The 288,358-nt window shown below is 40.1% G+C and overlaps 11 protein-coding genes across 15 annotated transcripts; 3 read left to right on the forward strand and 8 right to left on the reverse strand.

Annotated features, from left to right (window-relative positions):
• The first annotated feature begins 62,351 nt into the window (after window positions 1–62,351).
• Window positions 62,352–78,154, forward strand: ica1 (islet cell autoantigen 1). The gene is made up of 14 exons (XM_084053041.1): window positions 62,352–62,479; window positions 64,086–64,121; window positions 64,535–64,706; window positions 65,898–65,970; window positions 66,838–66,961; window positions 67,688–67,886; window positions 69,255–69,380; window positions 70,533–70,631; window positions 71,431–71,525; window positions 71,793–71,839; window positions 72,249–72,302; window positions 73,956–74,222; window positions 75,426–75,515; window positions 75,782–78,154. The coding sequence occupies exons 2-14, from the start codon at window positions 64,105–64,107 to the stop codon at window positions 75,901–75,903; spliced, it is 1,485 nt and encodes a 494-aa protein (XP_083909167.1). The 5' UTR covers window positions 62,352–62,479; window positions 64,086–64,104; the 3' UTR covers window positions 75,904–78,154.
• Window positions 78,155–78,632: 478 nt separating this feature from the next.
• On the reverse strand, window positions 78,633–103,748 carry glcci1b (glucocorticoid induced 1b). 2 transcript variants are annotated; one of them, XM_084053494.1, is made up of 9 exons: window positions 103,614–103,748; window positions 103,040–103,470; window positions 96,760–96,908; window positions 90,128–90,217; window positions 87,489–87,602; window positions 85,719–85,856; window positions 84,123–84,309; window positions 82,982–83,102; window positions 78,633–81,536 (listed from the first exon to the last, which is right to left on the reverse strand). In XM_084053494.1, the coding sequence occupies exons 2-9, from the start codon at window positions 103,404–103,406 to the stop codon at window positions 81,170–81,172; spliced, it is 1,533 nt and encodes a 510-aa protein (XP_083909620.1). In that variant the 5' UTR covers window positions 103,407–103,470; window positions 103,614–103,748; the 3' UTR covers window positions 78,633–81,169. The 2 variants fall into 2 exon arrangements, with proteins under 2 accessions (XP_083909620.1, XP_083909619.1); XM_084053493.1 differs by having other exon boundaries at window positions 87,489–87,605.
• A 501-nt stretch (window positions 103,749–104,249) lies between these two features.
• On the reverse strand, window positions 104,250–117,236 carry mios (missing oocyte, meiosis regulator, homolog). 3 transcript variants are annotated; one of them, XM_084051886.1, is made up of 12 exons: window positions 117,178–117,236; window positions 115,734–116,616; window positions 115,070–115,563; window positions 114,337–114,431; window positions 113,761–114,015; window positions 112,037–112,206; window positions 111,462–111,527; window positions 111,111–111,269; window positions 110,818–110,970; window positions 106,462–106,666; window positions 106,077–106,206; window positions 104,250–105,898 (listed from the first exon to the last, which is right to left on the reverse strand). In XM_084051886.1, the coding sequence occupies exons 2-12, from the start codon at window positions 116,550–116,552 to the stop codon at window positions 105,808–105,810; spliced, it is 2,637 nt and encodes an 878-aa protein (XP_083908012.1). In that variant the 5' UTR covers window positions 116,553–116,616; window positions 117,178–117,236; the 3' UTR covers window positions 104,250–105,807. The 3 variants fall into 3 exon arrangements, with proteins under 3 accessions (XP_083908012.1, XP_083908013.1, XP_083908011.1); XM_084051887.1 differs by having other exon boundaries at window positions 106,077–106,200; window positions 115,734–116,590; window positions 117,178–117,233; XM_084051885.1 differs by having other exon boundaries at window positions 115,734–116,590; window positions 117,178–117,233.
• A 1,007-nt stretch (window positions 117,237–118,243) lies between these two features.
• On the forward strand, window positions 118,244–138,667 carry col28a1b (collagen, type XXVIII, alpha 1b). The gene is made up of 35 exons (XM_084053723.1): window positions 118,244–118,617; window positions 119,163–119,298; window positions 119,811–120,379; window positions 121,464–121,484; window positions 121,603–121,662; window positions 121,792–121,845; window positions 122,504–122,548; window positions 122,643–122,669; window positions 122,791–122,835; window positions 122,921–122,965; window positions 123,752–123,805; window positions 125,058–125,126; window positions 125,238–125,306; window positions 125,419–125,487; window positions 127,916–127,984; window positions 128,233–128,301; window positions 128,969–129,037; window positions 129,476–129,544; window positions 129,644–129,715; window positions 130,208–130,276; window positions 130,406–130,477; window positions 130,813–130,881; window positions 130,981–131,049; window positions 131,134–131,202; window positions 131,293–131,361; window positions 131,559–131,627; window positions 131,816–131,884; window positions 132,632–132,700; window positions 133,237–133,317; window positions 133,409–133,444; window positions 133,541–133,577; window positions 133,919–134,473; window positions 134,593–134,777; window positions 136,103–136,409; window positions 137,130–138,667. The coding sequence occupies exons 1-35, from the start codon at window positions 118,606–118,608 to the stop codon at window positions 137,300–137,302; spliced, it is 3,621 nt and encodes a 1,206-aa protein (XP_083909849.1). The 5' UTR covers window positions 118,244–118,605; the 3' UTR covers window positions 137,303–138,667.
• Window positions 138,668–138,776: 109 nt separating this feature from the next.
• On the reverse strand, window positions 138,777–151,237 carry LOC311042748 (uncharacterized protein). Its single transcript, XM_084053725.1, has 12 exons — window positions 150,492–151,237; window positions 148,820–148,959; window positions 148,209–148,384; window positions 147,316–147,476; window positions 147,037–147,177; window positions 146,504–146,625; window positions 145,736–145,904; window positions 143,389–143,534; window positions 141,996–142,120; window positions 140,936–141,062; window positions 140,250–140,383; window positions 138,777–138,994 (listed from the first exon to the last, which is right to left on the reverse strand). Exons 1-12 carry the CDS (start codon window positions 150,980–150,982, stop codon window positions 138,869–138,871), a joined length of 2,058 nt encoding a protein of 685 aa, XP_083909851.1. The 5' UTR covers window positions 150,983–151,237; the 3' UTR covers window positions 138,777–138,868.
• A 2,543-nt stretch (window positions 151,238–153,780) lies between these two features.
• septin7b (septin 7b) lies at window positions 153,781–168,035 on the reverse strand. Of its 2 annotated transcripts, XM_084051256.1 has the most exons (13): window positions 167,938–168,035; window positions 166,036–166,142; window positions 163,979–164,079; window positions 163,747–163,881; window positions 162,082–162,199; window positions 160,915–161,007; window positions 160,418–160,514; window positions 160,116–160,167; window positions 159,678–159,806; window positions 157,788–157,808; window positions 156,867–157,002; window positions 156,245–156,387; window positions 153,781–155,040 (listed from the first exon to the last, which is right to left on the reverse strand). In XM_084051256.1, exons 1-13 carry the CDS (start codon window positions 167,945–167,947, stop codon window positions 155,001–155,003), a joined length of 1,182 nt encoding a protein of 393 aa, XP_083907382.1. In that variant the 5' UTR covers window positions 167,948–168,035; the 3' UTR covers window positions 153,781–155,000. The 2 variants fall into 2 exon arrangements, with proteins under 2 accessions (XP_083907382.1, XP_083907383.1); XM_084051257.1 differs by lacking the exon at window positions 157,788–157,808.
• Window positions 168,036–173,368: 5,333 nt separating this feature from the next.
• Window positions 173,369–186,195, forward strand: nek10 (NIMA-related kinase 10; the record flags this gene model as incomplete). The annotated part of the gene is made up of 33 exons (XM_084052262.1): window positions 173,369–173,439; window positions 173,543–173,603; window positions 173,719–173,855; window positions 173,983–174,078; window positions 174,661–174,745; window positions 175,135–175,213; window positions 175,328–175,395; window positions 175,905–175,984; window positions 176,061–176,147; window positions 176,495–176,719; window positions 177,418–177,557; window positions 177,870–177,931; window positions 178,051–178,122; window positions 178,212–178,276; window positions 178,365–178,467; window positions 178,598–178,726; window positions 178,946–179,083; window positions 179,174–179,219; window positions 179,365–179,486; window positions 179,680–179,782; window positions 179,872–179,947; window positions 180,359–180,488; window positions 180,875–180,945; window positions 181,397–181,610; window positions 182,006–182,111; window positions 182,221–182,295; window positions 182,686–182,734; window positions 182,969–183,006; window positions 183,093–183,193; window positions 183,762–183,872; window positions 184,276–184,381; window positions 184,988–185,040; window positions 186,136–186,195. The coding sequence occupies 33 exons, from the start codon at window positions 173,369–173,371 to the stop codon at window positions 186,193–186,195; spliced, it is 3,159 nt and encodes a 1,052-aa protein (XP_083908388.1).
• A 2,923-nt stretch (window positions 186,196–189,118) lies between these two features.
• LOC311040929 (retinoic acid receptor beta-like) lies at window positions 189,119–202,089 on the reverse strand. Its single transcript, XM_084051361.1, has 8 exons — window positions 201,775–202,089; window positions 198,113–198,267; window positions 196,397–196,538; window positions 195,008–195,174; window positions 194,390–194,566; window positions 192,833–193,037; window positions 191,390–191,548; window positions 189,119–190,718 (listed from the first exon to the last, which is right to left on the reverse strand). Exons 1-8 carry the CDS (start codon window positions 201,950–201,952, stop codon window positions 190,507–190,509), a joined length of 1,395 nt encoding a protein of 464 aa, XP_083907487.1. The 5' UTR covers window positions 201,953–202,089; the 3' UTR covers window positions 189,119–190,506.
• Window positions 202,090–217,959: 15,870 nt separating this feature from the next.
• Window positions 217,960–225,636, reverse strand: nr1d2a (nuclear receptor subfamily 1, group D, member 2a). The gene is made up of 8 exons (XM_084052596.1): window positions 225,210–225,636; window positions 222,027–222,245; window positions 221,802–221,890; window positions 221,465–221,609; window positions 220,572–221,272; window positions 220,243–220,428; window positions 219,808–220,018; window positions 217,960–219,425 (listed from the first exon to the last, which is right to left on the reverse strand). The coding sequence occupies exons 1-8, from the start codon at window positions 225,238–225,240 to the stop codon at window positions 219,226–219,228; spliced, it is 1,782 nt and encodes a 593-aa protein (XP_083908722.1). The 5' UTR covers window positions 225,241–225,636; the 3' UTR covers window positions 217,960–219,225.
• Window positions 225,637–227,799: 2,163 nt separating this feature from the next.
• LOC311042783 (ubiquitin-conjugating enzyme E2 E1-like) lies at window positions 227,800–246,462 on the reverse strand. The gene is made up of 6 exons (XM_084053786.1): window positions 246,420–246,462; window positions 241,688–241,865; window positions 239,331–239,381; window positions 233,939–234,071; window positions 230,250–230,397; window positions 227,800–228,327 (listed from the first exon to the last, which is right to left on the reverse strand). The coding sequence occupies exons 2-6, from the start codon at window positions 241,834–241,836 to the stop codon at window positions 228,230–228,232; spliced, it is 579 nt and encodes a 192-aa protein (XP_083909912.1). The 5' UTR covers window positions 241,837–241,865; window positions 246,420–246,462; the 3' UTR covers window positions 227,800–228,229.
• Window positions 246,463–248,602: 2,140 nt separating this feature from the next.
• On the reverse strand, window positions 248,603–272,299 carry ube2e2 (ubiquitin-conjugating enzyme E2E 2). Its single transcript, XM_084053785.1, has 6 exons — window positions 272,143–272,299; window positions 270,259–270,442; window positions 268,988–269,038; window positions 255,264–255,396; window positions 250,777–250,924; window positions 248,603–249,418 (listed from the first exon to the last, which is right to left on the reverse strand). Exons 2-6 carry the CDS (start codon window positions 270,432–270,434, stop codon window positions 249,321–249,323), a joined length of 606 nt encoding a protein of 201 aa, XP_083909911.1. The 5' UTR covers window positions 270,435–270,442; window positions 272,143–272,299; the 3' UTR covers window positions 248,603–249,320.
• Between the last annotated feature and the right edge of the window lie 16,059 nt (window positions 272,300–288,358).

Below are 288,358 nucleotides of genomic sequence, written 5' to 3' on the forward strand. Positions count from 1 at the left end.
GCAATTAGAATCAATATGCAGGGATTTGCCTTGGTGACATTATGCAGGGCTATATTGACATCTCACAATACAGTAGAAACATTGTATAGGGTCAACAAAACCACACAAAAGGGACTGCAAATGCAAGGGGTTGGTAAGACAGTAAATGGCAGTAATATGTGGTCAATAATGTGGTCAGAGTGACCTAAAATAAGGACTGGTGGTCATCTTTTCCACTATGGAAGTACAACCTGTTGTTTATCATGCCACCCATGTTCTTCAATGAAGGATTGACATGCCACCCGTACTGTATTGTAAGTATTGCTTTGTCACCCTGCCTTTGATAGAGGCTGGCAGGTAAAACAATCAGGGTCGGTGAGTGTCGGAGCCAGGGGGGTTAGTTTGCCATTGATTTATATCTCTAGCAACCTCTCACAGTGCCTCCACTGCTAAAGGTGAGATGAACAGCCAGTGTTTGTGACAGAGATGGACTATGGGCGGCGGAGGGAGAGGGATGATGCACTTTTAAAAAATGCATCACCGTTAAATCAAAGAGTAACCTTGAACAAGTTCTGTCCCATGCCAACTCAGTGACATGCTCTGCCCTCAGCGCTCGGTGACACGGAGCATGCCAAACAGCAGGGATGGATCTGCAAGCGCTCTGACACCGGGTAGGCGGGTGGCGCTGGGTGGCAGCCCAGCTTCCTAGCTGAGCAAGGGCAATCAAATTGAGATTTCCTCTGAGTTGGATTTCGACCCATTATAGCCAAATTCATATAGCCCGAGAACTGCTGAGAACATACTGGCAAATTGCCCCCGAAAAGCTAGCGAGTCCATTTGTATCTCATTCATTGCTGACCACATTGACATGCACCTGATCAAAAAACGGAAAATAATGTGTGCACAGATGGTGCAGTAGTGCAGAGTGCTTTCCTCTCAAAGTTCATGTTCCCCGCTGCCCAATAGAAGGAATACATTCAGCCTGTATCTTCTATTCTTCTCATCTCCCTCACATTACATTATTGATGCTGTCTAAATGAAGCAAATGTTTTGTTAAGCATAAGGGTAAAGTACTGCTCTCATTTTTTATGAAAACATTGGAAATGTGTAAATGATACTTTTATTATTCCTGCTTGCGGCAGATGCACAACTACTCCCCAAGCAATTCCATGGATTTTTCACACAGTGGACTAACAATGAAATGGAGTGTAGCCTAAAGGAAATAAACCCTCCAAAACTAAAACCCCATCAATCAAACCGTTTCAACAGAACTTCTCATATTACTTGATAATGCAGTTAACCAAGTCAAGGGAACAGGCTTGCATTTCTTTAACTTATTTTCAAATCAAACATCTCCCTCCACTCCATTCAATAGGACATGACTTCCATCTATCTCAGTCCGCGGGTCGCACCAGCCCCTTGTCCACGAGTGGCTGCTGTGTCGCCAGGGCTGTATTTCAGCATGTTGAAGTGCATGGAGAATTCCCATGAAGGGTAAGGGATTATGGATTTTGGCCTCTAAGCTGCCTGGATGCCCAGCGAGGATGTCTCTGAGCGGAGTAATCTTCAAACAGCATACAGAGTGATGAGTGGGCACCGAGGAGTTCTACTCAGGATCTAAATGTGTTCCAGCAAGTTACTGGCGGGAAAGGGGGAGGGCGGGCAGAGAGAAAGAGAGAGAGGGGATAAAGTCACCATTTGTTAGGGTTATGGAAGGGAGGATACAGTGTCTCAAAAGACACTTTTGATAGTTTTTTTGTTAATATAGACAGTATACCTTGCCTTGAGAATTCACAACAAGTAAGGGATCACGTTAGGTTGGTGTGAATGTAAATGTCATGGTTCCCCATCACCACACATAACTGCAGATGGAAAAAGTCAATTGAGCAATTTTTGGGGTCAGGTCAGGCCTCCTCGAGGGGTTGCAAACCTTCATAATGAGGACATGCTCCATTCTGGTATAGCCTGAGTCCCAGAAAATGGGACTCAATGTATTGGTCATTTTGGCATTTAGTGGTGTAGCAGAATGGAAAGAACACACCCAAAACGAAGGTCTACAGCTACAAAACGTAAGGTCGGGCAACAGCAAACAAAATTAGCCATTAAGTACCAACCCTTATCAAAATCACAAGAGGAATTTAATTGACTCTTTCCTGATTGAATTAACTTCAAACAGAATCACTTCCTTCAGGATTATATTGTTTTTCTGTCTTGTTCAAATGAACCCAAATGGCTTTGATAGGATCTGGGACCTGAAGATAAGGTTGGTATAAGTGCAGTATGACGATCTGATAGGATGAAGGACACTAGTTCTTCTACAGATATGATATCTTCAGGAGACATTTTTATCTGCCAATGTCAAAAGCCTTGAGGTAATGTCAAAGGTCATGGCTTGGTATGGTGCCAAGACAAACTGATCGACATCTTTAAGAAGCACTATACATGCAAATTAGCCAAAGATATCATATGCTTGATTCTATTTTGTGTGACTGAGAATAATTGTAAAGTAGCCTGTGTTATGATAAATAACAGGAGCCAAATGGAAATTACACAAAAAAGTAATATACAAATTCAAACTCAGACAATGAATGTAGATGTAGGTTAATAAATTGTCTAATACTTTACAATTTGTTTTGTCATTGTGGCTTAAATAGAATTAGGTACTGTAAACATCAGAGCCATGAGTGAGTGACAACTATTCCCACTGGAAGCTGACTGGATAGTGCATTGACCAAATAACGACTTACATATGACCCCACCCACCCTCAACCTCTCTACACTCTCCATTCAAAATAAAGCACAAAACACCTTAAAATAATCTAAAAAACAAAAACAAACTAACTTTAAAAATTAATTTAGAAAATATATACAGGCATTTACTTTAGACCAGCTGCAGTAGACTGTGATGAAATCATCAGCAGTCAATAGATGAAAGCTTATAAGGGAAGAGGAGGATTTACAAACCGCCTGACATATGCCACAATGTTATACTGCCATCCTATGGACAGTACATGCAAGTGCTGTGGACTGGCGCTTCAGAAGCAGTGGTGGGCAAAGTACTTAACCCCAGTACTTGAGTTTGTTTGATTGAATACTTTATTAACAGTTTGCAATTTGTACGGTTACAAGTACGGTTTGAAATGATTGTTAAAAGGTTAACACAAAAAGCCTTAGGGGCTTGTTTCCATTGTGGTACTGTGTATTCAATTCATTAAGACATTTAAAGACATGCAATACAATAATAAACAAGACATAATCAACACTAGTAGCAATGAATGTATATGTACAGTAAAGATTGGGGGGTAAATTCTGGCGCTAAGCTTAGAGGGCTTTTCTAGGACTCTTGGCCTTTACAAATTGCAGACAGACAGGTGGTCCTTTATGGCAGTTTTGAAGGAGGGTAAGGAGTCACATTTTTTGATATTTGTTGGAAGGGCATTCCACATTTTGGTGGCATAGCAGTAGAACGAATTTACCCATGTTTGTGCCGAATCGGGTTGAGTGAAATCAGTGGAGCTCACTCTGGTGTTGTGCCTGTGTGTGTCTTTTATGTTATTGGAGTAGTCTGACAGGTACATGGCTATCCCTGTTTCCTTGTGTATCTTGTAGACCAGGCCCATTCTAAGTTGCTTTACTCTGTCCTCTACCCTGAGCCATCCCAGATCCCACCCTAGCATAATGAGCAGGGTTAGGTGAGTTCTGGGTGTGAGGCCAAGTAGTAACCTGACCAGTTTGTTTTGAGAGGTCTGAAGCTTTGTTTTGAATGCAATTGTGGTGCAAAAGTACCATGAGGTAGTGTCCTCAGTGTGTTCCTACTGACCACCGAGGAGATCCTGAATAGAAATCTTGTTCTTTGGTTGACTTTTCTGATTACTTTTGTTGCCATTTTTTTCACTTGAAACATTGTCCTCTAAAATGCAATCCAGGTACGTATTTCTTTCCTTGTGATAATATTGTCACCAGCTTTGACCGTGAAGTCTTTGGCCTTGCAGAGGTTAATTCTGGACCCAAAAAGAATGGATTCAGTTTTGCCCAGGTGTAATGATAGTTTGTTATCAGAGAGCTAGGTGCTTTTACCGAGTTCAGAGCTAAGGGCTTTTTCAACCTGCAATTTCTCCTTGCCTGAAAAAACGATTGCCTTCAACTTCATCAATCAGTATGGAGTGATTTACAGTGTCAAACGCCTTTTGGAGGTCCAACATGACCATGCCGCAATATTTGCCCGAGTCCGCCTCACGTTTGATGTAGTCGGTCAAAGTATAGATACTTAGTCATGGTAGAATATTACTGAGGTATAAGTGCACAGTGACATTTGTACTTATGGGTTAAAGAAAAAAAAACAAAAAAGCTTAATTTTTATAGTGTTCCAGTTCCAATTTTGCCTGCTCATTTCTTAGTGTCATCACTTCCAATTTCACTTGTTTAATCTATATCCTGATTGAGTTCTCTATCCTGATTGGATAAAATTGGAAATGAAGCTGAAACTGAAACGAAAATGTATTTTCTGTTTTATAAAGAGATGGAGAGACAAGGGTCGGGGGATCTTAGTATAATCTCACATTCAATTCCAATTCACTTTTGAAACATTTATTTGACTGATTTTCCTTTCAGAACCCAAATAAAACATTGCTCCATTTTTCAAATAGTCACTTCCAAATTGAAGCTCAGATTATACTAAGATCCACTGGCCTTTTGGAGTCAGGGCATCTCATGCATTATTTGTTTTTCAATTGGAATAGGCACCTGAAAAGTATATTTTACTGATTTTCATTTCAGAGAAATATTAGTTTTGCAAATGTGTTTCACTTACCTTAGTGAAATTTTTGGCAAACTTGGTGTCTACTTTATGCTTTTTGAGCATTAGAAACACATATTTGCTCATATTTATGATTGAATCTATCTAGAGCACTCTGACTTGCTTATTACAAATATGGCCACTATACCAAACATGTTATGTAACATAAAGTTTCATCCAGATTGAGTGTATACAGTAGTTGTAGGAATGAGTTAAGATCAAACCGGAGAAAACAATGTAATTTTTATCAAAACAACATATGACTATAGAATCCAAAGGATACAGCAACAACCAGTACAGTATGCACATCAATGCTCAGCATGAAGTGAATACTGTCATAATAGTCAAAGGTGTATGGAATTTGAACAATATGTTCACGACGCATCTCCCCATATAAGCCACGCCCCTTTGCGTCTGGATAGATTTTTTGATATTGATTTATTAGTGCATTAAATATCCCCATCTTCAAAATTTCTTTTCACCTGGATTCCTTGGGTCACTACGCATCTCCCCATATAGGCCACACCCATTTGCGTCAGGATAGATTTTCCGCCATTTTGAATTTTCTTCAAAACACACTTTTTGCACCTTTTCCTACAGATTTTGTCCAAATCTCACAAAAATCGGTACACGTGATCTATGGACCCATACGATAAACCCATTCAAACGGCATTTTGATAGTCTTTACCGTTCTTCCGTAATTGGCTTCCAAAGCTAGCGCCTAGCGGGAGGGGCCCGTTTTACAAAAAAGGCCACAAATCACGAAAGAAACGTCCAATCGATCCCAGATTTGAATCACATGTCGAGGGTGGTTTACTCAACACATTCCCAAAAGCATTTCCACTTTGACCCATAGGGGGCGCCACAAATGCGCAAAATGTAACCGTTTGATGCAAAAACATTATTTCGGGGTGGATCGATCCTTTCAAAATGAAACGCAAGCGATCTCATGAGAGACGTGACAATGTAATTGGCGCAGCGTCCGACGTTATTCCTCCCGGCGTATTCCTCGAGTCCCGGCGGCCGCGACCCACGACCGGCGTCGGCGCAACCACACTTTGCAATTTCCCCGGAATTGCGACGCGTCTAGTTAGTGTGGAACAGGGCAACCAGACTATAGTACTCTATACTCTTTATTTCTCTCTAGATAAACTTTATTTCAAACCGCATCTCCTCCCACAGTTTTTGTGTTGAATAGTTTAATTGATATTGATTTATTAGTGCATTAAATTTCCCCATCCACTTTAATGTAAAAGTGAAAAAACTCAAATTCAAGTATTTTTTTCTCAGAAACCGTAGGAGCTAGAGTTACCAGATTTGGACGGGAGGTTCATAATATTGTCCGAAATTATTGAAAAAATAATTAAACCATTCGGCCTCATGGTGGCGCTATAACAGCCCACTTTACCGTTTGGCCTATAACTCTTGAACCGTAGGTCGTAAAATCAAAATTTATTTTTCCCTAGATTCCTTGGGTCATTACGCAGCTTATGATATTGATTTATTAGTGCATTAAATTTCCCCATCCACTTTAATGGGAATTGCAAAAAATCCCATTCAAGTATTTCTTTCTCGGAAACCGTAAAGGCTACAGTTACAAGACTTGGAGGGGAGGTTAATAGTTTATTGCAAAATTATTTCAAAAAGGATCACACCAGTCAGCCACATGGTGGCGCTATAACAGCCCCCTTTACGTTTTGGCCTATATCTCTTGAACCGTAGGTCGTAAAATCAATTTTTTTTCCGCCATTTTGAATTTTCTTCAAAACACACTTTTAGCTCCTCCTCCCACATATTTTGCCCAAATTTCACAAAAATCGGTACACATGATCTATGGACCAATGCGATACTTTGGAGCAAAACAGAATTTTGATATTCCATACCGTTCGTCCATAAATGGCTTCCAAAGTTAGCGGGAGGGGCCCGTTTTACAAAAAAGCCCACAAATCACAAACAAAACGTCCGGTCAATCCCAAATTTGAATCACATGTCAAGGGTGGTTTACTCAACAAATCCCCAAAACAATTTCCACTTTGATCCATAGGGGGCGCCACAAATGCTAAAAATGTAACCTTTTGATGCAAAAAACGTATTTTGCTGGGATCAATCCTCTCTAAATGAAACGCACGTGATCTCAGGAGTGACGTGACAATGTAATTGGCGCAGCCTCCGACGGTATTCCTCCCGGCGTATTCCTCGAGTCCCGACCGGCATCGGCGCAACCACACTTTGCAATTGCCCTGAATTGCGACGCGTCTAGTTAGTGTGGTTGCCCTAACAGGGCAACCAGACTATTGTTATCCTCCGAGGCCATAACAGTTTATTTTGAACCGCATCTCCTCCCACAATTTATTTTTCCCAATTTAGTGCCATATGTCAAAATGACCGGCTTCACCGGGAATCGTGTGCTTGTATTTTGCTAAGAGATTGGTTTCATAGTTTAATTGATATTGATTTATTAGTGCATTAAATGTCCCCATCCACTTTAATGGGAAAATGAAAAAACTCCCATTCAAGTATTTATTTCTCAGAAACCGTAAGGGCTAGAGTTTCAAGACTTGGAGGGGTGGTTCATGATTTAGTCCAAAATTATTGGAAAACGTTTTGGCCTATAACTCTTGAACCGTAGGTCGTAAATTAAAAATATTTTTCCCTAGATTCCTTGGGTCATGACGCATTTGTGTCAGGATAGATTTTCCGCCATTTTTAATTTTCATCAAAACACACTTTTAGCTCCTCCTCCCACATATTTTGTCCAAATTTTCTATGTCAAAAATCGGTACACATGATCTCTGGGCCCATGCGATAAACATATCCAAACGGCATTTTGATAGTCCTTACCGTTCGTCCATAAATGGCTTCCAAAGTTAGTGGGAGGGGCCTGTTTTACCAAAAATGCCAGAAATCACGAACGAAACGTCCGGTGAATCCCAAATTTGAATCACATGTTGAGGATGGTTTACTCAACAAATCCCCAAAAGCATTTCCATTTTGACCCATAGGGGGCGCCACAAATGCACAAAATGTAACCGAGGCAAAAACATGATTTTTGGGGGGATCAGTCCTTTCAAAATGAAATAAAAGCGATATCAGGAGTGACGTGACAATACGATTGGTCTGTTACATTTGTGGGAGGGGCCTATTTATTTAGTGGGAGGGGCCTATTTCCTAAAATCAAAACGGCACGTATCACGAAGGCAGGATCCGATCGGCACCCGATTCGAATGGCACGTCGCACGGCCTCCGACGGTATTCCTCCCGGCGTATCCCTCGAGTCGTGATACGGTCAGCGCAACCACACTTTGCAATTTCCCAGAATTGCGACGCGTCTAGTTATGGATGCTATAAATCAGTAGAGACCCCTACATTAACGTATGCTTTATGGCCACGGACCCCTAGGGACCCCCTGGCCCAGGGGCCCCCATCTGAAAAATATTTAGTGCCAGGGACCCCCAGAAGAGAAAAGTTATGTTAAGAAATTCAACATCATTCAAAATGTTCCAAACATTTTCAAGATGTTTCAAACATTTTTAAAAATATCAGATGTACAAGCTCGCTGCGCCGCCTCGAAGTGACTCGCTGTGAGCTTGTAGATCTGATATTTTTGAATGGCCAAAGTATAAAATATGGATAAAGTGGTTAAAATGATTGTGATGCTGTATTTTAAATTGAATCGATTTTTTTTTGTTTTAAAACATACTGGTTTTAAATAGACAATTTATTCAAATATGTAAATATACACGATTCACATATGCAAAGTACAAAAGTATTCACATTAAAATATACTTAAGTGCTGAATGTAAAAGTACTCATTTTGCAGAATATCCCATTTCACAAGTTTCCAAATGTGTAAAAATGCTTTGAAAACAGCAGATCTACAAGCTCACAACGCATTGTGAGCTTGTAGATTTCAAATAGCCTAAGTATGCATAGCTGTAGTGGTTAATGCATGTTTTGTAATCATATTAAACATCTATAAAGTAACTAGTAACTAAAGCTTTCAAGTAATTGTAAAAAAAAAAAAGTTAAAGTACAATATTTGCCTCTGAGATGTAGTGGAGTAGAAGTAAAAGTATTGAAAATACTCAAATAAAGTACAAATACCTCAAAATTGTACGTAAGTACAGGAGTACATGTACTTAGTTACTTTACACCGCTGCTCTGCACAGGTGAAGATGATTTAGTGTTGATGAGTAAAAAGCAGTCTGTGGGGATCTATTCACTCTGCAGGATGAAGATCCGGTCAGAAAACGCAAATGGTTTGTCCATGTGACGTTCGTTTGAACGTGTTCAACGCACCGGATTCAGTAGGCGGGGCTTTAAACCGGATGTGAATAGGGATTTAAAAACAGACGCAGGCACACTACGCCTGCTTTCAAACATTTTAGCTTGCACCACGTCGCGCCGCTCTGCTGAAGGTAATGTTTGATTTATATCTAAAGTTTAAACACTCACTGTGTGGGGGTTTGTAGATCTAACCCTGCCATATGTTCATGTGTGTTTATAAATCTACTTTAGTCTTGGATCAAGACGGCCCTTCAGGGATTGTATTATTTATGGTGATCGAGTCTGATGTTTGTTGGTAGTTTTAAACGGATCATAAATCCTCATAAATGAACCCAATCCAACATATAAAGTGTTTAAACACAAAGACACGGATGTTACCCGTCCATACCATAGAGGTATAATGGTCCATACGGGTCTGTTGTGTTCCGTAATATTACGTAGAGTTTAATAAAGACGCGTCTTAGTCCCGTGTGCGTCTGAACGCCGTTCTAGTTCCACATTTACATGGACATTTACCTGCTGCAACAGCCACTTTACCAAATAGTTTGTGGTTCTATGTTTAAGGCTCGTGCGTGTATACTTATGTATGCATTGTAAATATAAAGTGATTATCTTAAAGCCACAGTTATCCGTACATACGGGGTGTTGGTGTTCAGTTAATGTTCAGTATAGATTAATAAAGAAGTGTTTTAATCCCCTCTGTGGATGAACGTCATTGTATTTCCTGGATTACATGGGGTGTAATACCGGTGTTCACCTGCAACAGCGCCACTTACACCCATTGAATGATATATACAGTGATGTTCAGACAGACCAGATTGAAACATTTATTTATCGAATAATGCGGAATATTACCGAACATAAAGGGTCTGTATGGTGGGATAACATCTGTGGCTTTGGGATAAACACGTTATATTTAGAGTAACATACATTTATCAAGATGTTTGAGACTTTAACATGGAACCAACTAACAAACACTATTTTTGGAGAGTGTTAAGAATGTCAAAGATAGGATAATGATAATAATGTCATTTTATTTGTACAGCACTTTTCACATTTCATACTTTTCATGAAATATCTAGAACAAAACAAATGTAAAAGCCTAAGGATAGAGATTAAACTGAGCTAAATTGTAACATAAGATAAATAACACTCAGGCAGGATAATAAGTAATCTAAACTAAATATCGATATCAAAATCGATAAGAAATCTGAGTCTTGATCTAAGGCTAAGATGAAACTATAATATCGTCTCTATCGGGAGGAAACCATAGAATGTCCCAAACTGTTACTTTTCAGGATTAAAAAAATGGCAAAAGTAGCAGATCTACAAGCTCAAAACGTGTTGCTTTGTTCCACGTTTCAAGCTTGTAGATCTGCTACTGTTGATGGTACTACTTGAAAATGTGTCCACATTTTTCAATATGTTTTTTTAAAGCGAACATTTTTAACACTAATATTTGCTTCTGGGGGGATTCTACAAATGTCTTCTAAATCAGTGGTTCTCAAACTTTTTCGTGCCAAGGACCCCCAAATAGACATTTATTAGCCCGCGGACCCCCATTTGAAAAGATAAGCGAGGGACCCCCATAATAGAAGATTTTTACGGCTCTCTAGCAGTGATTTTCAACCATTTTAAATTTCAAAGACCCCCAGTTTGACATGCATTAGGGCTACAGACCCCCATTTAATGGCATGTATGTCTCTGGGACCCCAATTCATATTGTAAAATCAATGTTAATTTAACTCCGAGAGTGTACAAATGGAACCAAATGGACCCGTTAGGATCCATTTGGTTCCATTTGTACACTCTCAGAGTTACAGACCCATAAGGGTCCATTTGGTCCCTGTCCATCATTTAGCTGGGGACCCCCTGGAACCCCCTCAAGTACCCCTGGGGGTCCCCGGACCCCACTTTGAGAACCAATGTTCTAAATCATACGTTTTTTGAAAAAAACGTATGTATAATCAAACTTTTTCATGTCAAGGACAAGGACCACCCAAAATGATATGTATATTTGTTCCAGGGACCCCCCAGAAGCAAAAATTTGAGTAAAAGAAATTCAGAAATGTTCACAATTTTTCAAAAAATAGCAGATATGCAGGCTCATAGCGCCGCACTCGGTGAGCTTGTAGATCTGCTATTTTTGAATAGCCAAAGTGTAAGATAATGGTTAAAGTGTTTACACTGACGCGTTCCCGGTCTTAAAGGGTTAACACTATAGCATACATGGGCAACTGGCGGCCCGGGGGCCACACGCGGCCCTCACCTTAACTTAATGCGGCCCGCAGGTTAATTGTGATATATGTTATTGATTTCAGCTGTTCCAATTCCAAACATGCAATCATGACCCGCTTTAATTACTCCAGTCTATATTATTAGTTCAATGAATTTATATCCAATGTAATTGTATTTAAGTTCATAAAGTTAACTTAATTATAAGCAAATCCGTTTGAAATTAAATTTAAAAAAAAACTGTCAGGATTCCAATTCCATAGCTGATCTACAAGCTCAAAACGCGTCGCGATGCGACGCGCTTTGAGCTTGTAGATCAGCTATTTTTTGCTACTTTTGTGTGACATACTAGAATGACGAATTTAACCCATTAATACCTGGAACTGTGTCATTTTTAGATTTGAGCTAAAAAGCATTATTTTACACTTTGGGCAGTGCCGCACTATGAGCTTGTATATCTGCTATTTTTGAAAAATCGTGAAAATGTGTGCAAATCTTTGAATATATATTTTTTTAAAGCGAACATTTTTAACCCAAATCTTTGCTTCTGGGGGGTCCCTGGAACAAGATATTTTGATGGGGGTCCACGGCCAAATACATATAATTTTGGGGGTCCTTGACATGAAAAAGATTGAGCACCACTGATATAGAAACATACGTTTTTCAGAAAACTGTTGGGATTTAGGAGACATGTAGAATCGGCTTCAGGTCTCAATGGGTTAATTTACAAAAAAAGTAAAAATATGGAGATAAGAGGCGTCTGCCCGACAGTAACAATAATATGCAATGTGTCCCTCTGGAGTGAGTGTGGAAATATAGTGGCCCTATACACCATCAAAGTTGTATCACCCCTGCACTATAGCCTACTTAAAAACTGTATTTTCTATTATTATTGTTATTATTATACAATATATTAAATTTAATGTTGGTATATATCTGTGTCTTGCAGGTTAATCATGTGACCTTCTGCAGAGTGGACTAAATCTACTTCATACAGTGAGTTAAAAACGCTGAGTCATGGCTCCTAGCTATGACTCAGCGTTTGACTCACTGTATGAATGCTTCAGGGAAGGTTCAAAGGATGGATGGAGTCATCAGGAGATAGCTGGTAATAGAGTGTCTGTAACTCAGGACAAGGGGCTTGAAGATGGAACCTCGATGGCGTCGACGCAACAACGAGGCCCTGAGAGCTGAAACGTATAACGGTGCCAACGAACGTTCTCCGTTTGAGATACAAGGCGTACGGTGCTCGGGACGTGGTGCCATACAACCTACGCGGCTCTATTAATACCAGCTATCTTCAACCACGCGGCGGGAGGCCCCACACGGTACGTACCTGGATCACACCTGGCCAGCAGTGGTGGAAAGTAACTAGGTGCATTTACTTGAGTACTGTATTAAGTGCAATTTCAAGGGATTTGTACTTTCCTTGAGTATTTCCAAATTTCAATACTTTTACTTTTACTCCACTACATCTCGGATCCAAATATTGTACTTATTACTTCACTACATTTATTTGAAAACTTTATTTTAGTTACTTTGTAGATTTTTACTATAATTAAGAAAAACAATTATTAGCCACTTCAGCCCTATATACATTTTGGCCATTTGAAATTAGCCGATCTACAAGCTCACAATGCGATGCGACGCATTGTGAGCTTGTAGATCGGCTATTTTTAAAAGATTTTAATATATTTTGAAAACTTTTGAAACGGGATATTCTACATAATGAGTACTTTTTATTTTTGGTACTTCAAGTACATTTTGATACCTGTACCTTTGTACTTTTACTCAAGTGAATTTTGAATTCTGGACTTTAACTTGTAACAGAGTATTTCTACATTGCAGTAGTGATACTTTTACTTAAGTAAAAACAAATCAGTATTTTCTTCCACCACTGCTGGCCATTATAAACTAGGGCTGTGTCACCATTACAAAATGGAAGTTGACGATTCATTGTCACATGATTGATTGCGATCAAAGATTTAATTGTGTTTGACGTTGAGCATGGGAACATTATGAATACAAATGTAATTTATTTTTGGCTTTTAGGGCTTCGTAAACAAAAGTTGCACAAGGTAGATATGACACATAATATACATCATTTAATTACAACAAATACATTCATAGTGGGATTAGCAGAGTGGAAATAGCCAATCTACAAGCTCAGAACGTGTCGCATCGCAACACGTTTTGAGCTGGTAGATCTGCTATTTCCACAAAATGTTTGAAAATATATGAACATTATTAACATGGTAATGATTATGACGATTATGCAAAACATAATTGCAAATTCAAATAATTGCAATTAGGCTATTGCGTAATAATTGTGACCGGTCTAGTATAAACCCTAGGGTTTATACTCATGGTAACTGATGACTGGTATCAGACATCACTTTGAGAGCCACTGGTCTAGCGGCTGAGAGCTGAACCAAGACGTCTGTGGTTTTATTTTCAAGCCGAATCCCAACCCTCAACATTCTGCCTCCTCCAGTGTTATGGAGAAATTGGTGACCTGGCAAAAGATGTGTCCATCGTGTCCATCACATGTCAAACATCCAAAGTAAATCACTGCTGTTAGTTCATGAACAGAGTTGCTCTGTTCATAAACAAACGGTTGTTATTTACATTTGGACGTGGTGATGTTTTTGTGAAGTCCACGAGATGGTCGCATGTTTTCTGAAGGTCACCAATTTCACTGTAACACACAACCATGCTGGAGGTAGGAGGCACAAACTGGAGTTTTGGAATCAGCGGCCATATTGGAAATAAATCGGGCCTCTTCCTCATTTCCCTTCACAGGTGTTACCAATGATGCTAATGAAGGCTCTGTTCCAAATGGACCCTTACGGGTGTGTAACTCTTGAGTGTACAGATGGAAACAAATTACAGTCCATTTGGTTCCATTTGTACACTCAGAGTTATGGGTGTCCTTTGAGAACCACTGTGCTACACTAAATAGAACAGAGCCTTCATTTGTATCATTGGTAACGTGGTAATGTGAAGGAAGTAAGGAAGAGGCCCAATCCTTGGCCAAATGAATATTCATGTGGGGGTCCTTGATATGAAAACATTTGAGAGCCACTGTCTTTAGTTGTTTCTGAAACTTGATGAAATGATAAGCATTGTAGACTTTACTTGAACATGGTGTTTGATACAGGAATAGACGGCACCTCTTTGCTAAATTGGCAATGTTTCTCCCAAAATGTAAAGCAAATGAAGAATTTGCAAAATGTTCTTAAAGCAGGGGTCTTCAACAGGGGGTCCGGGACCCAGAGTTACTACAGGGGATCCGCCAAATCTTTTTTTACATTAACCACTTGAACCCTAGCATCCCTTTGCTGAGGAGAACTTAAGCCAAAAATAGCAGATCTACAAGCTCACAACGCCTCGCGCTGCAAGGCGTAGTGAGCTTGTAGATCGGCTATTTTTTAGCAAAGAGTTATAGGTGTAGAGGGAAAAAAGAGCAGCAAAAGTTTATCCCAAACACAATTTTATACAATATAGAGGGGGTCCCTGCTTCATCTCTCCCTCAGCTAGGGGGACCTTGGCCTGAAAACGTTGAAGACCCCTGTCTTAAAGGGATAGTTTAAAACAGTGGTTCTCAAACTTTTTCATGTCAAGGACCCCCTAATTGACACTTATTACCCCGCGGACCCCCATTTGAAAAGATAAGCCAGGGACCCCAATAAGAGAAGGTTTTTACGGCTCTCTAGCAGTGATTCTCAACCATTTTCATTTCAAGGACCCCCCAGTTTGACATGCATTAGGCTACGGACCCCCATCTAGTGGCATTTATACCTCTGGGACCCCAATTCACATTGTAAAACCAATGTCAATTTAACTCTGAGAGTGTACAAATGGAACCAAATGGACATGTCAATTTAACTGTCAGTGACCAGCTTATGGCTCTACAGACCATCTTGGCTTCCAAAATGTCACCCTGTAAGGCCTGCTCAACTCAACGTTTTTGTTTTCTTTATTGTGTCTTTACAGAACACGAAGATGACAAGAAGTAGACGTCCGTAAGTGAAGATGGCAGGAAGGTAGGAACCTTTTGATTGCAGCTGCTGCTTGTTAAGAGGGCTACATGCTACCATACCATGTATGTGGTCATTTGCGTCGTCTATCGTTTCACGTCATTTGCATCGCGTTATTTGTGGGTAAAAAGCTTCATCACGTCGGTCCACATCACATAGGACCATGTGCCTTTCTGTGATGTGGATTAATGTGATTTTATTTATTGTTTCACGTCATTTGCGCCCAAAACTTTGATCACATCGGTCCACATCACATATGACCATATGTGGTTGTAACTTCTCCTCTTTTTCTCTATTCTTTGCTTTAATAAAGCAATAACAAGATTATTTGTTTTTATTTACTTTTGTGTCTGAGTTATTTGATCGATTTTTTATTTTTGTCTATCTTTCTTTTCACAAACACATTTCTTTCTTCTTGCCTGTCTATTGCACTAGTTCTTCACTAGTGGTTTGTGTGTACAAATGTATGTGATGTGGAGCTATGTGATTTATGTCTGGTATCATTATGGTAGCATGTAGCCCCATTAACACTGTGTTAACAGTCATCTATGCTGTAGGTCTGTGCAAACTAAAAGAGAAAGCAAATGATGTGCGACGTGTCATTTGCTTCTTTCTTAGTGTTTTTTTTTTATTTCATCTGCTGTTTGAGTCGTGGCTGCTGTTCAAGGTAAGTGATAGTAGTGACACGGTCTATCATTGGTTGTCGGGCAGAAACCATATATATATATATATATATATATATATATATATATATATATATATATATATATATATATATATATATATATATCATTTTCTTTTTCGTAAAGACATTTCTTTACTTGGTCATACCGTGTGACAGTGTCACATACTAAAGCAGTACAAACAGCCGATCTACAAGGTCACAACGCAAAGATCATGATAATTATATTGGATCCATTGGAACACAGGTTATTTTGTGTCCATTTTAAAAAGTAACAATTTTGGACATACAAGGTTTCTGCCTGACCTCCATACTTTAACTTCCCCTCTTTTCTCTTCATTATTTGCTTGAATAAAGTTATAACTTTTTTTCCTTCTAGAGTGTCTTTGAGTTTTTTACAAATGGAACCAAATGGACCCATCACTGGTCCATTTGGTTCTATCTGTAGTACTGACAGTATACGTATCCAGGCTGTTTATGTAATGACAGGGTACAGTATATGTAGGCCTACGCTAAGCTGTATAATATAGTGACAGGGTACAGTATATGTATACTAGGTTGTATAATATAGTGACAGGGTACAGTATATGTGGCTCTTGGTCACATAGCAAACTCACATAGTTAAACCTATTTGTGCTTTATCTATTTTTGATAAAGTTAAAAATATAGTTTTTTTTTTGCCCTGTCATAGTATCAACTAAACATTTTTTTAGATTTAACTGTAAAATTTGCACTATCAGCGCCGCTTGCGTTGCGTCATTTAACGGGTGGCGGGCCAGCGGTTTGCGTCGTTTGCGTTCAATGCCCGTCATTCGTGAAGAATATGTAAGGGACTGGACCAGTGTTTTTTATTATTGGGTCACGGCCAGCGTTTGTGTGATTTATGTCTCGTAGCATTTCGCGTCATTTGCGTTTTGATTTGATTTGCGTCGCGTCTCAGGATTTCACGTCATATCCGTGCAGGTAAGTCTTCATCACGTCAGCCCACATCACATAAGTCCATGGTGTAGTGTAGTGTAGTATGTGATGTGGATTGATGTGATGTATGTGTTGTCATTTCACAACACATGCGGGTAAAAATTACATTTGATTTCACGTCGCTTCCGTCATATGCAGGTAAGTCTTCATCACGTCAGCCCACATCACATATGACCGTACACGGGGGCCGTATGTGATGTGCATTGATGTGATGTATGTCTTGTGTTGTGTCATTTCACAACATATGCGGGTAAAACATCATCACGTTAGTCCACGTCACATATGAACATATGTGGAGGTATGTGATGCATGTCGTCCTTTACGTCGTGTGTCGTTTCGCGTAATTTTATTGCCGTTGTACCGTTTCAGGCTATTTGTGAGTAAAGCTTCATCACGTCAATCCACATCACATAATAATAATAATAATAATAATAAGGGTAATAATAATAATAATAATAATAACATATTACTGGTCGTAGGGTTAGGGTTATATGTGATGTGGATTTATGTGATTTTGTGATTATTTCACGACATTTGCGGATAGCTCGTCATTCACATCGGTCGGCAATTTTTTCTTTTAGGCGAGGTACACGCCGTTGTTTACAGTAGGTCAGAACAGGGAGAGATGTAGGGCCATCATTCATATCATATGCATTTAACCCATTAAGACCTGGAACTGTGTCATTTTTAGATTTGAGCTGAAAAGCTTTATTTTACACTTTGGCTATTCAAAAATAGCAGATATGCAAGCTCATAGCGCAGCACCGAGTGCCGCGCTATGAGCTTGTAGATCTGTTGTTTTTGAAAATTCGTGAAAATGTGTGCAAATCTTTGAATATATATATTTAAAGCAAATATTTTTTAACTCAAATCTTTGCTTCTGCGGGGGGGGGGGGGGGGGTCCCTCGAACAAAATATTTTGATGGTGTCCGCGGCCAAATACATATCATTTTGGGGGTCCTTGACATGAAAAAGTTTGAGAACCACTGATATAGAAACTTATGTTTTTCAGAAAACTGTTGGGATTTAGGAGACATGTAGAATCGGCTTCAGGTCTTAAAGGGTTAATGACTTTGGTTATTCCTGTTGCTTGTGTTGTATGTTGTGTACTAATGTCATTCATAGTGTTGTGTACTAATGTCATTCATGCTGTTGCTGTATTGCTGACAAATATTGGCACAATTGATTTTGCGTTGCGTCATTTGCGGTAAAGCTTAATCACGCCAATCCACATCGCATATGACCAGTATGTGATGTGAAGGTGTTTGACGGATGTCGGCATGTGCATCACGTATAGTTACTCGTTATTTGTGCCGTCATTTGCGAGTAAAGCTTCATCACGTCAATCCACATCACATAATAATAATAATAATAATATAATAATATAATATAAACGATACATACAACCATATGACCAGTATGTGATGTGGACTTCGTTTCACGTTGTTTGCGTACAATGCTCGTCATTTGGCAGGAGAATAATGAAGAAAATGGACTGATGCTGGACTGAGACTGATGCAGAGAACATGAAACAAAGAATGCTGCTGCCATTGCGTCATATGCGCCTCGTATGATTTATGTCAATCGTTCACAAATGATGTAAATTATACGAGTCTCTCTATCTATCCCTCTCTCTGTCTCTTTATCCCTCATCTCTCTATCTCTATCCCTCATCTCTCTATCTCTCCCCCTGCTAAGTATGTTGGTGAATGTAATGCACATTACAAAGTGCTTCGGTTAAAGGTACTATAGATAAATTCACCATTTAAATTGTAAACTTTGAATTGAACTCATAGGCATCAGCTAGCAGCCACTGTGACACTGTAAGAGGCAGTTCAGTCACTGTAGACTGTATTACTCCTGGAAAATAAAATAAACCTTAGTCATAACTGTGTGATTGCATTCTAAACATTACAGTCATAACTGATGTCATTCAAAATTTGTAAGCTCTATATTTAACAGCTACCAGGCATTGTGCCACTGCAGAGGTTCCCAAACCTTTTAGCTCAGGACCCAAACTAGTGAAGATAATAGATTTGCAAGCTCACAACGAGCATGTAAATCTATTTTCACAACCTCTTTTTTTTGTTTTGTTTCTAATTTATTGCTTAGATTTGTTGTTTTCACGAAATAGCACATGTTCTATTTTGCTTGCTTCTTATATGTGCTTTTAATTCATTTTAATTTTACTATTTGACCCCAGAAAAAATAGTAACTGTTTGAATCTGGATCTGAAATTATCAATAAACAAGCAATGGCAAAAACACACTGGAATGTAAACATTTCAGTGTAAAGATTTTCATAACGTTTTAGCTCGAGACCCAAAAGAGAAATGTGATGTCTCCCTGGGACCTAGTGAGAATAGCAGATCTACAAGCTCGGCTTGTAGATCTGCTATTTTCATTACTCTTATTTTAATATTTTAAATTGAATTTCTTTGATTTTTGTTTTTAAATGTATCGGGTTCTTTTGAAACATAAGAACGTTTTACTACTCTAAATATTGTATTTTATTCATGTAAAACAAATGTAGGATGCTAAAAGGAAAGAGGAATATTCACTGACTGATCTCAAAAACAAATTAAAACTGGCAGAAATAAAGACTCACTCCATAAAAACCTTAAGGAAAACTCCTCAGACAGAGACTAAGAACATATATTTTTATTTTATTTTTTCTATGTTCATAAAGTGCTCCAAGTGCTCAAAGTGAAAAGTGCAGCGACACACATTTAGGTCGTAGGACCATCGTCAGTGCAATTAAAGCTTCATCACGTCAGTCCACATCACATAATGACCGTAATGTAGTGTAGTGTAGTGTAGTGTAGTATGTGATGTGGATTTCTGTGTTGTCATTTGTGGGTAAAGCTTCATTATTCACAGCGGTCAGTAGGCGATGCACTGATAATGGTCCTTTGACCCAAACGTTTGCTGTTGCACTTTTCACTTTTAGCACTTGGAGCTCTTTATGAGCATAAAAAATTAAAACACTAATATATTTACTTAGTCTCTGTCTAAGGAGTTTTCCATAAGGTTTTTGTGGAGTGAGTCTTTTCTTCAATCGGTTTTTATTTTTTTTAAAGATGTTAACATAGCTACCCATTTATGGTCTGTAAATGATTACATTATTACAAATTTTAAAATTGGTTGGAGGAGTCAAGATTTTATTTCACACTTGTAAGTTTTGTGGACATTTTTGTTTTTTGATAACAAATATGATCTATATGTCATTTACCCGATTAAAAGCATTATCAGGTTTTTATTAAAACAAAGTAAAACAATGTCCACAGAGCTTTAAAAAGTGTTAAATAAAATAAAGTTCCTCTAAAAATGTCAATCTTAATTGTGAAACTTAATTACATGTTGCTCATGTACTTAATCCATAGGGTTAGGTTTTCATCTGCCGTAGTTGTAGATCTTTAATTAAATGTTCATGTACAGAGTGTTAATCCATAGGGTTATGTTTTCATCTGCTGTAGTTGTAGATCTTTGAAATGTGTAAATCAGTGGTTCTCAACCTTATTCTGGATCTGACCACTTAACATGGCAGCCGTGTTAAGTGGACAGATGGGTGGGCCTTTTCAGATCATGCTTTAAAGACCAATCAATCCATTGGTACTAACTTAGTATAAATTATTTATTTAGTATAACTTTTTTATATTAAATCTTAATGTTTTTGCCAAATATTTAGGAGGAGAACCACTGGTTTAAATTTCAACTAAATGTAAGTTGTATGTTAAACAAATGATTCCCCTACTTTATGGAATTGCTTTTCTTTTTTGAATTTACTTTATGAAATTAGTTTGAGCTTGTAGATCTTCACTCTTGTAGATTTTCATTATTTTCTTTTCTTCATGGAATTTATTATTTAGCATTTTCTTAAATTACATTATTTTCAATGTTTTTCTTTATTTTGTGACATTGATCTTGTAGATCGGCTATTTTCACTTTTTATAATGTTTTTTGGACATCAACAATATTCCAATATGTCATATCTAATCCATTCAGAACAAACCAATGTCATTTCAAATGTATTTAATACATTACAATGTTCAATGAACCGTAATCCACAGGCCAATAACCTGCTGGAAGCTTTGATTGAATACTTAATTAACAGGTTGGGGGGGGGTGGGGGTTATTTACTCATGACCCAAGAAAATGTGTCCACGACCCATTATTGAGTCCCGACCCATAACTTGGGAAACAGTGGACAAGGGTCCATTTTGTTCCATGTTTCCTTAAATATATGAGGTTCCTTTGAAAAATAACGTTTTATTTCTGTACATTTCTTTCTTTTATTTTATTGTAGGAAACTAAAAGGAAAAAGAGGAATATTTACTGACTGTAGCTGGTCTCAAAAACAAAGCAAAACTGGCAGAAAAAAAGACTCCTTCCACAAACTCCTTAGACGGAGACAAAGAAAATCTATTTTTATTTTATTCGTTTCATGATCATAAAGTGCTCCAAGGGATCAAAGTGAAAAGTGCAGCAGCAAACATTTAGGTCATAGGACCATCGTCAGTGCTATATCATCAGATCTAATCATTTGCGGTTAAAGCTTCATTACGTCAGTCCACATCACATAATGACCATAGTGTATGTCTGGTGTAGTGTAGTGTAGTGTAGTATGTGATGTGGATTTATGTCTCGTTTCATTTTGCGTAATTTGATTTGCGTCTCGTCTTATCATTTCACGTCACTTCAGTCATGTGCAGGTAAGTCTTCATCACGTCAGTCCACATCACATATGACCATAGGCGCTGTATGTGATGTGGATTTATGTGTTGTCATTTGCGGGTAAAGCTTCATTATTCACGGCGGTCAGTAGGCGAGGCACTGACGATGGTCCTTTGACCCAAAAGTTTGCTGCTGCACTTTTCACTTAGCTCTTGGAGCGCTTTATGAGCATGAACAAATAAAATGCAAATATATTTTCTTAATCTCTGTCTAAGGAGTTTTCCTTAAAGTTTGTGTGGAGTGAAAACATGGCTACCTATTTATGGCCTGTTCATGAATTTTCCATGGCCAGTCATTTGGGATCAATAAAAGTAGGACAAAAGTCTGTTATTCTAGTCCGGACTTGTCCTTTAACATGGCAACCTTGTTAAGTGGATAAACTAAATTGGTAAATGGATGAACTGTGACGGGATAGATGAGGGAGGTCAGCAAGAGTTTTTTTTGTGCAAATATTAATTTGAATATCTGTTAGTTTATTGTATCTTATCTGTATTTTGTTTTAGTTTTTCTCCTTTTTTATTGTAATGTTAATTATTGACATGTATTTTGGGTTAGTGTTTTCCTGTTTTCTTCTTGGTCGTCATGACTTCATTGGCTTGTCAAAATTACATAATAGCATTAGTCTTGGATATGGATAATATCATTGGAAATTATGTAATATTTGCACAAAAAATATTTCAGTTGTAATGTATGTTTTGTTTTAACTTCCATTTACTGTATTTGAATGTGATTGTATTCTATGTATGTGTTTACCTTGTTTATTGTGAGTCACTCTGGACAAAGAGTATAGATGAATATCTACATTGAAAATTGTGAAGTGACTTTACTGTTGAAATGTAAATGAGTGAATGTTACCATGATTTGTAAATAACAACATAAAAACAAAGGCTCTGGTGTGGTTCTCCTGGTTTACCGGGATGGGGTTCAATTCCCTGCAGTGCCCTACTCATAGTGTTGTATTTACCATTTTATATTGTCTGTTTTATTTATGTTCATAGTGTTGTATTTACCCTTTATGGTTTGTTTAATTCTTTGTTCATAGTGTTGTATTTCCCCTTATGTGGTTTATTTTATCTTTATGTTCATAATGTTGTATTTACCCTTACATGGTTTGTTTTATTCTTTATGTTCATTGTGTAGGGTTGGGATCCTTCATTATCATTATAATTGTTGATGACCAAATGGACCATTACAGGTCTGTAACTCTTTAGTGTACAAATGGACCCGTTATGGTGGTCCTTGAAACGTAAAAGTTTGAGGACCACTGGTATTGTAATGGTTTATCAGACGTGAAGTCCACACACCAGCTCTTACAGTGTGATGGATACGGTTCCAAATGCTAACGCAGCTACAAGCTCTTAGCCTGTCTCAAAGTGGGGTCCTTGGGGGGATTTCAGGGGGTTCCCAGCTAGAGTAGTTAAGGTAGCATCATAAACATTTTAACCACTTTATCCATTTACTAGAGTCTCGGGGGACTACGCCCCCCGAGACCCCAGCCGTTGCGCGGGGCTTTGCGTTCGCTGGTGCCTACGTGTGTCTGTCTTTGTGTTAGTGTCGCTGTAGCACAGAGTGGGCATTAAGATGGGATGTATGCTCCTTTAAGGGAGGTGGATCGTGGGATTCTGTTTGCAAAGAGGCGTTGTGAATATTGGCTCATTGCAGACTCACCTTATTGCCACCTGATCGTGTGAGTGAGTGTTGTGTGTACGTAGGGCGGAATAGCTTGCGAGGTTGTGTGCTTTTTTGTTTGCTACTGGGCCTTGCATAGGAATGGATATTTTGAAAAGATGTGTTGTGATGACATGTGAAAAGGAAGTGCAATAATGTGAGATAAATGACATAGACGGAATTGCATGTGATGAAGTGAGGAGTTTATTTGCATGAGATTTTGTATTTGTAGAAAATGATGTAGGAGTGAGCAGGTGTTGCAGACAGTGGCAACGTGCTGAGGACGACAGCTTGTCATGGCTGGGCCTGCGGAATGGGAGAGAAGGAGAAGGCAGGAGTCAAGCACGCAGTCTGGCATGTCCATCAGGGAACAGGTGAAACGTAAGCTAGTGGTGTATTAGTGAAGTGGTGAGAAGCATTGTCTGCATCGGTGATGTAGGTCAATGAGATATGGCACAGGTGACAATGCAACAGATGTACCTAATTTGTGAAGGAGTACTTCCCCATGAAGGAATGTTGTGAGGGATGCAGTTTCCATCGATGGCATTCATGGCAGAGCCTGCAGAATGGGAGAAAGGCAGGAAGAAGGACATAATGTGGATGGCCAGCATAGAGTATGTAACAGTAAAGGAAGCGTCTTTTGTGTGAAGTGGTAGGCCTTGACAATTATGTAGTGCAAGCATAAATGACACATGGAAGAATGCAACAGATGTACCTCAATGGAGAAGGAGCAGATGTCCATGATGTAAGGAAGTTGGCACGTCATCAGGTTCCAGAGATTGGCAACACGAGGCCTGCAGAATGGGAGTGAAAGAGCAGCCAGGAATCAACCACACAATGTGACATGTTGAAGAGGGATGATGTGAAAGGAAAGGCATGTGTGTGAAGTGTTAAGCAGCACCACTATTAGTTATGTGGATTTATGAGAAAGGAATGTAACAATGCATGAACCTTGCCTCAAGGGGGACAAAGCAGTAGTCCAGGAAAGAAGCTGCAAGGTCGGCAGGTGGCGCAGGTTGTCATGAGAGGCTCTGCAGAATGGCTGAATGGCAGCGGTGACTTTGATGAGAGCGGTTGTGGTGCTGTGTGATGAGCAGAAGGGGGTTGTGACCTATGTGGTGCCAGAAGTTGTTGGAACAGTGCGGGATAAAAGTGTATCCCTGTATCACAACGACTTTGGCAACCACCAATTGGTCAGCTCATCGTCACGTTGATTAGGGGGGAAAACTGTAGTAATAGTAGTGTTTTCAAGTGGATTGTTTGTTTGACGGGGGGCCACTGCAGGTGGTGGACTGCTGTGAGATGGTCTCTGGAACGGGCCCTGATGTGCGGGCAAGGCAGTGAAATGTCTGTGAAGTGGTAATTTGCGTCATTGTCAGCAGCACTTATGTAGATGAATGAGAAATGGCACATGTGACAATGCAGCAGACGTACCTCTTTGTGAAGGAGCACTTGACCATGAAGGGAAGTTGCAACGGGCTGAGGTTACACAGATAGTCATGCATGACAGAGGCTGCAGAATGGGAGAAATGGAGAAGGCGGGAAGGAAGCACACAATGTGAGACGTCCACCATGGATCATGTGACAGTGAAGACAGTGATTTGTGTTTGAAGCGGTAGGTATTGTCAATTATGTAGAGCAATTACAAATGGCACATGGAAGAATGCAAGACTTTTACCTCAATGTGGAAGAAGCACTTGTTTGAAAACCACATTTTCAGTGTGGTCTGTCTGGTGCGGTATGGCAAACGTCAGGGCTGCTGGGTCACCCGTCCTTGATGAATGTAATGAATGTGATGAGATGTCTGAGTGGTAGGGAATGGGGAGCAAGTTGTGCATCATTGAGAACCATTTATGGGGCTATGGTTAAAGCAACAATAGATTATGGTAGTATAGTTTATGGGTCAGCAGCTGCTTCTTTGTTGAAAAAGGTGGATGTGATTCAGGCCCGGGCTTTAAGGATATGTAGTGGGGCTTTTAAATCATCACCAGTGTCTGCTCTGCAAGTAGAAATGGGGGAGATGCCTATGGAAATGAGGAGGCAACAATTGAGGTTAAACTATTGGGCTAATTTGCAAGGTCATGGTGATTCCCACCCTACTAAAGTAGTTTTGCAGGAATGCTGGGATTATGGAAAATGTAAGAGGGATCATTTTGGTAGGGTAGGGAATGAATTAGCAAAAGACTTTGGGGTGTTTGGGTGGAAAATAAGTCCATCAGTGGTATATCCAGTGATGCCGCCTTGGAGGATGGAGTGGCCGGAGGTAGATTGGCACTTGATGGAAGTGAAGAGAGAGGGGGGAGACCTGGTTTGTGCGTTTAATAATCGTGTGGATATAAAGTATAAGGATTGTGTTAAAATATATACAGACGGAGCAAAGCAACCTGAGACAGGAGTGACAGGATTTGGGGTGTCAGTACCTTCGAAGGGAATTGGTATTAATAGAAGAACATCTGATCATTTAGGGGTGTACACTGTGGAGATGTTGGGGGTGTTGGTAGCGTTAAGGTGGGTAGAAAGAGAAAGGCTTGAAAAGGTAGTGGTCTGTTCAGATTCAGCCTCAGTATTAGCAAGTTTAAGGTCATTTCATTCAAACAGTCGTCAAGGTCTTTTATATGAAGTTCTTCAGTCAGTTACTAGAATAGGTAAAAAGGGAGGTAAGATTAATTTTATTTGGGTGCCAGCACACATAGGGGTGAAGGGGAATGAAAGGACGGATGAGTTGGCAAAGAAGTCGTTATTGAAGGGATCGATAGAAATGCAAGTTAGCATAAGTAAAGCAGAAGTAAAGAGTGTTATTTGGGAAGTAATAAATCAAAGATGGCAAGAGAGGTGGGACAGTGAGGAGAAAGGGAGACATTTATATAATATTCAAAAGAGTGTTAAAGTAAACAGGGCTAGAAGTGGACTTAGAAGAGAGGATATGGTTTTGATTAGGTTAAGGTTAGGGCATAGTGGACTAAATAAAACATTGAAAATGATAGGGAAACATGAGACCGGGTTATGTGAGGGTTGTCAGGATGAAGAGGAGTCAGTGCATCATGTAATATTAGAGTGTAGTGAATATGAGAGAGAGAGGGACATAATGAGGAACAAACTTAGGGATTTAGGATTGCAGGAGTTTTCTTTGAGAGGGATTTTAGGTATGAGTAAAAGAACACAGGTTAAAGTTTTGTTAGGTTTTTTGAGGGATATAGGAATATTTGAAAGAATTTAGAGTAGTGTAAGTGTGAATGAGAGTGTGTATGGGATTTAGAGTGTGTGATCCACAATATCACAAGGGGGCCGTAATGCAACACTAGTCTGGATGCAAGCCGCTGTAAAAAGACAGAAAGAAGAAGAGAATCATTATACAAACACACTTCAGAGAGAAGGAACACCAAGTTCTACCAAAGAAGTTCAGCCCAAAGACGCCAATGGTTGGTGAACTGGTTTTATTTACTTTGTTTTGCAATACTGCTTATGTGTTTGAAAATGTGTTCATGTTTAACTGGTTAAGTTTGAATTAAGGAACACATTGCAGTATTGTTGAAGGAACACATTGCAGCACATTGTCCTCTTTGTGTTTGGAAAGAAAAGTATTAAATACAAAAGAATAATACAAAGTTAAAAAGGTTAAAATTCTGTTTATGATTTAAAACTACTAAAATGTGGAAAATTCATGAGATGACCATGTTATGGTTTATTTGAGTTAAGACTACTAAAATGTGGAATTCATGAATTTGCCATGTTTAAAAAATGCTTAAAATGCTAAGTGAAAACTAGCCGATCTACAAGCTTGTGGGTCTGCTATTTTTCCTAAAATGTGTCTTTGTTTAATTCATTTAAAATGTTTAAAATGATTTACTTTAATAACTTGTTTAAGACATTAATTGGTTAAAGACACTTTTTGTTTGGTCTAAGGGCTTTAATTGTTTTAAGACAGTTAATTGTTTTAGAGCATTTATTGTTTTAAAGCATTTATTGTTAAGACATTTATTGTTTTAAAACATTTATTGTTTTAAAGCATTTATTGTTAAGACATTTATTGTTTTAAAACATTTATTGTTTTAAAACATTTATTGTTTTAAAACATTTATTATTTGAAAACCCTAAGTTGTTTAATAAATACCCTAATTTGTTGTAAAACGGCAATGTTGTTAAACCTTGTTTTCTCTCTGTCTTTTAAGGTTTACAACCTGACTATGATTGACCAATCAACGAAAAGAAACCAACCAAAATGAAATATAAGAGTTGGAAAAATAAAGGAGTTGATTGAGTTTAAGACTGAGTTGTGTCCTTGTCTTGGGTTTGGAGCTGAACTGTGAAAGAACTTGACAGCCACTAAATCATGTAACATTCGTTTTTAGATCAACCTGGGATTGTATAATTGTGTACTGGGCTGTCTGTAACCTGCAGCTTGGGCTTAAAGCTAACAACAGTCCATCTTAGACAAATGTAATGATTCATAAACATGGTTATTCATATCTTTTCATTAATTTTCATGCAAGTATGCAATATGGTGTCAACATGGCAAAAAAAGCACTGGTACACCTGGTTTCTGCTGGGAACAGGGTTCGATTCCCTGCAGCGCTGTGCTTACTGTTTAACCTTTGTCCTGTTGTGTATGTTTACATTAAATGTTAGCACTCAATTCATTGATTCATAATACCTGAATGCACTTTTTATGCAAAGCTGTTCATGTGAAAGATGGTTGCATACTGAGCAACACCAGAATATTCACCACATGCTGACTGCATGTTTTAATTTCATTGTGGTTCAAGCATAGGCATAGGATGTTGCTGTGCATTTGATCACTTGGATCTGGGTGTGCATGCTTTCTTTATTATATATTTTTATTTATTTATCATGTACCATTATTGGTAGCACTTTACAATAATGACCCGTTATAAAGCATTTATAAACGTTTATAAGTAGTTTGTAAACTATTAACAAATCATTAACAACCTGTTTGTTGACATTCGTAAATGATTACTAAAACCTTTATAACTACAGTTACAAATAATTTGTAAAGTATTAGTAAGTAGTGAACTATTCATGAATAAGCCATTTATATACATCTGTAAAAGATTATTAAATCATTTGTAACGACCCATTCTAAAGCATTTATAAACGTTTATAAGCAGTTTGTAGACTATTAACAAATCTTTAACAACCTGTTTATTGACATTCGTAAATGATTACTAAAACCTTTATAACTACGGTTACAAATCATCTATAAAGGTATTAGTAACTATTCATGAATAAGCCATGTATAATACATCTGTAAATGATTATTAAATCATTTGTAACTGATGTTACATAATATATACAAGCTATTGGTAGCTTGTTCATGTTTAACATATGCTTTGTTAAACATTCCTAAAGTATCTATAAATCCTTAGTACATGTTATTATGTGCCCTATAGTAAAGTGAAGACAGTTCATCATTTACAACTGTCTGTTAATGTGTTTGTTCATGTTTAACATGCTTTGTAAAACATTCCTAAAATATCTATAAATCCTTTGTACATGTTATTATGTGCCCTACAGTAAAGTGAAGACAGTTCATCATTTATGACTGTCTGTTAATGTGGACTTTCTCCTTACCTGTTGCAAACTACCTGGCTTTCATGAATGCAGACACCAAACAATTACTAGAATTATCATTCATGTTAAGCAAATGATGCGTAAGACATTCGTAAAGAGTATGTAAACCATTTGTGGTGTTAGGGACCAAAAAAGTCACTACAAAGTACTACCAATCAACTCTAAATTGCCTGAAACGTACTCCTAACAGGTTTTTGGGGGGACGATTTTGGCCTCCACACTTAGTGATTATTTCGGATTTAACTTTCGTTTCGGTGGTGACCAACTTTCGTTTCGGTAGTTTGATTACAAAATGTAAGTTGTGTAAAAAATAATCTGACTATACTAAGTTGTTATTTGTTTGTTTAAGTCAGGCTATACTCTACTCAGAGTCAAAAGTTTACAAAATGTACAGTGAACGTCTGTGCGGTTTGTCTTCATCACTGAAAATAACGTACATGTAAACTGATGTCATGTGCATTTGGGGTGAAGAAACACAACCATTTCACTCCTAATAATACCTATTTGATTTGACATCCTGACTTGCTGCTGTAGCTGAGGCTTGAACCTGTTACCTGCAGCTCACTATTCAGTGACTCTATCCATTCACCTACAGCTGTTTCCTTGGAATCTGTGGTTCTGAAATGTTTTGTTGTCAACCCCCCAAATTGACATGTGGACCCCAATGTGAAAAGATGTAGTGTCAGGGCCCCCCATGAAAAAGATGTATATTTATGCTGTAACACATTTTTTAAAAGTTATTTGTCTTGTTTGTTGTTCAAGTCAAAGCACCAGGAAGGCTGTACTTGTCAGCCATCTGTTAGCTCAATGGGTTGAGACGCAGTATTCATGATCCAGAGGCCATGAGTTCAAATCCCATTGATGTCTTTCCTATGATTCTTTCCTTTGCAGACTGGCTTCCAGAAGATCAACTGAAAACTACCAGGAAGGCTATATTTGTCATCCAACTGTTAGCTCAATGGGTTGAGACGCAGTATACATGATCCAGAGGCCATGAGTTCAAATCCCATTGATGTCTTTCCTATTATTCTTTCCTTTGCAGGCTGGCTTCCAGAAGATCAACTGAAAACTACCAGGAAGGCTGTACTTGTCAGCCATCTGTTAGCTCAATGGGTTGAGACGCAGTATTCATGATCCAGAGGCCATGAGTTCAAATCCCATTGATGTCTTTACTATGATTCTTTCCTTTGCAGACTGGCTTCCAGAAGATCAACTGAAAACTACCAGGAAGGCTGTACTTGTCAGCCATCTGTTAGCTCAATGGGTTGAGACGCAGTATTCATGATCCAGAGGCCATGAGTTCAAATCCCATTGATGTCTTTCCTATGATTCTTTCCTTTGCAGACTGGCTTCCAGAAGATCAACTGAAAACTACCAGGAAGGCTGTACTTGTCAGCCATCTGTTAGCTCAATGGGTTGAGACGCAGTATACATGATCCAGAGGCCATGAGTTCAAATCTCACTGGTGTCTTTACTGTGATGCTTTCCTTTGCAGACTAACTTCTAGAAAAACAAGTTAAAACCACCAGGAAACCTGTAACTCTCAGCCAACAGCGTAGCTCAACTGGTAGAGCGTCTGTCCAATAACATGACTTGACTTGACTTGAGTGGGTTCGATTCCCACTCGAGTCAAGTGTCCCCGGTAACTTGAGGCAACGGATAAATTGACTGATATCCTTAGTGATGCTTCCCTTTGCAGACTAACTTCTTGAAAAACAAGTTAAAACCACCAGGAAACCTGTAACTCTCAGCCAATAGCTTAGCTCAACTGGTAGAGCGTCTGTCCAATAACATGACTTGACTTGACTTGACTTGACTTGAGTGGGTTCGATTCCCACTCGAGGCAAGTGTCCCCGGTAACTTGGGGCAACGGATAAATTGACTGATATCCGTAGAATAACTTGTAGGAGTGTGCTGGTTCAAATCCAGTTCAACCCAGGACCGAGCGGAATCGAACCCACTCAAGTCAGGTCAAGTCATGTTATTTTTGTTTTTCTAGAAGTTATTCTGCAAAGGGAAGCATCACGAAGAATATCAGTCAATTTATCCGTTGCCCCAAGTTACCGGGGACACATGACTCGGAGTGGGAATCGAACCCACTCAAGTCAGGTCAAGTCATGTTATTGGACAGACGCTCTACCAGTTGAGCTAAAATGTTGGTTGAGAGTTACAGGTTTCCTGGTGGTTTTAACTTGTTTTTCTAGAAGTTAGTCTGCAAAGGGAAGCATCACTAAGGATATCAGTCAATTTATCCGTTGCCTCAAGTTACCGGGGACACTTGACTCGAGTGGGAATCGAACCCACTCAAGTCAAGTCAAGTCATGTTATTGGACAGACGCTCTACCAGTTGAGCTACGCTGTTGGCTGAGAGTTACAGGTTTCCTGGTGGTTTTAACTTGTTTTTCTAGAAGTTAGTCTGCAAAGGAAAGCATCACAGTAAAGACACCAGTGAGATTTGAACTCATGGCCTCTGGATCATGTATACTGCGTCTCAAACCATTGAGCTAACAGATGGCTGACAAGTACAGCCTTCCTGGTAGTTTTCAGTTGATCTTCTGGAAGCCAGTCTGCAAAGGAAAGAATCATAGGAAAGACATCAATGGGATTTGAACTCATGGCCTCTGGATCATGAATACTGCGTCTCAACCCATTGAGCTAACAGATGGCTGACAAGTACAGCCTTCCTGGTAGTTTTCAGTTGATCTTCTGGAAGCCAGTCTGCAAAGGAAAGAATCATAGTAAAGACATCAATGGGATTTGAACTCATGGCCTCTGGATCATGAATACTGCGTCTCAACCCATTGAGCTAACAGATGGCTGACAAGTACAGCCTTCCTGGTAGTTTTCAGTTGATCTTCTGGAAGCCAGCCTGCAAAGGAAAGAATAATAGGAAAGACATCAATGGGATTTGAACTCATGGCCTCTGGATCATGTATACTGCGTCTCAACCCATTGAGCTAACAGTTGGATGACAAATATAGCCTTCCTGGTAGTTTTCAGTTGATCTTCTGGAAGCCAGTCTGCAAAGGAAAGAATCATAGGAAAGACATCAATGGGATTTGAACTCATGGCCTCTGGATCATGAATACTGCGTCTCAACCCATTGAGCTAACAGATGGCTGACAAGTACAGCCTTCCTGGTGCTTTGACTTGAACAACAAACAAGACAAATAACTTTTAAAAAATGTGTTACAGCATAAATATACATCTTTTTCATGGGGGGCCCTGACACTACATCTTTTCACATTGGGGTCCACATGTCAATTTGGGGGGTTGACAACAAAACATTTCAGAACCACAGATTCCAAGGAAACAGCTGTAGGTGAATGGATAGAGTCACTGAATAGTGAGCTGCAGGTAACAGGTTCAAGCCTCAGCTACAGCAGCAAGTCAGGATGTCAAATCAAATAGGTATTATTAGGAGTGAAATGGTTGTGTTTCTTCACCCCAAATGCACATGACATCAGTTTACATGTACGTTATTTTCAGTGATGAAGACAAACCGCACAGACGTTCACTGTACATTTTGTAAACTTTTGACTCTGAGTAGAGTATAGCCTGACTTAAACAAACAAATAACAACTTAGTATAGTCAGATTATTTTTTACACAACTTACATTTTGTAATCAAACTACCGAAACGAAAGTTGGTCACCACCGAAACGAAAGTTAAATCCGAAATAATCACTAAGTGTGGAGGCCAAAATCGTCCCCCCAAAAACCTGTTAGGAGTACGTTTCAGGCAATTTAGAGTTGATTGGTAGTACTTTGTAGTGACTTTTTTGGTCCCTAACACCACAAATGGTTTACATACTCTTTACGAATGTCTTACGCATCATTTGCTTAACATGAATGATAATTCTAGTAATTGTTTGGTGTCTGCATTCATGAAAGCCAGGTAGTTTGCAACAGGTAAGGAGAAAGTCCACATTAACAGACAGTCATAAATGATGAACTGTCTTCACTTTACTGTAGGGCACATAATAACATGTACAAAGGATTTATAGATATTTTAGGAATGTTTTACAAAGCATGTTAAACATGAACAAACACATTAACAGACAGTTGTAAATGATGAACTGTCTTCACTTTACTATAGGGCACATAATAACATGTACTAAGGATTTATAGATACTTTAGGAATGTTTAACAAAGCATATGTTAAACATGAACAAGCTACCAATAGCTTGTATATATTATGTAACATCAGTTACAAATGATTTAATAATCATTTACAGATGTATTATACATGGCTTATTCATGAATAGTTACTAATACCTTTATAGATGATTTGTAACCGTAGTTATAAAGGTTTTAGTAATCATTTACGAATGTCAATAAACAGGTTGTTAAAGATTTGTTAATAGTCTACAAACTGCTTATAAACGTTTATAAATGCTTTAGAATGGGTCGTTACAAATGATTTAATAATCTTTTACAGATGTATATAAATGGCTTATTCATGAATAGTTCACTACTTACTAATACTTTACAAATTATTTGTAACTGTAGTTATAAAGGTTTTAGTAATCATTTACGAATGTCAACAAACAGGTTGTTAATGATTTGTTAATAGTTTACAAACTACTTATAAACGTTTATAAATGCTTTATAACGGGTCATTATTGTAAAGTGCTACCAATAATGGTACATGATAAATAAATAAAAATATATAATAAAGAAAGCATGCACACCCAGATCCAAGTGATCAAATGCACAGCAACATCCTATGCCTATGCTTGAACCACAATGAAATTAAAACATGCAGTCAGCATGTGGTGAATATTCTGGTGTTGCTCAGTATGCAACCATCTTTCACATGAACAGCTTTGCATAAAAAGTGCATTCAGGTATTATGAATCAATGAATTGAGTGCTAACATTTAATGTAAACATACACAACAGGACAAAGGTTAAACAGTAAGCACAGCGCTGCAGGGAATCGAACCCTGTTCCCAGCAGAAACCAGGTGTACCAGTGCTTTTTTTGCCATGTTGACACCATATTGCATACTTGCATGAAAATTAATGAAAAGATATGAATAACCATGTTTATGAATCATTACATTTGTCTAAGATGGACTGTTGTTAGCTTTAAGCCCAAGCTGCAGGTTACAGACAGCCCAGTACACAATTATACAATCCCAGGTTGATCTAAAAACGAATGTTACATGATTTAGTGGCTGTCAAGTTCTTTCACAGTTCAGCTCCAAACCCAAGACAAGGACACAACTCAGTCTTAAACTCAATCAACTCCTTTATTTTTCCAACTCTTATATTTCATTTTGGTTGGTTTCTTTTCGTTGATTGGTCAATCATAGTCAGGTTGTAAACCTTAAAAGACAGAGAGAAAACAAGGTTTAACAACATTGCCGTTTTACAACAAATTAGGGTATTTATTAAACAACTTAGGGTTTTCAAATAATAAATGTTTTAAAACAATAAATGTTTTAAAACAATAAATGTTTTAAAACAATAAATGTTTTAAAACAATAAATGTCTTAACAATAAATGCTTTAAAACAATAAATGTTTTAAAACAATAAATGTCTTAACAATAAATGCTTTAAAACAATAAATGCTCTAAAACAATTAACTGTCTTAAAACAATTAAAGCCCTTAGACCAAACAAAAAGTGTCTTTAACCAATTAATGTCTTAAACAAGTTATTAAAGTAAATCATTTTAAACATTTTAAATGAATTAAACAAAGACACATTTTAGGAAAAATAGCAGACCCACAAGCTTGTAGATCGGCTAGTTTTCACTTAGCATTTTAAGCATTTTTTAAACATGGCAAATTCATGAATTCCACATTTTAGTAGTCTTAACTCAAATAAACCATAACATGGTCATCTCATGAATTTTCCACATTTTAGTAGTTTTAAATCATAAACAGAATTTTAACCTTTTTAACTTTGTATTATTCTTTTGTATTTAATACTTTTCTTTCCAAACACAAAGAGGACAATGTGCTGCAATGTGTTCCTTCAACAATACTGCAATGTGTTCCTTAATTCAAACTTAACCAGTTAAACATGAACACATTTTCAAACACATAAGCAGTATTGCAAAACAAAGTAAATAAAACCAGTTCACCAACCATTGGCGTCTTTGGGCTGAACTTCTTTGGTAGAACTTGGTGTTCCTTCTCTCTGAAGTGTGTTTGTATAATGATTCTCTTCTTCTTTCTGTCTTTTTACAGCGGCTTGCATCCAGACTAGTGTTGCATTACGGCCCCCTTGTGATATTGTGGATCACACACTCTAAATCCCATACACACTCTCATTCACACTTACACTACTCTAAATTCTTTCAAATATTCCTATATCCCTCAAAAAACCTAACAAAACTTTAACCTGTGTTCTTTTACTCATACCTAAAATCCCTCTCAAAGAAAACTCCTGCAATCCTAAATCCCTAAGTTTGTTCCTCATTATGTCCCTCTCTCTCTCATATTCACTACACTCTAATATTACATGATGCACTGACTCCTCTTCATCCTGACAACCCTCACATAACCCGGTCTCATGTTTCCCTATCATTTTCAATGTTTTATTTAGTCCACTATGCCCTAACCTTAACCTAATCAAAACCATATCCTCTCTTCTAAGTCCACTTCTAGCCCTGTTTACTTTAACACTCTTTTGAATATTATATAAATGTCTCCCTTTCTCCTCACTGTCCCACCTCTCTTGCCATCTTTGATTTATTACTTCCCAAATAACACTCTTTACTTCTGCTTTACTTATGCTAACTTGCATTTCTATCGATCCCTTCAATAACGACTTCTTTGCCAACTCATCCGCCCTTTCATTCCCCTTCACCCCTATGTGTGCTGGCACCCAAATAAAATTAATCTTACCTCCCTTTTTACCTATTCTAGTAACTGACTGAAGAACTTCATATAAAAGACCTTGACGACTGTTTGAATGAAATGACCTTAAACTTGCTAATACTGAGGCTGAATCTGAACAGACCACTACCTTTTCAAGCCTTTCTCTTTCTACCCACCTTAACGCTACCAACACCCCCAACATCTCCACAGTGTACACCCCTAAATGATCAGATGTTCTTCTATTAATACCAATTCCCTTCGAAGGTACTGACACCCCAAATCCTGTCACTCCTGTCTCAGGTTGCTTTGCTCCGTCTGTATATATTTTAACACAATCCTTATACTTTATATCCACACGATTATTAAACGCACAAACCAGGTCTCCCCCCTCTCTCTTCACTTCCATCAAGTGCCAATCTACCTCCGGCCACTCCATCCTCCAAGGCGGCATCACTGGATATACCACTGATGGACTTATTTTCCACCCAAACACCCCAAAGTCTTTTGCTAATTCATTCCCTACCCTACCAAAATGATCCCTCTTACATTTTCCATAATCCCAGCATTCCTGCAAAACTACTTTAGTAGGGTGGGAATCACCATGACCTTGCAAATTAGCCCAATAGTTTAACCTCAATTGTTGCCTCCTCATTTCCATAGGCATCTCCCCCATTTCTACTTGCAGAGCAGACACTGGTGATGATTTAAAAGCCCCACTACATATCCTTAAAGCCCGGGCCTGAATCACATCCACCTTTTTCAACAAAGAAGCAGCTGCTGACCCATAAACTATACTACCATAATCTATTGTTGCTTTAACCATAGCCCCATAAATGGTTCTCAATGATGCACAACTTGCTCCCCATTCCCTACCACTCAGACATCTCATCACATTCATTACATTCATCAAGGACGGGTGACCCAGCAGCCCTGACGTTTGCCATACCGCACCAGACAGACCACACTGAAAATGTGGTTTTCAAACAAGTGCTTCTTCCACATTGAGGTAAAAGTCTTGCATTCTTCCATGTGCCATTTGTAATTGCTCTACATAATTGACAATACCTACCGCTTCAAACACAAATCACTGTCTTCACTGTCACATGATCCATGGTGGACGTCTCACATTGTGTGCTTCCTTCCCGCCTTCTCCATTTCTCCCATTCTGCAGCCTCTGTCATGCATGACTATCTGTGTAACCTCAGCCCGTTGCAACTTCCCTTCATGGTCAAGTGCTCCTTCACAAAGAGGTACGTCTGCTGCATTGTCACATGTGCCATTTCTCATTCATCTACATAAGTGCTGCTGACAATGACGCAAATTACCACTTCACAGACATTTCACTGCCTTGCCCGCACATCAGGGCCCGTTCCAGAGACCATCTCACAGCAGTCCACCACCTGCAGTGGCCCCCCGTCAAACAAACAATCCACTTGAAAACACTACTATTACTACAGTTTTCCCCCCTAATCAACGTGACGATGAGCTGACCAATTGGTGGTTGCCAAAGTCGTTGTGATACAGGGATACACTTTTATCCCGCACTGTTCCAACAACTTCTGGCACCACATAGGTCACAACCCCCTTCTGCTCATCACACAGCACCACAACCGCTCTCATCAAAGTCACCGCTGCCATTCAGCCATTCTGCAGAGCCTCTCATGACAACCTGCGCCACCTGCCGACCTTGCAGCTTCTTTCCTGGACTACTGCTTTGTCCCCCTTGAGGCAAGGTTCATGCATTGTTACATTCCTTTCTCATAAATCCACATAACTAATAGTGGTGCTGCTTAACACTTCACACACATGCCTTTCCTTTCACATCATCCCTCTTCAACATGTCACATTGTGTGGTTGATTCCTGGCTGCTCTTTCACTCCCATTCTGCAGGCCTCGTGTTGCCAATCTCTGGAACCTGATGACGTGCCAACTTCCTTACATCATGGACATCTGCTCCTTCTCCATTGAGGTACATCTGTTGCATTCTTCCATGTGTCATTTATGCTTGCACTACATAATTGTCAAGGCCTACCACTTCACACAAAAGACGCTTCCTTTACTGTTACATACTCTATGCTGGCCATCCACATTATGTCCTTCTTCCTGCCTTTCTCCCATTCTGCAGGCTCTGCCATGAATGCCATCGATGGAAACTGCATCCCTCACAACATTCCTTCATGGGGAAGTACTCCTTCACAAATTAGGTACATCTGTTGCATTGTCACCTGTGCCATATCTCATTGACCTACATCACCGATGCAGACAATGCTTCTCACCACTTCACTAATACACCACTAGCTTACGTTTCACCTGTTCCCTGATGGACATGCCAGACTGCGTGCTTGACTCCTGCCTTCTCCTTCTCTCCCATTCCGCAGGCCCAGCCATGACAAGCTGTCGTCCTCAGCACGTTGCCACTGTCTGCAACACCTGCTCACTCCTACATCATTTTCTACAAATACAAAATCTCATGCAAATAAACTCCTCACTTCATCACATGCAATTCCGTCTATGTCATTTATCTCACATTATTGCACTTCCTTTTCACATGTCATCACAACACATCTTTTCAAAATATCCATTCCTATGCAAGGCCCAGTAGCAAACAAAAAAGCACACAACCTCGCAAGCTATTCCGCCCTACGTACACACAACACTCACTCACACGATCAGGTGGCAATAAGGTGAGTCTGCAATGAGCCAATATTCACAACGCCTCTTTGCAAACAGAATCCCACGATCCACCTCCCTTAAAGGAGCATACATCCCATCTTAATGCCCACTCTGTGCTACAGCGACACTAACACAAAGACAGACACACGTAGGCACCAGCGAACGCAAAGCCCCGCGCAACGGCTGGGGTCTCGGGGGGCGTAGTCCCCCGAGACGCTAGTAAATGGATAAAGTGGTTAAAATGTTTATGATGCTACCTTAACTACTCTAGCTGGGAACCCCCTGAAATCCCCCCAAGGACCCCACTTTGAGACAGGCTAAGAGCTTGTAGCTGCGTTAGCATTTGGAACCGTATCCATCACACTGTAAGAGCTGGTGTGTGGACTTCACGTCTGATAAACCATTACAATACCAGTGGTCCTCAAACTTTTACGTTTCAAGGACCACCATAACGGGTCCATTTGTACACTAAAGAGTTACAGACCTGTAATGGTCCATTTGGTCATCAACAATTATAATGATAATGAAGGATCCCAACCCTACACAATGAACATAAAGAATAAAACAAACCATGTAAGGGTAAATACAACATTATGAACATAAAGATAAAATAAACCACATAAGGGGAAATACAACACTATGAACAAAGAATTAAACAAACCATAAAGGGTAAATACAACACTATGAACATAAATAAAACAGACAATATAAAATGGTAAATACAACACTATGAGTAGGGCACTGCAGGGAATTGAACCCCATCCCGGTAAACCAGGAGAACCACACCAGAGCCTTTGTTTTTATGTTGTTATTTACAAATCATGGTAACATTCACTCATTTACATTTCAACAGTAAAGTCACTTCACAATTTTCAATGTAGATATTCATCTATACTCTTTGTCCAGAGTGACTCACAATAAACAAGGTAAACACATACATAGAATACAATCACATTCAAATACAGTAAATGGAAGTTAAAACAAAACATACATTACAACTGAAATATTTTTTGTGCAAATATTACATAATTTCCAATGATATTATCCATATCCAAGACTAATGCTATTATGTAATTTTGACAAGCCAATGAAGTCATGACGACCAAGAAGAAAACAGGAAAACACTAACCCAAAATACATGTCAATAATTAACATTACAATAAAAAAGGAGAAAAACTAAAACAAAATACAGATAAGATACAATAAACTAACAGATATTCAAATTAATATTTGCACAAAAAAAACTCTTGCTGACCTCCCTCATCTATCCCGTCACAGTTCATCCATTTACCAATTTAGTTTATCCACTTAACAAGGTTGCCATGTTAAAGGACAAGTCCGGACTAGAATAACAGACTTTTGTCCTACTTTTATTGATCCCAAATGACTGGCCATGGAAAATTCATGAACTGGCCATAAATAGGTAGCCATGTTTTCACTCCACACAAACTTTAAGGAAAACTCCTTAGACAGAGATTAAGAAAATATATTTGCATTTTATTTGTTCATGCTCATAAAGCGCTCCAAGAGCTAAGTGAAAAGTGCAGCAGCAAACTTTTGGGTCAAAGGACCATCGTCAGTGCCTCGCCTACTGACCGCCGTGAATAATGAAGCTTTACCCGCAAATGACAACACATAAATCCACATCACATACAGCGCCTATGGTCATATGTGATGTGGACTGACGTGATGAAGACTTACCTGCACATGACTGAAGTGACGTGAAATGATAAGACGAGACGCAAATCAAATTACGCAAAATGAAACGAGACATAAATCCACATCACATACTACACTACACTACACTACACCAGACATACACTATGGTCATTATGTGATGTGGACTGACGTAATGAAGCTTTAACCGCAAATGATTAGATCTGATGATATAGCACTGACGATGGTCCTATGACCTAAATGTTTGCTGCTGCACTTTTCACTTTGATCCCTTGGAGCACTTTATGATCATGAAACGAATAAAATAAAAATAGATTTTCTTTGTCTCCGTCTAAGGAGTTTGTGGAAGGAGTCTTTTTTTCTGCCAGTTTTGCTTTGTTTTTGAGACCAGCTACAGTCAGTAAATATTCCTCTTTTTCCTTTTAGTTTCCTACAATAAAATAAAAGAAAGAAATGTACAGAAATAAAACGTTATTTTTCAAAGGAACCTCATATATTTAAGGAAACATGGAACAAAATGGACCCTTGTCCACTGTTTCCCAAGTTATGGGTCGGGACTCAATAATGGGTCGTGGACACATTTTCTTGGGTCATGAGTAAATAACCCCCACCCCCCCCCAACCTGTTAATTAAGTATTCAATCAAAGCTTCCAGCAGGTTATTGGCCTGTGGATTACGGTTCATTGAACATTGTAATGTATTAAATACATTTGAAATGACATTGGTTTGTTCTGAATGGATTAGATATGACATATTGGAATATTGTTGATGTCCAAAAAACATTATAAAAAGTGAAAATAGCCGATCTACAAGATCAATGTCACAAAATAAAGAAAAACATTGAAAATAATGTAATTTAAGAAAATGCTAAATAATAAATTCCATGAAGAAAAGAAAATAATGAAAATCTACAAGAGTGAAGATCTACAAGCTCAAACTAATTTCATAAAGTAAATTCAAAAAAGAAAAGCAATTCCATAAAGTAGGGGAATCATTTGTTTAACATACAACTTACATTTAGTTGAAATTTAAACCAGTGGTTCTCCTCCTAAATATTTGGCAAAAACATTAAGATTTAATATAAAAAAGTTATACTAAATAAATAATTTATACTAAGTTAGTACCAATGGATTGATTGGTCTTTAAAGCATGATCTGAAAAGGCCCACCCATCTGTCCACTTAACACGGCTGCCATGTTAAGTGGTCAGATCCAGAATAAGGTTGAGAACCACTGATTTACACATTTCAAAGATCTACAACTACAGCAGATGAAAACATAACCCTATGGATTAACACTCTGTACATGAACATTTAATTAAAGATCTACAACTACGGCAGATGAAAACCTAACCCTATGGATTAAGTACATGAGCAACATGTAATTAAGTTTCACAATTAAGATTGACATTTTTAGAGGAACTTTATTTTATTTAACACTTTTTAAAGCTCTGTGGACATTGTTTTACTTTGTTTTAATAAAAACCTGATAATGCTTTTAATCGGGTAAATGACATATAGATCATATTTGTTATCAAAAAACAAAAATGTCCACAAAACTTACAAGTGTGAAATAAAATCTTGACTCCTCCAACCAATTTTATATTTTTAAAATTTGTAATAATGTAATCATTTACAGACCATAAATGGGTAGCTATGTTAACATCTTTAAAAAAAATAAAAACCGATTGAAGAAAAGACTCACTCCACAAAAACCTTATGGAAAACTCCTTAGACAGAGACTAAGTAAATATATTAGTGTTTTAATTTTTTATGCTCATAAAGAGCTCCAAGTGCTAAAAGTGAAAAGTGCAACAGCAAACGTTTGGGTCAAAGGACCATTATCAGTGCATCGCCTACTGACCGCTGTGAATAATGAAGCTTTACCCACAAATGACAACACAGAAATCCACATCACATACTACACTACACTACACTACACTACATTACGGTCATTATGTGATGTGGACTGACGTGATGAAGCTTTAATTGCACTGACGATGGTCCTACGACCTAAATGTGTGTCGCTGCACTTTTCACTTTGAGCACTTGGAGCACTTTATGAACATAGAAAAAATAAAAAAAAAATATATGTTCTTAGTCTCTGTCTGAGGAGTTTTCCTTAAGGTTTTTATGGAGTGAGTCTTTATTTCTGCCAGTTCTAATTTGTTTTTGAGATCAGTCAGTGAATATTCCTCTTTCCTTTTAGCATCCTACATTTGTTTTACATGAATAAAATACAATATTTAGAGTAGTAAAACGTTCTTATGTTTCAAAAGAACCCGATACATTTAAAAACAAAAATCAAAGAAATTCAATTTAAAATATTAAAATAAGAGTAATGAAAATAGCAGATCTACAAGCCGAGCTTGTAGATCTGCTATTCTCACTAGGTCCCAGGGAGACATCACATTTCTCTTTTGGGTCTCGAGCTAAAACGTTATGAAAATCTTTACACTGAAATGTTTACATTCCAGTGTGTTTTTGCCATTGCTTGTTTATTGATAATTTCAGATCCAGATTCAAACAGTTACTATTTTTTCTGGGGTCAAATAGTAAAATTAAAATGAATTAAAAGCACATATAAGAAGCAAGCAAAATAGAACATGTGCTATTTCGTGAAAACAACAAATCTAAGCAATAAATTAGAAACAAAACAAAAAAAAGAGGTTGTGAAAATAGATTTACATGCTCGTTGTGAGCTTGCAAATCTATTATCTTCACTAGTTTGGGTCCTGAGCTAAAAGGTTTGGGAACCTCTGCAGTGGCACAATGCCTGGTAGCTGTTAAATATAGAGCTTACAAATTTTGAATGACATCAGTTATGACTGTAATGTTTAGAATGCAATCACACAGTTATGACTAAGGTTTATTTTATTTTCCAGGAGTAATACAGTCTACAGTGACTGAACTGCCTCTTACAGTGTCACAGTGGCTGCTAGCTGATGCCTATGAGTTCAATTCAAAGTTTACAATTTAAATGGTGAATTTATCTATAGTACCTTTAACCGAAGCACTTTGTAATGTGCATTACATTCACCAACATACTTAGCAGGGGGAGAGATAGAGAGATGAGGGATAGAGATAGAGAGATGAGGGATAAAGAGACAGAGAGAGGGATAGATAGAGAGACTCGTATAATTTACATCATTTGTGAACGATTGACATAAATCATACGAGGCGCATATGACGCAATGGCAGCAGCATTCTTTGTTTCATGTTCTCTGCATCAGTCTCAGTCCAGCATCAGTCCATTTTCTTCATTATTCTCCTGCCAAATGACGAGCATTGTACGCAAACAACGTGAAACGAAGTCCACATCACATACTGGTCATATGGTTGTATGTATCGTTTATATTATATTATTATATTATTATTATTATTATTATGTGATGTGGATTGACGTGATGAAGCTTTACTCGCAAATGACGGCACAAATAACGAGTAACTATACGTGATGCACATGCCGACATCCGTCAAACACCTTCACATCACATACTGGTCATATGCGATGTGGATTGGCGTGATTAAGCTTTACCGCAAATGACGCAACGCAAAATCAATTGTGCCAATATTTGTCAGCAATACAGCAACAGCATGAATGACATTAGTACACAACACTATGAATGACATTAGTACACAACATACAACACAAGCAACAGGAATAACCAAAGTCATTAACCCTTTAAGACCTGAAGCCGATTCTACATGTCTCCTAAATCCCAACAGTTTTCTGAAAAACATAAGTTTCTATATCAGTGGTTCTCAAACTTTTTCATGTCAAGGACCCCCAAAATGATATGTATTTGGCCGCGGACACCATCAAAATATTTTGTTCGAGGGACCCCCCCCCCCCCCGCAGAAGCAAAGATTTGAGTTAAAAAATATTTGCTTTAAATATATATATTCAAAGATTTGCACACATTTTCACGAATTTTCAAAAACAACAGATCTACAAGCTCATAGCGCGGCACTCGGTGCTGCGCTATGAGCTTGCATATCTGCTATTTTTGAATAGCCAAAGTGTAAAATAAAGCTTTTCAGCTCAAATCTAAAAATGACACAGTTCCAGGTCTTAATGGGTTAAATGCATATGATATGAATGATGGCCCTACATCTCTCCCTGTTCTGACCTACTGTAAACAACGGCGTGTACCTCGCCTAAAAGAAAAAATTGCCGACCGATGTGAATGACGAGCTATCCGCAAATGTCGTGAAATAATCACAAAATCACATAAATCCACATCACATATAACCCTAACCCTACGACCAGTAATATGTTATTATTATTATTATTATTATTACCCTTATTATTATTATTATTATTATTATTATTATGTGATGTGGATTGACGTGATGAAGCTTTACTCACAAATAGCCTGAAACGGTACAACGGCAATAAAATTACGCGAAACGACACACGACGTAAAGGACGACATGCATCACATACCTCCACATATGTTCATATGTGACGTGGACTAACGTGATGATGTTTTACCCGCATATGTTGTGAAATGACACAACACAAGACATACATCACATCAATGCACATCACATACGGCCCCCGTGTACGGTCATATGTGATGTGGGCTGACGTGATGAAGACTTACCTGCATATGACGGAAGCGACGTGAAATCAAATGTAATTTTTACCCGCATGTGTTGTGAAATGACAACACATACATCACATCAATCCACATCACATACTACACTACACTACACCATGGACTTATGTGATGTGGGCTGACGTGATGAAGACTTACCTGCACGGATATGACGTGAAATCCTGAGACGCGATGCAAATCAAATCAAAACGCAAATGACGCGAAATGCTACGAGACATAAATCACACAAACGCTGGCCGTGACCCAATAATAAAAAACACTGGTCCAGTCCCTTACATATTCTTCACGAATGACGGGCATTGAACGCAAACGACGCAAACCGCTGGCCCGCCACCCGTTAAATGACGCAACGCAAGCGGCGCTGATAGTGCAAATTTTACAGTTAAATCTAAAAAAATGTTTAGTTGATACTATGACAGGGCAAAAAAAAAACTATATTTTTAACTTTATCAAAAATAGATAAAGCACAAATAGGTTTAACTATGTGAGTTTGCTATGTGACCAAGAGCCACATATACTGTACCCTGTCACTATATTATACAACCTAGTATACATATACTGTACCCTGTCACTATATTATACAGCTTAGCGTAGGCCTACATATACTGTACCCTGTCATTACATAAACAGCCTGGATACGTATACTGTCAGTACTACAGATAGAACCAAATGGACCAGTGATGGGTCCATTTGGTTCCATTTGTAAAAAACTCAAAGACACTCTAGAAGGAAAAAAAGTTATAACTTTATTCAAGCAAATAATGAAGAGAAAAGAGGGGAAGTTAAAGTATGGAGGTCAGGCAGAAACCTTGTATGTCCAAAATTGTTACTTTTTAAAATGGACACAAAATAACCTGTGTTCCAATGGATCCAATATAATTATCATGATCTTTGCGTTGTGACCTTGTAGATCGGCTGTTTGTACTGCTTTAGTATGTGACACTGTCACACGGTATGACCAAGTAAAGAAATGTCTTTACGAAAAAGAAAATGATATATATATATATATATATATATATATATATATATATATATATATATATATATATATATATATATATATATATATATATATATATATATATATATATATATATATGGTTTCTGCCCGACAACCAATGATAGACCGTGTCACTACTATCACTTACCTTGAACAGCAGCCACGACTCAAACAGCAGATGAAATAAAAAAAAAACACTAAGAAAGAAGCAAATGACACGTCGCACATCATTTGCTTTCTCTTTTAGTTTGCACAGACCTACAGCATAGATGACTGTTAACACAGTGTTAATGGGGCTACATGCTACCATAATGATACCAGACATAAATCACATAGCTCCACATCACATACATTTGTACACACAAACCACTAGTGAAGAACTAGTGCAATAGACAGGCAAGAAGAAAGAAATGTGTTTGTGAAAAGAAAGATAGACAAAAATAAAAAATCGATCAAATAACTCAGACACAAAAGTAAATAAAAACAAATAATCTTGTTATTGCTTTATTAAAGCAAAGAATAGAGAAAAAGAGGAGAAGTTACAACCACATATGGTCATATGTGATGTGGACCGATGTGATCAAAGTTTTGGGCGCAAATGACGTGAAACAATAAATAAAATCACATTAATCCACATCACAGAAAGGCACATGGTCCTATGTGATGTGGACCGACGTGATGAAGCTTTTTACCCACAAATAACGCGATGCAAATGACGTGAAACGATAGACGACGCAAATGACCACATACATGGTATGGTAGCATGTAGCCCTCTTAACAAGCAGCGGCTGCAATCAAAAGGTTCCTACCTTCCTGCCATCTTCACTTACGGACGTCTACTTCTTGTCATCTTCGTGTTCTGTAAAGACACAATAAAGAAAACAAAAACGTTGAGTTGAGCAGGCCTTACAGGGTGACATTTTGGAAGCCAAGATGGTCTGTAGAGCCATAAGCTGGTCACTGACAGGGCTGTGTCACCATTATGGCATTTTACTTGAGTAATTGTCACAAATAATTGTGATTAAGGATTTAATTGTATTGTACATGAACATTGAACATGTTTGAAAATAAATCAACATTTTTGTAACTAGAAGAGTGGGGAAAAGTGGGCACTTCAATGTGTAATTGGCCATTTCTATTCCTCAAAGTAAGTAATTAAGTAACTTAAAGGAGTAGTTCACCCACAAAATGACTTATTTTCTATCAATTGCACACGCCATGAAGCCTTAATTCATGGATTTGTTTTTGTCGCATTCCTATGCCAATAATTAGATTCCCGTCTCCTACCGGCTAATGTATCCGGTAGGAGACACAAAGTAAATTATTTGTGTCTCCTACCGGAAATACACGCGGTCATCAAATGATTGGCTTAGTAATGAGACAAAAACTAAATCATGAATTCAAGGCTTCATGGGGTGTGCAATTTATAGAAAATAAGTGATTTTTTGGGTGAACTACTCCTTTAAGTACATGCTTTGAAGATGCTTGACTGGCCTACAGCCACTGTGGGCATAAAACAATACGTTTTAGGTCTGATAATGATGTACCCACCCGTACATGTTCACATCATGTATACTTTACATTACTTAAAAAGGGATAGTTCACCCAAAAACATACTTTTTTTCCGATTAGTCACCCCACGGAGCCTTGAATTATGGACCGGTAGGCACAAAGGAGACTCTTTGTGTCTCCTACCGGAACCGCTGCCGGTCATCAAATTATTGGTTTAGGAATGAGACAAAAACAAAAACATATTCATGAATTCATGTCTCCATGGGGTGACTAATCCATAGGAAAAAGTGTTTTAAACCGTTGGTTCTCAAAGTGGGGTCCGGGGACCCCCAGGGGTACTTGAGGGGGTTCCAGGGGGTCCCCAGCTAAATGATGGACAGGAACCAAATGGACCCTTATGGGTCTGTAACTCAGAGAGTGTACAAATGGAACCAAATGGACCCTAACGGGTCCATTTGGTTCCATTTGTACACTCTCAGAGTTAAATTGACATGTCCATTTGGTTCCATTTGTACACTCTCAGAGTTAAATTGACATTGGTTTTACAATGTGAATTGGGGTCCCAGAGGTATAAATGCCACTAGATGGGGGTCCGTAGCCTAATGCATGTCAAACTGGGGGGTCCTTGAAATGAAAATGGTTGAGAATCACTGCTAGAGAGCCGTAAAAACCTTCTCTTATTGGGGTCCCTGGCTTATCTTTTCAAATGGGGGTCCGCGGGGTAATAAGTGTCAATTAGGGGGTCCTTGACATGAAAAAGTTTGAGAACCACTGTTTTAAACTATCCCTTTAAGACAGGGGTCTTCAACGTTTTCAGGCCAAGGTCCCCCTAGCTGAGGGAGAGATGAAGCAGGGACCCCCTCTATATTGTATAAAATTGTGTTTGGGATAAACTTTTGCTGCTCTTTTTTCCCTCTACACCTATAACTCTTTGCTAAAAAATAGCCGATCTACAAGCTCACTACGCCTTGCAGCGCGAGGCGTTGTGAGCTTGTAGATCTGCTATTTTTGGCTTAAGTTCTCCTCAGCAAAGGGATGCTAGGGTTCAAGTGGTTAATGTAAAAAAAGATTTGGCGGATCCCCTGTAGTAACTCTGGGTCCCGGACCCCCTGTTGAAGACCCCTGCTTTAAGAACATTTTGCAAATTCTTCATTTGCTTTACATTTTGGGAGAAACATTGCCAATTTAGCAAAGAGGTGCCGTCTATTCCTGTATCAAACACCATGTTCAAGTAAAGTCTACAATGCTTATCATTTCATCAAGTTTCAGAAACAACTAAAGACAGTGGCTCTCAAATGTTTTCATATCAAGGACCCCCACATGAATATTCATTTGGCCAAGGATTGGGCCTCTTCCTTACTTCCTTCACATTACCACGTTACCAATGATACAAATGAAGGCTCTGTTCTATTTAGTGTAGCACAGTGGTTCTCAAAGGACACCCATAACTCTGAGTGTACAAATGGAACCAAATGGACTGTAATTTGTTTCCATCTGTACACTCAAGAGTTACACACCCGTAAGGGTCCATTTGGAACAGAGCCTTCATTAGCATCATTGGTAACACCTGTGAAGGGAAATGAGGAAGAGGCCCGATTTATTTCCAATATGGCCGCTGATTCCAAAACTCCAGTTTGTGCCTCCTACCTCCAGCATGGTTGTGTGTTACAGTGAAATTGGTGACCTTCAGAAAACATGCGACCATCTCGTGGACTTCACAAAAACATCACCACGTCCAAATGTAAATAACAACCGTTTGTTTATGAACAGAGCAACTCTGTTCATGAACTAACAGCAGTGATTTACTTTGGATGTTTGACATGTGATGGACACGATGGACACATCTTTTGCCAGGTCACCAATTTCTCCATAACACTGGAGGAGGCAGAATGTTGAGGGTTGGGATTCGGCTTGAAAATAAAACCACAGACGTCTTGGTTCAGCTCTCAGCCGCTAGACCAGTGGCTCTCAAAGTGATGTCTGATACCAGTCATCAGTTACCATGAGTATAAACCCTAGGGTTTATACTAGACCGGTCACAATTATTACGCAATAGCCTAATTGCAATTATTTGAATTTGCAATTATGTTTTGCATAATCGTCATAATCATTACCATGTTAATAATGTTCATATATTTTCAAACATTTTGTGGAAATAGCAGATCTACCAGCTCAAAACGTGTTGCGATGCGACACGTTCTGAGCTTGTAGATTGGCTATTTCCACTCTGCTAATCCCACTATGAATGTATTTGTTGTAATTAAATGATGTATATTATGTGTCATATCTACCTTGTGCAACTTTTGTTTACGAAGCCCTAAAAGCCAAAAATAAATTACATTTGTATTCATAATGTTCCCATGCTCAACGTCAAACACAATTAAATCTTTGATCGCAATCAATCATGTGACAATGAATCGTCAACTTCCATTTTGTAATGGTGACACAGCCCTAGTTTATAATGGCCAGCAGTGGTGGAAGAAAATACTGATTTGTTTTTACTTAAGTAAAAGTATCACTACTGCAATGTAGAAATACTCTGTTACAAGTTAAAGTCCAGAATTCAAAATTCACTTGAGTAAAAGTACAAAGGTACAGGTATCAAAATGTACTTGAAGTACCAAAAATAAAAAGTACTCATTATGTAGAATATCCCGTTTCAAAAGTTTTCAAAATATATTAAAATCTTTTAAAAATAGCCGATCTACAAGCTCACAATGCGTCGCATCGCATTGTGAGCTTGTAGATCGGCTAATTTCAAATGGCCAAAATGTATATAGGGCTGAAGTGGCTAATAATTGTTTTTCTTAATTATAGTAAAAATCTACAAAGTAACTAAAATAAAGTTTTCAAATAAATGTAGTGAAGTAATAAGTACAATATTTGGATCCGAGATGTAGTGGAGTAAAAGTAAAAGTATTGAAATTTGGAAATACTCAAGGAAAGTACAAATCCCTTGAAATTGCACTTAATACAGTACTCAAGTAAATGCACCTAGTTACTTTCCACCACTGCTGGCCAGGTGTGATCCAGGTACGTACCGTGTGGGGCCTCCCGCCGCGTGGTTGAAGATAGCTGGTATTAATAGAGCCGCGTAGGTTGTATGGCACCACGTCCCGAGCACCGTACGCCTTGTATCTCAAACGGAGAACGTTCGTTGGCACCGTTATACGTTTCAGCTCTCAGGGCCTCGTTGTTGCGTCGACGCCATCGAGGTTCCATCTTCAAGCCCCTTGTCCTGAGTTACAGACACTCTATTACCAGCTATCTCCTGATGACTCCATCCATCCTTTGAACCTTCCCTGAAGCATTCATACAGTGAGTCAAACGCTGAGTCATAGCTAGGAGCCATGACTCAGCGTTTTTAACTCACTGTATGAAGTAGATTTAGTCCACTCTGCAGAAGGTCACATGATTAACCTGCAAGACACAGATATATACCAACATTAAATTTAATATATTGTATAATAATAACAATAATAATAGAAAATACAGTTTTTAAGTAGGCTATAGTGCAGGGGTGATACAACTTTGATGGTGTATAGGGCCACTATATTTCCACACTCACTCCAGAGGGACACATTGCATATTATTGTTACTGTCGGGCAGACGCCTCTTATCTCCATATTTTTACTTTTTTTGTAAATTAACCCATTGAGACCTGAAGCCGATTCTACATGTCTCCTAAATCCCAACAGTTTTCTGAAAAACGTATGTTTCTATATCAGTGGTGCTCAATCTTTTTCATGTCAAGGACCCCCAAAATTATATGTATTTGGCCGTGGACCCCCATCAAAATATCTTGTTCCAGGGACCCCCCAGAAGCAAAGATTTGGGTTAAAAATGTTCGCTTTAAAAAAATATATATTCAAAGATTTGCACACATTTTCACGATTTTTCAAAAATAGCAGATATACAAGCTCATAGTGCGGCACTGCCCAAAGTGTAAAATAATGCTTTTTAGCTCAAATCTAAAAATGACACAGTTCCAGGTATTAATGGGTTAAATTCGTCATTCTAGTATGTCACACAAAAGTAGCAAAAAATAGCTGATCTACAAGCTCAAAGCGCGTCGCATCGCGACGCGTTTTGAGCTTGTAGATCAGCTATGGAATTGGAATCCTGACAGTTTTTTTTAAAATTTAATTTCAAACGGATTTGCTTATAATTAAGTTAACTTTATGAACTTAAATACAATTACATTGGATATAAATTCATTGAACTAATAATATAGACTGGAGTAATTAAAGCGGGTCATGATTGCATGTTTGGAATTGGAACAGCTGAAATCAATAACATATATCACAATTAACCTGCGGGCCGCATTAAGTTAAGGTGAGGGCCGCGTGTGGCCCCCGGGCCGCCAGTTGCCCATGTATGCTATAGTGTTAACCCTTTAAGACCGGGAACGCGTCAGTGTAAACACTTTAACCATTATCTTACACTTTGGCTATTCAAAAATAGCAGATCTACAAGCTCACCGAGTGCGGCGCTATGAGCCTGCATATCTGCTATTTTTTGAAAAATTGTGAACATTTCTGAATTTCTTTTACTCAAATCTTTGCTTCTGGGGGGTCCCTGGAACAAATATACATATCATTTTGGGTGGTCCTTGTCCTTGACATGAAAAAGTTTGATTATACATACGTTTTTTTCAAAAAACGTATGATTTAGAACATTGGTTCTCAAAGTGGGGTCCGGGGACCCCCAGGGGTACTTGAGGGGGTTCCAGGGGGTCCCCAGCTAAATGATGGACAGGGACCAAATGGACCCTTATGGGTCTGTAACTCTGAGAGTGTACAAATGGAACCAAATGGATCCTAACGGGTCCATTTGGTTCCATTTGTACACTCTCGGAGTTAAATTAACATTGATTTTACAATATGAATTGGGGTCCCAGAGACATACATGCCATTAAATGGGGGTCTGTAGCCCTAATGCATGTCAAACTGGGGGTCTTTGAAATTTAAAATGGTTGAAAATCACTGCTAGAGCCGTAAAAATCTTCTATTATGGGGGTCCCTCGCTTATCTTTTCAAATGGGGGTCCGCGGGCTAATAAATGTCTATTTGGGGGTCCTTGGCACGAAAAAGTTTGAGAACCACTGATTTAGAAGACATTTGTAGAATCCCCCCAGAAGCAAATATTAGTGTTAAAAATGTTCGCTTTAAAAATACATATTGAAAAATGTAGACACATTTTCAAGTAGTACCATCAACAGTAGCAGATCTACAAGCTTGAAACGTGGAACAAAGCAACACGTTTTGAGCTTGTAGATCTGCTACTTTTGCCATTTTTTTAATCCTGAAAAGTAACAGTTTGGGACATTCTATGGTTTCCTCCCGATAGAGACGATATTATAGTTTCATCTTAGCCTTAGATCAAGACTCAGATTTCTTATCGATTTTGATATCGATATTTAGTTTAGATTACTTATTATCCTGCCTGAGTGTTATTTATCTTATGTTACAATTTAGCTCAGTTTAATCTCTATCCTTAGGCTTTTACATTTGTTTTGTTCTAGATATTTCATGAAAAGTATGAAATGTGAAAAGTGCTGTACAAATAAAATGACATTATTATCATTATCCTATCTTTGACATTCTTAACACTCTCCAAAAATAGTGTTTGTTAGTTGGTTCCATGTTAAAGTCTCAAACATCTTGATAAATGTATGTTACTCTAAATATAACGTGTCTATCCCAAAGCCACAGATGTTATCCCACCATACAGACCCTTTATGTTCGGTAATATTCCGCATTATTCGATAAATAAATGTTTCAATCTGGTCTGTCTGAACATCACTGTATAGATCATTCAATGGGTGTAAGTGGCGCTGTTGCAGGTGAACACCGGTATTACACCCCATGTAATCCAGGAAATACAATGACGTTCATCCACAGAGGGGATTAAAACACTTCTTTATTAATCTATACTGAACATTAACTGAACACCAACACCCCGTATGTACGGATAACTGTGGCTTTAAGATAATCACTTTATATTTACAATGCATACATAAGTATACACGCACGAGCCTTAAACATAGAACCACAAACTATTTGGTAAAGTGGCTGTTGCAGCAGGTAAATGTCCATGTAAATGTGGAACTAGAACGGCGTTCAGACGCACACGGGACTAAGACGCGTCTTTATTAAACTCTACGTAATATTACGGAACACAACAGACCCGTATGGACCATTATACCTCTATGGTATGGACGGGTAACATCCGTGTCTTTGTGTTTAAACACTTTATATGTTGGATTGGGTTCATTTATGAGGATTTATGATCCGTTTAAAACTACCAACAAACATCAGACTCGATCACCATAAATAATACAATCCCTGAAGGGCCGTCTTGATCCAAGACTAAAGTAGATTTATAAACACACATGAACATATGGCAGGGTTACATCTACAAACCCCCACACAGTGAGTGTTTAAACTTTAGATATAAATCAAACATTACCTTCAGCAGAGCGGCGCGACGTGGTGCAAGCTAAAATGTTTGAAAGCAGACGTAGTGTGCCTGCGTCTGTTTTTAAATCCCTATTCACATCCGGTTTAAAGCCCCGCCTACTGGATCCGGTGCGTTGAACACGTTCAAACGAACGTCACATGGACAAACCATTTGCGTTTTCTGACCGGATCTTCATCCTGCAGAGTGAATAGATCCCCACAGACTGCTTTTTACTCATCAACACTAAATCATCTTCACCTGTGCAGAGCAGCGGTGTAAAGTAACTAAGTACATGTACTCCTGTACTTACGTACAATTTTGAGGTATTTGTACTTTATTTGAGTATTTTCAATACTTTTACTTCTACTCCACTACATCTCAGAGGCAAATATTGTACTTTAACTTTTTTTTTTTTACAATTACTTGAAAGCTTTAGTTACTAGTTACTTTATAGATGTTTAATATGATTACAAAACATGCATTAACCACTACAGCTATGCATACTTAGGCTATTTGAAATCTACAAGCTCACAATGCGTTGTGAGCTTGTAGATCTGCTGTTTTCAAAGCATTTTTACACATTTGGAAACTTGTGAAATGGGATATTCTGCAAAATGAGTACTTTTACATTCAGCACTTAAGTATATTTTAATGTGAATACTTTTGTACTTTGCATATGTGAATCGTGTATATTTACATATTTGAATAAATTGTCTATTTAAAACCAGTATGTTTTAAAACAAAAAAAAATCGATTCAATCTAAAATACAGCATCACAATCATTTTAACCACTTTATCCATATTTTATACTTTGGCCATTCAAAAATATCAGATCTACAAGCTCACAGCGCGTCACTTCGAGGCGGCGCAGCGAGCTTGTACATCTGATATTTTTAAAAATGTTTGAAACATCTTGAAAATGTTTGGAACATTTTGAATGATGTTGAATTTCTTAACATAACTTTTCTCTTCTGGGGGTCCCTGGCACTAAATATTTTTCAGATGGGGGCCCCTGGGCCAGGGGGTCCCTAGGGGTCCGTGGCCATAAAGCATACGTTAATGTAGGGGTCTCTACTGATTTATAGCATCCATAACTAGACGCGTCGCAATTCTGGGAAATTGCAAAGTGTGGTTGCGCTGACCGTATCACGACTCGAGGGATACGCCGGGAGGAATACCGTCGGAGGCCGTGCGACGTGCCATTCGAATCGGGTGCCGATCGGATCCTGCCTTCGTGATACGTGCCGTTTTGATTTTAGGAAATAGGCCCCTCCCACTAAATAAATAGGCCCCTCCCACAAATGTAACAGACCAATCGTATTGTCACGTCACTCCTGATATCGCTTTTATTTCATTTTGAAAGGACTGATCCCCCCAAAAATCATGTTTTTGCCTCGGTTACATTTTGTGCATTTGTGGCGCCCCCTATGGGTCAAAATGGAAATGCTTTTGGGGATTTGTTGAGTAAACCATCCTCAACATGTGATTCAAATTTGGGATTCACCGGACGTTTCGTTCGTGATTTCTGGCATTTTTGGTAAAACAGGCCCCTCCCACTAACTTTGGAAGCCATTTATGGACGAACGGTAAGGACTATCAAAATGCCGTTTGGATATGTTTATCGCATGGGCCCAGAGATCATGTGTACCGATTTTTGACATAGAAAATTTGGACAAAATATGTGGGAGGAGGAGCTAAAAGTGTGTTTTGATGAAAATTAAAAATGGCGGAAAATCTATCCTGACACAAATGCGTCATGACCCAAGGAATCTAGGGAAAAATATTTTTAATTTACGACCTACGGTTCAAGAGTTATAGGCCAAAACGTTTTCCAATAATTTTGGACTAAATCATGAACCACCCCTCCAAGTCTTGAAACTCTAGCCCTTACGGTTTCTGAGAAATAAATACTTGAATGGGAGTTTTTTCATTTTCCCATAACAGAGTATAACAACCAGACTATAACAATAGTCTGGTTGCCCTGTTAGGGCAACCACACTAACTAGACGCGTCGCAATTCAGGGCAATTGCAAAGTGTGGTTGCACCGATCCCGGTCGGGACTCGAGGAATACGCCGGGAGGAATACCGTCGGAGGCTGCGCCAATTACATTGTCACGTCACTCCTGAGATCACGTGCGTTTCATTTAGAGAGGATTGATCCCAGCAAAATACGTTTTCTGCATCAAAAGGTTACATTTTTAGCATTTGTGGCGCCCCCTATGGATCAAAGTGGAAATTGTTTTGGGGATTTGTTGAGTAAACCACCCTTGACATGTGATTCAAATTTGGGATTGACCGGACGTTTTGTTTGTGATTTGTGGGCTTTTTTGTAAAACGGGCCCCTCCCGCTAACTTTGGAAGCCATTTATGGACGAACGGTATGGAATATCAAAAGTCTGTTTTGCTCCAAAGTATCGCATTGGTCCATAGATCATGTGTACCGATTTTTGTGAAATTTGGGCAAAATATGTGGGAGGAGGAGCTAAAAGTGTGTTTTGAAGAAAATACAAAATGGCGGAAAATCTATCCAGACGCAAATGGGCGTGGCCTATATGGAAAGTTCCGTCATGACCCAAGGAATCTAGGGAAAAAGAAATTTTGATTTTACGACCTACGGTTCAAGAGATATAGGCCAAAACGTAAAGGGGGCTGTTATAGCGCCACCATGTGGCTGACTGGTGTGATCCTTTTTGAAATAATTTTGCAATAAACTATTAACCTCCCCTCCAAGTCTTGTAACTGTAGCCTTTACGGTTTCCGAGAAAGAAATACTTGAATGGAATTTTTTGCAATTCCCATTAAAGTGGATGGGGAAATGTAATGCACTAATAAATCAATATCAAAGCTGCGTAATGACCCAAGGAATCTAGGGAAAAATACATTTTGATTTTACGACCTACCGTTCAAGAGTTATAGGCCAAAAGGTAAAGTGGGCTGTTATAGCGCCACCATGAGGCCGAATGGTTTAATTCTTTTTTCAATCATTTCGGACAATATTATGAACCTCCCGTCCAAATCTGGTAACTCTAGCTCCTACGGTTTCTGAGAAAAAAATACTTGAATTTGAGTTTTTTCACTCTTACATTAAATGGGGAAATTTAATGCACTAATAAATCAATATTAATTAAACTATTCAACCAATCTCTTAGAAAAATACAAGCGCACGATTCCCGTTCAAGACGGTCATTTTGACATATGGCACGACATTGGGGAATAAAAACTGTGGGAGGAGATGCGGTTTGAAATAAAGTTTATCTAGAGAGAAATAAAGAGTATAGAGTACTATAGTCTGGTTGCCCTGTTAGGGCAACCACACTAACTAGACGCGTCGCAATTCCGGGGAAATTGCAAAGTGTGGTTGCGCCGACGCCGGTCGCGGGTCGCGGCCGCCGGGACTCGAGGAATAACGTCGGAGGCTGCGCCAATTACATTGTCACGTCTCTCATGAGATCGCTTGCGTTTCATTTTGAAAGGATCGATCCACCCCGAAATAATGTTTTTGCATCAAACGGTTACATTTTGCGCATTTGTGGCGCCCCCTATGGGTCAAAGTGGAAATGCATGTGATTCAAATCTGGGATCGATTGGACGTTTCTTTCGTGATTTGTGGCCTTTTTTGTAAAACGGGCCCCTCCCGCTAGGCGCTAGCTTTGGAAGCCAATTACGGAAGAACGGTAAAGACTATCAAAATGCCGTTTGAATGGGTTTATCGTATGGGTCCATAGATCACGTGTACCGATTTTTGTGAGATTTGGACAAAATCTGTAGGAAAAGGTGCAAAAAGTGTGTTTTGAAGAAAATTCAAAATGGCGGAAAATCTATCCTGACGCAAATGGGTGTGGCATATATGGGGAGATGCGTAGTGACCCAAGGAATCCAGGTGAAAAGAAATTTTGATTTTACGACCTACGGTTCAAGAGTTATAGGCCAAAAGATGGGGATATTTAATGCACTAATAAATCAATATCAAAAAATGTATCCTGACGCAAATGGGCGTGGCCTATATGGGGAGATGCGTCGTGACCCAAGGAATCCAGGTGAAAAGAAATTTTGATTTTAGGACCTACGGTTCAAGAGTTACGGGCCAAAACGTAAAGGGGGCTGTTATAGCGCCACCATGAGGCCGAATGGTGTGATATTTTTTTAAATAATTTGGGACTTAATTATGAATTTTCCCTCCAAATCTGATAACTCTAGCTCTTAAGGTTTCTGAGAAAAAAATACTTGAATTTGAGTTTTTTCACTTTTACATTAAAGTGGATGGGGAAATTTAATGCACTAATAAATCAATATCAATTAAACTATTTAACCAATCTCTTAGCAAAATACAAGCGCACGATTCCCGACCCGAAAAACTGTGGGAGGAGATGCGGTTTGAAATAAAGTTTATCTATAAATAAGTAAAGATGGAAAGCTATAGAGTACTATAGTCTGGTTGCCCTGTTAGGGCAACCACACTAATAAAGAAAGAGTATAGAGTACTATAGTCTGGTACACTAATTAAGCTTAAAAATGGGTACTTTCTCCTGATTGGCTGAGATTTTGACACCTACCGAAAAATGTATTTTCTGTTTATTAAAGAGCTGGAGAGACAGGGAGACATCTGTTACTGAACAAACACTCTATAGCAATGATTACTATCAGAATATAGTATTTTAACCTTTTAACAAAATACTTTTTGTTTTAACCAAAAAATATCACTTACCCTACCTTTAAAGAATATATATATATTGCAATTTCTTTCCAATTTCTTCCGAGATTCTTTTTGTAAATAAAAGATCTACAAGCTCACAACATGTTGCATCGTGTATATGTAGCAGAGTGGCTCACAGCCTGATGAAATAAAAGTCTGATATCTATAAGAAATAATAAAGTCTGCACACTAAAAAAAAGAAGTAGCTCCCAGTCACGGCTTTTTAAAGCCTTGAATGGGAGCTTCTTTTACATTTTTAAGTGTGCAGACTTTATTATTTCTTATATATATAATATATCCACTGTTGGTCCTGCACCTGCCGTCCAGTGGATGTGCCATTGTTTCTATAAAACTCTGATATAGGCTCTATGCACAGCAGCCATATTGTGAAGACATTCACATGTGTTGCCAGTGATACTAATGAAGGCTCTGTTCCTTTCTGCTCAAACAGAGGTCAGGGTGTTGATATTGTGAATGTTGGCTCACTGGAAACACTCTGCTACACTACAAATCCACCGTGCACTAACATATATGGCCTGCTGCACCAAGTGGCTCTAAGATGTGGGTCCAGGGACCCTCATGGTTCCTTAAGGGGTTTCCAAATGGCCCCTTTCGAGTACGGGTCCATTTGGTTCCATTTGTACACTCTCAGAGTTATGGGGGTCGTGGAAATTGAAAAATCTGAGAACCACTGTGCTACACTAAATGGAACAGAGCCTAAGTATCTTTGGTAACACCTGTGAATGTATTCACAATATGACTGCTGTCCATAGAGCCTATTCCCCCCAGAGTATAGAAAATACTCTTTAGTCTAGCGGTTAAGATGTTGGCGTCCCACGTGGGAGACAGAGGTTCAAATCCTAGCCACAACATATTTAGGAGCAAAGCAAAGCAAAGTTTGTTGTTTACCCAGGGTGTCGGACTAAGCACGAAGCTTGTTTCCAGCCGGACCCTGCATGGAAGCCTTGCTCAAGGGCTATTCAGCGGTGATTCATGATCGATGTGATGAATTGGGGAATCGAACTAGGGACCTTCCGGTATCAAGGCCGCCCCTCTAACCACTAGGCCACCGCTGCCACTAAAAGTAGTCAAGTTGATCTTGATGCTGAAATAACTCATTTAGATGGGGACGCCCTGGAACCCCCTCAAGGACCCCTGGGGGTCCCCGGACACCACTTTGAGAACCATGATTTAGACAATTTAGCATCAACATACACACTCACGCATTTGCACACGCGTACACACGCACACACACGCACACGCACACATACACACAGAGAGAGACAGTAAAAAGTCCAGCCTTTCAACCCTTGTCAGTGGTTGTAGCAAGATTTTTATTTTTCATATAACTTACAGTACAATCAAATAAATGAAATCTACCATTCGTTTTTGGATACGATGTGGCGAAAAGGGTAAACAGCGGACCCTTTGCGGCCGTTCAACCGATTCTGGGAGACCTCGGCATGGGACCTCATCTGGGAGCTGTATAGCGGAGTGAGCATTATATTATACCTCTATGGGAGTGAAAGGTTCTTAATGTGACCCAATACAACAGCACTACAACACACCACTGGTTTAACAGTCTTGTCTGCACTTAATTTCACCAATACAACGGACGGACGTACGACAAATTATTTCATTGCACAATTTGTCTGTTGTTTAAATAGCTGAAATCTCCAACACATCATAGAATCTCTTCTAGACGGCTATACATGGAGATACCTAGCTCTGACATCAGAGAACCCCTCCTGGAACTCCATATATGGAGATAACCGAAACGTCCAGGACCAACATCATAGTCCTAATGGAGTTCATCAGGACTGACATCATGGCTAAGGGAGTTCATTCTCATAGCGGCTCTAGGATCTGGTCAAAGAATCAGCCGATTATCAATTCAACAGAAAGGATTTTTTTTCTTCAATATTTTAAATTGTATATATTTTTTTTTATTAACGCGAGAACAATGGTTTCCATTATAGCGTGCTAACAGGAATAGAAAGCCTGTAGTTTCTATTATCTTGGATTCCCCATCGATGATGTCACTGGTAGACAGGTTTCTGAACTGTCCACAGCCCTCCTCTGAGACAGATTGAGTTGACAAAAATGGTGCCATACTATCATGAGCATTATTGAGGTACAATTATATGAAGACAGGTTGAAAATGGGTGAAGTCGTCCTTTAAATCCTGATGTGAAAGAAAATATTTGTATAGAAGAAAAAGGTTGTTCGGTTGACAGCACCTCAGTAAAACTACTAAGGTGCTGTGAATTTGGGAGGCAGAAGGGGAAAGTGAATGACCCCTGCTGGTGGAGCTTCCACACCACACGTGTATAGTTGTAAGGGGTTTACGGTTTTATGTCTCAGAAAGGTTTGGTAGTCTTGCAACATACTTTTGTGAGCCGTTGCTTTGGTCTAAAAAAAAAAAGATAGAAAAGGCATTAAAAACAACATCATACAGTCATCACATGTGGTGTAATGACTGTCTGTAGATCCTATTGCTTACATGTTAGACTACGACTTTTACTTTGAAGGACAAAGACCATGTGATTTAACACATGGTCACGTGACTTATTTGTTTTGATGAAATAGGTAGATTAAAAGATGACTGATATTTTGAAAAACAAAGACAAATAAAGATATTTTCCTTTGTCAGTCCCAAATCAAAAGATGCCAAAATACTAATCAGAATATCAGAAAAATTGAGCATTTTCCTGATTTTTGGGTAGGCAAAACATTTGGAAAATTGAAGCCATTCTTTGATTTTTGTTCTCGGATGAAAAAATGGCAAAAGTCGTTTTTAAGAGCTTTTTTCAGTGTCAGTCAAATCAAAAGATGCCAAAATACTAATCAGAATATCAGAAAAATTGAGCATTTTCCTGTTTTTTTGGTGGGCTATAAAATTGGAAAAATGAAGACATTCTTTGATTTTTATTCTGGGATGAAGAAATGGGGGGAAAAAAAATATTTTGAGCTTTTCTCAGTGTCAGTCCCAAATCAAAAGACGCCAAAATACTAAACAGAATATCAGAAAAATTGAGCATTTTCCTGTTTTTTTTGTGGGCTAGAAAATTGGAAAAATGAAGCAAGGTTTTATTTAGGTTCTGAAACGAAAATCAGTAAAATAGACTTTTCAGAAGTGAATTCGAATTGAATCTCAGATTATACTAAAATACCCCCACACCTCAAAGTGCCTATGGGATCTTAGTATAATCTGAGCTTCAATTTGGAAGTGACTGTTTGAAAAATGAAGCAATGTTTTATTTGGGTTCTGAAAGTAAAATCTGTCAAATAATTGTTTCAGAAGTGAATTGGAATTGAATGTCAGATTATACTAAGATCCCCCGACCGACAAGGAGACTCCTTTTATTGAACATACACTCTATAGCAATCAGAATATAGAGCTATTTAACACTTATTTTAACCAAAGAAAATCACTTACCCTACCTTTAAGTAGGCCTCCTGTAGGCTACTTCAGTACAATTTTGAGGTGTTTGTACTTCACTTGAGTATTTACAATTTCCAATACTTTTACTTCTACTCCACAACATCTCAGATCCAAATATTGTACTTTTACTCCACTACAATAATTTGAAAACTTTGGTTACTAGTTACTTTGCAGATATAAATGATAATATTACAAAACATATTACATAATCATATATTACATTATATATTACATTAACCACTTTAGCCCTATTTTATACCTAGGCTATTAAAATAGACGATCTACAAGCTCACAACGCTGAATTTCGGATTTTTACTTGTGTAACAGAGTATTTATATATTGCGGTATTGATACTTTTACTTAAGTAAAAAATGGAGTACTTTTCTCACCACTGCTGTGCTGTTGAATGACGTCATCAATCTGTCGCGCAGGCATTAAGAATAAGCAGCTGTTTACACACATGGGTACGTACTACGTAGTGTAGTGTAGGCCTGGGCCGGCCTACAGTATCTGGCTGCTAGGATCCAACTGATATAAGGACATTTTCTACACGATATGCTGTCGACACAGTAAGGTATGTCTGCATGACTGCATCATATTCTATCTCTATAGAACGCGGTATTTCCTAGCTCCGACGGAACCTCTCCTTCCGCTGTATAGCTCCGAGATGAGGTCCTATATTTCCCGGTGCCGTTTGAGCAGGACATTGTCGCACATTTTCCACTTTACATGTTTCTTACCCCTTTCTGCACATCGTATCCAAAAAGTAAAGGTTTTCTGAAACGCTCACAGATGTTTTAAGTTCTAGTTGGCAATAAAATCTGTCCAACGAGTTGAAAAAAGTATTTAATTCGCCTCTGTCCTCAGCCTGTTCCATAATATTTTGCATTAGAAAATGCAATTCAACATTTGACCAGTAGGGGAATCAGTAATGTTATCTCTACAGGCGCAACTCTTGCGCAATGTCTTAAAAACATAAACATGTAACCGGATGAGGACCGAGATAAATTAAATACTTTCTTCAACTCGTTGGATAGCTTTTATGGTGCGCTAGAACTTAAAACATATGAGAGAATTGCAGAAAAGCTTTACTTTTTGGATACGATGTGCAGAAAGGGGTAAGAAACATGTAAAGTGGAAAATGTGCGACAATGTCCTGCTCAAACGGCACCGAGAAACGAGGAACCTCATCTCGGAGCTATACAGCGGAGGGAGAGGTTCCGTATAGGGCTAGGTAATTCCCAGCTGTAGAAGGAATAGAATGCGGTTTAGCGATGCGGTGCGCGTAGGTTCAGGTTGGGAGTAAAAGCTGCGTTGCATAGCCTACAATCACAGATATCATTATATCTGTTGCCATTAGCACAATACTACGTCATAAAGCGCTTATGTTCTGCTATTCGCATGGGGATTTTCCATCCCATTCTAATGGTGATGGACAGCAGGTGGTGCTTATTCCGGTTTGAGTGTTTTGGTAGAAATACAAATTAACCTAACCACAGTGGTGTAAAGTAACAAAGTACATGTACTCAAATACTGTACTTGACATTTTTGAGGTATTTTACTTTACTGGAGTATTTCCAATTTTCGGTACTTAAATGACTTCTACTCCACTACATCTTAGAGGCAAATATTGTAGGTATAGGCCTACTACTCCACTACAATTATTTGACAGCTTTAGTTTTACTTTGTAGATTTCGATTAGTATTACAAGACATGCATTAACCACTTCAGCCATACACTAGTTTGGCTATTTGAAAATGGCCGATCTACAAGCTCACAAGGCGTGGCTTTGCAATGGTTGTGAGCTTGTAGATCTGCTATTTTCAAAGCACCTTTATACATTTGGAAACTTGTGAAATGGGACATTCTGCATAGTGAGTACTTTTATTTTCAGTACTTAAGTATATTTCAATGTGAATACTTTTGTTCTTTTACTCAAGTCAATTTGTTGCCGGACTTTAATCTGTAAGAGTATTTCTACAATGTGGTATTGGTACTTTTACTTAAGTATAAAATGTGAGTACTTTGTCCACCACTGATCACCGGTTTGTGTTTAATTCTGGGTTGGGTGGTCTGATAGAAATAAAAATGAAACTAACCATACATCTTATCTCACTTGATTTATAAATGGAGATATATCTACTTGTACAGTACTATAACTTTATTTATCTTCCCCACAGGTGTTTGTGTTTCTCAAATATGGAGGGAGGAAATTAGTGAGTATACTGTAAACATTATATTGACCTCCATTCAATATAATGCTGATGAACAAGAACAACCCCTGTCCATAACGGAGAACATCTCATTCTCTGAGAGCAACTGCATAATATAAATGAGACCAGTGATTCTCAACCATTTTTAATTCCAATGTTTGATATTATCCATTAGGCCACAGAACCCCATATTGACATTATTTGTTTTTCTCTGGGACCCCAATTTACACTTAAAAATACTGTACACTGTCACACAGGACACAATACAGAAATGTAGTGTCCATTTGGTTCCTAACTACCAATCATTTAGCATGGGGACCCCCTGGAACCCCACAAGGACCCCTGGACTGGGGGTCCCCCAGGCCAGGGGTCTCTATCAGTGAGAACCACTGATAGAGACCACTTTGTCATTGCAGTGGCTTCTCCCGCGAGTACGTTGATGGTTTGATCCAAAGCCAAGACTCCTCTGTGGTGAACAAGTTCCAGCAGAAGTACTGGAAAACCAAACAGACACTCATCAAGGTCACTGGGAAGAAAGAAGACGAACATGTGGTCGCCTCAGATGCAGATCTGGACGGCAAGCTGGAGGTGAGGAGGAGGAGTTTTTAGATCTGCTATTTTCACTACTTCTAAAACGTATTTTATTATAATAGAATTTCTCAGATTTTGGGTTTATTTATTCATGAAATTCCTAAGAAAATGTCTGTTTTTGTTAGTTTTGTTTTTTTGGGGAAATATTTTGAAATCATTAAAAAAAGAAAATGTAAACACTGTTCTTGTTCAACTGAAGTCATATCATATCAATTTACCCTTTCACACATGCCCTTTGTTACACAATGATATAGATGTTGTCAGGGTTGAGCTGTAGGGGGTACGGGGGGGTACGGCGTACCCTTAGTTCTGACACTGTGGGAGCTGGGGGCGCGCGTGCACGCACCGTCAGACTCAGCGGCGGTCTTTAACGCCTTAAAGTTTAAACAATAGCCTCTCAAGGTTCGCGCCGTCAGTGGCGAGCCGTTCTCAATAGCGTCTACCTGGCTGCTTTGCATAACATTAGGCTACTCGAGAAAAGACACGGACTTGAATTGAATGTGTTACATTCCTCTCACAATGACAGACAACATCTCTGCACTGCAAGGTGTGAAGGGGGTCGCTTAGCAGAGGACCCAGTTCTCTGAGACAAGACAAAGACAAGTTGTCTGATTATTTTAAGTAGGCCTACTTATGTGTGGGTGAGTCTATGTAAAGGGCTTTTATATAAAATTAAAAGGAAAATAAAATAATTAATTTGAAACAAAAATAAAAACAACAAATTAACAATGCAACAATACAACAAAATAATAATAATACATATGATTACATTAATAATCACATGTTGAATACAGTATTTCAACTAGCACTGAGCTGAGTGGCTATGTGCGCGCGCGTGACGTCATAAAATACAGTACCCTTAGTTCAAAAATCCACAGCTCACCACTGGATGTTGTATGGCAGGAGTGGGAGATGATGCACAGTTTGATAGTCAAGATGCTTTTGCTTTCCCCTGCTCTGTAGTCTTCCCCAGCTGGGGTCTGGGGATGAAAAACACCACTGTGATCATTTCATCAAGAGCTATGGCAGACGCTACATGTCTGCTATTTATGTCTGCAATGTTGGCGCTTGCTGAAAATCTGTTATTTTCGGCAAGCGGCACCATGGTACTACGAAGTATAAATTAAGTCCAAGGCTTCCTCTGGTGGTGTTTGTATTCATTGTCCTCTTGCTTTTGTGTCTCTGCAGGTGTTCCACTCTATTCAGAGAACATGCATGGAACTTCTGAAGGTCATTGAACAGTACCAGAGAAGAATCTGCTGTACGTTCATCCTTTTGTTAAAAAAAAAGAAAGAAATGAAACAACTTTTTAATTGCACATGGACACAGTGAAAACTTTGACATATACCGTACATACCAAACCATCAGGGCCGGCGCGCCCATTAGGCCGAGTAGGCAGTTGCTTAGGGCCCCACTTTTTTTTTTCAGGCTCCAGGTGGCGCTGTGGCAGAAAACTGTGGCGCGGCGCTGTCAGACATAGGATAGGGTCCTGTCCTCTGTATTACTTTCTGTTTAAAGAGACTGAGGTGCTCTTATTATGAAATGTGGGGGGGGGTGGGGGGGGGATGGGGGGGGGGCAGGAAAAATATTGCCTGGGGCGCCAAATTGCCCAGGACCGGCCCTGCAAACCATGGCATGAGAAGCACTTTGTCATGGTCAGTATCATGTCAGCATGAGGTCAGTATCATGGTTAGTCATGGTCAGTATCATGTCAGTATCATGGTTAGTCATGGTCAGTATCAGGTCAGTATCAGGGTCAGTCATTATCAGTATCATGTCAGTATCATGGTTAGTCATGGTCAGTATCAGGTCAGTATCATGGTTAGTCATGGTCAGTATCATGGTCAGTATCATATCAGTATCAGGTCAGTATCATGGTTAGTCATGGTCAGTATCATGTCAGTATCATGGTTAGTCATGGTCAGTATCAGGTCAGTATCAGGGTCAGTCATTATCAGTATCATGTCAGTATCATGGTTAGTCATGGTCAGTATCATGGTTAGTCATGGTCAGTATCATGGTCAGTGTCATGTCATTATCATGTCAATATCACTGTTTAAACAGTCATTGCAAAATTACATTTTCTGTCAAATGGACTCTTATGAGTAATTCCTTCTTCCTCATGCAGTCCTTTCCCAAGAGGAGAATGAGCTGGGTCGTTTCCTCCGTTCCCAAGGGTCTCAGGACAAAACCCGGGCGGGAAAAATCATGCAGGCCACAGGGAAAGCTCTGTGCTTCTCCTCACAGCAGAGGTATGGAACACAACACAAGCACTTCTGAGTTACAGTAAACCACTAAACCTACATTATATTAAATAAGATCAAAGGAAAGAGAAGTCTTCACAAGAGTTTCATCAGAACTGATGATCTACCTTGTGGTCAAAACGTGTTTTGACCACAAGGTAGTGCTGGAGCAGCAAGCTTTTGTGTGGACTTTTCTTTACTTTGATCTTGTCATTTATTTTGTCCTGGACTAACGCAAAAATGGGGTTAGGGTTATTGAGTGAGAATATATAATGGAGTGTACTAATGCTTGTTTGAAAAGCAATGGGTGCATGTGCTTATCATGGTTAGTCATGGCCAGTATCATGTCAGTATGATTGCTAGTTGCATTAATACAGTAGCCTATAATCCTTTTTTTTTACAGCTGAAAGGAGAAAGCATTTCAGTTTTCAACCCTATTAAATCTACCTTTCAATCTGTCATGCCAGCCTGTGGAGCTATAGTATAGCCCCACAGTTTATTATCCTGGTCCATAACTGATGACTATGACTTTATGATAATATACTAATCTAAAACTAATGAAGATGCAAAGGCTCTTTATAGTGACTGTTTCTTCCCTGCTTTCTATCTTTAGGAAACATATCAACTTATAGTATTAAAATAGATGACTCCATATTAACTTTTGGTTAATTGTTCATTTTGAGCGATAATCCCTTTAAAATGTTCATGTTCTTGTTTTGTTTGTCACAATTACAGAATGGCTCTGCGCAGCCCTCTGTGCCGCCTCTACCAGGAAGTGGAGACATTTCGCTATCGAGCCATCTCCGACACCTGGCTGACAGTGAATCGGATGGAGCAGTCTAGGACAGAATATAGAGGAGCATTACTCTGGATGAAAGATGTGTCCCAAGAGCTGGATCCGGACACACACAAACAGATGGAAAAGTTCCGCAAGGTTGGTCTAACGTACAGTCCAAGGAGCTGTGTACTGATAATTGGCCTCCATACTTACCGCTTGCTGTTGATTGCTTTTGATTTGACCCTCCATCGTTTGCCTTTAATTTGCCTATAATAAGCAGTGTGTAATTCTACTTTGTTATCGACATTATGCATAGAAATACCATATGGGCTTCTGTGTCGAACGCGAAAGAGGAATTAATCAATCCATAGATGCCTGCATAACACGTGTCTATATCATGTGTTGTTTAAACGTATGCATAGCAATACGTGTCTTAGGGGACTGTGAACATGGAATTTGGGTGCTTATGACTTGCCAATAATAATAATAATAATAATAACATGACACAGTCCTCCTTACTCAAAAGGTCCCATGTCCCCTTATTCTTTTTTCATCTAATTGATATATCTGTCATATACTGAAATCATTTGTATTAGTCAAATCTATTGTACATCCTGCATTCATTCTGGGCATTTCATTTACTATCAAGTGTGATTTAGCAAGTTGAAATCTCAAAACATTTTGACAAGATAAGTGGCTGTTGAGCAGAAATGTTATAATTTCCAGAAAAGTGGCAACCCATCGCCTGTGGTAAGTGATCCATTAAAACAGAAAGTAACAGAGACATTTTGGGGTGGTGGTGTGTGCATATGGGTGGGGTCATAGAAGATAAGGCTCTGGTGGGGTTTGATCCAGCAGAGGTACATGAGATCTAATCATTCCTCTCTCTCAAAGCACTGTTGTGGAGACTGAACCAGATGCCTCCCCATCAAAGTAGTTACTGTATTCATAAGGCACCTTTACCACTCTAGGTTCAAAAAGGAATCGATCATTTGGGATCATACTAGAGAGTCAAATAGGATATTTAAATGGTTATGAGATTTGGATGTACTGTAAGTGTACTTCACTGCTTTGAGCTGTAAGGGCTGGAATGGGTTGCAACTTAGAATCTTCCATCTTGATTCCTAAAATACTTTGTGATTATGGCTTTCAAAGAAATATTCATATTGTGTTAATGTCACAATTACACCAGGCCCATCTATAAAAAAAATATTCTGGCCCACATTATACAGGTTTTAATTGAGCCATATTAAACCGTGCAGAGCACAATTCTGCAAAGCAAAACTTGCTATACTTGAAAGGACCACTAGAGGGCATAATTCATCAAATAAACTGATTCATCAGTATGAACCACACATAGCAACCTGCTGTGTATTGTTGACACTTTTTTGACATGCCCTGACATGCACAGCCCTGAACTGGCGTATCTGTGTGTTCACAGTTCAAACCTGTAACCTAGTTGAGAAGGTGTTATGGCACTATCTTTCGTTGAGCAAATGTTTCCCAATCATCTCTCCATCTCAGGTTCAAACGCAGGTGCGGTCCACCAAAACAAGCTTTGACAAACTGAAGAATGACGTGTGCCAGAAAGTCGACTTGTTGGGAGCCAGTCGTTGCAACCTCCTCTCTCATGTCCTAACCACCTACCAGGTACATGACCAATCCAAGTAAATAAATATATACTGTAGGCCTATGTACATTTTATTTAATCATATTACATATATATTTTATACTTTTTGAAAATGTCACTTTTTAAAACAAAAATGTTATACTGTCAGTGGAAGTCAAATTGGGCTGAAACTTTGCCAAATATGGACTAGCACTGCCCGACATCATAAATGACTGACATCATAGATGACTGGCCACATGACGTCTGAGATCCACATGGAAGCCACGTCATCATTAGACCCGTCCTGTTTTTTTTGGGTAGTGTCTGCTGAACCAACAGTATCATACCCACAATGCATTGTGTGAACAAGCGGAGCCAAGCGGAGCAGACCTTAACACGTATACTGTTAAAATGGTTGGGTTAGGGTTTGGTGTGGTTAAGGTTTGGCTAAGGATCTTGGAGGGTGGTTAGCCAATGAGATAGTGTGGCCTCACCCCCCTGACCGAAATTGGGGATTAAGAAATCTCTTCAGGAGACACAACCTCTTTTTTTTACTGTTCGCTTCACCCCTGACACTTGGCAGAATTTATTTTAAGCTTTTATTGTTTGTTTTTAAGGCCCTCAATGGCCTGGCTCCTCCGTACATTTCTGAACTTGTACACTGGCACACCCCAACTAGAACCTTGAGGTCAGCTAATCGTTGCTTCTGGTTGTCCAGCTGTCCGACTGCCCCTAGGCTATGGAATAGCTTGCCCCTTCATACTCACTAGAGGCTTTTAAATCATTATGAAAGACTCACTTATTTTCCTTTGGCTTTAAACTCTGTGTGTGTCTGTGGCCCTTACTGTGTATTGCTGTTGTTAGCCTTCCTTTTGTATTTCACTTGTGCCATTTTCTGTTTGTTTTTGTCTTTTTGCCTCTTACTGTTTAATTATTTTCGCACAGCAATTAAATGTGCTCTACAAATAAAGTTTGAGTTCAGTTGAATTGAGTGGCTTTAAGTTAGAAACAAAGGAAAACTCAATGTTGAAAGTCAGTTTGAAGGTGAGCCTATCAAGAAGACAGTCATTTGTTTGTCAGCCACACTAGTATACACAGCCACAAGTGTATATTTTTTAAACAGTTTATGTACATTTCTGTTACAAAAGGTCACACGAGCATATATTGGGATTTACTGTTCATCTATTTTCCAGACAACACTTTTGCACTTCTGGGAGAAGACGTCCCACACTATGGCTGCCATTCATGAAAATTTCAAGGGATGTCAGCACTATGACATCTCTGCACTAAAGGTAAGAGTACATCATTAGGGACTAAAGGATCATATCTTGAACCCTGTTTTATACTTTTACAGCTATTGAACAGTTTGGAATAAGAACGAACACAAATCTACTTTTAAGATGTGGTGTCCAGTGTCATGGAAATGTTTGATGACCACTGCTATAGTTTAATGGTCTCAACCATAATTCCTTTCCTTGTCAGGAAACAGTGTTGCAGGTTATCTCGTACTTAGCTTCCTGTCTCTTTCTACTTCTCTTTAAATGATAAAATGCCCAGAAATTTTGATTTAAACTCATACTATACAATGTCATAACAAACTCATACTATAGCATGGATTCAGACAAAATAAAAAGTCACACCCTGTCAGTCAGGAGGAAGGTCACAGCCATCATAACATTTTTAAGCCATTGGGACGCTGTTTTACAGAACACTGGCAAGAAAGAACTAGTCCCCACTGCCATAACCCCTTCAAATAAGACACTTGAACTTCTGTTGCTGTTTGGTTTTACGTGTGTTTTAAAGTTAAAATGTGAACTTGTATTTTGTCTCTGTATGAGGTCTTGCCAAAGATTGGCATTTGATGGATAACATTTTCTGAATCTGAATTATGTAATAATAAAAATACATGCTGTACTGTCATCTGCAGTTCGCATATAGTTATTTATACTAAGCCTTACCTCACTAGGCTATACTGTCAAAAACAAACCTCATACTGTATATATACTGCAGCACATGCTGTGTGATTCTGTCATTTTTAGTAAGGGGACCTACATCTTGTCAGATACAGGAAGTCTTGCTTTATTTATGCAGAGCCTTCAAGATCCGATGGAGAAGCTGGCTAGAAAGAAAGGGAAGAAGAAAATAAAAACTAAGACAGCAGTGAAACCTGAGACCAGAGATGGCCAGTGAGTGAAACAACGCATACAAAATAAAATATTATTTTTGATTTAACGCTAAACTTCCTGTACAAAGAGATTTTAAAATGTTAAACTTCCTGTACAATGACAGTGAAAGATTGAGTAGACCCTGCTGATCAATATGTACATACACTTACAGTACATAAAACCTGTTTCTTTTTGAATAACCCTGATCAGCTTCCATGTACCTGTATTGCCTTTTATACCTGAAACAGATTTTTTGTAAGCATTGTTGTTTTCAATGTCTGCCCTTAGACTCATCTCACTAGAAACAGAAAATACAGATGAAGAACCCAGAGAAGGTAACATAAATATATTAAAATGAATACAGTAAATCATGAAAAAAATCATTTTCGCCCTGATGAAGACCTGTTGTGGTTGGCTCGTGATGGCATTTGCCTCTTTTTAATGAAGAGTTTTAGGCTTTCCAGGAGTACCTCTGATACTTTTAACTACTTTTTTCTCCTGTGCGCCCCTGGTTGTGTTGTTTTTTCTCTACACATATACATTACTTACATTTAGAATATAAAAGTAGCCTTGTAGAATTGAGTATCAAGAAGAAATTATAGCTCATTCCCTAATACATGTCACAAGTGTACAAACACCTACTGTACAGTAGGTCCAGTTGTTACTGCGTAAAGACCTTTCTTTGAAAAGGGTACTTGATATTCGACATTTTATTCTTCCATGCTTTGTGCTTACCTTTTGCAGCACAAGCCAAATCTGGACATTTATTTGAAGACACGGACATGAGCAGACAAACAGGTATCCAGCTGAGTACATTTTGTCTCAATATCATAGTTACAACCTCTAAAACAGCTTGTCGTTAATGAGAAGTCAATAACATAAACAGACAAGTTCTAGAGAAAGCCAAAGCTATAAGGGTTTATTGAAACAAAATATCACCAATACCAACCAAATAAACATCACAAAATAGAAAAGAAAAGGGGAGAGATAGGCCGGCCAAAATCAACATAAGGAAAGGGAGCTCTCCGGGCCAACCACGCAATGGGCCATCGAACCCGGAGTGCTCATCTCCAAATTACAAAAATAAAATATAGCTGCAAGCAGCAATATCAATTGTCAATGGCAAATCTCTGGCAATGGACATTTAAAGGGAAAGAGTGCAAACTTTTGCAGGCTACTAGTTCTACATACTTACATCTATAAACCCCATTCAAACTTTAAAATGTTCATCTCACTGTGGACATGTTTGCCTGAAAATGAATCTTTGAAATGTTTCATGGTTTTAGAAATATACTCCTTTCAGAAAAGTTCAGAAAAAAATATAATGGCGGTCAATGGAGGATTTTGACACCTAAAAAAAACACAAAAAATACTTTCACTTAGAGAATGCATTCACACTTTTTTATAATCCAGCTTACTGTGGACACACATGCGTGAACTTTTTACTTTGAAATGTTTTGTAGTTTTTGAGATATTTAACTTTTAAAACTTACATCTGAAAACTTTGGCAACTCGCTGTTCCTTCATACTTTAACCTATAAACTTGATTCACAATTTAAAAAATCCACCTTACTGTGGACATGCATGGTTGAGATTTTTACTTTGAAATAATGTGTAGTTTTTGAAATATTTAACTTTAAGCGCCCAATGCAATGTCAATGGCAAATCTCTGGCAATGGAAATGTAAAGGGAAAGAGTCTAAGGGCGGAGCTTACTGGTCAAAGTGATAGATATACATCTATTAGATGTGTTCCTCATGAGTCAAGGCACATGTGTAAGCAAGTTTCATGGCTGTCGGCCAAACGAGGCATGACTTTTGTCTGTTTAAAGTTTGCATTTTCAAAAAATTGCTATAGCGCCCCCCTTTGACCAATTGGAGTAAGATTGGTTTCAGTGATATTTGGAATGACCCTCTACATTACTGCAAAGTTTCAAACAAATGTGAGTCTGCATGTATGTTAGGGGCAGACGAATAATTTTCATAAAACTGCAATATTAATTGGCTCATAAAAGCTTAGTGTTTTCACTTAGAAAAAATCCCGCCATGTTTTTGTCAGCATAGGTCCAAAGCACATGTGTAGACAGTTTCGTGCAGATTGCTCAAAAATCTCAGGAGGAGTTTGATTTGAACTGCTTTTCATATGATTCAAAATGGTGAGAGATCTAAAGGTCAGAGGTCAATAGTCAGAGTGTGAAAGTTGTTAGGCATGAGGAGACGCATGTGTGTATCGAAGTTTCATGGCTTCAGGTCAAACAGGGCATGAGTTGTACCTGTTCAAAGTTGGCATTTTCAATTGAGTGCTACAGCGCCACCCTTTGGCCAATGGTTGTGAGTTTCGTGCCTATTAAACTGCCCTATCTACTTTATGTCTTAATACTGTACAAATGTTGATGTTACGTTTCCTCTGCACATCCCTGTCCATTAACGCAAAACCTGACTGGTCCTTCCAGATGGTGGGGATCTTCTTTCAGCCTATCAGGAACAAGAGGGAGGGGAGAAGGACAGCATGGCCTTGCTGAATGAGATTCTGGGAGGCACCTCCCTAGATGAGGGCGAGTTCTCACGGGAGTGGAGGGAGGTGTTTGGAGAAGGGGAGGACGGGACAAGTGCAGCGTCAGGTAGAGGAGGACTAGTGGAGGAGAACACCTCCCCTTCCTGCTTCCTCCCATCTCATCTATTGGACCAAAGCTTAAATAACCTGCAGTCTTCCCTCTCAGGTCAGAGGTCATCTTAGTGTGTGTGTGTGTGTGTGTGTGTGTGTGTGTGTGTGTGTGTGTGTGTGTGTGTGTGTGTGTGTGTGTTCATCAGCACAAAATATAAGATTTGGATGACAGAAACAAGATTAGACTGGTCTTCTCCAACCATTAGGATAGAGTGCCATTAACCATTTCCATTACCGTATAATAAAGCATGGATAAATATCACATAACGAGTTCATCATTAGCTTAATCCAATTCACCACCTAGCTTTAAATGTTTTTTGTTTTGTTTTGCTTTTTCTATGAATGAGTACTTTAACAAAAACATGCAGCCAACTAAATAGAGCTGTTTTTCCATTATGCTGGACTATTTCCACACTGGGAGAAAAGAAGCCTTGAAATGATTTGTCAAAACCACAGCTGTATAAGTAATAGAAAGGGCCTATTATAACCTGGCAATTATATTTGCTTAACCGTACCTAATTGCCAATCCCTTTCCATTTCGTCCCACTCTGGGCGACCTTATTGCCAGCACATCATCTGGTTTTGTTGTTTGTCTATTTTCAGCTGGTTGGGGGGGGGGGGGGGGGTAGGGGGTTTGGGGGGGCTATGAATTGTATACAGCTACAGTACAAAGCTGTAAGGAAATTAGAGATTGTGCTTATGATTTACTGCCAGTGTTTTATAGGTTATCATTATAGTACGAGCAAAAAACCTATTATGTCAGTCGAGATTAATTTATAGGATACTGTAATAAGCTGGCTACTAGTCACAATAAAATAACTGCAATTTTCTCCATTTTCCCATGTAAACATACAGCTGTCACCCTCAGGCCACACCTATCTTGCCATTACCATTTATTTATCTGTTCCTTTTGACTAGAACCATATTGTGTATGAGAATGTCACTGTTGGAATGCATGTGCCTCACGTGACACGTCCCATTTCCAAGGTTTGTTTCATGTTAAAAAAAAATGACCATACAGTCCAACCAGAGCAGATTCAGCTGATACTAAGTAAAGATATACACAGTTTTGTCTTTAATGATGTCAAATGGTATTTTGTAAGGTCAACAAAATATATCAATGCTGTTTTCTTGTCGATTACACTGTCTGTCCACATCAGCGTTGTGGTGAGAAAGTATAATGATTTATGCACTGGATCATGGTTTGACGTGTTAAGTGTCCCCCGTTGATGACTCTAAATCTCCATCTCCATTTCAGATTGGGCCAGGAGCATTCCGCAGCCCATCTCCCAGGCAACAGAGCAATCATCTGGAGCCAATCAGAACCAGTCTCGGACGGCAGCAAAAGGTACGTTTATGGCCAAACGAGTAAAACATTAATAAAATAAAAAGTCGTGTTTCCAGCTGAAGCCTGTGTTTATGGGCACTTTCAGACGACTTGTGGGGTGCAGATATTTCCATGAATAAGCCAAACTTTTCAGTCAGATGGAGTTCAATTCAAGGCAAATAAAGGCATCCACTGTCCATTATGGCTTTCAGAAAACGTTTTATTTTAATGAAGTACAATAAGGCTTGCGGGAGCTTGACTTAGTGACATGTACTCCCACTTTTCAGCAACAACAGAGACCTCCAAAGACCTTTCAGCATGGTTCAACCTGTTCGCTGACCTGGACCCCCTTTCTAATCCAGACGCAGTGGGCAAAATGGGTACGGAGCACGAGCTACACAACGCGTAGTCCTGCTTCAACACCACAGCAGATTTCAAACGGGTATCTTCATAATGATCATCATTTTTGTCATGTACAATTATCTTTTTCTTTTCTTCTCAGTTGACTGTACAACTCTGGTCTACATACTATACTGTAGTTGGTTAGTTCAGTGGTGTACGCAGTCAAATCTGGAGTGTAAATATTTACCCGTTTGACACGTTTACAGTTAAATAAACACTCTGAATTTTACTGTGTAAGACAGTTTTTTTTTTTTAGAATTTATTCTACGATATGATCTTGGAAATAGTAAAATTAGGTTCCTCTGTAGTGTGACTAACATTATTGATAATTTGCCAACAGGCAAAATAATGTCTTGACAAACATATTTACGGACAAAACTGAGAAATGGTCAGGTTACCATATACTGTATTTGTGTTTTGGTGAAAATGCCAGAGTGCCAGAAGAGCCCATTAAAGTATACACGGTAACTTAGTATAATAGTATATAACATAACTGCCAACATTAGACTGTGGAAAAATAAGGATATTGTCTGGTGGGGGGCCTGACTTACACATAGTATTCACTTAGTATACACATAGTATTCACTTGTATACACATACTGTAGTATTCACTTAGTATACACATAGCATTCACTTAGTATCCACATAGTATTCACTTAGTATCCACATAGTATTCACTTAATATACACATAGTATTCACTTAGTATACACATAGTATTCACTTAGTATCCACATAGTATTCACTTAGTATCCACATAATAGTATTTGTATTCACTATAGTATCCACATATCATTCACTATAGTATCCACATAGTATTCACTTAGTTGAGTTGTCCAAAATTAAGGATATTTTCAGGAGAAATTACAATTTAGAAGCACAGCAGGAGAAAGGGTAAAAATGCAGGCGTCTCCTGATGAATTCAGAAGTGTTGGCAGGTACGGTATATACTAATCTATAATTTATATAATCTATAATTGAAAACGTATGCACTACATGAAATTCTGCAATGCTTTAAAATAATGATCTACTTTATGTGCTTTTTGAACCAGTTTTATTTCATACTATCTGAAAGAGTTGGCAGGATAATGTTGCAGCAAATGTTTCGACTTTATATGAAATATTGAAGTGGCCTCGATATTGAGATTTACGCTTTTAAATTAATCCTACATTACCTTTTCATTGTTAAAATAAGTGTGATGATCGCCCTCTAGAATATATTTCAGAGATATGATGAATGCCATCATTAGGTATACATCACCCAATTATTGCATGTTGCATGTCTGTTGTCTCACGTCATGGAGTAAATGTGTGATAGTTGTAACCACTGTCATAATGTGAGGTATTCATCAATATAGTTTATGATTCAAATACTTGTTTGGTATTCAAAGTTATAGGCTCCCTCAATGTCAATGCTTTTGTTAGCAGTTCAGTTTACATATAAGACTCTACAGTAATTTAACAGAAGCGTTACAGCCAATATGGGTAAGAGGAAATCCAAATGTTCATTCCGCATCTTCTCCATGCGGTGTCATACAGTATGGAGGGCCAGAGCTGCCATAGATATATATATAAAAAAGGAATAATGAAATAATAAAGAAATAAAAGTGAAGGTTAATATGAAGATAAATAGACAAATAAATACATGTATTTATGTGTGACATATTACTTATATTTGTATTCATTTATTTCCAAATGTATTTATTTCCCAAAGTATTTATTTGTTTATTCATTTTGCTATTAATTAATGTATCTATTTATTTCCTCACCTATTTCTGTATTTCTTCAGCCATATAGCAATCAAACCCAGAGTGATCAAACCCACACTGTGATGTCATTTCAGGGTCAGGCCGTTTTCACAAAGATCGGAAGTGTTAAGTTGAAACTGTAAAATTGTATTAATTTTGGCAACTCTGCTTGTTGTGTTGCATCATGCATGATATATGATAAAATGATAACTGCACATGCAATATATATTTCTTTATTATTTAATGTATTCCTTTATTTATTTTTAAATATGGCAGCTCTAGCCCTCCATAGGCATCACAGTCCAAACCCTCCCTTGGTCAATCCACTGGCTGAAAATGTGTCTAGCCCAACATTCAAATTATCCTCTCAGGTTACTTCTCTTCATCCAGGAAAACTACCCTCTATGCTGCTTCAGCAACACATGGTCTTGAAAGCATCGGTCTCGTCTCTGTGTATGCCCGACTCTCTTTCCCAGCCAGTCTGTCATGTATTCTCCTGTACTGTTGCTTCTCTGCCTACCTTACCAACAGAAGCATATTGGGTGATTTTGGCAACATTTTTGGAGGTGCTACCCACACGTTTAGCTGTGTTGCTCATTCCACGAATGCCCGATCCTTACAAGCTGTACCTCATTGTAAAGGTGACTAATCAACGATAAAAATGATATAAAACACAATACCAATTGGTATTATTAAAGGGGAGATATAATTGACCAAAGTTAAGTTTCCGAACTTTTTTTGAGCAGTTTATTATGATGGGATAAAATTTTAAAAATATATATTATGAGTTCTATTAATCTACATGTTTTCTTGCAACTCTTTTTTTAAATATTTATTTAAGTTATGAGTTTTGATGTTCAAGCCATGTGACTAGCATTTAATAATAACCAAATGTATTGGTTGCCTTACCTTCTATGTAAATGTTATGCCTATAAATACGGGTGATAACAATCTTTGTGTATGGGTGAGGTCTTTGAAAAAATGCGTACTGAGATTTTTGTTTACTTTATTGAAAAACACAAGTTCTACATAAAAACAAACATGTAATACACAAGAGAACTGAAATATTAGTGCCAAACATGGCAAACATTGCTTTTCTGCACTGCACAATGAGCATGTGAATAAAAACTGAGTTAGTATGATTCAACCTCTTGGAACTGTGAGCAAAACAAACAGAATATTAAACTTAGGCTTGTGTGGAATGTGTTGCATATAGTCTTATTTATGTTTCTGTGTGCAAGTGGCTTGCCAGACTGCACTTTTGTTATGAGAAATTGCAAACTTCATTTTCCTACCAATAATGTGTGGACAAGGTTCTTCTCTATTTAATTCGACAGGTTCTGGTGATTAACTACTAGACAAAGATTGAGCACAAATGCTTAAATCTTGTGATTCAGTCTGTCTGTTAGTTTAGCTTTATCTAGAAAAATAAAATAAAAAATCAATTGCACACTATGTTTGTATGATTGTTTTAACATGTGAAAAGGAGTGATTATCATTCCACTTAGAAGTGCTTAGCCTTTGCCAATCTATTCATTTTCAGTGTTTAAAAGACAGTGTTTATCTGTTGTTGTATATGCATTTCACAACTAAACACATGTAAACACATGGGTTCAGGCACATAAATGCTGCCGCTTACATACGCCAAATTAATGGCACATTCATTGTTTTGCATTGTACTTTGGTACATATTTAATATTTGAACCCAGATGGATAATAATGACCAATTCCGTGTTCTAGGAGGGTGGAGCTCATCAAATGAGATGGCTTTTTTAAATAAGAACTTGTGGGTAACTGATGCGTCAAGAACCTGTGGAATGTGTGTTAGCACACAGAACGTTTTACAACTGCAGGTGTTTATGCAAAAGTCACTAGTACCTCCTGTCATTATCAAGCAGCCAAGTCCTGTGATAATTATCAGTTTGATTCAGCACTGGTTTGGCCTCTCCAGTAAAAGCACTTGTGTTTCGAGTCTACGGAATGTCTTACTGTAAAAGCAATGTCATGGACACTGAGGAAAGGCAACCAATTCAAGCATGAGAACATTCCATGTAACCTGAGTTTATTCTTCTGGGGGGCGGGTGAAGCAAGGCTGCACAGTAAAATCCTCAGTGTTCATTTATCTTACAGTGTTTAATTAACACAGAGGATTTTGCGGTGTAGGGTAGTTCTGTGCTTTGTAGCTGGCTATTTGGTCATCAGACAGCATATGTTGTCTTCTTTATTATTACAGATAATTAAGATGTGACTAGAAATGCTAATCGGCCTTGCCTTGAGTGCCTGTTGTGTGGAACTTTTGTGACTTCTGGGTTCCATAAGAAGCGTCTTTAGCGCTTGAAGAAAAAAAAAAAGGCCAGCCTTTATCATTTTGACCCAGGTTATTACAATTGTAAACATTTTGGGAAGAATTGCATTGTACTTCTAAGTCCTAAGAGATCCCAATATGTTGCCAGTATAAACAGGCATTATTTAATTTTGTTTCCCCATTTCATCAACAATTGTAAACATTTTGGGAAGTACGAAGAATTGCATTGTACTGTTAAGTCCTAAGAGATCCCAATATGTTCACAGGCATAATTATATTTTGTTTCCCCATTTCGTCAAAAAAGCTTATATGCACTGTAGATATTAGCTGGCAACATTGAACAGTTAAATAAGCTGGTTAGATAAAACAATTACAATATTTTATTTTTTTTATCTTTTTTTGTTTTTATGCCTCATCACTTCCTCATGAAAAAAAATCTTCTTCCACTTTATTTTGACAAAACTCTGGCTACACAACACAATAGGATGAATAGTCATTTCTAGCTTTTACAAAAGAAAGCAGAGCTATGTTTGCTATGGATGCTGTCACCATGCAGAGGAAAAGGCTAAGTTAGTTATGGGTGAAGGGAGGGCTCCCTCAAGGTCTGGATTCTCAGGTCTTGTAAATCAGTGGTTCTCACACTTTTTAATTTCAAGGACCTCCAAATTAAATATATTAGGTCACGGACCCCCATCTGAAAACATACAAGATTTGTGCTGCTAAAATGTTTTAAAAATATTCGAAATGTTTCAAACTTTCTCAAGATTTTTAGAAAATGTATATCCAAATAGTCGATGTACCTGTATATATATTTTTATGCTATATTAACTAACTTTGCTGGGGACCCCCAGCGAAGTTAGCTGGAACCCCCTCAGCACTGGGACCCACATGGAGGACCAAGCTTACATAATGGTGCCAGTTTAGTTTCACAATGTTTAGACATATTCTTCGGTAATTCATTGACTCCCAGTGGTGTCATGGAGGTTAAAAATGAATGCGCTCATAGCACTAGGTAAATGGCGCTTTGTATAATAGTGACAACCAACACGGCACGTTATGTAATAACTCAACCTTGCGATCAACAGACCTTGGGTACTCCTTGCTGACTAAAAGAAATATGGTTAATGTGACTAGTGCAAGGTTTCTTTTGTTTCCCAGGCCATAGCACCTGCGCAGGTAAATCACTGCATGTACAGGTGTTTCGGCCATGTGTACCTGAGGACTAGCTGGTGAGGAGGATGCGTGTGGGGTCATCTTTGCTCATGTCTGTGCTTGTATCTACGCGTGTGCCTGTCTCGATGCTCAGGCCGTCTGTGCTGCTGTCAGTGGGCTTGACTGCGTCTGTGCCTGAGGACTGAGATGTGGGTGGCTGCGGTGGTGGGGTGGGCCGAGCCTGGTTCACCTGAGACCTAAAGCTGTCATTTCCATGGAGACCAGGGGCGTTGGTGGCGCAGGACGAGGGGGAGACTGAGGAGAAAAGGGAGGAACAGAGGAGTTTGACGGGACAGAAGGCGGAGCCTCTGGGGATAAAGTTCACCTTGTTTTTGTCTGGGCACGAGAAGAGGGGGAAGCCTTTCGACTTGAGAGACCTGAGGGCAAAAGAAGACCAGCTGATTTATTACCTGTGATTACAGTGTTTGAATAGCGTCTATGACATGAACATTAGACACCAGCCACATTAACCACTTAAAGCCTAGCATCCCCATTCTGGGGAATGTCATGATAGGCAAACATTTTGGCGAAAATAGCCGATCTACAAGCTCACAACTTGACACGCTGTGAGCTTACAGATCGGCTATTTTCAGCAAAGAGATTTCATGTAGAGCGGGAAAAAGGAGGGGGTCATGTATAGAGAGCTCTGGGGGACACCGGTCAATATATACTATAGTTTTGTAGGGTTTAAGTGTTAAAGCTTCATTTCTGACTGGTCAATCTACAATGAGTCTACTTTAGTAGCCACTTTCAGATGTGTTTGGAAGTTATTTTCCATTCATGTTCTGAATTTCGAAAAAGGGCTCTAGGGCTGTTAATGCATGTCAGGTAATGTATAACTCTACAAACCAGTATGGCCAGTAGTTAAAAAGAAACTTTCCATGTTTCCATGGCCGACAGATAAATCTCTCTCTTTCATACATACACACACACACCATAGACATATACAATGAAAATGTAACCCATTTTGGGCAGGAACCCCTTTTTGTAACTATACCTTTTGGGGTTCCTGTTGCTATGTACAGTACAGTATATAGCAACATACATTTTTTGTAATTTTTGAATAAATAGTTGAAGTTTTTCAGAAAACTTAGGTCAGGATTTAGAAGGCTTTTTTAGAATCGGCCTCAGGTCTAAATGGGTTAGTCAGGCTTAAACGGCCTAATTTTGTAGCCTGTGCAAATCAATTAAATTATAAATAATAATTTCTGCTTTATTCGATAGTGACAGTGATAAACATAAGACTTCAAATCCCTTTTATTTTAGCATGCCTTTATTTTATCAGTATGAACATCGATTCCAATACCTATCGATTCCCTTAAAGAAGCCCCGTTGTTGACACCACTTGGCAGTGAGCCAACTACTGCAATGTAAGTTATATCAACTAAAACCCACAAGTCAACAAGGGAAATTGATGCGTCTGACGTCTTGGCATTCGTTGGCTACAACGCTGCTGACTCAGACGTGTGACCATGCCCTTATTGTTGGGGAAGCTATTTTTAACCTAAACTGATGCTTGGAGGCAGCCATCGTGTTACAAAGCTGCATGATTGGTGCCTTATAGATTTGAATTAGGGAAATAAGGATCCTGGTTCATTTAAGAAGTTGGAGGTTCAGCAATCGACAAGTCGCGACTGCTGTGGGATGTTCATTTCAAAACAATGTATTTTTGCAGAACAAAAGGCTCAAGGTTCAAAAGTGTGTTTTGCAGAAATGTTCTAATGTTGATTTAGAATGTCAGTGTTATGAATGAAGCTTCCAACTATTCAGCCAGCCCTAGTATCTACTGCAAATAAAAGCCAAGAAGAGAGCAAAGACTTACACCATCTCCTCGAACACTTTGACCCGCTCACAACCCTCAGGAGGCTCCCGTTTGAACATGTAGCTGTTGTTGGGTTTGGGAGAGGTGGCAAACTTTGGGAGTGGAGAGCTGCATCCGCTGTCTGGAAACAGTTTAACATAGAGATGTTTTACTAAAGATCAGATCCAGAAACACAAAGGAACGTTTGATGATAGTCAGCAGAAATTGTTGTTGATTTAACTTCAACTTGCATACACAGTCAACAGAGCAAAATAAAAATCCCAGCAATATAAATCAAAATAAATAATTGATATTTTGTTTATAAACATCATGGAAAAAAGACAATGGAAAAAGACAATGGTTATGCGTTTTCTGCATACACAATAGCACACCAGATTCAACTTTAGATTGCACCTATCTCCGAGCAAACTAGCCAAATTCTATCCCGACTCAGATCCAGCCTGTATCAGGTACAATCAAGACCCAGCTACCTTTAGCCACATGTTTTGGTCATGTCCCAGACTGACTTCATTTAGGACGGAGGTATTCAATACCTTTTCATATATGTCTAACAATTATAGACCCAAATCCGTTTACTGAATTGTTTGGAGTACTCCCACAGGTAATACCAATATCAACTCACCAAGCTGAAGCTACAGCATTCTCCTCTTTATTTGCTAGACACCCGATACTTTTCAGTTGGAAAAAAACAACGCCGCTATCTCACAAACGCTAGGTGGAGGACGTTATGTCACACCTTAAACTTAAACAGCTTAAATATACAATCAGGGGCTCCACCCAGAAATATGTCACAGTCTGGCAATATCTTTTGTCTTATTTTGAGGATGTGTTTTATACAGTAGCAATATGGCCATTATCTTCTGCCCCTCCTTCACCCTCAGTTATAGTTATTTTTATTTGATAGATTTTGCATTACATTTTTTTTTATTGACTTTAATTTTGTAATATTGACTCCAATCAATTGCACTAAAATGTCTTTTCATTCTTGGAAATGATAACTAGGTGTAGTGAGCTTGTACATCTGCTATTTTTGTTCTTTTTTCAAAATTCAAAACAAGGGCGCCAAGTTGATTAACTGGCCTGTGAGGCGACATGTGCATCATACCATCTAGGCTGCATTTGGCAGGCAGTGAATGAGTACCTTTGTCGATTTCTTCTGCAGAGCATGGGCTTCCATAGGGAGAGTGCAGGAGGTCGGGGCTACAGGGGCAGGGCGAGGGGCTGGAGTCACCACTGGAAGGGGCCTGGGTGTCTGTGTCACGTGTGTCCCCGCCATTGTAACGATGAGGAGGGAAGGGTGCACGGCGGCCATCTAACACGTCCATAGCCTGGAAGGTCAAGACGTGCGTAGGGGAGTGAGAGGTCATGCATTACTGCCATATAATATAAATGAAAAGAACTCAGTACCCGTGGCCAACATCATATGAATGTGTGTGTTTATAATGCATGCATTGTGTTTACAACGGCAAATGGAGAAGCTGAGACCACAACAGATGGTAAAGCTGCATACAGTATGATGGTTTGATGTACAGTGTTCTTCTTGGGCAATGGGGCACAGCTGATTCAGAAACAGCTGAAAAGGGCTTGCTGCACTGCAGGTTGTAAATCTGTCATGGTGTGTGTGTGTGTGTGTGTGTGTGTGTGTGTGTATTTCTGAGAGCAGCTTTGCAGACCTGCCAAGGTTTACTGTCCCACATCAGGCCAAATTTACAGCTCTCCTTGCCTCTCAGCAATTTAATTCAGTACGAGTGAGAATCCATGTGTGTCTTACCGTCTGACTGTATCATTGCACATAGCTGAATGCATAGCTGTGAGAGTGTGAGTGTGCCAAACTTGGCAAGAATAGTGTTTGCAAATAATTTCCTGCTTTGGTTGTAACATACTTAGAGCACCAGCCCACAATGTACATTAAATTAACTTTCAATTTATGGTGTAAACTCTGGAAGTCATACTGTAGACCATATTCTCATGGCAGCGGGTGGGGTTTCCCACACGCTGTCCTGTCATGTGAATATTATAAATTGTTTTGATCTTGGTGGAAACCCCCACTTGTTATGTACTGTGAGGTTAAAGGCAACCATTTATTGTAAATACTATTACACCACTGGAACCCTAGCATCCCTATCCAAGGGGGAACATTTGCCAAAAAATAGCAGATCTCACAAAGCATCAAGCTTGTAGATAGGCTATTTTTGGTTAAGTGATTTGATGTAGAGGGGAAAAAGAGCCAGAGCCAAGTACAGAGCCAACTCAGGGCAAGTGCTTAACCACCCTAGCCTCGTTCCCAGCCTTTACTCATCTGCGAAGAGAAAAGCCTGGTCACGACCTAATGCAGAGAGTGTTTTATAGGGGCGGGTCTTCCTTCGTACGAATTTCCCTCAGAAACAATATTTTTCGACCAACACTCGTTTCATTCATGAAGAATGTAAACAGATTTATAAAGCGTCGACCTCATTTCCTTGGGCGGTACTTCCGCCAAATTCCGGTACTTCCGTTTAGACACTAAACCGGCTAGGTCTTGCCCCGTGTGCTTACACCCTAGCGGCCCTAATTTGGGCATGTCATAATAGGCGAACATTCAGCAGAAATGTGCTAAAAATTCTGTGAAACTTCTGCGAAGACATTTGGTGCAGAGGAGCGGGCCAAGTATACGGACCCCTGGGGGATCCCGGTCAACAGTGTATATAGGGTTTAAATGGTTAAGCGGTTAATCTAATGTGTATAAGTAAATGTTCACCTGCATCCCATGCTCCCAGTCCTCTCTGATGAAGACATTTTCCAGCTCATGGTTGATGCCCTCTACACTGCTAGGCACTCTGGATATGAAGGATTTTGGCACAGGAATAGTTGACAGGGCTGAGGGAATTCCCTTGGACTGGAAAGAAACAAATCCAAGGCTTAAGAATAACAAACAAAAATGCATGCGTGTACATTGATCACAAACTGTAAACACAATCAATTTCAGTAAGTGTGTTTTGATTTGTGCAACCCCAAATATAATAGATACACAAAATGAAGGTGTCAAATTATCACCAGTTTTGAAACCAGGTGTTGCGACAGTGAGACTAAGTTTCAATCTTTTTTGAAGTAGGAAAGGGGGTATTCTTAACTATTGGGAACAGTGGGTGACATTAATACAGCAGTTAGGGTGTCTTGCTTCTGACCCATACGCTGTGGGGCGTGGGGCCAAACCGGGGACCTTAGGTTTCCCAGGCGGCCTCTCTTTTCATTCAGCTATGAATCCAATATGACAACAGAAATGTATGTTATCTACATACAGTACACCACTGATGAAGATAATGTACATCATAGTGTTGTATACATTCACTTTCCCACAGTGCTTGATGTTTGTTTTCGCTGGGTATCTGTTAATGAGTTAACCACAAGTATGAGGTGAGAACAGGGCATGCCCAGACATATTCCCTCCCTTATTCAGCCATGTCACCAGTGGTCACAATGGGGACTCATTAACTAGAGCTCCTATCAACAGCAATGCAACAAAACAGATCGAACCACAATCAGATGTGGTCTATCCACTACTAGAAACCATGCAGCAAAAATGTGCAGATCAGTGACTCTCAAACCTTTTCATTAAGTACAAATGGAACCAAATGGACCCATAAAAGGTTCAATTTGGTTACATGTAAACTCTGAGTTACAGTTCAATATTATCATTTTATATTTAAAATAAATAAAATAAATATACAGTATAGTATGGATACTTAAGGTGTGACTCATCTTAAGACCTTTGCATTACAAATTCTTGTTTTGTAGATATAATTTATTGTGTTGGCAAGTTTCTTATGCATGCACATTTTTGTAAATGGATAATATTGGAAACATTTTGAAATGAAAAGAGTCCTTATCACTTTGCTCATCATCTACAGCAGCTGTGATATGGTGTGGTTACCCTCTGCAACCACACATGTATATTATGTGCCATGCATACAGTGTGGCAGTGTGCCATGCATATGGCATTGGTTACTTTCGAGCCCTCTTAGAGCCCCTGTTGCAATGCTGCCATTGTGTGAAAACAATTGTGCCTTGAAAAAGCCAACTTTTCAGGACTGATATAAAAAAAAAAAAAGGGGTTTGAATGGATGAGGTCATATGAAGTAACATGGTGTGTGTGTTTATTAACCAGTAACCACGTAAGCCTTATTTATATACTTTGTTGTACCACCAAAAAAATAAAGCGACACATCTTGTATTTCCTCTTCCTGCAATGTTTTTTTTCCCCGTGTATTAGAATGTTTTTGAAAATGTTTGAAGATTTTAGCCAGGGTTAACGTCAGTGGTGTGTTCTACCGTCAGATGCTGTGTACGGCGTATACCTTGAGATTTTTTTTCGTCGCTACCGTATACCTTCAAAAACTGTTTCATCCATTGAAAACGCGAGAGCGTATACCCACGACCACGCACATCGTATCGTAGCGTATACCTTCCGAAAAAAAACTAGAACACAACACTGGTTAACGTGGTTAATGTGTGCATATAGGTGACTCACCTGAGGGTGGCATGTGTTGCTGTGCTGTGCCTGCAGAAGTGTGCTCTGCTCCCTGTCTTTGCTCTGGCGGCTGACCTGTTTGCTGCGCTGCAACTGCAGTCTCAGCTTTGCAATCTGCTGGAAGAAAGCCGAGCATGGTTTGTAGGAGCTACAATAGGTCTAATTTCCACAGTTATCCATGTTTTGTTTTTTTTCTTTTTCAATTTATCTTTGTTGGACTTCTATATTTTTTTGCCAGACCCAAGGGGTGTATGTTTTCTCCATACATGGGCATGCCCCCTTTGTCCTTAGGCCCCAGCCATAAAAGTCTGTCCCCCTTTCGTCCATACATGGGCATGTTTTGTACCCGTTTTCTCCATACATGGGCATGCCCCCTTTGTCCTTAGGCCCCAGCCATAAAAGTCTGTCCCCCTTTCGTCCATATATGGACATACACAGGCTGACACGTCATGTGAAGTCCGGCTTATAAAAGTCTGTCCCCCTTTCGTCCATACATGGGCATAGACACATGGGCATCTGCCGGGTCTGGCAGAACCAGGTCTCCTGGTCTTGTTTAATCATGCTATTGATGACATCCCCATTTACATTATCCATCTACAGTATATTTATATATTATATTATAATAGGAGAATCCCATTGAGTACATAGTGCAGTATGTAGTACTTGGGAGACCAGCCTATGACATCAGTACTATGACGTCATATTGGTGACATCAGGGATCTCCAAACACGGGCATAAAAAGGGACACACACAGACAGATACAGACCTAATACAGTATATGGGCATTTCATGGAAATGTTATGTTACAACATTATGAAAGTTCTTAGCTTAAGAACATTTTTATTGCGGTGCACACAAACATGGCTGATTTTCTCTCCCTGGCGAATGGAGCTTCATACTGACGTCACTATAGATAGCTAATCAGGCAGCCCGTTTGAGTACACATTTTCAGAAATGCCCAGACCACAAATAACGACTAAGTGTACAAATTTCATTTTTTGTATAGAAGGGACATAAGAGAATTCAAAAGATTATTACGAACAAAAGTGTCATTTCATCATAATATATGCCCTGCAAAAGGGACAGATGTATGCATAACCGACAGTTGTGCTTGCAGACAAAGGTGTGGTCTTTGATGCTGATCTTGTAATCCTGGCTACACGGTCTACAAAGAAACAGACTCTTTTTATATAGGGTGTCCTCCCACACATGTAGGCTGCAGAGGTTAGAGAACGGCAGTGAAGTTCGCCTACATTTGCTGAGCCCTGAGCGAGAGGAGCAGCAGTCGATAATGACAAGTCCAGGCAATCCCAGAGTAATCTCAGAAAATGAGAAAGAGATGTTATTTCCTGGCTGTACTGTGCTATTGATTGTGCAGACCAGTGCAATGGGGTTGCCTATAGGAAACTGAACACTGGGACTCTCTGGAGGACCGATGTACAGTACTGTCGGCATGTAAGAGCTACGTGTCACATTGACATAAATCTAGGGGATTGACCGAGTTCATTCAAAGCACCTTAAATCACTGTCCACAACCATGAACTTGAAATAATCCAAACCGCTGATATTTTTTGTAAAATAAATAATATAATTATTACGTAATGCATTTCTATGCACTGGTGGCTGCAGTTGGATTTCTGAAAATGTTTATTTTAAGTCATTGCAAGATGCCAAAAGGTTTACAATAGTTTTGCCCTTTGGCATCTGGAAACTTCACCACTCCATATCTCAAAACTGTTCCGAAGACAGATGTAAGTAAGCTTATAATTCAGAGTTCACAATATGCCAAGACATTGTGGACACGGGGGGGGTTGAACCAGACAAAGTATGCGTGAACCAGACAAAGTTCAGGCATAAAAACCATGGGTATTTTTTTGTAATCATTTGCGAGAGCTTCAGTAAGGCATTTGCAGGGCAGATAAGAGCTATCGCGACTCCTCAATGTACTGTAGTGTCAACAGGGCCAAGCTGAAGGGGGCACAATGCTTGCGTTACACCCTGCAGACAAGCTCTTGTCCCATCTTTAAAAAAACAACAACAGACCACAGTGAGATGTAAGGGTGTAATGGACGGGGAAAGAGCGAGAGGAGACAGGTTAAATTTAGACTGTGCTCGTAGGAGCTGGAGAACTAATAGCTCCATGTGGTCGACTGGTTGGCCACAAGGCCAGGCAGATAGACGGGAGTGAAAACCAACCTTCAGCAGCATAATATTTAGGCTGACCTCAGGTCCCGGCAAATAAAACACATTTCGAGTAAATGGGACAAACCTCAAAATGACAAAAACACACACACACACACACACACACACACACACACACACACACACACACACACACACACACACACACACACACACACACACACACACACACACACACACACACACACACACACACACACACACACACACCGAATTGGCTGTGTGTTTGTATTGCCATAATAAATGTCAACAGTGATACTCTAACTGAATGTTTTGCAACAGACCAGCTATTCTGGTCTAACTTAAGGGTTGTCAGGCAACACTAGGGTGTTGACGCCGTTGCATTGTGCCATTTTAGATTTAGATTATACTCATTGTGATGTGTGTTAATGGAGGAGGCTGTAACTTGGGTATAGAGACGATGCGGGTGAACCTACCTCTTTAAGGTGGTCAGCGCTGCCCCAGGAGGCTGACCGCTGGTGGGGACTTCCCTGATCTGTTCCCTCATCTATCCAGAGACCTGGAGTCTGAAACACAAACATGTAGACACATCATAGAGACACACGCTGACAGTGAATGAGTCTTTCTATGCATCATTTATTCATCACTTAAGGTATGTTTACATTATGGGCACCGTTTGTGAGAAATACATCACAGCATTTCTTAAAAAGGACACCATCATGGTTTTCACATTTGTTGTAGGGCTTTACTCCAGTGATGTCACTGGTGCAACCGTGCAACATCTGTGAATGTGAAAACTACAACCCTTACTTCCTGTTTTTTAGCCACTAGCCTTAGTAGTGATGACATTGACTTTATTTGCTGTGTTCACAGCAACATAGCGGGAAATACAGTAACATAGAGAATGGTCAAAACAGAAGGGGGAATTCTCTCTGTAAATATTGCGGTTTCTATACACTATGACAATCCTCAACAATTATCTGGAATGTACAATCAACAGAATGATAGTGTCCCTTTAACATTAATAAACAGAGCACCCTGACCAACCCTATAACCTAATAACTTTCCAGGAAGACAGAGACACATATCTTTGGACAGCAGGGAGGTGTAGTGGTGACAATAACCGAAAAGGTCACAGGTTTGAGGCCAGCTGATTACTTAGTCACTAAGGATGAGAGCACAAGTTAAACACCTAAAATGTCACATGATCACAAAAACATTCAACAACAATGTAGGAGAAAACAATCTTTATTGCTGCTTGTGTGTTCTAAACCAAAGCTGAAAATCTGGAAACAATGAAAGGAAAACAGTCAACAGGGGATGAAAGCTCAGGGGAAACAAGCTACTGCCTACCTGGAAAAACCTAAGCCTATGTTCATACACTTTAATTAGCAAGTTAAGATATGCTATAAACATCCAAAAACGTTTTGCTCTATGGACCTCCGAGGCTGGCAAATTCCAAAATGCACTAGCCACTACTTTATCAACCAACTAAGATTTTTGGGGATATAATAAACAAATATAATTACCAGGGGGAGGGAGTGAGAAGAGAGAGAGAGTGAGAGAGAGAATTATGAACACTATAAAATCCCCAGTGTGAATTGAACTTGTGTAAAAATGTACCCACCTGATGTGGCTTTATTTCCCATCCTAAAGTTAGTGAAGTCTACAAATCTGTAGCATTATTTTTCTCAATAAAACTCTTATTTTTTATCTTATCTAGCTTATGTGACATACACAGTAATAGGTTGTTGCAGACAAAAGAGACTATCCATAAATGTGCAGAAATTTGACATAAAATGTACGTACTGCAATTTCACATATAAAATGTTCTCTATCAAAGAGTAGAGAGCCTGTGCTGTCTCAGTGAGCACATCTTTTAGGCCTCTATTGCATAAACAAGGAAACGGTTAAGTTATGTAAATGTATGCAAAACCGAAAACAGACTGAGGATGTTTCAGTGACTTGTTTGAGCCCACGTACTTCCTTCTTGATTATGCATAACACCGAGGCTGCTCCTCAAACAAATCCTCAAATGTCCAAAAGGTTAGGGTCGACACAAAACATGTTAAATGTCAGTGTCTTATTTTTGACCATAGTCCCTAACAGAACAAGCTCTATTGTGCACCAAATAACGTAACAACCATGCCTTATGACATGTAATATCACACTGTGAATAATGAGGAACACCAGTGCGGCGGTTTTCTCTGGCTTGTTGGCACTGCTTTCACTCAGAAATGACAGCGGTTTAAAAGGGTGCTTGTGCTCTCATAAAGAGTCTAGTGTGCCTGGCCATGCTGGATGGCAGATGTGTAGCTAGCCTTTAGCATTAACATTTTGTGCATGGCCTATGGAAAGGCTTGTGATGCCTCTGCCAAATGTTGTGGGGCTTAATGCTCGAGCCTAGTCCCTTTATGCAGAAGAGAGTTTGCTCTGAAAGGCCAGACAAGTTTTACAGAGTTCTCAGGTTGGCCATTGAAGTGCAAGTTCCATAACAAGGACTGCAGATGTTGACACACACACACACACACACACACACACACACACACACACACACACACACACACACACACACACACACACACACACACACACACACACACACACACACACACACACACACACACACACACACACACACACACACACACACACACACACACACACACACACACTCACTCTTCAGAAGGTTCACTTTGCACATTTCCTTACCTACTGTATTGACCAAGATTTTATTTAGCAATTGAGTTTACCATTGACCAAGATATGGATGTACTACAGTAACTATGTCAGTGTCACCACTTGTCGTAAAACAATTTGACAAGGCGACACCAAGGACAAATAGGCAAATTAAAGCTGATATACATTATGTTGAGTATGAGTAGAGCAAAGGTGGGCAACCTTTTTGGGCACATGATCACTTCCTCATCCTGTGCCAGACAGTAAAAATACCATTACTTTTACGTCTTATTATAGGCTGCTAATTAGAATACTACAAGCAGAGAATAAGTTAACAACTTAATAAGATTCAAAGAATGAGTCAATAGTTAAATATGAATAATAAAGGTAGGATAAATTCTGACTATCTGTTTTTTGCACATCAAATAATAATGGGGAATAATGGTTGTATTTGGTCAACTCAATCGACCACCTGGTAGATCTAGAAGAGGTGCTTGCCCACTAGAGTAGGAGTTGGGTATTACAAGCAGTTGAAGATTAGTGGTTAGAGAGGGCGTCTGGTAATGAGAAGGTCACTGGTTCCCCTCCTGTGTCCCTGAGCAAGACACTTGACCCCTAAATGTTCCCTGCCCCGCACGCACATCATAACCATCCGAGTAGCCATCAGCTGGGTGAAGCCGAAACTGAATTTCCCCTGCAGTATTATAAGGTATCCAAAATTAAAATAAAGACATTTGGCTAATAAAGAGTGGTGTTATCAACAGTCACTAGAACTAAATATCTGTTACCTTTCAGCAAAAGGTTTGAATTAGATGACCTATTCATCAAGCCATCAGAACACTTTTTGCCTGGCTAACATAGTTCCACAAAAATGCTGTGCATTAGGGCTGGGCGAGATTGACAATAGGGAAATATTTTTAACCTACAATAATGTGATAATATGACAGTATATTTCAAATGACTATTCGTGCATTCAGAACATATTAACACACATCATAAGTGAAAATGTAATGTTTTGGTTTTTCATATAACGGCCTAAAAATCGCAGGTCATATCTAGTCTCATACAATTATAGATATTATATTGACACTTGTTCACCTGTTTGTTCCCCTGTCTATTTAGATAGCATGATATTTAGACAGATACTAGGTTCATTGATTACCTGGTATCCTATCCTTTGTGAACAGCATAACACTTATTACAGGACACTACAGTCATGCAATATAAGAAAACCAACAGCCGACATCATTACCCAAAACTAATTCTGTGTCAGTTCATAAGAACTCCTTTAGCTAGCGATTGTACTTCCGGCCTGGGCTGTGCGCTTTGTAGAGTTGGGTGCCAGGTGTGATGCCTGATAATGTGCAGCTGAAATAAAGCCTAATGTCCCATAGCCTGCAGCTCTCGTCCACGTTATGATTCCCACTCACAAAGGTTACTTACATGCAGGCAACATTCTTAAGAATCCAACTCTGCTCCGATGCAGGAAATAATGACCGGGCTTCAGCACAATTGCAGCGGTATTTGTATTGGTTTGTTTAGATTACATGCTGAGACAAGTGAAAAGAATACCACTGCTATCATCTGGCGTGTTTACGAGATGATGAGAACATAGGTTCTGGTTCACAGAGTTGACTTTGCCTATCTGTCATCTCGTGCTCATCTCAAATGTGCTCAACGTAACAAAGAATGGATAAATATCTCTGAGATTGTTTGGGTCATATGTCACTGCCTGAGGCTGCTTAGACATAAAACTATAAATCAACTATATGTAGTATGTACAGATAAATAATTACTGTGGAATGCAGTTATGTGATCGTCCATGATAGCAGATACTGTTTACAGCAGTACTATAGTGGGATTAAGTGAGTCAATACTAAGAATGCGTTTGTGCGCGTGCGTGTCTGTGTGTATGTATAAATCTGTGTGTGTGTCTGTCTAATCTTCATACAGACATTCTCTGTGTTCTCTAACCACAGGGCCTAGGGCAGACAGACCTATCCCGGAACAGTGATTAGCATATGTATGGGCCCTCTGCTCCTCAACTCCCACACAAAAGGCAGGCCGGCCGGGCAACCACGAGGGCCAGGTGGTAAGCAGTGGGATTCCTCCTCGCCTCAGCCATAGCCTGGGGGACAGGTGCAAACATCTTTACCTCCATGCAGAGCTACATTACAGCTCAGAGGGAGAGGCCGTCTTGAACTTGCGCACTAGCACCACAAAAGGGGCTGAGGACTCTTTTGTCTACTTGGTTGTGCTGTTCTTGAGTTATAAAGACAGCCAGGGTCTAGGATGCCTCGTTAACAGGAAGTGGTCCGACTGTCCCCGGGGGATTTTGTGCATTGGACAAGCGAAACTTGGACAATCGTGTTACACTGCACCGCATCATGAGTTCCAACGTGTTTTACATTACAAATATCCATTTTACTTTAATCCTGTGTATTATTAATCTGCTGTAAAGTATTGTTAAGTAGACAATCATGTCTAAGCACTTGACAATCTAATAATGTACTTACAAGTGCAACATAACAACGTAAGAGCAAACAGTGATATTTGTATGCTTTATACACTTGGTTGTGTTGTGTTGACATTTCCCTTCGTGGATTAATAAAGGCCATCTTATCGTATCTAACCTTTACCCTGTTATTTATGCCAACTACAGCAAACAACTTCATTACCTTTAAGAAATTGCAATACTATTAACATCTCCACATAATACCATAACGCCCTGGCAGTGACACCGTAGTCTTACACGGTAGTATATATTTTTTGATATTGTGTTGATTTTTTCCTGGTTTTAAAGGCTCCATCACAATATAGTGAAGTACTTTTCTGAGACATTACTGATGAGTATTTATCAAAGACTTTGTTGTGTAAATATCCTTTGAAAGCATCAATCTAGAAAGAGAATGTGACGTCAGTCACACAGTGTTGTTTTAATAGCACGAACCTCACAAGATGGCGCTACTTGTCCATTGAACTCAATGGACAGGTGTGAGGTTTCTCCTTCTGGATAGTCATCCACCAAATATCATCACAATATCAATATCGTACAGATCATCCAGCCCTACATGCAAATTTTATTTTAATTTGCAACTTAGTCAAATAGTATATGCAAATATTTGCATAATGTTTGCAACTTTAACAGCACCTGGAATGACAATCCATTCCATTAAAATGTATAGTGTATTCAAAATAATTACAAATACGTAAATACATCTGACATAATACTTAATGTGCTGACAGTCACATAATGACAATATGGCTGTCATCTAGCTCACATCATTCTGTAGCTAAGGTATCAGAACATATCAAGTAACTGGGTCTACAACTAAAAAAAAAAAAACACGTTATCTTGTCTACTCTGTATTGAGGCTGAACAACAGTTTTTGTTTGTAAGCGTTTTTGTGCAATCCCCAAATCTTTCGAGGAATGGAAATACAATCAAATTAAATAATAATAATCTAATTCATTCTCATACATCTCCAGGCTTTCCAGACTGCTATAAGAACCTAGTTATTAGAGGCAAACTGTTTTTTGTTTTTTTCCCCCTGCAAGCTGCTTGTTCAAGAGATCTCTCACGGCCCACTCACCACTTCCTTGGCCTAGGCACAAAAAAGCGAGGTGAATGAAGGGTTAAAGGGATGAAGCCCATATAAATGAGGCTCTGCGGTCTTCATTCAGTCACATGAAAGGCTTCTGTAAGGAAGGAGGGAGCAGCCCTGGTCAATGGCCCTGCCATGATCATACATATTCAATATTCTTTCATAACCCAAATCAGACCATTTGAGAAAAACTGCATTCAGCGGTCAGTCACATGACAAGATTAGTTGGTGCCGATGTGTGGGCTGCTACCCAGGAAAACTATGGTAAGGTTCAACATAGAGCCCTTACATTGGTATTATGGGGTGGCCACTTAACAGTGATGTTACACTTAATATCCTCCATGTTCCCAATGTAGATGACATAAACTACATATTAACGCAATCTGTCAGACAAATGTTCATAAAACTATGGCTATGGCTGGTTAACCCATTAAGTGTCATTTTTAGATTTCTTTGGCTATTGAAAAATAGCAGATCTACAAGCTCATAGTGCGGCACCGAGTGCCACACTATGAGCTTGTAGATCTATTTTTTTTAAATCGTGAAAATGTGTGCTTCTGAATCCTAACAGTTTCTCTTTTTTTAACTTATGTTGCTATAATATTGGTGGTTCTCAAACTTTTTTCATGTCAATGACCCCCAAAATGTTTGTCCGCAGACCCCCCCCCCCCCCCCCCCATCTCAAAATATGTCAGGGACCCCCAGAAGCAAATATTTGAGCAGATGCGTTCCCGGTCTTAATGGGTTAACTTGTCTAAACCACCATCCACTTGCCATCACTCACTCGTAAGCAAGATGACTTCCTCCCCAGATGAATAAGTTACCTGTGTGGCTTTGTCTTTCATGCTGGAGGGGTAGGGTCCATGAGAGTCCCGAGGCCATTGACCAGTAAGGTAAGGCCCTGTGATGGCATCCAGGGAAGATGTCCGCCGGATGGCACTGGAACTCCGCACTTGTAGCTTCACCCTCTCTGCTGCAAATCGAGAGCAGAGACGTAATCATTCACCAGTGGTACACCACCAAAGCAATAAAGTCACTGCCGTTGCTGGAGAATATGTCAAATAAAAAAAATGTATAAGGTCACAAAAACATCCACCCATATAAATGTAGTAGTACGACACTGCCTGTTATTATCATGATAATGTTTTCAAGGAAAATGTGGCACTTCAAGTGCACAATATCGAACTTCACCCTTTACATTGGGACCAAAATGGACATGGTATGAGGAACCAAAATGAGTCCAAAGCACCAAAACTGTGATGAAACATACACCAGGGGTGTCAGGCATCTTTTAAGCTCAATGTCACATCTTTCATAAGGAGGACAGACAAAATTATTTTCAACAAGCGATGAGGCACCCTGGATATAGAGTCCAGAGTTTGTGATTTAACAGTTTTAGCGAGCTGCACTGTTGTTGCACTGTTGCTATTTTAAATTATTTATTTGCAATTGTCGTTACTGCTGCTGCAATGCTGAGGAAACAAAGTGTGTACTCATATATAAGATGCAACAATAAAAATCTTGAGTCTTTAAAAAGTTTAGAACGAATGTTATCTACCAAAAATAGGTCAATTGTTAAAATACTTTGAAATCTTGGGAGTCTGTGTTCTTAAACTATGAGCCACGACCAAACCTAGCTTATGGCTCTGGTGTATTGTCACATGACATGAGTCAAGTGTCCCTACTTAAAGAGGTGGTGCCATGGTTTTGCACTTTTTTTTCTGTTTTTCATGTGTCTATAAGGTTGATAGAACTTCATTAAGCCCCCTGGTGGTGTTTATATGGTGTTTTATGTCTTCTCTGACTATTTTGAGTTTCTACCTGGAGGCTGAAACCTTGAGGGTCAAACGTGCCAATAGAGAAACGGCGCTTTAGTGACATAGTAAAAATATACTATATAATTATATATATATATATAATAGGTGTGGGCATGAGGAGGAGGAGGGACTAGGACAGGTGGGTGGTGCTAAGGTGGTGGAGGAGGTGCTAAGGTGAGAACCAGGTATACTTAATGAACTGGAGGCGTGTCCACATAAAAACATAATTTTAACAATTTCTGTACACTTTTTTGAAAAAAATCTTCCTCCTAGTATAACCATAATACCTGATGATTATGTTTTAGGGGGGGGGGGGGAATCACTGAAAATCACAGCACCCAGTCTTTAAAAGACTGAATTTGGGTAACCGTTAAGCCTGAGTTATATATATATACACTTGGTTTGCACATTATGTCTCTCGGACCAAAAATAGCAGATCTATAAGCTCACAAAGTGAGCTTGTAGATCTGCCATTTTCGGTGGGAGACACGGTACACAACTAAGGCGTAAGAATAACTCACTGAAAGTTTGAATAATTCCCTTAAAGACCAATCTATTACAGTGAACCTTAATAGAAATGCAGCAAACAAACAGTATTGTAATGAACCATGTTTTCTTGATATAAGAGTTGCCCCTCCAATCTCTTCTTGTTTTCGAAGTACAGTCAGTTTTAATCTCTTAAGTATTAGTGCTGGTCTGGGTAATAGCAGCTCTGACTGTCCAACCAAGCAAGCAAGCAAAATGTAAATGACAGAGCTGGAGTATCTGAATCTAATGTTATGGGAGCAGTCTGCTGTGAGCCAGAGGAGTTAAGCACACACCACCCACATAAGAACTCATAAACAACCACACCACAATGCACATCAATACGGCCTGCATCCACTCAACATTCCTGCAGCAACTCACACAGTAAAAACACCCAAACAAGAGTTTTTGAGAGCAGGGTGTAGACTGCAGTAAGGAATGGGTGAAACGCATTAGGCAGGATTACACTCTGTATGATTGTTGAAAGCCAACGGAAGCTTCTTGCTTTCCATATCAAAGAGAGCCTAAACTTTTAAGGGTTAGGCAGGTGAAGAGAGAGCATGCTCATTCACTTGGTTCCTTGTCTGAGCAGGCCACTGCAGAGGCCCATCCAATACTAATACACAGACTAACACACAATGTCGAAGCTATCTACATGGGGCATCTCTCCTAGCACAATTACACTGTGGTTCATTGTTGTTCTTTGTACAGAGAATACATAGACATATCCACCAGAAGGTATTGCCTAAGTAAACTTGCTGGGCTACAGTAAAATTCCCTAAAGTACTGTAGACAAAGGAAGCAGGCTAAATTTCCATCAATATTGATACAGGCCAAGCCAGTGTTCTCAGAACCGAGCTTGTGGTTATTTTCCATCATGTCCCCAGTGGCTGAAATGGAAGTATCTGATGAAAAGAAAAGATGCGATAGTAACAAACAAGGTTTGATTTGCTGGGGGGGGATGGGGTGAAAATCCATACATTTGCTTTTGATATACCCAACTGGTCATTCATTTTTTATCGCCGGTGGGTACACGTTTTATCCCCGCTTCTGGTCAAACTGAATTAAATACATTAATTTCCTTTTGGGAAATGCAGACTGATATGTTTGATAATATCACAATTTAAAGTATTTTAAATGTATGTTAACCGCATCAACCCTGGTGTTCCCATTTTGGGCAAATGTTTTAACTCCCCCCCCCCTTTTCAAAAATAGCGTGTCTCGCTTGTAGATCAGCTAGTTTAGCGATTTGTCATAATCTAGAAGTATATAAGTGGATAAGAAAATGACCCCACCCCACCCCACCCCACCCAGGGTGTTAACAAGACACATTAAAGCAGCATATTTCTGCTGATTTCTTGGATAAATTAGCAGGTTATTTGATCATACATGGACAGTTGGACACTGTCATTTTGCCATGTTTCTTTTTTCAAATTTTGTCCTTAGGATATGCAAAAACAGCTTGTTAGCATTATTAGCTTTTCACTAATGGCTTTCACTATCCACAAGCTAGCTTGAAGTTAGTCTGAGCAAATGTGCAGTATGCTAACATGTTTGTAAATTGTTCAAAATGTAATAGCCACTTTAGTTTATCAAACATGCTGAAAATGACAGGAAAGCTTCTGCCAAAATTGACTTATTTGGACAACATACTTGTTTTCACATTTGCTCCTACTCTGCAGTTTGAATGGGTGACAATGAGGCAGGCCCATTTCAGCACAGCTGGCACTTTGACAGGGAGAGGGACTTTCATTGTTGGTATGGTGTGGCGAGAGGATGAGGTCATGGTGGTTAACCTAAAGGTCATGTAATGGTATTTCACCCTCTTGTCCAAGGTCTTCGCGCTGTCCTCATATTCTGGTGACCCTTTAACTCACATGCCAAAACAAGACCAGGGGACAACAAATATTGCCAATTCAACATAATGTGCGTGGTCCTGGTAAGATAGCCAACACAATTGTGAGGTTTTTCCAATAAAATAAAAAAAGTTTAATCAAACTGTCAGTGTGAGCTGAAGATGATGAAATGAATGACAAATCACCAAGCAACTAGCCCACAGCTTCAGTTATCAATTTGAGAATCTGCTGTTGGGATGGTCGGACACAATGGATTACATAACCCATGAAGTGCATCCATTATTAAAGCTGGGTGATAAGTCATATTCTCATGCTGCTGTTTCTTTGAGTGAAACAGTACAATTTGAATTTTAATCTCCAAAGCCCTCATAGATAAACACCATGTGAGGCTCCCTCTGGCTTGTGTGGACTGGCAGGTCACAGCCAATCGAGGAAAGGTCAAGTCTCTATCATCATCAATAGCATGGAACACTGGTTGGGGTTAGAGGTCATCTCTTTTGGAGGACTGAGGAATGTATGGCATGTTATTACGGTGGGAAATTACCACCAGCCACATGCTGGTAAATGAGCTGTAGCTGGTAAGTTGGTGGACTTTCACAGGTTAACTATCCATCATGTGGAGGTCCAATTGTGATAGTAAAATGGTGAAAGAGTCTGGTGAGTTTTGGGATGTATCCGCTAAGAAACAAAGAACTTCTGCCCACTGTCTTCACATGCAATTAAAAACACTTTTTTTTGTTTTGTTAATGGTTTGGTGCAAAATATAACCTCCATATAACCTGATGAAGGTCCACTCCTTGCACCAAAACATTGATAAAAAGGTGTTTTAGTCACAAAAGGAAGAAGACAGTGCAAAGAGTGCATGGTACTTCTTTGTGGTTTCATCAGGGTTTTCTCCTACGCACCTGCCATGCACAGTGAAGAGCTTTACTGTGGGATGTATCCCAGCCACTGTGAGCAGTGGACAGAAAGGCTTTGTGCCCTGTACTGGACACTGATCAGGGTTAAAGGTCATCACATTTGAGGTATGTGAAGCATGCTCTCAAAGATGGTTACCAACTCTACAGTAAAAGCAATGCATCTCTCTGACAAGTGGGCTGCCATTTTGGTGAAAGGTAAGTGCAGGAAGCTATTACATTTGGCTAAAGGAGGCCGTGGTGATGCATTTGGTGGACTGTGGAACACTTGTCCAGCAAGTGGTGATTCACAACCTGATCTTGGTGTGCTGAAGGTCACCGTCATTGTAGTAAAAAATACCTGGTTGCATTCATAGACGCTGTTGCAAATTTAGAAACACTCACCATTGTTAACCTAACCAATGTCAGACTTGGCGAGTCTCCTACCAGTTACTGAAAAAGCGAACTGTATTCAGATATTTCTGTATCACACAGTGTTTCAGACAGTCGATAGATGGTGCGTGGTTATTTGTGTGTGTGTGTGTGTGTGTGTGTGTGTGTGTGTGTGTACCCTGTTCAATGCAAAATGCAGGGTTTACAGAAAATAGCCATGATTGTTCCAGAAAAAATGGTGCTGGCAAGGGACAGGAAAATACAACCAGTCTAAAAACCAGCTGCAGCGTCGATATTTGGCAGGAGAGACTGTCACATAAACAAGATTTAAGGAGGCAGTGAAAACTGATTTAGAGCAGCATGGTCTCTCATATCCTCTTCAGCCTGTCTCCTTATCACCTGAAAGGAACGACAGCTCAGCATGCCCACACAAAATGTCACACCACTCACCCGAGGGCAGGAAACTAGCTTTTCTATCAAATGGTTAAAGTGACTGATATATAAAAATGTTATTAAATTAAAAAAAAATCACAAGCCACTTAAAGGGATTTTCAGAAATGAAGAAGTTGTTTTTCAAATATATTATAGGGAGGGACACCATCAAATGCTGACAAACATACCAGGCATATCACAGGTCATCTCCACTGTCCACCAGACTACTATAGTATGTTGTGTACAGTGGCTAAATACTACCAAATGTGTGGCATGGAGGACAAGTAACACCAGACACAGGACCTTTGAGAATGTCTTAGCTAGAGCTATTAGCTAATACTATCCACCTCTCTGACAAAAAGAAAGAAAAGTAGATCAGATATAAGGGAGTGAATAATAGAGCACTTCACTATTTTTATGTGTCCAATTCTAGCTGGCTGGGGAGGGCAGGCTGAATAGTTAGTGCACACACTGCACAGACACTCTTGCTTTAATGCTGTATAGCCTGAAACTAAAGATGTGATATTAAGATAACTGACTGTCACAATAGTATAATAATTAATTTCTTTCTTCTCTATTTTTTTTTTTTTACGTTATCAGTTGAGATATTTGACACCATGGCAGCAAGGCCTGCATGATACAAAGAGGTTGCATGGCATGAACAGGCTGTCAAGAAGAGCTGATGTGTGCTCTACAACAGTGGTTCTCAACCAGTGGTCCGGGGACCACCAGTGGTCCTTGAGGGGGTTCCAGGTGGTCCCCAGCTAAATGATGGAGAGTTGGTAACCAAATGGACCCCTATTAAATCTTTAACTCTTGAGAGCGTAAAATAAAACCATTATTTGGTTTCATTTTATGCTCTCAAGAGTAAAATTATTGTTAAACATCTGATCACTTCATTTACAAGAAGTCTACACAATTAGAATGTAGAAGAATTGTCAATTTGATCAGCATTTGCTTGTCATCTCTCCTATGGCACCACATCAATACAGCATGGAATTGTGGACAAAATCTCATCCAACAACAACAACAAAATATTCTAAGTTTAGGGTCTGAGAGGCTAAATCTCATCAAACGGCGAATCCGTGGCTCAAATGCGGAATAAATAATGGCCCTTGATATGAAAAGGGGTTGAAACCACTGCTCTACACTACAACACAGGAACAAAACTCATAAAACGTTTACCTCTGCAGATCGGCGAGTTTGGACCTCGGTCTGGTGAACACGAGTCAGACTTATTATTTTCAGGGGACAGTCTCTGCCTGGCGTTTGCACCAGCACAGTTTAAAATGGGGCTCGAGCCGGGACTCGAGCCGCTGCTGCTGTTCGTGTTCGAGGCTCCATTGTTGCTTCCAGTCCCAACGCCGAGAGACGACGTAGTGGTGCGTGTCGGGCTGCTCTGACCCCCGGCCAGGAGCTGGTAGGGCACGGTAGCACGGAGAGGGTGCAGGCGGCAGCTGGTGGATGATGTGGATGAACTGGGGGACTGGGAGCCCGCATTGCTACGTCTCACTCTCGGCTGCTGCTGGAGAGAATTGCCGGGGGCTGACATTCTCCTAGAATGCCTCGAAAGTCACAAAAGCTCTCGGAAAAACGTATCTCCGAACTTTCTAGTTCTGTGGAGGAGGGAATGGAAGAGTCGGCCGTTAGCAAAATAATGTTAACAGTTAGCTTCCTGTAAAATTTTCACCTCATGCGTGGAGCTGACTTTACAGCTGCCCTGGCCACAAAAGCACGCATTCTTTGGTTATAAACGTACCTGGAGTGTTAAAACATGTCGCCGTGTTCAATAATGTTGACTTATAAAACATTAAACTTAATTTCAAAGCACTTTTTTAATCTATATTTTCAAACGTTCTGCTCTCCTCCTCCTACCTTCCACATATCCACTAACTTAAATGACAGTTGTATCGGCGAGACTACTGGCTGATACACGTGGGCGGGTTACGCTCTTTAATACTGAACATGTGGTTGGACAGCAGGGTTTTACAGTAACATCACCCATTGGTCTAGCGAGGTCTGTGGATTGTACTTTCAGCCAATCACAGAAGTGATGCGTTTTGAGAACTGACAAAAGTTTCTCTTGAAAATGTCTTCTTTAAACCTTGCAAAATATGTCACAATAACAAAGTTATTGTGCTAATTCTCCCCCCAAGATAATTAGCATGAAATATGGAGTCACTTGCCATTATGCCTTATTACACTTACTTATTGCATTTCCTGTACTTCTCCATATCTGCCATTTTTGGTTCTGGTGGTGTTTGAGTTCTAATAGTAAAACAAAAGTGAAGATTAAAGATGCCCAGAGAATGATTGAAATCACATTTTATTTTAATCTATATATGATAACAAAATAAAACATCCCATTCAGTGGCACTATGCTTAGTCACTAAAATGTATTTATTTTCAAAGGCAAACATAGGAAAGACCATTTCCTCGTTTTGCTACCATAAACAGATGAAGCAAGAGTATCTTCGTTGTCATAACGAACAATTTGACAATTTCTCAAACCTGCTCCAATATAGTTCACAAAAGAGCAGCAGGCCTACAGAACCCTGGTGAAAGCAGCATACAGTAGCTCCCATGCCCCATCCAGCAGCCTCCATGACTAAGTGATTTAGTTAGCTCTGGTGCAGCCCCCCACGCCCCCCACCCCTACCCACTTACAATGCGTCCCCGGGTTCAAGCTGGAGCATAAGAGGGTGGTAAAGAATGAGAAAATACATTTACAATGCAGCTTACACACAGCCGGCTCCTCGTACGGCACCCTTCTTTGGACTGATGTGTGGTATGCATATTCTGGGTGCAATTTGGGCACCCGAGAAAGTGAAGGCGAGAAAGAGAGAGGCTCTGTGTGTGTGTCGTGTGTGTGTGTGTGTGTGTGTGTGTGTGAGTGTGTGTGTGTGTGTGTGTGTGTGTGTGTGTGTGTGTGTGTGTACATGGGGGAGTGGGGGCACGCAGGCTCAGCATGTCTGTTCCCTCATCCTAAAGCCTGATTCATACTTCATCGCACGGTGGTGGCGCTGGCCAAAACTAGCAGACCTACAAGCCCACAGCGCTTTGCAGATGTGACGGGTCGTGGGCTTGTAGGTCTGCTGTTTTCGGCGTGCGACACCGTCGTGCGACGGAGCTTAAATTAGGCTTCAGTCAATGGTGTGTTCCGGCAGCTGAGGTTCTTTATGAGAAGAACAATCTGGAGGGTCTTGTCGGAGTGCCGAGCAGCTGCTGTTTTCTAGGGGGGCCTCTTTCATGGACCACAGGCCTGGAGAGGGGAGGTGAATACAGACTCCCAACCTCACACCCCCCCCCCCCACCTCCCACTCTCTCTCTCTCAAACACACCACTACGTTCTCTACCTCCTCCTTTTGCACCATCCTTCAACACACTGCTCAATGCCTTTATGAGGTATCTGAAGATCCTTTAGTAACCCCCAAAACACACGCTTTATAAGGGGGAAAAAACGGCCAAAATAAAAATGAGATAATATTGTATTGGCACATGAAATATGAGTATATATTTTTAATACATCATAATAAAAATCATCCATTCAGGTAGATCATCAGAAGAGGTTGGTTGCAGACCTCTTGTTGTGCACCTGAGCAAATCAAGAATCAAGAAGGTTTATTAAGTGGGATCTCACATTGTCATTTGCAGGGTTGATTAGCTACATTTGCTCCCTTTCCTTCATGGATTAGGTTAGTAATAACATGAGACACATCAGAAACACACCCCGCCTCCCTTCTTGTGATGAAACATGTTACATTCACTTACGGTTATAACTTATTGAAAAAGAAAAGAAGAAAATAAATCACTCAGCAGCATATATCCAGAAATGGACTCCATCTGAACCCTTTGTCCCTGTCCCTGTTCTAGCTGAGTTGAGGTGCTGTGACCTTAGCCTGGGTGGGATTCTTTAGCTGGTGTTTAAGCTTTTAGACGGGATCCCTCCATCTTTAGCTGCTGTCCGAAGGCACCAGGTTCCCTGTTGTGTCCAGTTGCATGCACTTACACGTGCAGGCCGACACTGGGCACTCCGAGTGGTCTCTGTAGAGGACAGGTGAAGGTCAACCACACAACCAGTAACATGTCAACACAATAGGAAATAAAGTGGTTGCTCATGTCCTGACCCAAGCACTGACATACCTAGCTACAGTATAAGTGAATTCACAGATCTGACAAGATTATCTGACTGGATAACACTGATATTTTGTTGGGTACTAACCTGAACCAGCTGAGCATATGGCCAGCATGGCCGCCATGTCGACAGTTATGGCACCAGGTAAACCAATTGTTGAACTGGGCCAGTTTGTTCTCCCTGGTAAGGTCCACCTTCTCATCTGTCTTCGCTGTGCCTTGCAGAAGAAAAGGATTTGATCATTAAGTCTATATAAACAATCCATATCATTATACTCTCTGGAACCCATCAACTTTTGTACACAGCGCCATTGTAATAAGGAAAATGGCCTGCCCAGTGCCCACTACGCTCAGGTATGCAATAACCGCTCACTGCAGATAAAAATGAGCATGGCTCCCCACACCAGTTAATTAATGCTGTTATCCACTTAAGAATGATGCCGAGATGCATGTGTGTTATCACATTAACTCACCTGGGCAGTTGGACACGGGTGTGCCCATGTTCATAAGGCAGAGGGCACAGCGTGGCAGGGGTTTCCTGCAGCCAGGGCAGCTGGTGACCTTTGACTTTGTGGGCGAACCACTGACGCCATACTGGCTGAAGCCACGGCCTTGATGAGGCATGGCTGAGCAACTGTAGGAGATGGACTTCCCACAGAAATTACAGCTCACAAACACCTGGCCGCCGCAGGAGAGACAATACAAAGGTCAGCTGATAAGAACAAGTGAAATGAAGGTAGAGCAAGCTGGCTGGCATTTGCCAGCTGTCTTTTTCGTCATATGGGCTTTATGATGGGCCAGCTGTCTCTTTCGTCATGAAGGTTTTATGATGAACGTGTTGCATAATAAATTATGTCATATTGTAAGCATTCTGACAAGTAAAAGTCTAGCTATATACCTGAACGAACCGAATTAGTCCAGTCATTCTAGGGTTGAGGTTGGACCAAATTGTATTATTTTGTTTCTCAACTGATTTTGACTGGAAATTAGGTCTACTAGCCAGGATAAAAAATCTACCCTGATCTGCTCACTGCTAATACCCTAAATCCAAGATGGCCGCCGTTGTGAGTATTTCATTAAAAAATTGGCATATCTTCCAAACTAATAGAGCTATGAATGGAAACAAAGTGTCTAATCCTATGTTTTTGAGGTCAGGGAATTGATTAGAAGCATTTTTAATAAGACTGAGATTTTTTTGGTAACTTAACTTACATTTTATTGCCATTTACAGGTGAAATCACAAAACTAAATGCAGTAAGTAAAACATAAAGAAAATAAAAGGCACATTGAAAGGCAGAGGTGTTTTCAAAGCTTGACTGTCACCTCCTGATTGCATTACACATAACTTAAATCATCTAGAAAACATCTAGAGACATGTAGAGAGATATGTAGAACCTTCACTGCATCATTGGTGCAGGTGATTTCAACACCCAGACAGTCTAATCATCTAGAAGCTCTTCACTGTTCACTTCAACATTGGTGCAGGTGATTCCCTTACACTGACCACAAGCCAGGGTGCACAGCAGTCCATTCTTGCGACAGGAACAGGTGTTCTTGTCACACTTGCCGTGGCAGTTTCATTTGACTAGCTTCAGCAAGGCTGCTGGAGCAGCATCCCTCTGCATCCTCACTGGCTTGAGATTCTCCACATGTTGGCCTTTGTGGAGCAACCATCCCCACTTGGTTGGATCAAGAATATTGCCTAGCCAGGTTTGTACCTGGTGGTACACTCGGTAACTATGGTACTTGGCTGCATCGCAAGTAGGTGGGAGAGATTCAGGAGGCAGATAGACCAACCTGGACGCCACCTTGCTACTGAACCTGGCTGCTCTTTCAAAGTCAAGGCTATTCCTAGGCTTAGAGTTGTACAGGACTTGGCCTGGCCATGCTTGTTGACATCATCGTGGTTTTGATTTGGCTTCATGAATAAGCTGGCGGGGTCCTTGAGCTGATGGCATTTGCTCATTGCCATGACATTCCCTATGCTGTATTGTCTTGACGTCGTATCACACCCTGTGATGGCATGTAGGAAGAGCAATGATGCAGTAAGGTTAGGGGTTAGATTATCTTGTAGGATCCGGATGTTGAGGATCTTGCTGGCTGTCTGTAGGAAGATGACATGATGGCTGGGACTGAGATGGTGCAGCAGCAGGACCAGCAGGTCGGTGTCGTCCCCAACCACTGCCACTGATTTCCTCTTGGCCATGGTACATGCTGTTGACACAATGTCGTAGTCAGCATCACCAGCACTGTGGTAGAGTTCAACTCCAGCTTTCTCCAGCTCGCTGCCAATGAAGTACAGGAACTTCTGCTTATTCCTGGGGTTTGCGAGGAATGCCTTCTTCTTCATGGTCAGCTGCATTTCTGGCTGGTCAACTTCTGCTCCGATGTTGTTTGACCTGGAACGTCTCTGGTGTGCTTCATCCTTTGTAGAGGGACCACTTCCATAACCATCAAATACGACAACAGCATGTCTGTAGTGGCGATGTACATACTGCACATACAAACTGGATAGATTGGCATATGTTGTCTGGTTGGGCCATGGCAGCCGTTGCAAGAGTGCACCACCATCAAGGACGTACACGACATCATCTGGACATTGACTTACTACACAGGATGGTAACTTCTTCACCAGGCCTGTCTGGAGACTGGCCTTGTCTGGCGGACGCATCAGGAGACTGTTGTCAAACAGAGCTGTGGGGTAAGCTGACAACTCGTATGTGAACAAGGTTCTTGTGTCAACAGTCCCTGTTCCTGCCACAACAAGACGCTGGAACAACTGTTTCGGGTCGATCTCCAGGCGTTCTCCTTCAATGGCAATGTAAGTTGAGGCAGCAAGTGTGGTGACCTGATCTCTCTTGCGGAACGTGTGCTCTGCTACCGATTTGCCCTGCATAGATTTCAGTATGGCATGACCAACTGACTCTGCTCTTTCTACATTCACAGACTTGTCAGCTACGACTCCAGATGACAGACTATGCAGTTCCCTCAAATCCCGGGAGAAAGGTTTTCGTTCAGAGAAGTAGTTCAGGATCATCTGCACATCCTTGGCATCTCTGGTCATCCCTGCAGCTGCCCTGTCCTTGTGGACCACTGCTTCCTTGATGTCTTGTAGGCCGGTCACTTCTCTCATGGCCCTGTTGACTTCTCCACATGCTGGGGTGGACATCAACCATATCAGACTTGTCGACTGTTCAAACCCCCGACCTCTTGTCAGACCACCAACCGCCTTAATGTTCCTCATGAAGCTTATTCATGAAGCCAAATCAAAGCCACGATGATGTCAACAAGCATGGCCAGGCTGCTCTAGAAGTCCTGTACAACTCTAAGCCTGGGAATAGCCTTGACTTTGAAAGAGCAGCCAGGTTCAGTAGCAAGATGGCGTCCAGGTTGGTCTATCTGCCTCCTGAATCTCTCCCACCTACTTGCGATGCAGCCAAGTACCATAGTTACCGAGTGTACCACCAGCTACAAACCTGGCTAGGCAATATTCTTGATCCAACCAAGTGGGGATGGTTGCTCCACAAAGGCCAACATGTGGAGAATCTCAAGCCAGTGAGGATGCAGAGGGATGCTGCTCCAGCAGCCTTGCTGAAGCTAGTCAAATGCAACTGCCACGGCAAGTGCGACAAAAACACCTGTTCCTGTCGCAAGAATGGACTGCTGTGCACCCTGGCTTGTGGTCAGTGTAAGGGAATCACCTGCACCAATGTTGAAGTGAACAGTGAAGAGCTTCTAGATGATTAGACTGTCTGGGTGTTGAAATCACCTGCACCAATGATGCAGTGAAGGTTCTACATATCTCTCTACATGTCTCTAGATGTTTTCTAGATGATTTAAGTTATGTGTAATGCAATCAGGAGGTGACAGTCAAGCTTTGAAAACACCTGTGCCTTTCAATGTGCCTTTTATTTTCTTTATGTTTTACTTACTGCATTTAGTTTTGTGATTTCACCTGTAAATGGCAATAAAATGTAACTTAAGTTACCAAAATAAATCTCAGTCTTATTAAAAATGCTTCTAATCAATTCCCTGACCTCAAAAACATGGGATTAGACACTTTGTTTCCATTCATAGCTCTATTAGTTTGGAAGATATGCCAATTTTTGGAATGAAATACTCACAATGGCGGCCATCTTGGATTTAGGGTATTAGCAGTGAGCAGATCAGGGTAGATTTTTTATCCTGGCTAGTAGACCTAATTTCCAGTCAAAATCAGTTGAGAAACAAAATAATACAATTTGGTCCAACCTGAGTGGATTTTTTTGCTAGAATTACTGGACTAAATAGATATTGAGTTGGCAATCTCCTCAAAGCATGAAGGTCAGTTATGTTTCATTCAGTGACACTGCTTGGAAATCGACTATGATTTATGTTGATGACTATACTATATGATTGTTTATAATAATTTAAGAGAAGCAGATGTTGATTTTGCAAATATCTCTTGGCATGAAAGCCAGCAATGTCTCATTTCCCTGTGCTTATGTTCATGGAATGCACACTTTTCCAAGAAACTGATTTCAAACTAACTACAATTTAGGCATTCAACAGACACTTTTATCCAGAGCGAATACACGTGGGAGATTGGAATATTAAGCAGAGAGTAAAGTAGGCATGAACTCAAAATGTAAATAGTCACAAAAGGCAAGTGCAGTAATAATAATGTAGTCTAGGATAACTAGGATACCAGGTAAACACTGAACCTAGCATCCGTCTGAAGTAAACAATGTGCTGTCTAAATAATTCTTAATATTCGTTTTCAAGAAGAAAAAAAATCTAAATAAAAAAACAAACAAAAAACGAATACAACAGAAATTCTCTATTGTTACCTGTGCAAGGGGTTTAGAACTAGGGTCCAGCTTGCCCCTATGGATGTCAAACTCAGCTCGTTTGTGCCAGAATCTCCATGCATCTAGTAAGTTGCGGTAGTTCTCAATCCAGCACTGGACCCTAGGGTCCTTCACAACCTCACCTGGGGAACCCTGGAGAGAGAAATACTCAGATTAGACTATATAGCTTGTGGATACCTTGTGCACATCTGTTCTTTTCTCGGGTGCAGTGAAAAGAGAAATAATCATCAGCAAGCCGACAATGTCAAAGGTAGCCTGTGTGTATTCACTACCATGAGCATACAGAAGCTGGCCGTCTGGACATCACCAGTACGGTCCACGTAGCTCTCCATCAGGTCCACACCATCTTTAGTCAGCCCTGTGAGCAGGATGCCTTCTAGGTTGCCTGCCTCCTTCATGTCATTGGTCAGCTTCTCAATGTAACGGGGTAGCTGTGAGGAAAGTATCAAATAGAAATTCAAACCATGTCCATACAGCGCACATTAAATGAACTTCTGACTATTGTCTACTATTTACTTGTCTTAACAATTTTGACTATTTGTGTATGTGGTCATGCAAAAGTGATGTAATTGTAATACACAGCCAGGTCATTATCTACTTCTGTTATTAATAAAAGTTATTACCTGTGTGTCATTGAGGAACATACAAGCAAAGGCAACTCGGTCCCGCACTGCAACACTGCTTTCATACTAAAATCAGAGAGAACAACGTTACAAATATGTAATGTGCACAATAATGTTCATTGCAATTGGATTTATCTTGTATGCCACTTAAAACTCACTGAGGACCTCTAGGGGATTTAAGCCTAAATGTCCTGTGTTCTAACTAACTTCACAAGGCTTTGACCAGGGATGGAAATGATTACCAAATAGGTCAAATTTGATTACATTTGTTTTTGGTTAAGTGTATTCCACAAAAGTACATATCAATGCCCTGGAGGTACTGTTTTACAAGTTTATAGAGCACAGAAGTCCTGAGGGAGGGGTTTACCAGGCTAACTTTGGTTATCCTCTGGGCAGAATTGTTTCTTTTCAGTGAAATATCCCATTTTCAAAATTCCCCAATATTCTCATATTATTCAGAGACTCCAAAGCATTCAATGCCTTTCCTTCTGTTTGGACTGGGGTAAAGCTGTACAAAAAAAATACTCTAAATGCATTTTACAGCGGCACTATGTTCTTTCCCTCTCATACAGTACCAGAACTCCATCGTAGGCCCCAGACTCGCTGGTGAGGAAGGCGAACATGACACAGAGGTAGGGGTTTTTGAGCTGCAGCCTAAGTGAACTGCACATCTCTCTCCATAGGGAGCTCTTCTCGTCAGTGTAGCCGGATAGTGCCATGGCCACAACATTCAGGTTCAGGTCACCTATGGCCAGGGAGGTGGTGAGTTGTTAGTGGAGACTGGAAACATAGCAAGGGATTGGAAAGCCAAGTAGGGAGCAGTGTTTCTAAATTCCTTAAAACCCGATTTTCTTTTAAAGATAGAAGGTATGCATCTGAGCAGTTTAAAACTGTTTAAAACGAATGCATAATTTAAACAGTAATACACACACTGAATTACTCCCTCATATCCTTACTTATCCTTTCTTATTCAATATGTTGTTACTATTGACACCTGTTGAGTCAGAGAGCCTAGTAGAAGAGTACCACTATACTACGATGCCATTATTGTGTTACGTAAATAAGACAGGAATTGCACACAACGTACTGTTGACACTCCATATCTAATGAATCAACCCATCAGTCATGCTCAGGAAATGCTCATTAGAGCCTCTTGCAGAAAAACTTGTGACCTACATTTGAAGCTTCCTCTGTGAAGCAGTGTAAACAAAAGGCTTTTCATTTTCACCTCTACAGAGTACATCCTATAACTGTTACATAATCAAAGACGTAAAGCAAATAGTTAATACACTCTCTTATAATATAATTCATGAAATTTGAGTGCCTTACATCCAAAATTCAGTCTGGTTGTACCATCAAATGTATCTCACTGCTTTGCAAACATCTACTCTACAAGACACACAGTAATAAAATAAAATACAAATCTGCTCCTGTTAAGTGGAAGTGATAGGTCAAAGTCAAAGAGAAAGGAAAAAAATGAAGTCTTGCACACTGAAAGTACTGTACCAAATTGTTATCTTTTCATGTCTTTTACTGCACTTACAAAAGCACAAAAGTATATCATAGTGTTGACCATTGCAGCATTTATACAGCCTGGCACATGTCTAGTTGTCTAGAAGAGGGTCTGTCTGTCCACAGCTAATCGAGCAAACCGCTGGACTGGTCAGTGCCAAAGGAAGTCAATACCAGGATATTTTTCACTTACTATGAAAAATGTTTTGTGTGTGAATATTTTCACACACAAAAGTTGTATCTGATTTCATAATCTCAGATCCACCGTCCCGTCATCCCTGCATATTTGGACAAGACTGACTCATCAATCCACAGTAAAGACACACCATTATTAGACACCGTCTTGTTATCCTGCCCGCAGGAATGTGTGCAGGCTATTGTAATCACTCCTCTCTTGTATCTGTTTGTGTGTCTACAGATACAAGACAGGAGTGAAAATAACTTCAGATAGAACAAATAGGTTGGGTTGGTTTTCATGAAACATGGGGGAATGATCAGTAAGCTAAGCTTAAATCAGTACTCCACTAGGCTGAACACCTGTACTTCGGCATATGAGATTGAGCAATAAGCATGTTTGTTTTTTCTTCTTTTTTTTGGAGGGTATCCAACAACATAATTAGGATTTGTTATGGTTTTCATTTCATTGTATTTTGTTTAAATATATTGTGTTATATACATACAACTGAAATGCATGAATCAATAAATCAACCAATGAATCTATTGATCAATGAACCAATCAACCAACTAAAGGGTATGGCATTGTCACGCCAATTGTGCCATTACCCACCCTTTTCAGCAGTGGCTCCCTTGTTGAGGATTTGGATAGCCCGGCGGATGTCCAGGTTGAAGAGGGCCACGGCTGCCGCCCGCTGCCAGTCACCGTCCTGCTCCAGGCTGCGCAGAAAGGGCTCCACGTCAATGTCGGGCCCCCGGCTGATCCAGCCGCACAGCCGCAGGGCCAGGCTACGCTCCTCACTGAGGTAGCGTGGCACGTCCGTCTGGCGGTCTGAACCACTCCAGCACCTGCGATTCTCAGTCGTTCCTGGGTGGAACAGGAAGACAAGTGGGGGTCGATTAATCTGTTGTCCTCAGCTTCACATTGCTTTATTCTGCTTTTTTTTATTTTTTTATCTTAACTGTGCCGTTTTTTATTATGCTGCACTGCTGATGAGCCCCAACCCAACATTCTTATCTCTTGCTGTACTTTCCTAAGCTGCCCATCTTGCATCTGATAAACGAGTAAAAAAGGTTTTACAGATATTTTTTTAGTAACTGCATCTTATTCACTCATATGTGGCTTTTCTTACACATTATTGTGCATTATCAGGCAGCTTCACACCACTGATGCATCTAAAGTTCTTACCTGAGCTGGTCTTTACAATATTCTTAATGCCGGAGTAGACAAGGGACTGTTTGTTCCCCTGTAGCTTCAGCTCCATGTCCTCTGTGCACTGCTTCATATGTGATACTTACATAGGAAATGTAACAGTCATTGCAGAAGAGCAGCATAATTACATCTACAAGAGCAGCACAAGATATGTAATAAAACGAGCTACAGCTCAATTGCTCAACTTCATACTAGGGTCAAGGGAGGGAGGGAAATTGTTTTTCCTTCCCCAATGGTCACAATGGCTATGATGCATATCCAGATGATTTCACTTTTCTACCAGTTTGATTTTTTGGAAAATATACCCCAACAAGAGCAGCTTAACTGCTATACTGGTTTGTTGAATAGATAACTGTACCAGCCATTTGGCTGACTAGACTGGTGCCCATTGGGAACCACAACCGGATCTCCATATATGCCTATATGGGCAAATTCGGTTCTGGACAACAGCCTATACAGTACGACCGACTCGATGCCGACATCAGTAATTTCTCAAGATAAGTTAACTACAGGTCACACAGACAGACACACATACACACAGAGATTTTGCGCATTTATAGTATGATTCACAAACATATCTTTTAGCCTAGCCTCTGTAAAGCTAAAATAATAGTTGAATTTGTGTAATATACTATATTGTCTGTTGTGTCAACAACAGTATCACCATCCTACAAAAGAATCTGTCACCACCATTTGTCTTTAGTAAAGGATATAATACAGGTCGTACCACAAGGACTTGAGCTGAGAATCCTGCCCTCCGGCTAGCAGGTGATTCTTCCACACCTGGATGGTATCGTGGCCATACCTGCATTGGGCCCTCTGCCTCATCTTAGTGGCTATGTCTTTCTCAATCATGCTCTCCGCCCCCTCTGGGCAATCCTCGGAACAGTCGTACAGGTGCCTGCCACAGGCCCACATGAGCGACGTGGTGGAACTCCAGGCCAGTGAGATGCGCTCGAACACGGTGAAGTCAGTCATGACTCGGTTGGCGGCGGACACCACAACCATGCGGTTCTGGGAGGAGGGGTGCCAGGCGAAGCTGCCGATCTGGCTCTCGCAGGGCTGCACGCTGCGTTCAATGATAGTTGGCTCCGTCTCATCGCCGATAGGCGTGGGCGTGTGCTGCATGTCGTACAAGCGGATGATGTTGCTGTCCCGCGTCAGCGTGGCCAGTAGGCCTGTGCGGGTGGGACACCATGCCACCTGAGAATCCAGAGCAAAAAATTATTAAGACTCTTCATGGGTGAGCAAATCTCAGCTTTAGACAATCAATAGAGGGATGTCATGGTACCATGATTTTGGTGTAATTCTGGTCAGTTAGAAGTTGAACATGTTGTACGTTGTCTTGATAATAAAACACATCAAAACGTTACCTTTGTGAGTGGCTTGGGCTGCTCGGTGAGCGTGAGCACGGGCTTCTCAAACTTCCTCAGGTCCCAGATGGCCACCTGGCCTTCAAAGAACGAGGCCACGCGGTCATGGAAGTGCGGGTCCACCGTAACTCCCTGGATGGCCTTAGTGTTGACGAACGTCTTCTGGCTGGTGTTCCTCAGGTCAAAGATGGCCAGGTTACGGTGCATACCAGCCAACAGCAGCTTCTGATCACGAGGTAGCCAGCAGAGGGACAGGCAGGCATCATTCTGTCCGAGCTCATACAGCGGTTTGGTAACCACCGTGCCCGAGTCCATATCCACAGAGGACAGGCGGATCTTCTCAGCAGTAACACTTGCCTCTGGCGAGAACTTACTACTAATATCCCATATGAGAACAGAGAAGTCCGCTCTGTGTTTGTCTAGCCCAGCGGCCAGCCAATTGCTGTCCACGGGATTCCAGGCTAAAGTGTTGCACTGACGGGCGTGTTTAGGCACAAACTCTTTCCCCATAAGCTCTTTGCATTTAGAGTTGTGGCTCTGGCCCAAGCTGGTGAGCACAACCCTACCATTGGCTTGACCGACAGCTAACAGGCACTCAGGCTCGTGCTTTGGATACCAGGCCACACATTTCATATAAGGCGTGTCAGAGTTAATGGCTAGTAAGGTAGCAGCGGTTTCCTCAGAGAGTGGCAGAGTGCCCACCTTGGTTTCAGCACTGCCCACCGGTCCAATGCGGTAGAGCCCCAGCTCAGAGTCACAGATGACATAACGGTCAGGGTGGTGGGGAGACCACAAAATGTCCGGTTTTGAACCACTCATGATTCAAACGACAGGTTATCTTCAGTGGAATCTTCTTTCTATAAGGGTAAACATCATTTGTAACCTGATGATGCAACGCATATTGAGTACATCATTGCAATGACGTTTCAGAACAGGCCACTGTATGTACATTTAATAACATGCACCAAAATTAGAAAAAAAAGGTCTATACTAATACTTCTTTGTTGCTATCGTGTCTTTGGCTATTCAAAAATAGCAGATATACAAGCACATAGCACGGCACCAAGTGCCGCGCTATGGTGTAGATCTGCTATTTTTTTTGACAAATCTTGGAAAATGAGTGCAAATCTTTGAATATATATACATGTTTTAAAGCTGGTCATAAGTGTCTGAAAACAACAACACATTAACAAATACTTGCTTAGAAAGAAATCACATATTTTACTGAAAGTTAGGTTCCAGATTGGAAGTTTATAGGCAGGCTAACTTGTGCTGCTAGCGCTAACAAGTGAAAGGACAAGCTAAAAACATCAGTGGTCAGCTATAGCGTTCATCACCTAGCCATGGAGAACACAGCGTCGGTCAAATTGAATGCTTGGCGATATTGTCGCAGTTTAAGTATTAGAAGTTAATAGTAATACGTGTGAGATATTATCCTACTTACAACTTGTAATACACATGTTGTCGACAGAGGTAACCGCTGAGCTCCACTGGTTGTTGTGTGTTACACCAAAACATGTCCGTGGGGCGAAGGAGACTGACAAATATTCGATGGTTCCTGTTACGCACAGATACACTTGAAATCAGTGGTGCAAAGTAACTAAGTACATTTACTCAAGTACTGTACTTAAGTACAATTTTTGGGGTATTTTTTTTACTTTACTGGAGTATTTCCAATTTTCAGTACTTTTATTTCTCCACTACATCTCAGAGGAACAAATTGTACTTTTACTTCATTTTCTGCTTATTTGAAAACTTTAGTTACTAGTTACTTTGTAGATTTTGATTATTATTACAAAACATACATTAACCACTTCAGCCATTTTGTCCATTTGAAAATAGCCGATCTACAAGCTCACATATATCTGCTATTTTCAAAAGATTTTTATACATTTTATACATTTGAAAAGTTGTGAAATGGGACATTCTGCATAATAGTACTCTCCACTTTTGGTACATTTTGATACCAATTTTGTACTTTTACTCGATTATTAGTACATTTTGAATTCCGGACTTTTACTTGTAGCAGTATTTCTACATTGCAGTATTGATACTTTTACTTAGGTAAAAAATATGAGTAGGCTATTTTTACACCACTGCTTGAAAGTCATTTCACTGAAGCGCAGTTCCCCGCTAAGAGGCGCTGCAACCACGAAAATATAGTGTGTGAACATAAATCTGAGTTCTCACATTAAATGAAACACATACAAGTTGGTCCATTAAGAACCTAAATATATAGCCTACACTTTTTGATATACAAATTTAAAAACTAAACAAAAGTGTATCGACTACTGCAGCTATGGCATAGATTGTAGAAATAAGACTGTAAAACCATGTAATTCAAAGAATATCACATTACCGTCGATGTTTATGGCTGGATGATGTGGGAAACATTGTTAGTGAAAAGAACCGATCAGAGCTCTCACATGGTTTTCACATTAGTGGGCGAGTGGAAAAGGAAAATAATCTCGTTTGGGGGTTTCATACACAGAATCCAAACAATCTCCATGCGCAACAGAACAGCTCCATTCAGCAACATGAGGAGTTGGACTGCATTAATTAACCATGCACACGCAATCAGAAGAAGCCAAATAACTATTTATTTGAGAAAATCGCTATGATCAGGCCGAAAAGCGTATGAGAATAACTCCAACTAGTTGGTTACATCACAACAGTAACATCTAACGGTCAATGGAGGCAACGGCAACCACAGAAGAGACAATGCAGAAATAGAAGAGCGCTCCAGCACAGCAACTCATTTCAGTTGATGGACTGTTAGCCTGTCGATCTGATCAGGACCTGACTGACTCAGCAACGAAATGACGCCCAGAGATCCTCAACTTATTCAACCAAAAGCATTGGCTGGATCTAAATGAGATTTCAGGTAAAATATTGTTTCTATTACGTTTTGACATTTTTTACATGTTCATATGATCATATATCCCTTTGTTTTCTTCTAGTGTATGATAGTTTGAGTGACAAAAGTTAGAGCTTATGTGTTTTCTTGCAGATCAGAAAATTAGGCCCACTCACTTAGTTGATAATTATACCAACAGGCCTACTGGTAAAGTTTTTCAAAACGTCCTACTGATTTTGCATGAGTTACTGATGGTTGACACTTAGCAGAGCTGTTCTTCTATAAAACATTTGGGCATTGCAATTTGTTATAAAGTATATGGTTCTTTTTTAAATCTGAAGTGATTTATACAAAGCACAATGATAACTCAGTGGTTGTGTTAATAAAGAACAAAAATGCTGATGCATGGTTCCTTGAGGGATGCTATTTGAGGGGGAGGGTATACAGGGAACTGGCAAAATATAAAGAAATCATTTCATGAATGCCAGAAATATCTGGATATATTATCTATGTATAGATGCAATGATATTCCGTTCTTTTACACATAATTGTAACTTTCTTTCTCTGCTAAGGTGGAAATGTTGATAAAGGGAAACATGGGGAAAGGCGTGGCACTGTGCCTTCTATTATTGGCTCTACATGGAGTCAGAGGCCAGAGAAGAAGAAAGTTAGGACAGCGGAACGGCTACAGCCAAGATGAAGCAAATGGTAATTCCTCAAATGAGGTATCCAGGTGGTGAGGGTTGTTGTGGGAGTAAGACGTCAGTTATCCACGTGGGAAAACCAAGCATCTGGAGACTAAGCAAATATTTAGATTTTTACAATAACGCTTAGACACAAACTTTCTTTGGCAAGTACAGCTGCAGGTGTTACAAGGCCATTTCGGTCTTGTAACAGTGGTACAGAGATTTCACACAAGGACAAGAGGATCTCTCATACATTGCAAATAGAGTACAAGACATATAATTGACAATAGAAAATACATTTACAACTCATTAAAGTCAGGCATTGTTACATTGCTAAAAGAAGAAAAGGCTGTTTCACATGTAAAGATCTGTGTATTTAACAATTAATTGAATTGAATGGTGAACACCAAAGATTGATTTCTATCAGAGCAATTGCAACCTTTCATATGACACTATGATAGTTGTTTTGTGTTTTTTGAAAAATTGGCACAAATATTGGTCTTAGGTTTTGGTCATTATTTCCCTCCCACACAGGTCAGACATCATGTTCACTGCAGGTGTCTTTCATCCTGGACAGCTCAGAAAGTGCAAAAACTTTCCTTTTTGAGAAGCAGAAGGCCTTTGTGCTGCGTTTCAGCACACGCCTCTCAATGCTCCAGATTGCTGGCTGGAGCATAAAGGTACGCCTGGCTGCCCTCCAGTACAGCAGCTCTGTGTCCATAGAACACAGATTCTCAGAATGGAAGGACCTGGACGTCTTCCACAGCAAAGTCAACTCCATGGCCTACATCGGCCATGGCACCTACTCCACCTATGCCATCACCAATGCCACTCATTTGGTGGTTCAGGAGACCCCAGAAGACAGCGTCAGGATAGCAGTGCTGATGACTGATGGAGTCGACCATCCCCGCAACCCTGATGTCATCGCAGCAGCACAAGAGGCCAAAGATCATAGTATCAGGCTCTTCGTTGTAGGATTATCAGACATTGCCAAACAGAGTCAAAATAGTGCCAAGCTCCGGGCGATTGCCAGCACACCTGGCCAGCAGTTTGTTCAAAGTCTAACTGACCCTCAGTTGGAGGAGAGGCTGCTCAATGAGATCGTGAGTATGGACATTGTGCACCTGTTGTCCACTACTTATGTAGAGTAGAGGCTGCTTCTAGTGACTTTGGACTAAAGTTACAGTAATTCTACTATTGTTGTGGCTATTTGCTTTGCATGAGTACAGTATGTCACCTCAACTCATCCTGTGACATCATCAATCAACTGATTAGTGGGAAGTGGATGTGTTATCACTGCTCATTGTTGTTGATCTTTAAAATAGTACATTTATAAAAATCATGATCTTGAACACATACAGTATATGTAGGTTCAAATGAGGCTAAATGGCATTTCGGCCGTTTATTTTGTATTCATTCAACATTCAGTATTGTAGACTGACAACTCAATTACCCTCTAGAAGACCAGGAGTTTCCAAAGTGGGCATTTAGTTTTTTTGTTTTTTGGCAAGGGGGGGGGGTCCATTAGTTTAATTGATCTGTAACTCAATTCATTTGAAATCATTATTCTAACATCTTTCTTAAATTTTTTATCCCACAATTTTGTAACCCATATTTTTCACCCAGTGCCAATTGCCTATGTAATCCTGGGCGCTACTCTCCCTCTGCCAGCCTAGGGAGAGCCCAAGCTGGTTTTCCAAGGCCTGATGAAAGTCAATTTGGAGACTACCGCACTGTGATATGACGTCTCTTTTACGTCTATGTTTGTCTTGTCCTGTTTCAGTCAACCCCGTCCTCATGGAGAGTTCAAATCTCAATGACAGAATTGTGTGCCACATGGGGATTTCCCTCCCTATTATGCATTTTCCATAATGTCGAACATCCATAATAGGTCAGGACCTGTCTAGAAGCACACAATAGCATGGCTTGTTCTGCTTTCCAAGAATGCATGATATTATACTTTCAAGTTCATGGTTCATGAAAAAGACTGCGTGCATCACATTGAAGCAAAGGTAACATAATATCAAATCAAAGCCATTGTTCTATCATTGTTTTGAAGTTTTCTGTTTGCTGATTGTACTCAGCATGTTATCTTATAACATGGTTATAGACTTCTGTCAAATAGGATAAAATGTTGACCCAAATATACTGTAGCTCTAACATTGTATAATACTGTTTTGCATCCAGGGTGCTGTTACGGCTGAAGAGGTAAATACTTTAGTTGAAAATAACATCCCAAATGTGAAAGAAATCAACATTCACCTTTAATCAGTACTCATTTTAGTCTTTTAAGGAGAATCACAATGTATTGTTTTACTCTTCTCAGTGTCCACAGGCCCAGGTGTGTTTGTGTGAAAAAGGAGGGAGAGGGCCTCCAGGAAGTCCAGTAAGTACACAAACATTCATCGGAATAAAAACTTTCAGGGGAGACATCACACAAAGAAATGCTAATATGTTAGTTTGAGAAAGATGATTAATATGCCAAGTTCTTACATGATACCATTACACCCTCCAGGGTAAAAAGGGGGAGGCAGGCTACAGAGGACCACCCGGTATAAAAGGATCAAAGGTACGTCTCAAAAAGAGAAAATCAATTCTGTTGTACTCTTTTAGCCTCTTAGTTGCATTTAATTTCACATTACTATAAGGAGGCTTGTGAACCAAGAACATCATTCTGACTTATATTTGGGGCTCACAGGAGTATTTGCGGCGAAGGAATTCATAAATATATTCATGCACTCACTTATGGTATATTTGTCTCATTTGTAAAATATAATAAAGCTAGCACTCAACCCAATGTGTAATAACTTGGTCTGATCCATGCAGTAAAGTGATAGTAAAAAATAAAAGTGCATTGGATTGCACACAGGTACAATATATTCTCATTTTGTTTAAAGCACTTTTAAAGCAATTTCCTTGTTGTTGAAATTTGTTATACAAATAAATCCCTGCCCATGCCATGCCTATTTATTTAACTCAAATAAGCATGCAGGCTGGTTTCAGCTTGTGGCCTTCTTAGTACATAAAGTTTGAGTGTCAGTTCATTCATGATACAACATAATCCAAATGAACAACAGGTGTCTGTGAAGGGCAGGGGCAGCAACCCATCTGTAAACATGGGCATCACACTCGTAAAAAGTAATACTAATCAAACTGTACAAAAATACAAGATGGTCATGTAGGTCTTCTTGTTATTTTTTCTTTTTTTTTTACCATCTCATTTACAGGGAGATTATGGATTGAATGGCCGTCCTGGAGGTGAAGGTCCACAGGTAAAATATGCTGCACTTCTAATGCATAACTAGGTTTATTTTACACAACTGGTGAATGAAATATCAACTGTTCACAATGTCACATCTTTTACAGGGCCATGCAGGTTTCAAGGGTAACAAGGTTGGTTCACTTATTGCTAGAAACTAGCCTATGTTAACTACTGTGTTTACTACTTCATATGAGTTGTTTATTTGTTTATGGAATAACTGGTAGATTCCAAGCTTGTCTGATGATCTTTCAGGGAGAAAGAGGTGACTGTGGCACTCCTGGAGAAAAGGGAGATATCGTAAGTTCAATGCTATTGTCATGATCTCACTTTAAGGCAGTCTTACAAATATTGTCCTTTTATTAGAATACCTTGTCATTTGCAGGGCCCCGAGGGACCTTCTGGTCTACGAGGACATAAAGGAGAACAGGTAAAACAGATGTATATTATCATCATATCTAAATGCATCCGATCAAAAGACAGCTTTCATAATTTTGAGCTCTGGCAATGTGGTTCTCCACATAATAAATGGTAAACCTATATTGGCTTGAAGATACCGACAGGACAGTCACCCTCAAATATGGAAAATGGAAGCAGAATTTGTCATTTTCTCACCTCTGCACTTATGGAATGTGAATATTGGATTATGGCTAATCCTGAAATAATGTGGCTATCAAAAGCAGTGAATCCAGGCTTGCAGGATATTATTCTTCGACAGGAGCAGACTTTGTGTGGTGGGATTAGCACAGGGACATAGCAGTCTACAGCCACTCTTCCTTCTCTGCGGCACTGGCACAGTGTCAATATGGTGTTGTTATTTCGCGAACAGTCAGGGACCAGAGAATGTAAAGGACATCAAAGCCATGAGTTTTTGAGCTTAATCCGTTTGCGTTTCTCATTCGGTAGTGGTAATGTTTGTTGTAAGCGGCTGAGCGGAAAACCCATTCTAAAGATTTTGTTGTTGTTGTTTTTCTTGGTGTCAACATATATTTAGATATGTTTTGTGGCTAAAGAAGAAGATAGCCATGGAAGTTTTTTCACATCCTTCATCATGATACAAAAATGAAAAATATGTGAATATACTTTGTAAGTTGCTCTTGTTGTTGTTCATGTGCACTGAATGTGAATTTAACTCTGAAAGTACACAGTTGTATCCCAATTGGATCTATTTTGCACTGTCAGAGTCCAAACTGAGGATCTTATATTTCTTCCGAAGGCTGCCAAAGGAATTCCAGGAGACATGGGTGCTGAGGGCCCACCGGGATCTAAAGTAAGTTGTAAAGCCACATGCAATTATGTCTAGTGTGCTACATGGGAAAAATAAAAACGCAGTACACAATATAACTACTGTTACATTGTAGATTTGCCAGAAATGCAACATGAAATGACCTTTAAAATGTGTGGCAAAAGCCATTAGAATGCTGCTCCCTCCATTACAGATTTACAACAAGGAAGTCCTTTTACAGAAGGAATGAGTGATTTATATGATTGGGGAAAAAGTTCAGACACCATTGAAATACCACCAAAAGACGATTTTATAAGAGGAACAAAGTTCCGCTCTTTATTTCTCGAATGCCTTAAGGCTAGCAGATCACATTTTGGGTTACTTGGCATTGTTGAGCTCCAGGAGGTCTTTTGTCTTAACTATTTCCCATGGATGTCATTTCCAAACAATAGTGGTAAACTCATCACTTCCATGTTCGCATGGTTGTCAATAATCATAGTGGTCGCAGCCGAATTTGCGGTACACGTAATTAGACGGATTAAGGCGTAATTAGAAATGTGTTTGTAATTAGACAGAATATGTATTCTATTAGACAGTTATACCCTAATTATACAAAATAATTCCTACATTATGGTCTAATAAGAATTCGCATAAGACCTAACAAAGCCTAATTAGAAATAATGTGTTCTTTATTTATGCCTTTATTTAATGTTATTTCCACTTACTTGTAGGGATATTACAACTTATAGTTTATCTGTGATTGTATCTGCTCTGTTTAAAAGCTGTTGCCGTTATGAAGGCTTTTTGTTTACAGTTCCCCTGAGGTCGTAAAGAGTGGAGAAAAAAAGCATTCATATCTTTGAATGAAAAATGAGTCCAATTTTCCAAGCAGACCCCAGCTCACAAATACAAGCATTAATGCCTGTTCTCATGTGTGACATTTGTGTTGCCTTGACAACATATCATGGGAAAATGTTATTATCTTTTGTGGTGATTCTGTCTGCCTTTTTTGCTGTGGCTGTGTGTAGTAGTCATCAATGACATGAATAAGATTGCATTTGATACCCTGAAGAGAGTGAGCTTCCTTGACATGTCCATTACCGTGGCTAATTTACACATAATCCTATGACTGCGTTACTTGACTAAAACAACAGATTTTTAGACAGCTATTAATGCGAAGCAACAAAAAAAAAAGTGATAATATAACCCAGAAGAAGGTTACTGTTGTGTCTCATACTTTTGGGAAATGAAATGCGATCACATGCTAAAACCAGAATGTTTCAAACATACTGCATAGGGAGACAGAGGTGCAACTGGTGCTTCTGGACCACCTGGGGATATTGGTATTGGATTCCCAGGAGCCAAGGTGAACCTTTGTTATCATCCTCACACAATAGGATTACAGTCAAATAGTGAATTGTGGCAATTGCTATTGGATCTAAAGCAGTTGTAAAATGCTGATGTACTGTGTTAACAGGGAGAAAAGGGCATTCTGGGAAGACCTGGTCCCCTAGGTCCTTCGGGGATAGGAGAACCAGGACTGACAGTGAGTATGGAGATTATGTTATTCTCTGTTGGTACAGCACCACTACATCAACATTGGCACTTTCTTCTGTTGTGACTTTGTCATAGGCTAAGTGACAGGGCTGTTTTCACAGGGTCCCCCAGGGCTGGCTGGAGCACAGGGAAACGCAGGGGCACCAGGAGAGGGTCTTCCAGGACCAAAGGTCAGAAGAAGCTGTTTCATGGAAATGCTGAAAATGTTTTCTACATTTCTTCATGCCGCTACATAAATGACCTTAGACTCATGTGAAGTTCATTCTGTGATAAAACAAGATGTAAAGTCTAAAATCCCAGCTAGTAAGTAGGTCATGTTCTTTCAGGTCAATGGATAGAGGCTTTAGTTAAATAATAAGCAGTTCAAATGTTCAGAAACGTCTAACATTGGCCAATGAGGACAAGGGGGCAGAGCTAAGCAACGCCAGAGCCATAGAGATAGAAAGTTGCATCAGTGAGGGGTCAGAAACACTACAGGTCACATGGTTCATGTATCGAGCTGCTTCATCAACACTACATTATATTATACTACAATTATGATGATTCACTGCTTGGAACTATACAGTAGTGTTTGGAACTATTGGTCTCCCAATGGCAAGCGTTATTATGCATTCTTATTCTTGTTGTTATCTCTGGGCACACCAAAACAAATTCTAAATCAACTGTTGTTGTTTTTGGCAATACATGAATGAATATTATGTGAATATTCTTCATTTACATGATTGCTGTAAAATAATTTGCCAGATGGAGTGAACAGAGATTGTACAACTCTTTCTATTACGATATTAGGAAACATGCATGCAATATGTGACAACGTTGAGTATTGTGATGACAATATGATTCGTAATAAGTAAACAAATATTTCTGATTTGCTACTAACATAAACCCAAGACAATGAATTATGTACACATTGAGGGGGGAAATGCATTATTTCCATTCCAACATGGGTTTATTAAGAAAAGAAAAGAAAAGAAAAGAAAAGAACTCCCTGCCTTCCTTATCCTCCCCTCTCACAATTGAATCACAAATTCATGAACTAGTAAGATTAGAACACAAAATGGGCATATTATCTGTCATCGTGTCAATGACCTCAACTTGTCCTGTTACACACACTACAATATACATTAGAGTCAATCAATTTATTTCTCCAGTTATTATAGTTCACCCCAAAAAATACTTATTTTCTATCAATTACACACCCCATGAAGCCTTGAATTCGTGGAGTTTGGTGGCCTTCACAACATTCCATTGTCTGTGATGATACACGTTTGCTGCTGTTTACGCAAATCCCAACTGGCCAACACCCCAAATATAGTCCAAGAGCTATATTTCAGAATCAGAATTTATTTCCTCTGGTGTGCGATTCTGTGAAATATACAGTCTCTCTCTACACAGCTGGTTGTCAACTTGTCAGTTGTTCCATTAGATAGATAGATCACAGATCTGTTGTACTTCTTGCGTAATATTCAACTTGACTCATTTATATCCCTCATGTATCCAAAGTATTCCCAAATATCAGACATGCTGTTCTTTTTTTCTAGATTTATTTTTGGGCTTTAATGCCTTTTTATGAGAGGACAGTACAGTAGGCTGACAGGGAATGGGAGAGAGAGATTGGGAGTGACATGCAGCAAAGGCTGTCGGGATCGGGACTCGAACCCGCGACACGCTGTCAGGCTACATTGAGCCTGGGTGCCTGGACCACTACCCCAGCGATCCAGGCTCATTCTGTTCTTGTTTTTTCACCCAGCTGATGGGGGGGATGGTCCGAGGCCAGAAACCGGCAACCTTCTGATTACCAGACGGCCTCTCTACTCACTAAGCTACAGCACATTTTGCTCCATGCGCACACATTGACATGCTGCATACTTCCCTCCGCCCTGCGCTTCAACCTTTTCTTTTTAATGGTGACGATTGAGGTGGTGATCTGTGTCACTTGCTATTGTAAATGCTGATATTTTAAATGTTGATATTGCACTCAAAGTATATTTTCTATATATTGTGCAGCCCTACTTTCTATCTCAATGGCTCTGAGTAACACTAATGGGAGCTGATCGCCATCCCCACGGCCCATGCTACATCAACATCCTTAGAGCCCTACCGCGGGGCAAAATAATAAAGCTTGACCTGAGGGTGGCACCACGTAACAGGTCAAAGGGTCACCAAAATCAAAAAAGTTCTTCCTCTGGGGAGCATGAATGTAGTCAGCAAGTTTCATGGCTCATAGATTTTGAGATATATTCTGTGCAAAGGGAAATGTTGGCCTACGGGTGGTACAGTACTGCTGTAAAGAAAGGCCATGAGTTCAATAAAAGTGTAGGAGTCATCCTTTCATTCCCAGTGGTGACACTACATGGGGTCACCAGATTCATTCGGGGTCGTCCTCCACGGAGCATGAAGGTGCACAGCAAATGACATGGCAATCCAGACAGTATAGTTTTTTTGGCACCTTGTTTGAGACCAAAGAATTGGATGGATGGACGGAAGGATTAACAAACTGACCCACTGACCAACATTGATAGGAACAATACTTCATTTGAATCAGAATTCAATTATCAACAAACTTTGTGTTTGTTTGTTTGTTTGTTTGTTTTTTAGGGTGACAGAGGATATGATGGTCCCAGGGGAACCCGTGGTCTTCCTGGTATGGGATTCAAAGGTGACAAGGTAAACCAGTTTGAGATTGAGATTTATTCTAGATATTTGTCCGACCTGAACTAAACAGTATTATGTGTATATGATATAGTGATGTAAATTGTTTTATATGGAGAAATGGTCATTATTTATTTTTTGGGGGAGATCACACCATACTGTACTTTGATACCAACTGATGCATCATTTTAATCATTCTGTTGACATTGTAGGCTACAACATTGTGAAATATAAAGTTTAATTTAATGTATTCTTATTCTGAGGGAGCTCATGGGCCCGCCGGGATTCCAGGTCAAGTTGGTGATCCTGGAGCAGGAATTGAAGGTGAAAAGGTAAGAGGTGTTATACTGTGTTCAAGTGCCATTCACACTGAGCACTATAACTATAGAAATAACTGTAACTATCGCTCATCATTGTATTTTTTTTTATAGTCGGTGTGAACTCTGCCATCCACTTGACTTAGAACGATTTTTAAAACTATATTTCTATAGTTATTGTTATAGTTATAGTGCTCAGTGTGGGCCACTGGCATTCCCTGAATGTTCTTCATTATTGTGTCATTTATAACTCACACAGTTGATGGATTAAAATTATAATATTCATTAACCAACTAAATTGACGTGGTCAGATGGGTGGCCGTGTGCATTTTCAGAGCATGTTTGTTTTAATAATCAATCAATCAATCAATCGATTTTGTTCCGGCTTGGATCAGTAGAACTGTTTCTATTTATCAGTGTAGTGAAAACACATTTTCAAGGTTTTAAAGAAAGAAATACCATGTCATTTCTTTACATTCATTTATTTTTTATATTAGCCAATTATTTGGGGGCCTGCTTGCAATACCCTCATGGCACACCAGTGGGCCCCAGCCCACAGGTTAGGAATCACTGGATTAGACCATATTAAAGTTTTTAAAACCCAGATATTCCCAGAATTCCATATCATGTTGATGTTGAGTTACAGACCTGACATTTTGAATACCTCGCTCCTTATTGTCAGGGTGATCAAGGACCCGCTGGAACAGTAGGACCCAGAGGAGCACCTGGTATAGGACTAATGGGACCTACGGTAAGAATGCATGAACACATACATTATTCGTTTATTTGATAGTATATTTCTGCATCCAGATACATGCAAAAATATTCATTTTCCTTCACTTGGCAAGTTGGCTCCACTCATTTCATCATAAAAATGTTGGTGCAATGTTCTAGGCTTGTCAACATCCATGTCCTTCAAACATTGAGTTTTTTTTTTATTTTGCCAGTCACAGACATCACTGAGGCTATGGATGATTGTAAATGGCCTAGTTTTCATATAGTTTCAACATTGATGGACAATTATGAATGGTTGCGCAGACGATTGCATTCATGACAAACATAACTAAAGGTTGTGTATGCCAATTCCCCTGGTGCCCAAAGGCCTACAAAAAAAGCATTCAATACATGTATTGTCAATATTGTGCCTAAAAAGCAAGACATAAACATGTCACTTATTGGTTATTCTCAGGGAAATCAGGGGTTCCCAGGTGAGTCTGGACAGCCAGGGGAGAGAGGTATAGGAGAGCCAGGACCCAAAGTAAGTATGGATCACTTATATCTTCCTCAGCAAGGTTTATTATCATCATCATCATCATCATCATCATATATTTCTTTCCGACTGTACAAACAATCCTAGGGAGACCCAGGGGCTGAGGGGCTTCCTGGAATTCCAGGTCTACCAGGAGAAGATGGAACCACAGGACAGAAGGTGAGTGATGTACAGTAAATGATTGAAACCCTTTTTTACTCTACTTGTACATCATACTGCCTTTAACCCATTCAATCCGGGAACGCTCTGTCATTTTAGATGTCTTTGGTTATTCAAAAATAGCAGATATACAGTACAAGCTCATAGTGCGAGCTTGTAGATATGCTATTTTTGAAAAATCGTGAAAATGTGTGCAAATCTTTGAATACATATTTGTTCAAGCGAACATTTGTAAAATATTTTTCCAAGGACCCCCAGGGGCAAAGATTTGAGTTCCAAATGTTACATAAAATATATCTATATATGCAAATTTAAAAATAGCAGATCTACAAGCTCATAGCATGGTACTCGGTGCCGCGCTATTCGCTTGTATTAATGGTATTTTTGAATAGCCAAAGAAATCAAAAATGACAAGAGATGCGTTCCCAGATTGAATGGGTTAACTTTTAAAGTCTGTTACTTGAGTGGTTGTGTGTTCAAATGATACTATAGGGTGACATCGGGCTGCCAGGGACCAGGGGACCTGATGGCGCGCCTGGAAAAGGTGTCCCTGGGGAGAAGGTACAGTATTAGTGAATCTGTTCTTTAACATTAAGCAGTCAAAATTGTCTATCATTTTTTTTTACTGTGTTTTTATTAAAACCCACTGTTACAACAGAACGTGAAAATAAGCTTGTGCCATTCTGCTAGGGAGACAGAGCAGAGAGGGGGCCCAGAGGCCAGCCAGGAGCTGTTGGACCTGTGGGGCCATTGGGGGGCAAGGTATGAAGAGTTCCATTGCTAAACGTTACTGAATAATTACACCGGATAACACTTTATTTCCTCACCCTCAAGATGAACTATTTAAAACCAAAGGATACTTAAACCCAAAGGCTCATGCATTTTTGTAATAAAAAACATAAATCAGACATCATTCAATAAATACGTCAAATAGTGAAAATAGCAATCTACAACCTCAGAACGCATTGCAACTCGATAAGTTGTGAGCTTGTAGATCTGCTATTATGACATGCTTAATAGGGACGAAAGGTTAATGTTATATCAAAACTGTTCACAGATGACATGGTTTGACTAGCCTTCTGATTGTCTTCCCTTAGGGTGAACCAGGAAATATTGGGCCACCAGGTCCAATTGGACAACCAGGACGGGGCCTGCCTGGTACAAACGTAAGCCTGTGTAATCAAGCATTTGTCTGTAATTCCGAGTTATCACAAAACAATAGCAGGATAATGTTACCTTATTGATGTAGTTCTGATTATTGACAGGGGGACCCAGGCCAAGCGGGACCTCCTGGACTTGTTGGTGAACCAGGGATCGGTATAGCTGGACCTAAGGTCAGTTGACTTGCAGCTTTGACTCAGTTTTACTCTTCTTCTGGTTGTGAAGGTGCTCACACTTTGGTGTGTGTTGGGCTTTAGGGTGACAGAGGGACACCGGGACCTGTTGGACCATCTGGGCAAAAAGGAGAAGGACACCCTGGCCCTCCAGTGAGTATCCAGCAGTTTTACAGACCCTTCTATTGTTGCTTTGAAGTCAAGACTATGACTCATCACCTGGTTGTGTATGATTTTTTTTAGGGAATCGCAGGACCACCTGGGTTGTTGGGAGAGGTTGGTCCAGAAGGCGTAGGTTTACCTGGACCCAAGGTACAGTAAAGTTTATGCAGTAGAATGTTAAGATATGTTATTCCTAATGCAGTTTGATGCAGTGCACGGCACGCACTGGATTATACTATTTGTCATCAGCTGGCCTTGAGTGATGTTTCAATGTGTCCTCATTGCTGTCATCGATGCGTATGGCTTTCTTTCTTTCTTTTTGTTTTTGGTAATGGCTCTTGGTTCAGGGAGACAGGGGTTTGCTTGGAGTCCCAGGACCACCTGGCTCACCAGGAATTGGGCAGATTGGCCTCAAGGTAATCCTTTACAAGTAAAACCTCTGATAATGCAGCAATGCAAGCTCATTGCAATGTTTTTCCTTTCAATATGAAAAGCTGAGAAGATACTACCAAACCTACAAACAACAAATCTACTCATCACAAATACTATTCAATGAGAAATTATTTACAGATGCATGGGTACATGTTTTCTTCTTTTTTCCAAGGGTTCAACAGGTCCTCTAGGTCCAACTGGACCACAAGGATCACCAGGAGAGGGAATTCAAGGACAGAAGGTAGGCCTATTACTGAGTGTCTGCAGAAATGTGAAGTTGCTACATGGGTCAGACCCAGCTTACGTTACATAGTTTGTGCCATGATGCGTGTCTGAGGAAGAGCTTTGAGCTTGAAACGTCACAGCTTTTTTTGGTGCAATAAAGCATTGGTTCTCAAAGTGAGGTCCGGGGACCCCCAGGGGTCCTTGGCGGGTACCAGGGGGTCCCCAGCAAAATTAGTTAATAAAGCGTCACAATCATTTTAACCCCTTTATCTATATTTATACTTTGGCTATTCAAAAATATATTGCAGATACAAGCTCTGCAATATATGTATCTGCAATCTACAAGCAATCTGCAATCTGCAATCTACAAGCTCATAGCGCGGCACAGAGTGCTATGAGCTTGTAGATTTTTGAAAAATCTTGATTTTGTTTTTTTAATATATATATTTTTTTAAAGCGAACATTTGTAACTCAAATCTTTGCTTCAGGGGGTCCCTGGAACAAATATTTTGAGATTGGGGTCCGCGGCCAAATACATATCAGGTCCTTGGCATGGAAACCTTTTGAGAACCACTGCAGTAAAGCATCTTGCATTGGAGCCCTCAGTGTGCGAGTGTTTATTTGTTTATTTTTCTCTGCTTACTGGTCGTCGCTCAGCACCTGCCCAAGCTTGGGTTGGGGATGTGCATGTCGTTTCCCTTTTTTTGCCATGATGCTTGACATATTTTCTTTCTAACCTCCATGCTTGTCTTCAATGTTTCAGGGTGATCCAGGATTTCCGGGGATCCCTGGCCCCAGAGGCCCTCCAGGACAAGGTCTTCAGGGGGACACGGTAATGGTTTGAATTGTATTTGCACTCATGTATACAATACATAGACTGTAAAATATATGGACAAAGGGAGCCCCATTAGTTTCTACAGACCGTTTTGAAGCCACTTTTTTGGCGAATTGAAATATTTGAACTTCCGGTCCCGAAATGAAACCGGAAACGACTGCTACTGATACAGAACCAATATGGAAATCAGTTGGTTTCTCCATTGTTTGGTTTTCTGGCATCTAATGGTCAAATAGTTTCCATGTGGATTCCGAGATCCACGTGATTGAATTTTTATGCTGTGGCTCCCTGGAGGAAAGCCATCTAGTTTGAAAATGTTTGAAAGTTGTTGTTGTTGTGTGTGAACATTTTCACCTATAATGACATGCACAAAGTAGGGACGCCAGGTTGAAAGTGGATAATATGATGATGGCAAATTCTGCATTAAAATATCAGCCTGGTTAAATAAAGACAAATTAACAAAGATTGGAGTGGAGAGTAACATCAGAAATTCAGAAAAATAAAGATGAATTGGAGCTATATTGTTCTTGCAGGGGGACCGAGGATTCAGAGGTGAAAAAGGCAAAAAGGGGGACAAAGGAGATGATGGAGAGCAAGGGCCTGCTGGACCTTGGGTACTGTAACTTCACCTTAACTTCATCACCATTTCACTGACCTCTGTCTATGAACATCAACTATAAAACGTATGCCTATATTTAATCACAGGGTAAAAATGGAGAGAAAGGAGTGCCTGGGCTTACAGTAAGTACAGTGTTTCATTCATCAACATAAACCATATGAGTCATTGAACAACATCTTGCCTTTTTAAGAACATTGTGCTTATCCTCTCTTTTACAGAGAGAAGAAATCATCAAAATAGTGAGATCAATATGTAGTAAGTTACTGATCAGATACATTTCAAGATTTTCTGTGAATCACAGATGCTTAACTATTGTTTACTTGGTTATATCTTAATAAAATTGACCAAGCAGTGTTCACAGGATGACCATTTGCTCTTACGTCATGCTTGTGAGGTGTGGTTTGATGTGTGAGAAAAATGGCCAACCTGTGAGCATGGTCAAGGGAATAATATGTCTTATCAATTTAAAATACATTTATAGAAGTATTTATAATGTATAACACCAATGATAAAGCAAAGTCATAAATGCAAGGCACATTAACCAGGCTTCAGTAAAGCATATATTCTCATTTTCACCTATATTTCACTTTTCACAGACTGTGGAGTCAAGTGCCGCCAGAGCCCCTTGGAGTTGGTCTTTGTGATTGACAGCTCTGAGAGTGTGGGCCCTGACAATTATAACGTGGTCAAAGACTTTGTCAACGCCCTCATCGACCGCGCCTCGGTCAGCCGGGACACCACGCGGGTGGGCGTGGTCCTTTACAGCCATATAAACATGGTGGTGGTCAGCCTTAGGCATGAGTTCACCCGAGACCAGATCAAGGCTGCGGTGCGCTCCATGACCTACTTGGGCGAGGGCACCTTCACGGGCAGTGCCATCAAACAGGCCAACCAGCTGTTCAATGCAGCCAGGCCCAATGTGAGGAAGGTGGCCATTGTCATAACAGATGGTCAGGCAGATAAGAGGGACTCTGTGAGTCTGGAGGAGGCCGTTAAGGAGGCCCATGGAAGCAACATTGAGACGTTTGTGATCGGGGTGGTGAACCAGAGCGATCTGATGTACGAGGAGTTCAAGACAGAGCTGCAACTCATGGCCTCCGACCCTGATGACGAACACGTCTACTTGATCGAAGATTTCAGGACACTTTCAGGTGAGCCACATGAGACCATGTAGTGGACTGTACACTGTATGGCACTTTCCACTTAAGAACTAGTTGCCTTGGTGGTTTACAAAGTGGATGACATTTTCTTTTACCTTGTTGTTTCACAGCTCTGGAGAGCAAGCTGCTAAGTCATATTTGTGAGCGTGAAGATGGAGCCTTGTTCAGCTCTATTCCCAGCTCCAGGCTATCCCCAGGAACTCGTGAGATCGCTGGGAGCATTGGAGAACCTCCATACAGAACTGACACAGACACCCCTACCTTTACAGGCGACTTTAGGAGAGTACACATGTTGGTGAGTGAAATCAACACAACTATTACACATGGAATTCATGATAACTATAAAGATTGCACTCACTCAGAAATCTGCCTATCTGTCTCGATTTAGACTTTGACCTTGATGACCCAAAACAAAGTTAGTCATCTCCGCAGGTCAGCCAACTGATAATTCCCACCAAGCTTGATAAACATGTGGCCATCCATTCTTGGTTTATTTAGCAAACAGACAGGCAGATAAATGGAATGGTGTGAAACATCACTCAAGTGAAGGTAATAATGTGACCTTCACATTGGCCCGACTACACAGTCCTTCATCACAGGCCATCACCTTCATGACGGCCTGGTACACATGGTTCATTTACTTCAAATTGTAATTTTATATGAAAATCCCTCAGCTGTACCTCTGAGGTAACAACATAACCTTGAGAAATACTTCTTCAACAGTTATTTGTGTCACTTGCATATTTTATTTTGTACTAAATTGGTGTAGTAGAGTAAATGGTTTCCAACATTGGGTCAATTCAGATTAAATTCACTCTTGGGTAAGTTGACAATTACAGAAAATTGAATGAATTGACTCTCAAGTACTCTCCCATCATTATTAAAATGATTCCATTATTCAGTGGTCATGTAGCAACCCATATGGTTCACATCTCTCAAGACAGGTCTGCTAACAGCAGAATCTGTCAGCACCACTGCCTTAAACATAATGCTGTCCGGCAGAAACCAGCTTACTCAATTTTTCCGCTTTTGCTTTTTTCCCCATAAATCAGTGCTATTGAACACCCTTTATGCCTGTGTGTTGATTAAAAAAATATTGAACCAATGAAAAGTATTAAAAAGTGCTTCAGACAAAACCAGCTAACTCCATTGGATCCTCAAACTTCCTGCTAAACCAGCTAAGTCCAACAAAGGGGGGTGGAGTTAGCTGGTTTTGGTGACTCCAGGCTCCACCCCCTTTTGACCTCCAACCTCATTGTGAGCTTGGAGGTCCATTCAGCTGTTCTTATCAATAATGAACAAAACCTCCTAATTCTACTTTTTGTTTTGTTTTTGTCATTTTCTGAAAAATGAACATTTTGAATTAGCTGGTTTCTGCCGGACAGCAGAGATATAATAGTTAGTAGGAATAAACACAGAAGCACCTGGGAGGAAGTGGACTAAGAAAGGGGAGGAGCCAGTTCCTGTTTTACACAAAAAAGGAGGTGGTGCCCCTAGAGGCATTACAAAACTTTTTTTTTTTACAAAACAGATATACAAGCTCACAACGCGTCACGATGCAACACGTACTCTACACCACTGCTTAATAAATATATTTTTTTTGTTTCTCTGTCTCTACAGCCTGGGCCTCCAGCGGCACGCCCCGGTAGAGAACCAATCATTCCACACGGAACCACGGCCGATGAGAGGAGCATGACAGAAACACTACGAGTTCCGTCATTTGACAGGGAACCATTCAAACCACTCACAGAACGCCCTGTTCTGCCTTCCGAGGTGAAGAATCCCACACTCAGCATGATGGTGCCAGTGGGCACAGGACCAGAAGGGCCTTCTGGTCCTATGGGTATGGAACCCCATGTCTCAGGCCCAGGAAAGACACAGCCATTGCCTGTGGCTCCACCACAATCCCCAGACACCTTCACACAAGGTAAATTCCAAGCAACTATGAAATCATGTGATTAAATTCACTACTTTCACTTTCACTGGATTACTTGTTAAAAAACCCTCTATACTTAGTTCAACTAATACTTAGTTGACTAGGGTCAACTCTGTACGCTGGTCTGCTCCCCCCCCCCCCCTCTATACCAAATCTCTTCACCAATCTGGTTGCTATGCGTCGCAAGCTTGTAGATCAGCGAATGTTCCCCCCAGAAAAGGGGTACCAGGGTTCAAGAGTTTAACATAAACAAATGAAAAGATTACCACTACACATGATGGCTTGCATTTATGATGTAGTGTCTCAACCCAAAGAAGTGGCAAATATAGTGTCAAGTAATTGATGTTTGCCATTTCACCAAAATTATAATGCTGACAAATGAAATAATAAAAATGCATGGATCCATAAAAGAAAGCATCCAAATACCACACACTGCCTACCATCTTTAACCATGAATATGTATACTATTCCAACCTACTAGTCTTTATAATATCTGAAAACACATCACAATGATGAAAATGCATTAAGGGCTCACGGTTCACAAATCCCCAGTGATAATGTATCCATGGCATTTGTAACACTGAGAGTGTACAAACGGAACTGTAACAATCTGAATTAAATGAACACTGAGAATTGTACTGTTATCTTTGTCTAAACTTAAGGATTCAATAGTCCACAGATCTCACTTTTCATGTCTTCTGTTGTTTCCAGAGGAGGGCTGCAGCCAATCTCTTGAACCAGGACCCTGCCGGGATTACGTTGCTAAGTGGTATTACGACGCTACAGCCAACGCCTGTGCTCAGTTCTGGTTTGGAGGATGTCAAGGAAATCATAACAAGTTTGAGACTGAAAGGAGCTGCAAAAAAGCCTGTGTCAAGGTCTAACTCAGACACAATTACATTCCTGTTTACTTCTTAAGGCTGTATTTTTTGTTGTTGTTCGGCACAGCCTTTTCAATAAGTGTCAAAAATGCCTTTAGTACTCATGACATATTCATAACAAATGGAGGTCTCATATGCAAATATACTCTAATGCAAAGTTTAGAGGCTTGGCTTTTCACCATTAACGTTACATTGTGGAGAAAAATTAATTGAGAGCCTTGCTGAAGACATTATTAATATTATATTAATATTGTATTATTATTCATAATAATTTTACTTTATCTTTATCTATAAAGGGATTCAGTTCACCAAAATGTCATGACGAAATCTAAAACTTGTGTCTTTATCTGCCAAACTCATATATGTATCCACTGATATGGTGAACTAAGCTAAATAAATGAGTTACAAGAGAGAAGGTAATAGAGATGAATAGATAACTAGTGCCAACCTGTAAAGTAATGTTACTTACTCACTGTTGAGCAGTTATGTTAAAAAAAAGACTTCAAGTCTAAACACTAACCTTTCTATTCAGAAAAGTAACCATTTTGTATGAATGTCATAATGCAAGTTAGTATGTATGTTTTTAATACTGAATGCCATTAAAAATTAAATAGACCATAGCAAAACATTTGGTGATTTTGCACACAAGCTAAGCCTGACATAATCCTGTATTTTTCTGCAAAACACACCTACAGTATAACAAAAACAGTTAATAAGAAATTGAGAACATTTCTTATTGGTTGGTTTGAAAGAGGTAGGGAAGTTTGCACTCTAAACTTAAGGCTTACTTGCCAGCATGAAAGTCCATAAACAAAAAGAAAGGGCTTGCACACTGAAATGAATACTGAGGCTCTTTAGATGCCAAAAATAGTCCTTTCCTTTACAAAAGTGCAAAAACGTTTCGGTCCTCAGACCATCATCAACACTCCTTATTGGTTGGTTTACAATGGATTTCTAGTGGAGTCCAAGAACCTATGGGTCAGTAAACTAGGAGAACTGTCATTATGACCTACCCTCTCCCCCATGCCGTTGATCAGAAAGTGATGCGCTGTGACACAGAACTCCCCGCAGCCATTCTCATACTGCACCCCCACTGAAGAGAAATCACCTGTCAGAGATCACCCACTTCCCAAGGAATTGCAAGGAAGTGGCTCTTTCTTCATCCTGAAGTTTCAAGTTGGACATCATTATTCAGGAGTTGTTCTAAGAATCCACAAGCTTTAAGTTGAAGGAACAAAAGACATTGAATGCTGTGTAATTATCCATACGGCTTCTTCTGTTGGATGACGTCTGGCTGACAACTTTAGTGGTGCATATATCTGGACTTTGTGGGTTAACTTGGTAAATAACTTTTGCCCCAACACTATTTGAGTATTGTTTTATCATGGACTAACTTGTTAGTCTGTGATATAACCATTATTATTACATAATGCTATTGAAACAAAGTGCTCTATTAGAAATGTACTGAAACGAATAATGTGGGAAAATAAGTATTTAATCAAGATTTGATTCACATTCAACCTTTCACTCATTTACACCCACATTTAAATTGAGTGTTTCAGAGAAGCATTATTTATAGAAGACAAGAAAAGAGGACATGGTGATGTATCCAGGATTCTGAACTGGATTGGGGTCCTGGCCACTGTATAAGCCGAAGTAGATAAGTGTGTTGGATTCATACCCAGTCATGTCCAGCTAAAAAAAAAGAAAAATTAAGAAGACATAATCAATACAGGAAGTTCATATACAAAACATAATATACAAGCTGGCTAAAACATATTCCTATTTACAACAATAGTCTCTAAGAGCTATTTGAGAAAGGATTGTCACACAAATTGATTATATGCAACATCTATTCATAGGCTAATTAAATTATAGAGCTGAATTTGAATGGGCTTACAGTATAGTATGATGGTATGGTATGATAACCCTGTCTGGGGCACACAAAAAAAGTCTGAGTAGACGTGAAAATGAACCCAGAAGTGTTTTAAAGTGAAATACCCTAGAAGTGTAGAGTATACTGTACCATTGGTTCTTAACGTTGGGTCCGGGGACCACCAGGGGTCCACATGGGCCCTTATGAATCTGTAACTCAGAGAGTGTACACCTGTAACCAAATGGACACTTACTGGTCCATTTGGTTCTCAGAGTTCCCTGGACCAGACGTTGAGAACCACGCGTGTACACAGTTTGTGTATAATGTGCTACAGTAGATGTAAGGATTTGTATATGATTACAGTGGGACCGTTATGGTCAACAATTCACTTCACAATACTCAAGCGCTGTTCAAGCCTTAAGAAGCTTATGTCACTCAAGGGTTCTCCTGTGAGCTCGAGTGCACATTACTGCACTTGTAAGTATTTTAAGAGAAATGGACGTTTAAATGTGTTTAGTCCTCAGTGTGTGGCTGTATGAGAAGAGAGAAACATAGATAAAGATATACATGCAAGTGAACTCATGTTGTTGTACAATGTTTCATCTGCTTAATATAATCTGATTATCCAGATTTACCATCAAAGTAGCAAAATATGAAGACTAAAGCAAGGAAGAAACCACACACACACACACACACGTCCATTTAAAAGCTTAGAATCACCGTTTTTGACATCACAGATGAAAAGCAACTGCATGCCAACAAAGCTCTTATGTTCATTCCAATTCTTCTCATCTTTACTGATGACATTAACAGCAATAAAACAGCTTCAAAAAAGGCTGTGAGAAAAGGATCCCTTTTCCTTTTTAACAAGTAATCTTACATTAAACACGTACAGTGTGGTTATGAAATTATTTCAGTTAAACAGAAATAAAGAAAACAATTCAACAACGGGAGAGTTCTGACACTATATAATGTCAAGTATCAAAAGTTATTAAAATAATGGGAATAAATCTTTTTAAAGAAATTGATTACATCATAAAGAATGGACATCTTCTTGACAACAGAGGGACAGACCTGTCTTGTGATGTCAATCCTCCAGGGATCGACTTGTAGACCATCACACCATCCTCCACGGCCGTACAGCCAGGTACCGTGCTCATTGGGAACCGCTCCATCCTTGACCGTCAATGTGCAACCCAACGCTGAGCCTACATTACAGACCACTCAATTAACCCATTCAATCCGGGAACGCATCTGTGTCATTTTAGATTTGAGCTATAACCATTATTTTATACTTTGGCTATTAAAAAATAGCAGATCTACAAGCTATTAGATCTACTATTTGGTTTTTTTAAGCCCGTAAACATTCTTTTACTCAAATCCTTGCTTCTGGGGGTCCCTGGAACAACATATTTTGATGGGGATCAGGGGGCCAAAAACATATAGTTTTGGGGGTCCTTGACAAGAAACAGTTTGAGCACCACTGATATAGCAACAATAGTTCTCCAGAAATCTGTTAGGATTTAGAAGACATTTGAAATGTTTGACAAATGAACATTTGACAAATGACAAATGTTTGCTTTAGAAAATATATAGCCTATTCAAAGATATGCACACATCTTTCCAAAAATAGCAGATCTACAAGCTCATAGCGCGGCACTCTGTGCCGTGTTATGAGCTTGTATATCTGCTATTTTTTAAATGACAAAGATGCGTCCCCGGATTGAACGGTGACGTCTGACAAAGGTGATTTCTCTCACCTGCAGAGTCAAATATACGCGTGTTGTTGAATGCGCCGTTAATCAGAAAGTGATGCGATGTGACACAGAACTCCCCGCAGCCATTCTCATCACTTCCATGGCCTGTGATGACAGCATACAACTCCACCTGAACAACAGACGGCACAGAGAAGGAACACAAGGAAACAGCCAGCAATGTTTGACCTCATCCAGTCAGAACATCAGTTCATGAAGCCAGTATGACTAAGCAGCCACCATACAACACTGGTAAAGGAAACGCTATTAACCCATTAAGACATTGACTGCCTGAATTATTTTCACTGCCTATTGTTATTCATGCCAGAGATTTTTCAATGGAAAAAAAAAGTACTCAGGAGCCGAGATACAAAATTTTAAAGTTTTAAGTTAACAAGGAAGTGGATGAGAGTAAAGATCTTCGAAAATTCATATCTCCTTGGTCTTTGGGTCAAATTTGAAAAAAAAAAAGTAAAAAAAAAAAAAAAAAAAAAAAAATTGAAAAATTATTTTTTTACTAAAAACGAGTTAACTCGTTTTTAGCAGATCTTGGCACTCAAGTGATGAAAAGCTAAAAATGAGTTAAGTCGTTTTAGGCATTCAATGTGTTAAGACAGGGAAAGCATCTGTCATTTTAGATTGTTTTCTTTTTCAGTTTTTTGAAAATGCTATAATTAACTTTTTCATGTCAAGGGCCCCAAAAAGTATATGTATTTGGCCATGGACCCCCCCCCCCCCCCCCCCATCTCAAAATATGTTGTTCCGGGGACCCCCAAGAAGCTAAGATTTCAGTTAAAGATGTTTGCTTTAACAGATATATATATATTCAAAGATTTACAAAAAGAAGAAAAGATTTTTCTAAATTTGCAGATCTACAACCTCACAGTGCGGCACTCGGTGCCACTCTATGAGCTTGTATACTGTATATGCTCTGCAGGCACTCCCCAGATCCTTAACCACACGAACCCATGCCTAAACCTAACTTACGAACAGTCACTAACCTGCACCAGCTGCTATCTATAACAGTGTGACAATGTGCTCTGCCATGTGATTGGCCTTCTTTTACCTTTTTGGTTGAGGGTGGGATGTGGAATTTAATTGGCTGGTATCTCTTGTTGTAGTTTTTGTCGAAGGTTCCCCCACTGTACAATGACATCACTCGAAACGGGTAAAGCTTTTCCACACGATTATCTGCATGTGAAAAGTCGATAATTAATAGCATGTGACCAATTATTATTATCAGCATTTTACATTTTTAGGCATCAACTGAGCAACGTGTAAAGGTCCTTACACACCGGGGCGATTTTTTCGTGCGAATAATGCGTTTTTTTTTAAAACCTTATAAAGTCAATGGCTCCGTACATGGAGCGAAAAAGCGAAGCGAAAAAGCGTCTTTTAATTATTCGGAACGAGAATTTTGCGTATATTCGCTATATTCGCCGGTATGTAAGGACCTTAACAGTTGAATAACCTTAAATTCTTTCACCATAAACATTTTAAGCAAACAACAATAAGAAATGCTAAGGGTCAGAAGAACAATGCATGAAGTTAGAATAATCAAGCGAGAGACAAATGCTACGGAAAAAAATAGGAGACGGTTCTCTATGGTAATGCTATGTGATTGTGAAGTGAGATTTCTCCAATTAGGTGCAGTAAAATGTTACCATATGTTTACCAGTGATAGAATATGACCTTCTCACATGGTTTGAAAAGAAAAAGTGAACTGACCTACTGAGGTATTTGTTTTGCGAAAGGTTAAAGTTCAGAGAAATGTATATGTGTGTTGATTTTTATTATAACACCAGCTCTACCATTACACTGACTATTAATGTCATGCACCCCCTAGAGGTAGCTTGCCACACACACCACAGTTAATGTAATGAAACAGGATGGACAGTTATCTATGGTAATGCAATATATACTATTGTAATGCTCTCTATGGTAATGCTATATACTAATGTAATGAAACAGGAGAGACAGTTCTCTATGGTAATACAATATACTATTGTAATGCTCTCTATGGTATACTAATGTAATGAAACAGGAGAGACAGTTCTCTACATGGTGATGCTATTATACAATGTACGTTAAAAGTTGACATATTTCCTGTCTTTTGCGTTGTCTTTTTCCCTAGTCATTTCCAGCAATAACTATTTACAGACAAATTGTTCCTTCCCGTACAGAGATTCCAGTTTCCTACTTTGAGAAATTACTCCTATCTTTGAGTGAGAGGAAATGGTCAGAAATGGTTCTGGGACAGTGTTATTACTGTCCATTTGGCTCCATTCTCACAGTGGGAATTGTATGTGTGCCGCTGATGACGTGGAGGAGAAGACACACTCCCAGCACCCACAGCATCCCCGGCGGGAATCGAACCCAGGACCTTCTAGCTGTGAGGCGAGCTACCAACTGCGCCACCGTGCCCCCGTTGTTGACACATTCCTAACAATGGACTGTACCTGTTTGATTAGTGCTACTGAAGCGCAGGTTGAGGGAGCCCATCCATGGCATGGCCCAGGCCACCGTCCTCATGGTAAAGGTACATTTGTTGTTGTTGAGCAGGGGTAGGAGAGGTGACACGTCTGTCAGCCAACGTCCTATACCTCTGCAGAAACAGCACAACCAACAACAGCAACATCAGCAGGTGCCGATACCGATAGAAAATAATTCTATGAAACTAATCTTTCAAGACAGATCCTGCTGACAGCAGAATCTGTGAGCACCACTGCCTTAAACATGTAATGTTGTTGTTAGGAAATAAACACAGAAGCACCCGAATGGGTTCCCAGATCAATATGGAACCGACCTAGGGCTGGGTGTCATGGGTGATATGGACAAACCCAAAGATCATGGTATTTTTTACCAAATACCTTGCAGTAGATATTGTGACAATATCATACTGTGATTATATCAATGTTTCGCTTGTAGATCGGCTAAAACCATGAAATCCCAGACAATATCTAGTCTCATATCACAATATCGATATAATATTGATAGATTACCCAGCCCTAAACTGACTTCATTGTGGGAGCTATTCAGTATTTTGAATAGCTCCCACTACTCATTATTAGGGTATTTCTTCCTAAACACCGTTCACCAAGAAGCTGCAGGTGTGCAGATATTCTCTGAGTTCATGTCAAATGAATGGTATGGACATTTGCTGAAGACTGAGGAACCACCACCTCAAGGACCACATGTACCTCAAACAGCCTTCTGTAGGAACGATTCTCCACAATACCCTCCTGCTGTGCACCTTTCATATATATCTCAGATCAAAACAAATCAAATAAGACATTTTGGACTTTAAAATGCATATTAACACATCGGGTGCCAAACACGGTCTGAACCGTGTGTTTACATAGTGGCGGTTCCGAAGCTTCGGTGCCGAACACGGTCTGAACCGTGATTTCAGTCTTTCAGTTCAGTTCAGTTTCAGTTTTTCTCCGCGCGGGCGGGGCTAGAGCAGCTCTGGGAGTACCCATTGTAATCCTGCGAAGGAAGTGCCAGATCGCTCACCGGAAACAATTTTTTTTCCCCCATCCGCTTCCTGTCTATTTCCTACTTTGAAACGCCTATATCTCCGAATCTGTTTCCTGTGGGGAAAACCGGTCATGCGCGATGCGCGATCCCCCCCCACCCCCCCCGTTGTAACCCGCGAGGGGAATGTTATGGTTCCAGCCTGTAGCCAGGCTCATGGCAGAACATGAATCGATGCTTTTTTCGGCGTGGATTTGCTTGTAACGCACGCGGAAACTTTAAACAGCAAAGCGCAGTCAATGGGGAGAATGCTGGCACCCACGGTAAGTTGTTATGAAAAAATGCTGGCACCCGATGTGTTAAAAAAAAGACAAGAAAAGAAAGACAAAACTACATTGCGGTTTAACTTTTTGACAAGAAGATTATCGATACACTGGAGTATTGTGTTATATGAAGATTTCTCAGATTTTGTTCCACCTGTCTCATCAGCAGCAGTATGAAGGCAAGTGGATTGCTCACATGAGTGTTTTACACTTAAACGGCACATAACCAAGTATAAATTAGGCCAGTGATTCTCAACCTGTGGGCCGGGGCCCACTGGTGGGCAGCGAAGGTATTGTAAGTGGGTCTCCAAATAATTGGCAAAAACACTAGAATTTCAATGATAATACAACATTAATATTACAAATGTATAATAATAATAAATAAGAACCTAAAGTATACTATGTTAGTTCCATTGATCCAAGGTGGAACACAATGGATTGATTGATCATTAAAAAAACATGCTCTGAAAATACACATGACCCACCCACCTGACCACTTACCGGTATTTGGCTTCCGTGTTAAAGTGGTCAGATGGGTGGCCGCTAGGGGTGTGCCGATACACTAATTTCACGAAAGATACGATACGATATTGGGCTCACAACTTCGATACTATTTCGATACGCACTTTTTTATTGTGAAAATATATGGGGGAGAAAAAAACCAAATGCAAACAAATAATTCTGTTTTTGCATTATTCAGACATGCAAACTTGTAGCTTTTCAGCTACAATAGCCGTTTTGAATCCAAATAGTGTGACACCTGACCCGAAAAAAAACCAACATGTTGTCACCCTTTTCACCTCGGGGCTGTTTGCATGCCTGATTATTATGATTATAATTTCTTTTTTTTTTTCAAAAAGTTTTTTTTTCTTCCCAAAACGATACATATAGTTACGAAAACGTATCACGATATATCGGCACACCCCTAGTGGCCGCGAATCCTTTTGAGATTTTCAAGTGGGCCCTGATCCAGAAAAGGTTGAGAACCACTGAACTAGACAATTACCTGCGGAAGGCAGTGATCCAGCGGCCCAGCTCTATGTTGCAGTAGGCACTGAAGTGGTCGCAGCACACAAACAGCTGGACCACATGGTCCCAGCGTGGACAGCTGGAGTCTCTCCCACTAGGACAGGACAGGGATGCATCCAGTTCCAGTGTGTCAAAGTCCAACATGTCTGCAATGAGTCACAAACAATGGCATCACTGACATGGTCTCTGTTGGGACACTTGTATCTCCATATTTACTGTAATCTATTTATGTTTTTTCATAAGTAAATGCCCTGTTATCTCCATTTTTCAACTTTTTTAAGTCACCATGCCAACTTTGTTGAGGCAGTATTGTGTTGTTCTAAAAACATGTATATATTTTTTTTTCATTTCCTGAAAAGTATATATTTTAGACATAGCTGGTTTCTGCCCGACAGCAGAGAAATGTTTGAGCATTTTCACCCAGAATGACATGAACATGGAAACTGTCATCCCCTACTAGGTTGCCCCCAGAGTCAAACAACGCACTACCTCAGCGAGCTCCACAGAAGGAACCTCGTGTGAGTGGCATTGAATACAATGGACCACGATGGAAACAAGCCCCCCAGGGCTTTTTTAGTTATCCCTTTAGCATTTTTTTCCCTTTTTGTTTTTAACTGTACTGCCATACTGTTTTCAAATCAATGCCCCTCGTGGAAGATGCTGAATAATATTAATTGTGCTGCTGAATGAAGGTTGCAATGTAAGGCTTTGAAAAGTGTACATAAAACACAGATACAAAATATACCAAAGTTTAAGTCCACTGTAGCAACTGCTCCTTTCTCTCCCTGCATGAGAGTCTTGTCAAACACTGAGACCACCTGAGCAGGGGCTCCAAGTTTTTTCCGGAGGCCCTCATAGAAGTCAAACCTAGAAAGAAAAGAGATTCACCTGTCGTTTTTCATATTGTTGAATCTACAGTGTAAGTAGGGAGGCGTGGGCACTCTCACAGGCGGAACAACAAGCGGGCGCACTCCTATGAAACTGTCGCATTAGTGCTCCTTTCATGCACACGCCCGCCCCGCGACAACAGTTGAAATGTGTTGAGCTTTTTTCTACGTGACGAGGAGCACAGTGCGATCTTGCGTATCCAAGCGAGACCTCAGCCGTTGTGTCGCTACCTGTGTGAAAATGTCTTAAAACGGTGTTCAAGCTAACCAGCTAACCTACATGTTACTGTCAGAGCAAGTGTAATGTTGTTTACTGTTCGCAAGTGTGGTGACGATTTTCAGCTGGGAGGAAATGCAGTTTGGTGGACACACAGCCTAGCTCTCTTCTTACCACTGGGCCTGCCAGCTGATGAACTTGAATGTGGGGTAGAGGAACCAGCCCATCTCAGCTAGCAGTCCCTGCTGGTCTAAAGCTATGAAGAAGTTTGGGGACGGTGTGTTCTGGAAGGATACATTTACCCGCTGTCCAAACCTAAAAACAAAATGTCAAAATAATCACATCATCTAAACTTGGTCCTTTAGGAGAGAACTCTTAATCCTCATGCAAAGATGTTGTGTTATCAAAGTGACTAGACAATGTGACCTTGTTGTTCCAGAGTTGTGGTCTTACCGGAGTGCCTGGGCAACAGATACCTCCAGGTGTATCATGGCAGCAGGTATGCCCAGTGACACTGAACACTCATTCCCCACACAGTTCATATCCTGAATGGAGTTACCGGGCAAAGCATAAACAAGGACACCAGAGGCATTGGATTGAGCCATGTTCTGGACCTGTAGGGGTGGGCAAACATTTTTCTCATGAGTTGAATCACTTTTTATCTCCCTTTCAGTGTTGGCAGAAGTACTTTACTCAGATTTGTTTTACTTAAGAAAAAGTATCAATGCCACAATGTAGAAAATGTCTGTTACAGGTGAAAGTCCTGTATTCAACATGAGTAAAATGTCACTATGCTAAACTCACTATGCAGAATGGCCCATTTCATGTTTCATACATTAATGTATATTTTGTATTAATAATCTAAATATGCAAAGTAAATAAAGCTGTCAAATAATTCTAGTAGAGTAAAAAGTACAATAGTACTATGTAATTAAATGTAGTTAGTAACTTTCCACCACTATAAAGGGCATCATTCACTGCATTTCTGTGGGAAGTCTAAAAGACAAAGTATATAAAATTGTTTGGTAGTTAAGAGTCCAATATAAATGAGTTTTTGTCCTAAAAGACCCAGCATTAACCATATCAATCCTAGCATCCCTATTCTGGGCATGTCATTTGCGAAGAAAAGCTGATCTACAATCTCACAACACATCGCCTTGTGCAGTGTTTGTACTGTAGATCAGCTATTTTCAACCAAGAGATTTAATATAGAGGGAAATAGGAGGGGACCTAGTATAGACCCCTGGGGTACACCTTTGAGAGACACTTCTTGAAGGCTTACAATGAGCTATATCCTCCTTCCCTCCTCAGCTTTGCGAACCACAGAGGATGTGATGTCAACTGACCTTGGTGAAAAAAGAGCAGTTGCCTTCAGACACCCAGGCCACGGCACCAGTCAATGAAGGGGAGGTCTTGCACCCATCTCCTGCATCAATAAGCCGGTATGACCTCTGACCCCACCGCCCCATCAGCCAGTCATATCTGGCATCTAATCTCTTGACAATAACTGGCATGTTCCACCCTGTGTCGGAAAAAAGAAGATAAAGAGGTTCTCAAACTTTTTCATGTCAAGGACCCCAAAATGCATTTGATCGCAGGCCCAATCTGAAAATATTTTGTGCCAGGGACCCCCATACAAGATGTGTGTTGTTAAAGATTTGTGTTGTTAAAATGTTTCAATATTCCCATATTTTTTTAAGAGTTTTTGAAAATAGCAGACCTACAAACTCATACTGTCTTGTATCGTGAGCCGCAACCCGTTGTGATCTTGTAGATCGGCTATTTTCAAACCCCCTGGAACCCCTCAAGGACCCCCTGGGGAGCCCCAAACCCCACTTTGAGAACCACTGACAAAAGCCACATAAGTGGTCTACAAGTCGTTCACATGGTTGCACAAAAGGACCGTCTCCAAGGGAAGAAACTATACCCCAAACATTCTGAGCAAAGACTGTCTTACCCTCACAGGTGAAAACAGCCTGAGAAAGGCCACAGTTGTGTCCTGTGCAGCTCCAGGTGTAGATTACATTGGGAATCCAGTTGCCCAGGGCAAAAACTGGCACAGGAGAGAAGTGCAACCTGGACAGCACCTCCTGTGGACTGTAAATCATAGGCAGATTATTATGAGACAATGGGCCCCTGGCACAGATGCCTCAAAAGGACCCCCACTGCACTCACCCACCCAACTGCACCCGATGGGCACAATTTGCAACCAGAATCGCGCCTGTTCTTTTCAGATTATTAATCGTTTCAATCAGCTCAACTCACCTTTCCAATGAGTAAAAGGATACGGCTAATAGAACATTTTCAGCATGAGACCAAATGTATCTCTTTACATTATTTTACAGTAAATCATATAAGGTCCCATCAACATCTCTGGCATGCTTGCAAAAATTCCAAATTGTGAAAAACAATTGTTTTGTTCATGAAATATGTCAACGCACATTTCTAATACCAGTCTAGTACCAGCTCAAGCTACATTCCCTGAATAATTTAACTAAAACACGTACACAATAACACAATGTAGGCTAAGTTATGTGACATGCATAATATGAAATAGTGCAAAACACTTCACAGGCAGCACGTTCAGCACTTCCGATGGCATGCAACACAAAAGTCTACCTTGCTCAGAGACCTGATGAGGACCTGATGTGATTGGGGTGCCTATTCTCAAAGTAGGCTACCAAAAGTAAAAGTAGTCATTATGCAGAATGTCCCATTTCACAAGTTTTCAAATGTATAACAATCTTTTGAAAATAGCAGATCTACAAGCTCACAATCTCAAATGGCCGAAATGTATACAGAGTCAGCTGAAGTGGTTAATGTGTGTTTTGTAATAACTAATAATATTAATAATCAAAATCTACAAAGTAACGTTTTCAAATAATTGTAGTAGAGTAAAAGTACAATATTTGCCTCTGAAATGTAGTGGAGTAGAAGAAAAAGTAATGAAAACTGGAAATACTCCAAAAAAGTAAAAAATACCTCAAAAGTTTAAGTACAGTACTTGAGTAAATGTACTTAGTTACTTTATTTTACACTAGCCTTAGATCAAGACTCGTTGATGTATTGTATCGATTTTTATATCTACGAGAGTCTTAGCGACCACCCTGGAATGTCACCAGTAAAGCCCGCATTTCTCCAAACATGTACAAATGCAAAATATAAAAGGTGCTCACCCGCTTGCCCCAAATGTTAACTAGCGCAGCGCAGTGTTTATGCAATGTATTAGTCCATATTTGTCAATAAATAAGTGTTTTAATCCCTTCTGTGGCCGATTCTGTCGGAAGTTCCCAATGGGCGGTTGTGAGGGGTCGCATCTGGTGAAAGCCCGAATTACACGCAATGTAAACAGGAAGTAAATGAGGGGGGAGATGGCGTTCGGTCACAGACGGGGATTAAAACACTTATTTATTGAAAGATATGGACTACATAACACCTTATGTTTTGCATTTGTACATGTTCGGAGAAATACGGGCTTTATACTGGTGACATTCCAGGGCAAACTGGGGGGGGGGGGGGGGTGATCGCTAAGACTCTCGTAGATATAAAAATGTCAAAATCGATCAAATACATCTACGAGAGTTTTGATCTAAGGCTAACGTCGTTACACCACTGGCTCTAGAAAGCACCTGTGCATGGCTGCGCGAATGACCTGATCCCTCATCCAGAGAACATCGCTGACAGCAGAGTCATCCAGGGACAAGAAGAGCACGTGAGCGCTCTGAGGCAGAGACTGTACCAAGTCACTCACAGAGGATTCAGAGTTCCACAGGCACTCTAAAAATCCAGATTTGTTGGTGAAAACGTGAATTATAAGAGATCCCTGCGGACCCGTCGGCTTGTAAATTAATTCTCCATCCCAAGTCACCACTCTGAAAGGGGCCGCCTTGTCCCCTGGCTCAGATCCTGGGATCTGGGGTGCTTTCTTCGATCTGAAGTCCACAGTGTTGTCGTTGGAAGCATACGGAGGGAATAATAAGGCGCCCTGCTGTTCGCCATCTTCAGACAGTATCATACGATGCCACGGTTTCGCTGCTGCTGTGGCATCAACACAAATCACATGACATGATGTGACAACAAGCAACCAAAACTGGACAACCTTCGAGGATACAAAAGCCATCGTTCTTCGGCTAGATCAAGATCCCACAGATAATCACCAGCCCAATGCTGGAACCAGGAGTCTGTTCATTCTGAATGATACATATGTTGTCAATAATTCAGAGTGAATGTCAGTGTTGACAGCTTCGTGTGTGTGTGTGTGTGTGTTTCCCCCTCTCTTCTAATCACACCCATGCTGGTTGTAGGCGATCTACGGTGGCCCACGCAATGCAAAAGACACAGTGTGCGCGTGTGTTTGTGTTCTTATTAGAAATGCTGAGTGTCCCATTTCACAAGTATCCAAATGTATAAAAATGCTTTGAAAATAGCAGATATACTATTCGGCTATTAGTGCGTAAAACACATGATGTTTCTGCTTTCATTACGCATTTCTTTCTTATTTATTCATTCATTCATTTTAATTGTTTTGTTTTGTCCGATATCGAGTCCTGTTGTGTTACTAGCAAAGGTTGCTGCTTCGTTCTTGGTCAACTTTGTAGCCTTCTAGGATGGAAGGACTTTACGCACCTATTTGTTCTTTCGCTTGTTTTAGGACATTTTGTTTCAGTGTAAAAATCCAAAGAGGGCTCAGACTTAAAACTTTGAGATCTATTCGCTTATGAATGAATGACCTATACAGGAGCATCGTGATTTGTGTGCGTGGGGATCTCATTTTAAACAAGCTTTAAAATGAAACAAGCTTTTAAACAAGCCTTCCAGTTTAGTAGACCTTGTGTTGTGAATTGGTACTTCCATGTACTGGTGTTCTTACTGTCTTACTAAATAAAGTACATCAGTCAATCAATCAGCAGCACGTACGCCACAGGCTACAATAATTGGACACATCCAGTGCATCATACGGACAGTGGTGGGAAAAGTATTTCTTACTTAAGTGAAAGTATCAATACTGCAATGTAGAAATACTCTGTTACAAGTAAAAGTCCAGAATTAATTAGAACTACTCATTGTGCAAAATGTCCCATTTCACAAGTTTTCAAATGTATAAAATGTATATAATAAAAACCTTTTGAAAATAGCATATCTACAAGCTCACAATGAGTTGCATGGAGACCATTGTAAGCTTGTAGATCGTCTATTGTAAGCTTGTAGATCGGCTATTTTCAAATGGCCGGAATTTATATAGGGCTGCTGGTTTACTGGTTACTGTATGTTTTTAATAATAATGAAAATCTACAAAGTAACTAAGTTTTCAAATAATTGTAGTGGAATAAAAAGCACAATATTTGCCTCTGAGATGGAGTAGAAGTAAAAGTAGGCCTATACTGAAAATTGGAAATACTCCAGTAAATACCTCAAAATTGTACTTAAGTACAGTACTTCACACCACTGCATACGCGCAATGCTGTGCAGCGGAAGATTGCAATGCAGGGACCGGATCAGAGGAGAAGACGCATCTTTCAGCTGGAGCATAAAGTAATATAGCAAGGTGCACCTGGGCAGAGTTCTGTACATTTCTTTACAATAACACACAGTAGTGTTTGCTTTATAGCCTCTTCAGAATGATACTCAAACTTGTTATTATAGCACTCCTCCTTTTGACCAGTGTGTTTAGCCAAGATATGAATGTCGATGACATCTGGAGAGAACACAGCAAACAGGTAAGTCTAGTTAGTTGTTGTGCAGTCTATAGCAAAATAGCAACATTTTTACCAAATGTTGGTTACCAGTGCTGATCATTTAGTCGTCCGTAAGGCGTTTATTGTTTGTCTTTAAATGTCTTGATGAATTGAATACACAGGAGGACCACAATGGAAATAAGCCTTTTTTGTGTTATCCTTTTAGCATCCTTTTGTATACATCTGTACCACTGCACCCTTTTTGCAAACTGTTAATAAAGTATTCAATCAATCAAAAAACATTTCTTGTAATAATAAAAACAACAATATAGTAATAGTAAATATTATAATCAAAATCATCTTACTTTTTTCTCGTAGAGAAAAGTGCCACAATCTGAACCAGTTGTGAACGTCGTGAAGAGAGCAATAGCCTCCAGAGTCAGACTGTCTGGTAAGATGAAAGGCTAATTAAGATCAACATGTTTTAGCCGAGATTAGCCTACATTTGCAGTGTTTTCATTGATGAATTAATTTGTCTCTCTTTTTAACTAGCCAAAATGCAGTTAACACGGAAACGTAAGTTTTCCCCCTGTATCAGCCTTCAATTGGCCTATATCAGAGATAAGGGCTTTATTAACAAATGCCTAATTGATAATTGGATGTGACAGCTAATCATGATCAATTTAAGTCTTTGACAATATATGCCTTCTTCTCTCTGCCATTGTAAGTCACCTGCGATCATGTCACCCGTTAGAATAAAGCAAAATAGACTATAGGCCTGTTTGGTTACATTGAAAGTGCAATAGGCTATTTTGACACACTTCTTCCACCTCTTTCTAGGTCAGAAGTTTCAAGTCTTTGTGGGACTGATGGGGAAAAGGAGTTTTAAGGAACATGGTATGATTAATTGCATTGATAATTGATGCACAGGGCATTGCATTGATATGGGATTGTCTTGAAAATAGATTATTTCGTCCTTACAGGTGTCACCTGAAGACTGTCAACTGTGAAGAAAAGGCACATTTTTCCCCCAATGGTTGTTTCAGTAAAAAAGAAAAAAAAACTCAGTGTAAATGCTCCTATTAATATCTAGACGTAGCAGTGCCATCTAGTGGTTGTCGTCAATAGAGGTGAATTAGGCCTATCCATTTACAGTATAACATGTACATTACCAGTACATGTATAACATCACTTCAAAAGTGTTCAACATAGCATCACTTTTCATAATCAATCCTTTCAACACTTTGGTATCATCACAGGTTTATTAAGTGACTTTGTACAATACGAATGAAAAATAAAATTAAAAATACAGAGATGGAGTACATAGCCAAAGCAAAATGTGGTGTTGTATTTTATTCAAATCCCACTGATCTCAATTGTGCAGATTTACCGAAATATTCTCGTCCTGGCTCACTGAATCTATATGAAACAGCTGCTCTGCAGCAGAAACCACTTTATCGTTCTCTTAATATTACAAAATGTTTTACTTCAGCTGGCTCGGTAGATATATTTATATATAAAAATAAACTAAACTGAAATATAACACTTATGAAGTTATAAATGGTGGTCCGAGGCTAGTGGAAGTAGCTAAACAGAAGTAAAGAAAGAGTTACATTTTTGGAGAAAAAAGGAAAATAAAAAAACTTCAGGTGTTTTATCAAAGCCCAAGGTGCATTTTTGCTGTTTTTAGTTCCACGTTTCCTCAGATGTTGCATTGATACAGTTTCATATTAGTCTGCGTCACATAAATGGTAGGAGGATACGATTAACCTGTTACACTAAAAACAATAAAAATGTAGTTAATGCCTTTTCATTTTCTCTATTTAATACCTCATAGAAGATCCGGTGTGTATGTGTGTGTATATACATATATATATATATATATATATATATATATATATATATATATATATATATATATACACACACACACACCTTTCTTTATACCTGCTCAGTAAACAACTCACCGGAATATGATTGTACAACAGTTAGACATATTGTGTGTGTCTGTGTGTGTGTTTTAATTAGTTGCTCTGCATAAAAACGTAGACATCATTAATTAAATAGCAACCTTGGGAAAGAAAAATGGAGCAGCAGGGAGGTGGGGTGGGTTTCGGACAGTATTCAGTAATAACAATAATAATAACAACAATAATAATAATAATAATAATATGGGTTTGGCTTTTCTAAAATGGTATTATGTAATCTTTTGTTGTTGTTACGGTAAACACATTCCTTGGATGAGTCCCGAGGCAACTACGGAGCTCTCTGGTGGTGGTTCTGACAGTACATGCAGACCTCCCCCCTCTAGTGGCTGGGAGCAGGACCACAGTTGTGGTGGCGGTACATTAGAAAGAGAGGGACAGGAGAGTGGAAGGGGGGGTTGGGGGCAGTGCCACACACTGGTGTCCCGACTGGCAATGTTGGCATGGGGTGTCATGAGGCGGCCCCACTGACTGGCTTTTAAAAGATCTTGCCTTTCTTTTTGTTTTTCTCCAGAGTCCTGTGGGAAGTGAAAGATACAAACAATGTTTACCGTGTCATCTTAAAAAAAGTAAATGTTTAAAATGTACTTATTATCTCTCTGGGATGGAAAGCCTATTTTTGCACAGAAAAACATCTGGTGATATACATGCATTATGGCAGACACACATTCCTGGGAGCAACATTTGTATAGGTTATCAGTGGATATTGGTATTGATAATGGTATTTTACACTTAAACTAATCAAATGTCTTCAGTGTTCATTTGTAGTACATACAGTATGTGCTAGGCAGTTGAACCAACACATGGTGGCACAATTGTCTAAGAAAAGATGGAGGAACCAAATCTTCATAGTTTGATATGAGTATTCTTATTTCTATCCTACTACCACACATCAACTAGTGGGATGAATCTCAGCCGTGACCCAATATAGCAGCGCTAGTCCGAGTAGGATATTGCTCATTTGTCTTTCTACGTCCGTCAATACGTGCCGTGTCAGATTACTACACAAGGCAGAGGCTGTCAAAGAGAAATAGGAATGTGTTTTTACACAAATTGAGTTGCATGGCATTAATGTTGAATTAACTGCATGTTTTGCTTTACATCGTGCAAGTTTGATTGACAGTGTAACTGGGACTGTTCAGAAGCAAATAATCAAGTCATGAGATCGCAAAGATGTATGAATCGTGATCTTTTACGAATAATTGTGCAGCCTTAAGCATCACTGGAGCTAATCTCCCCAAGGCTATACAAGAAAGCTACTTCCTTCCCTTGAGTCCAGGCTTCATCCCCAGGAAGGGGCAGTGAGTGGCCTGTCCGTTCATTTGCGAAAATAAAAGGCTGTGATTGGTAGAGATTCCGCTGAGGTGTCTATCAAAAGATATACTTCAGTTTAATCTACTGCTTCCTATAGGTTTATTTTGCAACACTTAAACAGGAAAAAAAACATAAAGCTACACGAGCTACTATATAAGCAATATTTTGTCTTTGTTTTACCCTCATCAGCTTTTACACCTATATTCCAGGGGTGAGGTCACCGCTTTAGTGTGGCATAAAGACTCATTTTATGGTTTCGGATCCTCCCTTTTTACAGCGTTTCTCTGATACCAATTCAATCATGATACCATGAAATCTATTAATTGAAATAAACAGTGTTGTTGTCGTCTGTGATGAAACGGACACCAGGATTCCTTTTTCTTTTTTCTAAGTATGCCTCCTCCGTACCTGGAGGCATCAAGTCTCTGCTGTTCCAGGCGCTGCTGCGCCTCCCAGTTGGCCCGGTCCTCCTCAAACTGACGCCTCTTCTCCTCCAGCTCCTTGTGCTGGGCCTCCAAGTTCTTCTTCATCTGCTCATGACGCCGCTGCAGCTGCAGGGACAGGAATGAGGATACACAGTTAACACTTGTTCACAAATGGACGCTTACATTTCTACTCTTCTGAGTTAAATCGATACTAAGGATTTTACTGTGTAACAGACAGCAGCATCGGTTGAGGGGAATGATATATGCCTTATAGGTTAGATTTGTTTGCCCTAAATGTATGCATATTTCAAACAGATTTGTGGACACCATGAGTGAATGCACACAAATATGAGCCAACAGTCAACAATCATTGTGTACATTATAAAAACATTCTCACAATTTTATAATCAAATATTTAAATCAATGTGCTAATAATCACATGTAGAAACAAAATCCAACTAGACCCCCTCTCAATAACTCTCAAACACAAATAGAAGTGTTCAGCAGAACATCACATTATCAGCTAGACACTAACAGAGTGCATCCCCACCCAAGTAAAGACAGACAGAACAGACAGTGACTAACTACGGTAACATTTGTTTTACCTCTGCCTCCGAGTCTTTCAACTTCTGCACTTTCTCTTTGACTTTCATCTCGAACACCTGCTCCATCTCCATCTCCATCTTCTTCATCTTGGTCACGTGATCTCTCCTCTCCTCCTCCATTTGAGCCAAGGGGCTCCTGCAAAAGGGGAAGAGACACACACATATACAGAGTCAGCATCAGACATGCACTAGAGCGCATCACCAGTGACCTCCTCACCAGTTAGATGGTACATAATTATTGTAAACAGTGAACACTGGCCCTTCTTTCCCAGGATAGATGCAACATGTAGGAGTAGTTGAAGGGACACGGTGCGAGAGGAGGGCTGTAGGAGTGACAGGACCCAGGAGGGCTGGGACAGGGTTAAGGACACCCTACCAAACGACCAGGCCTGTGGGAGCATGAGGACCGAAAAGCTGAAGCAAAGAAGAAACCTTTGAACTGTAAAGCGCATAAGCAAAGGTTTGCTTTAAATGTTAGTGATGATCAAGCTAGTTCCATTTGCAGAGTTAGCATGGATGTTGTTAGACTGGACTAATGGTGATGGCTGGAGGTGGATAGAAACCCAAGAAGTACAAAGGCACACAGACACCTAAAGAACTGGCATAATTTAAGTGCAGAAATTGATTCCCAACTGATTTTCCTTGTGATGGTTCCATGAAAACATCGACCAAGAGTGGAAGATAAGGGGAATGCAGAACAATAAGAGTGGTAAAAAGAGGATGCAAAGGGGCATAATAGAAGAGAGAATGTCAAATGGTACAAAGAGTACCATTAGAAGAAAGGATGCCAAATTATACAACGGGGAACATTAAAAGAGAACATTCTGGATGGTACAAAGGGAGATAATAGAAGCGGGCTACAAACAAGAAAACACCTTAAACAAGGGTCTGAAACGACAAACAAAAAAAATGACCACTTACATTCCTTCAACTGTGTCATGTCTAAAAAACAAACACACACAAATACACACATAGCATGCAGTGATGAGACCATGCACTAGAATAAAACAGAAGAACTACCGTCTAAACTACTACTACCAATCAAGGTCTAAGATTCAAACTAGATTTTCCACTGTGAATTGGAATAAAGCCAATGCTTAGGAACAAAAATACCAATGTCTCTTTTGAGACCGTTATCAACTAATATAATTAATATATTAGTAGTGTATTTAATAAGCTTAGCTGTGTGTTAAGACAGCATTATGAGGCTGCTAGTGCTATTCAGCAATAAAGACAGTTTTAGCTTGGCGAGCGATAGCCGTTACTCGAAAGCAGCAAAATGTCCCCTTTTGAGCAACCATTTCAAATGAAGATCTTGTTTGTATGCAACGAATGTAATTGAATGATAGGTTGACTACAATAGCAACATCCATTATGAATGTCACATGCCTAACACAAGACAAAAACCATGTGATAAACAGAAAACACTGTGGAAAAGCATCTGCTAACCAGGAACAGCAATTACCTATAGTATCTACCTAGGTAGAATAGATCTGAATGATTAAATAATGTGAAAACAGCACAGGCTTTGGTCATAAGCTGACTAATGTATATGTTTAAACACGTCATATAGCAGATTTCTCTCTTATCTACATTCTGGAAAACAATTAATCCAACTGTACTAACTAAACAGTGCAATCCAACACATAGTTTCCTAGCATGTTCAGTTGCCCAGGACAAAAATGTCAGTGTCTTGAAACTCTGGCTCAAATCAAACATAAACAGTAAAGATCAAGAGAACTAATGTCTTCAAAGCCAGAACACTGACACCATACATCAGTGGTTCTCAAAGTGGTGTCCAGGACCTTTACAGGTCTGTAACTCTGAGTGTACCAGGTCCATTTGGTTCAATTTGTACACTCTCAGAGTTACGTTAGTACTTGAAAATAAAAAGTTTGAGAACCACGGCCATACATTAATAGCATGCAATTAGGTGTAGTTCCTGAACATGGAAATAAATCAACATTTTGAAAAAGGGCTTAACAGAAAACATTAGGTCAATAAATTCTACAATTCTGCAAACAATTTCGCCAGTAGCTATACTAATCAGATTTCAAAACAGACAAGAGTCTCCAAACAATGGATGGCTGTGTCAAAGTGTCAGATAAAGTAGAAAATCATCACCACTACATTTACCCGCATTAGGCCGACAAGTGGCAATTTATCCTGATGCCTGCCTGGTAAGGTGGTCTACTCCAGTGGTTTTCAAACATTTTATGCGCAAGGCACACAAATAAACAATTCAAAATCTCAAGGCACACCTGTATTCATAGGGACAATAGCCGATCTACAAGCTCTCAACATGTCACACCATGACGCATTGTGAGGTCGTAGAACTATTTTTTTACTAAATTGAACTACTAAATTGTGCAAACATTAAAAACAAAAAACAATTTATATAATTTGTTTATATGTTTACCTATAATAACATGCCCAAAATAGGGACACCAGGTTGAAAGCTATTAAAATATATTTCTTTAGTACACAGCATTTGCCTTTGTATTGGTAAATGAGTATGCGCATATAGTAAGAAAAAAATGCAATACATTATATTGCAATAATAATGTGTGGTTGTCACAAAGTCCCAAACAAAAAGTCACACCTGGACGTGTCAAACCAGTGTGACCCCTGCACACCCGTTGGGAACCACTAATCTACTCTACCAGACAATTTGGCAAGTCACCATCAACCGTTTTAGACGTCCCATGTTGTTCTGAAAATCTTGGTAGGCTTGAAGTTGCTGGTAAATGTTTGCCATGTACTTAACAACAACCCCCCTTTCTAGCCAAATAACATCAGTCAAGGACTTACTTAGTGGACAGTTGACCCTTGGCCCTGTTGTTATCCACTCCATTGTAGGTGACTGCAGCTAGCTTCCTGCTGCGGTAGTTTTCATAGTGGACGTTGTTGGTGACGTCCTTCAGGTCCTGCATGTGAGTTCTGGAGAGACACCACAGAGAGAGAATCAGAACAGTGGGTGAGAAAAACTCTCTAAAGCCCGATTCATATTTTGTTGCGCTATTCTCAGCCGCTCTGGTTACATTCGTACACTCAAAAGTTTTACAGTGTACCCACACAGTTCACTGATGCTTCCTCTGGTAGTTTATTCAGCAGGAAAAGGCGGATGTTAAAGTGTCTACCGGTGTATATAGTTATTGAGACTTTAATATTCAACTACACAGCCCCAAGCATAATCTATGGTTTACTCCCTTTGTTCATTTTGGGATGAGAGCAATGATTTGTCATTACCTGATGAGCATGTCTCTGAGGATGGTGAAGTCACAGTGGTCACCGTTTTCAACTGATCAAGGACGAAAAAACAAATGCATCACAATCTTAATTAATTCACTTGGCCATTTAACATGAAAAGAAAATAGTCTAAATCAGTGGTTCTCAGACTGATGGATCTGTGATCTTGTGGGACTAGCTGCTGTGTAAGGTTAAAGGTGCCTTATTTGTATTACCATTTCTATAGTTGAATGTGTTTACTTTCTATATTCGACTTGCATTAAAGCAAGTGGTAAGTACACCGTTGTCCATTCTCGTCTTACCTTCTGCCACACCCCAGGGGTACTGTCTTCCCCTGGCCCTCTTGCCATTCACCTCCATGATGGTGTTACTTCCCACTACAGCCAGTGGCAACTTGTCCTGAAACAAAAAACAGTAACGCGTGACCAAGGGAGGAAATTAAGTTTAGCTGATAAACATTTGGTTGATCCCAAAATAACATTTGGCTGATCCCAAAATTCACCACAAGTTTTTGTCCTTTCTGAAATACCGATATTTAGAAACAGAATAGCACCTCTACAACAGTACAACAACAAGTAGAAGTTGGTAGAATAGAGAAACAGCCTAAATGATGCAGCCTTTGGTTGATCTTAATTCGCTACTCTGAATATAAAGGCTAAACTATACTTTGAACAAATATGCAGTATGAAAAACGTGTTAATGTAAAACATGTGATTTTTGCTGTACAACAAAATATGAATTAGACTTAACAGTAAGCAACACTTTGTAACGTGGTGTGTAGACCTCGCAAGTCACCTACCTTTATCTTCTTCACCAGCCTGTTCTCTTCCTCGTCGTCGGTCTCTGGGAACTCATAGATTTTGATTTTGTGCTCTTGGATTTCCCGCATGATCTGTGGGCAGAATGTGGACAGAGAGAATGGTCTCTTAGATTTCTTTCAATCACAACCCAACCAATGCAAGTTTGGACACATGAATTAGAAAAAAAGATGACATGGTCTATGAAACAATGGTTCCTAAAGGGTGATGCATTCTTAGTTCCGCCGGTGTTGCTTACTGAAACAATGAAGCCGACCCACACACAGCGTAATGCATAGTGAGCTTATAGATCTACTATTTTTGTTGCACAACCAAGTATAACAGGCCCTTTAGAGCACATCATCACGTTCACTCACGTTAGCTCCTGCTGTCAGAAGCATATTTACTGTACACAGAAGTGTTATCCAGATCTGCCCTACACAAATCAATTTCAAATGACCATGGTCAGATGTTTTACCAATCGGTCTGCTTATTCTGATAAATCAGAACTAATCATCGGGTATTAAAAATGGAGAGTTTCTGGGCCAACTCTTCTGGCACCCAAGGAGCTAGTTATGAGAGCCCTCTTTGTTCTCTCCAGTTTCTTTTTTTTTTAAACTAAACAATTACATAAAAACCACACTACTCCAGAGGCTGCTCTTTAATCAGAAGAGCCTTACATCTAGTAATGTCACGTGTGCATATAATCACAAAAACAAATGCATCCTGCCACAATCGTTAACCACATTAACCCCGGCACATCGTGACCCGTTCTGAGCTTCTTGCAGGTCAGCTCTTTTTGACCTGCCAGGTGATTAGATTGGGCTTCTTGGGTGATCAATTGAGTTGACCAAACACAACCATCATTCACAATTATGGTTTGATGTGCAAAAAAAAAACAATGTCTCCCCAGATAGTCAGAATGTATTACCTTACCTTTATTGTTCATATTTAATTCTTGACTCATTCTTTGTTAGGTTTAATTATTAAATTATACTTATTCTATGCTTGTATTTATTCTAATTAGCAGACTATAATAAGATAAGCAATGGTGTTTTCACTGTCTGACACTGGGTGCTCATGTTCCCGAAAAGGTTGCCGCCCCTGGTATAGGAAGTGGTTAAATAGCTAAATCATTTCTTGTCTGGGCTTTGTTCAAAACCACTCACCTGCTTCTTGAACTGTGTGCACTCCTCTGGGGTGAGGGTGTCTGCTTTGGCGATCAGCGGAATGACGTTAACTTTCTCATGCAACCGTTTCATGAATTCAATGTCTAGAGGCTTCAGGCTGCAGGGACACAAAGGCACAGGCTTGTAAACAGGTTTGGATACTAACTTTATTTTATCATTATTTTATCATGGTCATAGTGGCTGGGGAGGGAGAACAACAAATAATGCATAATGATTCTTTGTGTCAGGTACAACAAAGCCAAGATTTAGACAGAAAGTCACTGTATAATAGCAAAAAATAATAATGCTTATTTATCAATAGCCATACATTTATTAGGCTTTAAGACAATAAGAATGGCTATGTGCATAAAGACCTCTTAGTGTTTTGAACTCTTATTCAAGCAGCAATGACAATACATTGACAAGCTAGGGGATTAAAGATGTTCTGATGTGACAGTGGAATTAATAAATGACTGTTCATAGCACTCAATGAAGAAGCTAACTATAGATCTTGAACCCTGTCGTGGCACACATGTGAAACCAAAAGCTCAGCATTGCTTGCCGGAGCTCACAGTAACCATACTCGTAAAATTCAGTTAGTCCAAATGGACCTGTCTGATTCAGCCATTTTTAAAAGTGACTAATGGATTCCTCAAAAAGAACTCCAGGGAACACACAGAGCAGAATACAGTTTGCTGCTCAATATCCAGATTGTCTGTACTGAGGCTTGCTCTGAGTAACATGAGGTTACTGTGGTTCGTGTGAGAGAGCGGTCAGCTGGTGCATGAGAGTGTGTGTTTGTGTTAGCAGTAAGCATATGCTGACCATCCTCAATGCTAGAGTGCTGCTTGTCCGGGTACAGAGAGCAGGCTTGTACACAGTACACACAATGTCTTATAGAGGACACAGATTGAGGTTGGAGGGATGGAGGAAGAAAGAAAGATTGGAGGGAGGGAGAAAGGGAGGGGGGGAGAGAGAGAGAGAAAGAAAGGACATAGGCTTCATCACTGGATCAAATGGATGGCTAAATTAACACTGAGGATTTTACTGTGCAAGTGGCTAGTGCAGAGCTGTGCATTTACATGCACTCAAATTCAGAAACTCTACACGTGATTCACATTACAACCAGCCACATGCACACCTCCTGAAAGAGACCCAAGCAGGCAAGCACCAAAGCAAAATGTGTACAGCCTCTTTCATATAGTGAGTCAGTGACTCTTCAGCGCTGTAATAGCAGAGCTGCCGTACAACTACAGAAGGTTTGGCTGACTGGGACTAATAAAAGAAAATCTATAAAACATTTCTCATAGTCAACACTTTATAAAACATTTAGGCATTACTATCATCTGCTACAGATACTGCAATCTCATCTCTGTCTCTGAATGCCTCGTGTGAGATCATTATTAACCCTGACTTCACCGGGCCAGCTGACTTGGAACACACAATTTACAATGGCCTCCCGGAGGGTTGCACAATAAACACATTCACACACTCGACTAGGAGCTGCCAAGTACTATCACAGCCTTCTACTGGAGGCCACTGAGCTGCTCCAGAGAAGTGATAGGCTATATTTTTTACTCCAGTGGACAATCCTGAACATGATGATGTGTCCGAGTGCATCAGAAGGTGAGAGCTATTTCAAGGCAATGCTACTACCAGACTCACCCGTGGCCCGAGGGGGCGATGAAGTAGAGGCAGCAATGGATTCGGCTATCGGGCATCTGTCGCCTGTTCACCCGTGACTCTGAGTTCAGGTAGTCCTCAAACTTGCTGTCTATATGGTCGATGACTGGCTGCCAGCTGCACAATGCAAATTACATCCATAGTCAGGAAACTGAAACCACCCACATGCCAAATTGACCAGTGATTAATGGTACAAAATGTAGGCGCTCTTTACCAGTTGCTGTTGTCGACAGCATCTCCAAAACCTGGGGTGTCGACTATTGTGAGCAGTAGCTGGACGCCGCCTTCCTTTACTAACACTTTGGATTGCTCCACCTAGGACAGAGAAAGGACATAAAATCATTGGAATTCTTATTCAGTCAACATATGATTTTTTTAAAAATAAAAGGTAACATTGGATTTACAGTATCCTTGTGAGAACACACCTTGTGTTCTCACCAGACACGAAAATATTTGTTTTAGTGGCTTGATTACATACAGTAAATGCAAAGACACGACTTGGTGCAGCGTTGCATCGAGTGGCGCCGTGAACTAAGCGAATGGGGCGACGTGAACACATCGATTCAGCACTTCAGTATCTTCGCTGCAGCTGGAAAATCCCAACTGAGGCAACGTTCGCCCCCCCCCCCACTTGACCCTTTGCGTCACCACAGCCAATCATCGTTGAAGTTGTTCTGTAGGATACTATATGCTACTCTGAAGATGGCAACTTGACTCCTTGATTGATCCAGCTCCAACCGACGAGGAACCAGCAACACGGGAAAGACAACACACAAGCCTTTACAGAGGCTGCTCATAAATAATATAGAAATACAAATTATGTTCAATAGTAATGAGCAGGTGGCTCTTAAAAGAGCCATTTTGGGTGTTTTTGTAACTCAGAGTGTACAAATTGAACCATCTGCCAGGACGGAGAAAAATACAGTCGATGTGTTTTTGACAGCTTGATTGAATTAAGTTGGGGCGAAATGCCAAAATATTCCTATCGGCCATTGTTGGCCCAAAAATCGCCGTTCGCCGATATATTCACGCTAGAAAAGCAATAATGTGAGAACAGCTCCCAGTCCTTTAAGCTCGAGTTATACTTCACCGTACAGCGGGTCGCGTGTCTAAAGGAGGAGGCAGACCATTAGGATACATTTATTTAGCAAAATAAAATGACAAATATCGGCCAAAAGAATCGGCCAATAAAAACAACCAATATATTCGCCATATCGTCCAACCTTAGATTGTATTGATACATTTTAGTCATGAAATTTATACAATTTGGTACAGTTTCCATGTATGTGAAGTGACTGACAACAAGCAAGAGGCGATTAGTTGAGCACGCGAATGAACACTTTTCTCCCATCGCAACACACAGCAACCAAAATGACTCAAGCAACTAGAAATATATTTTATCTTCCGGTCTGAATGAACCCGTAATCGTACAATGGTTTCCCATGCCAAAAATAGCAGATCTAGAAACTCACAATGTGTCGCGCCCATCGTACGATGAAGTATGAATTAGGCATGACTATGACTAGCTAGCTTTATAGTCCCAATCTGTCCCTCCATCAGATGTCCCTGCCCTTGCATGGCATGTACATGTGTACATGACACAAAAAACAATGACGCTGGGCCTGGGCAACGTGTGCCGACATGCACTGCAATACTGTGCTATTAGCCAACTATGTTGATGAACCAGAGGAGCAAATGAGCATCTGGAAATAGCAGTGTTGTGAGCCAGGAACCAGACAGACCACGTTGAGTGTATGGCACTTGAAACACTCAGGCTTCTGGGCCGTGTTATGTAATTAGGAAAGATAAACATTAAGACATGATCACTCGCCAACTGCTAGAACAAAAAACAGGGATAATAACCTGAAGTGATTGTCTAAATCTCAAATGCAGAGCATAAGCCAAATGCTTCAACTTTCACCTACTCGTGAGCTTCACGGAATGTCATGATCTGTGGTTAGGAACATATTGGCCTTGGAGGCGTAAAGGGATACGCCAATTTTTCGGCACATAAGCTCTTTCAGCTCACTGCAGTGCAGTGCTGGAACACTGGAAGGAGTTTCACCTCTGTGTATCTGTATTTAGCACATTGCACACTAGCACAATGGTGGATGGCATAAGCTATCCTGGCAATGTCTCAATCCTCTCTAGGAGCTGGATACATGGCGTGATCGTTTTACAAGCTCTAGTTAAGCAATCATTTGACTAAAGACTAAATCTGCCCAAAAGCAGCAGTGTAATAGGTCAAATGCAGCTTTACTTGTACTCTACCTGTACAGTCTTTTTAATTCGATGTGAAGGTCCAGGGTACTCTGCTGAATACAGGTCTGTTAGGAACAGAGAGTTGATCAATGTGGACTTTCCCAGCCCCGACTCACCTGGAAAAAGAAAAAAAGGAGAGGGCAACCACATCAGGATTTGGGGAAAACTCATCTCTCATTATGTAAAGACACTTACACATATGAAGATAAAAAAGTGAATTCATAAAAAATACATGTTATCAATTGCCCCTCTGTTACGCCAAATCACAGATCAGTATTGGCATTACAATAGGAGTGGAAACCAATAAATGAATCACCCAACATAAAAACAATTGAAAGTCCATGCAGTGTAATTGAGGAGGCACTGGCATTTGTTTAAGGGCAAAGACAACAACATAACACAGTGAATGGCTCGCTGTGCGGTCTGCAGGGCTTCTCAAGCATGCCCAGCCATTCTGTGCCTGGTCTCCGAGCTCGCAATGAATGGGATCATTAGCCCGATGGAAATGACCACTGGCACTGACTGTCCGCTCTGGTTGGTAGCCATGAGTCAATATTTGAAGAGCCACCCTTTACTAAAATGGTTGTATTTAAGTTAACTGTTTGCACACAGCAACAGCTGAGTTTATTGTCCATACATGGTGCATGTAACAATGTGCCACTGCATGGATGTTAACCGTGATGCGTATGTGACATGATTACAAGCAAGAGGCATGAGGTGGACCACTCAGAGCTGTATGGAACTAAATGGGTTGATGTGTCATGTGCTCAGTGAGGCACGGTGCGACGTGCCAATTGCTGCCGAGTGCTGCACCTTCCCGCTCTAGCTCTCCCTCTCTCAGCGTTCTTCTTTCACACCACCCTGCTGATGCAAGGTGTTGCAAATTAAGCATGTGAGAGAGCAAGTAATGCTAAAAAAGACTTGAGAAACTAAAGAAAAGTGACAGTGACAGCACCAAAAAGGCTATCATTACCTTTTTTTCAAACTTGTGAAATCACTCCAACCATTTCCTTTTTTTCTGAATGAGATGTCACTTCTACACGAATGCACTATGCATATGTATTTCTGTGTATTAACATTCTGCTAAATGGCTAATAGTGGATGTATTTGTAACAGGCCAAAGCATTTATCCAGCTCATTTACTTTATAAGGCTAATTCAAAGGATGTGGGCTTTGCAACAGACGAACCATTTCTCGTGCATGCGGCTCGTAACACAAAATGATGAGAGTGCAACACAAAGAATTGGTCCTGTTTAATAAGTGCCACTGTAAACCAATAGGCTGAAACAGAAGCTGACTGTACGGCGCGCAATGGGAGACGAGCTATTCTTAGAGGCGCGGCGGGGACACATTCTGTTCATCTCACCACAGGAAATGGTTTTGACCCAAAGAAACATTTTCCCTCCAAACAGGGGCTGATTAGCCAAGGAAGGTCTTGGCTTTGTGTCAACCACCACATCCAAGTGCTTCAGAAGAATGCTTGTATTTTAACTTGCAGAGGGCAGTTCTGGATATAGTTAATGTAAATGTTTCTGTTCTGAGAGGAAGAGAAGTCAAGGAGCTGAAGTCAAGATTAAGTCAACTAAAGGAACCGGGATGTTCTCCTCCTGAACCAACTCACAACAGTTACCAGTGACCAATCCAGATACATGTACACATGTCTGCGGCTGCATACTCTCACTTTCATCCTGACACACACAACAGTACAAACACATGTGCGGACACACACACACACACACACACACACACACACACACACACACACACACACACACACACACACACACACACACACTCTAAATAACAAACAAACCACAGCACAAGACTTTAAAATGCCAACCACAATGAATACAATGAAATGATTGAAACAAAGCAAGGGAAAAGTGAGGGCTGTATAGCGTGTGTTCTTACCCACAACCATCAGGGTGAACTCAAAGCCCCTCTTCACTGACTTCCTGTACACTTGGTTGGGAAGGCTTGCAAAGCCCACATATCCCTCCAGATTCTTTTGTTGCTGAAAGGTAGCAAGAAAAACACAAACTTTATCACGAGCATCGTAACATTATTACATTAAGTTATCCTCTACTTGTTGCAAACTATTCCATTTCTCTCAACAGCTATTGCTATTATTACTTAAACTGGAATGCAGATCCTTTTCTATGTAGTCCAGTCATTCAAAAAAAAAATCACACCTGTGTGAAGGTAGCGGTGCCTTTGATACATTTTGTCATCAATAAGTGTTTATAATGTGTTTATAGCCACGTGTCACGTGAAGCTTGACCAATCACTTTGTTGACGTGTCTGACCAATCAGAACGTTGACGCAAAAGCCAGGTATAGAGGGCTAATATCCGCTCTATACCTAAAGGTATAGAGCGGCTAGCGCCGCTAAAAAAGACAAGAAAGTAGGGCAAAAAGACAATACAATAGTAATAACACAATACTCACTGCTGTTTTTTGTTTCCAACATGCAGAAAGGGCGGCATTTCCAGGGTCATAAAACAAACAGGAGAGAACACAAAGTCAAGACATCTGACAAACAAAAAGCAATTCTGTTTTTGGAATCAGTCTCACAAGCCATCAAGTCAATAAGTTAAATGATGCGCGCTTTGGCCAGGATAAAAGTGCAGATAGTTGGCTAGCGTGATGCAATGTTCCAGTCCACTAGGTCTTTTAATGTCAATGCCGGGCACCATCAAGCAAGGCCCATTTACCATTAGTTTGCTTAGCCCGGAGGCTAGGCGTTGACCTATCTCTCCCCCACAGCAGCCCATGAGTTTTAATGCTGCTACCATAGAACAGTGGTTCTCAACCTGTGGGTCGGGACCACCACGGGGATCCCCAAATGATTTTTTTTTTGGGGGGGGGTCCCCAGATGACAGTGAAATGACAATTTAAGGACTTTTAAGACCAAAAAAAAAGGTAATCAACAAAACTATGCTATAAAAACTGGTCAAACATTAGCCAAATTGTCAAATAATATTTCCTGGTGCCCACTCTTCTCAAGAAATTGTGCACACGCTCCCTAGTGCCCACTCTGTTTTGGTGCCCAGATTTCCCTGGTACCCACTCTTCATGGTGCCCAGATTTTCCTAGTGCTCACTCTTCCTAGTGCCCACTCTGTTTTGGTGTCCAGATTTCCCTAGTGCCCACTCTTCTCACCCCAAAGAGCCAAGATTTCCTACAAGCTCACACGCTTGTAAATATACTATTTTCACAATATTTATCTGTGGAACAGGGTCAAACAAAATGTAATGCCTCAACTGCTGCATTTCAAGTGCTTGACAGGGTGGGGGCCCCTAGTTCAAATGTGATTATTTTGGGGGGGTCATGGCCTGAAAAGGTTGAGAACCACTGCCATAGAACATGGTGTCTAGCTGACAGGATGTGCTGCATTTTACAGCATCAGTGTGGTGAACATGACCTACTCTTTGACAGCAGAAATATCACAATCGCAATTGAACAAAGATGAAGAATGTTATGTGTGAGACTGTGAGGACATCCTGAATGTAGTTTTGAAATGACTATTGGTTTCGGTGTTAGGTCTGACAGCAGTCACAGCACGTCTGAGGAAGTGGTGACAGGTGTAAGACTGAAACAGAGGTGGAGGATGATGAGTTTAATAATGAGTTCCTCATCAACAGCACACAATTTTCTTGAAAAACAGGTTGAGTGTGCCGAGTGAGTAGGAGATCAATCAAAGGACAGGGATTTATAAAGTGAAAACATGGACAAAAGGAGATCCAGCATAATCCAGATTAAATGGAATCTCTAACCTCCAGATCTTTTCCTAAATCATAGGAACACTTTCTCGTTTTGATGCACAACTCACACACGCACAATCACGCACGCACAGAGTGAACGAGGGACAGACAGACAGACACACACACACACACACACACACACACACACACACAGATCAAGGAAAATACAGATCTAAACATCCAGCTTTTGAACCGTTTTGCACTGACTAACCCAGTCAGATTTTTTTTTTATTCTGGTTATCTCACCAAAAATAAACCAGAATCAGCCAAGTAACTCATAACGTTGCGTTGTTAGCAACCATGGTGTAGCTACGTTTAGCAAATGTCGTTAGCTCTCAAGCTGAGGAGACAAGTTGCCATTAATGTTAGCCGTTTAACCCAACACACTTAACTAAGTTAACTTAGCCAGGGGACACCCTTGAAACACCCAACAGCAGCTTAAGCGTAACTTTAACAGTGTAAAGAGCAGCAAGTACCACAAACACAACAGTGTATAACAGAAAGCTAGCTAAAGAAAGACAGGAAATGACACTCCCGTTAGGTTAGCAGCTAAGCTAACATTTAGGCTAGCTTTAGCTACAGATCCAAGTGGTTGGGGGACGACTGGGCGTTGGTTGCTCTGGACAACTGTTAGTGGCTTAAATACTATGCAAAGACAAACTCCCTTAAAGCTGCACTCTGGTGCTAAAACAACATTTAGTATAGCTACTGCTTAACAGCGACGTTTTATCCATATCTAGTGACACGGTAGACAAGCTAAAGTCTCTCACCCATAATGTTGACGTTCCCTGCCGCCTCAAAAAACCGATCATTCACAACCCGACATTCCCCTTCTCTCTTTGCTACTTTGCTTTGGCTACGCAGTAAAATGTACGTAAGGGAGATGGTGGAGACGAAGCGCACGCCCCGAAACCAGCGCACGTCTGTTCGTGAATCGCACGAGGAAGAACAACGGGCCAGCGTTGCCAGACTTTGCGTGGGAGAAATAAGCGACCGGGTCTATGAAAACAAGCCTCAAAGAAGCGACTATTGTAGGCCTCATGAGCACGTCGGAACGTTGAAAATAGCAGATCTTGCGACGCTTTGTGAGTGAGCTTGTAGATCTAAAAATAATAATAATCTTGAAATAAAATGTGAAATATTTGTAAGATTTTTTGAAACATTCTTCAAACAGCACAAATCTGGCACAACACATTTTCAGACGGGGGTTATAGGGACAAATACTTGGGGGGTCCATGACATGAAAATATTTTGAGAACCACTGGTTTAAATATGAATTAGCCCAAACAAGCCCAAATAAGCAACTACACTTTAGAAACAAGCCCAAAAAAACCGCAACCCACAATATCTACAAGCAACTTATAGAATTTCGATGAATTGAGTTCAAAGGACCCTAATGGAAACAAGCCATAGCGCTTTCTTGGGTATAATCCTTTCCTGTGCTATTTTTTTGCAAACTGCTAATAAAGTATTCAATCAATCAATCAATCAAAGAAAAAGAAGCCCAAAGTCGCTTATAATAAGTGGACATGGCAACAATGACAACGGCGTCTTCTCGCGACAGTCTGTACATTCTTTCAGTCTGGGCGAGTTATCGCGACAGTGAATTTAGTCGTTCATGAGCAGGGTTGCCATGTCTGCTTATTAGCCACTTTGGGCTTCTTTTTCTGTAAAGTTGCTTTTAAATATTGGTAGTTGCTTATTTTGGGCTTGTTTCCTAATGTTGTTTAAACCAGTGGTTCTTAAACAGTCAAGTCAAGTCAAGGACCCCCCAAATGAATATGTAGTTGTCTTGTCTGCAGATTGAGGACAGAGTAGCTACAGCAACTTGCTACGGGCCTGCAGTCTTCAAGATACACCACAATATTTGGGATCCCCCTGTATTTGTCAAAATACTTCCAAAACGTTAATGAAGTCCACGATCATAACACCAGAGGCAGCTCCACGAATCATGTTCAACCCAGATTTGGCTCAACAGGGAATTAACTCGTTCTCATGCTATTCATCAAAAATGTGGAATGCCCTACCAAAAGGAGTAAAGGAGTGTAAACCCTACTCACTTTCAAAACTGCCCTAAAGATACACCTTCTGCAATTCGAAAATGGCCCCTGTCTAAGTCTTAACCTACGCCCCCTGGGACCCCCATACAAGATTTGTGTTCTTGAAATGTTTTGAAAATATTCCACACTTTTCAAATGTTTTTGTTTGTTTGAAAAAAAAGCAGATCTACAAGCTCACAACACGTCACATCGTTGTGAGCTTGTAGATCAGCTGTTTTCAAAGGTTCATGTGTTCATGTAGCCTCGTTGCTTCTTTTGGACTTGTTTTATAGACCTGGTTACTTGTTTCTCTCGCAACACCTGGCAACATTGATGAGAATGTGTTGCGGAGCATGGTTTGTGTTAAACGGGCGCCGCCGTCGTTTTTTCTACACACCACAAGTCCACAATATCATCATTTTTTGTGTGGTAAAGACATAAATAGTAATTGTATGGACACAATATTGTTCACACATGCCATATGCAATTGATTATTCTATAATGCTTCAGGATTTTGCAGCCATCATATTTTTATTTTTTAATTTATCAACTTAATTAACTTATTATTGATTGATTAACAGTGCGTTTGAAGATGGAAAAGGCCTATTAAACTTCGACCCACAAGTCAATGTCAATATTCTTTGGGTGGTGACGGAATGCGAAAAGCGTCAGTTGTATCCATAGCAACCAGAGCTCGCAGTACTACTGCTTGATTGAATTGGTTGAAAATAAAGCGATTTAAATTATTCTCTTTTCTTGTTTGTTGACACCAAGATGTCTGCTGTATCAAGAATGAACTATTTACTTCATTTGGTCAAGGAGATTCACGATGTAACACGACTTAATGAAACAAAAACGATTGGATTGTTCTAGTTTGCTGTGCTGTGCTGAAGGGTAAGACTCGTCACTGTCGTCTTATGTTCATCTTTTCAACTGCAGCTCACCTGTGAATGTGAAAAAAACAGCCCCACTCTTTTCAACTGTGGGCATATAGGCCAGTGGTGGAAAAGGTACTCACACTCACATTAAGTAAAAGTATCAATACTGCAATGTAGAAATACTCTGTTACAAGTGAAAGTCAAAGTACAAAAGTATTAGTATCAAAATGTACTTAAAGTGCCAAAAGTAGAAAGTATCCATTATGCAGAATGTCCCATTTCACAAGTTTTCAAATGTAAAACATAATTTGAAAATAGCAGATCTACAAGCTCAAAATGCATCAAAATTTGAGCTTGTAGATTGGCTATTTTCAAATGGCCAAAATGTATGTAGAGCTGGAGTGGGTAATGTACAGTATGTTTTGTAATAATAATACAAATCTCCAAAGTAACTAGTAACTCAAGTTTTCAAATAATTGTAGTGGAGTAAAATTACAATATTTGCCTCTGAGATGTAGTGGAGTAGAAGTAAAATTACTGAAAATTTGAAATACTCCAGTAAAGTTAACCCTCTTGGTTCCTGTTTTGTCATTAGGATTTATACTCTATATAATGTCTTAAGCTTTACAGGACACCCATGGAAGCAAAGGGGACTTTTGAAAATGTCCAGCCAGGTTAAAAAAGTGAGAGGAGGAGAAAAGCCGTTCCTAAAACTCAAAGGAACTGAAAACAAGTAAGCTGTATTCTTCTTTTGAGTATAGACGATATCCCCAATTTCTCATATTCCGTGACTTTACCTGAATTGACATCAAACCTCTAACAAGCATATTTTACAGGGCATCACATGATCTCAGGAGACTTCTTTCTTTACTTGCAAAAACTGGCCCCAGACACGAAGTGAACCACAGCAAGGTATAGTCTAAGTGTTTCTGGTGGAACCCACAAAGATGCAAAACAGCTCCTATTTCATCAACTCTGTGTTTATTATCATGAGTCTCTCCTTACATCCCAGCTGGCAGCACATAGTCACAATAAGGCACGAAGCAGTGGAACCAAATCTCATGGTTCACATCATCATCATCATGATGTCAGCACGAGTAAGACTGAGAGTAACACAGCCAGCGAAGCTTCTGAACTTGAAAAATTCTGGTATGCGTTTCCTGTGAACTTTCAACAAGAATCATACACACTGTACAAGTCACATACACACAGTGACACAGGCTATGATTTGTCATCAGACTTGCCAGAGATATTTATAACTATTTCCCACTTACAGTGCAGCATACAGAAACCAAAGACATTTCAGCAGCCACCCGCTGCACAAACTCTTTACTGGCCTCCTCACCTCATTGGTCAAGAACAGACTGTGCAGGTAGGTCGTTAAATTTGGATAGCTATCAGCATTTCACTATAGGCCAGTGGTTCTCAAAGTGGGGTATAGGGAACCCCTGCAGCAGGGGTCATTGAGGGGGTTCCAGGGTGTCCCCAGCAAAATGTGTTAATATGGCATCAAGATCAGTTTAAACGCTTTTCCCCTATCTACATTGGCTATTTGAAAATGTGAAAATCTGGAATGCTTTTGAAACATTTTAACAACACAAATCTTGTATGGGAGTCCCTGGACAAAATATTTTCAGATGGGGGTCAAATGCATATCAAACTTGGTGGGTCCATGAACCTGTATTTAAACCTGCGTATAGGAAACCGAACATCTAACACTCATACAAAGGGCATTGCCCCTTGCCAAGGGGGATATTAGGCTTCAGGGATTGAGGCTGTGCCATCCTGCCACACTTACAAGTCAAATTCCATCACACGATGGTGTCGCTTGCATTCAATAACTGATTTTCAAGCTAACAAAGCATTGTGATGCAAAGGATTACAAATTAAGTTTGATTACACTGCTCATGCTTTTCATTACCGTGTTAAAGAGTTTTATTTCCTTCTTCTCCAGTGAATGGATTGACCATGCACCACCAGAGCATGTCCTTAGAGCGCTGATCTGCCTGCGATTGTTGATCAGAGATCCCCTTTATCAGGTTATTACACAAAAAAATAAATAATATATATATATATATATATATATATATATATATATATATATATATATATATATATATATATATATATATATATATATATATATATATATATATATATATATGTGTGTGTATATATATATATATTTATTTATTTTTTATTATGAAAAATTTCCATTCCCTTGTTTAGTATTATAATGTATTTGTTTGACTAAATTCATGGTATCTTCCCATTTCAGATACATTTCCATGAGGTGCAAGGAGTCCATTTACTTGCCACGGTAAATGTTTATTTAAGTTGTTACATACAGGCTCCATTTTCTCTATTAGACGTATGTCACGTATCTGCCGCTCTCAATTATCTTTACACCCTCTCTATTTATGTTTAGTACATGAATTCTGTGACTGCTACATATCTAGAATGTGGGGAACAGCCATTTGCCATGCAGAAGCTGGACACAATGACCTGTAAGTAGTCTTCCATAATAACTGACAGTTCAAGCACTGAACACCATATTATGTTATATTACCATGAACCAACTAATCACTATTTTGGTCTACAAATTACTTGACACTTGACAGGCATGTTTCAGAAGCTGTCTACAATGGAAGATCAACGGGCCTGGGTCATTGAGAGTGGAGCTCATAGGGTTAGTGTCTTGCGCTGCAAAGTTCCACTCTATAGATTCAGAGTCTATAGAGTTCAAATGTCCATTTATTGTATTTAGCACCTGCTGTACATTGTACTGTTTGTATACCACCAGTGAAAAACACCATGTTTTTACCAGCTTGCAAAGCTGGTAAAACCCCCCTGCAGCGAGCCTTAGGGCCATTAGTGGTCTCAGCTGTGCAAACAAAAGACCTGATTGAATGGAATGTTAAGGAGGCATCTCTCTCTCTCTCTCTCTCTCTCTCTCTCTCTCTCTCTCTCTCTCTCTCTCTCTCTCTCTCTCTCTCTCTCTCTCTCTCTCTCTCTCTCTCTCTCTCTCTTCCCCCCCCCCCCCCCCCCCCCCATTGGAATGGCTGAGATTTTATTTTAAAGACAACCTTTACATTTTGTGCTGCAGATTGGGGCAAAAAAAGCCAGCCGCAAGCTGGTATATTATGCTGGTATATTATGACTCATGTCATGTCATTTCTTGTTTCTTTTTTGTCAAAGACCCTGGTGAAGCTCCTATCAACAAAAGATAGCAGTGTCTTGCTGGGAGCTCTCCTGGCACTCACCACACTGGCTGAAAGGTATATGCTATATTTGGTTGTGTATCAGTTGCATTTATGCATTGATGATCAGTGACAAACCATGTGTTTCTTATAGCCAACAATACAAGGAGAGGATTGGAGAGCTGCCAATAGTGGAAAACCTGCTTGTAATACTACAAGAATATGACTTGTTATCAAAAAGGTCAGTAACCAAGTGTACATTGACATTCCAGAGAAGTACAATTAATAATACATTTGTATATTTCTAATTTGTTTAATAAATCATATGTATTTATGTTACCATATTCATATACGTACAGTACATAAGATTCCTCTGTCCTTTATCATGACACAACATTATCAAGGAAACACAGTAATGTCAATTCATACCTATACAGGCATTTAGTTTACATTCTTATACTGACAGTTCTTTGTCCTGCCTAAAAAACACACCAGCTTGCTGTTGCTTGAGTCTCACCATTAGGCTTAAACCACATCACTGTTGTACGATGCACATTTACGTGTGCATGAATCTGATGTCCTTTCCAGAGTAAGCGCGGAGCTGTTGAGACTCCTGTCACCGGTGCGTCAGGTCCGGGAGCAGGTGAGGGAGTTGGAGGGCGTTCCAGTGCTACTGAGCCTGCTACATGGACAGCACCTGAAGCTGCTGTGGAGTGTGGCCTGGGTCCTGGTCCAACTGTCTGAGGAACCAGACACCAGGACAGAGATACGGACATGGGGAGGTGTGCAGCAGCTGCTACGACTGCTCAACAGGTTGATATATTTAATATTGAGATTAGCCCCAGACAGACAAATTCATAGACCGCCTTAAAAAGGCGCTGTAAAGACAAAACTAGAAAGGTGCACTCAGTTCTCCATCAATGGATGAAACTCCATATCAAATTTCTATGTCTATGACGTCAGTCATCTTTGTTTTGATGTATCTATGACGTATGACTTCATATGGGCATGGTTTCAGCCCAATCCGGCTGCCGTTGACTTCCATTATAACACAATTTCAAAATGTATCCAAAATATGTGAAAACATCTTTGGCCTATTGGCAGCATGTACAAGAAATTTGGCATTGATCGGTCTAGCGGTTTAGTAGATTAGCCCCAGAAAGTCAGACAGGGGCGAAACAATTATCTCTCCCCTTGTCTTCGGCCTTGGAGTAATTAGTTATTCCAAGTTGCTAGCTACATCTAAAGGCTTTCCCAGACATTATCCCTGAAGGTTGCGCGCCCAGTGTCATTGTGAGAACGTCAATCCTTATGGTGCTTGAGACGGCTACGGGAGACTCTCAGTAGCAACAGTCATGCACCGCAATGAACCAATCTACAAGCACACAAGAGCTCTGAGATCTGTAGATCTGTTATTTTCAGTGAACAACATGGTGTGCAACCAAATATAAAGCACTGTATCAGGAAATATTATTGTTAGTCATGTACCAGTTCTCTGTTAACTGTTCCAGTGACAGGCAGTATGTCAGTGACCGCTCCTCCATTGAGACCCTTGCTAGTGCCAATGCAGCAGGTCGCATCCAGAAGGAGCACATCAGAGATGAGCTCAGTCCTCAGGAGAACATGGACAACACCATGGCCATGAAGTCAGGTACAGGATTACTAAACTTTATATTAAAATAATTTGTCTTGACTAACGTTATGCTAAAGGGTCTGCAGTGTTCTACTGCTTACCACTCAAGGTTATGGTCTGTGATAGATGGCACAGAATGGAAAATTACCCAACGGTCAGCAGCTGGTTGCTGTGGTTTAACCAGCCAATATGGCAGGTAATCAACCATCATTGGAGGTCCTATTGTATTCCAAAGATCTTGTTGGCCAGTAAAGTAGACTCTAGCTACTATACGGTTACATTTTGCACATATTGTTTGAAAATGATAACATATTAATTCTGAAAGTACAGCATGCTGCACGGCTCTGACTGAGCTTGTGCTGGATGACACTGCTGCTCACCATGTGGTGCAGGTGAGGAAACCTCTCCACAGCTTTACACAGCCTTGAGGATAGATGTGATGTGAATGATCCAACTTTATATCTATGATGACCTTTCTCTGATGAATCAACATACAGTATGTTTTTTACAGGAGAACGGAATCCATATAGTTGCAAAATTGATTCTACCACAAAGCCAAGGAGCAAAAGTAACATCTTTACAGGTAAAGTGTACTGCATATGTATTATTTTCATATAACAATTTATCTACAGAACCAAAGTAATGGAGGTTATCCTTTTCTGCCACCACCAGTGCTATGCATTCCGGACCCTTCGATTTCTCTTCAGTGTGGAAAGAAACAGACATCTGTTTAAAAGGTGCCGTTATAAATGTACTGGCTCTCTGAGTTAATGTGCTATAAATGCACTCCAATTTTGTCCTGGAATCTTCTGTTTTCCATTGCAGGCTCTTTCCCACGGATCTGTTCGAGTTGTTTATTGATGTTGGACATTATGTGCGAGACCTCACTGCCTATGAAGAACTGCAAAATAAAGTCTCACTGTACAGTGTAAGAAAACCATCTTCCTTTAAAGAGTATTTAAAACAACTCCCATAGCTGCTATGGTACTCGGCTGGAACACCATTTCTATCCTATGATATCACTATAAAACTGACGGTACGCTATGTGTGTACTGCAGGACGAAGAGCTAGACAGTTTGAGAGACAACATTAAGGCTGTAGACCAAAACCGTCCTCCTCTCAGGGTTATCAATGGCTACTCCATACTGGACCACTTGGGCACTGGTGCTTTTGGAAGCGTTTTCAAGGTACACGGCAATCTTTTAAAGTAATAGCAGCTGCAGTCATTAATGTTGGTTTAGATCCTGGAACAGCCCTTAAGGACATTAGTCTAACATTATTAGAACTGATTCTTAATGATGATTTAAAGGATTCTCCCAAATATTTTTTTCCTTTAATTTGTACACATATAATTTATATGGCTGTTGTTTTCTCTATTCTTGTACTACCTTTGGTGATCCTAACAGGTTCGTAAGCAGAGTTGCCAAAACCTCCTAGCCCTTAAGGAGGTCAACCTCCACAACCCTGCCTTTGGCAAAGACAAGAAGTCCAGAGACAACAATGTGGAGAAGATAGTCTCTGAGCTCACCATTATCAAAGAACAGGTGTATACCTATGTTCTATTTGAAAATATATATATATATATTCTACTTTAAATTAAGAACTCAGATTTGTGCTTTGTGTTCTTTCTGCAGATGACACATCCAAATATTGTAAAGTATTACAGGACATTTGTGGAAGGTAAGGATAAATATTGATTTGTTCCAATATTAGCTTTTTCATTACTTTTGCAACATGGGTAACACACTTGTGGCAGGTGATTCTTGACTGGAATAGAACATACGTTCTGTTGTCTTGACAAAGCTGCAAACCGTCTTTTCCTTAGGTGACAGGTTGTACATTGTTATGGAACTGATTGAAGGAGTGACACTGGCCGACCAGTTCAGCTCTTTACAAGAGAAACAGCAGAAGTTCACTGAAGAGAGAATTTGGAACATATTTATTCAGGTAATAATAATATACAGCCCACTTTGTTTCCAGTCTCAAGGTGCAGTGTGTTGCTTGATGCTTGGTTTATTGGAATTTATGTCAACATTGCAGTGTGACATCTGAAGTGTAAATGAAGAGACCTTTTGGCTGAACTGGAGAATGAATCCAGCCAAAGGCCTTGTCTATATAATGTCTCTCTGAACCTTCTCAGATGTGTCTGGCATTGAGGTACCTGCACAAGGAGAAGAGGATTGTCCACCGTGACCTTACCCCCAACAACGTCATGCTGGGAGAGAAGGACAAAGTCACCATCAGTGAGTCGAGTGTTATGCACTTCTTTTTTTCCCTCTCCTTGTCCTACTCAAATTAGATTGTGTAACCCGTGCCTTTCATGCGTTTCCAGCTGACTTTGGGCTTGCCAAGCAGAAACAGGAGAACAGCAAGCTAACATCTGTGGTTGGCACCATCCTTTACTCCTGGTGAGATTGACATTTGAACATTTTAGGGTATCTCAAACTGTATCTAAGTTAAGGCATTTATACAGTAGCAGACCTGTTCATCTGTTGGATCCTTTGAATCATTCCTAATAGAAAAAAAAAATACAAACTTTTATATATTTAAGTGAAATGTGTGTGTGTGTGTGTGTGTGTGTGTGTGTGTGTGTGTGTGTGTGTGTGTGTGTGTGTGTGTGTGTGTGTGTGTGTGTGTGTGTGTGTGTGTGTGTGTGTGTGTGTGTGTGTGTGTGTGTGTGTGTGTGCGTGCGTGCGTGCGTGTGTGTGTGTGTATACTCATAATTGTACAAATGTGTGTGGGCATTTATGAGTGTGCACTTTCACACACATACATACCTTAATACAACATGTACATAACATTACATACACGTGTGTTAGTCCAGAGGTGGTGAAGAGTGAGCCGTATGGAGAGAAGGCTGACATTTGGGCGGCAGGCTGTATCCTCTACCAGATGGCGACATTACAGCCCCCATTCTACAGTAACAACATGCTGTCCCTTGCTACCAAGGTTCTGTAACACACACACGCACGCACATATGCACGCACAGTAGAATCCACAGAGTTCAATTTATATATTTGTAACACTGCAAGTGTACAACCAAAGACTGAGAGTCTACTGAAAGTGTACAGTAACCGAATGGACATTTGTACACTCTCAGAGTTAAATGAACATTTTACTGCACAGTAAAATGTGTGCACAGTAAAAAAAACACACACACACACACACACACACACACACACACACACACACACACACACACACACACACACACACACACACACACACACACACACACACACACACACACACACACCCGCACACACACTTGACTGAATTCCTGTTGTCAGATGTTGATCTCCATAGTGACTGTGCCTTTTGTCGTGTACTGGCAGATCGTGGAGGCTGTTTATGAACCGGTTGCAGAAGGAACATTCTCAGAGAGGGTCACAGATATGATTCAATGGTGAGACTGTTGCACTCAAATCAAAGCTTTAAGTCAAGTCAGACAAGAGTTGCGCTGACATTGACTAAATGCACTCTATTTCAAAAGACTTTCCATTGGCTCTGTAAAGCCTGGGTGAGCACATAAAATAGATGATGTACGAGCTCACAACACATCACAATGCGATACGAGCTTGTAGATCTGCTATTTTTTTAATATTTTGAAAGTGAAAGTGAAGGTGATAAATTCTGTCTGTGCGGGTTTTATAAATATTGAACCAAGGAAAAGTATTACCAAGAGCTAGTGACTTTTTTCCATTGTAGTATACATTATATAGTATACGTATAATAAAGAGAACATTTAAAAAATGTATATCTTTGGCAGGGTCTTTGTTTTCAATTTGCAGCACCAAAGAGCATGTCAGTTTGCTGGTTCTCTGTCATTCTCTGTGTTTTATGGGATATCTTCTCAGGTGCTTGAATCCAGATGCAGACTTGCGGCCAGACATTGTGGCGGTGAGCTCCAGGATGTCTGACATCATGATGAGGTTGATGGATGGCCTCTACACTTCCCATCATGCACTGGAGAAAAGAGCGGAGAGAGACAGGAAGCGAGCGCAGAAGTACTTCCTGGAGAGACATAAATATGGGACCAGCTGCATCTCAGGGGATTCAAGCGTGTCTGAGGTAATACTTGTAGAAATGTTGAACGGGCATTCCAGAGGTTTAATAATGAATTGTGTATGCCTGCTGCATGATGTCTTTATTCTTAAACTGTAATCCGTTACAGTAATCTAGTGTTCAGGGTTAGAAACTGAATTTTGACCTTCAGGCAGTACCACTTAAATGTCAACCAGTAGTACTCCTACCCTACTGGATCTAAATCTTAGTAGAAGAGCAGAGAGCCCAAATACAACCACTGCAGTTATATTTTATTAACATACACTACCATACAGATTGGTCATAGTAATGTTTTATTCACACACAAAATGGATTGCTGTTTTAACATCACCTGCACACACTTTGAGTTTGCTTTCATTTGCATACTGATACTATACTTGTAACTAAATCTATTTCGACAGCAGGTTCTTCAAGACCAAGAGAAGTCCACAATGCAGCCAGAATCCCTGCCACCACTCCCATCTTCAGCCTGCAGCTCCAACCACAGCGAGCTAAGTCTAAGTCAAGGTGAATCTGCCACACACTGTACATCAGGTCTCAACAAGCACCGGTGTCTCAAACACATGTGAAACGTTTTCATGGAAAATGATTTCATAGGGTTCATGTTTTCTACTAGATGATGCATCGGATGATGATACTGGCTCACCTAATATCAAAGATAATGCTGCTGCTTCTCTGATGAAACATGACAGTGAGTTATTTGTGAATACACACACTCCTTTAATGATATTTTTGTCTGGTAAACAACAGATACCAGCTGATGATTTGATTTGTTTGAAAAAGGAATTTCTATTGGTGCTGAGTTAATGTTACATTAAATTACTGTAAGTACTGTGTGTTTCCAAAGAGATAGTATTTGTCTGCCTTCTTTAATATAACCATATTAACCCTGGCCTGGCATATATATATTTTGGGCAAAGTTTATAAATGTATTTAATAAAAAATAGCATATCTACAAGCTCACATCGTGTCTCTCTATGCAACATGTTGTGAGCTTGTAGATTGTCTATTTTCGCCATTTGTCATATTATAACAAGGTATATAGGACTTAAATGGTTAATTGTGTGTTTGACTGTTCAAGGATCAGCAAAACCCTGTGCATCTGTTACACCGGACCAAAGTCTTCCTGAGTAAGTATTTTTTTAATAAAGTTCCCCTTAACCAGGCAAGGTAGATGCATTTGAAGTTTGGAACAAATATGGCAAAAATGTGAATACAGCACATTTGCACAATTCTTTAATTTACTGTGATATTCGTTTTTTTTCCTTTGTTTCTTTGTTTCTAAAGTGTACTGCCACCATTAAGTTTTCTGCTGCTTATAACCAATGTATTATTTACATATAACCGATTGTCTTTTTTCTCAGGGGTGATTATGCTGCTCCCAACACTAAACCTAGACCAGGTAAACTGATTCTGAATCTGTTTAGTCACTCAATTGTGAAACTATGCAGCAGCAGCTCTTCTAATGAGATTTGACTGGTGTCCCAGTGTCAGCAGGAATCTCTGTTTCACACAAGATGCTTCGTCAGATTGAAGACCCCATTCAGCGACTCTTGGTCCAACTGCATAAAATCCTATACATTACTCAGGTGACAGTCCTTATAGGATTCATTTAAAAAAGTTAGTTTTATTGCTGATGTTAAAGAAATGTATGCAACTTTTCAGGATTTTACTTGGAGTGAATGCTTACGAATCTCTTATAAGTAGAGAGTAGTCTTTAGGTGCAAGCCCAAGCCAAGTCCTGATTTTTGTGACTTAAATTCATCTCCAAGTTCAAGTCCAAGTTTCAAGTGTCAAGTCTACATCTCTGTTCATCCTCACATCCAAGCAATTTGGCAGTGCCCAGCAGTAACCAAGGTTCCTGCAGATACATTAAGAGAAAGACAGAATTGTGTGCAAAAAGTTAGGATGCATTACAGCAGGCCTGATAGGGATACAAAATCATGTTTTTGGTTTCAAGTGTGGAATCAAGTCAAGGTATGTTCACCTTTAGGGTTCATAACTGTCAAAACATTTCCAAAATGCTTGGTAATTTGTCTGAAAACATCCTCTTGTAATGTCCTGTAATGTAATGTATAGACCTTTTTGCTAGACAGAACCATTGTATTATTCCAAATCAGTTTGCCCCTACCTTCATCATATTTGTTTCATTTCTAGCTTCCTCCAGCTCCTCAACACAACATCAAACGACGGGTGATTGAAAGATTCAAAAAGTCATTATTCCACTATGGAAGCAGTCCCTTCAATTTGAAAGTGGAGCTCAGCAAGGTCCGTATAGCAGACAATTCTCAATTTCCCCGGTGAGAAAAGACAATTTATTGACATCTGAGAAGCTATATTCTTGCTCTTCCTGTCACATTGCCAGGTTTTCCCCCACAAACCCATCAGTCATACTCAATTTCTACAAACGTAAACAGATCTTGCAGACTAACAAACAAACAAACACCTGCCCAAGTATTTCTAGAAGTATATCTATACATATCGATATGTGATGTGTATATATGTGATATGTACATCACATGTGTACATATACAATATCACATCACATATGATGTGATATGTACATCAGTCAAAGTATATGAACACATTTGGCAGGTGTCGTTTTCTCACTGTTCAGTGCTTAGCTCGTGCTTGGGTTGGCGTTGTAGATCTCATCTCCTTTTCCTGGCAGCTTGTCCAGGGCTCTGCAGAGCTGGTGGAGTTAGGCTCAGGCGGCTCAGACTGGTGGTCTCTGATCCAGTCATTCTCTGGTGACCACCACACTGTTGACAGTTCAGGTAGAGTTGTTACCATAGCTATAACCACACACTCTGGAGCACAACACGGTATCAATGTAGAACTGCTATCGATTATCGTCTTAGCAATAATTTGATGAATTGAAAAACGCAAATCTTTTTGTGTATATATTGTTACGACCTGGCCTAGGGTTCACCAGGCGCAACACAAAAATACAGACTCCCTCCTTTCCAGTCCCGAAACACAGTCAGCTAACACCAGTTTAAAATCCAAAATACAGTCATTTATTTATGAAGTCGAAAACATGGGTAAATTACCTTTATGTACAGGTGGGCCCCTGTACATAAAATACTCGAAAAAAACGAAAATAACGAAATCCAATGCTTACCTGTACCAAACAGAAATACAAAGATCTTACCTACAATATAACTTAACTTAAGAAACACATAATCGAACAAATAACAAAACAAAAGAAAGGCCACCCAACCCTACACTACCAAGTCTGTAAAATAACCCACAGATAGATTATGAATCAAATATTGTATAAAATTATTGATTATCACTTATTTCTTATCATCAATTACATTGATTTGTTCGATTAACTGTTTCAGCCCTATTAAAAGTTAATACTTTTGTTCCTCACACAGATATTACAGGTGTTGGGAATCTTAAGGATGGCATCACCTTCGAGCAGCTACAGGTCAGTCCCTCATGGACATGGTCCATATGGTATATACATTATAAAGCAAGCCTATTTAGATTTAAAGGGTCACACTTCTGGTGTAATTTTAACATGTACTTTGGCTTTTGTGTGCACCCCAGACAGTTTTTACGGTGCTTGATTGTGCTTAGATTGTGCATTACAGTCACCCATTCACACACACATTCATACACCGATGGCGGAGGAAACCATCCAAGGCACCAACCTGTTCATCGGGAGTAATTAGGGGTTCAGCGCCTTGCTCAAGGACACTTCGACACTAACTCTGGGGAAGCCAGGGATCGAACTGGGAACCTCGCAGTTCCCATCCGGCCACTCTACCGGCCACTCTACCCCTGAGCCACTGCCACCCCATGATCTTCCTCCTAGGCCTTGTGCCTCTCGCACCTCCAACTGTGCCCATGGTGGACTACACATGGCAGGGGCGTCCTCTTCCCTGAGCCAGGCCTAAGCCTGACCGCATACCAAAAAAGTTTTGCTGCAGGGTCATCAGCTAGGGACCACCCCTTATCTGGTTATTCGCCTCCTGGTAACTTTTCTCCAGCACCTCTGCCAGCTTCTTGAGCACTTACTTGGTCATGCCATCTGCTTGCCAGGTCATCTCCTCGATCTAATTCTCTTTTTCAAGTCGCCTCAAAGTTGTTGTATTTTCCCAGCTGCACCCACACTTCCTGAGGATCTTTTCTTTTGCCGATGTCCTTGCATTCGTTACCGTTTGGTCCGTCCTTGTAGGCCCTTCTTCCATCCCGCCTCTCAGAGGGCCTTCGGGCTGTTATCTTTGTTTCCTTTTCGTAGTGTGATTTGGGTGTCTCCTCTTGGGAAACTAGAGGTATAGGGTTACTAGCCCGCCTCTCCTAGTGCAGTCTATCCTGCTGCCACCAGTCTCTCCTGGTTGTCCTCAGTCTTCCCTGGACTCCAACTGCTCTATTCACAGTAGTCACTGTCTCCAGAAGTGCATTATTCAATATAATTATATCTTAGATCAGACTATATAAGCCCATTGAACCTCTAACTCCATGTTAAGCATGCACCCCTTTAAATTATTCTTTTCACATATATTGTCTCCAATTTTAGGAAATCATAGAGGAGGTGCTGGAAGAGAATGAGTACTATAAAACTACATACACCAGGTGAATTGGGAATGTTCACATGCATTATTTCTGTTCATCACAAATCCACATTTAGTGTATTGTTTTATTATTAAACTGTCATTTTTATTTATTAAGAAAAGCTTCAATTTAAATGCAAATTAAAACCATAATTAATAAAGATAAATGAACTCCACTGAAATCCTGTTCTCAATACTTATGTTTGTTTTGTTAGGAATGACCAGGAAATAATCAAGACTTGCCATGGCTGTGGGATAAAGAAATGAGCTGTTCCTCCATGTGTGTTTGTCACCACACTCCTAATTCATACTGTATGATTCTTCATTCTTCAAGCATTCACAACACGCGCACGCACGCACGCACGCACGCACACACACACACACACACACACACACACACACACACACACACACACACACACACACACACACACACACACACACACACACACACACACACACACACACACACACACACACCGTTATATACATCTGGTTGATGACATTCTTTTCTTTGTGGTGTTTCAGTATCCTGCCCTGTTTGTGTTTGAGGTTTATGTGTGTTTTGGCAGGTTTCTCCGAGCTAGCACTTTGAAATTCTCAGGATTCTTTAACCACATGATCCCTATAGCGTCCCTATTCTGGGCATGTCATAATAGGCGAGTATTTGGCAAAACATTCACGGCGTATCATTGTGAGTTTGTAAATATGCTAGTTTCAGCACAGATGTGGGGGGGATTCCTGGACAAGCGGCAGTCAGAAAAGTTGTCGTTTATCACCCACAAAGGTGATTATAAACCTAAACCTTATGAGAGCCCAGCAGTGTTTCTCAACATTTTTGGGGCCAGTGCCCCCTATGCAATATCCAGGTCGATTACTGCCCCCCTACACCCAATTAAAATGTAAGCTTTACTTTTATTGTGTATTATATTGTTTATATAATTTATTTATTTAATCGATTTCCAAATATCAGATTTGACATTAAACTGGACTAGTATGTTATTATAATGTAATTATTTCCCTACTTCTCAGGGAGAGAAAAAAGCATCATGTCAAGTCAGTATCATGTCACTGCCAGTATGATACTGACATGATACTGACCATGATACTGACATGATACTGACATGATACTGACCATGATACTGACATGATACTGACCATGATACTGACCATGATACTGACATGATATTGACCATGATACTGACATGATACTGACATGATACTGAACATGATAAAGACCATGATACTGATCATGATACATGATACTGACATGATGCTGACTAATAACGGAGACTCAGGACAGCTCAAGTGAAGCTTTCTAATGCACTTTCAATCTAAATAGATGGTCAGTATAGCCAGAGATAAGCAATAGCACCATGTGTTGTAATTTTAAAAATCTGACAACTTGAAGGGGATTTGTTTCTGCCCCAGTAGTAATCATTTGTCATGCTGATATAAAGTCCATCTTGAACTGCAAGCTGCTGTATTCCAAGAGGCTAGTTTGAACATTTCAGGAACGGCAGTGTAGTTTTTCAAATATCCTACAGGGGGCAATGTCCCCCATGACATTCAGAGAACAGCTGTGGAGTGGTGAAATACATGTATATTGAATAGCACAACTGAACAACTGTGAGAACACAAAATGGTCAAATTAAAACAATAAAACAAAGCTTTAATATACCAAATAACTATTTGAAATATGATCTATCCAGTAATATTATATATGAATATGCCATGAACATCATCATCAAATAAAAGAAAAGAAAACTGTTATACCATGATCTGTGGAATGTTGACTTGACATGAAGGAGAATAATAGCACTTATTGGACCAAACTAACCATGCGAAATGGAAAATGTAAACATGATTTGAGTAGGCACATGAGTTGTTACAGTCCATAAGACACCTGCTTACTGAGACATTTGTTACCTACTGTACCTCTGCAAATTAATCATTTTTAATTTCATATAATGCATTACATAATCCTTCACTGCCATGGAATGTACACTGGTTAAGTCACATACATCTAATTTAAAGCACAACACCATTCAAACAAAGAATCACTACATGTCATTCTTGTGGTCTAGAGTCCAGTCATATAATGTTTGTAAACACAAATAATCCTCCCAAAGCCAAACACCAGAGAACAAATCCTCAAGTTATGGCATCACTGTGTGTGAAGTCCCACAGTTAATGAAGGACACATTTTGTGGGTCTGAAGGATGTTTGGGTTTTTAGACTTAAATAGATTTTATTGTATTATATTTGTTGCAAGTTCTGAGTCAAAATACATATCTTATCTCCAGTAAAAAACGTGTTTTGTCACGTTTATCATTCTGCGGAACGACTCCAGGGATCATGAGTTTAACACTATTTTTCATTATTTCATTATTGTAACTGTAGTAACTAGTAAGAGTGCATCGTTGACCAAATTGATAACATATAAGGGGTGTCTGGGTGGACACAGGGGTAACGTTCCAGCCCACCACTGTGGAAACTAGGGTTAAGTTCCTCTACAGCACCTCCGGCCTGGCCGGGCGCTCCAATGAACACAATTGGGTGGGGGGGGGGGATCAGGTAAAAAGAAGCGGCTGGAAAGGGTTGGTGTGGTCTGACTCTACACCACTGTTTCTCAACGTCGATCTGCAAGGGTCCATCAGGTTCCATTTGTACACTCTCAAAGTTAATTTTACAGGGTTGGGGGGGTTGCGAATCACTAGCCTGGCATGGTCAGACTAATATCACTGTGTCTCTGTGTGGAACCTGCATTTCCAAGGGGCAAATAAAAGAAATGCCTCTGGTGATAAACCCGCCCCATATTTTCATACTGGGCCCTGATTGGTCCCTCACTACTTCGGAGGGAGTGAAATCCAATCACAACTGAGCGGTGCCAGACCAAATCCACAGAGGGCACATTCTTTTTCCCGCACTGGCAGATTCGTCTGGTTTCCAGGCTAGAGAATCACTGGTCTACACCCTTCCATGCAGGCCAACATTGGGGGTTGCAGTGATAGGGACTATATACATAGGGGGAATGGCAATGACTCAATTGGTGAAAAACAAAACAAAAACAAACAAACAAAAACAACAACAAAAAAGTTGATCACAAAATAAACAATCAAAAATTATAATATGAGAAGAATCCTCAAATTGAGTGACATTACTCTTTAAGAAAGGCTCCATGTGAAGTTAACGTATGCTATTTAACATATTATATTGTCTCTGTCGGTTGGAAACCTCATATGTCCAAAACTGTCACTTTTCAGGATTCAAAAGGTTTTCAGGAGCTCAAAACGTGTCGCTTCACGCCGCTTTTCGAGCTTGTGGACCTGCTACTTTTGATGCTTTTGTGTGACGCTGTAGTATGATCAAGTAGGGCATTCATTTACGAAAAAAACACAAAAAGTTAAGATAAGAGGTTTCTGCCCGAAAGCAACGATATACCATTTGGTTGGCATAAGTGTCTTGCAGTTATATGGGCGGCCAGTAGAGGCCAGTAGGTGTCATTGAATGACTCCTCATCGACCCCACTGTACTTTCTGTGATTACTGTACATCAAGTCACTTACTGCCTGATACACACTCTTTTATCCATACTTATCATATCATATATCATCTTATACTCAGTTACACCAGCTTGTGAACTTTACTACCAGTTATAAACATTCTGTGTAATTATGAGATCTTTATCTGTAAGTACTCAAGCTTTTGTATTTACATTTCCCTTTTGTACGCATAAAATTGCTTACTCCTCCGAGCCCTTCACACAATCAGCTTTTTGTTTGTTTCTCCTGTATGTGGTTCTCATGAGTGAATCATGAATCCAGAAAGCTGAACCAACTAAATAAGACTTTACCACTGCATGTTAAAAGCTCACACGTTTATCTCTTCATTCCATAAGTTGGCTAACTTTGCTATTCTAATACTAAAGGTATTGCTATTTATTGAGGTAAGAAATTAATCAATGTGATATATCATGCAAATATAAATACAGTTGAGGCAGAAACTGAGGTAAAACACTAGAATAAAAACCCTCTGGACCCCTCAGCTCATATGAAGCTTTTAACCACTTAAACCCTGCATCCGTATTGCGGGGAAAATAGCAGAAAATAGCAGATCTATAATTTCAAAATCCGCCGCGTTATGACGCATTGTGAGCTTGTAGATCGGCTATTTTCAGCAAGATATTTAATGTAGAGTGAAAACAGAAAAGTACACTAGTTTAGAGCCATGAGGGACTCATGTTTAAGTGGTCAAACAACATTAAGCTATATGTGGTCATTCTTTTGAGGGGTTTTGCTGGAGGTATTATACAGGGCTTTTTTTGTTTTGTTTTCTTCACATGAACAATCCTGTGTCTAAGTACTGTGTGGAGACGGAGAGCATGGGAGGGCTGAGGTGGTTCTGCTCTGCAGAACCGCTCTCCACAGGCTGCTGCTTCTTCTTCTTCTTCTGCTTCTCCAGGTACTCCAGGTCCTCCAGCATCTCCTGGATCAGAGGAGGCATGGAGACAGGGATCTCCATCTGCAGTGTGACCACCCGCTCGGCCCCTGCACAAAACAAAAGCCTGATTTAGACTGAAGTCCTTTAGCAGTGGCCTGCTGCCTGCGTCAACAGTTGCTGCGTTGTTGTGGGCTTGTAGATCAGCAGTTTTCGGCCCTGAACACCATCGTACGACGGAATATATATATTAGACAAAACACATACGCAAAACACAAGGGGTTCATTTTCAAGTTTATGTCCTTTAACAGCACATGATCATGATGATGCCAATATCGTTATGGTATGCTATACTTTGTTACGAACACAGACCTACATTTAGCATTTAGCAAGTTACAAGACGAAATGCACAGGGAGTAAGTACACATGGTAAAAGGTCATCGCCTGGCATATTATGCCAATGAGCAGTGCAACAATGACGCATATGACCACAGGGTGTTACACAGCTAGATTCACATTCGTGCATTCACATACATTTACAGCACTAGCTATAGAGCTATAAAACATCTCAAAACATTGGTTCTCTGACTGAGACCAATACAACTTCCCCAAAACAGACAAAACAATTTTCCAGGTTTTGGCTAGGAACATGCATGATCATTTCCCCTCCCATATTCCTAACTGCTAAGAAAGCAGCCACAGTAGTAATATTATAAGAACATATGCTATACATATTTTTCATGAAATTGTTCCGTTAGCTTGCCAGCGCGTTAAATCTGACCTTTAGCGCTGATACTGCGTAGGTCTGTGATCTTCATGAGGGCCTTGGGGAACATGAGGGGCATGCTGGGACGACGTTTACGGGAGTAGATCTTGAGAGCTTCCAACAGGGGCTCCTGGAGCACCTCCACCTTGGACGGCTCCTCAAGATCCTGACGATCTGTTGACAGGACAGCAGCAGTGTGAGAAATAAGCAACCAGGTCTACGAAAAAAAAGCCCAAAAGAAGCGACTAGGCCACATGATCATACACAAGCTCACAACAAGCTTCTAGATCTGCTATTTTCAAAGAAATTTAAAAAAGAAATGTGAAAAATGTGGAATATTTTAAACATTTTAAATACACAAATCTTGTATGGGGGTCCCTGGCACAACATATTTTCAGATGGGGGTCATTGGACAAATACATATTATTTTGGGGGTCCCTGACATGAAAATGTTTGAGAACCACTGTTTTAATCAACATTAGGAAACAAGCCCAAACAAGCAACTACACTTTAGAAACAAGTTAAAAAAAAAACACAATTTGAAAGATATGTAGGACAACAAATGTGAAGACTTGTGCAGTATGAATGTGTAAAAGATAAAACGTACTCATTTGATTTTGTTATAAACACAATACTTCTTTCCTACTACCAGGGCTGCCAAAATTGGACTGTCAGAATCCAGGAGATTGGTTGGGGGCGTGGCTAGCGGGGGGTCTGGGGGTCCTCCCCCTGATTTTTTTTAACAGAGTATAAGTCATTTCCTGTGTTTTGGTGAATTTTGTGAGTTTGATACTTTTATCAGGCTTGCTTTACTAGCATTGGAAAATAATGGGTACAAATTCATCCATTAAAAAAGTAGGCTTACAGAAATTGATTTGATGACTGAAGCAATGTAAGACCCATCTTTAATAATAACCATTTATTACTTCTTTTTTTTTAACCATTCATTACTTAAAAGTTAATATCTCTGTATGATGGCATGCACCGACCGCACCCCCAAACCGGGGAGTCTGGGGGTCCTCCCCCAGAAACTTTTTAACATAGTAGATGTAATTTTCCTGTGTTCTGGTGAATTTTGGGAGTTTGATAACAAATCCAGGAGAAAACCAGAAGAAATGCACGATCCATGCACGATACACGATCCAGGAGAATGTCAGGAGATATGGTCAAAAACCAGGAGACTAGGAATCCAGGAGTGTTGGCAGCCCTGCCTACTACATAATAGTCCCGTTGTGTTTTTTTACTGTAACATCACCATGCTTATTTACATTTTACTTGGACTATATCATGATTGGGTATATGATTTTAGTTGCCAACACCCATTTGCTGGAAAGGCAAGCTCCGCCTCTGGCTTACATAAACCACATTGTCTCTACTATCTGAGTTGAGGACATGCATTTGAGGACATGCATTGCAGGACGAACTTGACGACCTATACTTGAATATCAACAGCAGTACCTCCAGAAACCAGGCAGATGGCGCTGAGGAGACCACTCTCTGTGTCATCCATCTCCAGGGGCAGCAGCTGGCCAGCGAACGTGAAAACCTGGTCTGTGAGAGGTCCAAATCCAGCATTATGGATTTGGGTGCGAGTCAGGGTCAGTCCATCTGAGAAGGTCATTGTGTCCTGGTCAGGAGTGTAGCGTGTACAGATCCTCAAGATCTACAGGGGAGGAGAGACACAATGAGAGAATAGAATAAAAGATTCAAAAAGACAAAACCCCATAAACTGTGAAACTAACCCGTGTCAGGACTTCAGGAACATGTGTGGCCTACAATCAGTGGATCAGCTGGACCATGGAAGTTAATCCAGTTTAGACCTCTATGACTGGACTAAAGCTTTTGCGTTAAAATAAGCATTAACTGTCTCTGTGGCAGTTTAATATATTCATCTGTTTCTGTAGAGGGCAGAAAACAGAGGATGAGCCAGATCAGCGATGACAGATGTAAAGAAGAGAAACATAAATATGCAAGAAAAAGGTCAGGAATCAAAGAAAATAAAAAAGTAGGGCAATATGAGACAGATCATGTTACAAAATGTCATTATTAAATTTTGTAACATGCCTCGTTAGGAAATCACACCTGGTGTAAAAAACAATGTGATAGCGCTTTGATTTTACATTAAAATCCTGTGGGGCAACCAGACAGTGGATTACCATTGGCAGAGACAGAAAGCTTTGATGACAACAGAGGAGGACAGTCTGCAGTGAACAACAGAGGAAATGCATAAGGAAAACACACGCACGCACACATGCGTGCATGCACACGGGGATGCGCACGCACACGCACACAGTGACACTTATATATTCAGGCTTACACTCTCAGACAGCCTGTCAGTCTGACTGTTCTTCTGACTGGCAGGCCCACTTTATGTCTTTATTTTAAAAGAATGGCTGAGATTTGTGGCAGGACCTGATCAATAGATTATAGCCTTCAAACTGTGTGCATGCTTAAGCAGGGTCTGCTTTGACTGATGAACATTAGACCCGCACAGCGCTCACTGTATACAGTGCTGGAGTGGTGATTTTATCACGGATCTCTTTGTTTATATCGACCTCCGACGTGATTAATAATTTGTCTCTGAGATTTAGCCATTTCTGGAGACAGATACAGTGGACAAAGTGTGTTCTATCTCTCTCAATGAATGAATTGCTGTCTGATTGTGTTCGTAGTCGCTCAGAGAGGGATTCGAGAAAATGAACTATGGCAAGGCAATGTGTTTTAATGTTCGTTTTCTCTGCAATTACGGTATTTTGTTCTTATTGACATGCCAAACTTCTGTTCTGCAAGGACATGCTGCAATCTTTACTCTTACTGTTTTTTTATGTGTTCTGTACTTTCTATAATATGTTTCATCATACCGAAAGCCAGTTTCAATGTTGCATTTTGATTTTGCATTCTCTCTTCCGGGATTTTTTTTATATTCTAACAATAGTATCAACTCGGACCTATTTCTCCTCAAAGTGTTAAAATCGAAGTATAAACCTTTTTTTGTGGTAGAAACTAAAGCCCTACCAGAATGTCCAGACAGGCAGCTTTAAGAAGTGTGATCTGGTCAGCGATGGTAAGGCCGGTGAAGCCAGGCACTCTCTTGGCAAACTCCACCACCTTGATGATGCACTTTGTGGCCAGCTCACTGAACTTATCCCACAGCCCAAGGTCCAGCTGGATCCTGTGGTCAGAACTCGAATTCTGCAGTGGGATGAAAGGGGAAACATAAAGCGAGAGACAGATAGAGAGAGGAGTATTCTTTTCCAATTCAATGCATTGTAAAGGACCATACTGGTTATTTGGTATGATTAGTCCACTGACTAGGACTCATGGTGTACTTGACTGCTGACTATTTTACAGATTTCACAATTTGTGTGTGTGTGTGTGTGTGTGTGTGTGTGTGTGTGTGTGTGTGTGTGTGTGTGTGTGTGTGTGTGTGTGTGTGTGTGTGTGTGTGTGTGTGTGTGTGTGTGTGTGTGTGTGTGTGTTAAAATCTAAAATGACACAGATGCTTCACTCAGTGAAGTGAAAAATCACAGATCAGAAAGGAATTGGGAAAGAAATGAAGCAGCAACAACAACAACAACGACGACAAAACAGTTGAAAATAGAAAACAGTAGCAGAGGCCTTATTGTGACTCACTGTGGTGTACTTTCCCAGCTGGCAGAGGGATGGAAAGGTCTCTCTGTGCGCCCTGCAGATCTTTTCCACAATTAGGCCGAGTTCTGCTGTCAGCTCATAGGTCTCCATGATGGTCATCTTCACGGCTTCCTTCTTCTCCTTCCTCTTGTTTCGGTCGTTCCTCACCGCTGGGGAAGGGGTATGAGATGATGTAGGGGAAATAAGTGAAAGGGATTCCAAATGTCATGCTCATTGTTATTGGGTCCAATTGTGTTATTTTCTTATTTAAAGGATGCTAAAGTGTTGAGTAAAAAAAGGAAAATAATGTCAAAGACAAATAATGATCCTTTTCAGAATTTAAAGATGTGAGGTTCCCATCTGAAACAGCAGTATACTGTTATGTTACTACACTACATACGATAGGCATGATGAATGTGTTTACTGTATATGATGTGAAATCTTGTAAACAGTTTAGTTTCTAAATCGAGTCTGGAATCAGCGTTTAATGGGCCATAGTACAACTTTCTATTCCAGGCAGTCCATGAACTTGGTTTAAGGTAACTTAATACAGTTTCATAACCGCTGTGGTATCTGTGTCAACACGTTTCACTCGTAGCCCAATGACTGGGCCGGGCAGCCATTCACATGTTGGGAGTTCCATATCTTACGTAACTACTGCCGCGCTGCCTGACGTCAAGTGACGTGCCTGTGCACTCCTATGCTGGACTCTCCGCCTCTCACTCTCACTGGACGCTCTATATCCAGTCCGTCATTGTGTAAACACCAGTGAGATCGTATTACACCTCAATCTCTGGATATGGGCTACAGTGGCAGCCTGCAGGAGTTATGCAGTACATTGTCCACAAGGCTAACGCATGTACTATTTATGTAATGCATGTGTCTGAGTGCTGAGGGCTAACAATGAAACATGTGGTCCCAGAGCCATTCCTACTTTCCAAACCCTTCCCCCTCTCCCACCGCATTAATGACTTTATTATATGAGTCAAAGGAGTTGTGGGTAGTGGACTGCATGATGTTTTTGAAGGATAATAGTTAAAGAAGCAATAGTGCACCCAAAGTTGATTCAAGCTTTAGAGGAAGCCAAATATTGAGCTTCAAAGGTTTAGATGTCTTCAAAATGCTTAGGCATGGAAAATAAAAACATTGGCAAATCTATTTTGAAAAACCAAAACATTCCATCATTTCTCATTTTCTATAGACTATATTGTCAACTCTGCGTGTTATAATTTTGTAAAACATAGAAATAATGTAATAACGTCAGGATATTTCTATACAGAGATTTTTATGTCTGAGACTGTATACAAGGACTTCAGGAATATTTGATCAATAGGGTGAGGTCACAATCCTGACCATTTGCCTCACTTGCATTAAAGCGCACCAGACACTTACACTCCTTAGACATGCCGGCAGCGAAGCATTTCTGGAGACGACAGTATTGACAACGGTTCCTGGTGATCTTATTGATGATGCAGTTCTTATCCCTGTGGCAGGTGTACACCATGTTTTTCTGAACACTACGTCGGAAGAACCCCTACAACAACACAAGCGAAGGAATGTGTAGTTACACAGACATTACTATTTGCAGTAAAACCCCAGTGAAGTGAACAAAACTTTTAAAAGAACTTACTTAATTAGATTAAATATTAGGATATTGCACATTACCAAAAAAAAAGCATTACACATTAATACACCAATTTACTATGGAACATTAATACACCAATTTACTATGGAACATTAATACACCAATTTACTATGGAACATTAATACACAAATTGACTATGGAACGACGCACAGTAGTACATCAATAAGAGGAAACAGATTGTGAAAGAGGCCATGCATGTGTTGTGTCTGTTGTGAAGGCCATTATCAATAGTATTGATCGAAACACTATGATCCTGACATGGAGGCAGTTAATAAGGCCAAAGTTCAGGTCTACTTGAGTTTGACGTAAATACGCACAGCAGTCAAATGCTCCCATGAGTATTTAGGCGGTCATGATTTCATTCATTACACGGTGGATCTGCAATCTGGGGAACTTGATCTCTCATGTTTCTTAAGATCTAATTGTTACTTGTCTCTTGCACTCTGCTTGCTGTGTCACTGGCCCTTTGTGTTCTGTCCCATACTCTCTCTCTCTCTCTAGTTTCTAAGGTATTTTGTCTGTCCCAGGTGAGCTCAGCTCACGTCACTTTCCTCGTTTTCTGTCATTTCTAGGTCATCTCTTCCACCATTCCAACTTTATGTTACTTGAGTAAGATTGCTGAGCTTGAAACGCATTATCTACATGTTTTATAGGGAGCCATCTACTGTACAACTGCTCTATACAGTATGCACTTCTGTTGAGCTATGCGCTTTAGCAGCAGCAATACAAGTTTCACTTTTTGCAAGCAAGAACTTTCCAATCGCCTTGTATTTTGTATTCATTACACTGACAAATACGATGTAATAATACAACACAACACAATGTAAAAAAGGCATTTTCTTTTAATTTGTTTATTATGTGAATGTTAATTAATTGAAAGTATCAATATCAATATCAATAACCACATTATTAAAAATGATACATAGATTTATATATGTTGTGTTAGCTTTGGAGTAGGCTGCTGTTACATACTGTTAAAATACATGATCAATTTAATTCCAAAATGACATATCTTCTATTTCACCCCAAAATAGGGATGCCAGGTTGAAAGTGGTTAATGACAGTTGCAGCCGAGACAACACATGTCTACAACATGTGTCACAAGTCACATGTAGATGGATGGGAGTGGATTGAGATTGAATAGTGTCGATCTAAAAATCTGATTATTCTACAGAAAACATTCAGAGGTGGAGAAAATATACATAATGTAACTGAATTTGAGGTTAGATGCAAACACTAGGGGGTTGCAATTGCCATCCCCTGGGACTCCAAATGACACCCCTGACCCCTGAATCTTAGCTGAGTGATATTGAGCCCGCCTGGGCAGCCAGAGGCGCTGGTTGTCGCAGGTTCGATTCCAGGCCAGAAATAGGATATGTAAATGCAGAGGACAAGTTTCACATACAGTGACAAAAAAAACAGAGTGGGATCTAAATTAATATTATTAGTTATTATAATCTTACCTTGCAGCCCTCACATGCGCTGACACCATAGTGGTAGCCCGAGGACTTGTCTTGACATACAAAGCAAGGCTTGTAGGTGCGAGGAGGGGGAAGTGGGGATCGGGGACTGGCAAATAAGTCTTCTGAACCAGAACTAGAGCTCTGACTTTCCACTGCTGCTAACACATGGTAACAAGGAGAGAGAAGGGGAAAGATGCAGGGTTACATTTATCTGCCGTATAGTGTCTGAACTCTAAAGTCATGAGTGTTCATTTAACTATGAGAGTGTACACATTTGCACACTGTCTATAAAGTTTCAAATGTTTAAAGGAACACTGAGGATTTTATGGTATTTCAATGTGCTAAAACTCAGTGATGAGTTTCAACAAAATTAGCACTGAAAAAAGTTGTGCGTTTCATTTTTCAATTACAATAGTCAGCAAATTATTACATTCAATTAGATTTTTTTTTTCATTATCCTTTTTGCAAGATATTATTTTACATTTTTTTGTTGTATCTTTTCCACTAAAGTTGAGCATAATGTTATTTTCCAACAATACACCAGTGATTCTCAAACTTTTGAATTTGAAGGACCCCTAGTTTGGTATGCATTAGGCCACGGACCCCATTTAGTTCCATTTGTACACTCTCAGAGTTACAGACCATTAAGGGTCCATTTGTTTCTTAATTATCAATCTTAGACAGGGACCCCCCTGGAACGCCCTCAAGGACCCCTGGGGGTCCCCGAACCCCACTTTGAGAACCACTGCAAATACACTGACACAGTTTACAATCCCAGCTTCCTATTGGTCCCAGAAGCTGCTCCGCTGAACCAATGGGAGATTAGATCAGACTGTCCTGCATGACTGCTTAACAACAAGAACCCTATTCTGGGACAAACATTTGGCGAAAATAGAAGATCTACAACCAATGATCTACAGATATGTAGATCAGCTATTTTTGCTGGCAAAGGGATTTGGTGTAGAGGTACAAAAGGAGTCAGTAGGGTTTAAGTGGTTTTAAGCTGTTTTGCTTTACAGGCAGTTGAGACTAAAAGGGGAAAGAATGTTTTTGCATTAAGAAAAAAAGAAAAGAAAATGTCTACAGAAGGAAAATAGTATGACTACCATTTTAGATTGTTCTGGTATTCATTTTTGTCTACTGCAATAAGCACAAGCATTTTATTTAAAAAAAACCTGACACTCTTAATTATACCTACCTATTTGTATTTTGTATAGAACGATTCAAATGACCCTATCTCCGGTGTACATTATGAACTCTGATGTTCTAAAATACAATACTCAGCTGGAGGCTATATCACCTCTTTTAAAAGATAGAGCCAAGTTCACCTGAAATGTTTATATCTATAGGACGTTGACAGAAACAGCATAAAACAGATAAGAGTTCTTTGAATTTCATGACACAGATTTTAGTGAAAAGGCAGCTTATTATCCGAGGCTGTTAAAATTGACTTATGAGTTAAAATAACACGAATTGTCATTGTGTGGTCTTATCACCTGTAGATACAATAGTACAATACAAAGAATGTCACATGTGTGGTGATTGTTTCAACACATACAATGAGGTGATCAACAGTCAGTATACTTATTATCAAGTACGAGCTAGGGTTGGGATCCTGAACCGAGGAACCGGAATCAGTTCCATCACATTTGGAACCTGTTCCAGAACCGTTTGGAACGGTTTTATCACACAATCTTCATGTCTGCTATACAATTTCAATAATATGTATGCAGGAATGATTGAATTTGTGTTCATCAAAAATGATAATGAATGGTAAAGTGATATATATAGATTTTTTATATATAGGAATCGATAAAAAGGAACCCGGCCGCTATGAGGGAATCTTTAAGGAACCAGAATCGTCAAAATCCTAAAGGATCCCAGCCCTAGAATGAGCTACTCTAACTTGCATTTTTCTTGGATAAGCATTATGGTCATTTCACGCCTTGTATCAGAACAGAGAAGCATCCCACCCTGCACATTTCTCACACTGGGAGAACAGGCTATGCCAGCCTCCCTGCTGTCTCCTAATCATCTCTACCATTAGAGGACAGAACCTCTGACAGAAGAAAAAAAGACAACTAAGAAAGACATTTAAAAGGAGACAAAAAGAGAAAAATTGCTTATCTCCGTCCCCTTGAACCAGTGGCCTCTAGTTGAACCTGGAATCTCCAGGTCAAACAAGAGGACACCCCCATTAGCCAGCATTCTCGCCCAATGCAAAACAATGCAGGAGCATGCCACAACTGACTGATGAGGAAGAGAGAGTGGAACACAGTGTATTTGTGCGTGTGTGTGTGTGTGTGTGTGTGTGTGTGTGTGTGTGTGTGTGTGTGTGTGTGTGTGTGTGTGTGTGTGTGTGTGTGTGTGTGTGTGTGTGTGTGTGTATGGGGAGGTAATGCTACGCTAAGTGATTTGAATGGGGGAGGGGAGAGAGGTTACCCCAATTTAGGTGGTGTCGTTTGATGTATATGACAATGCCTCATTTGTATCAGAGTCAACCATCTGTATCTGCAGAAAAATGTGAGGATATTACTGTTGGAGGGTGACAGATAAACAGGAAGTTTTGCTTTTTGTTTGTTTTGTTTTAAGAGAACTTGAGAAGGTGGATTGGATAATAGTACTATTATTAGTAATGACAATGGTTCACCATGGAAGATATCATATGATGTAATCCTGTGCTAATCACCTTGTTACTAGTTACAATAAAAAAGTAAAATGAGTAATGTGTGTGTGTGTGTGTGTGTGTGTGTGTGTGTGTGTGTGTGTGTGTGTGTGTGTGTGTATGTGTGTGTGTGTGTGTGTGTGTGTGTGTGTGTGTGTGTGTGTGTGTGTGTGTGTGTGTGTGTGTGTGGTGGGGCACAGTCTGGACCTTGTCTGACCTCCTGAGTTGGTGACCGTCCAGTGAACTCAAAGTGACCCCAAAATGACCATCCTGTCCTGTCCAAACTACAGTCCTAACCACTGACAACAGCCAGGGCTCCAACAGGCATCCCTTTACAGATAGTGCTGTTTTGTTATTCCAAGGATACTTTGCTCGTGAAAACCTACATAAAATAATGCCCTGAGAGATGACTCTGATTATCAAAAAGCATTGTGATCCTTGAAGAGCAACAAGCCAAGAAAACAATCAACAACCCACACTTGTAATACAAATAAAAATAAATAACACATTCTAAATAAAAATATAGTATGTGACAATAAAACGTGTCAAAGCATATAACCGCAATTCAAATAGGCCTGTTGCAAATTGGTCCATTTGGCTATAGCCTAAATTATTAAAAAAAAAACTGTGTATAATGATTTGGCATTTGTTGAAATGGTTTCTAATGTTTTAATTAGCTACATCATTAAAGTGTAAAGATACAATGTACAGGCCTATGACTCACTTGTTTAAAGTGTTATATAACCAACCATTTGGAGCGAAAATCCCCCCCAGATGTAGATCATGTCTGCTTTTGCAATGCGACTTATTTTATTATAGAATGCTTAATTGTATAATCTTCATACTGGGTACCTCACAGTCACAATAGGCATAATCGGCATCTATAAAGCTATATCAAACATATTTTTTTATGATGCAAAACATTCTAATTTACGTGGGTTCCATCAATCACCAGAAAAGGATAAACATTCTCATCCGTGAAGTTTAATTAACCTACATTGCGAGGTCCGATCACTCCGAGTCCGATGTACCTGCCAATCCGACTCTGTCAACTCACTGAAGCATGAGGTAAAACATAAAGACTGTTCCTGGTCCTGCAGCTGCATGCAGGAACTGGCTGTATAAAAATCCACAATCTCCACGTTACCAGCAAGAAAATCCATATAGTCGAACATCTTCTGCGTTCATTCAAAGAAGCGATGTCCTTTCGAGAGGTGTCTTCATAACAATCAAAGTGTACAGAACGATCAAAATCCTTATTTGTGTAGCATATGCAGCGGCACCCTGATAGATAGATTCTATAGAGTGTGCATTTCAGATGAAAGTTAGTAATTGATCCAAACGGCGTTTCAATAATAAGCGTCTGAATGTTGTACCGAAAGGGGCGTGAGCATGAATACCAGAACGCTCGCCCCAAAACACAGTCGCCCCGGCGCAAATCCAGCGACCTCGGATTTGCGGATACCTGGTATTCCTAAAAGGATTAGGAACCTCAGTAAACCCTAACGTTAATCCTAAACGTAACCTCAACTATGCCTAAACCAGTAAGCCTAACCTTATTTCTAAACCTAACCCCAGTAAACTATGCCTAAACCTAACCTTATTCCTAAAACGTGTAAAACAGTGCCAAAACCTAACCTTATTCCTAAACTTAACCCTGGTAAAACTATGGCTAACCCAAAACTTATTTCTAACCTGATCCTCCTCAGTAAAACAAATACAAGACCAAAAGACCCGCCGGTTCGCGAGCGGTCCGCGAAAAAAATGGGGGCGAGCGTGTTTTGGGGCGAGTCTTCCGGTTACCGTGAGGCATTACACACGCTTCTATGTTCCATCGACGTACGATCAGTCCTATTCGCGTCTCCTCGCACAGCCAACTCAGTAACATAGACCGAGAGCAAGTCCGCTTAAACAGAGTGGTTATTTTGCATAACAAAGTTTGTTTGGGAGTTCTTATCTTCTCTGCATTGACGAATGAGTTGCTGTCTCTCAAAGCATTGCACCCTACTTCATACTAGTTATGTCACACAGCGAGCGATAGAATTACCTAATAATATATGCGACTGAACTTTCTATGAACCTTCTCCTAACCTTCAGATGACCCAACCACGGTCTGACATCACCAAGTACCAGGATTCTCTCGTCAAAAGTGATGGTGATCAGCCTGTTCGTACTAAAACGTAAAATGCATACTATGCATGAACAATAGTCTTTGATTTGACATTTATATTTATTGATAGACATTTTTTGGCTACATTATAACTCATTCAGAGACCCAGTGCAGATGTTTAGAGCTCCATCTAAACTAAACTAAAGTCTTAACGATTATATTTTAGATTTTATTTTTGGTTTGGCTCTTGACTACTGTCTACCTCTTCTGTGTTCCACTTGGTTGTTGCTGCTATACTTCTGGAATTTAGGCTACCTCTGGGGATCAATAAAGGTTTATCTGATCTTATTTTATTATGGGGAAAATGTAAAAAACAAACACACACACACACACACACACACACACACACACACACACACACACACACACACACACACACACACACACACACATGTACACATATTATTTTCTAATTAGGATCACCTGTTTGCACATTTCTTCGGAAATGCAGTATGTTAAAATTTTGAGCGAAATAACAGGTGAATTGTAAATTCAAGTTGAAAGTATATTATACTGTATATAATATTACAAGCATCTACAATATTTTGTAAGCCTCTAAAATATAACCATTAAACATAATGAATAGAAGGCAAGAGAAAACTTCCATTTAGATGTACTGTAAAGTCCCTCAGAATGTGAAAGATAATCTGAATATACTGCAATCAATGTTTCCGCTTCTTGTTCTTGGTTTAATCATAAAAACACACTAGCCAGAGTGTAAACATGTTTCTATCAAACAGCTACTTCTTCAAAAAAGGTAATTGCATTTGCATCTGGGGACACATTGCCCATGTCACTGATTGACATGTCAACTTATAATATAATACATTATTCTATTGTATAACTCCCCACACATCTAAATATGCATTTATTTGCCAATAAGAATAACATGCATTTAATGTCACTAATATGATAACAGCCAGAGTAAAATATTTATATACAAACATGAACTCTGCCTAAAGTCTTTAAGACGTTATCTAAGTGTACACTAATGTGCAAGAAAATATCCAGGTTTTTAGATTTGAATGTGTGATCTTATCAAAAGATGGCATCACAACAGAACAGATAATAGGGATGTTGCAACAGCATTGGCATGCTCTGGTCTATGGGGTCCCTACAGAAATCTATTCTCTTTAGCTTCCGTTTCTCTTCATCCACGTCTACTTTGATCCTCCCTCCTTGACATAAGTAAGACAAATTCACAGTTAGAGTGAGTCATAATCAAATCTACCACAAGATAAATTGGGTCAGCTGCAAGATGGGCTTGATGAGAAGAGAGGAAGAATGGTAGGAAAATCTGCTCCATTTCAGCATAATGGAATTAATTGGAGCATATATCAGCTTCAATTGATTTCACCCGATTTCCTGGCCCAAAAGCCTATAAATTAAACCAAAAAAGATCATTAACATTAAAGAAAAATGCCATTTGCACATGAGATCCAAAGATTTTGCCACAATGCTTAATTAAAATCCTCTACGTTAAATGAGTGTACAGATGTAACCAAATGGATCCATCTGAGTTAAATGAACACTGAGGATTTTACTGTGCACGTATCTGTACACCCAGTGGAAAACAGCCTTCATCATCATCATCTAAAGAAGTGCGAAGAAGAATGCTAAAGCTTTTTGTGTGTGTGTGTGAGAAAGTAGAAATACACTTGGTCTCCCTCAATGCCACTGCTAACCCCATTGAGGCGCAGGGCAGTGCAGCACCAATGGTAAAGGAGGCTAATTACCCCTAGTATCTCCCACACTCCAGGGAGGAGAGGGTCATTCAGAGGACAGGCATGTGAAACATTCCTGTAGAGTGTAGACTACTGCTGCTGCTGCAACTCCCACTGGCCCAGTCCTCCCTCGTCGCCCTCCACCTCTTCTTCCAACACCTCCTTCTTCTCTATTTTCATCCCCTCCTCCCTCCCTTCTCTTGCCCTTCTCCTACCCCTCTTCCCTCCTCTTCTCTTCCTTCCTTCGTTCCAAGACAGTATCACATTCTCGCCCATATGCCCTTGCTCCCTTTTAATCTGTCAATCATCACACAGCTGCTTCCCTCGCCCGCAGTGCTGTGAGTGTCTCAGCGTCAAGTGTCAGTTCAATTGAGTGTAAAAAAAAAGACAATTAAGGATTCATAACTAATGTGTTTTAAATTGACACATAGGATTTTATTTTTGCTTTTGTCGGGAAGGGGTGAACATTTTAACATTACCTCCATCATACATTCATAACGGTTTCTCTATGCCCTGCAAGGTCAAAAGAAACATTATCTTCTAAAGTATTTCATGCCTGTGTTACATACATAATGATGCATTAAAGAGCTTTCCTTCAATTCCTCTCCATATGCTTCTCTGCATCTGGAGAAAAAATACTTTGTTGTGCCATGTGTATTTGATCATATAGTTGAAGTTTAGACCAAGAGGATTTTGCATGATGTATTAATAAAGTGCATTGACTGGACTGAATTGTATGTGAGTAGGCCTACTCTTCCTAACTAATACGGTAGGATGCAACTTTGAGACCCAATGAAGAAGTAGGGTTAGTCTTTTGGCCTAATGTTACACTGAATAAAACATGTCTGTGTTTCTATTCACCCATTCATTACTTAGCAAGCTGCTGTGGTGCAGGATGTTGTGATGCAGCGACCAGAACAGAAGAGATTAACACTCAAATAGCAGCAGATTGTCCACAAATATGTTATTTGACCTTCATTTATACAGGTGAAATCCCATTGAGATATAAGATCTCTTTTATGAGTTCAGTCCTTAAGTCCGCAAGTGATTCCAAGCTGCAGGGGCAGCACACATAAAGACTTGTTTGCCAAGTTCAGTTTGAGCTTTAGGGACAGTAAGTAACAGGGAGTTACTTGAACATAAACTGTAGTCACTGGGTTTGTGTGTAATATAGTTCCCAGAGGAGATTGTGTGCACATCTTCTACCTGTATTTAGGCCAGGTGCTGGACATCAAGGCAAGAATCAAGGATAAGAAGGTAAAACATCTGCACACTGGTTTAAAGCTCCCAAAACGTATTTTATTTAACGGCGCAACGTTTCTACCTTATAGGTCTTCATCAGGCAAAAATAATCTGTGTGTAATATACCCACAAAGGTAGGAGGGAAGCAAACCAAGGATTGATAAGAATATACAGTATAGAAGATTTGGTACATATCCTGTGAACATGGGGCAACATTGCATACATATTTAACTTTGTATTATTTCAGTTTGAGCTCAGATGATAGTACTTTCTCATATTCCTTTAAACAGATAAAGCCCTGTCCGAATCCTAAAATGAAGAGGAAGCTACTTTGTCAACTGCCATATTCAATGTAATTTCTCAGTTGTTCTATATTTATAGAAATAAAACAATGTATTCATATGAACAGAGAATATGGTGAACCACACAATGGTAAACTTAAACATCAAAGGAAAAACGAAATGGCCAGAAAAGTCAGACAGCAATTTCCTCAGTCTCAGTGCATGTCATCTTTGAGGACTTATTTATTGGTGCAATATATCTTTTATTCTGGCTGCTGCACAAGCAGCAACAGGATGAGAGGGAGAGAGCATCTTTAAAGGAGCTAGCTTTCAATCAAACTTCCTTTCAAAGCAGCATTTGATTTTCTAAAGGGTTGTGTCTGACCTATTTAGCAGCCAACAAAGAAAAGCCATCTTCTTGATTGATGGATGGTTGCCATGGTTTTTTCTTTTTTTTCTCTCTCTCTCTTTTTAAATTGGAGCATCTGAGGCCAAGGAAAATTGGGACACAACCATATTCTCTGGTCTGGAACCACATTGCAACCCTAATCTATAGTGGATCAAGCAGTTGCTTATATTCATGCCTGCACCATTTAAAAAAAAAAAGCATTTTATAATGTAAATAAAAATAATACACACAAGTTAAATTCTAACTATTATTAAAAAAAGAATTAAGCACTAATAATGCTTAAGTTTATGAAGAGTTGTATTTTCCCCCCTTAACTTTTATTAGTACACAAAATCAGAGTCAAGGCAGACCAAGGGGGTGAGACCTGGTCAAGGCTGACACCATAACAACCATTTGAATCCTATCATAGTTGAGGGCCCAAACGTTCAAACAAAATTAATTATCTGGCAATAATACAAAACGAATTATTTAATTTTTATTATGAATGTATGTAAACTACATATAGTCAATACATTGTATTACTCTATAATATAAGTTATTATTTTGATCTGAGACACTGCAGTTACTTTTTAACCGACTTTGGAAAAGCTCAAAATTGTGTATAAGACAGACGATTGTCTAGCACCGTTAAAAACTACTGTATTTTGCTAAAGTATTCTGAGAATACAGCCACCCATGGTCTCAAGTCTGACACATCAGATACAGATGATGTGTCAGATGATATCTGATCGATTGGACACCACTCACTAGTCGTTATCCATGACCAGAATATGACCCAGGTTGACTCTAGATACCTGGGCATACACATGGCTGAGGGTCTTTGGTGTCAACCAGAAGTCGTTGCTCCTCTTCTACCATGCCGTAGTCTGTGCCTTAAGGAGCGGTATGGCATGCGGTATTAGCCTGGTTTGGCAACCTTAGTACAGCTGAAAGCCCAGATTACCATGCAGCTTATACAAAGAGCCGAAAATCATGGGGGTCAGGCAGCATCCCACTCTCACGGCTGTCTATGATGAGGCTATCATCAGACAGGCCCAGAAGATTATTTTAGACCCCACCCATGTCCCCCTCCCTGAGTAACAGCTAGATTATTCAGAGTCCCCCTGTGCTAGCGAAACCTCCTTAAGCACTCCTTTGTCCCCCTGTCCATCAAAGCCCCAAATGACAAGCTCGCCAGAGCCAAACCCTGTAACGCTGCTTGTATTTTAATGTGTTTTAAATGTACATGTGAACATTTTTATGATGATTTTATGTTGATCTTACTGCACACTGTTATGTCAACTACAATGTGTGTCTATCAGAGGGGAATGTGCAATTTGTTGGCAGTCTGCAATGCTCTGCATGTTATTTGACAGAAGGTTTGATTTCATTGTATTTCTAACAGAAAGGCCTGTGGCCTTGCTGATACTCTTTTGCTAAAGAGTTGTGTCACATATTAGATCTAGTTTACTTTTACGCACTAAAACACAAAATAACTCACAAAACCAAGGAATTACTTACCTACAGTAATTTAACATTGGTTCACATAGATTTGTGAAATGCATACCGGAAGATCAAAGCTATTTCTAACAAGTGCAGAATTATTTTTGGAAAAGTATTGAAACTCAATTCATAATGTCGTTTTGTATTAATTGTTATAAATCAATAGATAATTCTCAAATACAATTACATGTTTATTTAGTTAATTGTATTTCTCATGCACACTATTCACTTAGCTACTGTACATAATATCCATTGTATATGCGGCATGAATAAGTGTCTCAAGTGTCTCAAAGTGTCTCAAAGTGTCTCAAACTGCACTTACTCATATCTATCTATATCTATCTTCTACATGATGCAAGGAAACCAAGAACCTGTTGAAGAAAAGGGTAATACTGTAATATCAGATTATCAAGAGGACAGCTATTTAGCTGTCTGTCACCTTGTGGATTGATATTTTCCACTATTAAGAGGGTGATTATATAGGTGGCTTCTTGAAATTTGCAGTCAACAGAATACAACAGAGTGTTGCACTAGCTGTCATTTTGAATTCAGGATTCTCTTGTTTTTATCAATTGAGTCTTCCAGCGCAGTTGAAAGTCAGTTGCTCCCTGGTTGGTCAGTGCTTCATGTAATTGAAGAGGAATAGAAGGTATTTTAGAAGGTTTTTCCTTTATTTTCATACGAGAGAGAGAGACATGTTGCTTGACAAAAGGGATGTATTTCAACACATACTTTAATGAACCTATAAGAGCTCATTACCTGTTGTAGTATTTGGGCAGTAATGGCTGGATCTGACATATCAGCAGCAGTCTGAATCTTCATCCTCAACATTCTCAACTTCACCTTCACTGCCTTCCCCCACATGCGCACACTCACTCACTCTCTCACACACACACACACACACACACACACACACACACACACACACACACACACACACACACACACACACACACACACACACACACACACACACACACACACACACACACACACACACACACACACACACACAAACATATAATTACTAAGCATACTAACAATCTTGATATTTTGTGCTAGAAACTTTAAATTTAGTTGTGCTGGGTTAGTCATGCTGTGGAAAAGACACTCACATTGGTGGCAGAAGAACACATGCTTTTCACGACACTGACCATCAGCCCAAGTCGCTGGACGATACAAGTAGTAAGCACATTGTTCTTTTCCGTTTCCAGCCCCGTTATCTGGCTGTCCTTTAGCCCAGTGTCTGAAAGAGGAGTTGCTCTGGTCAGACCATCTCCATGGTAGGCTACTCTGTAAATGCCGATCCATGTGTTACTATATGTTCTCAATACAGACATAACTTGATTGTTCTCTTCAGCATTTTTCATAACAGCCAAGTTTGTGTAATGATGTCTGCAGTGTTCCTGGGCAGCGTTCCACGTTATTTGCCTCTTGACTAAAATATATTTCTTCTGGGCTCCATTTCTCTCTAGGGAATAGAACAGATTGTGATATTGTCACCATGAAACAAATGTTTGTATACCAATTATGAACGTTTGTAAAAATCAATCAGTGAATTATGTGAACGCATGTGCACATAGTGAATGTCTGCGTGAGTTAAAGGTAGGGTAAGGGATTTACTTTGGTTAAAATGAGTGTTAAATAGCTCTATAGTCTATATTCTCATTGCTATAGAGTGTTTGTTCAGTAAAATGAGTCTCCCATGTCTCTCCAGCTCTTTATTAAACAGAAAATGCAATTTCAGTGCTCGCTCCTGATTGGCTTAAATTTTATCACCTACCTGAAAATGTACTATATTCTGTTTACTAAAGAGCTGGAGAGACCCCTGTGACCGAACCAAACGCTCTGTAGCAATGATTACGATCAGAATATAGTACTTTAACCTTTTTAACAAAAAAAAAGAAAATACCAAAAAATATCACTTATCCTACCTTTAAGTATGAGGACATTATTTTGATTTTATAGGCAGCAAGTTCTTACCATCATAACAGAGAATTTTATTTTTCTCTCGACACGCTTTATCCTGCCATGCATTGTTTGCCACACAGGACTCTCTCCCACCATAATAATCTGGATTGCTGGAATGCCAGTTAAGGGACTGGCCATTTGGCATACCGGGCATGCCCGGTGGGCTGCTGGGCCAGTGGGCGTTAAATATATATTTTTGCTCCTGTTTTAGGATCATTACGGTAATTTCCGGGTTGCGCGACCCAATTATTAGTTACGGTAATGTTTGGGCTGGATGGCCTTTAAGTGGAGAGGGCCAATCCTTCAGTATAGCACCGGCTCACAGAGCTGAAAGAGACATCACATGATTGGCCCCATAGGCGGCGGCTGAGCCTGACAATTGGGAAGGCTAGGAGATCTGGCTTGAGGCTGGGGGGGTCGGCCGTGCGCAAAGCGCGGGCGCCGGCCTGTGCGCGCCGGTTGTGGTGGGCCGGTCTGGGCCAAAATGCCAGGGCCGAATTTTGGTCCCAGTCCGGCCCTGAGTTATGATATTCTGTGCTGATCTGTGCATCAACTGCTGACCATCTCCAAGAGTTTCTATCATCACCTATGGTTCCCTTCCAGGATTTCTTGTCACCGGACAGTCCGAACCATATGTAATCGTGGTTACCACTAGAAATCACTGCTTTCAGACTCTTCACATCTTCCATGTTCTCTATGGTGGCCAGGTCAGTGTACTTCTCTCTGCAGTAGTGCTGAGCTTCGGTCCAGTTCAGTTTCACGTTGACAAAGTGATACTCGCGAAGGATACTGCGAGAGGGTATGTAGTATCCTGAAAGTGATTAATAGTGAGCTTGTATACCAAGCTTGAATTATCAAGAAATGTTGATAATTCCAGCTGGAATATTTGTAACAACAGCAGCATCATATTTTACTCCACCTTTTTGCTTTTCTCAATCCTTAGCATAGCTCTGATACCATACACATGGCTGCACTAAATGATGCAACCCATGAAGATTATCATCTGTTCAACAATAAGAAAGTTTGTGGATCTTTAAATAGTCATTCAGTGCCATGTTTTCCTATTGAAATCCAAGCGTAATCCCAATCTCCATTGCAATTTCATTATACTCTAGTCTAGAGTTACACATCACAGTTACACATGTAGCAATTTAACTGTAGGAAACTAAAAGTATAATTTGCACTTTGACCTTTATTCTTTTTACGGTATATTATTTTATTTCTCTACTTAATTTTTTTAAACAAATGTTTCTGTATCCTTACATGCCCTTTGTGCCTTATGTAAAGCACTTTGAATTGCCTTTGCACATGAAAGGCGCTATACAAATAGCCTACATTTGCCTTTACTTTGCCTGTGTCACATCTAGCCATGGTCTCTTTATTTGATCCGGTTCACGGTCATACCGTCACACTTCATACAATAGTGGTTGAAACAACTATCAATCTCTCTTTTTGGAATTATATCAATGGGTTTTCAATGGGATCACACATCCTGACGTTACATTCATTTGGAGATGGGTATAGCTGCCACTGGGGTCAGAGGCAGAGCAGGTTTCACTAAAAACTGCTTTTCTCCAATCTTTTTTTTCCCTCCCCTCGCTGCTCCAGACAGAACATGAATGTTTGCAGTGAGAAATTACTGCTATACTAGCGTTATGACTGTATAAATGTCACCGGATATTTGGTGGTGGATTCAATCATGGCCAATCAAATGATGGCTTTTCATTACATTTAAGAGCAATGCAGGGGCATACTGGCAATTTTCACAGTGTCAGGGAAGAAGAGAGAAATGTGTGCTTTGCTATCACCGGTTGACCTGGTCCAAGCAGACAAAATCTATGATCCATGCACCAACATTGCTTTGAGAATTATCAGTTACCAAAACAACACATGCATGCAGGCAAGGGAAAAAAAGTCACAGAGCCTCAGGCCAGAGCATCTGTACTGATATAGGGCCCGTTGTGTGGGCACAGACACTTTAGTCATGTGTCAGTTGTCATGAGGGTGAGTAGAAGTGACAGGACTTTCATCTATGGCTGAACTATTCCTTTATTAGCCTCCTCTTCTAGTGGGGTGCTCCAGCGTAGTTTGAAGTTAGTCATCTGATCCATATGCAGCTGTGAGAGATTAGAGTTAATTGAATCCTTTACCATACTGTACATAACAAAATAACAAATGAATTAACTGATTTCAGAAAGAAAATGTAATGTAAACAATATCAATGTACAATATCAATGTACAATATATCTGACCTTCTTTATCCAAAACAATGATAACAACAACAACAACAACAACAACAGCAACAGCAACAACAACAACAACAACAACAACAACAACAACAACAACAACAACAACAACAACACAAAACCACAACAAGCTTACATCATACTTAGTAGTTAGTACTTAGTGGTAGTGAAGTATGGTTGGATCTGCCAAGTCAGCCTCACTCTGTATTTGCATCCTCAACGTCAACACAGTCTGTTTTGAGCCTCTGAACATGCATGTGCACAAACGCGTGTGCCTCAACCTCATCACACAAAAAAATGATGTCTTTCTCAGGCAAAGATATAACAGTAAACATTTCCCTCACTTTCATTGCAGATGAATGACAGTTTATGGTCACATTCTGTTCATGCCATTTCTTTGTGAAGAGGTTTACTGCTGCACATGTACTGTATGTGTGAGGTTTGTGGGTTGTTTGGTTGCCCAGTAACTCACATTATCAAATTTGGTTGGTAAAGGCCATACCCTAGCAAATCGTCTCAAGCCAATCCAAGATATTTTCAATTCCAACAGTAACTCCAGGCTCTCTTGAATGACATTTTGTATTTCACAAGATGGTTTTGTTGTTCCTTTCTAGTCCTGGAAGATGAGATTTATTAGTGGGCATTATTTTAAAACAAGGAGCACTCACACGTTTGTCCACAATAATTCAAATACTCACGAGTGAAGCAAACAAAGGGAAATACTCCTTCACAGTTGCGGTCCCTCCACCGTCCACTGGATTTGAACATTATTATGCATAATTTATCATTAATTTCATTAGCTGGCTGACTGTTCTCCCAGTTGTAAAACTGGGATTCATTTTCATCTACTGACTGTCCACAACCAATAAGAAATATTGCTGATATGCAATCCTATAGACCAATTATTTGTTTACTAACACTTAGACTGGACGCACAGGTGATTGTTTCACGCAATCAATTTCCAACCTGTTGTTTCGGGGTGCGCTGGTTTCAGCACACCCCAACCCCCTCTTGTGTGTTGGCTAGTGAGGCGCGTCCTAGCGAGAGCTGATAGAATGGGTTTCATTGCGCGCATACTGGTTGCACGCATACTGGTTCTCATCAGTGTGACGTCGTCTGTTAAGGGGTCTATCCAGGCCAACTTGTTGAGGGATGGTGTCCCCTCATTCATTATGGACAGTTGGGTTTCATCCTCTACTGGGGCCAAGTTGTGTTCCTATCTCTGCAGTAGCTCTGTGCCTCGAGCCAGGTCTTTCTGTGGTCAACAAAATGATTGTCACGGTAGGAAGAAGAAGTGATGATGCCGGACCCTGAGGGAAGGAGGAGTACTCTGGTCAATCATTTGAATTAACAAATCGTTGCTGTCAGTCAGAAACATTTAAAGGAGACACACCATGAATTTAAAAAAAATATTTGATATTTAATATCATATGGTGTATGTCCCTCAAACCATTTTCAAAAGGTTTGAGCCTAAATCAACACTCAGATATACTCATCCCAAGTCAATTCTCTCAGGCTTATAAAGCACTTTCAGCTGCAATACCAAAACGTCCAGTTGGCTAGGGGGGTGCTGTACTGCGGTACTGAGCAATTCTGTCTGTCAAAATACATGGGCAGAAAGTTTGGTGAGGTAAGCAAACTTGCCATTCTGAGATGGCCTGTTCAGACACGCCCATTCTGAAAATCTCTGAAATGAGAATGAATGACTGAATGTTAAAAGAAAATATTTTTTGGGGTACAAGAGACACTGGGGAGCCAAAAAAATACAAAAAAAAAAAAAAAAGTGAAATTCATGGTGTGTCTCCTTTAACTTTTTGTGTTTTTTCGTAAATTAATGCCCAACTCGATTGGACAGTGTCACACAAAATATAGGCTATTCATTGTGCAACATATTCAAACATCTTTGGTTTGGTTTCCACCCGACAGAGACAATATTTTAGATTGATTGATTGACTCAATGCAAAAAATAGGGGAGGGGGACAGATTAAAACAAAGCAAGAATAACAATAGAAATGAAATGATCAATAAACCAATAATCAAATTCTCACAAAAAAAGTAATAAATATTACATAAATCAAATATTACACTAATCAAATAACTAATACAACTCACATACAATCTGGTCATTATTCTCAAAATGTAACAGCAGTTACGGAAAGTATGTCCTGAGTTGCTGTCCATGCAATAACATTAGTATGGTCTGAGAAGTAAACCTCACCTGAGACTAGAAGCATCTTCCCAACACTTCTCTGAACATTCACAATAAACTGAATCACCTAGACAAGAGATATACCAGATTGTTAAAATGTTTTGATAGACTGCCTCCTCTAAATATTTGCACCCTTAGTAAACCATTAGTAAAGTTAATCCAAAACACACTGAGAAGATAAAACAGTATCAACATCATGTAACACATGTATTATCCATTATCCAATTCAATGAAAGAGGCAAAATTATGATCTTAATTACTTATTCTCATTAACGATTAGGTCTTTCGAATAAAATCAATGGCTTTTCAGAGTTCAGAATTTCAGAGTGTAAAACAAAGCTCATCACTTGTGTTTTTATCTGTTAAAATAACATGCCATAAACTCATTGTCATCTTCATGCACTGTAACATGTTCAATAATGTACATACCAAAGTTGAAAATATCCGGAGATTGAGCTCTATACTGTATTCATGATGGTATAAAGATGCTTTTCCTTCTTATTGAAAGATCAACTATAGTGAGACCTCTTCAGAGAGCTATAAGCTTTTCTCCCATGTAAATGTTTTATTATTTTTGTACAGCACTTTGGTCAGTGCCTGTTGTTTTACATAAGCTTTATAAATACAATTATCTTACATGCTGTACTTACTATATTTTGATTTTGATTTTATTTGGATCTCTTTTAGCCGAGGCTAATCTTCCAAGAGTCCAGCAAGCAGAAATACAATACATTGCATACGTACAGTGTACAACACTGATAAAAATTACAATAAACATATTGCAACATACCATAATGTAAAAACAGTACCAATATACAGAGTTACACAATAAAAAGATGTAACTCATCTCACATACACAGCTACTACTAGGCCTTAGGCCTGTTGCACCTAAGGGATGACCATGGATACCCATGGTGGACTATGCATGGCAGGGGCGTCCTCCTCCCTGAGCCAGGCCTAGACCTGACTGCATACCATTGTAAAAACTATTTATTACTATAAAAATAGGACACAGAAGAAAAAAAAGCACGAATCATTAAACAAACATCCAAATTATTGCAATGAGTTCCATATTTTGACCGCCCTAAAAATAAAAGATCTGCTTCCCATGATAGTTTTTATTTTAGGTATAACATAGTGGTTTTTGCATCTTGATCTTGTGTTGACCAGATGACTGTCACGCACTAATGTCAACCGATTCCTTACACTAACTGGCTTGTTAGACACATTAATCTTTGTAATCAGTGCAAAAGATTGCTGTCTCACACATACTGTGGGCCATCCCATTATGCTTTGCAGTTCAACCGTACCAATTTCATATCCACATCTTAAGACCATTCTTGCTGCCCTGTTCAATGTGATCTGCAGTCTCTTAATGTCTCCAAGAGCTGCATTGCCCCAGACTGCACAGCAGTAATTAATGTGACTATAAATTAAGCTATGAGATATTATTTTTAAAGTATCCCTAGGGAGAAGCCCTGCAATACGTCCTTACTATAATTTTTTTTTTTTTTTTTTTTTTTTTTTTCACAGTTTTACTCCAGCAATTTAACCGCCATGTTCCAGGGGGGTCCCCGCGCGTCCCAACACTCCACAGGGGGTCCGTAGACCAGCAGGGGGTCCGCGGGGGTCCCCCTCAAACATCAAAAATATATTTTTTTCAATTTTTTTTTTTTTTTTTTTTTAACTTTTCCACAGTTTTACTCCAGCAATTTCAGTACCCCAATATACACGCGGCCCACTGGGCCCCGTGCGCGGCTGGGGTTGAGGGGGGCGTAGCCCCCCGAAACTCTAGTAAGCTATAATGCAAACTGAAGACATTTGCAAAGGTATTTCGGGAAATTGTAAACATCTACACACAACCTGTCATGTTTTGGAACTGTAATGGTGACATTTGGGCTTCATTCAAAGATACTCAAGTGGCACAAGGGTGTCGCAGGAATTTGAGAGAGTATTGATGGTCCAATCTCATCGATACAATAAGAGCAGCATGGATTCAGTAATTGTACAGTAGCTGGCCATTTCAGCTTTCTTCAAAAGAACAACAAGACAAAATGGAGCTCTCCTCTCACCTAGACAGGTGCGAAATGTTGTAGGCCTACTTAATTATTTAAACAGTGTAAACAATGCTACAGAGTGTGCAACTGAAACAATCTACCAGTGTCCATTAGGCATGCAAAGAACAAATACATTATTGCATTCCCTGATATGATGCATGTCAGTAATGATGAATTCATAAAGCTGACTATGAAACGTGATTCTTGAATTTATTTTATTCTCTGTTAGCAACCTTGATATTATTGATGCATTGATGAAGATAGCTAGGCTATATGACTGTAATTATACCTTTCTTATCCATTTCCTGTTACTATTCTTTTTTATCAGATTGGATATTGATTCAATTGTTGTGCCTTGTTGGAGATTTTAGCATCTTTAACTATTTTTTGGGGGATATGGTGAGTCACAAAACAAGCACAAGTCATGAACATTAATCTCTCACCTAGAAATAACCTAGAAATAATCACCCTTAACAACAGACAGACTCCAGGGCACCAAAAGATAACCTCTGTGATGCCCACTCTGTCTCTGACAATCTGCTTCAATACGTTTTTTTAAAGATAAAAATGTCATCAATTAAATCCTGTCCTAAACAAGCCTCAAAGATGGCCTTAGCAGCTGGACAATATCTCTTCTTTGGGTGTTGTTAATGATGTGCCCCAGACTCTTTGTTAGGCCTGGCTTGTAACTTCTTTGTGACCACTGTGTTATTGAAGGGTCATTTCACCAAATAATATTGATTTAAAGGTCCTACAAAGGCAAATCAGTAACTGTTTTTGTATGATTTAAACAGGCATGATGGGTTTAGATTATTTCTCTTAGTTATTTTTTAAAATTTCAGGTAGGATAGGTATACTACACCATTTCACCTCTGTTTCACTTGCTCTTAGACTTTGTTGGCCAGTATTCCTGTAATCTTACAGATACCCCAAAGCTGTTAAAATATCATGCACAAATGAATTTATTTTAAGTAGACTAAATGTTTGTTGAAATGTACAGAACACATTTTTTAAATCAAAGAGCTGCAAATAGATGTCTTAAGTGCCAGGATAAAAGTCAATCTTAATATTTTTATGTGTCCATTTGAATAAATCAGGTTTTTTTTTCATTCCCCTTGAAAAACTGTGAGTCACGGGGAAATCCTAGACCGTGTATTTCATGTTTCCTCACAGTAGGCTGATAGCAACACCTTGTGGAAGATCTTAGGCACTGCAGTCTCAAAGCTTGATATTGGACTGAGCTGATTTGACATAAAGTCAAACAAATTACCCCCCCCCCCCCACAACTGGATGAGACGACATCTGCAAAGTAAGATGAATTATCAGGATGCCATCTTTGCTAAACCTAAGGCTCAACTTTTAATAAAGGGTAAAAAATAAAAAACACACAATTAATGGTTCACTTGTATTTATTTATACTATAATATATTCATATTCCTATGTTCATGAAAGATATACATGGCTATTTACATATTGCAATGTTGCCAGTGGAAGAAACAGACATTTCAATAAAGTAGTAATGAGTAATATGTGATGCAAAATAAGTGCTGTGCTCAAAGCCCAGAAAGTTGTATACAAAAGTTTCTTAAAAAGTGGAAGTTGAAAAAACAGTAAAAACACAAAGCATGTAAAAGCATTAAGCATGATTGCATTTACATGAACTCCCATAACATGTAGCCCATACATGATGATCTAGGATACTGTGTGGCTTTTGAGTTAGTTGGTTGGTAGCTGTTCCATAACACCATGTGCAAATGTAGTGTTGCTAAAATGGCGTTTTTGTCTCCCCATAATGAGGCATGGTATATATACTGTAGGCAGTTGACAGGGGCTTAAATACAACCCCTCAAAAATCAAATACAAAATCCCCCAATACAACAATATACAGATAAACACTTCACATCTTTTTATATACAGTATAAAACTGTAATGTTTATACATCTATATTTATATATCTATATAAATAATGGTTTCCCAAGGCAAAGGGAAGTGGAACCATGTCAAGTTGTTCGTTTAAGGATAGCCATGCATTAGCAGCAATCATCACACAATCATATATACAGTTTCTGATAGTTTGCCTGTCTTAAACATTTATTGGTCTAAATATTGGACCAAGTAAGGGCGCGCACATCAATTTCTAACATGCTCTCAATATGGTATGTTATATGGTACTGTTTCTCACATTCACACTGCTCATTAGCAAATACACTTTGGAATTAAATGGCTTTTGGAGAAAAATAAAATCAATAACGTGTAAAAACCAAATGGGCTTTCTGCACTTTATCCTCTCATATAGCCAAATACGTAAGTACTCTTCTAGCTCTCAAAAATAGAAAGGTGCCTCTAACTCTGAAAAACTAGGAACCTCTGACACGCGTGCGTGAGTGCAACAAGCTTTAGCTGTCTATTTCTTCTATCCATACAGTACATTTCAGATTCGATCAGACCCTCCTCTAGCCTACTTAACAAAAATATAATAAAAAATAACTTTACAATACATTCCAGAAACAAAACATCAATGGATTGGTCAAATGTGGTGGGCAAGGGAATATGAGGCAGATTCTGGTGGTGGTGGTGGTGATGACTGTGGGGAGGAAATACTGTCCTTTAGTCAAAGGAGATGAGGGGAGAATAGAACTGTGCCCTTCAGAAACCTTTTAAGGGTGCACTTTGAAGGAGAGCAGTTCCTCTGAGTGCATGTTGTTGAGAGAGCGCAGCTCAGGTAGCTTCAGCAGTAGCTTAGTGAAGGTGGTGGCTGATTCGTCACCATGGTTCTTCATGACCAGGTTGCGCAGTGCCCGGATCAGATTGTCCTGCAGAATCTCCACAGAGTTTAGATCCTGGATCCCTGAGCGATCTGATCCAAAGACAAAAAGAGAAAAGTCAATGTTGGTGAACAACTGATTTTAAGATTTCACTTTAACTACTTTGTTCAAAATGAATTTTCATTAACAAAAAGTGAAAGGCCGTCATTTTCCTAGTTTCTATAATGCTGCCATGCAGCTGTCAAATACAATCTGATGGGTCCAAACAGACCATTTACACGAAGGCATGTTAATACTCCACCATGTACAGTATGTTTGGCCACATACAACTATATTTATAACACACACACACTATATATAATGTAAACACGAATGTGTGAGTGTGTGTGTGTGTGTGTGTGTGTGTGTGTGTGTGTGTGTATATATATATATTATATACAGTAAATGTCTACTTTTATGTTCCAGTATCCTTACCAGCTGAGACGAGCACTACGGCCGTAAAGAGGCTCATCTCGTCCTGGTCTAGCCCCAGTGCTGCCAGCTTCTCGCTGAACTCGCACATGGAGTTGAGCAGCTCTCCAGCTCCTACTGACCGCAGCACCGCCAGGCTGTACGACTTGCCACTTACGAAGGTCACCGTTCGCTCAGCCATGTTGAACAGAGAGGCAAAGCGCACCATCAGCACCTACACATGAAGGGGAAGGGCCAAAAGAGAGCAAGAGTGTGTTATAAGGGTCATGTTTTGAAGTAATGGTAAGAAAAATAAAGAAAGACTGCTAGAGAGAGCTACAGTTGAGGCTATATTCAGAAGCCACATCACTAACTGAGTATTTCAAAAGGTCCCCTTGTACGGTCTCAAAGCATGCACAAAATAACATATTTTTAGACATGGCATGTTTGCTTTCTTACCTCAAAGGTCCCAGCTTTTAGCAAGCTGACTTGGTCATGCTCAGGTAGGTCACGGAAGCCTGGGATCCTCTTGGCGAAGTCCACAACCTCCCGCACAGCAGGAGTGAAGCTCATGGAAAACTCCTCCCAGATCTCTTGGCCGAGCTTGTGTGGGTCCACGAAGGGGGAGTCATTCATAGTACATACCTGGACAAATAGACAGCAGAGCTATCAGCATTGGTGAAATGCCACAATTCGATTCATACCTATGTAATGCCATCTAACCTAGCAAACCATGTATCTATAGTAGATTCATTTGTAAAGTTTCTAGAAGTCTTGCCGACACCCACCAAGTGTGCTCGCTGGTCCACACTGCTGCTTGGTCCATTGTAACCACTGAAGACGGTTGGTGTATTCATGTTGTGCTGCCTCTGTTGAAAGCCGTGGCCGCCGTCTGGAACCTCACAGCTCAGGCTGCTGTTCACCTGAGGCTGCTGGTGAACTCTCCTCTCTTCCCTGTAGGCAGCATTAGTGATGTGTTGGCCATTACTGTTGTGACCATGCTGGTAATGCTCCGCGCTGACGTTGTTCCAGTGGTTCCAGTTCTCGTGCTGCTCGTCCGTACGACTGACGCTTGGCGTCTCCACGGCAACTGGCACCGGCGAGGGGTAGCCTTGGACCTGTCGCGGCGACTCCTTTTGGCCATAAGCGAACACGTCACGGCATTGCCTGGGCGCCTCATCCTCGCCACTGTCAGAAGAGCAGGAGGAGGAGGAGGAGGAGGAGGAGGAGCTAGTGTTGGTGTCCATGGAAACCACAGACTCCGAGTCCTGGGGACACTGTGGAGACGAGGGGTTGGAGTACAAGACGGAGGAAGAGGAGGATGTGCCGCAGTCGTTGGGCAGGGCCTCCATGGGGAGGGGCGGGCTCTGGCGGCCTTGCAGCATGCTGTGTAGTTGACTGTTGTTGCTCATCATGTTGTTCATGGCGTTTTGCATCTCCAGCAGCATCCTCTGCTTTTCTCTCTTTGGGATGCGGCCAAATCTGACAGCTGGAAAGGTCAATAATGACTGATGAATTGATTGCCAGCATTACAAGGAGCATTCTTTCACCCTGTCCTTCCTGGCACGACCTGGTGTAAGCCCCCCGAGGGGTCTCCGACCTGTCTTGTACACTTTCCCTAAAACGTGTAATTCTTTTGTACTCTAATATAAACATAATATTAATATAATATTATTCTCACCATCTCTGGACATGCCAACGCCCAAACACTTCTTGAAACGACACTGCTGGCAGCGGTTCCTGTTGATCCTCATGATGGTGCAGTTCTCCATCTTCAGACACTTCTTATACTGGATGTTCTGCTGAATACTTCTCCGGAAGAAACCCTGGAGAATCCAAGAGATTCACACATGCTATTTAGCCTCTACTGCAACGTGGTAAACAATTTTACGCCCTCTTATTCACTGGCCAATAGAATGCTACTACATTACAAGCAGTTCAGTGCTGTTGAGTGACTGAAAGAATCAAACTAGTAGAATGGCTTTGCAGCATTCCAGGAGAAACGGAGCTTGTCTCACCTTGCAGCCCTCGCAGGCATGGACACCGTAGTGGAAACCTGAGGCGACATCACCACACACCTTGCACAAAAGCACCATTCCATTGATTTCTGTAAAAGATAAGATAAGATAAAGTTAAGCTCTCAATCAATTCCTCAGGTAGCGTAAAAGTAGATGAGAAATATTATTTGTTTATTTCCTGGATATTGATTACTTGAGTTGACTTCAATACATAATTCTTCTTACTAGTGATACTGCTCTTCGTAGACGAACGTCCGGTCTTCTCCGCACCATGGCCTCGCTTCGCAGGGGGAGCGATGTCCACCACTATACCCACAGCCCGACTGGGCAACGAGGGGCGTGGAAGGGTTGGGGAGGTTGACTGGTAGCTGCTATTAGAGCTGTCGCTCATACAGGACTCTGGGCTGGAGGCAGAGCCAGAGGAGATGTAGGCTATGACGCCTCCTACAGAAGAACACATATAACAGCCATGATTAGTTGCGGCACATTTCTGTTTTAAAAACATATTAGGTGAAATCACAACTCAAACTCTGTTTGGCATGTCAAGGCAAGAAAATACTTGTTTTAATAGGCTCATTAAGGCAACAACACTCTTTCACTAAAATGGCATTGTGGCACACCACTGCTCATTTCTTCCGCAATGACACATTCCATGTAAGCAAACTGTGTTTAAGTATAAAGTTTAAACAAGCACAACCAACTTTCATGATCAAACAAGTGAAAAAGGCTACACTGCAGATAATCATTGATATGCCTTAATTGGAATTTAAAACTGTTTTACCCCTGGTTTGCTCATTCGTCACATTGATTGACCTGCTTGACCATCCTGGATAAGACTATTACATAAGGAGCCTGGGCTTCTATGCTATGGGAGTGTGTTATGAGGTCAGTGCAGCAGTACAGCAGCAGAACACATCCAATGATTATGTAACATTTTCTTTGCCAAGCAAACAATTTCTGTCACAATTATCAGGAATTCAGTGAATGTGTGCACCAAAATGACATAAATTACACAAAAACAAGACTATATACCATATAATGTCATGAAATTCGTTTTTTTCCCTCTTCTATCCTTTCTTGTCACGAAAGAAAATATCTTAATAGTACACAACCAAAACCAGATAAGTTGAACTATTCATGTTAATTGACATGGCAAGGCACGTGTTGATTGTAATGTGAACCAAGGGAGAGAAGGTAATAAGGGTAAAAAATAATGCTGCATGTTGTCACACATGGCTAAGCTGCTGGCAACCGCTTTTTACCTATTGTAAAAAGCTGTCGTTGATTACCTAACCCCAGGACAACTCGTTCCCCAACCCACACCCACACGTGGACCTGTCATCGGTGGTGGAAGAAGTAGGCTACTCACATGTTTTACCTAAGTAAAAGTATCAATACCACAATGTAAAAAAATACTGTTACAAGTAAAAAGTTCGGTATTCAAAATGACTTAAGTATAAAAGTATTGGCATAAAAATATACTTAAAGTGCCAAAAGTAAAAGTACTCATTATGCAGAATGTACAATTTCGAGTTTTCAAATGTATACAAATCATTTGAAAATAGCAGATCTACAAGCCTTATAGAGAGGCTATTTTCAAATAGCCAAAGTATGTATATAAGGCTGGAGTGGTAAATGTATGTTTTGTAATAATAATCACAATCTACAAAGTAACTATTAACTAAAGTTTCCAAACAATTGTAGTGGAGTAAAAATACAATATTTGTACAAAGTACAAAGAATTTAAAATTTGAAATACTCCAGTAAAGTAAAATTATCTCAAAATTGTACAGTAGCCTACTTGAGCACATCACATGTACTTTGTTACTTTCCACCACTGCCTGTCATGCGTTCGTTAAAAGAGAGAACAAATCTAGGTCACACAAGGACCGCGTCTGTCTCACGTGGACCTGAACAGTGTTGCCATGTCCGCTTAAAGCAACTTATTTTTCTGTGAAGTTGCTTGTAAATATTGGTAGTTGCTGGTCGCGTTTTTTTGGGCTTGTTTCTAAAGTGTAGTTGCTTCTTTGGCCTTGCTTCACTATTTTAACCAGTAGTTCCCAAATATATTCATGTCAAATTAATATGTAATTGTCCCCCTGACCTGACCCCCATCTGAAAATGTTTTGTGCCAGGGAGCCCCTTACTAGATTTGTTAGAATGATTAAAATATTCCAAATTGTATTTATTATTATTTTCAAATTAGCAGCTATTTTCAAATAGCCAATGTAATGTGTTTAAAGGGCGAAGGGTTCGCTTCTTTTGGGCTAGTTTTCATAGACCTGGTTCAGTTGCTTGTTTATCTCGCAAAACGTGGCAACGCTGGACCTGCAGTCTACCCCTGCGCCAGGACACGCCGTACTGATTAGCAATGCCCGCGTCACCGCCTCCCCTGGACCAATCAGAAGAGAGTCCTGAGCAGCGTGTACACAGAGACACATGGCTAGGCTTCGTGGTCCATGTGAGGGCAGGGGAGAGCGGAACATTGACTGTTGTTGTGTCAAATGCCCCATTATAGCGCCACACTGGTACTCCTAACCCCATTTTAATGGCTCCTCCACACAATGCAGCGACCAAACTAGAATCAGCGTTTTATCAGAATGTTTGTTTCCAGCGTTGGTTTAACCATGACGTGACACAAAAGACAAAGAGAATCCAGAAACACAATTTTGAACACCAAAAGGACGATGAATGAAACCCCATGCCATGCATGAAGACGATGCAGGATACACGGATTAAAGTTCTCGGTCGTCACGACTGATTTCAGTCATTTAGATTCCATAAAAGCCAGCATGTCTTCTATGGAAGCATTTTGCACACCGAAAATAGCCTATTCTACAAGCTCTCTTCTGTTACAATTTTAAGATTAGACCATTTGAAGTGGTCAAACTAGCAAAGTATGTCTAGAAGCATCTTCCATAAAACCCTTGTCTCAGATATTTCATATAAAAGCAATGGCAAACCCATTTCTTCACCTGGTTGGCAGTATGTAGAAGAACAGCAGGAACAATATATTACTAAAAAATAATTTTACTTATGCTAATTGTTTAGGAAACGGCGCTCTAGTGGGGGGGGGGGCTACTTTCATGCTGTTTCACAAATCACAGATTTGAAAAAAAAATCAGTCGTGAGATTTTATTTTGCTTTAATGTTTAATCCATGAGGATACTTTGTAGCGAAGCACGTTAACTATCCTCCTCCGGTGTGCGGAACTGACAGCAAGAGATACATTCTAGTGCTGTAGTCTAGGTTTTTACGTTTGCTTACACTAGCTGTGATTAATCATCTCTCCTAGCCTTGTACACGCCTGTCTAACCTAGAAGAACATCTGTAACTTTGCATCTTCAACATACATCTCCATGTAGGCCTATAATTGTTTTTGTAAACTGATAAATATTGTTTTCTTACCAGGCTTTGCTGTTCCAACGTCTTCAGGCATCTCTGAGTCTGAACTGGAAATCTTCACAGAAGAACTTGTGTTGTTGAATGGACTCAACTGCTGTCACGATCTAGCCAGTCAGTGTCACAACAAGTCGAAACTAATACTGACTGAGAATGTGTGCGAGGTTGTCACAGTGCATTCATTCAGTGTTACAGAGTTATAATCTCAAATTCAGAGCCCCTGTTTGAGATCACAACATTTTCTGTTATAGGATAGTCATTACTTCAAATCTCAATTAAAAAAGTCGAGTCTTTAGACCAGATCCAGTGTATTCTTCAAAACATCAAACTCTGATCTCGTTTTCAGCCTTCAACACAACCTTGACGAATATAGCGAGTAGTAGTTATGCTCGGAAAATGTTCCACTGCAAAGTGAGTTGTTGCTCCTAAGAGAGTCTCTGGATGTATGAGACCGGTTAGGTAGTCAGAGAACTAAATGTTCTCAATAATGTGTTTTTCTAGGCCACGCCCCTTTGCCTGGCCGCTCGAGTCACTTTAACCCAGTGACACACTTTTAGCACACTGGGGGCGGAGTCAACTCAGTGAGAACGTAACTGGGGTACTGCTGCTGTACCGCTGTCACGTTGCAAGGCACGTATGTATGCGAAGCAACAGAACAGAACACAGCAAGAAAGACAAACACGGCAACGTGATGCTGATGTTCAAGAGAGTTGGCCACATGTTGCTGTCAAATGAAACGTGAATTTTGGTGCATATACATTTTCATCTCTGCGGTCAAATAAAGATTAAAATATATTGCTCAGATGATTCATTCCCTAAATTGATCATAGCTATACCTAGCCCCCCCTGGTTTAGCGTTAGATCAAGACTATAGTAGATGTATTTTTATCGAGTCTGATTTTTACTTTCATATCTACGAGTCTTAGCGACCACACCCCAGTTTGCCCTGGAATGTGACCAGGAAAGCCCGTATTTCTCCAAACATGTACAAATGCAAAATTAAGGTGCTTACCCGCTTGCCCCAAATGTTAACTAGGTGTCCGGAGTATTTGTGCAATGTATTAGTCCATATTGTTCAATAAACACGTGTTTTAATCCCGTCTGTGGCCGAACGCCATTTCCCCCCCGTGTTTACTTTTTGTTTACATTGAGTGTAATTCCGGCTTTCACCAGATGCGCCCCGTCACTACCGCCCATTGGGAACTTCCGACAGAATCGGCCACAGAGCACAGACGGGTTTAAAACACTTCTTTAATGAAAAATATGGACTAATACATTGCACACTTTTTGTAGCAATAAACAGAACTACTTCGCTTCGCTTCGGAAATTATTCGATTTACCCCCATTGAATCAAGCCGAAAGGCTTCTTTGGGCTTTTCATCCTTTTTAGTTGACTTTGTATTTTGAACTGTACAACCATGTGTTTTTTTCTCTGCAGACTTCTAAATAAAGTATTCCATCAATCAATACTCCACTCCAATAGCAGCTCGCCTGGCAGCACATTAGAGAGAACCATAGAGGCGAGAACTCACTAGCGCTCTGGACCTGGGCTAAGTTAAACCGTCAGTTAAATTGCGTTGCAAGTCCAAGTGTATTTAATGTCAGCTACAAGGATATTCACAAACAATGCAAGAGGAAAGAACGTGGACCTATTTAGAATGTTTATGCTATCAAGTGTGAAAATGTACTGTATATGTAACGGAAATACAATTTATATTCCCTTTAGGCTATTGATGTATCGATTATTGATTATGCATTTAGTCATATTCAGTTCAGTTATATTAATAATATATGACTATATGCTGATTTGTCTGAATGTAATGTACCAAAAGAAGTAAATTAGTCTGATAATATGTCTTATGAGTTTAGTACACCCTCAGTGTACTTATTAAGCAGCAGGCTCACACAGCAAGGTCAAATAGCTATTCCTCTGTAGGCAAGCGGCAGACCAGACCTATAAAGCAAGACGACGAGTTATAAGATTTTATGAACGCAAGGAGAATGTTTCTCGTATCAGGCGTCAGTATGCTGGCTAGGGCAGTGACTATGGCCTCGGCATATAGCAGTGGGCCTTCCATTCTCAGTCGATGAGAATGGAACACATGTTTATAGTTGGTCAGGGTAGTGTCGCTGCTCGGACGCTGAGCGTGGAGCAGCACATTTCATAGTCAGGCAGAATTGATCTTCCATACTCAAGTGCTGAGAACACATCTTTTGGTCAGACAGAAGAATGTCAGTCCTCAGTGTTATCCTAACAATGTGTATACACCTTGTAGAATCTGTATTTAAGCTGCCCCAACATACAGAACAGTATATATATAAGAAACTCTCTCCCCATCTACTTAACCTCACCCTTGACTGTGACATCTGTTCATATCAACAACAATTACCTTTATCTAAAAACTGTTGATGCAGCTACAAGTTAACACGGTTGTAAACATACTAAAGAGTCTACAGTCCAGTCAGAAAGGATACCATACCACCATAGTGTGTCCAGTCATGATGTCATGACTGAGATATATGCATGTGTCTGTAGCTGGTCTTGGATCAAATTACACTCATGGAAAACACAAAGTTGTAGAGACAAACTTTGAACCAGCTTTTTTTTCTCAAGCCTCTTTAATGAAAATGACCATTGTGATTACATTTATCCACTGACCACAAGATTAAAAAAAAACTTCAGGACATGGTTGCTGTAAAAGAAATATCAGTCATAGCTGATGAATGTGAAATTGACTGATTACAAATGGTTCAACAATATCTTGCATACATCCACTCATAAAATATAATTCCACATCTGAAAAAGCAAATCATTTTCAAACAGAAAAAGGGACGTAAACAAAATGTTCCTTTTCAATTGTTGTCTTTATTACCATATTTGAGGAGATAACTTAATCAAGAAGCAAAAAAATATACCAGACAATAAAGTACTAAAAATCTGAAATAGAAATACCCCCCCAAACACAAACTGTTTGGAGTTCCCCTTCCTCCCACCCCAACACACACACTGCTGTCCTCTTGTGGGCTTATGTTGCGTATCGCTTTGTCCACTGTTTGGCTGTTCGATCATGCTCCGCTCTGTTGGTCGTATATTGGGTGGCAATGCTTCCAACAAGGGGATCAGCTAAGAGGAAAAGAAGAATTCATATTTAGTTTAGACTCACAATCCAATTAATTAGAAAAGAAAGAAACTGCAATGGGGTCTAGGAAAACATAGGCAAAACCAAATACTAAAGCAATAAATGACTGGAATTTATGTTTGACTGGAAAGAGGTATTTTGATCAAGACAAGGAGACAGTGGTCTACGCAATAGATTCAGGACTGGACATGGCCCCTGCTTGGCCAGCCTTCACAAATGGGACAGAAGCCCAAGCCCACTGTGTGCTTGTGGAGAGGATCAGTGAAGTCTGTCCTCTCCAAAGACTGAAAGGAGGATTAGTGACCATCCATACAGCAGACCTAGAGGCAACTGCTTGGCTTAAGGACTTTGCATTCGCTAAATAAAAATCAAGACTGATATGTGGGTTTGTGATTTGATAAACTGATACTGAACTTAAAACTAATAAGCAGGCCTGCAAACAAACAAAAAAAACATTATGACCAGTTTTTTGATTTATCGAATATTCGAGAAGGGCAGGTTTTCGATATTTTAAGATTGTTTTATATATGATATGTTTTATATATATGATATGAACGGATCGATTAACCATATAAGCATTATACGAAAAAAAAAGTTTTGCCTACAATAACATACGTAAAATAACGATTGATTATTTATCTATTATTTTATACAATTATTATTATTAACAATCAATTAAGTCGATTAACTGCACCCGTAAAATCAGATGAAACACCAGCGGAATAACTAATTGAATAAATACATAATTGATATTGTATCAACAGGCCCCCCTGGTGGCTGAACCAGGGACACAGAACCACAATGTTCTGGGATCAAATGTGACTCAAGACTCATTGCATACTAGAGACCAACCGATGTATCGGTCTGGCTGATATATATCGGACATTATTTCACAATTGACAATTATGCAGCCATTGTAAATCGTCTATTTTAGAAATGTTTGAATATGGCTTAAGTGGTTATTTGTTTTTTATACTGTGTTTGCTTATAAGTTAATTCTTCTTAAATAAAAACTCTACATTTTTCAAATTGATTAGAAGATCTTTGCATTTTTTTTACAAAAAAATCGGGATCGGACCCAAAAGTCTTGCATTGTCCGGGCTCTATTGCATACCATCCCTCCATTATACCCTTTTCTTTGTTGCCGTCCTATCAGAATAATAACCAATATGATGACATTTATCCACAAACGCTACACAATCATGATTATTCACCATAATAAAAAGTTAATTCATCTACCTTTGTCGACCAGTGTCAGGTTATATAAACATACCAAGTGGCATCTTTACCATGGTTGGAGACGATCCATACTGCTATTCATGTCTTGGATGGGGTAGGACAAAAGCTTTTCTAAACACAGGTAGCGACTTTAGCAGCATCGCATGTAGGCTACTGTTACTGTGAGTGTGAAGTCACAATAGCAGCACCACTGTAAGCTACTGTTACTGTGAAGTCACAATATTTACAACACAATGACCAATGTCATTGCCCAATTTCATAATACAAACATTGAAACTCTACTTATTTTTGATAAGAGACTAGGTTTACTGCCTTACTAACCAAATACGGATGACAATGGCTGTGACATCTTGTTTGTATGCAGAGAAAATCTATTGCAATATTTCTCACTGACAGTTGTCAATGTAAAACCAACATCGAGTGCAAATCTTGCATTTACGTATACCATTGTTTTGTGCCATTTATTAGTATTAAAGTATCAGTTCAGGCACCGACACCATTTAAAAAAGTACATATTTAGCACTGGTATCCAAGCCCTACAGCTGACTTGGTAGAGAAGGTCACTGTTGGCATGAAAAGTTTACTATCCTAGACTGGGTAGGTTATGGTATCGAGAGCTTGCAAGCGGAAAAAGGTTTAAAATGCAATTATCTAGCCACAGCCTTACCTGGGTTACAGTCAGTGAGCAGGGAACAGATGGACAACAACACCTTGGAGATGGTGAGGGCGGGGCTCCAGTTGTCCTTCAAGATGTCTAGACAGATCACCCCCTGGCTGTTGATGTTGCAGTGGTAGATCCTCGTACGAAACGTTACCTGGCAAGAAAAAGACAACACTGGGTACAGCAAAAATAACTGGTATATACAGACAGGTAACAAATGAAAGGAAAAAACATCATAAAGTCTTAGTAGTTGGACCACCACAACCGCTTCAATGTGCCTTGGCATAGATTCTACAATTCTCTGGAACTCTACTGATGAACTATGGAACAATAAATGGACATACCTAAATTCACCTACCCATGTAGGCAGATAACAGTGGGGGTCCTGTGCCACACACACGTCTGCAGTGATCTCCTCAAAAAGTTCCAGCTCTCTGACATAATTCTGGTGTGCACCTCATTCACATGAATTGTGGGCAGGCATGCATGCATGAGAATAAATATTTTGTTCATGAACTCAGTGAGCTCAAGCACTTAGGGAAACCAGAATTGCACTGGATAGAGGAGTTCTCAACCAGGGGTTTGTGCCAGTACTGCAGGGGGTTCACAAAATTGTGAGAAAATAGGATTTATTTATAATATATATAGTCTATACAAAACTTTTAATTGTAATAACTAAATAATTGAGACAGGGTCTAAAGTGAGAAAGAGTTGTAATTGTTCACTACATGTGTAGCCTACCTTTTAAAACTGCAATTAAACCTTTTATTGCTATTGAGCAACATTTTAAATCATAGGGGGTACTTCAGTTGAATTTTCGAGACAGAAGGGGTTCAGTGCTCAGAAAAGGTTGAGAACTCCAACATGGCAATAAAAAGACTTGACAAAAACTGCAGTACATGATGACAAGGATATGGCATGATGTCATAGTCTGACCACGAACATGATTCAGTCATATAATATAGATTCTGTGGTTTGTTTTTACGTTGTTGTAATAATCATTATTGAAACTAGGCCTCTAGTGTGTGTGAATTTATGCCACAGTGTTTTATCGTGGTATGGTTGTATGAGCACGTTATCCATGTGGACTGTTATTGTGTGCACCTGGGGTCAGATATTTATACACAGCTTAATATGGAGCCTACATATCCATTGGGCCACCACAATCCTTAAATTACCAACAACATAAAGGGCCCCAATACAACCTCGACAGTTCACAGATTTGAATAGGCTATACTTTTATGTGACCGTGTGATCAGAGGCAGACAAGATAAAAGTAGTTTTTCAGTGGATTCTCTAATGGTTATGTTGTAGCCTGTTATAAGTCAAACACACACACCAACCTGAATTAAACCAAAACACACAAATGTAAAGCACACACACTGGGACTGTTGTATTTTACCTCCAACTCGCTCTCCCCGTTCCGCATATTCTCTGACCGGAAAAGAGTTCTTAACCTTGAACCAGACTTATTTGAGAGACGATCTACGTCATCCATATCTTTGCTATTTAAAGCAATGCTAACATAAATGTGTAAAGACAGACGGGACATGATTACAGATTTTCCTGTGTTTATAGTTTCCTAAAGTATAACTACTATCATGCAGGGGTGTCGGAAGACGGATGAGTGATCTGCTCTTGGTACGTGACTACGTCGTACTACAAAAGCAACTAGGCTGAGCAGGTTTGGGGCTTTGAATGTCATTCAACCACAATACGTAGTAACCTATTTTGGGCATGGCCGTCTCAAAAGTCCCGTTGCGTCACATTCAGTCTGGAGGTGGTAAAAATGCACTGCTGATTGGCTGAAGGGGAACAACGATCATTGGCTGAAGGGGTTGTCAGTCAACGGTATTACTCCCGTGTCCGTCCAACTCCAGCCCACAGCCAATATTGCAGAATGGGCGATCATACCAGACTCACTCCTGAAATCAAATGGAAATGAGATTTCTGGAGGGAGGGTGTACCAGGCTAAAGTTATTCCACCATTTTACTCCACCACTCTCTACATTGACAGTCACTGTGCTTGTTGAATAATATCCAAGAGTCGTACAGTTTTGAGTCAGTTTATTAATGTCAAATTGGTCCGGATCGGTTCAGATTCTATTACCTCTGGGTTCAGGTCTGCTTATCATAATGTGAATAAGGGCGCTCGGGTGGCGCAGTGGTAAAGTGCTTGCCCACCACAGTGGAGGTTGTGGGTTTGAGTCCACCGTGGTGCATCCGGCTTTGTCGGGTGTCTATACGAACACAATTGCCCCGTGTTCGGGGGAGGGAAACCGGGCGGGAGGATTATATCGCTGCATGTCTTCCTACGGGCTGGGGCGGAACCTGTCACCAGAGAACGGGCTGGGGCGGAACCTGTCAGCAGGGAATGTGGGGCGGGAGGAGTAGTACAAAGGCTCTACATCCTCCTGGTGGGGGCTCCTCACTGGCAGGTGAGTCAGTAGGATACAACAGCAGTGACAACACACAAATGTGTGTGGGGAGGAATCAATTGGCAAAAACGAATAAATTAGGGAGAGCAAAAAAGAAATCATTATGCGTTTACAAGAGCGGATCCAAGAAGACCCATAATAAGCGCTGATCAGGAAAGAAATACACAAAGTGCTGTTAACTCTAGGATCAGATTACTGCAGCGCAAATTAAAGGCAGCAGGCTCTCAGGAATTAAACCACGTTGACGAGTCGCCAGCCAATGTGTGCTCATAAAAAACTTAAAATATGATTTTAATGGTTGTAAACAACATAATGTTGTATTACTTTAGTTTATTTAATATCCAAATGGCCGGCGATATTTATATTTAACAGTCAATTACACGGGAAACCAACCCTCTCCGACACCGATTCTGCTGGAGAATTGGGTGACAGTAGAGTGTGAGGCGCAGATGCCTTACAGGGGCACACCGCACATTTTACAACCGTTTTTTGGCTACCGACGATTATCCTTTACTAAATCACATAAACGTTTTGTTTGGGTATAATGACATCATATGTCACTGTAGACATATGTTATGTAGTTTAAACATACCACCATTGTCTTTCATAACACCACACAAAAACATTTAATAACATTTCAGTTGAATTAACTGTATTCAGTTAACCATTTCTTTAAAAGATCATGTATTGTAAAAACCTACTGTAGCCTACATAGAACTGTTAACGGATGTGTCAGTTTTTGATCCTTGCAAACTGAACTGGGACATGCCGTTATCAACGGTAACATAAGATTCCTTATTGTGACTCAGCAAAAGTGAAAAGCCCTCTGGTGGCTGAAAAGAGGCACTTTGGAACACCAGGAAATACCCATTCATGTGACTGAAATGACAGCAATATCGATTTTCACAAAATGTTATGCAAAGTCGGCACCTCCAAGGACTTTTCTTTTGTTCTTCCTTTTGTTAGTTTGAAGATAAATGTTTTATGAGCAGATGGGGATTTGTCTTCACTTCTATTATCACAGCAGAAGTTCAAGTATGACTCAATTAAATAGTAGAGTAAAGGTTAGAAATAATCGAGTGTAACTAATTTAGATGAAAAAGTCTCACATTACTAATATGGACTGCCATTACAAACAAAAACACGGGCTATGCTGATAAAAACATACAAAAAAAGTCTTGCGGTACTGTGTGGCATCTATAAGCACCAGGTATACAGTAACTGGTTGCTGTGACATGGACATTTTGGGCTCAGTACCTTGGGTGGTTTGAAGGGGTAGTCTGGTGTGAATGCAATGTCCAGGAAGAAGACACCTCCCTCATAGACAGAACCGGGCGGTCCCAGGATGGTCGACCTCCACTCATAGATGTTGTCTCCCTTAGGACCAGCGCTGCAAGAAGAAAGAAATGTCACCCTCGCTATGGTATAGCAGATTTCACCTCAATTTAAACTCTGTAGATAGGGCAGTGTTTGCTCTGGAATTCTACAAGTAGTGGTTGTTTGGGGTATTCTTTTGTTTTGGACCTACATATGATGATGTGAATACAATTCTAGAGGTAGTGAGCCTAAAAATATCTATACTCTATTAAACCACTGCCACGCAATGTTAATAGAAAGTTAGGCTAAATGATGAGTTAGTTGCTTAAATATACTTTATTGGTAATGTCCTTGCTGTAGTGCAGGACAAATTTAACCTGACTCCGCCAGATGGGGGCGGTACTGACGTCTGTGAAACAAATGTGACGCCGGCTTCTTCCTTCTGGCGGAGTCAGGTTAGGACGAATTAGGAAACACTCCAAAACATAATGGCATGATGGCAGAGTGAAAAGAAAATTGTCAAAAAGCACAGATAACAGCAACTCATTCAGCTCTGGCTGCAAGGTTCAGCTTATTCTTTTCTGGTCCAACCCCTAAATTAACCTGTTATGGCCCCTATACATCAAACGGACCTGCCCTGACTACTACAGACTAACGTTGGGAGATCAGTAGGGTCGAACGTCAGGTGTAGGGCTGCAACTACCGATTATTATCTTAACAATTATTCTATTGATTTTTTTTTTTTACTTTGAATAATAAGGAAGCACAGATTTAAAATAAAATAAAAATCTGTTGCACCCCTAGTCAGGTGTTAAACACTTGCAGTGTGCACACTGTTTACACACCGCACGGTCAGCTGATGGCTCTGTTGCTAGCCTGCGTGAGAGGAAATAACTCCATGCCAGGAAGTGGCAGGAGGTGGCATTAGTCTGCAGTGTTAACCAAAAGGTTTTCAGAAGCAGTGAGCAAAAAACACCAAAGCGTATTTTCACACTACTTTAACTCTGAAACCTGTTTGTGGTCTCGTATGTGCTCTAATAGGAATTGAGAAACGAGAATATGGTATTGGCATTGTTGAGCACACCCTTATAGTGGGCAGGGTAAGTGCACTGTCTGCAACACTGACATGTTTTGCTTACCTCCCTCACACTCACTCGCTTTCTGCCTTTCTCGATCTTTCTCTGCCTCAGTATTCGCATTGATCAAATCCCCCCATTCAAATTTAACAGTCTCCAGCAAGCACACACAGTAATTGTTTTTTTTGCTATAAAGAATGACTTTTCATTCTATGACAATGACAACCTCAAATGGGAGACTGCTCAAAGAAAATCTTATGGAGCTTCAAAAAGAATGAAGTTATTTAATACTTAACGGGAAGGTGACTCTCATGAATCTCACTTTCAAAAAGATGTCTCGTCTATTCAAAATGTTTTACTTCTATTACATCCATTTCTGAAAAACAACCCACGTGTCAATTTCAGCAGAATGTCTTTAGTGAGGAAAGTTCCTATTCCTCTGGGCATCATTCAGAAGACACATGCCTTTATAGCAAATCACTGATATGCGTCTATGCATTTAGATCCGTATTGAAGTTCTTGAAGCGACTGAACCTTTAACCTCTTACATAAATATTATGTAATAAATATATGTACATATTGTCTTGAAACACCCCCAGAGAGTCCTGAGTACACAAAATAAAAGTATTGATCTAAATGTGCTGGAGGAGGGACACAGAACTGTGCTTTTTGATCCAAAGTAGACATGGAGTTTTTTAAAGATGGATAATCAATCAAGAAGACACACTTGAGTGTGAATGAAAACTTAAAAACAAGCAAAATTCAATGTTGTAAAAGGTAGTCGCCAGCCTCAATTCACATTCCTGAAAATCTTGTTTACTAAATTTCAACCAGATTATGATAAATAAATATAAGTATTTTTATTATCATTATCATTAATAATTATACAATTGATTTATCATTTGCTGCCACAAGTTGAATATATAATTTAAGTGGTTGTTTAGTTGAATGAATTGTGCATGAATACTATTGGACAGTCAGCCATGCAACAGATTGTGCTTCATTGTCACGTTTCAGCCTGATGCATCAGTTATGGCAATATTCAGACCAGGGGTGCAACAGTTACTTATACTAATCGGGTTAATCAATTAAAACATAATGAATAATTTATCCAAATAATTCAATAATCTATACCCCGTAAAAAAAAGTCACAAAATGTGAAAATGCTGATCTGCAGTGCATTTGATTTGTTGATATAGAATTTCTTGCTAAATATTGCAAACAAACAACAATGTGATTTGAATATTCAATTATTTGGAAAAGTAATCGATAGAATAATCGCTAAGAAATTGCTAGCCCAATCAAAAACTCCATCTTTACAGGTGGCAGAAGACACAGTTCAAACATCCACTGTCAAGTTAATGGCCCAGGAGGGTGATTTTGTGTCTATCAACACCAATTCCTGCCCACTGTCACAGAATGCTTCAATACAAATGTTCCAGTATCAAAAGGTAATTCAAAGGAATATATGACTATGGTTGTTTACTTTTATTAATTGTCTCCGCCAGGCCGAAGGAATGGCGAGAGAGTATGTTTTGCACCCCGTCCGTCCGTCCGTCCGTCCGTGTGTGTGTCCGTATGTCCGTGTGTCCATCTGTCTGTGAGCAGCTAATCTCCGGCACCGTTGGCCCGGTCGCTGCGAAACTGTGCACACACACTCCCTGGATGCCAATTCAGAACCTCTGGCCCAAGTTTTTGACATGGGCCTGTTATAGCGCCACCAGGAGGCCGATTTGCACAAAACCATTTTTTTTATATTACTCCTACAGATTTTATCCAAACATAACGCAAATCAGTACACAGTATCTCTATAGTCATGTGATCAACACGGATCTGTCTGATTTTGTCTTGATTGGCTAAAGTTGCCTTCCAAAGTTTGCAGGATTGGCCCGATTTGAACAAAATGCCTCAAATCATCTACGCAGCATCCAATTTCCGTGAAATTGTGCACACACATTCCCACTAGGCTGAGGAAGAAATGTTCAAATCAGCCTCATGGTGGCGCTATAACAGGCCGATTTGCGTTTTTACCTATAACTGCACCGATCTGCGTGAAACTTTGCACGCACTCTCCCTAGAGGCCAAGGAAAAACCTTTGCCATGCATTTTTTACATCTGCCTTTTAGAGCGCCCCTTTTCACATTGGCTTATTATAGCGCCACCAGGAGGCCACAATAACCTACCTGACCTGGCGGAGACCTGTGCTCCGAGGAGCACTTTTTCTAGTTTACAGTGTTTTGGCCAGTTTTGACAGTTCTATTATATTCCACATCGTATAGTAAGTGGGCTCTGTATCTGTCTTTCACTTGTTCCTCATTCAAATCAATGTCAACATCAATATTGCTGCTTCTTAGCTTAATAAAAAAAAAAGAAAAAAGAATATCTGCATATATCGACAACTTGGTTCAGCAAGTATGATAAATTAATTAGTTCTGGCATCAATGGGAGGGACTGATTTTTTTTTTGCAGGACAATATGTCCATGTATGGATTATGAAATAGAACTGGGGTTCAGGGCCCATCACTTATATTAATCCATCTTAAGTTGAAAAACAAAATAGACTAAGCACTTCTAGCAGAACAATGGGCCTCATTCAGCAATAAATTCGTAAGTTGTCTTCTTAAATTTCTTCCTAAGTGAATTCCTAAGAGAAGTCGAGTCAGATTCATGAAATGTTCTTAGGCTCTGCCTGCAGTCACACCTGTGTGTGATTGCTGCACACAGAAATCACAGGAAATCACACAGAGAAATAAAGTTGAGAGAATTAAGTAAAGAATACCTACACTAAAGCCTAAAGATGGTGGAACACCAGACTCCAAACATAAAAATAAATAAATATTTCTGTGGAGGTACTTCTGAAGTGAACAGCAAATTATTTAATTTAATTAATGAATGTATTTTATTATTTCTCTCACATTAATCAACATATCACCACTCGATATCAATGTAAATTTGCTGAAATTAGCTGTTAAAAATGTTTCGAAAATAGCCGATCTACAAGTTCAAAATTGCCAGTAATGGGACGCGTTGTGAGCTTGTAGATCAGCTATTTTCAAACAAAGTATAAAATAGGGTTAAAGTGATGAAACTGTTCCTCGTTTGCTGTGGACCCCCTGGAACAGCTTCAAGGACCCCTGGGGGTCCCCAGACCACACCTTTGAGAACCTTTTTTGCTCTAAAGATATGATAAAAATATTATTGTAATTTAAATCCTATATTATACAACTGTAGAATTGAAGAAACTTTTTGCACAAACATATCACACTTAAGAACTCAAAGGCCACCCTAAGAGTGCTCTCTAGTATGCGTAGATTTCTTCTTAACTTAAGAACAAATCACAGCTAAGAAAACATTTGTGAATGCCAAAATCTCTTAAAAAACTTCTTAAGTGGGTCTAAGAACAAATTTGTTCGTAAGTACGGTTCATGAATCGGGCCCATTGTATGCAAACAACCCTTAGAAGTACTTATCTTAATTGCATTTACATGAAAAGTGGAATGAAACGTGAAATTCAAAACCATTTTGATCCACTGACAATCTATTTTATTGCAATGTTTTATTTCTTTTCAGTGTTGCCTCTGGGTTGAGCTCTTGGCTGTAAATATCAGTCATATAAAACACCCCACTGTGAAAACTGTCATGATGAAAATGATCATGTTAAGGCCTTTGCAGACAGGGTGCGATTTTTCGCACGGAAAAAAATGACAATATCATTTTTTAAATTAACACATTCTTGTGTTCTCAATGACCTCATGCATACCGGCTCCAAATTTACCGTGCGGCGATGCGATGCGGCAATGCGTTTTTTTTCCAATCTAATCCAGTTCAATTCGTGCGTCTTTTCGCATGCGGTAAAAACTGATTGACTAATCGCACCCCGTCTGCAAAGGCCTTTATTCATTTCAATTAGCGGTGCACAATATATTAGTCATTATTTCAGTATCAGCCAATAATGACAAATGGTCTATATTGGATTTCAAATGTATTCCTAATATGGCATGCTGATATGACGCATCATATCGTGCCAACCACGTTGATGCATTGGTGGAAAAACAATTAACCTAACTACACAGGAGACAATGTCTGCCGTGTAAGGAGAAAGACAATATTCGTACCAATATTGATAACGAACGTAACATCCTTAATTTCAATATCTGAAGCATTGCCACTGAATACAATACAGGCTTTTCAATGAATACACCACAGGCAAGGAAGGTACGGTATATATATTTGAGCTAAGCTTAGATGAAACATACCTGCAGTTGGGTGGAGGGTCCAGTGTGATATCCGCCAGCTCTTTTTGAATCCTGCAAACACACAAAAAAAGAATAAATCATTGGCAATGTGCAGCTTTTACTTAAAATAAGACATGGTCTAAGCAGTGTGACCTGCACGTGGATCTCGGACATCATGTGGTTAGTTTATGACGTCAGTCATCTATGACGCATCAGTGATGCTCATAGCCTGCGTTCTGCGTCTCCGACGCACATTTTTTTAAAAGGGCGCATCAAACAAACCATCGTGGCATCCGCGGGACGCATACTACTTTATCCTGCTACGTTATGAACAAATTCAGCACTTATAATATAATTCAGGACATTCCTGCATTAATATTACACCAACAAGCCAACGTGAATGCGCCTGTGGGACTGGTCTCCTTCTCTCCAGAGTCCAGAGTGGAAGCCTCTCTCTACAGTCAGTGAGCCCCCCTCCCTATCCGCTGGCTATGCGTATTTATAGTTTGTCGAACGGCCGTGTTGCGGAAACCGAAACACCGAGGTGCAGCGAGTGCCCGCGACATGTTGTAAATCATTCTTTTCGGTGCGACACAAGCATAAATCAGACTTCAAACGTAAATAAATCATTTGAAGGGAATCCCGCTTTGTACAAAAAAGCCAGAGCAATAAATACTTCTTCTCCAATGATTAACAAAAACAAATATCTGTGTTCCGTCTCTATTATGCTTCCCCCTTACACATAGCGTTGTTGTTCTTTAGTTTTAAATGATCTTTTTCCTATCATTATTATTATGAATTTTGCATCTTTGTCACTTATGTATTCTGAGTTTCCAATCTAAGCGATCTAGCGCAAGGCCTATTGGCGCGCGTTTTTAGCTGTGGCGAACCCGGGATGGAGTTATGAAATGTTTCTACTGTACTATTCTTCCTACCTAGGATATCATAACATCATAGAAAAGGGTAAGATAACCGTGGTCCAAAATTCCCCTTTAACAAGTGATTATTATTTATTTATTGATGCATTTATTTTGACTAATAATAATAATAATAATAATAATAATAATAATAAGGAAGGAGAGCATTTTGGGAAAACCTTTTTTTTTACTTTTTGTATTTCAGATACATTACCAACATACATGAATATAATCATAATTATAGCCACATAATATCAAACACAGGTTTAACACAGCAATTTCTCAAAAACTAGACATTTTATTAGGACTAAGACAAATAAATGTGCACAAATCTGTCAAAAGGATCGGTCAAAAAGGCCTGAGAGTTTATTCAATTGTGGTCTTTTGAGTGCAATTGTCATTGTGTGGACTTTAAAATCATCAAATAGTTGTCTATAAACATCAGTACTGAAATCAACATGTAACGTGCAAATACGACACTAAATAGCCAACTCAAATTTACGGATGATCTTCTGAGTAGCATGTAGAAGAATTAGCCGAATTAATCCAATTCTGGCTATGCTTTTTCCACTACTCAAGAAGTTGCATTTACTAGCCCCCACTAGTAGCTAGCCATTAACCAACCAATCTATATTGTAGTTAACATGTTAGGCTGACACTTTCATAGTAAGCTTCAATTACATCTTACTAGGAGGACACTGGACAATTTCGGGACAATCATTTCGGAATCTGTCCCAGTTATACCAGTGTCAAATGTTTTGTGACACACACACATTCTGTGAATTATAGTATGGATTATGTGCGAGAAGTCTAGGTTGTCTTCTATTAGACAGCCTAGACTTCGTCTACTCTGTATTTTCTTATGAGCGGCAGAGTGAAAGAACATAAACAAACTGAAGTTGCTAGTCAGCATTGACTACTAACCATGGATGTATTATGAGGCTACAGTATTCAGGTAATGTTTTAACTCAACCTATGCTCTGCCCACTACAGAAATGCCATAATGTTTATTATCATCTGAGTCAGTAAATGACATCATTGCTGTCATACTGTAAGTAACCCGTTATGTAGTTCTGTCAGGTTCTCCTCTAGACTGTGGAACCATTGGCGCACTTGTCTGTATGTTCGAAACTGAACATTTTTATTGTATTTCTTTTTCTATTATTGTTATATTTTGTATGTATGGTGTTTTAATGTGATATGGATCGCCCTTGGGTCTGAAATAAAGATTGAATTGATATCAGAAAAGGGGTATTATATTGTTACATGCATTTTTTTAAGTTACCAAATGTGGGACCAGAAAGCCATTGACTTTGAAGTATATTTTGAAATGAATGGGGACCTTCCTTATACCAATAATGAGTGATGAGTAATAAGACCAGATCTTACTAACCAGTACATCTAATTAATCTCATAACCATTTTGTTTTGAAAACTCAAGCCACTGCTAGCGGTTTACTACCTTTTGGCGCTGGTGGAAAGCAGCTTGGAGGTCTTGCTCATGGCTTTGCTCTCACGTTTCTTGCAAGGTGTGTCCCTCTGTCTGTTTTGGCTGGAGGACGAGGGTGATGATGAAGAGCTGGTACTGGCACGTGAATCCTCATCCGACATACCGGTTTGGATTGGAGAAGAGCAGGAACCTATAGTGATAAGTACAGAGAGATACCGTTGCAGAGGAAAAACAATGTCACAAAATGGATCCAAATTAGGACAAGAACTAGAGATAGCAATTTAGAGTAATTTAGTTGAGTATTTTCAGACACATGGAAAATGTCTTAATGTTTGTTAAATTGATGTAGTGCATAGTGTAACCAATCCGTAAATCATATGGTAATTTCATCACATGCGATGTGAGCAGTTTCAGTTTTTGAAAATTATGTACGAGTATCCTGTTCTTCCTGTTTAGGGCAAGTAACATTAGGCGGCTGCTTAAAACAATTAAGCAATTGCCTACTTAAGAATTATCACCTTGTGTGTTGTGTAGTCTTCTCTGTAGTCTAGTCTTGCGCCTTAGGCTTAGCTTACAGATCGTCACAAGATCATGTTGCTCAACAAAGTGACTTTTCAATTACAAGACTTGTATTTTTGTGAATCTTCTTTGGTTAACAGTTTGGAGTGGACACAACATTCTCTTCATTTTCACAGATATTCAGTGTGCATAGTTTGGAAAACATGGCCTACAACACTGGATTGCGTCATGATCCAAGGAATCCAGAGGAAAGAATGTTTTATTGTATGACCTACAGTACAGTTCTGTTGTTAAAGGCCAAAATGTAAAGCGGCCTGGTAGAGCGCCACTATGAGGTCAATTTGACAGCGTTTTCCTTGGCCTACTGGGAGTGTGCATGCAAAATATGATGTTGGTTGGTCGGTCGGTCCAGTGGTGTCCAAAATTAGCTGCACATAGACACACGGACACACAAGCGGACAGAGGCGAAAACATAGTCTTCACATCCCAGCCTGGCAAAGACAAAAAACAAAAAAGGTGCATAACTCAGAATGTGATAGGCTTGTGAGGCTAATTACTCTGTACTTTGCTAGCAATCGAGTCTAGAGGTCTGTCTGTGTGCATATGTGCGTGTTTACAAATGTAAGGTGCCAGGTTCAAGCAAGCCTGTGATGTTAGTTAGCTAGTAGCTTGATAGTTAGCACCACTAGTAAAGTGTTGTTAAGGACAGGGAAGGCTACATTAAACAGGGATGAAAGTGGGTTTTAGAGAAAACATCTGAAAAGGAAATCGTGTGCGATTATTTGGGGGGCCTTTATAGTTACGTTATTGCACACCAGAAAGTAGTTACATGATGTCTTATGCTAATTGAAGCATATGTTCCAGAATAACTTGGGCCATATTACTGACAAGAATGCTCAAACTTCTCTTAGTAACATCAGTAAGCCTACATTATCACCACAAAGTCTAGAACTCCAGCTTTGGATTCTCTCTCCCCAGAGCCAAAAGAGAGGGGAGGCAAATAACACACAGGAGTGTGCACACTTTTGACATTAGCATGCATAATATGCACAGCCATTGGCTGTAGTGTAGTGTGCGTCAGCTACCTATACAGCCAAGCAGGGCCCAATGAATGATCCATCACACAAAATGTAAAGCCTCATTTATAGTAGTACATTGTGTCGCACATTAAACATAGCAGATATACAAGCTCACCAACCATTGCACGCGATGACTTGTGAGCTTGCAGAACTGCTAGTTGACACACAACACCGGAACCCCTATAATGTGCTAACCCTAACCATTTCCAATTCAATTTAGTTAAATCTAATAGATGATACATATTGAGGATATATAACTCTTGGCTTTTGAAACGATCATCAAAAGGTATCAGGGGTTTTATAGATGACTTGTGTGCCGTGTTGGACAATGCTTTTGGCTCTTGAGGTTTAAACCTGACTTCCAAAACGTTTGTCCGCCGAGTTTTTATTTTATACAGATGTTTTGGGGATTTAACATGATCCTCAAGGGCTTTAAATCCTTGCGTTCCATGTATTATGAGGTCTGAACAAAGTGAACAAATCACTTTACCCGGCATATCAACCTTTCTGAAGCACTCCCTGCGGTTGTGTTGACACTGTACCCTCGAATGAAACCGTTATTGTCCAACTCAACCAGTCCCTTCGGAACTTATGTCTCACAGTTTTGTCAAAATCTTTAACTTTGTAACTGTTCTTTTCCTCGATAAACTTCTTTGGTTCAATAGAGATCTCTTTATCCGTCTGTCTGTATCCCTTTTTATGCCCATATAGGGAGATCTCTGATGTCATCAATATGACATCATAGTATAGAAATCATATGGCATCCAAGTAGGGATGTTAACAATTAATCGATTTTCGATTAACTACCGTTAAGAAATTATCCGATTAAATAAAATTGTTTTTTGTTTTTTTTAATGTTCAGAACCCAAGATATGATGATTTGAAGATTTTCTGCTCCATTCACTTCTTGTTTAACTTACTGAAAAAGGCTGTATCTCGGCTTCTAAGCACTTAAAAAAAAATCTGAAATCAAGATTCTCAGATAATAAAAAAAAAGCCGCTTATCAGTTAACCGGTTAATCGGTCGATAAGGTTATCAATTATCAATTAATGAATTGATTGATAATTTTCATCCCTACATCCAAGTAATATAATAGATACTGCACTAGGTACAACAGGTATTGCATAACCAGAGTGGCATGCCGTCCCAATGGTTTTGACACTAGTTTATCTCATTTTGGATATCTGCATTTACGGTTATTTGTAAATATATATTTTTAATACATTAAATGTTATTATTTGGCAAATTTAAATATCTTAACCACTTGAACCCCAGCATCCTTTAGCTGGATATTTCTTGCTAAAGCTTAGCCCAAAATGACAGAAAATACACTAGTATTGAGCCCTGAGGTACTCCGGTTACCCATGAAGTTTAAGTGGTTAACATTAAGATGGTCCTTTTTTAAGCACTTTTACTAACAATTCGCATACTTTGCTCTGCCATGTTGCCATGCCCATGGCGTAAACGTCTACATCTTGGAGATATCAAAAATCACGAATGAGTTTGCCAGTTTCAAATCCGACGTTCTCAACCTGTGGGTCGGGACCATAGTTAGGTGGGGGGGGGGGGGGGGTCCAGATGACAGTGACGTGACAATTTAAGGACTTTTCAGATCTTTTTACCTTAAGAAAAGAAAAAGACCAAATACTGCATCAAAAATAATCAACAAATTATACTATAAAACATTGGCAAAATTGTCACTGAATATAAGAGGCCAAAATTGTGAAAATAGCCAATCTACAAGCTCACAGCACCTTGTAGTGAGCTTGTAGATCTGCTATTTTCACAATATTTATCTGTGGAACGAAGTCAGACAAAATGGGGGGTCCTCAGTTCAAATATTATTTTTTTTGGGAGGGGGGGGGGGGGGGTCACGGCTTGAAAAGGTTGAGAACCACTGGGTTACAGTACATTATTCATTGTAGATGAAATCCAGACATGAATGGAATATCGGCTTAACAAACCGTTAGTGTAAGTTAGCTTTCCTTGATGAGAAAGAGAGACATTGGATGACAAGTCAGATGAACAGCCCAGTGAAAAATCAAACACACGGCGACATAAGAGCCAATTAATTAGAGGCGGTGGAACTGTTCTCAGTTAAATGATCAGATAAACCGAAGCCTTTCGTGGTATCACGCGCCGATCTACAAGCTCACAGCGACTCGCATCGGGAAGCGCTGTGAGCTTGTAGATCTGCTATATTATTCGCAGCAGTCTGAGTCCACCAAACAGCAACGAAAAGCAGCCCATTTCAGGCCTCGACTTTAGGCCGAAACCTGTGTTGCCATGTCTGCTTATTATACGTGACTTTGGGCTTGTTTTTATGTAAAGTTGCCTGTAAATTATTGGTGGTTGCGGTTTTTAGGGCTTGTTTTTTTTAAAGTGTAGTTGCTTATTTGGGCTTGTTTCCAGAATCTTTAATAATTGTTTAAGCAATAATGAAGGGCCACAAATGAATAAGCATGTGTCCGTAGCGCAGAACCCCTGAAAATGTTGTGCCAGAGAAACAATTAGGCCTAGTGTTTTGAAATTATTATTTTTTAATTCCAAATATTTCACTTTTCCCCCAATATTAAAAAAAAAAAATGGCAGATCTGCAAGCACACGACTAGATCTGCTATTCTCGTGTGGCCTACAGTCGTTTTTTTGGGCTTATTTTCCTAGTTGCCTAGTAGTTTCACGAGTTGCTTATTTCTCTCGCAATACCTGGCAACGCTGGACGAAACCGACTACTTGCTGGAACGGAACAGGCAAAACTCGCTTACTAAACAATAGCTCTTAACCTACGCATATAACGACGCCGAGCGTTACTTACCGACGTTGTGTGAGCATATTATACGCATATGGAGTACATTTCAACCAAAGACACAGAGAAACGCGCATTCCTGTACATCAACGGAGACCACGTTAGTAGCATTAGCCACTAAACTGTTCCGATCCAGCACATAATCGCAGCCATTTCCGAGCAACCAAACGAACCCACAAACCCCAAGATTGTCTTGTTGTTGCGATGATCGCGTATCAGTCGCTGTCTAGTTGGCAACAATTCTTCTGTAATCGATGTACAATATACATAAACATACCGCTGAACAACGTTCGTTTGCAAATGTATAAGAAAAGCAGCTATTTGGTGATCAAACCTTACCCTCTCTATTGTGTCTGGACCTCCACCACTCAGTGTTGCCAGGTTTTGAGAGAAAAACTAGCAACCAGTTCTATGAAAAGAAGCGAGCTCTTCACTTTACACCCTTTAAACATTACACTGGCTATTTGAAAATAGCCGATCTACAAGCTCATAACGTTGTGAGCGTGTAGATCTGCTATTTTCACAACAAACCAAAAAAGCCTTGAAAAATGTGGAATATTTTGGAAACATTTTAACACAAATCTTGTATGGGGGGGGGTCCCTGGCTGGCATAACATATTTTCAGACGGGGGGGGGGTCCGCAGACAAACACATATTAATTTGGGGGTCCTTGACTTGTATATGTGTGAGAAACTTTAAAACAACATTAGGAAACAAGGCCAAATAAGCAACTACACTTTAGAAACAAGCCCAAAAAAACCCGCAACCACCAATATTTACAAGCAACTTCACAGAAAAATAAGCCCAACGTCGCTTATAACAAGCCGATATGGCAACACTGTCCACCACACTGACTGCTGGCTGGTTCTGCGGAACGGAAGTATCGTGGATGCAGCAGCGATGCGATGGAGGCTGACAAGACCGTCGATCGAATCGAGATGAAAAAGTGAATCCACCTTACCCAGGGGTCTTCAACGTTTTCAGGCCAAGGACTCCCTAGCTGAGAGAGACATGAAGCAGGGACCCCCTAGCTGAGAGAGAGAGATGCAGCAGGGACCCCCACTACATATTGTATAGATGAGAGATGAAGCAGGGAGGAACCCCCTCTATATTTTATAAAATTGTGTTTTAGATTAAAACTTTTTTTGTTCACTTGGTCCGCTCTTTCCCCCTCTACACCTATACCTCTTTGCCAAAAATAGCCGATCTACAAGCTCACAACGCCTCGCGCTGGAAGGCGTTGTGAGCTTGTAGATCTGCTATTTTTGACTAAAGTTCTTCGCCTCAGAAAAAAGGATGCTAGGGTTTTAAGTGGTTAAGGTAAAAAAACCAAAAAACAATATGACACAAACATTTGGCGGACCCCCTGTAGTAACTCTGAGGACCCCCTAGGGGTCCCGGACCCCCTGTTGAAGACCCCTGACCTAATACCTATAGCAGTGGTCAGGGGTCATCAATGTCCACACAGGGACAAATGTGTCCATGGCAAGTCTTGTCCTTGTCCGTGGCACATTATTGATTTTGTTTTTACATTAACATCATAATGCTGTTATTTTGATCATAAAAGACCCATTTACTCAATGTCAGTCTCCAGGCTTTCTTCAGAATATGTATGACACTGATTTACTATGACACTATGGCACATTAGGAGTCCACTTGACTAGGACAGTGGTTCTCAAACGTTTTATTTCCAAGGACCCCCATAACTCATACAAATGGTGTACATTTAGTTCCATTTTGTACACTCTCAGAGACACATACAGACCTGTTATGGTCATTCAGGGCAAGCTCTTTATGTGTTTCTGGTAATATTATTCCGCTCATTTACATGTCAATGGCAAAAAGAAATTGTTGACAAAAATGTCTACCACAAGCCAGCCCCAGACCCCTGGCAGTGGTTCTCAAACGTTTATAAAAGAGTTTCTGCCAGGGAAGAAGGGACCCCCATAAGAGAATTGTGTTCTTAAACATTTTTCTTAATTGTTCACATTTTTCTCTCTTTTCAAAAATAGCAGACCTACAAGTTCACAATGTGTCGCATTGTGAACTTGTAGATCGGCTATTTTTGAATAGCAGCCAAAGTATGAAATATGGTTGTGGTTAAACTGATTTTGATGATATATTGATACATTTTTTCTGGGGACCACCTGGAACCCCCTCAAGGTGGGGGTGTCCCCGAACTCCACTTTGAGAAGCAAGCAGCGACCAACATCATCATCACCAACCTCATAATTCAATACAACATAATAGGCATACAATCAATAATCCAATAACAGCAAATCTTGCTGTAATAATAGATACAGCTACCGTGGAAGGTTTGTAGACAGTATTATTTATATCATTCATCATATCTTAAAACCGCCATTTTAATAGCCTAAACTGAGCTATGTTTAATGGGACTGTTCATGTGATGATAATGGTGATTTAAGCAGATTAAAGTTGATCATCATTGAATTGGCCATAATGGTCCGGTCTACATTCTATGGTGGTCATAATGGCACAAGAAACTCGGACACAGAGGAGAGCATTCTCACAAGCCAACCACAGTGTGTTTTATTGGGTGCTTCAGTAATACAAGTGCACAACAAACCACTCTGCAATTGCAGAGGTGGCGGGTAGCCAGTAAATATACAAGTCCTGCCTCTTTCACAGGCAGACCTATATTTTTGTGGTCTGCCTCAAAAGCCTTTGAAAAAATACGTACAGTACAAACAAAACCAGAGGGAGTTGAAAAGCATGAAATTTCCATTGATGCAAATCTTCCTCCTATTTCATGCAGATAATATACTGATGACAAAAATACAAAATCAAAAGAAAAGAACACACACTAGAAGAAAAAAAAAAGTAAAAGCATATATTCTGCATGTTTGTTCCAGGTGCCACTAAGAAAACGAGATTACATATTGTATAGCTGAAGGACAATGCGTATGATAATTATAATATTTTTTTTTTCTCAATACAATACTTCCAACATTCAGATATTGGAAAATAAAAATCCCAATCTACTCTTTGTATAAAAAAGAAGCTTTCAAGTCAACAAGGAACAAAGGACAGTTCTTTACACAGAAAAGGTAAATAAAAAGGTTAGGAGGGACAAGGGAGAGGGGACAGTAGAGGGACAGGTATACTGTTGCACTTAGTGAATGTGCTTTGACAGACTAAGGGGGAGAGAGGTAGAGAGAGGTAAAATGAGGAGGGACTTGGGTGGTAAAGGAAGGGAACGGCTGAGTGACAGGGAGTCTATGTGGCATATCTCTTTGTCCATTGCTTGGCTATTCTGTCATGTTCCGTTCTGTTGGTCAGATATTGTGTAGCGATGCTTCCCACCAGAGGGTCAGCTGCAACAACAGAGAAAGAAAGAATGTGTAAGTCATTGTATATGTAACCAACGATCACTGGCAGGCACTTTAGGGTTCAGCACCTTGGCCTGGCTTGAACCATGAACCTGCTGCTTATCACAGCTGTGCAGCCACAAACATTGAGTGTACACTGTCTTCTGTACTCCACCGCTTGGGGAAAAAATGTAATCCACTTCAGATAACAAAGCAAGGTATTTCAGGATTATCACACAATATCACTGCAAATAAGAACGCTGAAAGGTTTATTAAAAGGCCAGACACCATTAGCACCTTTTTTTACTGTGAGGAAAAACTCAGATGTTTGAATAAAATGCTGGCAGCAGCACACCGTCACGTTTCGGCCAGAGCCTTCTTCAACGTAATTACGCTGAAAAAGGCTCCGTCCAAAACGTGGCTGTGTGCCGCTGCACAGGCCAAACACAATAACGGAACCTAAAAAAAGACTTAATACTAAAAATACAAAAAAATACTGGTGATCTGGTGGGTACTGGTGATCTTTTTGTTGTATTGGAAGGAACTCCTGAACCGTGCATACATACATACATACTGCTAGTTTCATCATTGTTCTTTTAAGGTTATACTTTATTTTAAGATTTTTTAAATTATCTCCTATAATGATTTCCCCAAAATAGGGATGAAATAAACTAGCCCTCAAATTCAAAAGAGCAATTTTGATTTATCTTGATTAGGAGCAGCGTGGCTGTGACAAGTTACAGCCTGGAAGGGGGTTTGACCCCCAGAAGAAGCAGCCACCTTTAAAGGCCTCAAGGACAGTAGTTTTGATAAGAACATCAACCTAATTAAATTTCCACTACAAAATTGGAGTGTTAACTATGATTATTATTATCAATCTTAAAGTCACAGACGGTTCTGAGGGGGGTCATATAGAAGAATCACATGCTAGAGGCAGGGGAGTAGTGGAAACCCTGCGGAAGATCTCTCAAAATCTACCACAATGAAATGCCAATTTCCATAACGGTATATATATTTTTTAATATATATTTTTGGGGGCTTTTTATGCCTTTATTGATAGGGATAGGAAATGTGGAGAGAGATGGAGAAGACACACAGCAAAGGTCGTCGAGATCGGGAGTCGAACCTGCAACACGTTGTCAAGCTGGATTACCAGCGTATGTGGTATGCGCCTGGACCGCTAGGCCAGCGGGCACCCCTCAATCTTTTTGATTGGAATTCATCACATAAGAATCACATAAGAATAAATAAAATGTTTTGGTTGTTTGTGTCAACTGAAATCCTCGACATGACCCTTGCCCAGATTTACTCAACATAACAATTCATTTAAAAGAAATCTGAAAATATGAACATTGTCATTTTACCTGGGTTACAGTCTGTGAGCAGGGAACAGATGGACAACAACACCTTGGAGATGGTGAGGGCGGGGCTCCAGTTGTCCTTCAAGATGTCTAGACAGATCACCCCCTGGCTGTTGATGTTGCAGTGGTAGATCCTCGTACGAAACGTTACCTGGCAAGGTACACAGTTCAGAATCAAAAACAGAATAACTTAATTTGCAGAGTGCATCAAATGTGTGGAGATTTCTCTTGTTGACAAACTGACAACTATTGAACATCAACTTAAAGAAGAGCTGAAATGAAAAATGTTTTTTCACACTTTTAGACCTTATCCGTGGTCATAATGGAGATATAACAATAGATGCTAAAAAAAACTCTCTCTCTTTGTCTTGCAGCGCATGAGTGGCAACACAAGACAGTGTAGATGCATTTTGAGCCCATAACCCGGAGACGGGACGGTCAGCTGAGACTGCGATTGGCTGAGACACAACCAGAGTTTTATTTCACAATAAAGGACTTTAAAGTTAAACACTACAACAAAAATAATAAGGGGTATACTGAAACCTGTCAAGAGTGAATATTCACCCCCTAAATTACTACCAATCAAACCCCCACACCAAGCAATTCCTACCTGAAAGCCCCCCATACCCAAATTGTCACACCACAAAGTAACATGTTATTAACCAACTAGCCAAATTAATGTTTTAAAAAAATGTCACGACAAAACGAAAATTATTCTCTCTGCTCTGTCTGGTCTGAACACAGGGGGCGTGTTCGCTGAAGCTCTCCATGTCGATTTCCCAAGACGCAATTGCGTACACTTTATTGTGATGTTTGTCAATATGGGAATGTGTGGTGGATTATGTTGTGGGACTTTATGTGTAGTGTTGTGTCATGGTGTTCATTTGGTGATTTATGTTGGAATACTGTATTGTTATGTCTATTTGTTCTGAACACCCCCTCTCTTGAGTTGATGAGTGGTAGGGTTGTGTGCATTTGCCACAACATAGACAGATGCCTTATTTAAGTTTTGTCATATGATGGTGTCTTGTGGTGAAAATAGCTGATCTGCAAACTCAAATGTGATGCATTGAAGCTTGAAGATCAGCTATTTTGCTGCGTGACTAAAGTGTGAATAACATTTAGCTAAAACTAAGCTTGGCTAACTAGGATGAAAACAAATATCCTGTTATACAGAGGTATTATGAGGTGTGGAGCTTAAAAAATGGTTTGATGACAGCACTGTAGTTATGATTGGCGTATGCATGGTTACAGTAGACTGTGGTGCATAATCAGGTCAGATTTCAACCCCACCCAAGAAAATCATAACTCAAGATATGGTGAAAAAACAGTTAATGGGTGTTATTCCACAATTCAGTAATAACATAGTTCCCATAATTTGTACTAAGGCCTATTTGACTTTTACATGCATAATGCGTTTGGAAACAAATGACAATAACGTAACTGAAATGTCCAATAGAAATAAAATGGCTTTAGTCTCTGCAATGTGGCTAAATCCTTAGAATGTTTTTTCTTTACGCTATAAAGGAGTGAAAGTAATATGTTTTCCTTCACAAATACAGTATTCTTAAGTAAAAGGTACGGGTTCAAATTACTCTTACACATTTATTCAAAAGCGTTACTTACTTAAATGTAACTGAGTGTGAGTAAATATAATTAATTACTACCCACCTCTGCATAAATACACACATGAATGCCATGGCTCTCTGGACTCTGGCTTTGAGAGGTAGTTTTTTTCCTATTAACTAATTTGAACTCCGATATAAAACAAATATATCTGAACTCCATTTCAGGAAGTTTCATTAAGAATAAAGCCCTGTATAAAACAAGCCAACGTAAATCTACGCACCTAAACTTGGAGGGTGGATTAGGGTCTTTAGGAAATCTGATGAAATCTTATTGCATAACGGACAATCCCTTCACTTTCCCCCACATATCTCCTATTCCCCCAGTTTCCTGTTATTGCAGTGAGTAAGCAACTGGCAAGCCTTCCTGTTGAAAAACCCTTGCATTATTTGTGGAGATTTCTGAATTTCAAATTAAGCCAAGCATTCAAAGCGAGTGTGTTGAGCTGAGAAACTTGGGTGGAATACACACACAAACAAATACCTCCACGGAGCCTCAACATAATCTGCAAAAAGACCCAGTGGTTAAAGCACACCTGGGAGCCGCATGGTATGACCATAGTTCTCTAAATTTGGCCACTGCAGCATTAGAGGGTTATGTGCCATGCTAAATGACATGCTCCACAATAGTTGTTGAGGGATAGGAGAGGGTCACTCTCTCTCACTTCCCCTGACCAAATGTGAAATTTTTATGCAGAACAAAGGTCAAGCTTCAGCTATTCTTGTAGGGTAACAAGGGTGCATTCATTTGCACTGCAATTTACAAACTGAATAAGGAGTATTTGAAAGAGCATGCTTCTTCAGCACAGTATGGACAATTGCCGTCCATCAGCCAAATGCCTATAAAATTTTGTCTGTACCTAGTGTTGTCTATAATGTCAGGTAAACAAGCCTTCCCTTTTAATCACCATTTCTATGCATTGATAAAATGGATAGTGAATTCTGGAATGCACCAGTCACTGGCACATCAAATCCTCCCCAGTGCTGGTAAATAAATCACTGTGGATAGAACAAACATGAAAAGTCTGACAAATCAGCCTCACTGACAGCAAAATGTGCTATTGCTCCACAAAGGCCTCTTTAACACAATCTAGTAAACATTGCGATGCATCTAGCCAGACATGTACTGTTTACATAAGATTGCTTTATTTTATTACAGCCAGTGAGTAGTATTTGAAAAATGACTTCCTGACTAGACTAACTGAATTGTTGTGGGACTTATATGATGCTCAGGGCACTGTTCACCTGAAACTTGCGAACATGCAGAAATGTATACCCTCCTTTATAAATGGCCCATCTAATCTAGTTCTCATTGGAACATCTTCTATTTCATGTCATTAGACCAGCCAACAGAGGGCAGCGTGGTGTATATTGAAGGCCTATAAAAACAATAACCGTGACCCTTGTTTTGATATATAACTCCCGGGACAGTAATTAATAACCACCCAGAGTAAATGAATGAGAGGAACACTGCACCAGCAAGCTCTCCATCACCTATCTAACCATGTGGCGTACAAACTGTGGGTTGTGGGAGACTGGGTCAAAATGTTTATACAGCAACATTACAATAACAATGTAATTACATTAGCCAAGTAATGAAAAAAGACTTATATGTATGTATATTTGATTTTGTATATTTAAGAGCAGGCTTTAATGTGCCTTGAGAAACATTATGTTGCCTGAAGTATGTTTATTTTAAATATGAGTGCACACATGGCTGTTGTCCGAAGTCAAAAACTCAAAAATGATCATGTCTGAATAATACATTGGGTTTGGTCATGGCATGCATGGATCAATATTTCTGTGTGATTGCTGAATATGTTTGTGCATGTGTACCTCTCGTTTAGTAAAAGACTGCAACAGTGACCTACCTTTACCTCAATGCATTTCGACTAGATGTGTGTCCAACCCCATCAACAAACACAACAGAACTGTTTGGAGCTGCCTCAGCTTGGACATGCGCTTAACATCTGTTTGGTCGTGACACCTGACACCCCCCTTCGTCCTACTTCAATCACCAACATCTGGCCTGCCTGACCCCGACCTTCCACAGGAAACTTCTAATGAGCCTTGCCATTCCCAAAATCACACAGGACAGGCCTTTATAAATAATCCCCCCAGCAAACGGTGCTCACCCGGCTCAAAGCCCCTCCCCCCATGCAGCTGAAACTCATCCACCCAGCTCGTCAATTCGGGAGGGCTCCGTTCTGTTCCTGAAAAAAGTGTGTTTGTGTGTGGAGGGTGTGTGGGGGGGCCATCCCTGGACCCAGAAAATCCCCAAGTTCCAAAGAGCGCATTCAGAGCGAGGATCCATTGGAGCATTTCCATTGTGTGAGACAGTGTATGGCAGCTACGGGTGAAAAAAGGACGGCGGTGAGGAAAGGGGTTAGAGAGATGGGGGCTGCGGATCACAGTGGGAGGGGGGGGGGGGGTGCGGAAACACTCAAGCCCTCTGGCTACAGAGAGCCAGGCCGGAGCCTGTGGATTTGTTTGAGTCTGCTGTCAAACACCAAGCTGCCGGTTACACAGCTCAAAGAGCAAGAAACAGGGAGTATGGAGAGTCACAGAGCATGAGACGCAGAGAGAGAGACACACATACACACACACACACACACACACACACACACACACACACACACACACACACGCAGCAGTGAAAGGGTAAATCTGGTGCACAGTGGGACAAAGGGAGATTGCCCCTCAACTCATTCTGTGTTTGAGATAATGACAACCACTTTAAAGGACAACGCGTAATAAAACAAAAACCTAAGAATCCCTTAAAGCTGAGCCTGAAACCACTTCAAATCGCAGTGGCTGAACAATTCTAAACAAGCTGTAAGACAGCTGTGTCTACTGGCTGCTGACCTTGGGTGGTTTGAAAGGGTAGTCAGGTGTGAAGGCAATGTCCAGGAAGAAGACGCCTCCCTCGTAGACAGAGCCCGGCGGTCCCAGAATGGTCGACCTCCACTCATAGATGTTGTCTCCTTTGGGGCCAGCGCTGGAAAATTGAAACAGAAGATGCGTTAATATGTTAATCATTGAAGTGCAATGGAATAGATAGCCTGCTGTTCAAACTGCCAGCGGGCGGACAAGAGCTTTAAATGGAAGAGCTGTTGAGGAGCTAAATGCCGTCGCCTGACAAGCTAATGAAGGGAGATTTGCGAATGATGATGAAGCCATGGAGATTTTGGCCCAGTATTAGTTTTTTCTTAAGCAGGAAAATTGACTTTAGATACAATTATGTGCTGTTGAGGCATTCCTAACACATTAATGAAACAAAAACATTAACCACTTAGACCCTCTATACTTAGTCAAGCGGAGTTGAACTCTATTCGATCTGACTCGTTGTGAGCTTGTCGATCTGCTATTTTTTTCAAATGTTCCTCCCAGCGTTCAAGTGGTTAAAGACAAAACCCTACAAAACATTCAATAAATCAGTGAAATTAAATGAAAATATTTTTTTCTTAAGCAGGAAAATTGACTTTAGATACAATTATGTGCTGTTGAGGCATTCCTAACACATTAATGAAACAAAAAACTAACCACTTAGACCCTCTATACTTAGTCAAACAGAGTTGAACTCTATTCGATGTGACTCATTGTGAGCTTGTAGATCTGCTATTTTTGTCAAATGTTCCTCCCCAGCGTTCAAATGGTTAAAGACAAAACCCTACAAAACATTCAATAAATCAGTGAACACTAAACATAGAGTATTTTTGGGAACTCCAATTAAAAAGCAGTTTTTAGAAAAAAGGACATTTATAGGGCATCCACTGCAAAGTGATTTTTCTCTTTTACAAGATGAGTAGTTATGTTGAATAAGGCTGAAGGTCGCATCTGTTGTGCGGTTCTGGTAATTAATGCATTTCCATATTAAGATATCCCTCCCCCACAGTTGTTTGTGGTAAGACCCTGTGCTGGAGCAGCGCCAGAAGGAGAACTGGGACAATGTCCAGATCACAAAGCCTGGGACAATGAACAATCCCACCGATTTGGTGTAATTACCAGACATGATCTTTAATTCTGACCTGCTGATATTCAAGAGCATGTGTGAGGACTAGTTATAAAGATGTAATTAGAAAAGTATTTCTCACAGTGCTTGCAAAGACAGTTAAAGGCCCAAACATAAACAGATTGTTTTTCTACAGTACTTTCGTAATAATGATATGAAATAGCAAAGCATGAAACAAGCATTTGGCTCTCTGCGTCCTTGACAATGGACAAATAGAATTTAGACATTAGACACCACCTTCCTCCTTCAGTGTCAACACATGCAAATTCCCGCTAATCTCCTTTGCTGCCCGTTCGTATTGCCCCTCTCCTAAGCCTTCTTTAATTAGTTAATTATGATCACGTCTTCTCTGGGGAATTGGTTAAGACTACATTTGGTGTTGATAAGGGAGCCACAAATCTGGACTTGTGTTGTTCCAGGGACAAAGGAAATCTGTTGGATTATTTTTCTTTGGGTTGAATAAAATTCTTATTACACACACTGTGTAATACAAATTGGAAGTATTGGAAGGGGCACATTTTGGCCATTTGTTCCTGTAATGAGCCAAATGAATGTTGAGATGGCGTTTCAGTTTGTGTGTAATGGAGCAGGGAGGTGATTGCACACAGAAATATAGAGATCAGACCACAAGTCTGGATTGCAAATAAAAACCTCATTAGAAGATCCAGGGCTGAACAAAGCAGAGGCAAACGTTTCGGTACTCACAGGGTCTATCGTCAGAGCACCAATGACACATCTGGGCAGTAACCTCATAACAGCATGGGTCTAATCGGGGTGCAATCAATCATTAAGCTCCGTTGATTGAGTGCAGTTTGTGTGTACACGTGGATATTTGACAGTGCTGCAACTATCGATTATTTTCTTAGTGATTATTCTATCGATTAGTTTTTTATTAATCAAATAATCGAGAAGTGTTTTTTATATAAATTAGATTTGTATCCATCAACAAATCGATTACCAGTTAAGCATTATTTTATACTTTGTCTCACAATAGCGTCGTGCAAAAATAGTGAAAATAGCAGATCTACAAGCTCACTACAATCAATTAAATTGACTGATTAACTGTTGCATCCCAAAAATGTTATCATGTGGTATGCAGAGGAGAGAAGATGACAACTGAGATTTGTATAACATAATACCTTCTCAGTTGGTGAAATCAGACAGACAGCTTCCTTTCACCTGATCTACGCTCAAGGCGATGTTCCATCCGTGACACTTGGCACGCATTTGTGTGCTCCACACGCCTCACGGTAATATTCCCATTACCGTCGTATGATTTAAATTTCTCCCTCTCTGAGGTATATAAAGAGACTAGGTTTCCTTTTCAAAGCACCTCCAAATGGAAGCAGACGCTTCACCCCCTTTGAGGCTTTGAGCTCGTAGCCGAGATAAGACGCGAAGATAAGAGACGAGCCGGCGTGGCAGAGCCTCCGCTCAGCCACGATACTGCTGTGCGCTGACAGCCGCACAAGAGCCCCCGCGTAAAGGCTAAGTCAATAGCTGAATGTGCATGCCACCACTGGCCGTTGCTTGGAGACCTCCGCCCCCCACCAGCTCAGGGGTTGCATGTGGTGCTTTGTGGCGTCTGTCCCTGAGAGCTGCCTCATTCAGGCTCTGAGCGTCTCTTACTCGGCCATTAATGTGGGAGAGAGAGGTAAGTGGTGGTGTGGTCACTGCAACAAGCTCCAGCTGGCATGCAGAGGGCAGCCAGATAAAGACTTGAGCTGAATCGTAGCATCAGCAAGTCTTTACATGTGAGCCCATTCACAGGCCTACATTAATGTGCGGCTAATAGCGGCAGTTAACCATAATGTTTATGATACCTTGACCCTGGCAATAGATCTATAGAAGATGAAGTTCTGCAACTGAATCTGTGCAATTCATAGTTGTGCAAGATATTTCTTTAATACATCACAATTTAGCCAGTGTCAGCTTTACAATGACAGGTCTAATTTTTACAGTGTGGCACTGAAGGGATCATCCGTCTAGATTCTCTAGAACAGCATATGTATGTGCCCCACAAATTCTGCCCAAATGTGGAGTTTTTGCTTGAAAATTTGAGAAGTATGAGCTCCACACGGCTCCAGGCTGGCCTTCAAGGACTGACTGCACAGGTAAACCACGCCACTATTAGACCCTGTTGTGTGTTCAATGCACCAAGCTTTTTACAGCGTGGTGCCTATGGCCTGTCTGTTTGTCCATCCCTCTATATTTGGGCAAGACTGATCATCAACATGACCTCATCAACAGGATATCTGAGATCCCACTATGGTCCATCAAAAGAAAAAAAAAAGATTGCTTTGAAGAAGAATAATTCTTTATTAACTGAAAGTCATGCACTACCATTACATAAAATCTAAAGGGTTAATTTATATTGTGGGCACAGGTAAAGGCTTATGGTTCAGAACCATGGTTGTTTGATAGCACAGTATACGGTAAAACAGTATACTGTTACATCCCTAATGACAAGTTGCTCAAGGAGAGAGAAGAGCAAACCCCGCCCAATAATCTGACACCAGACCTAAAATTGTGCAGCCTCAATTAGCCTGATGGTGTAACCTCTAAAACAAAACAAAAAACAGAAGCGCTTTCCTTTGTCTGACTTTGGAAAAACACTTTTCTTCAGCACAGACAGATGTGCCGGACAAATATATGACATTAAACATGATACATCACGGCTCACAAGTTCTGTGTCTGTTGCAGCCCACAATTAGCCTACACCCTCTGTGCGAGTGAGTGAGAGTGCTACATATGAGAGTGAGGCTACATCTGCGTCCTGCAATAGATGTCGGCAGAATTCCTTGATTCAGTGAGTATCTGGGTCATTTGTTTCTTGAGTCTGGGATACATTAGAGTGCGGGTGTCCGTGAGAATCTGCCACAGCCCTGTCCTCCGAGATTACAATCATGTGGGAACTCGCTTCGACAGCTGGCTGGAGTGCTGCCTCTGCAATGATACACCCAAATAAAACGTCTCACCACCGATTCACACCGTTTTCACGCTTTTACTGCAAGGGTAGTCGTTTAAGTGTCAATCTCCCCTGTTTGCACTTCATCATTTCTTTTTTAATAGAATCAACAATTCTAACTGTGCAAAAGACAGCCATCAAAAGCAGAACACAAGTACGGTAGTCAAGTCACATTTTAAACAGTAAGAGAGGATGTGTATTACAGTGCATGCGAGAGAGCAAGTAATTGCATCTTGCATTGATCTTGTTATATGCTTCACTTGGACAAACACAGCCTTATCAATGCACACACAAAAACAAGAGATTGGGTGCTTTGGAAACGCAGGAAGCCACTGAGGCAGCTGATGCAAGGGCCCTTTAGAAAAGGGTTTCTTCATGGAAAAGAATGTACTACAGGCCTACTTCCTCATTCATACCTCGGCTCTCACCTCAATTTCGGCACATTATGAACACTATCCAAGTAACAAGACATGATCCATAAGCAAGGAAAGCTGTACTAATTTCCATATATATTGAATGACCTTTCCATCCTATGGTACAGAGCAGCGTGCAAGACTAGGGTGCTCTCTGCCCTATTCAATCATCTACATTACCTCATCCCCAGACACGGGGCAATGTACAGATTATGCCGACATATGATAACCTTTATCTTATGGTATGAGAGCTGGACTAATCTATGTCAAGTCGCAAATCTTGCATTTATTGTCTGTGGGCTAATCCCCCCCCCCCCCCCCCCACTCAAGACATCAGGTTGTGATTAAATTGATGAGGAGAGGAGATGCAGTCAGATGATCAGGCGATGTCACTCACTCTCTGAGCTGATAAGAAGAGAGACTTGGGACACCTTCACACCATTGTCGCATATTACAGGGACAGACGGACACATTTTAAATATTGGAAACAGGACTACACATGTAACAAATATACCTTTAGATTATCCAGTTGAATTTGTGCAACCATGTCTAATCTGACATAAACTGACCAACTGTCCAAAGTTCCAAACAGGTAAAATATTGTTCAAAAGGAGAAAAGTAAAATATTGTATTTGAGATGGCGCTCATATCTAAAGCAAGGCACAACTAATCCAACAGTGGAATAAGCTTAAAGTCCTGGATTACAAATTAAGGAAGGACTGAATCACTGAAGCATATCCAAGTTGTACTGTACATTCGCATAATATCAAAGATTATAGTGTCCTCTTATTTCAGGCCTTGGAAGAGAGTTGCTCACATTAACAAGTGCAAATTTGAAAATTAATGAGTAGTATTAAATTGAATCATGGTATTTGGTCAGAACAGCCTCTATTACTGGGGTGTTAAAACTGGCAAGATGTTCTGCAAAGCTAGTTAGTCAGTGTACAAATACAAAAATTCTATTACAATTAAATGTATGCAAAGGACATTCAAATAATGTTTTTGTCAGTATGATGACGAGAGATGCAGACAATGAAGGAAGGAATGCAGGGAATACAGGGAAAATGTTCTTCATATCTAGATACTGCACATGTATGGTCAATGAAATGTCAATAGCTGACAAATTAAATTGTTCCAATTTAATTACCACAAACACTTTGAAGGGGCAATACAATTTTAACTTTAGAATTTAGACCTTTTCTCTTTACACAATTGTGTTGATTTTTGTAAATAGCCTACAATAAAGTGAGATACTTACAGACCACAAAATGCAAGATAAATGTATATACATATATATATTTAAAAAAAATAAACACCCAACCCATGAGTGTGCATGGTACCAGCACTATAGCAACATCACCCAGCACAAAACCTGCCCCACTTCAAAGCGCGCCAGCAAGCGAGAGGGCAGTTGCTTAGCATGGCAGTACTATCAGTGAAAAGCAGTCAGTGTCAACACCCGATGTCAGAAGACAATAAATAACCATGGAAAAGTAAACCCGTAATTGAATGTAAATCAGTATGTTTTTCAGCTTGTGAATACCGTCGTGCACAAAATAAAGCTATTAGGTGTATTATTCGCCATTCCGGTTCAGTCTCCCCCAGGCACTTTTCCCCCCTAATGGCATACTCATTTAGTTAAGATCTTCCATTCTATCAGCCTGGCTGCTGAGGCTATCAGAACAGGGGCTTTAATGAAGCAATCTTCTTTCCCCCTGACCGTGAAAAAGCCCAGACCCCCATGTAGCTCAACGGCCGAGGTGACACCATCTTCCTCCAGTTTCTCATCTTTATTGTCTCAAATGACATGGTTTGTGTTTAATCAAGCCTTTTACTGTTCATCTGCACGATGAATACTGCAATTACTGACCGGATGGTTAATTCCGCAACAAGCCTGTTTTTCAAGGGAGAAGGCTGAACACATGTAGCCTATGTGTGCAGAGTTTCACATCCAAGGAAATAACACAATTTTACCCCCGAGAAGGCAATTTCACATGCTGGGTTCAATCAACCTAAACAGCCGTTGGTATTGCGCTAAGGAGGTATACATTGAGGCAGCGCTTTAAAAATCTGTCCTTTCTTTCAGGAAGTTTTTCTTTTCCCTCACTGTGGCAGCAGCTCATGTTTTACAATGCTGTAAATAAAATCCTGGCTCCGTTTATTATCCCCTAGCCCTCCATTCTAATTCAGGGAGACGGTCCTGAGGTACACACATTTTGTTGGGGTAAGCAATTTTCCCTCTCTGTGTCCAAGGTGCTGCCTGCAGAGAGCTTCTTATGCAGTGCAAACGTTTGCCTCCGGCTACAAATGAATAATGTAGAGCCTCTATCATTACCATAATACACAAGCTTTGCATGCATCAACGGCACATCATCATGACTCATAGAAATATCACTTAACCCACAGATCAGCGGTGTGTACCTGGAGTGGAGGGTGACACAACAAGCACCACAAGATGTTTCAGTCCCAACAATGAGGACTTCATGACCTCAAACCAGGCAACACAATATTGACAACAGCTAAATCATAGTGAATATTCTTGGCTGAATGTGACTGTAACGTGAACCATGACACAATACTACATACGCTATTGGGCTAATACCACTTACAAGATAAAGCAGTTTAAAATAGGGATGTGCACAGCTAGTCAACTATGCTATTAAACAATGCTGCCCCTACTAATCGTTTACTAAACAATAGTCGTTTGAAAATCTTATTTATCATCACAATTGCAAAACTTGAACAGCTTGAATTTCACGTGAGAAAGACATTGATTTCCATTTTTTTGTCAGAATGAAAGACTTCTGCTAAATCTACAACAAATTTCGATTTGTAGGATAACCATAGGCTTTAATGCATGGTTGCAAAATACCATACTTTTCTGCAGCATTTAAAATAAGATTTGGTTTGACTATATTAAGCATTTCCAAATGGCTTTTATATCATATAGTGTTCCCTTAATTTTAGGCTAGACTTAAAAAATCATTATTAAATGTCAGTGAAATTAGTCTGTGCACACAAGAAAGGAAATAAATGCACTTTTAATTATTTGGAATGTGAGGTAATACTGTGATTTTTTCCACACTTTTTTAATTAATTTGCTCCTCGAGAGTCAATAGAGTCACAGACTATTTAGCTATGATTAAAGACTACACAGTAAAATCCTATTTTGTCCAGACCATTTCTAACTCAGAGAGTCCTCTCAGTTAAATTAACACTGAGACCGTGTATGGTCTTTTCAGCTGCTTCCACCAAATCTCCAACAACATTACTCCAGGCAGCCGTTTGGCCGCGTGCGCAAGGGAATGGACTCCTAACCAAAAGGTCATTGATCAGAATGAGTGCTGCTACCAGTACTTGATACTCCACCGCGTCCCCTTGATGCCACATTAGCTTTTCCTTGTCTAGGTATATTGGACATGGATTCCTTTTTTTAACACCATGTGTAAATTACCTCAGTAAAGTACTCCTGGTTCTCAACCTGTGGTCGGGGGCCCACTGGTGGGCCACGAGGGTATTGCAAGTGGGCCCACAAATAATTGGCAAAACACTAAGATTTTAATGATAATATAATAGTAATAGTAATATTAAAAAGTGATACCAATAAATAAGAACTTAAAGTATGCTACGTTAGTTCCATTGCTCCAAGGTGGAACACAATCGATTAAATGATCATTAAAATAAACATACTCTGAAAATACACACGGATTCTGGCTGCCGTGTTCAGTGGTCAGATGCTTTCAATATTTTCAAGTCCAGAAAAGGTTGAGAAATGAGAATATTCCTTTCGTCACTGAAAGCTATCACTAAATAAAAAGACACCTCAAAAGCTACTTGGCAGGGCTGATTATTTATGACTCGACTTCAAAGTAGAAACACATTATGTTTTGAGATAGTATCCCTGTGCAAGTGTTAATGGCATCTTAAAGCGACTGTTTACTTTTGTATTATTTGTTCACTTGCCAAGGATTCTTGTGTTTGCTTTGACATCAGCTACAGATTATAGTCACTGAGTCTCCCTGACCTAAACTGCTGCTGTGAAAGCCGTTGTATAACGGCAACAACACTCCACCACAAAATGTCTAAACGCTGGTGCTTCATGCATGGTTTCCCCACAAACCCATTAATAACATTCTGGACAAATGTTTGCCAGAAAGTACCGCGCAAATGAGGACATTGAGAATTCAATGACACGCATGAATCAAGACGGGCATTAGCTGTCAAACAAGGGCTGCGGCGGAAAGCTTTACGGACACATTAACATGAGCTGATGTCTTGAGGTCTGGAGCAGAGCATATGTTACCTTCATTCACTGGGAGCAAATACTTTCCCACTCTGAACGTACTGTAACAAGACATGAATGACGACAGACTGGGAGTCTAAATAGGAGATGCAGAGATAACACCAGAACCATGTCTTCAGACCCTTTTCACTGTAGGAGACATGCTGTTGTTATTGCACCATGTGTCATTATGTACCGCTACTGCATTACTATACGTTGCATTTAAGACTATACCACATTGAAATTCTCATTTCAATGTGGTACTTTTATTCAATGCTAAACACATTTTTGCCACATATAAATGTAGTCATTAAATGGTGAGGGACAGGCCAATAATGTAACGACAAAGTATGATGACTCATTCATACATATTTAGATAGATATATTTGAGATAGATTGCTCCTGAAGGAAATTCTATTACATAATGAGTGTATATATTATAGTACAAGACACTGAGATGTCTAAGGTCAAATGTAGTTATCTGAATACATTGTGCTTTATTTATTCACTTCAGACAGGCTTCCTATGGAGAGAACCAGACCTATAGATTGATTCACGTACCACTGTATAAGTTACTAGTAGAAGACAGCAGAATGTCCAGGAGGCATTCTGGCACTCACTCACTATCCCCTCATGTCTCCGCCCCCCTCATGAATATTGATGCCCCTCCCTGCTGTGCTTAATGGCACTCAACACTGTGAAAAATGGTTCTGGGTGCGTCACTCGCACAAACTCCCATTGGAGCACAGCACAGCACATCGCCAACATGCAGTTGCCACAGAAATGAAAATTACCCCATCAGCGAAAAGACAATTAGAGGTCAAGAGACCTCATTGACAAAGGGAAGCTTCTTGGTGACACTTGATAATGATAGAGATACATATATCCACGTCTGGGACGGGAGCCAGTGAACACATGACGAAATGACCAGCTGGGTATCTTGTGAAAAGAACATTCCCTCCATGATGTCATCAGGGAGTGACAGCTCTGTTTTGGTCATTGTTGGGACACTGCATCATCATACCAATTAGATTCAGAGGGGGGAGGGGGTATTTGTGCTGTTCACCGGCAGTGCCATCTTCTATCTAGTCTATTTAAGAGGAACACCACTCACCTTCCTTACCTATAAAAAGGCATTTATGTCACACTCCTACACAGTAAAATCCTTGGTATACATTTAATCCATTTTGAATTTAACTCTCAAGAGTTAAATTCACACTGAGGATTTTACTGCATATCCAGAATGAATTACGAGAGCGAGAGCTCTCTCAATATGTCCGAATTCCGACATCCCAATGTGCTAAATGACAGGCAGTCACTAGTAAGGATGTGAGAAGGTACAAGGCTTCACACAACCAGTACACTAACAAGAGATGTAATGCACTCAAATGATCATGCATGTGATACAGAAGAGCTTGGAATGAAATGAAATAGGTAGAAATCCCTTGACAAGAGCCTATCAGAACAAGTAGATGAGGATGATAGAACGGGGTAGAGTAAGAGGGAACGATAAGGGCATATTAATTCCCTCAGATTCAAAAAGCCTATGCAATGCCTATTCTTATATTTTCCATGTGGTGTAACTGCTATTTTGAACGATGGATCCATTATTTAGTGTTGTTATTGATTATCTGTGTACCAATCCTGTGGCTTAGGGTGGGGGTGAGCTTTGTTAGTAGTTTTTCTAAGCCATGTTTTTTCTCCTTTTACAAACTTAACTCTGAAATGTAAAAATTGATCTGCACGAAAAACAGACTCATAAAGACTGGATTTGTCTGTGTGCTGTGTTATAATTTAACATGAAAAACAACAACAACAAGTCATCAAAGAAATCTTAAAAATAGCCTGGAATGGCACCATTAACACTTGTGAACACAAACAGCTCTGTGCCAAAGCCAGAAACCAGAGAGCTAGAACTTTTGGGGGTGGATATGGCTAAATTCTTGTTCAGAACTGACTCCACCAGTTTAACAGGACAAAAAGTCAAACAATCTACAGATCTACAAATTAAGTCTGCCATTCATTGTCTTGAGCGGCTCCAGATTTAACTGTTAAAATTGTTAATTGTAAAAGTCTAAGTGTTTCTTACTTTGAAAGAGAATTACAGTAAGTGTGCTTCAACAATATTGATTGAAGTGTCCTAGGCCCTTTCGAATTAATCCTTAAACTGAGTATTGTTCCCTATTATGTGTAGGCCTAACTGGCTTAAGAGTTCAGACCGTCACAGAATTTTGCCTCAATAACAATTTTCAGTCCAGAGAAGTGCTTTTCTTTTCAAATCCTGCTTAATTTGCATCTGATGTAAACACATGAGTACAAAATATTTGAAGTGTATGACAGAATAATTACCATGTCAAATCCAATTGGATTTCAAAATGTTCTCATTGTTTTAATGCATGTCAGACAATGTCAGGGTGATGAGCGAGCTGTCACAATACTGTGAGTAAGATAAAGCTATGGGTGGAATTTAAATACTTCTTGTGCATTTTTGGAGAGTCAGTGACATAGCATAAACCTGTACCAATTTTGTTCACAGTGATGAAAATGTCATTCTTAGAAAGGTTTTTCATGTTGACACCAAAAGCCCAGTTAAAAATGACAAAAGCTGGAAGTACCTCTCCAATTGAGGGTCCTATAGAGCCAAGTTTATTTTGGAAAGCAACAAAATGTTTTCAGAAACGGGATGCATTACATTTAAAATACATTAAGTCTATAAGGTAGTTTGCAACATTGTAATGATGCTTGGAGCCATCCACTGCAGGATGCCTCCAAGAATCTCTTTAGGGGGAAAAAGTACCTTACCCAATGAAAACAGAAGCACACATGGATAATGGCGGCAGTCCAGTTAGAGGTAAACAACACATTAATTCTGGACCCAACATCATTATGAAAATGATTACTTCGCAATATAATAATATGTTCTGGGGGGGAAACAATATTTTGATTACACACTCTTTTAAAAGCTCTGTTGATGTATTATTTTCTATTATTTCACTTTTCATTTAACTCTACTGTTAAATAATACATTTTCAGAGTTACAAATGGATAAATTAATGATGAGGATTTTACTGTGTACACCACATAAAGCATTACTCTCTACTTTGCAGTGCACCACAACATAATCCAATTCGCATCTCCATGGGTGATACAAACACCAACACTGTAGATGGTACCGAGGAGACGGCGTGGTTTTACTACACAATGACAAGGTTGGGAAATTCTCTCCTGCCTGAGCTTCTCACAGAGAGACAGATGAAAGAAATACATCAGTTGGCCCCCAGCTCTGGGTGTTGAATGTACCGAGGTGAATCTCTTTAACGCGCAACTCACTGTCTGTCTCCTGAAGGGGGGCCAACAGGCTGTGACTCCATTTGTGCTGGGGGAATGAAATGAATAACCTTTCAGGCCAACCTGGCCAGAAGCAAGTGTTGTGTGGCATACAAATGACGACATTGGCTCCGCCATGCGCACTTGTTTATGCAAATATGTAAATTGCGCCCTGATTGTTCACATGAGAAATATGACTTTTGATACATTTATTCCATCGTTGCTATCAAGAACGAGCGACCCCCCCCTCCATTGACTTGCGTGGTGGTGCCATCTTGTGAGGTTTTCAGCTATTACTTTCAACAGACCACTTATCTATTTGGGTGAATCAAAGGAACCACATTATAATTTGTGTACACAGAGAAGGAACACACAGAAGGAACAATCCTGAAGCTTAATTGTTTCCCAGGCAACTAGTTCCCTGCCAAGTATGACATTTCTTTCTGCTAGCGATTATTTTACTTTCAAACGATTTACAGATAAATCTTTCAAGCAAGGAAATCTTTTATTTATTTTTCTAGATGGATACCTTTTGAAAATAGATTCTTTCTAAGTCGTCAAGAAAAACAACATCTCATTTAGCCTCCAGTAAAATAATAACCCTAAAGTATGTTGCAGGTTTGAATGAGAAATGTTGGCTGTCTGATTTATACTTGGTTGCACATTGGTTGTGCACTGAAAATAGCAGATATACAAGATCTGCCATTTTGGTGTGCGACACAGACATGCAACGAAGTATAAATCATGCATTAGACTTTCGGATGAGCCCCGTCAATTTGTTCCCTCAACAAGGCTTTCTGAGATTAAGTAATTTGATATCACCAGTGACCAGATGAGTCAATGTCATTTTCCTTAATCATTTTTAACAGGTGCCTGTCAACATCTCAACACCCTACAGAGCTCGTCTTCCTCAGCAGTGAAACATCCTGAATCTAGGTTTGGCCTCCATTTTCTTTCTTAATTTGTCTCTGAGTGCTGATTTGGAGGGTAATTAGTATTGTAATAAACAAAGGCATAATCAATGACAATGTCACTTTGTGTTATTTAAGTTAATAGGAGCTGGCTTCTGCGCTGTGTCCCCACGGGATGCCTTTAGTCATGTTGGAGTGGATGATACACATGTGGTCTGGCACTCGCTAGCGATATATCTCTTCCTCAAAGGGCCAAGGGCCGTGGCAGTGGCACACAATAACCATTGTCTGTGGTAAATCCCCAGAAGAACGAGGGGGAACCACATCAGAATCGAAACAGCATTTGAAGTCACACCACTGCTTTTCCTCCCATGTTTTAATGTGTTTTTAAAGGAATAAACAGCCCTAGAATAGGCAGGAGTTTCACTAATCTGCCAGAGATTATCATCCCAAAACAAAACCCATGGAATAGCATTATGGCAGTGTGGCAGCAGAGAGACAAAAGACATGTGCATTAAAGCACAATCTTTTGTCCATCATCCATAGATGGTTTATTCTGGCAACATTAGGAAAAAATACATTTGCATGGTCTGACAATAAGAGAAGTGTGACCATAAAAGCTCCATTTGGGCGACAGAGATCTAAAGATCTAGCTAGAGAGATAACATTGACCTACCTGCAGTTTGGGGGTGGGTCTAGTGTTATTTCTGCAAGCTCTTTCTGAATCCTGGAAAAATAAAAACATTCATGTTTTAATTTGTTGTTAGAGATCAACTGATTCAAAATAATGTTCAGGCTTTCATTGTAAACATTACCTACCTAATTATTAATGGATCATACAATGTCATTACACAGTAATAAAGCTGTCAGTTGTAACCAATATGAAAAGCGTAATATGAATTACAAAATTACAAATACAAACTCTTGTTTGGAAGCATACCTGCTAAGAATCGATGTATAAGTTTGTATTGAATTGTATTTTTATGCTGCATATTTTACACTGATGTCCCATATGGGATAAATTAAGTTCTACTGAACTGAATGGAAGTTAGAGCTGCACTATACGATTACAGTGGCATACATAAAGATTATTGCAATGACATTCAACAGCAGATGCCAAAGGATAACTGAAGGGCAATTGTTCCAACACTGTTGCTAAGGTGTATCTGCAGAGCATCAATAATCCTCAGTAATATTGACATACACAGCATTTCAAACAGCAAAGCTTCTAAACTTTACAGTTTTCTTCATTCTGAAGACTGTGTGTTGGGGGCTGCAGTGCTACAATACACACAAAGGGAGATCATAAAATCAATCGTTTGTCATAAAAATACGCTTGCTCAACTGGTTGCATATTTCTGTCATCGCCTGCCTTTCTGAGAATTACTTGCTAAGTCTGCTAGGGGGGTACGTGGTGCTGCTTGGTTGGGGAAACAGGAGTGGTGCAGTGTATGCACTAAAATCCTTATTGTTCATCTACTCTTGAGTTCATGTACACTTGTAAACTCTCAAGAGTTACAAATGGATACATTAAAACTGAGGATTTTACTGCGTATGGTTCGATCTGCTCAAATAAATGAGCAAAGATTATTTTATTCAACATAAACTCAGAGAAGTGTAGGCCATCTACACTGTGCAGGCCATCTTGACTCTTGAGTATCACTTGAGTATCTCTTCGAGTACCTTTTTTACCACCTTGAGTATCTGACATCTGTATAAATTACCCTCTTTATGTGGGTTCAGTGGCATACTGAATAGCAACACTGATCAAAGTAACAATGCCAGCGGGCCCTATTGGCTTTATTTAACTTCAACCCCCCCCCCCCCCCCCCCCCCCCACACACACACACACACACCCACCCCACATCCCGGGGGCAGAGAGAGAGGCCTTCAAACAAACATGCCCTGCCTAAATACCACGTGTCTGAACCAGACTCACGCTCTTACCTCTTGGCACTGGTGGAGAGTTTAGCAGCAGTTTTACTTGAGATCTTGGTCTCTTTCTTTTTGGGCTGTGCTTGTTCACGCTCCTGTTCTGGTGGCGCCGCTTCGCGTTGTTCAATGTCCGAGCTACCCCCGCTCGTGCTGGGGCTGTCGTCCGGTCTCTGCACTTCGCTGGACATCTTGGGCCCTGAAAATGGAAGAGTGTCATGTCAAATCACCTCTGGGAGAGAGAGAGAGGAAACACTGTGAAATCCCCAGTGTTGGGTCCATTTGTACACTTATATGAGTCAAATGAACACTGAGGATTTTGCAGTGAAGGCAAATTGCCATTACAGAGGACAATAAAGTCAATCTAATCTCAGAAAATTGTACATTTGGGGCAGCCAAGTTAAGGGGTGTTCATTTCATGGATGTGCAGTTGGTCGTGCTTGAAGGCTAAAATAGAATAGGCTACTGGTTGCAGGACGTGCTGAGAGTGGGCTGAAGCAAGGTAGACATTTATAGCAGCCTACAAAGATCTGACAGGGGCTAAAGCTACGCCTATATAATGTGATGGTGGGGTATTAATTAGGACCCACACGATTAAGTCAATTTAATTACTCATTGACACAAAGAAAGAAAAACAGATTGTGGCCTTCTCTTCCCCCAAGGTCCATGCTTCTTGTTTTACACTAGGGAAGATACATCACGAGAATGAAGGGTTGGAAATCCTGTAGGATAACAACTGCACCCATTGAATTGATGAAATGTTTAGTGATAACCTGCTGAGTGGGAGCAAATGCAATTACAAAGTTGTAACCGTTTGATCTGTGACAGATCAGAAGAGACACATGGAACAGACCACTGTATCCCCTGTGTGATGGAGGGGGAGCACGTTGCCCCTGTCCTATTATGTCAAGCACTCTTCATGGAACGCTAAAATAAACATATTGTATGACATATAACTGAAACCGATCAGGGCAGTCTATATATCCCAGGCAGGAGAAGGGAAGCTGTTAATCAAAACGGGCGAACTAAAAGTGGCACGAACGGCTCGCCTTTCCCCGGGGGGGTCGGTTGTTCCATCCATGATAGGGACATCAACGCCTAAATGTACACCCACTCGTCAGAAACATGCATCGACTCGCCAACAACAGCCGCAAACGTTTGAGATCATGATGTGACATCAACGTGTGAAGAGAAGACTGCAGCCTGTGAAATCCATCAAAGGCCAAGTGAGGAGGAGGAGGGGGGGATTTACTGTTATGGGGGGGGGGGGGTACTGTTATTGTGGCCGTTATCAAAAAAAGACATCGATCAAATAGGATAAGTCAACAACATTAAGGACGACAAACACAATAGGTCGACCCCCCCCCCCTACAACACACAAACACGCACACACCCCACCGCCGCCCCCCCCCCCCCCCTCCCTCCGACTGTGAAATGGAGCCCGTCGTCCACACACAGCACAGCAATAATAACATCATTAGGGGGCTACATACAGGGGGGAAAAGTAGAAGCCGCGGTGGGTACGACCTACCACGGGGTATTTAAAAGAGTACAAGGCCTCGGCCGTTTGAAACTCGGGGAAAAAATACGCAGAGAGAAGAACGCCTTTCGCTGTGATCATCCAGACGGGGCTGATCGAGGAGCTAGTCGACGACAACCCGGGCGAGATGAGCGGCTCGCGAAAATGTGCGATGATTCCTCAACGTTTTTCTCTAAGTGTCCACATTGTGTGCATGGAGGAGTGCACTGACCCTACCTCGGCACAAAGGGAGGAACGTCCCCCCCTCCTCCTCCTCCTCCTCCTCCTCCTCACTGGAAAAACGCCACTTCAGCGGGACATTTTACTTACTTTACGTGCATCTAAACGCGAGACGGGCTACATTGGTGAGTTAATATTACCTGGCAGCTGGCCGTCGACGGGGTATTCCGTGTGTATAATCCCAGGTGAAAAGTATATCCTTACACGGTCGGTCTGCTCGCTCTCGTGTCCTTGCTATTTAACTGGAGGTAGCGACGGAAAAGCGATTACAGAAAACTGAGGCAGCACAGCCCGGACCGCCTCCACGCGCGCTCCCGCCCGCCCGGTCTGCGCGCGCGCACTGCTCGTTCATACATAGTAACACAGGCTGCATTGGTGTGAGGAGAAAGCCTGCGCCAGCAGCAGCCCAGGCCTACTAGTAGGGTTACATTAATTCAGTGGTTCTCAAAGTGGGGTCCGGGGAGCTATTATTGTTTCCATAGGAGGCGACTCAGGCGAGACATAAGTGAGCGCTTGTTTTCGGCGGAGGCGCCCAGTCCGAAGCAGATTTAGTTCCACTGATCACGTCCAACCCAGATTTGGCTCAAACAAGGGGTTGAATTCGTTCTCCTGCTATGCAACATAAATGTGGAATGCCCTACCAAAAGTAGCGAAGGAGTGTAAAACCCTACTCTCTTTCAAAACTGCCCTAGAAGAACACCTTCAGGAGGCTGCAATTCAAAACTGGCCCCTGTAAAAGTCATAACCTAGACCTCGTCCCCCTACTTTCGGTGCCAACCCCAGCCAATCACAAGCCGCGTCTCGGGTCTCGTCTCCTTGGGTGGAAACAATACTTGCATCCGGGGACCCCTAGGGGTCCTTGGAGGGGGGGGGGGGGGGGAGGGGGGTGTCAGGCAATTTTAAACTTTGAATTTTGAAAATAATCGATCTACAAGCTCACAACGCGATACGATGTGATGTATTGTAGATCTACAAGTAGCTTGTAGATCTGCAATTCAAAAATAATAAATCATCAGAATTAATAGATCCCATATTTCTTTAAACATTTTAACAACTCAAATCTTGTATGGGGGTCCCTGGCACAACATATTTTCAGAATACTGCAGGCGGGCACTAGTGAATAGTGAAGAGTGGGCACCTCATGGGGGAAGACTGGGCACTTTTGAGTAAAACTATGCCTAAACTAAACCAAACCTTACTAACAGTAAAACTATGCCTAAACTAAACTTAACCCTAACCCCAGTAAAACTATGCCTAAACCTAACCTTAACCTCACAGAACTAGAAGCCTAGACTTAACCTCAAACTAATATAAAATGTGTCGGAAAATGTTTTGGATGGGGGGGAAAAATCATCTGAATATAGTTGCATTCCAGTAATACGCATGCCAGTCAGGTGCAAAACATGCTCTGTGGACCCTACAACTTCCCCTAGTGCCCACTCTTCCGAGGTCTGGTGCCCACTCTGTGTTGGTCCCCACATTTCCCTATAGTGCCCACTCTTCTCACCCCAAAGTGCCCACTCTTTCGGGTGCCCACATTTCCCTATAGTGCCCACTCTTCTTAGGTGCACAGTTTTCCCTATTGCCCAGAATGTTTTGGTCAAACACCAAAAAAACATTCCCTATAGTGCCCACTCTTCTTAGGTGCACAGTTTTCCCTATTGGCCAGAATGTTTTGGTGCCCACCCACCTTTCCTGTTACCCTGTGGCCAAATAGGCTTAATATTCATTTGGGGATCCTTAACATAACAAAGTTTGAGAACCACTGCATTAAACCCCAGGATCCGAATTCTGGGGAAAACCTTTGCAGAAAACAGCAGATTGACTCACAACGTTTTGCGTTGCAACGTGTTGTGAGCTTGTCGATCGGCAATTTTCATCAAAGCTAGTATTTAATGTAGAGCAAAAACAGAACAGTTACTAGTATAGAGCCCTGAGGGACTCCGCTCAACAGCATATCGGGTTTAAGTGGTTAAATACATTTTAAAAAGTGTGATGATTCCATTAGCTCGGTGCTATTGGCCTGGATATTGTGGCAAGACAACTGGCAAGGGTATTGACAAGGTGTGTGAGATGGCTCAAATATGTTCGGCAGTCATTGCTGTCACAGGTCAGTATAGATCAGCACCAGCAACTCTTTTCAACCGTTACAGTCACACAGCCTGCTGCATGTAAGAAATAAGACTATGACGTAGCTCTAAACATTTTTTACACTTTCTCATAAAAGCTTTGGCTGATTGTTATTTAAATATCAACCAATTAACCAATCAATCAATCAAATGTTATTAGCAATCTTAACATGTTGGAAAAGCTCCTCACGGTATTCTGGCCTATGGTGAGATATTTGTGTGTGTGTGTGTGTGTGTGTGTGTGTGTGTGTGTGTGTGTGTGTGTGTGTGTGTGTGTGTGTGTGTGTGTGTGTGTGTGTGTGTGTGTGTGTGTGTGTTTAAAATGACACAATACCCCATAACCTAATTCTTCAACTTTTAAGGTGCTACTACCTGAACCTGAACCAAGACTAATTCTATGGTACAAAGAATTCTCTATTCTATATGATATACTGCAGTTAAAATACCACAACTAAAATTGTGTTTAATTTATGTTAACATTGAACACCTGAATGAAGTTAACTTCCTTTGTGTTGCTTTTGGCAGTTAAGTTTCATGTTCCAGGCCAGTTGACATGGTATCAGATGGGAAGAGGCCTGGCTATTATTAATACAGTAGATGTAAATCCTTCCTAACTTCAAGATCTATTGTGCTAGTCATTTATGTGCTGGCATTGTCAATGTCATCACTTGACTGCTTTTTTGGCCTGGTAAGGCAAGGCATGGCAAGGCAAGTTTATTTAGCACATTTCAACACAAGGCACACACTAACACTTACACATTAAGCAATAAGACATCAAGACAGAAGAATACAAATAAAAACAAGAAATAAAATAGAGTCAAATTACTGCGCAAAAGAATGATTAAATGATAGGCAAGCAGCAAAACGAAAGGTATTTTTTAGCTTTAATTTAAAATCATTAAGAGTTGTAGCAGACCTGCAGTCTTGTGGGAGTTTGTTCCAGACATGCCAGCGCATAAAGAATGCATGCTGCTTCTCCGCATTTAGTTTAGATTCTGCAGACAGAAAGCAGACCTATACCAGACGATCTGAGGTGTCAGGATGGTTGATACAAGATCAGAGATGTATTTTGGCCCTAAACCTTTCAATGCTTTATAAAGTAACAGTAGTATTCTGAAATCAATTCCTTGACACTCATGGGAGCCAGTATAAAGTGAACTGGAGAGCCACTTTCTTGGTATTAGTAAGGACTCAAGTAGCAGAGTTCTGAATCATCTGATCGATTTTTAGGGAGACCTGCTTCAGTAGTCAAGTCTACTGCAGATAAATGCATGGAAAAGTTTAAAAATCTTGCTGAGACATACGTCCTTTAGTTCTTTAGCTGACTTTGTAATTGTGTTAATGTGGATGTTAAAATTCAGGTCTACACCAAGATTTTTGGCTTGGGTTTTGGTATTTAACATTGCAGAGTCAAGCTGAGCACTGACCCTTTAATTGTTCTTCCATGGCTCCATAATCAATAATCAATTACTTTGTCTTTGTTTAATTGAAGAAGATTATGGTTGATTTATTCAATGCATTTATTCAGTGTTTGTACTGTGATATGGTTATGTAAATGTGTGTGTCGTCTGCATAATTATGGTAGAAAAAAAGAAAAGTTGTTTTCCATAATCTGAGCAAGTGGGATAATGTAAATGTTGAACGGAAGAGGTCCCAGAAAGGAGCCTTGTGGAACTCTGCATGTAATTTTTGTACACGCAGCTGTGTAATTACTTGTAAATAGAAGCAAAGTAGTCCCCGTCATTGAGATTACTGTTCCAGAAAGTCGCACCCAGTTTTCCAGTCTGTCTAATAATATGTTGTGGGCAACTGTGTTGAATGCAGCATTAGTAATATTAAGACTGAAATTCTGCCACTGTCTGTGTTCAGTTTAAGTATATGTCATAATGAAAACTTTAACAAGAGCAGTCTCAGTGCAACCACTCTAAAGCAAAGCAGCACATCTCATTTTGCAAAGAAAAAAGTAATTTCAAGAATAGCAAACTGTTCTGGTTTAAGATTTGGACACATGAATTGAAATGCATCCCTTCTCAGATTTCTCAAGAGCATCACAAAATAAAAGTTACCAAACAAACTTATAATTACTATATCTTTTTTGTGTGTGAACCCCAGGAAGAATAGCTGCTGCTTATGCAAACCCTAATGTGTATTTGTTTAATCTAGCCAAAACAGGGCAAAAATGATGAAGCATGCAGTTGTGATATTTTTCCAGCACAACTAAAACAGTCTGCCTGCCAGAGAGGTGACTGTTAAATAGTCAATAAAATACATCCAGTCATACATCAATAAAATCCAGTCTATAACCAGTGTGCTGCCCCCTGTTGACCTGCTGTCACCCCAATGCTGATTTTGTTTGCACAGTTATTTACTCGATTGTTTTCCCAACAGTACGATTACCAAACAACAGCATCAAGCAAGCTAACAAGAGGAAAGAGTGCAGAGTGGAGCATCTAAACCAGGGCAATAACTAATACAAATGTCCAAGTTTGAACTCTCCTCGTCCTCAATAACAGTTGAGTCAAACCAGAGATACTCCTGATCAAATATTACTCAACTGCAAGTGGAAGTTGCTCTGTCAAATTTGTACTTGTTAAAGGGCCTATGACAGTATGACACACTCCAAATCATGATATTTTATTTGCCATATCTTATTTACGGTAAAAACACAATTACAAGAAAATGTAATGGTTGATTTTGGATGTCATAGCCACTTTAAAGCACTCATGGTGACACTGCTTTAAAAATAGACTTAGGTATTTAAAGTACAAATGTATTACTTTAAATATCAATGCATTGCTGTATTGAAATTTAGACATTTCCCATACAATTCAAAGATCTTCCAGAAATGTTTAACAAATATCAATAATCCTAATTACAATTGGATAATGGGAGGGCCTGCCACGTCACTATGACTCAGTCATAACCATAAACAAAGCCGATTTGGCCATATACTGTATAGGCATGTCACTATGACTCAGACATAACCATAAACAAACCCGATACACCCATATATGCATTTATGGAGAGCCGGTTGTCCAGAGCTACAGAGCCTACCGCTATGCCCATATATGGTCATGTGCATATATGGGACCAACCGATAGATGGGTATATACTGATGACATTAGGGATCTCCATACAGGCACAAAAGGGACACAGACAGACGGTTACAACTGGTACTCTGACAAATCATATGTACCTATAATTTACCTTTTCCCTTTCTAGGAGTCAAAAGTACAATAGTTGTTTTTGAAATGTAGTGGAGTGAAAGTCATCCAAAAAATACAAATACTCAAGTAAAGTACAGATGCTCAAAAGATGCACTTAAGAGCAGTACTCAAGTAAATGTACTTCATTACTGTCCACCACTGCTCAATAATAATAATTGAGTTTGAAGATGATGTTTATAGAGCAGCTCATTGGTCCCATCAGCTCACTCAACCACTTGTCTTAAACCCTATACTTCATTGACCATGCAATTTCATGGAAATTGCATGCTGTGTTCATGATTTGAGGCATTTTGTTCAAAACGGAGCACTCCTGCAAACTTTGGAAGCCAATTTTAGCCAATCAGGATGGAATATGAAAAATCTTCGTCTAATGACTATAGAGATACTGCGTACCGATTTGTGGGATTTTTGGACAAAATCTGTAGGAGTACTGTCAAAAAATTAGTTTGACACAAATCGGCCTCCTGGTGGCGCTATAAAAGGCCCATGTGAAAAATTTGGGGCAGAGGTTCTGAATTGGCATCCAGGGAGTGTGTGTGCACAGTTTCACTGCGATCAAGCCAACGGTGCCGGAGATTAGCTGTACACAGATAGAATGACGGACACACACACACACACACACACACACACACACACACACACACACACACACACACACACACACACACACACACACACACACACACACACACACACACACACGGACGGACAGTTGGCAAAACATACTCTCTCGCCATGCCTTTCGGCCTGGCGGAGACAATAAGGATGCTAGGATTCAAGTGGTTCATAAACTGATTACTTCACAGTACAGTAGGTCTAGGGTGCTGAGAGACTATATTGGCAACTCAGATTAAGAAGGAATTTGACACAGCTTGTCTGTTGAAACTGTACAGTAATTGTAGTGAATTGAAAGTGTGTCCATTGTTTCACTTCCTCACAAGAATTGGGGAACTGTAAACAATAAACACCCATTTGTTTGAGGCAAAGAGCTTGACTGGAACTTTGCCACCATTCAATCATTTCTGCTCATCTGTGAGTCATCCTTCAACTGGCTTCTACCAAAATATACTGTTAGGAACGATGTTTCTTCTGTTCCTTCAAATATGTTCAGAAATATTTATTTATTGGTCATAGTCCCTCAAAACTACTATACAAATGGACCATGCAAGCCATCATTTTACTGTGGCTTCCTAGAACCATAGGCGCTGCGGTCATTTAAAATATGTTTCTGTATGCCACTGATGTGTCCTGTTGAGTGGGATAAATAAACTATAACTAGGCCTGCAAATACAACTAATATCATATTAACACTAGAATAGAATATATTTTTTTTTATTGGCACTAAAAACGCATGAAATCTGTAGGAGTAATGTAAAAAAAATGGGGTTTTGCACAAATCGGCCTCCTGGTGGCGCTATAACAGGCCCATGTGACAACAGAGGTTCTGAATTGGCATCGAGGGAGTGTGTGGGCACAGTTTCGCAGCGACCGGGCCAACGGTGCCGGAGATTAGCTGCTAACGGACGGACAGGACACACGGACGGACGGACACACACACAGACGGACGGACAGGGTGCAAAACATACTCTCTCGCCATGCCTTTCGGCCTGGCGGAGACAACAAAGATAGCACAACAGTGTACTACTAATATAAGGCAGTGGTTCTCAAACTTTTTCATGTCAAGGACCACCAAAATGATATGTATATGGCCGTGGACCCCCACCTCAAAAAATGTTGTTCCAGGGACCCCCAGAAGCAAAGATTTGAGCAACAAATGTGCGCTTAAAAAATATATATATTCAAAGGTTTGCACTCATTTTCACTATTTTTCAAAAATAGCAGATCTACAAGCTCATAGCGCGGCACTCGCTATGAGCTTGTATATCTGCTATTTTTGAATAGCCAAAGTATAAAAGGTCATGATTATTGTGATGCTATATCAACACATTTTGCTGGGTACCCCCTGGAACCCCCTCAAGTACCCCTGGGGGTCCCCGGACCCCACTTTGAGAACCAATGATATAAGGACTACTGCACTACTGCTGCTACCCACCCTCAAGCAAGTTGGTGATTATGGTATCCCACCTCCAGTATTCCGTCTTTACTGAGTGCTCCATGCCACACTCGTTCTAATAAAGGCTTTCTGGATTATTCTCCCCAGTCATTAGATCAGCATGATAATGGGCCTTTGGCCAACAAGGGGTGGGGGGATGACAGACAGCGACCTATAGGCCAGCACATGAATAGCGGAGAGTGCAGCAAGCGCACTTCCTGAGTCTCACCCTGACAGGCCCCCAAGGTCACGTCTGCTGAGGGTCTGAGGGGCCTTTGTAATGGAAATGCAGAGGATAAAGTTTAACCCCTTGAACCATCTAAAAACCTGGTTCTCTCAACGTTCTGAGGTCCTGCGGTTCCACTTCTCTGTAACAGAACCAATAGGCCAGGAACAGAGGAACAGAAGAGAGTCTGTTTTGGACCTTCCTGAGGACTGGATGGAGGAGTTTTAAGTGTGGCTGAGTAGGGTGCTGTTTGAGTCCTCAGATTTGACACAGATGTTAGAGGGTGTGGAGTGGGTGGAGCACGGGGTGGGGTTGAGTACACAGAGAGAGAGAGAGAGAGAGAGAGAGAGAGAGAGAGAGAGAGAGAGAGAGAGAGAGAGAGAGAGAGAGAGAGAGAGAGAGAGAGAGAGAGAGAGAGAGAGAGAGAGAGAGAGAGTGTGTGTGTGTGTGTGTGTGTGTGTGTGTGTGTGTGTGTGTGTGTGTGTGTGTGTGTGTGTGTGTGTGTGTGTGTGTGTGTGTGTGTGTGTGTGTGTGTGTGTGTGTGTGTGTGTGTGTGTGTGTGTGTGTGCGTGCGTGCGTGCGTGCGCGCGCGCGCGTGTGTGTGCGTGTGCGTGTGTGTGTGAGAGAGAGAAAGAGAGAGAGAGGCAAGAAATAATTAAATCCATGTGTAATAATGAGCATGAAAATGGGTGGGAGGTATGTGAAACAAAATCTGTTGTGCACATTTAACATGAAGTGGACTCATTTCAAAGCAATGAATAATTTTCTACCGTGTTCATCCACATATGCCTTTTGTGTTAAAAACAGACAAACAGTACACAAAAGCTTCTGTGTAGCCCATGTGCCATCTGCTTGAATTGAATAAACATTCATTTATGTTCTGGACTGGTTAAAGCACATGATGATAAAGTGGAATACCATGGAATAGCACGTAAAAGACTGATCGATATTTACGAACATGAATAACACTTTACAGAGGAACCATGTCAGAGACTTGAGGCTCAAACCTGCAAGGCAATCAATAATGTGAACTCTTGAGATGATCCATCCACTGGGATGCAGCAGGCCACTCAATAACAATAAATGGGGTCTACTATGTTTGAGCCACTAACTGGTTGGTCACATCAAAGTTTTCTTTTACACCCAAAACACTATTATTCTACATTACAGTTGTGAACCGATATGTACCAAATGGACAATATCCACATGGGTGCATTCATAGTCACCACTGATATTTGTTGACAGTGAAGCAAAGTGGTTTTAAGCAAGACAACACATTCCTGCTGTTCCAACTGCCTTTGTGTTCAGACTCCTCTGTGGAACTGCAACCTTGTATGTGTGTCCCAAGACAACAAGGTGAAGTAACAAATACATAACTGTTTGGTAGTGAAACTAAATCTGCTTATGAGGACAGAGTAAAATCCTCAGTGTTAACACTGAGAGTGTACAAATGCATGTACACCATGTACTCTCTCAGAGTTACAAATGGATAAATGAACACAGATTATTTTGCTGTGTGTAGTAATCTCTATGACAATTCCATGTATGTACAATTGTCCATAGCACACTAGTGACATAACTGCTCAGAGTAATTAAAGGAGAGGTGTCAGTTACAATAATCGCACTGATTTGCCAATGGCTCAACTTTCAATAAATCTCACTCTCATTGTGCTGATGTGCTGATGTCAACAGAAATGGGGGCAATTCATTATGTTTGTTTGCAGCCCATGCCCACTACTTTTTAATTATCACAGCTGACACTTGACAGATGTAATTGTGTCTGACAGTGTATATAAGGTAAGATAATTGCTATGCATCCTATGCCTCTGTCATTTCCTGCTGTTGAACACAAGGTGGAGCTGTGAGACCTGCCATGGATGGATGCCTCACTGTCTTTAATGCCTCCTATGCCTCATCCTCTGTGATGTGTTGATACCACAACGACATTGTTGTCATCTTGATGTCAAATTGTTGGAAGGAAGCAGTCAGGGGTGCATGAGGCTACCTGTTTCCCCTGTCACCTCAGGAATGGCAACACTTCAGGTCCAAGACATTGATTGGACAGGGCCATGGTGTTCTGACAAGGTCAGCTGAACACACCATTCCTCTATTCTATTTTTAGTGTAATGAGACGTACCCGAGCATTGGAAGCCCCTTCAAACAATCAATCAATCAATCAATCAATCAATCAATCAATCAATCAATCAATCAATCAATCAATCAATCAATCAATCAATCATCATACACTTTATATATAAGCATATAGCACATTTGTACATTAAAATGCAACACAGTTACATTAAAGTGCACTGATGAAAAGTAATGATATAAGTAAAATGGAATACAACAAAATAAAGCGAAACATACAGATGATTCTGGCACAATCTAGCCATTTTGCGTTTTTTCTTTTTCAGAAGCTAATGGTCTCCTCATCTTTTTTTAAGACAATATAGTATCATTTGGATAATATTTCTCCAAGTCCCTGTCTTTGTTTTACATTCATACGCCTCTATTACGGTACTGTGGATATAATATAGTCATACTCACAACCTACTATTGTTAACATTGCTACATGCTTAGCTGAAACAATGTCCATAAAAGAAAGGAAAGGACACTAGACTTTCTGCTCTACCATTTAATGTGATGATGCTTCAATCAATCAAGCAGATGTATTTCATTACTCCACCTAAATTTCATTACTCCACCCATATATAGTCCAACATATTAATAGTCAGGCCGTACGTAGGCTGCTTCGGAAGAAAGGCCGCCTGGTAGGCTAATCAGAAGGTCGCCGGTTCAACCCTCGCCTGCACAATCTATGTATCGAAGTGTCCCTGAGCAAGACACTTAAACCCTAACTGTTCCCTGGGTGCTGTATTAATGTCACTTCCCCACTGCTCCTAATAGATAAAATGCAGAGGACAAATTTCACATACATGAAAATGTATGGCAATATTCCCAAAACAACCAAAGGATACTACTGTAATATGTTTTATTATTATTATTATTATTATTATTATTATTATTATTATTATTATTATTATTATTATTATTATTATTATTATTACCCTTATCATTATTATTACTACTACTACTAGACCGGTATGATGTAAGTCGGGATCGATGCAAGTTGGGAATGCATGCCCCACCAGGTTAATTCCCGCATGTACCTGTTGTCAGAGTAGCCTACTCGCTGCAACTATTGTTAGAGCACCCAGTGTGGTACCCTTTACCACAGCCTACTAATAACGTTACATATTACATTCAATGGGTTATTTATAAGTGCCTACTTGAGAACGTTTTAAGTTGTGAATGCATGCCCCACCCCTTTATGCAAACCTGTCGTACTTGTTGTTAGAGCACCCGTTGTGCCCATTCTCAGAGTACCTAGTGCGATACCCACAACCATACGACTGATACGACAAAATATAGAATTACGGGGATCTCTAAACTGCAGACGTTGAGTTGATGACGTATACATGGGCATATACAATTTATACAGCTGGAGTTCCATTGTACACAATACCACTTACTGTTTGTGGTTGCAGGCCTGCTGGGGCAGGAACATGACGCAAAGCTTGGCCAATCTGTGAAGCTGATGGGTTGGGCTGGCCAATCAGGGATGTCGATGCCTACAACCCCCACAGACAGATTTAGTGCGTCCTCCACCGACCCAAGGACAGATGCAGACATTTGTGCTTTTTTGGTTCTGGATTACTGCATAACTATTTCTAGTGTTTCTAGAACATACAATACAATGTGTCTGTGTGGGTACATTGACATAAACCATTCATAAAGTTCATTGCTTTAAAGTCAGCAGGATTGTCAACATGGAGATCAACATCTCCCATAATAATGATCCTATGGTAATTTGGGTGAATGATGGATGACGGCTCTGAAAACACAAATATGGCACTCTGTCTGCGGAGCCTGTATAGTGTAACTGCTTGCAGTTTGAGCTTGTATTTTAACAGCATATTCATTTGAGCAGAATTCAGCAAACATCATGATGTAAGGAGTATGGAGAGATGCACATTATATGCTGGCAGTACCTTTACCTTTTTTTGGCCATTTGATCTTGAGGAAGTAAAGTTGGGTCAGGAGGCTTCAATTAACAAAGCCTAATACTGTTTAACTGTGTGTAAAAATAGGTTAATTTAAAGTTAAATTAACACAGATTGTACATAAGGTGACAAGATACATACAGTACTTACTGGATGGTGTTAGTTCTCATAATTACACGTTTAGCACAAAAACAAAAGCCGTTTCTGATCTGAGAGCAAAGAATCAACAGATACTGTAGAGATGATAGACAATATTTTGACTTATACCTCACAACATCACTGAATTGACCTTTAACTATTCACCTGAACAGTTTATGATGTTGTACATCATATTATTGTAATCACTGACCATCAAAACATAGGTGTAGACAACACCTATACTGTATTATCATGTTTGGTTCAGGAGTTATGTTGCAAAATACATTATTTGGTAAAATGGCGGAAAGTAAAATGGCAACCATGGCCACCAGGGGACATTTTTGCGATGGCTCCATATCCTGAAATGTTCAGGGCCCCAAACTATACAAGTGTACCAAGTTTCCAACTCTCTCTCTACGTCGTCCTCAGACGAGCCCTCCATCGGAGTCTCCAGTCATCTTGGTTCTCCAATCTCCATACATCTGGCCATCTCCTTTGTGCTTTCAGCACCAGCATCTTTCCTTAGTACATCCACGTAGGTAGGTGTGGGACGTCCTCTTGATCGATGCCTGTGTGTTGGTTCCCACAGTACGAGCTTTTTGACCGGGAATTCTCGGTGTCGGTGGCAGTGGCCGGCTAGTCTCATCCTCCTGACTGCAATCTTTTCTGATACACTTGGCAATGCCCCGTACAGACTCTTGTTGTCTCCGCCAGGCCGAAAGGCATGGCGAGAGAGTATGTTTTGCCCTCTGTCCATCCGTCCGTGTGTGTGTGTCCGTCTGTCCGTGTGTCCGTCATTCTGTCTGTGTACAGCTAATCTCCGGCACCGCTGGCTTACTCGCCGTGAAACTGTGCACACACACTCCCTGGATGTCACAGCAGAACCTCTGGCCCAAACTTTTCACATGGGCCTTTTATAGCGCCACCAGGAGGCAAATTTGTGCAGAACATATTTTCTGACAGTACTCCTACAGATTTTGTCCAACAATCCCGCAAATCGGTACACAGTATCTCTATAGTCATTATACAAAACGGGTCTTTCAGATTTTTCATATTCCATCCTGATTGGCTAAAAATGGCTTCCAAAGTTTGCAGGAGTGCTCCGTTTTGAGGCAACAAAATGCCTCAAATCATGAACACAGCATGCAATTTCCTTGAAATTTTGCACGCATATTTCCACTATGCCGAGGACGAATTGCCACTTGAAAATGTTCAAATCAGCCTCATGGTGGCGCGATAACAGGCCGATTCGTGTTTTTACCTATATCTGCACCGATCTGTGTAAAACTTTGTAAGCGCACTCCCTAGAAGTAAAGGAAAAAAATTTGCCCTGCATTTTTCACATCTGCCTTTTATAGCGCCACCAGGAGGCCGACATATGTAAAACATTTTTTTAATATTACTACTGTCAGGGTTTTCAACGATTCACCTAAAATGTCCTATCAATCCACCAAACTGTCATAATGTTCAAGTAGGCCTATACAACCCAAGGTTCTACCAAAGTTCAAAATCGCTTTAAGCATAAGAAGAAGGACTCTTGTTGTAGGAACTTTTACTAAAGCAGACCCAGAATGTTTTCATGCTCAGTGATCCCCTGAAGCATTAAACTAAAAAGAACCCTCCCAAATGAAAATGACAAAGAAAGACATTTGCTCTTATGGGAGGTTCAACTTCAGATTACTTAAAGTATTACTAGAATAATACAGAATCCTCAATAATGACCATGACAGCATAAAAGTGGGTTCTGGGAAAGCATATAAAATAATCCCAGCAAATAATAGCAGCATGATGGTGCTATTGAGGAAAAAACACGTATCTTCAAAAAGTCAACTTTAGACATTTTCATATTGGCAAATACCTTTAAAATGATCATGACGTGAATGAATGAGTTTTACAGACTTTGGGGTTATTAAAATGCTCTCTCAATACAAATACAACTCCATGAAAACCCTCAATTGAAGTAAAAAAAAAATCCATAATTGGAGTCACAAGGATTTTCCATGTCAGCAGTGGTATAGAATTCATCCAAAGGTGTCAAAGAACTCTTGGTGCCTGTCTAGATCCATTTCAGGGGAACTAATCCGAAACCCTCTTTTCAAGGGTGAAAATAGACCTGGATACTTCCACATTGCCTTCAGCCAGCCCAGCACACACGTCTTTTCTGCTGTACAGATACTTTGAACATTGACACTCCACAGGCTGTTAGTTTAACTATCTGTTCAACATGTGCATAGAAAATAGAAAAATCTGAATTTTATTGTGGCATCTCTATTTTGGGCATGTTAATTATAGGCAAACATCCTACTATAATTCTAGTAACCTCTGTAGTGGTGTAGTGGTGTCACTACCCGGTTCTCCTCACTGGCTGGACCAATTGCTCTGATTTTGCACACAGCCACTGACCATTACCATCTGAACTTAACTGTGATGCGTCGACCGGGTATGGTCTAGTTTTGATACATTTTCTCAACAGCCACAAGCTCACAACGCAACGATGCAATGCTTTGTAAGCTTGTGTGTGTGTGTTTGTGTGTGTATATATATATATATATATATATATATATATATATATATATATATATATATATATATATATATATATATATATATATATATATATATATACACACACACACACACACACAAATCTCTCTCTCTTTGGACTATCCACACCAAGCACTACAGCTATTACTAGAACCATATCTTTATTATATAGCCTTTTATTTATTTTGTATTTTACGACAAAACAAAAGACAATACAGTGCAATACAGTGCAGTACAAAGACAAAGTCCGGAATGGCTAGCACTAGAGCAGTCCCTTTGTGTGGGGACCTCTCTTCTCGCTCTCCTTAATAGCCCCAACAAAATAGATGAAGCCGCTTATGCCGTTTATATATTTTTAAAATCTGGAAACAAATATTTAATACTGATAGTCCAATTTGTGAAAATCGTGCGTTTGTGCCTGGCCTAAAAGATCCAGTTTCACACCACTGCATTTAGCAGCAGTTTTCATTTTAATGCTGGCCGCTGTGCAGATTCATTGGAGCGCTTTGGGGTTGGATTAAACGAGTGACCTATCTACCAACCTGCTTTTCTAACCTTTAGGCTACTGCTGCATTGCCTTGAACCTGACCTGATACTGTTATTTCTAGCACAATATGACACATTGGGGTGGCTTTCTGTTGTTTTCCAGCGTCAGCTGCTCATTTCTCAAAATGCCACACATGCTGAAATGTATTTTTAAAAGGAGAGTTGGAAGTCCACTCTCCTTGGCACTTTTTGCTTTATTTAGACAGACTGTAGGAAACTTAAGAGGGGGACAACGCAGGGAAACAGAGGAGAAAAGACTCCAGTGGGATTAATCTTTGGCCAGCGGGGATATATGTAGGTCCAAAGATGAAGGACTGAACGACTGTATTGTGTGCATTGCATTTTTAACAATGACTGTGCAATGGAGACTTTCTAATCTTGCGGTCAGTCAGGCTACATACTGCATGTCTGGAAAAGCTTAGCAAATTTGCAACACAGGAATTATGTATTTCTGGGAATGCAATACGAAACACATTTTTGACTCCTTTCTCTTAGAGGGCACAGTGTGTACAGCTTGGCTGCAGTTGAACACAATCCATCATTGGCTATTCAAACACAATCAACTGTGTTGTGCCACGGAACCACACACATCTCCTCTCCAATTACAAATACAATCACAGCTGATTGGTGATGTGTGTGTTGGTCAAATTCCAAAGGGTTCCAGTTCTCCCTGGCAATTGAGCCATGATTTCCACCAAGAACTATGACTCAGAGAGGTCAGAGAGTGGGAGAGAGAGAGAGAGAGAGAGAGAGAGGGAGGGGGAAATACAACTGCACTGGAACATTCAAAAAAATATACCTACTTCGGCCTAAACATCAGCAGCACAGGTAACTTCAAACAAGCTGTAAACGACATACAGCAAGAAGGGATTTCTATGCCATCAAAAGAAACATCAAGTTAGACATCTCAATACAAATCTTAAAAATCATTTCCCTCTATGGTTGCGAAGTTTAGGGCCAACTTGCCAACCAAGAACTTTAAAAATGGGATAAACACCAAATTGAGACTCTCCATGCCGAATTCTGCAAATCCATTCTCTGTATTCCAATGGAAAACGCCAAGCAACGCATACAGAGCAGAATTAGAACGATACCCACTGATTATCAAAATCGAAAAGAGAGCATTGAAATTGTATAACCACCTAAAGGAAAGTGAACCAGACACGCTCCACAAAAAGAGTCTCACATACAGTGAAACCCTGGAGAGATGTCCCCTCAGCCAGTTAGTTCTTGGACTCTGTGCACAAAAACACAAGCACAATCACCAGATGGAAAACAAACGTGACTAAACCAAATTATAAGAAAACTAAAAAGAAAGCTATCTTACTCACTGGAAAAAATCTACCCAAAACCAGTTCAAAATGGAATGCTACTTAGCTCTAAACAGAGAATACACAGTGGCAGAATACCTGAGCACTGTGACTGATCC

This window comes from Gymnoscopelus microlampas, assembly GCF_963454915.1.
Source record: "Gymnoscopelus microlampas genome assembly, chromosome: 3".
Taxonomy (NCBI): Eukaryota; Metazoa; Chordata; class Actinopteri; order Myctophiformes; family Myctophidae; genus Gymnoscopelus; species Gymnoscopelus microlampas.

What these genes read in the sequence shown, in the direction of transcription:
- ica1 (XM_084053041.1), top strand. An exon ending in ATCTGGACGGCAAGCTGGAG is followed by an intron (nt 64,707 to 65,897) that starts GTGAGGAGGAGG and finishes GTGTCTCTGCAG; the next exon opens with GTGTTCCACTCTATTCAGAG. An exon ending in CCTGAGACCAGAGATGGCCA is followed by an intron (nt 71,526 to 71,792) that starts GTGAGTGAAACA and finishes GTCTGCCCTTAG; the next exon opens with ACTCATCTCACTAGAAACAG.
- glcci1b (XM_084053493.1), bottom strand. Translation starts at nt 103,406, where the DNA reads ATGTCAGCCCCCGGCAATTCTCTCCAGCAGCAGCCGAGAGTGAGACGT. An exon ending in TGAAAGACAAAGCCACACAG is followed by an intron (nt 90,218 to 96,759) that starts GTAACTTATTCA and finishes TTTGTGTTTCAG; the next exon opens with ACTCCAGGTCTCTGGATAGA. An exon ending in GCAACACATGCCACCCTCAG is followed by an intron (nt 85,857 to 87,488) that starts GTGAGTCACCTA and finishes GTTTCTTTCCAG; the next exon opens with TCCAAGGGAATTCCCTCAGC.
- mios (XM_084051886.1), bottom strand. Translation starts at nt 116,552, where the DNA reads ATGAGTGGTTCAAAACCGGACATTTTGTGGTCTCCCCACCACCCTGAC. An exon ending in TGGTACGACCTGTATTATAT is followed by an intron (nt 114,432 to 115,069) that starts CCTTTACTAAAG and finishes AGTATCACATAT; the next exon opens with GAAGCAGTGCACAGAGGACA. An exon ending in CCAGCTTCTGTATGCTCATG is followed by an intron (nt 110,971 to 111,110) that starts GTAGTGAATACA and finishes TTCTCTCTCCAG; the next exon opens with GGTTCCCCAGGTGAGGTTGT.
- col28a1b (XM_084053723.1), top strand. An exon ending in TGGGGCCATTGGGGGGCAAG is followed by an intron (nt 130,478 to 130,812) that starts GTATGAAGAGTT and finishes GTCTTCCCTTAG; the next exon opens with GGTGAACCAGGAAATATTGG. An exon ending in AGGGAATTCAAGGACAGAAG is followed by an intron (nt 131,885 to 132,631) that starts GTAGGCCTATTA and finishes TCAATGTTTCAG; the next exon opens with GGTGATCCAGGATTTCCGGG.
- LOC311042748 (XM_084053725.1), bottom strand. Translation starts at nt 150,982, where the DNA reads ATGGCTTTTGTATCCTCGAAGGTTGTCCAGTTTTGGTTGCTTGTTGTC. An exon ending in ATCAGCTGGCAGGCCCAGTG is followed by an intron (nt 146,626 to 147,036) that starts GTAAGAAGAGAG and finishes TTTTCTTTCTAG; the next exon opens with GTTTGACTTCTATGAGGGCC. An exon ending in TCCCACCCTCAACCAAAAAG is followed by an intron (nt 141,063 to 141,995) that starts GTAAAAGAAGGC and finishes TCTGTTGTTCAG; the next exon opens with GTGGAGTTGTATGCTGTCAT.
- septin7b (XM_084051256.1), bottom strand. An exon ending in ATCGCCCCCTCGGGCCACGG is followed by an intron (nt 162,200 to 163,746) that starts GTGAGTCTGGTA and finishes GTGTCCCTGCAG; the next exon opens with CCTGAAGCCTCTAGACATTG. An exon ending in CATGACACAGTTGAAGGAAT is followed by an intron (nt 157,003 to 157,787) that starts GTAAGTGGTCAT and finishes CCCCTTTTGCAG; the next exon opens with GAGCCCCTTGGCTCAAATGG.
- LOC311040929 (XM_084051361.1), bottom strand. Translation starts at nt 201,952, where the DNA reads ATGTTCGACTATATGGATTTTCTTGCTGGTAACGTGGAGATTGTGGAT. An exon ending in TGCCGGCATGTCTAAGGAGT is followed by an intron (nt 195,175 to 196,396) that starts GTAAGTGTCTGG and finishes CCCCTTCCCCAG; the next exon opens with CGGTGAGGAACGACCGAAAC. An exon ending in CATCTGCCTGGTTTCTGGAG is followed by an intron (nt 191,549 to 192,832) that starts GTACTGCTGTTG and finishes TCCTGTCAACAG; the next exon opens with ATCGTCAGGATCTTGAGGAG.
- nr1d2a (XM_084052596.1), bottom strand. Translation starts at nt 225,240, where the DNA reads ATGCCTGAAGACGTTGGAACAGCAAAGCCTG. An exon ending in TACGAAGAGCAGTATCACTA is followed by an intron (nt 221,891 to 222,026) that starts GTAAGAAGAATT and finishes TATCTTTTACAG; the next exon opens with AAATCAATGGAATGGTGCTT. An exon ending in CGTTGGCATGTCCAGAGATG is followed by an intron (nt 221,273 to 221,464) that starts GTGAGAATAATA and finishes TGACCTTTCCAG; the next exon opens with CTGTCAGATTTGGCCGCATC.
- LOC311042783 (XM_084053786.1), bottom strand. Translation starts at nt 241,836, where the DNA reads ATGTCGGATGAGGATTCACGTGCCAGTACCAGCTCTTCATCATCACCC. An exon ending in GACCCTCCACCCAACTGCAG is followed by an intron (nt 234,072 to 239,330) that starts GTATGTTTCATC and finishes TTCTTCTTGCAG; the next exon opens with CGCTGGTCCTAAGGGAGACA. An exon ending in GCTCACTGACTGTAACCCAG is followed by an intron (nt 228,328 to 230,249) that starts GTAAGGCTGTGG and finishes TTTTCCTCTTAG; the next exon opens with CTGATCCCCTTGTTGGAAGC.
- ube2e2 (XM_084053785.1), bottom strand. Translation starts at nt 270,434, where the DNA reads ATGTCCAGCGAAGTGCAGAGACCGGACGACAGCCCCAGCACGAGCGGG. An exon ending in GACCCACCCCCAAACTGCAG is followed by an intron (nt 255,397 to 268,987) that starts GTAGGTCAATGT and finishes TCAATTTTCCAG; the next exon opens with CGCTGGCCCCAAAGGAGACA. An exon ending in ACCCTTTCAAACCACCCAAG is followed by an intron (nt 250,925 to 255,263) that starts GTCAGCAGCCAG and finishes GTACCTTGCCAG; the next exon opens with GTAACGTTTCGTACGAGGAT.